This window comes from Lepisosteus oculatus, chromosome 6, assembly GCF_040954835.1.
Source record: "Lepisosteus oculatus isolate fLepOcu1 chromosome 6, fLepOcu1.hap2, whole genome shotgun sequence".
In the NCBI taxonomy this organism is placed as follows: domain Eukaryota; kingdom Metazoa; phylum Chordata; class Actinopteri; order Semionotiformes; family Lepisosteidae; genus Lepisosteus; species Lepisosteus oculatus.
In genome coordinates, this window is record NC_090701.1 from 9,431,647 (window position 1) to 9,644,195 (window position 212,549).

Here is a 212,549-nt window from a genome sequence, read left to right on the forward strand (position 1 = left end):
AGAGCCAAAAGAGAGCATTGCTCATGATTTAGACATAAACAAGAAACTGGTCATTTGAAACTGCCAAAATCCAAACACTGAGGAAATGCCAATGCCTTCAAAAAAAATAAGTTTAAAAATGAAATAATAAGGTTCATTTAGTATTATTTAGGGCACCTGATGTAAATGAGAAAAGCTTGCCCTCTGCTGTGTAATTATAGAAAAGGCCAGAGGGCCTGTAGCACAGCTGCTGGCTTAAATTTGGGAGATTCTCCAGCCCCTCAGGGAAATGCATGCCACTCGTTGCCGTAGGATCAGTTTGCCTGTGTCGCTAGGTGACAGGACTCTACAGATCCTGACCTTTTCATATTCTAAAAAAAAACTACCAGGGCCTATGGAAGACTGGGCTGCATGCACCCCCCAACGTTATTTTCACTGATCGTTGAAATGAGAACTGCATGTTTTACCTTTCACACTGTTTCCACCACACCACTAGTTTTGGAGCACCTCGTTATAGCTCACAAAAGAATAACGAGAGCAATAAATAATTGTACTGCACAAGAATAAGAAAGGGTGGGACTCGACTTCACTGCTGTTTCAAATTTCTCATGACAAAGGTCCTCACAGCTGCTGAAATTGAAAATATAACAGAACAAAGTCATTCTCCAAGCCTCCAAACCAGTAATGTTGCACATAAAAATATTTTTTTAAATAATTAATGTATTGCATATAATTTAAATGTTTATTTAAAAAAATGTTTCAGAACATTTTAGACAATTCTTTTTCGGATGATTAGAAATAAATGCAATGATAAGAAAATAAATGCAGTGTCTTGCAAAAATATTGATTTTCTTCCAAAAAATGTCCCAATATGCTGAAATACAAAATGATGAATGCACATTTTTAATGTGAACATTAAAACGTGAGTACTCAAACATATCACTGGGATGGGTGAAAACCTACATGTCAGCACAAACTGCAAAGAAAAATCAGAGCTAAAAAATGTTGATGCCCCCTATGCTATGCTTGACCTAAATTAGTTCTGATGCATAAAATATTACTTTGAAAAGTCACAATTGATGAAACACAATGTTCAGAGACTAATGTATTTTCAGGAAATGTGTCTTCCAACTCTTTTACGTGCCAGCGCTTTGAAGGAGACCTAGAAAACCAGCAGACACACAGGGCCTCCCAAGACACAGACTCCTGCTTCAGAGCAGTGTTGCGCAGTGCTGGCCCTGGAGTGCCTGTGTGACTTCTGTTTTCTGTTACAAACAACTTCTGAAGCCTACTGACCCTTTAACTCAATCACTTGCTTTTAGGAATCAATCCTTAAACAGAAAGTGGAGGTTGGGAAATAGCTTTATGCCTGTGTCTAATGCTACAGCAGGTTTCAGGACGTGCTCCAGTTAGAATTAGTCTACTGTGTCAGTGTAGAATTTAACAACTTGTCTATACATATATAACATATTTCTAATCTGAGTGACACAGTCTGTGTAAATACATCACTGATACCCAGTCGCTTGTTTAGAAAGCTATGAGAAAGCAAAAATTTTAACTCAATGATACCCCAGTGAGAGTCTTAGAGGGTCAGGGTGAGCCCCAATTTAGCAAGCAAGGGTCTAAGGCAGAATTACACTCTAGGCGGTACAGGGCCCAAACATACGATAAGATAAGATCACTTTATTTGCTATATACAATTTCTTGTATTAGAAATTTGTCTTTTCACATCCTCTAGCTTGCTCTCCGTGAGACACACAGACAGAGAGAGAAGCTTGGGATCATAGCGCAGGGTCAGCTATTTATACGGTGCCCCTGGAGCAGTTGGGGTTAAGGGCCTTGCTCAGGGGCCCAATGGAGTAGGATTGCTCTGCTGGCCGCAGGCTGCAAACAAGCAACCTCCCAGCCACAGGCACAGGTCCTTAGCCACAGAGCCACCGCATACAGCAGTCAATTTAGAGATACTAATTAACCCGGATACCTGTACATCATTGAAATGTGGAATAAAATCAGATTACCTAAAGAAAACCCACATAGACGAAGATAGAATATGTAAACTCCACACATACAGAACTAGAAATGAACCTGATAGGTTTAATGTAACAGTCAATACTTATATTCATGAGACCTCCTAAAACAGCACTGCCTAACAGGAAAATATCTTTGAAACAATTAAGGTGAGAAATATACTGTATACACAAAAATATGTTAGGCTTCATCTTTCTTTTTAAAACAATTACATTGACAAGAAAAAGGTACTGTATAAAGAATATTATTTTAAAAATATGAAAAATCTTTAAGCTTCAATATTGATGTAAGAACCTGGCCTTCATTCTTTTCCTTAGAGAATTATTTAATTGCTTTCCAATTCATAAAAATTATTAATCTAACAGAAATATTTTTACTACCTAAAAACTTAGATATTCCAGGTTAGGTTTTCTAAAATTGCTGCTGACTTTAATCTTACAGGAACAGGAGTAGATATCAGGGACTCATTGGTGAGGTAAGCAACAAAAGGACAAAGAGCAGAGAGCAGAGAAGCTAGTTTTGAGTAGGGAGATAGGAAAAAGATCTTCCAGGACACAGGTAGTAGGTTTTATTTTAGAAGCCACTGCAATAAAATGAGGTGCTATGAGTGTTATGCAATAAATATTTTTATAGGCGGGGTCTCCATTTAGTAATCCTTGATATATAAAAGCAATACAGGTGTGAGAATGGAGAGATGATAGAGGATCCAAACATACATAGATATATATATATGTGTGTGTGCATGATATATATGCAGTATGTATAACTGCACTGTATTGCATATATACATATATATAAATAGTGAGATACGTGAAATATGAATGAATCAACAGGGTGAAAAGGGTGTGTGTGAAGGGGGATTTCCATTATCCCAGTATTGCATCTTCCAAAAATGTAAAAGTGTCACCTTACAGAAAAAGTATTTATAACTGTGGAGTGCAAAAGGGTGTCTCTCTCTCTCGATCTTTGCACTGTGTGTGTGACTGTCTGATCCTAAATGTCTGAGCAGCCCACCAGAGGGTAGTTGGAGTTTCTACGTTCTTCTGCTCCAGACCTGGGTACGGGTGACAGACTCTCTGCCGTCGCCTCTCCTGCTGCTGCGGCTTCATGTTCCAGGATTCAGCCCCCTGAGATACAATCAAGTTTTGGGATCCTTGAAACACAGGCAGTAGGTCTGTAAGATTTTGGAGTAGAGTACTGCTTTTTTGTTCAGATAATGGATCAGCAGCAATTCCAGGCAGTCGCAGCAGACAAGCTGGAGGTGACAGGCACCGGGGAGGATGAGGCAGGTGCCCCTATCAGCACCCTGACCATCCTCTCCCTCCTGGAGCGTGTGGCGGGCATCATCGACAACGTGCAGGCTTGCCAGCAGCGCATGGAGGAGCGGCAGCTGGAGCTGGAGAACAACATCAAAACCATCCAGATCGATGTACTCAAGCTGGCGAAGGACCACTCCATCACTGGTAACACGGTGGAGAAGCTGCTGGAGAAGACCCGCAAGGTCAGCTCCAACGTGAAGGACGTGCGCCAGCGTGTGGAGAAGCAAAACATTCGCGTTAAGAAGGTAGAAGCCACCCAGGAGGAGCTGCTGATGAGGAACAAGTTCCGAGTTGTCATCTACCAGGTAACAGAGTGCATACTACATAATACAGCATCACCATTACCTTTCAGTCATTCACCAACATGCAAATTCACCACATAGGATGTTAGAGACCTGTACGTTTTAACATTAAAGTACTTTTTCAGAGCCCGTAATCCCCCATTTATAATACATTTTTCTTCTTTCCCATTCAGAGATTCCATAATTACTATTATTAGATATCCAATGGCCACAACTTCCTGTTGCCTGCAACAACAGCTATAGTTTTGCCTTTCTTAACCAAGGAGCATCTGAAGCTATACAAAATATGATGGGTTTGAGACAAAGAGAACAATTCTAGCCCAAGCAATCATTTTCAAATAAATTGATGAAAACTCAGATCCTAGCACTAACACTATGCAACTTTTAAAATGTTGAAGGGAGTAAGCTGTATATTGATTCAGTTCAGTTTTGTGATACAGGACCACTGCTGTGTTCAAGGACAATCATATGCAAGTTCATTCATACAGACCACATGGTGACAAGGCATAGGTCATACCACTTAGGAATGTGAATGTGGCAAGAAAAGTTCCCAAAATCCCTGCCTCCCACGGGGTTAAAGGGTGTGTCCAAGGATTATGGCTGGGCAGGCATTGTAGGAGGTGTAAGGGCTTGTATCACTGAGAGCTTGAGATCGAGCACTTTCCGTTTAAAAAGGGTAAAGAGCTGATCCCTGCCGTTTCGTGTCTTCAAAGAGAGCAGCTGCGAACCCCATGATGGCACAGCTATTATTAGTGTGTGGCATGCCCCACAGAGGAGAGGAACACAAGATGAAGTGCTGTCCAGAGAAAGGTTATGTGCTGCCCTTATGAAAAGTAATATGTAGCAGACAGCCCCCGCCAGTCTTTCAGGATGACCCTGTCAGTCACTGGTGTCCTTTTATAACTGCTCTCAGGAACCCACAGGGGCTTTGATTTCAAGTGAAACCTCCCTTCCCAGCACCCTCCACCTCAACACCCCCTCGGAGACGGCAGCTAATATATTCCTGAAGTTGAGGGCAAACCGAGGAAGGGCAGCATGACCTAATGTTTTAACATTCCTACTTAACATTTTTATAACCTGCGATACCAAAGAGGGAAGCACAAAGCTGAATCTCAAAGTTGAGATTTCTCAATGGAAATAGAGTGCAATGGTAATGGCTGGAGAGAATTTAATCTTATGCCAGCTATTGGGCATTTACTGATTGTAATGGAACATCTAACATTTACTTTTTTTTTTAAATAGTTATGAAGATGAGCAGCTGCTATTGTGCTTGGATGGATTTCCATTAGCTGAATTCAACCAAAAAAGTGGATTAAATTAGGTTGTTCCAGATTAAAAATAAATAAATCTAAAACACACTGGGACTATGGTAATCAAAGAATGCGTCCATGTTTTGTTCCATTCCATTTAAAAAGTAAAGTTGATGAGTGTAGAATGAAAATACAGCTTTATGTCCAAATTCTAAGTGATTCACTCTGAATCACATACATTTTACATGCAGATTTGCTCCATAAAATTAAATACAAAACAAAAGATAAATTTAAGGAGTTAGAAATTGACGGAGAACACGAGCGGTTCACAAATGTAGAGTAAAAGTCAATGCAATTGATAGTTATAACCTGGAAGGTGGCAAAGTTAAAAGAGCTTTGTTGTTACATAATTGGCTTCAACTTTTAAAAGAATACGCAGTAAAGGTGGGAAAGTGTGACAGGAACCAGGCTTGGCAAAATATTGCTAGATGACAGATTGGCTAGCAGTTATTCTGAGGCCCTGTTTGGACAAGACATAGATCTCCAAATATAGTGTTATCGTATTTAACTCTGCAGCTATTGCGCGGGTCATTAAACTTTTTTCGGAAAGTGATCCCTAGTGATTAGACGTGCTATTGCTGGACTATAAAGCAAGGTTCCATGAGTAATACTTGCCGTAACTAAAATATAATTACATTTCTGCTGTTTCAAGTGTCAGGGGGCTTCTGATAGCTACTTGAGTGTGACAAAGAGTGTTTGGAAATTGAGCTCATGGCCATTCTTGAATCATTACTGCCTACTAAAGAGTGGGGCAACACCCGGAGGAGTATTGTAGTTCTAAAACTTCTTTGGTACATTTTCATCTAATTCCTTATTAGATATTTTAAACACTCAGTAAGGAGTTTATTGTTTTGGAATCTAATTCATCATAAGAAGTGGTTCTAAAACCAAACAAAATCCCACAATGTAAATTGTTTTGACAGGCTATATTTTTTGCTTGGCAGATATTAAGAGAAACCAATGTTCTGTACATTGATTGTGGTAAATAATAATTAGATAATCCTATTTAGTACAGAAGTGGAATGTGATATGATATGGTGTGACTGAAAGCAGGAAATAAAGTCAGTCCCATATACTGTGACATCTTAAGAACATTTGCTGGTGTGTATTCCAGTAACCCAACTCAGTATGTTTTGCATTATTTTTCAAACAACGTCTCCTTATGAAATGTTATTATGAACATGTATGCCTGCTGCTACATATTTGTGTAAACTACAGTAATGTTTCTGATTTATATGTATTATCTAATGATATCATGGCATCATAAATGCTAAATGGCATAATAGAACCACATTCTATGAGTTTGCCTCAGACCAAAATTTGTTTAATGAAATACCTAATCTTATGACTAAAAAACTAAAATCTGAATGTGTCTTGTCCATTGGCTTGTCATCTCTAAACTCATGTGCTTTTAAAACTTTTAAAGCTATATTAGGAAATGGATAGCACTTTTTTTTCTGGGACAAAAAGCTTTGAAAGGCACCTTGTCTGTGGTTTTACATTATTTGGAAGGAAGATTTAATGTTGAGATTTTTTTCTTTAAGACTTTACTAAAATGTAATACACTTTTATATAACATTCAACAATACATAATTAAAAAAGTAAATGAAGTTAATGAAGCAGTAAATGAAATCTAAGCCAAAACATCAAGCAATCTATTCCTTTAACCACTGCTTTCATTTTATGCTAGCATGACTGCCCAATTTCTCTTTTTCAAAATATTAATCATACTTGACACAGTGTTGTCCTTGCAAATGTGGAGCAGTACTCTGAAATATTCACATTAGGAAACTTATCTGCAGTCAATATAAGATGAAACCACAGCTACGGTGAATGCCAAGGCATTGTTTTCAGAATACTTTTTCAAATTTTGATCATCTCTTCAGTTTTAGGGAGTGTTAATCAGAAGGTCATTTTGCTTTGATTGATGAGTGTATTATTTACTTGTCTTAGATTGTAGATTGAAATTAATTAGGTTTGGACTCAAAATTACCCATTTAACCCATCACAGAGTACAGCTGAATTTCACAAGTCATTTACTGTAGGAACATTTTTTGCAAGGCAAGTGCCCTCAAAATGCATTCTGTAAAATAATATCTAATTCTATGAAGGATAAATAGCCTGAATAGAAAATTATTTGGTTCACTAATTAGTTACCATATCTTTTTTCAAAGTTTAATGATATTACTTTAAGGATACTGGTAGGACACTGAATATAAAAATATTGCCAGAGATTTTCATTTGCTCTGTCAGTATTTCATTTTAATGATGGTTTATTACTTTTTATTGAAGGAAAGAGTTTTACATCTCTCAAGTGTAATAAATCTTATTTGAATTATTATTTTTCTATGATTCGATATATTACATTATATGGATAGGGGGTAAGAAGTTGCATTTCAACTCACTACTACAGGAGCAAAAATGAGTACACTCACAATTTTATTATTTCTGATGTATGGAAAGTCAGTGCTGCATGTTTTGAATAATTTAATCCCAGATCCCTCTTTCTGACTGCTAGTTTACACCTCTACTCATGAACTGTACTGCACGTCATGACAGTGTGTAGACTAGAGTTTAATCCTTGAGTGACCAAAAGGAACAAAAAAGTACCTGTGTGTATAACTCCTGTCACTGTACTGAAGAGTATGTCAGAGGACGGTCTAAACACAAGTGCTTGCTCTTTCATGTCAGTGGGTAATGCTTACGAAAAAAGAGGCGAATTAAGTATTTCTTCCTCACCTTTAATATAGAAACTGAGTTGTCTGACAAATACTCAGCTTTTTGGGGTTTAAATTAATGGATTCACCATATTTGCAGTGATTATGAGAGTGTGCTGGTAGTTTGCACTGGTTCTTCATGAATGCATCTTCCATTACTATTCTTGTTTTTGTGTATCAGGTTACAAATCAATTAGACATTTCAGAAAAAAAGGAGTAATCCATCCCCCAAAAATGTAAAAAGGTATCAAAATAATTTAGACAGAACCTATTTGTGAACTAAATTGCAGTGTGCTCTGAAATGGAAATACCCGAATTTGGGGATTGTTACCAAACAAAAAAAGGAATGGTTATGCTTCTGTGATTTCTGTATATTTTTGCAGCTCAATCAAAAAAAAAAAGTGTGAAACTGTCACTCAAAACTTTCCCCTGTTTCTCCACAGGGTGAAACCGAGATCCCTTCAGTGGCTGTTACAAAAACTCCTAAAGGAGCTCCAGGGGTGAGCACCGTCGAGCCAGATACCTACGACGCCCCTGCGGATCTGTCCTCTGACGAGGAGTACATGGTGGTGGAGGAGGCCGACTCCTCCACCGCTGCCCGCCTCAAGAAGTCAGGGATGAGGCGCATCGAGAGTATCAAGAAGGCCTTCACAAAGGAGAACATGACCAAGACCAAGCAGAACCTGGGTACGAAGGTCAACCAGATCAGCACCCGGATCGTGACGCCAGAGCGCAGGGAGAAGATCCGCCAGTCCGGGGAGAGGATAAAGCATTCTGGGGAGCGCCTGAAGGAAAGCATCAGCAAAGCTGCTCCAACCAAGGAGTCGTTCAAGTTTTCTATCAAGAAGGACAAAGAGAGGACAGTAGCAGAGGGCCAGGAGGGAACCCAGGGGGCTCACGCAGAACAAGCAGCAGAGGAGTCCGGAGCTTCTGCACCACCACCCAAAGCCAGCAGGAAACCCAACCCTGACGTCACCTACACCGAGGTGGTGACGGAGGTGAAGCAGGAGACCAGTGTCACAGAGCTGGCAGCACCCCAGAGGGAAGACGGCAAACTTCCTTACACTGAAACGATCGTGATAGCAGCAGAAGAAGGCAAGGGAGAGCAAGCAGAGGGAGTGGTGAATGATATAAAGCAATCCTCCCAGGCAGTCTAGTGCATCCCGTGAGAGGGAAAAAAAAAAACGAGTGTTGTACCATTTGAGAGAAATTCAGTTTTGCAAATCTACTATTACATCCTTTTCCTCTTTTTTATGCGTATGGAACTTTCATGGGAGCTGTGTCAATAGAAGTTTTTATTCGTTTTTTGGTTGCAAATTGGAGACCAGAGTAGAGTCAGCAGTAAAAGGTTTCTAGTTACAGGCCTGTTAGCAACATGTCCAAATTATAGTATCAATACAAAAACACTCCTCATTTCCCCAATATATATTGTAGTGTACGTTATTGGGAACAACAGTGTTTTTGAATGACGAGGAAGATTTTTGTTGTTGCTGTTATAACAGTATAGTTGTTTTTTACATTGCAGATTGTCTGGTACCTCAAAACCATAAAATACAGAATAGTGAAAGAAAACTTTGTTAAAGAAATAAAATGGGATGTTGTTGGAAGTTTCTGAGATTGAGATGGAAGTTTCTGGGGGTTTTTGGTAAAGTACCAAAGAAATCAAACATGACCATTGGTAGCTGAAGTCTGTGTAAAACTTTTGGTATTCTAGGATGTTTTAGCAATGGTAAATTCAAAGAAGTATTATCATCCATCGTTGACAGATTGGTTAAACAGGTTTTGCATGGCACAGCAGAGTTCTACAATATGTCTTGTTTGGGAAAAATGGAAGTAAAGTTTGGTGACATGAATACATTTTAAAAGGAGTTTGTCAAATGGCAGGTTTTTATGTAAGTTTTATTTTATGTTTAAAAAGTCTAGCCTCAGAATTAATTGGTATACGAATTGACCACTCTTACAAAATTGGGCACGGTAGACATAACCTTTAAAAGAACTCAATCAGCTGGTCTCTGAGGAGTATCTTAAAAATGATGTTGATGAATACAAGATGTATAATACAAAATTTAGATTAGGTTTTGTTAACTTACATTTTTCAAAAGGAAAGCAATATATAAGGCCCTTGTCTGCATGTGTAAGAAGCTAAATAGTAAATCTACTCTTAATAACACAGATTATGGAAATTTTTGTAAGGTAAATATACTGTAATCCACTCATTATCTCAACTTACTGTGTGTTCAATTTATTGTTTTGTATTTTCATGTACTTTTTGTCTGTCCTAAAATTGTTGTGGAAATTCTGGGCAATTATGAAGCATTAGAAGTCAAAGTTTCAGAAAATATACCAGTAGTGCTTTTTATTGTTAGAAATCATTTTGCTATAAACTAGTACCTGCTTACTACAATACAGAGTGATGTTATGCATGACTTAGTTATATTTAGCTCAAATACTGTATATTGTCCCCTAATTGTAAATTATAACAAATGTCCTTGGAAAATGAATTGTAAATCACTTTGCAATTAAAGTTTATTTCCCAGTGATTTTCTCGATGATATACGTATATTTTTGTTTTGATAAGAGCAGTATACTTAGATTTTTTTCTTTTGAAATAAGTTGCATTGAATTAGCTGAGCAATCATTTCATCCAGTCTTTTGAACACTACTATTATTATTATTATTACTTAAGCACTACAAGTAGTATTACCTTACTTCATATCACCAACACTAATGATACTTCTAATACATTATAATGACAAAAAAAGTTTTAGTAGCAAATTTAGTTAATCTTCCATTCCAATAATAACCATTCATTGTTTTGTAAAATTATAAAACAGGGGAATAAAAAATGCAAACAATGTACTTGTTTCTGTATTTGTATAAATTTAACAATTATGTGGTGACAGGATACTGTGACAGTTCACTTATCTATTTATATTTGAACTATTTTAACATTAACAAAGGCAGCCCAAAAATTAAAATATATTAACGCAATAATGTTAAAATATTAACATACACTATTTTAAAATACTACTGTGTTGAAAAGGTACCAAGCTCATTAATGAGTTTATGTCTATGTCCTTTTGCTTTTCACATTTTAGTTCTCTGGTTCTGAAAAGTTAGAAAATGCAATTGTCTTTATCTGCAAGCAGTGTTTGTTATTCACTTTATGCCCACTATATCTTGACCAGACACATCAGAAATAGATTGGCTGTGAGCTTTTCATTCTGTACAAAATGTATACTGTAGATAGATGTTGTGGAAAATGTCCTAGCCTCTTGTTTTTGTGTTTCATACTTCATACATATGTTTAACATATGTGAGTTGTACTCGTTTACAGTGCTTAAGAGACATTATTCAAACAGTATACAGAGCAAAGAAACCTCGTTTGTGTTATGGATTGACAAATAGGCAATTTTTTATTTTTCCATCTTATTCTTAATTCTTTTCTGTCACTACAAATCTTGTCCTTTACTAACTACTATGGAAACAAGTGTCTGGATTAGAATGTAAAAAAGTTTTCAGAAAAAGTATTTGGGAGTGTAAGAAAACGATCACTTTTTTCTTTTGAAATAGTTGTAGTTTGTCTCAGTGTACCAAATCATTTTAGGGAAGACTGGTTTGTGAATACCTAAACAGTTAAATGAACAATTGTCTAAAATCCAAATAAAAAGTTTTGTTGCATTGAAAATTAATAGTACAGATTGGTAGCTATTCCCTGATTGATCGGAGGCACTTATCAAGCCGTTTCCTGAAAAACGCCTGGGTATCGGTTCCAACCACATGGGTGTAACATGTTCCATATTCCTACACCTGCTTTATGTCAGGTGAACAGCACAGAAGAATGAGGAGGCAGGTTCTGTGCATTTTATGGTGTCTGCTATACCATGCTATCTACTGTACCTCAGTTTTTTTATCTTTCCTCGACAACTATAAATTTGTGGAACAGAAATTCAGCTGTGCATACAGTATGTATCTTTGTTATTCATCTGTTATACTGTAGTTTATATGTTTTGTTTATTTTTTCATTTATTTTTTACTGTTTAGTATTGCAAAATTAAAAGCATCAGGTTTCACAAGATGACACAACAGCATTGTAGCATATTTGAAACAATGCACATACACCATGTTTTTTTTTTTACTTTTGTCCTTGCAAAGGCTCAACATAAGCTAAAATACATTAGGTTGTGCCTTTGGGCTGTTTTTCTGCTTAGGGTGTATTTTTTTATTAAGTTATAATTGACTTACATTTTCAAAAGAAATTCTGTATTTTTGAAATTAGAGTCACATTTGTAAAAAAATTATTAAAGACAACATTTTCAATAATTTTACAAGCATGTGGACTGGGGAGGAAAAGTAAGCTGACATTATATTTCAAAATGATAGATTATAGTGTGACTCGCAGACTGAGGCAATTTCTACATCCTTCCCAACCAGATATCAGACATGATACATGATACCACTATTTAAAACTTAAGTTTTAGCACACTTTATAACTTTACTTCAGTACTTTACTTATCTTTAGAGTACTTTATAACATAGTAACCTGAATAAGTGATTGGTTGCTGCTGACAAATAACAAGCATGTTTCATACTGTACCTGTGAACTTTTTAACGAAACACAATAAAATGAAAATTTCCAATAACAAATAATAAGTATTAAATGTCATGCCAAACCTCTCAGTTTACTTAAAAATGTGAATACCATTTGGACACTCTGTTATAGGTATTACAGTTGATAAGTGCAACTAAATGTCCATTAATTGGGGTAATGCTAACTTTTTACAGCTTCACATTTAATATTATCTTACGTATATAAGCAAACATTAAATAACAATATCAAGGGAAAGTAATACAGTATTTTTCCACAAAGCAATACTATAAGATGTATTTACACTACCAAATACAATGTTTTTGGTATCTGTACATGAATAAAATATATTCATGTCAATGGTCATTAGGACCAGAGAGTAAGTAGTTATAAATGTGCTTCTGCAGAAGGGAGGGTAAGAGAGTAAGAAGTTATAAATATGCTTCTGTCAGCAGTGTAGGTCTGGGCAATAGTGGAGGTTTGGGGTGATATCTTATTTTGAGTCACAAAGCAAGGCTACCCCCCGCAGTGTCCAGTGGTCTGGAACCTGTGTTGTTTTCAGGTACAGAGAGAAGATGTAGGTTAGATCAGTCCTGCGTGGCTTCTTGTACACTGGACATGAGTACATGCTCCCCGTCTGTCTCTTTGGGTCTGGGGGGGATGAGGTGCTGATGGCGTAAACATGGACCACTGGCAGAGGAGTAAAAAGGACCTACAAAACCAAAATTGAGGATTAACAGTGTACTTCAGCACAGCAGCCATATGCCACACAGAGTTTTAAAGGACCCCCTGTGCTTCAGGGTGCTGAATTAGATCTTACTGTACATCCTGCAGGATGTCAAGTAGTGGTCCAAGCCATGTACACAGTATGCAGCCATATACCATTATTGACTCCAATGCTAATATTTTCTCTCTTATTATTTTATTTATCTTTTATTTATTATACCAAATTGTTCCTGCTTTAAACGTTTAGCGTGGTGTTGTTTGAGTTTCTGACAATAAAATGTTCTGCAATGTAACTCTCTAGAAAATGCCATGAAATATCTTTATCTCAGCCTGCTTTGCTTGGATCAAAGTCAGGACTATGTCTCAGTTTAAACATGCCATGTGCATGGACAATACCTGGATGGTAGGAAACAAGATAAGCACACCACAAGAAATTGTCAGGTGGTTGTCTCACAAATCAAACTGAGTACACTGCTTGTTGTTAGACACTCATAATCGAGCAGTGAACATCCTATCCATTGGTTTTAATTGGATTCTGAAGTCAAAGGTAAAATGTAAATAAAAGATTTCTGTTAAAGAAAAGTTCAGTAAAGAAATCTTAAACAGCACAGAAATTAAGCATACCAAAATCAGCAATTTGGAATATTACTAATCAGCTAAGACTGGGTTGGTCAAGACTGTTTTCATCATCAGGTGCAGGTGTTAACCAGAGCTGTCAAAGAAAGCCCTAAAACAAGCGTCAGTGAAATTATTTAGTACTGGGATAATGGTATTAAAATTCTTAGTTTGCAGTAGAACAGAATTACAAAACCAATTTAGAATTAGAGGAGCAGAAAAATTCTGGAACAGGCTGAAAGCTTTTAGCTCAGTAATGAAAAGGCTAAGGGGTGGAAAGACAAAGGAAGTAAAATACTTCACAGAACAGCACCTCATCTTCAAAGTATAGTTGAGGAAATATCATGGACGAAGCATGCATGTCTGCCTCTGGAACTGGCTTACTCATCTTTATTAATGATATAAATAATGATGGCAGCCACAGAACAAAAATCTGTTTACAGAAAACATTTTGTCTGCTTACTGTATGCATTAATAATGCTTCCATAAATATTGCCACTATACCATGCAGTATGATAATGACCCAGAATGAATGGGCAAGGACCAAGGAATCAGAATAGAAAAGTAGTAAAACTAGTAAGAGTACTAGAACTAAGAGTAGTAAAACTCTTAGACTGGCCAGTTAAAACTCCAGTTTGAAATCCAATTGAGCATGTATTTTACATGAAGTATTTCAAGTAGGTACCTGTGTCAGCATGCATAGGCTGTAAAGGAACAAGTAAAGGTCTATTCCATGCTGAAAAGAGAAGAAAGGAAACCCAACGTTTCGGCTGTGGAGCCTTCTTCAGGTGATATTTTATTTATAGTTTTTTGGCTGGCAATGATCCTCCCTTGAATAAAGATACTGTTATTAATTTCCAGGGTAACTTTGGTTTCAGATGTCTTTCTGCAATAGATGTTGAGAAACCCTTCTTTGAGAACATTCTCACACCTGAGGAAGGCTCCACAGCCAAAACATTGTGTTTCTTTTCTACTCTTTTCAGCATGGAATAAACCTTTGCATATATGTTACATGCTGAAAAAGGTTCTATAACCAAAGAAATCCCCAACGTCATGTCTCTCTTTCTACCTCAAGCTCTGCATCTCAGGATTCATAGTCAAATGCATTTCCCAAGCCATTCTAAATATATCCTTATAAGGATGAAAGGATCTTACAATCCTTAAGAGTAACAAATAAGAATTTTTTCATTTGTATAACATGATCAAGATGAGAATCTAGCACATTCTGTAGGGAAATTGTATTTCAAAAATGGTTTTTGATTCTGTGAAAAGAAAAAGCCCTCACAGGGTTGTCTGTAGCCATGAGATTCCCACTGTTTTCCTGTCCTAAAATGTAATTTAGCTATGAACAGCTCCCTTTTTTGAAAGACAAGCTTTCTCTACTTTTTTAGAAACATTCTGAGATCCGTTTATCGTAGCAGAGACTCACCTTCGGGGAAGACTCAATTAGTTTCGTGTTGCGACGGTCCCATCCTGCTCCATCCAGGAAGAGCCCGTAGATATAGACTCCTCCGATGTCGGCAGGCGGAGGCGCAGTGACATCCTCCTTCATCATCCTGGTGACATCATTGTGCAAGATCACACTGTCCAGGGCCCAGCCTTTGGATAAATTCATTCGAGTTGTTTCTTGTCTCATTGCTGTCAAGAACCCCTTTAAAAGAGTGTGTACAAAGAGTTAAACATTAGAACTGAAAACAGGAAAATGACCAGCACACTTAGTGGACATGGAGTTGTATTTTACGTTTTTCACTTAAGCAGCTTACTTTCTGATAAATGTGGCTTTGAATATTAATAGTGGGCAACCAATATGTTGCATTCATTATTTTATACTATAATATTACTTCACATGAAACTTCAGCCATAACCGTTATTGTTATATTAATCCTGTAAATTATCTAATAATACAGAAGATTTTTGTAATTCCATTGTACCATGGAGTGGACAGGAAGGACAATGGAAATAACCCTGAGCTAGAAGCGCAATGAACAAAACTTTTCAGAATTGCCACAAACAGCTTTTTACTATCAGTACAGCTGCATTAAATCTATGAATGGCTACACATCTGGCCAATTAATGTAGGACTGCATACTGTACATTTGCAAAGCCATAAAGATAGGAAATTAGACAGGCATAAATACAGAGAGATTAATGTTGACATGTCATGTCTTTTACCAAACCGCTTTATACCATATGGTGTCGCGGGAAGCTGGAGCCTATCCGGCTAGCAACGAGCGCAAGGCAGAGTACACCCTGGACGGGGCGCCAGTCCATCGCAGGGCCAGTGCAGGCCAATCATACATGGGGACAATTTGGAGTCCAAGGTAAAGGCCGAGGGGGGTAATTTGGCCCGGACACCGGGATAACTCCCTACTCTTATCGAGAAATGCCCGGGGATCTTTTAATGACCACTGAGAGTCAGGGCCTTCGGTTTAACGTCTCATCCGAAAGACAGCGCTCACTACAGTATAGTGTCCCTGTCACTATACCAGGGCATGAGGACCCACACAGACCACAGGGTGGGCACCTCCGCTGGTTCCATTAACACCACTTCCAGCAGCAACCATAGCTTCCCAGGAGGTCTCCCATCAAGAGGCTCAAACCTGCTTAGCTTCAGTGGGTAGCCAGTTTAGTGCTGCAGGGTGATATGGCTGCTGGCTACTAATGTTGACATATATATTTACATATCTGTACCTGGTCCTCAATGCCGCAAACGCATGGCGTCAAGATCTGGGCCCATCTTTATTCTTTTAAACTGTTAAGAGCACAAACTCATGTACCATTCATTTTGTTCTTCCTCATACCTGAGGGTTGAAGAAGCCTGTCATCCAGAACTGATTAGGCCGGCCGTTAAAAAGCCATGTATGGAACTGCTGGTTTCTCTCCAGGAGCTCGGTGAACCAGAAGCCCAGGGTAGCTGACTCCCAGGAAATCTTTTGCCATAGTTTGGGGATTCGGGCATCATACATGTTGTCCAGGGCATCTCTCAAATCCTCAGACATTATAATAGTACCTAGAACATCAAACGATTAATTACTAATGACATGCATATAGTCTCTTTTAACTCTATTGTTAAAGTTAAATTGTCATAATTGTGGGATGGCCACTTACAAATTGGCAATATACATTGACAAATACAGATTATGGTGAAATACAGAAATATACCTTCCAATTGTACCAAAAAGAAAGAGACTTTCAACAAGTAAAGAAAGGTAAAAAAAAATACATTCAAAATGCACACCAGTTCCTTTAGCTTTCAACATAATGAACAACCAACCAATAAGAAGTAATACCTTCCTAAAATATTGGATAGGGATGAGCTGTTTCCTTTATTTTTTGCTTGAGTTTATACTGTGACTTGAATTGAGTGGACAGCGTTACTGTTCAGGGCACAATTTTTCTCTTGATGGGTTCTGCCAAGTTGGCAAAGGCATTGAAACAAGACCTTAAGTGAGCAATGCCAATGGTATTTCAGATGGCAAATAATAGTACAGATTGCTATGACACCACATAGCTACAACATAGTGGTAAGATAATAAACAAACTACCTAGGAGTTTAGAAGCCTTATATTTGAGCTTTTCAGTACAGTGTTGATCATCCTAGTTATTTCACTTTTATGATTGACTGGAGACAAACCTTTTACATGCTTTAACTGATCAAAGCTCTAAGTCTATGGGACATTAGAAGTTCTAAAATATTATGGGTTATGAGCATAAGCTGTTAATTTTAAAGAAGTGCTTTTTGGAGAGAACATACTCTACATGCTGTATAATAGCCTGTTAGATTTTGACTCTTTTTGTTCTTCCTAGTGAGATTTCAGCCTTCAGGAATCCAAGCCTATTTCTCATGACTATCTTTCATACATAATAGTAGTAAAATCCACCGTTTAGTTCAATCTATAGTAATGAATCCACATAAAATGATCAATTTAAAGAAATTTAACTCTCATTTTATCACGTACACCCATGAATTGAAAAATTGCTAATGCAGTGCCCATCTATAAAGTGTACCAAAAGTGAACCAAGTAATTATAGACTAATAAGTCTGACTTTTATTATACAGTATATAAGATTATGGAAATAATTAGAATTAAATGGGCAGAACATTTGTATCTGAATAGGATTTTAAATGTAAATTTAAAAATGTAGGTCTTGCATGTCTAACTTATTATAAATTAGGGCATTTTAAATAATTAATATTAGTAAACAAACAATTCTAGTAATCTGTAGGACTTTTTCCGTGCAACAGCACAACTCAAGTCTATCCCAAAACAGAAAACAACAAAAAGGGTGAAGTCAACAGATATTAAAAAATATGAAGCATTATTGATTTGGTACACCAGCAATACAATAGTTATTAAAAGTAATCCATCTTTGATATTTAAGCAGATTTAAGAAGATAGCTATGGTGTTAAAACCACTGGTACAAAAGTTAAAAATTGACATGTTTCTTAGAACTAGTGATTTCTACCCTTTCAGTGAGCAGCATTAGGAAGAATGATCAAACACAGCAGATCCTGCCAGTGGAAACAACAACAACAAAAGCAACAATAATGATGATGATGATGATGACGACTTAATTTAATGATCAAACAGTACTTCCTAACACAGAATACAGAGTACAGTACATTTCATTGCCATTGTTATCTTGGGTGAAGAAAATATCGTAGCCTAAAAGCGGCAAGCATTTACCTGTATATAAAATATAAAGGGAAGAGGATGTGAAATCTGCATGACTAGATAATGTCATTTTAGAAAAAAAAATGATTGTGTGGTAAATTGCATGATTAGAAAACGTGGTTTGCAAAATTAAGTTAAAACAGGGTACACTGATGAACTCAGAAAGATATCAGTGAAATCCACAGCTTAAGGCTCTTTCTTTGCCTGGATCGCATCTGCAAGCCCTTTAGTGATTCCGAACCTCACCATCTATTGCCAGCTTGAGGTCCGTGAGAGTGGTGCGAACTCTACCGATGATGCGCTGCATGCGATCAATCTCTTGCCTCAAGAAGATGTTCATCGGCTGAAAGAGGCCCATCTTCTGGAGGCGTGCTTTCACCTACAGTACAAAACACGGGGAGCAGAACAAAAGGTCTTTTCTTCTAAATTCTTCTTGACACAAGAAGAAATAAAGAGCATGCAATGCTGATGTGGATACTATGATTTCCATAACATCTACCACGGAAGCGCCCTTGAAGTGCCTTTTGCAAACAGATCAGAAATTGTTCAGACAAATAAAACAAGAAACAAAATAAATTGTTAAAATTTGTCTTTAAATTGTTGTGTTATTAAAGTGTGTCTTCAGCCTTCAATAATCGAAGATAGAGTGTCTCTAAAGAAAAAAAAAAACAGTTCCACAGCCTGGTAACACTACAGCAGAAAACCCTCTCTCCTTCCCTATATTTAATGAGTTCTACATGTCTCCAGCCCTTCAGTGCCTCAATCCATAAAACATTATAGGTCTCTTTAAAATGCCATCACCTTTGAAATGTGTTAGACCAGTCCAACTAAACTGATCATTATCAATTAATTTAGTTAAGAATTTAGATGGTTTAAAACCCTGAGGACACAGCAGCTGCTGGGACTGTGTTTTGCACCACTGCTTTCAATCTATCATCCATTATGAAAGCTGGAACTCAATTAAAAAAAATCAAATCAAATTTATATGAGAAAGTGAGCTTCACAAAACAATTACGAAACTTTTAAGAAAAATGTATTTGCTACTAATCTCACTTCCAAAATTAAGCCCTTCTTATAATTGTGTACTTTACTACAGTATACGCCAGTGTGCAATAATCTCTAGAAATGTAAAATAAATGTAATTCTGTTAGCACAGAAGATATAGAAGAAACAGATGTAATGAATTATTCCATATTTTGTGCATATTAATTCAGGCTTGGTAGCCATGGACAGTTGTTTATTCCAAGATACATAAATAAGTTTGTGTTGCTGGTCAAAGTCAGCTATGTCACTCTGATGAGCACTAATACTGTAAGTGTGAAACAGCTGTCTGTGACTGCTAACTTTGACTTTATTTTCATATGTATTATTTACAAACTACAAAGAAAGCAATATCATGTAACAATGGATATCATATTGCAGATACAGTAAGTGACAGACAAAATGTAAGAACCATTGGTGAATGATGCACTTAGTGAACAATGAAGTTAAATTGAAAAATATCACAAGGAAGATTTGTTTTTTTATGACTTGGCAAAATATGATTGCTGTGCTACTGCCATTTTTCTTTCTCAAATTTAGATTTTAGAAAAAGAAAATAAAAAGATAAACGTACAGAAGGCTACAGCTGTTTTATTTGATTTTCTTCAGACCAAGGAGAACAAAGACTCTTCATGTGGTAAGCAGAGAAAACCCTCTGTGTATGGTTTGAGCTTCTTTAGGAAAAAAGAGTCAAATTTGACTAAATAAATGCTGATGCTTTTAAGTAACATTTAATGGAATCTCTACCATTTTACACTCATGTTCTGCATCAATGTTCTTTGAAATTTAAGGAAGTGATTAATCATGTTTTTTCCACCAAACCAAATATATTACATACTATTTCTTTTTCATCCCTTACCACAAAGAGTGTAAAAACTGTGAAACAACTTTCTTTTCTGAAACAGCTATTGGCAGATTATCAGGCAGTGCAATCCACTGTTAGGAGTCCTCTTGAGATTTTATCATTCTGAAGCCTAACCTCGTGCGAGATGTAGTCAGGAGGAAGTTTTTCCAGCATCTCGTCAGCGAGTCGCTGTACTGTGGCCTCCCGAGTCTCCCCGCCTCCACCCCCACTGTCCTTGGGCTGGATGTTCACTATGGTGTTCAGTGTCTCGTTTGCCATGTTGGTCTGATATGTTATGTCCGCATTGGAGTGGAGACCAAACACCTGTCCAACATATTGGGCATTTAGCAGGACTCTCTTATCTATGCAAACAACATCAACACACATAAAACAAAATCCCCAGACCTCAAAACTGATCTGCATTTGCTTACAGTAATTATAAGACTTTAAAAAGTGAACATCTTGTTGAGTCAGAGATTATACTTCACATCTTTCCACAAGCAGCTTACAGTACACACACTAATGGAGTATACAGTATGATTTGGCTAATTAAGCATCATAAACTAGAACAAAAATATTTCTAGCTGAAGTGTAAATCCCTGATCTACAATGCAGAAGTGATAAATATATACTGTAAATACATTATTTGCAATTCAACAAAATGATGCTTTAAAGTATATTTTGCACTTTTATTGTAAATAAATTGAAAAGGAAGGAGTGCTATCAATAAAAGAAAAGAAAGGTAAGGGGTGTTATCAATAAAATATGTGGTTGGTATGCAAAAATGGTAGGTTCAGACAAGATGGAGACTCTTGTCAGAACTATATACCTAGAAGGCAATGAGAAAAGACCCGCTGTCCTCAGTCACCTGACATATTGATGGAATACAATTGGTCGAGTGACTTTTAAAACCAGGAAGCTGAGGCTTTTGACGGTCTGTCGTTCTCTGTCAGCAAAATCTCTGTTATGCAATTGCACCAGAGATTGCAAAAGAGAAAAAGTGATCGATTGAAGAGTGTGGACATTACATTGTGGCTTTTTGGAAAAGCTTTCCTGGCAAAGAACTTGGGTTTAACAGAAGCTGGTAAGGAGCTTAGTTTCCCTGTTATAATCATAGACAGGTAATGTGAAGAGGTTTAGCTTGTATTTTATTTTTGTTTGTTGTAAAAGTATGGATAAAGACTTTGTTGAAGGGCGGGGGGTTCATGTACAAAGTTCTATGTAGTTCTGAACAGGGGAATCCTCAAAGGCACTGAAAGCTAAATGGATTTCTTCATAATGAGCTCTTAAACATGAACCTGAAGACATGAGTAGAAACTTTGTGGAATGTATTAAAAAACTACAAGCAGAAAGTAAAAAATATTTCTAGGGTTTGTGGGAGTCTGGAACAAGATACTAGGTCATGTTATTGAAGCTGGTACCTGATGTCCATTAAGAAATGTCTGGGTGAGATAACAAACATGCTAAAAGTAGCCAAATAATCTCTTGTTCTTTGTAACCTTTCTAATTCTATCAGTCCTGACATCTGCTCGAGTACAAGAAATTTCTTAGAAGTTTAAAAAAAGAACTTTAGACGTTACCAATATGAAAAAAATAGCTCCCTTCCCTAAATTTCATTTAATGCCCATCAGTCTTTAGTAGTAGATTTCAGTTCAGTTAAATCAAATAGAAAACCATTCACTTTAATGGGGCTTTTATTGGGTTGTACAGTAGGCTTTATGTTTCTCTCATGGTCTTTTCTCTATATTATTTTTCAATTTCTTGCTGTATACCCCATTGTCAGGTGAGCTGCTGGCCCTCTGGAACTTACCAGCCTGATCGTTGATTCAGATACCTGGTCTCCTCAGATCAGGCTGGCTCTGAGCTAGATAAAACTGCAGCTGTGCAAACACGTTCATACCCTCTTCTATCTAAGCATCCCATACATAATGGTGCGTGAGGTGAAAGAACAAACTCCATTTTGCCTTCCTAAGACACTAACTATATAATTCAAGTAGGTAGCTGCATCAGCATGTGTAGGCTGCAAAGGAACGAGTAAAGGTTTTTTCCATGCTGAAAAGAGAAGAAAAGAAACACTATGTTTTGGCTGTGGAGCCTTCTTCGGGTGTCATCCCTTCTTGAAACACCGTGTTTCTTTTCTTCTCTTTTCAGCATGGAATAAACCTTGACTTGTTCCTAATGATAAAATTATTGAATTCGATTTTAGACCCCCCTTGCACAAAGCGAGATGTACAGATAAAAAGGACCATCAGCAGCTTACCTCTGGAGTGTCAACGAGAGGGAGCATCTCGATGTGCACAAGGTAATCCTGCACGGTCTTACCCTTGGGGATGACATAACCCTTGTAGAAGCAAAACTTGTCGGTAAACATGTTTTCCCCGAACCAAACCCGTGCAAAGGTGTTGAGCAGATGCTTGTCCATGTCATCAGTGACTCGCCCCCCATACTGCACTTCTCCCAGCATGTAGCGCAGGCAATTCCAGTTAACGCCCCGCTTGATGTCCATATCATCCAGATGGTTCTGGACAAATTGCACACTGGCTGTGAAGTCAGCTTGATTGAACTCATAGGGAATATTCCAGCCCAAGGGACCAAACTTGCGCCTCTCCTGCAAAGTAACAGATATTTTATTTACAGTTTGTTGGCTGGCAGTGATCCTTCCCTGAATAAAGATACTGTTATTAATCCCCACTCATAAAAGGCTGGTGAGTGCAGCTAAAGCATCTATTTGTTACTAAATAGTGAGAGTAAGTGAAAAATAAATCTGTTATTACAAGATAAAGTGATTTGCTGACTTAGGAAAGGAAAAGGGCAAACATGACACAGGTTTGGTATATGATCAGAACGCTGAAACAATCAGAGTCCTACAGTATATCTCACAGTATTCTTAAAACGTCAGTTTTCAGTACCAGCTGTGTTTAGTAACATGTACACCTGGACTTCTGATTCAGAGGTCACTCCAGGAATGGTTTGATTTTGGAACTGAGGTTGCCTTTCAAATTGATCTTCCCATCATAAGGGCTGGTATCAGAGTCTAGACTATTGGATACTTTCATTTCTGCTGTATTAAATTAATTTATTTAATTCTGACCATGCTTTTTATTTTAATATGATTCATAAATATTTAACAGTTATAAAAGGTTGCTTTTCACATCCTATTTATACTGAAGCCTGGTGATTGAAAGTGGACAGACAATGGATAGCTTTGAAGCTATTTTCATAGTGAAGTACTGGAATCTCTCACTTCAAATTCATTGAAATGCATATCAAAGACAGCCTAGGCCAAACGGTGGAGGAAAATAGGAGCCGTAGGTAGGGTAGGTCTCCTCATACAGTATCTATCCCTGAAGTCTGAACTCAGCAATAGCAAACTTGCAAACTACAGTATGTCTACATAAGGGTCAGAGGTAATTTAATTAAAAGGATTAAGCTACTGTATCTGTCCAAATAATTGTTTACTTGAGCAAACAGTATCTCAGATGAAATAATAAGTAGGGGAAACTGCAGTGTCAAGAACCAGGGTTGGAATGCCCCAAGTATAAGGTTTGGTTTGATCTACAATCTGATTCTCACCTGCACTGTGGTATGAAGGAAGCCAACAGCATACAGCAGAGGTTTCCACTGAGGCAAATTGCTGATCTCCAGCTGCTCCTGGGTCACACTGCTGTAGGTTCTTTTCAGACCAGCTTTCACTCCTGTATACACACAGTATCCATTTAAAGCTATAAAGTGCTATATTACATTTTATTCCAGTAGTACGACAATGTGTATCCTTGGTCCTGGAGAGTCCAATTACTTCCATTTTCATAGTGTCTATAAAAATTATGTTAGTCATGGCAAATTCAGTTAATTGGATCAATTAAATAATTCAGAGCTAGGCAAGAATTGAACTCTCCAGTACCATATTTGCATCCCACTGCATCTGACTGACAAAACATATTGAAATGTGATCACATGCTGTTCATGTTTATAATATTTAGAGTCATAAGCATAAGTGGGAAACATTTTATTGAATACTTCTTTTCAGAGTTAAGATAAATCATAATTAGTTATGAACAGAATCCAATTCAAGGACATCTGCAAAGCAAATAATAATTTTAATATTTTGAAAAGCAGGTTTGTGAACATTTATTTTAATTATGTCTGTTCTTCTCTCTATGACTGCTATTGCTCTATACAGTCTTTATGCTAGATAATAGTTCGACACTAATGCACACCCCTATAGTATATTAAATAATCACACTCAAAACTAAATGAAACTGTCCATATTTTCCACAGTAAATTATATGTCAGTTTGAATGTGAACCTGCAGAAGAATGTACAGCAGAAGGCTCTCTTCTGTTACTGTTAAAACTGTTGACAATTACTTCTGCTAACATCTCTGCAAACTGCTAACAGCTTCTATTTAGCCTTACCTTGTGGGGGTTCATTGGTGAATTTGATGGATGACTGCAGGAGGTTGATTGGGAATTTTGGGTGCACCTCAGTAGTGATCCACACTCTGAAGCCTTCGTGCATGCCCTCAGCGATGGTAATAGTATCCAGCAGCTCTTCCAGGAAGTCCAGGCCCAGATGGCAGTTCTGCAGGAGTAGCCAGCCCCCATCAGCCATGCTCTGGTTGAGCAGCCTTCGAGCATGCACCTCCTGGCCTTGACCCATGGAGATGGCACGACATGGTGCATTCTAAAGGGAGGAACTCATGTGAGTGTGCATAACAATTCATGCCAGGATAAGTCGCTATGGAATAAGGGATAGATGGTTAACTGTATATGGCCAAAAGTACTACAACTCAATATGGACAACATTATAGTTTCACTATCATTTTAACAGGTCAGGAGTAAAGACTACATGTATACCCTTCTGTAGCATTATGCATTATTATACATTATTAATGAAAGTTTACCAGATCCACACAGCCTAATAAGTAAGTAACTCCAAGCTACTGGACCCAGATCGTTCCATGTTAAAGAAAAATAATGATTCACTAAAATACAACATTAATGTTTGTTTTGTTTTTAGAATTCCCTTTGCATCATACTGTACGTGCTCATTGAGAGTTCTCCTCTTGCATGGAATACACAAGACCGAATCACTATAGTTAATGGGTTGGAAAAAAATCAAAAGCACTTTCCCAGTGATAAAGATGACTTTCTTTTCTGACAAAAACATTTTAAGCTTTTTTTTATTGGTAGGCAGAAATTTAACTCTCCCCATATTTCAATTGAGCAGTCCTGTGTGACTGCCTTAGGCTCTGTCAGATCAACAGCTAATCTAGTCACTGGTCGGCCCCTCATGCAGGTCAAATGGATTGTCTGAACTGCTACTGACCCTGGCCTGCCAGGCAGTTCATCGTGGGAAAGCAGTTTTACACTCTGATTGTTGGGGGAATGTTTCTACACTGTGTGAATGTCAGACAGTTTTTTTAATTAGGTGAATGATATGTTTAAAAAAATGTGTATGCATCATTTTGTAATCTCACAACATGGGACAACATAGGATAGGTCTGAATACTTTTGCAAGGCACTGCACATAATGCCACCATACGGTTTATACTGTATGGGTGACCCTTTTTTATGGATACATTTAAAGGTTCCTTCATTGAGATCCTTAAAACTGTCATGTAACTCAATTAGTGAAGTATTTTCTTATGTCTCAAAATGACCTGCTCTGTAATCTGCCTGCTGGAGCATAACTGTGAAGAACAAAGAGATACTTTTGGAAAATAAAGTGGTATTAAAAAAATAATTACACAAATAATAGTGGTATGTTCATTGGAAAGATTGAGATCACTGTCAGTTAGACAGTTGGAAAAGATTTACTCATTTTCGACCCTGTAGTTTTGCAGACACACCATCTTGTGCGATATTGCCTTTATCTTTAAAAGTCATTACTTGTGCCAAGTTACTTTCTTATTACTTTTGTATCAAAGCACAGATTTGACTCTCAAAGGCACCGATTGAGTATCAGCCCCTGCTGCCAGTACTAGGGTCTTGATATATTTAGACACTATGTCCACAACCAGACGAGTTTCTTTCATACACCCTCAGGGAAATCTAATAGACGAGTTGTAACAGAGGGGCAGTTAAAGACAAAACTTTTCTCCTGGTCACCTCTATGTGACAGATACAATAAGTCATCTAATAGACATTTTTATCCAAAGCAAGTTAGACTAGAAGGTGAAACATGCATCGACTGTGGCTGAAGGTCAGTGCACGAGGAGGTGAAGTAACTTGCTCAGGGTAACAAACAATACGTCAGTGGTAGAAGCAGAGCATAAAAAAAACTAATATGTTTTCCTTACTCACTGGATAATCTGTATTCTGAGATGAACAAGTACAACACAAAGTTTTGGTTATTGAAGAAGACTCAACAGCTATTTTTTAATTTCTACTCCCTAGCTGAATCTCATCTATATGAATGTACTGTATTGTACCACTCCATTCCTCTGAGATGGACTACCAGGACTGTGATTCTCCTTTACCCCTTTATTTAATGGGGGGAAAAAGCTGTACTGTACCTTTTTTCTCTCTACCACTCTCAGTGACAAGCATATTAATTAAGGTCAATAACACCCCTGTGAGCTTGCAACTCTTCTGTGTGTCTCTCCCTCCTTCTACACTTGTCTAAACATACTGTATATACTGTAGGGGAAGAAGAGTGGACCACAACATTAGGTCTCCCACATCTGCTGTGGAAAACACAGTGCTCGTACAGTGTGTGCAACTGTTTATTACTAAATTCTAAGGCCCACCTTTTCCTTTCTTTCTGCCATGGCTGACATTTTCTAATGAACAATATCTTACACCAGCCTTGCAGCTTGGATCATGTTTCTACCGTCTCATGATGCGTGTTTGATTTTTATTTTATATCTCCTACAGAGCCATGGTCCCTGTTTCTGGTAGATTGATCTCAGTCTACCATCAGTCTTTCCTCTACTAGAGAACACATACTCAGCCTCCTTTGATCACATCTCTAATTTAATGCATTCATCACGGGGCTTTGATTAGTCCCAAGCATTTAGCACAATTAAGAGGCGACAAACTGGTATGTTAGGCTTCTTGCCATACAAGAAATTAGGAAAAGAGAAAATGAACTTATTAATACTGAGTCAGGAGCAGGTGGATGAATTTATGAATGTCACTAACATAGAAACCTTTCTGTCAGGAAGTGGAACCATTAAGTGCAGTTAGAGGTTTACACTGCTTGTCAAATCACAATTTTAAGCAGCATACTGTATGTATTTAAATTTTAAATTAAAACTAGCCTCTTACCTTAGTTTTGGAAAGCCTCTCAATGTTTTCAGTGGGGTCAGAGCCCATTGACAAGAAGCAGACCATTGGAGTTCGATTGTCACTTTCTGCCCACATTCCTTCCATGTCCAGGATCAGTCCTTCTGCATACCTGCTCCCCATGGACTCTGCGATATAGTGACGGGCCTGCAGACCACATAGACATTCTCAACAGCCCAGCTTAATCTACAGTTCAGCATACAGTCATCACAGGCTGAGGTGTGTCCTTTCTTCCTACAATTCTTCCCAATAACAAAATATACAATATTACACTAACTGATGCAGATGCATTGACTTATTTATGAAAGGAATCAATTAGTAGAGGAAGAGAATGTTGAAGTACAAGTCATGGAACGCCAGTGGAATTTGAGAGGGTCTTATTGTTCATTCAGAATAGAATAGAATATTATAAATGTAGAAGTACTGTATCAGACTTCTTGAAATTAAACTGTGACTTTTAATTCTATGTTTTCATCACTGTTTTAGTAAATTGGGAAAACTGTGTGGCTATGATGGACAAAGCAATAATGTCATGATTACCAATACAAACAGTTTGACTGTAAAGCAAACAACAACAACTTAGACTTTGCTGTCCTGATACTTTCAGTGAACACTGTATAGTCTTCTTATTTTGCAACTTTACAGATTTTTATTCAGAAACAGCCATGGTTTAGAGTATGAGGAGAATGCAAGCACATATTGACTGCAAGAAAATACATTAAGTGACTAATTTATTTATTAAATGAATTATTTTAAATTATTTCAATATGTATAGTGTCAATAGATCTGAAGCTCTCCAGTGACCATAATTCAGTTGAGCAATTACTTATTGCTTCAAAGCTTATTGTAGCAAAATAATTTTTGAAATTTATCTGGGATGGAATCATAACTCATCTTTATTTAGCAAGGTGCAGCCTTCACTAAACATCCTCTAGGGCTGCATAAATCATTATTGCATTTGGAAGCAGTTGCCTATACATACTCACAAACATATCCAAACTGTCCATTTGGCAGGGTTCTCTTGGTTTGGGAAGATACAGTTATAAGTAATAGCCCATAGACATTCTGCTTTGCCAATGTTCACATCCTGGCTATGAATAAATCAATCTAATTTGTGTTGTCAGTTTAATTTTGTTAAAGACCTTGGAAAAGCACAACAAATGGATCCAGCATGGACTAGTAGTTAGGGCTCTGAACTCCAGACCTGAAGGTCATTGGTCCAAATCCTTCTACTTTACTGAGATTGATCCAGTAAATGTCCTTCTGTATAAATGGGTACTCTCCAGGTCATCATTGTAAATGGGAATTTGTTCACAATTGACTTATGTGGCTAAATAAAGGATTAAATAAAATCAAACTAGAAGAAATCTGTGAATACAAGCACACAATTGATTTTCTTGCCTGTACAGCTGACCTTTAATTTAAAGAGCTTGCTTAAATTGTATCACATTGACGGAAGTGATTAATTCATTACTTCGAACAGGGTGCGATGGACAATCAATTGGCCAATAAAAAATACATTGAAAATCCTACATCAGGAAATAACAAGGTGAATTCAGTCGCAGAAACCTGAAAGCATCACGTATGTTTTTTTCTTTTAATTTATTATTTTGTTTAACTTCATTTTTATTTATTATGAAAAAAGGTTTTGAATTTTGAGAAGGATATATTGACTATGAAATTGTCCACAAGCAAGATATTATTTTCAAAGCATTTTGAATTCATACAAGAAACCTTGTGAGAAACCTTGTGAGCTAGCATTTCAAAAGTGATATAAATTTAAACTTGATATTCAGAGTAATTGGCCCAAATTAGTGCTGTTTTCTCCACACTACTTCAGTTATAAACTTCTAAATACTTTGATGTAAAATACATTCAGGAAACACTGTGGCTAGCATCACAGCATAAAGCTTTGAGAATTGATACCAATAATAAGTGATTCTAAAAATATAATACTTAAAAATAACATTATATAAAATATGGACATTCAGCCCTCACCAGGAAAGAAGGAAAGTAACTCTCAGTGGCTGAAGGAACCATTTCCAATATCTCTTGACACCTCATTCAATTCCGTTTGACAATCTTCAGGAGCACTGAGATATCTATAGTAAAGCTGTCAGTAAGGTTTTAGAACTATTGGAATCAACATCCTTGTCACGCCTGTTTCTAAAAGCAGTCAGTCCACATATTGTATAGTACATAGAGTAGACCATATACTGGGCTACTGGCATTTTCTGATTAATACAGCTTGAAAATGGTCTCTCTCCATTTATACTTGATTAGAGGATGGCCTGACATTCCAATATTCCTGTACAGTTTCTCACTTGTATCTCTTGGCTGAAATATACTCTTCCCTCATTTAAACTGATATGACAAACATTATGGTATACACACAGTTTTTGGCAAACAGATTCAGCACCTTTAAAACTAATGACAGAACTAAAATGCATTAAGTACATACATATTTTTCAGAAAATATGAGCATTTGACAACACATCCCTTCCTTAGAGCAAAACAGACTTATCTTTCACAAGAGGATAAAAGAAGCATCTCAACACAACATTACGTTTAAGATTAATCCATATACAGTATAAAAGTAACGGGCAATTAAGTTATCACTTTAAATTAAGATTAAGAGGTTCCCAGTCTTTGGTCAAATTGGAATCTCTAATCAAACTGGGAAATCAATTAGTGGGTATCAAAACTTAAATGTTTCATTTTGGTACTGTATTAAACACAAATCCTAAAAACATAAGGTCAACGAATGGCTATAGAAGTGCTCCAATACTTATATCTTCTATCTGTAACTCATCTTACACTTGTCATTCACTAGAACATCTTAGTAGCTATACGAAAGAAAGAATGAAGGTTAATCAAACTTTGACATGAAAATTTCTCAGTATATAGTTGGGATGGAAGATATGCAAGCCTGTCACATCTTTAATACAAACACATGTAAACAGTGGCATTCACAAAAAAAAACAGACCCTACTGGTTCTAGAACAATAAGGCAAGACAGAGCAAGGCTTGTGTGGAGTATTAGTACTGTACATCTTGGCATTATGACATAATGAGGCTCAAGACATTTTTGAAGGCTTGGATGAAATTTATTTTTATTGAATTAAGAATCTTTGAATTTTGCCAGCTTCTACTCTATAAATAGTGGTTAAAGAACACACACAAACCACTTGGCCATATACTGTATGCCTAGCAGTCATTCTACACCTTCCCTGCCTAAGGGGACCCTGACCATAATGTCAGAAACACTTTAGGTAGCTAGACAGGTGTGCAAAAACATACTATATGATGTATTGGCTTGTCTAAATGACAACAGATTGTAGTGTGTGGGATCAGACAATGAATTAATACTGCTATATGACACATATACAGTAGTATCATCTTTAATTTGTTTAATTCCTTTTATAGCAGCCAAACAGATAATCTTCAAGATCATGAATAAGTATGCCCCCCCCCCCTCTTTGTTTTATAATTAAAATAAAATTGACACTAGGACAATCAATTTACAGGTTTAACAAATCATATTAAAATATACAGAGCATCAAAGCCACACACCTCACTTCTGTTTTATTAATCTGTATTAACCTACTGTTTATTTCAATTGTTTTGCTTTTAAAACCCACACTTGGGTTGTACAATCTTGGTAGAGTGCTTTCTCTTAATTAGTTAGCAGCTGCTTCAGTGTAATTTAAAAAGACATTTCACAGTGCCTGGGCTACTTGAAATTCTACCTTGTAGAAATGTTTCAATTAAAGCATATATTTTTCTACACTGGCTTGTCAGCAATTGCTAAGTTTCCTTTGCATCTGTGTCCTGTCTGCTGCTCTCTAAGCTGCAGAGTATTCTTCTACCTCTGTATTTACTGTGCCATGGTCCCATGGCATTATCTCTAATGTGCATTGAAGTACACAGAAACTATTGATTCAGCGCTGTAACGTACCGCATGTATTGTTTTCTACACAGAATCTGTTACGAAACCTTACTATGCTACATACAGTATGGATGTTTATCATTTTCATTAGTTTTTACCATGCTTGTGCAATACATTTATTTATTTTTTCCCATGGTGTCCCACTGTTTGTATATTGTCTTTACCTATTTAGATAAAACAGTACTCTACTGCAGATGCACTGTAGTGTTTTCACCATGGCATACAACAGAGTATTCAGATCTGCAGAAATGAGACTCACAATACAATGTACCATTTACAACATAATTCCTTTGTAAATATTGAAGCACCCCTGCTTTCGTTCTGAGCATTAAATTTTTTCACTGATTAAAGGTTTCTGTATCTACTCTGTGCAGATAGGAATCCACAGCAAAGAGCGCTTAAAATGCATAATCTCTACTTTATAGGCTGCCAGACTTCCATGCTAAATCTATAAATTCTTTTAATAGCTCTCTTTAAATCTGAAACGTTAACTATAGCAGTTCTGTACATTTCTATAGCAGTTAGTTATAGCAGTTAGTTTAGTTACCGTTTATAGCAGTTAGACTGCTGTCTGCACCTAAAGTTGAAGCTACTGTACACCTGTGCCTGACAACTCCTAAATTGTTCAAGTAATCAAAAAGAAACCACATTGTAGGCTGCATACACTAAACTACTTGAGTTGCCTGAAATAATTAGAAGAAATGAGAGTGCTCTGGAATGTAGTACTGTAGATATTAAAATAAATAAATACAATAGGCTGTGTGAGCTGTTTGTTATTCATGACTGTTGTATACTGCATAAAGAAAAAAATCAGAATAGCAGGTTTAGTGCTTTTGGATTGAAAGAACGTGACTTGTTCCTTTCTGCACTCTCATGTCTTTTTTACATGTATGGAAATAGCTAAAAATGAAGTAATTTAAAATAAGATGTAAAAATACCTTTACCTACAGTATAATTCTAACTCAGATATCCATTTTGTTTTGTAGGAAATTGCTATACTGTATATCAGGAATCCTCCTCCACAAAGCTACACCTGACGATATATTCAAGGACAGGATATAGAATTTAAAATTAATTAAAATTTTGCATTCACAAAGCATCTAGAAACACTTTTAAAGATGTCACTGGAAGTCTGGGTACACAGTGTGAATGTTAGGCTTAACGATATTCAAACCAGGCACATTCTTTCAATCCATCTAGAGTTAAAGATTTTAAAATAACTTAAGCAATATTGCAAATCAGCTTCCTGAAATGTTCATATTCTGTATATACATTGTGGCATAATGCGGGGATGTGTTCAGTGTGGAGGGAGAGCCCTGGATTAAGGGAGACACGTTGCCTGGATAATTAAGGATGAGCCGCAGCTGTGGGGACCCATTAAGACACACTGAGCACCCCGCAAGGGGAGAACATTCCAGTGACAGTCCCGGAGGGGACAGTGATGCGAGCGTAAGGCCCTCATTTTTGTTTCATTTTATTTTATTTTTCTTTTCTCCTGTCTCATCGTGTATCTCCACCGGGAGATTGAATTGCATTCAATGTTTGATTGAATATTTCCTCCACTGTCCCGCCATGTATCCCACTGGGATAGCTTGAGTTCTTTTTGTTTTAGCTGCACGCTCCTTTTTTCTCCCTATATAGTGGGGTCCTGGACTCTGCTGTTCAAAGCGGTGCAAACCGGCGGGGTGGAGCGGCATGGGCACAAGCCTTACCTGTGCTATTGTGCGGTCAGGGCACCAGCTCCTTATTAGCAGCAGTTTCCGAAATGTGTCCAGCAAGCTGTCATAGCCATCAGGCACTGGGGCCTCTTCTGGGGCCTCCTCATCAAACCAGGATTTCCAGGCCTTGTCATTCCTGGCCACTTGGCCCAGAAGTTGAGTGAAGGGATACAGGTTGGACAGCTGTACCAGGTTCAGCCAAGTCATGTCAAGGATCCACTTTCGGGGTTTGGGCTCCACAGAATTAAGGTCCAGAGAGGCCCCACCTGCACATAAATCAAACCTGTTGATGGGCTGTCTGATATTAAAACAAGAACAACAGTAAAATAAAATGGATTTCAAACTACAGGCCTTGTTGCTTCTCTATACTTTCCACACCAAATCAGTAAGATATTTTTTGAACACACAAAAAAACAACAACAACAAATCAGGACACTTGAAAATATCCTAAACTACCTGAAGAACAACTCTTTTAGCCTTGTAACTACCATGATGGGTCTAGATAGCTCTTGCTTCTCCATGTTCTTATTTTGATTCCCAGTCAGGTTATGAGTTTTTTTTTAATTCTCTGATAAAAAGAGCACTTTTAGCAAAAAGTAAAGGCTGTTTAGTGACATTACTGGTGTAACAACGTCAGGATCTTCCTTTGCGAGAAATGGCTTCCCTTAATTTGTAACCTTTTTTCTTATCTCTTCAATGGATTGCTGAGTGCTTCCATTTTCTAAAAAACATCTCAAGATACTGTAGTTTCTACTCATTTAGCTGAAAGTCATTACTTGAGTCATTACTTTTCTGATATGAGAAATAAGTAGAAAGCATTTAAAAACTTTAGTCCTGTTTATACAGCTCTGATACAGTATGTACAGTATGTAGAGTAATATCTTATATCCTTGTTCTTAGTTTTAGATAATAAAAAAGTGATCATTGAGTCATATTGATGCCAAAAAAACGTTTAAGACAAAGTTTTTATTTCAGTTGTATTTATAGTCATAAATCTCAACCTCTGGTATTCTTCCAAGAAAATATAAGATTGCTATATTTTGAGATGTCATCCAGCTGAAATCCAATGACCTTTATGTCTCTATGGCCCTGTCTGGACATTTACTTTACTGCTCAGAGTAGTTTCATCTGTATGTGCAGTGCACCACTCGAACAGCAACATTCCTTCAAACAGTCCATTGAACTTTTTAAATATCCTGTGGGTACAAAAAGCAACGAATGCTTTTTATGATTCATGATATTTTTTATCATTATTCTTCATTAACCTATCAAATACATGTAACATAAGATTTGATATATTATGGGTTCAAATGTTCAGGCAGTTAATTAAGTCTGCCTCTGCTGAAGTGTCTGATTTATAAACCATCCTAAGTATTTATCAAACAAAATAATCAGAATCACTAGAATCAGCTTAACTTTAAAATCTCTAAGGTTTACTGCTATGTATATTACTAGATGACTACTTTTGATTTTTACACTACTCTACATACAGTAATTAACCAACAAATAAGAGCTAGTAACCTGAAAACAGTGAGAAAGAACATGGCCACTTAAAATTACTGTAGGATGATTTGTTCATTAATTTATTATGGGTATGGCTTTAGTTGGTTTAAGGTCATTGCTTTGTATATAGGACTTGGGTGGTTTAGATTAATTATAATGTTTCTTATTTCCAATCCAGATAATTTCATGCGCCATTAAAATTGCAATGAACAACTATTTCGTGCACACTTCTATTTTACATAGAAAGAGAATTACTTGCCAATAGGTTTGGAAAAAAATACATCAGCACCGTGCATTACACCTCAATTATTTTTCCCAGATTTAATCTAAATACCCCAATGCTTTCCTTCCTTAAAAGAAATGCTTCATTTGCAAATGAATGAAGAGAAATCATTGGACGATTGTCAAAAGTGGGATGTTATAAAATAACAATGGATCATTGGACTACTCTTTATAAATAATTAGCATTATTAATTAAAAAATAATAACAAAACATTCATTTAAATAAGAAGAAATATCAAAATTGATGATTTTTAATGAAGGGCATAAAATGGACCCTGGCCTTAACTTTAATTCAGTTTAATTTACCCTTTATAATCTAATTTAAAGCACGTCAGCTAAACACATTTCCAAATGCTCATCAAAGATTCTGAAGTTTACCATATGTACATTGCTTTTGACTCCTTTTATCATATTAAGAAAAAAAAACATTTTTTAAATTTGAAGGACATTCGCTGACAAGTGGTGAATGGGTGGAGATCAAGAGAATAAATAGATTAGTGATGTCAAGCAATCCTGAGAGGGGTAAATGATCAGCTAGATATAACAAGAACATTAATAGCAATATGAATCAAGGCTTTCTCATTTCCTGTTATTGTCTGAAGTTATTTTTTAATTAATTTAAATTCAGATGGTTGTAAATACAAAAGTGGTCTCTGTAATGAAAACTCAGTGCCCTTGCTGCCCTGGAATCAGTCAATGCAACAAGATACATTTCCAAGCTCGGATAAATGTCCTTCACTGACAATCTAAAAGAATTGAACCTTTTTACTCTTGAACCGAGAAGGCAACCAGTTTCAAGTACAGTATTCATAATCCTCAAAGGCAGTTGAATGTCACTCAAGCAGACTTCATTAGAATCAACACTGAAACTATATGCATTTAAAACTGAGAAAAAGGAGAACTTCTTTACAAAAATGGTTGTTTAAGTACAGAATGTGCTGCCAAACTATGTTGTTGAAATTCATATCCTGCATTCTTCCTTGAGATGGCTAGATAAGATTCTTGGATAAATTTGTTACTAAATTAGCCAAATGAACTTGATGGGCCAAACAAACTTTACTCATTTGTAACTGTTTTATGTTATTTTCCACAATACTTACTGACTTTTTGATGCTCCTTGTTAACTTTTACTAAGAAAGTCAAGATATTTAACATTACAATTCAAACTGACAATAGCTCTGGTGTTCTGTAGGCTTAATGAACTGTCATCACTTTATATAAAGATTCAGATTCCATCTGTTTGGGTTGAAAGGCAAAGTCATTTATTCTTATCCTTTATTATTAAGAAAAGTATACAAATAAATATTTTTGGATTCTTGTTATTCAGTGCACTCATATCTAAAAATATACTGTAAACATATTTGTGGACAAAGGGGTTAAATGGAGCCTTAGAGGTTTATAATATTAACTGTACATAAATGGTAGAAACCAAGTGAACGGAGACATTTGGAAGATAAACTAATTAGCAGTGTGTCAAGGAAATCCTGTTTTTAATGTAAGTAAATAATGAAATCCTGAAGGTCTTTAAGATAGATATTATAAAAGGACCTTACAAAGGTTTTCAATAAGGAGTAATCTAGACATATTGTTGAACAAGACTGGAAGTCAGAGCGGTCAGGACTACTTAGTACTGATGTCAGGTAATCGGGTAACAAGGCACCAGTCAAAATACACATGGTTGTGATTTTCCTAGTCATTTTCAAACATACAGTAAGAGACAAGTGAAAAAAATGCTGAAAAGTTCCTGGGTGGAGTGTATAAAGGTAGATATAATTGTTCATCTTGAGGGCTGATTTATGGTTGTGGGGACAAACACAGGCAACATCTGTATGATGGAAAAAAAACACCTAAAGTGGAAAATGTGAATCAGAGGGTGAAGAGAAACTAAGGGGTTCTTTCACTTCCTAACAATCCAGTACCAAAGTAGTTGCAGAGACACCATAAGACTAAATTGTGAACTGTAAAGTATGCTCCTTAGCCACTCCATTTATTCACATCATTCAGGAAGGTGCATTGAACATAAGTGAGATGAGAGCTTCTGATTTTAGACCTATGCAGCAAAGGAACATTAAGTCTGTGCTTCAGTATTTCATTACTAGTGGAGCAATAAGCATGTAGCGATGAAAAGGGTGCTGTTGAAAGATTCCTGTGTGGCCCTGATTACTGCAACAGGACCAAATGGTCACGTGAATAAGATAAATTGATGTGGAATAATTAAAAACTTGTTATACTAAGTATAGGCAAAATTGTCAAATTGAGACAAACGTGCAGAATATAGGCGTGTCTCAGTATGAAGTTCAGATGATTTCCATTCAAGTTGATATATGAACTTTATTCAATGTCACCCTTAAGTTACTTTGCAAATTCAAAGGTCTTATAAGAATCCTGGATCTCCATGTAGCTCCTCATTCCGATTTAAAATGCAGTTCTTTTACTCTCATTAACTAGATTTCATTCATTTAAAAAGGTTACTCCTCAAAGGACTTTTTAATCAGTTAATCAGTTATCAGATTTCCCAGCAATCGGCACAATGGCATCATTTCACATCTTGCATTATAGAAAAGAAGAACATTCCCTGCGTGAGTGAATATGAAGTGAATTCCCTGTGATCTAATGCAAGATAGGTCTAGTAGGATAAGGAGGAAGATGGAGTGAATATTTGCATAGTTTGGTATCAAGAGTGGCTAGTGTATGAATGAGTTGTCTTGGAATAGGTATGTGTATTGAGATAGATATGGGTGTGAGAGAAAAAAATTGGAATGTTTGTATACTTATAGGAGAAAGAAGTATACCCACATCTTCCCACCCTCCTGGATGGCTTAAAAAACAAAAGACAAAGCAGTTACTGTATGGACTGGTGCACTAAAAAGGCCAAAACATTTTGTGAGACAGCAAGTGCAGAGCATTGTGAGGTAACAAGTCAAGAACAACATTGTACCCATAACTTTTTAAAATGTATTCTTCTGTAATTTTAATAATGAGTCTGCTTTCCCCCCATGCCTCTACTGAACACAGCGCTCCTTTGTGAACTGAAGTCAGTTAACTTAATTACTGCATTAGGTGTCAAGTCAGAAATTCAATATGACCCCAGGACGTATTTAAATCAGCTTCGGTAAGAAGGGAATATTTTTAAAAGGTGCGATTTGAAAAGCTTTTTTTCCCCCACTGAGCTTTAAGACAAAATGGGCTTCACAAGCATAGGAAAATATCCAGCAGAGAGCAATGATTTTTATTGCTCTAACTATTTTGCAATTTTCTGCATGCCTACTCACTTTCCTGAAAGCCGTCTGGTAACCTAGCAACAGACAGCATCAACAAAGATATCCATCAAGAATGGGGGAAAAATGCTGACTAAGTTATGTTACACCTTCTCTGTAGCAGTCTTCACAGCACTTTAAAAATACACAGCCCCTTAGAAAGAATATAGAAATATTCAATTGTTGGATTCAGGGGCATCACAAAAGAAACTAGAACTACAACAAACAAACCATATTCTCTTATTATATTAGTACTTATTAGTCCAGCCATGGTCACAGTAAACTTTCGGCTTTATTCTGTGGAATCAGTGTGTTGTTTTGTACCTAAATCGAAAAATCGACTGAAATTATTGTTGGAATGTCATTTATATTTAGAAAAACTGTCAACTCTGTGCTGCAGCAGGAAACAAGAACATAAAAGAATCTACAATATGCTTGCCTTTTTGAACTCAGAGGTCTTTTCTAAACATGATTCTGACAGCTTTCTCTACAACATAATTTGGGAGCTTGGCAACAAAGCAGTCAGGAGATAAGCCACTTTAATATTACCAGCTTTTGAAGATCACAAGCAGTAATTGGTAACAACTATAGGTTTGTGTGCAAACATATAACATATAATTGTATATACTAAAGAACGAATGAACCATTAACAATAAAAGCATGCCAGTAAACAGTTGGAAAAGCTAAGTTAAAAGCAAAGCCAAGCTGAGAAGGGCCTTTTCCAAAATATTTGGCAAACTAATATCTTTAATTCCTTCCTTTGGCACTGGTAGATCATCAGAAGATTTATGCTACATTAACATCCAAACAGTGCATTGTAACACAGAGCACACTTCTGTATCATTTACTGTGAATGATAATAGAGCTGAAAATGATCATTCCATTAGCTGAATTATGACTGTATGAATAAATACAAAATTGGATAAATTGCACTTAAAATAAAAGTAGGGAAAACAGCAAGAGATAAGCAGGATTTACCATAATGTTATGAAAGCACAAATTAACAGAAATGTGCCACATTGATCAATTAATCAGTAACTATTCAGAACTTTGTAAAAAGCTTAACAACTAATATTATTGTTCCTAGACACTTTTCTGATTGTAGAAATGTAGCAAGTTGTATTGGATGCTGAATGTTGTGTTCACTATATTGCTATAAATACTAACACAAAAAGTAATGGAATGTAATATTCATCTAATCTTAAATTTTGCTATACTAATATACAGAAGATCTTCACTACCTGGCTGAATATATATTAATATCAACAGTCCATCTATTACAGGAAATCACCAAACAAAGTAAAGATATATTGTGATTTACTAATGACTAAAAGATGCATCAATACACTTTTAAAATGCCATTATGTGGATCCACTGGTGATTAATGTAATTCAATTATACTGTTTACATGGTGTAGGAGATGTAAGCATACTAATGGACTGCATTTAGAAATTTATAAAGTAAGCAGAAATCTGAACAGCATTTGCCAATTGAAGCAAGACATGGATAATTTCCTTTAAGGAAGAAATCAAATCAAGGAAGCATTTAATCAATTCAAACATTTTTCATTCAGTACATTTTGCACATACTGTACAGTACAGTCAGGACGGCCCATAGTCAGTGTGTCCCAACTGAAATGACACTGTAATTTTTAACTTCATGGATTTGTGATCTTGTATTTCATCTACTGAGGTGTGCTAGACCACACCTGAAGAATGCTCTACAGTCAAAACAATGTGTGTCTGCTTTCTATTTTTCATCATGGAATTAACCTTTACTTGTTCCTTTAAACCCAATGTGCTCTGATGCAGCTCGCCTCTTCTACATAATTCCATTAAACCTTAAGTCTGCCGTGTTACATTTTTATTTCTTTATGGACTTCAAAAAAGATGGCCACATAATTGCACAGAACATCTCCTTTAGAGGATTCACTTATAAATAAAGATCAAGTTACACAAGATATTTTGGTGATCATTGTTATAAGCAACTCAAATTAAATCACTATTTTATACCCGCAAGATGTGTCCATCTGACACCTGCGAATCAATTCTTATTTTTTTACAAACATCCCATTCTAGCTAATGCTGAAGGAGACACAATTACAAAGTTATAAACTTAGAAACTTAGCATGAGCGTTGATTAAGTTTTCGTAAAGTTCAACTGTCCACACTCATTAAACATAAAACTGCTTTCAGTTTTTTTCTCCTTCAAAATATTTTTTCAGGAAATCACAGACTACCCAGGAGGCTACCAAGGCCAGGCCATTGAGAAACACTGCTACAACACTAACTGAGCTTACCTTTGATCAGGGTCTGAAACTCATTGTGGGAGATCTTCTTGGCCTGCAGGTCGATTTTCAGGGCCATGAGCAGTGTAAAGAGAAACTTATGATCCTCATAGACGCCACGTGCTGTGTATTTGAAGACTTCATAGGTGAGGTACTCAATGATGTTGCCTATTCGCTTGGAGGTGATCTGTGACTTGACAGACTTCTCCATTGACATGTCGAACAGGCCAAGGAACTGACGAAGAGACGTCTGGTACATGATGTTCACCAGGCTCATCTCCACAATCAGGAAGTACAGGATGCTGCCACGGGTGGCCACAGGGCGATATTCCTCCCTAGCCGAGTTGATTTTCACTTCTGTTTCTGCTGCGATTGTTAACTTTTCACTGACCTGAGAAAAATGCAGACTTATTGCACTTTTTTAAAATGTTTTTCATGCCGCAGGGAAAAGCAAAAGTAGCCTTTTAACTTCCAGGTGTAACTGTTACTGTGCATGAAGTAACAGAAACTGAATATTTATATAAGGATATATAGAATATAAGGATGATACCAAACCACACCTCCCCCCCAACAAAACCACATGACTTATCCCTGCGTTTATAACATAAACATGATCTCTAGCTGTAGTGCTGTGCTCTTACAGTACCTCCTCTGCAGTGGTCTTTGTCACTCTGAGGACTTCAATCAAGGACTCATCCTCCACCAGGGAGCCTTGAGTACTAGTCAGGCGGAACAGCAGGTTATCTTCTAGTTCTTGCATTTTCCTTTTGTTGAATGTCACCTCTTCCAACAACTTTACTCTTTCTGACTCCAATTCCTGTTAAAATAGAAGTGGATACTATAATATCATTCTATATTTTTCCACCCAAAGGTTTACCAAAGTTACCAGTATAAAGCATTTTCAGTATTTTGTATGCAGAAGCTGAAGGAACACACCCTTGAAACTGGAAAATAAAGAGTCTACTTTTTCGACCCTATAGCCACGTTTGTTAAATTTTACACTTCAAAGCAGGTCGCCTGTGTTTGTTTGTTTTAAAGTAATTGTCATCTTTGTTTTGGGCTTTAGTTTATCTCTGCTTTTGGTGTCAGCTGGGCATTCCCACATGATAACCTCTGTGTGATTGGAGTTATTCTTATCTGCATCTAGGACTACAACATTTTCATATAGATATCAGTCTCTTCATTTAACGAGGGTATAATTAATACATAGGCCCTTCCTTAATCAAGTGAACAAAAAACAGCTTTATATGAAACTCTTGGGATCCTTTAATCAAAGCAGTGGATTTAAAGGGTCAACTCGGACAGTAATATAAATATCTCTTGCCCACTTATGTGGTTGTAAATGTAAATGGCTGTCATAACAAGAACGTAACTATTTCTTATGCATTGTTCAATATTGGGAATATTTTCAAAGCAGATGAACTTTATTTGCAAATTAACAGTATTTTGCTACATAGTCAGTAATCATGTGCAATACAAAGATCAAACATTTTGAAAAAGAAAGCAGTAGCAAGTTCTATCAACTTCAAATGCAACTAACAGCAGTAATCAACCAATGCCAAATTACATTGCCTCTGTGTCAACATTTATCCACAGCTTGTACTGTGTATGTTGCGACTGTGATGAAGTATCCCATTTTCAAGTACTCCCAGGTGGCTGACTAGGCACTGCACCAAGCAAAGAGTTCAATTCACACAACAAAAAAAAAACTATGACAAATTAATCTGGAGCATAATTCAACTGCAAGCAGGAGTTGCTCTAATTAAAAATGAGCTGTTCAATTCATTCTGTTTGGAAAAAGTAAACAAGGTTTGGCTGGTGCAATTCTAAAGAGCACTCTTTCAAATTGAGGATTAATAAAAGGTCACTTTGAGCAAGAACCCTTAAGCATGCCCTGAAAACACAGTGGATTTCTTGGCTTAGTTCAGATGACACTCAGTTGAATATAACAGCACTGTATACACATAAAACTATGTCCACTTGTAGCACTTTTACACAGCTGCATTTAAAGTGAAATATTACAATATATATATATTATCTATAATATTATAGATATTTTTGATACCTTGCCAAGCTGACTTGAGAGTTGCACATTCATCCTTGAAAACAAAAGTTGTGTAGCACATTTTCTCAAAAACGTCAGGTTAATCAAAGCCTAGGCAAGTAAGCCTAGGGCCGACAACTTTGTTGTAGTCAGATAAGAACAGATTTAGTGAAGACCTAACATACTGTAGCACATCTCCAAGTGAACACCATCCCTACAGTCAGGTATGGTGGTGGTAGCATCGTGCTGTGGTGACACTTCTCCACAGGAAGGACTGGAAAGCTTTTCAGAATAGAAATAATTCTAGATGGAGCAAAATATAGGTGAACATGGGATGAAAATCTATTTCAGCCAGCTAAAGTCTTAGAAGTGGGAAGAAAACTCATCTTTCAACAGGACACTGATCCAAAGCACAAGGCCAAAGCTACACTGGATGTCATAATAAAAAAGTGTGCATCTCTGAATGGCCCAAAGTCTTTACTTGAAGGCTATTGAGAATCTGTGGAAGGACTTGGACTTACTGTCCATAAGCTACAGTATCCTCATGCATCTTGTGACATTGTGCAAATATGCCATGAAGAACAGGTAAAGTTGGTAGAGACCCAAACCTTCTGCTGTAATTCCTGCCAAAGGTGCTTCCACTAAATACTGGTGTTTTTTATTTTTTAAAATAATTTTTTTTTCTGATATTTTTTGTAACTTACCTTACCCTTACGTTTCAGTTTGAATAAAATAAACTTAAAATGAATGTGTAATGTGTTCTTTCACAAAATAAGACACCATAGGTACTGTAGGGTGTGGAAACTTTTACAAGGCACTGTATATAATCCCCTCTCTGTAAACCATAACTAAGGTGGTGTTATTGTTACAATAAATCTAATAATTACTCTATGAGAAAGCCAGAATTTGTTAGTGGCTAGTGAAGGTCACCTTGTATTTATCACCATAGAAACAGAACAAGATAATGAATGATATATCTGCCTATTTACTAGACATGCTGTCTGCAGTCTGAATATATGTGAACACTTTGTTTTATGCATAAAAAATTCCACCCAAAGTTCTTTGTTCTTCTGTTTCTGAAATTATTGTGAAGACCAAATGGTTAATATTTGCAATATTAGACCCCTGTCATGTTTAAGAAAATCATCTGGCTTTAGGCTGATGCAACCAAGATTTTATCAGTTTTTTTTTGCTTAACATTTTGAAGGTGAAAGAAATCCTCCACAAATGCATTTTGGAATAACTGTTTATTTCCACAACTTTATATTCATGTTATAAAATAGGAATATTTATAGTCCTACCTTCTGTGCTTGTTTGAAATGCAAAATGACAAATAGCTTGCTCTCATATAAAACTAATATTTAATCTAAAACATCCACAAGGCACTGAAGGTGCACTTTGCTTGCTATTCCTAGGAATATGAAAAGTCCTTTTTTTTGGGCAGAATTTTATGTACTGTTCCTTTTTGTTGCTTTAATAAAAGTAAATCCATGACCCCGTATTGGACAAAGAGGGATAAAAACAAGGGCATAACAAACCTTAAAGTTATCAAGACATACTGTATAAATTGCATTTACCCAAAAGGCAAAATGTGAATATCAATCAAAATACCAATGTCCATACCGTTTTTATTTCATACGTGTTCTAAACAGGAATTGTTTCCTCCTGTCACATTGAGCACAGTTTCTGTCAGGCTGTTTAGAATGAAGTCAATGTCCAGATTAAAGGTCTCCAAGCAGTGTGTGATTTGAGGAATCACAGGCTACAATGTGAAGCTTGAACGAGTGAAGCTTGGCTCTGATAAAGGACTTGCCTGCTTCTCTGTGAGGATGACACGTCCCAGCAGCTGGTCCTCAAGCCCCTTCATTGTAACAGTGAAATCGATCACAGCTGTCTTGGCACTGATCTCAGGGGTGTAGGCTGGGTTGGCTAGTTTGGTGGTTATGTAAAGAGTAAAACCTTTCATGACGTCAACCTCTTTGTCACCCACTTTAACCTGGGAATGGCAGCAAAAAACAGGAATAGTGGTCAGGAAAAGGTTTGTGTCCACAGAGAATTCCCCCTCCAATAATAGATCAGTTGTGAACCTCCTACTTTAATAATAATAATAATAATAATAATAATAATAAAAATAATAATAATAATAATAATAATAATAATAATAATAATAATAATAATAATAACTGTTCTTTTTATTTTTTGTGGAGCAAAACCACAATATTGTAAAAAGTGTTTAATCCTAATAATTACACAACATTAGTAGTTAGCTGGGATATAGGTGTTCCTCAGTAACTGCTCCACTCTATTGTTAAGTTACAAATGTAGGCCTACTTACCACAATATCTTATGTGAATTTATTCTGTTTATTCTGTTGCTTTAAAACCCCCGAGTAACACTTGCTAATATCATGTTAATCTAAACCTCATTCTCTCAGCAAGAGAGCTTAAGAAAACATTAAAAGTCTTGACACTTGAAAGGGCTGCATGGAAATGCTTTAGATATATGTTGTTATTCAATGTTTCCCTATGGAAATGAATTAAATTAGTTCTGGTTTGCATGTATAGTCTTATTTTCTTTTGTTGGGTTGTCTGCACTTTATGACAGTCTATTGTCTTTGATCACCTGTTTTCTAGAACCAAGAGTAACTTTCTACAATTCAGGAAGTAGAGAAAATACTCTACAACAAATAGTTTATTGATAAAAGATTACATATGGTGACAAATATTTCAATGTTTACTTATTTAATATTGTGACACATAACTGTCTAATGCCAAAATACTGAAACAAGCTGATTGCTGTCTGAGCTCTCCCAGTACAGCATTTTTACTTAATTTACTTTACAATGTTCTTATTTAGTATCTTGCTGCCATTATTCACCTAGTTACACAGTAAACCTCTTAAGGTTGGAACAAAGAAAACCAAGCATATGACTCTTTGTTTTACATCGTGGCACGTTTATTATTTTGAAGCAGGGAGTCTTTTACTAATACTCATTAAATAACAGGCTACATGTGAAACCATACTGTATGCTTTGAGTAAAGATCTAATGACCAAGAACACATTAATTTTAGATGTATAATTTTCACTAATTAACAGCACTGAATCCTAAATGACGGAGGCACAGTGGTGCAGTGATTAGCACTGCTGCCTCAAAGCACTGGGGCCCTGGGTTTAATTCAGGACCTGCGGTGCTGTCAGCGTGTAGTTTGTCTGTTCTCCACACATTCCACCATGTTTTCTTTGGGTGATCTGGTTTCCTCCTAAAGTCCAAACATACTGGTGGGTTAATTGGCTTCTGGGCAAACTGGTACTTGTGTGAGTCTGTTTGTGTCTGTGTGGCTGTCCTGTAATGAAGTGGTGTCCCGACCAGTCTATACCCTGCCTTGTGCCCCTTGCTCGCCAGCATGGGCTTCTCCCACGACTCTAAATTGGAAGAAGCAGTTAGAAAATGAACAGAGGGATGGAATCCTAAATGACAAGTGAAAACAAAAATTCAAGAAGTTTTCAAATGGGACTTCCAACTGGAAAATAATAGATTATACTTGTTTGATCATGCTGTATGTAATATGATAAGCATTGCTTAATGAGCCCACAGAATAGTGATTCCTGTCTGTCCATCCATTGTCTATCTTGCCAGGAAAGGTTCGGTAGAGGGAAAATTTGGTTAAAGCAGTGGTGGCCCCTAGTGGAAGCTTCTAAGAGTATTTACAGTACTGCAAGTAAGTCATTTAGGCCACTGACTTTCTTCTTTTCCTTTGTAATTAATTTTTCATGCAACCACAAGGCTACAAGAGACTGATAATGGTATAGTTTTAGTTCATTTCAAGTTTAGTGAAAAAATGGATTAAATATATGAGCTTGCAAAAGAGACTGATACGCTTTCATGCCTATTTTCTAAGACTAATAAAAAGGGGTATGACATTTTGTGGGTACCCATATGAAAAGTATCTATTTTCATATCCTTTGTCACTTCTGAAAACAATAGTACATTTTTTTTGATAATTTAGTGCAAATGCTTCTACTGTGAGAAGTGCATTTATCAATGTCACATTTGAGAAATTATAGTAAAACACACAGGGCAGAGCTTCTGAGTCCTGCTCCTTGTTATTCCTGAGCTCCTGAATTACTTAATGGAGCCCCTAATAGCACTGATCATTATCCTAATTAAACCTTTGAAATAGTTCCTTATTGTACTCCTAATAAATTGCCAACCTAACATTATTTATAAAATCTCAAAATCTAACTCTGTGTGATGAAAACAATACAAAAAAGGTTTAATTAAGCAATTGATTTGTTCAGTTAGGAGTTCGCTTCATTAAGTGCGAAGTTAGGTTGAATAACAACCAGAAATCATTGACTTCTTGAAAGACTAAGAAGAGTTACTTCTATGTCTAGTAGAGTGAAAGGATATTCTGGAAGGTTTGACTGTGGCATGCACTCAAGTAAGGCAAACCAAGAGTTGATGTAATGCCATGCATTTCGCTAGTGTCTTGCAAATGTGACATTGATATATTTAAAACAGATTTAAATATCTACAAATTATCTAAGGTTTTACCCTCAAGCCTATAGTATGTACTGTAGTTTGCACATGGGAGTTGACACACAAGAGGAAACTGACACATAAGTAAAACATTTTTTTAGGGGTGCATATACATAGAAATATTCTAGTTTAAAAGATTTATCTTACTTGAGTGTTACTAAAAGGAACTGTACAGTATGTTGTAGCCAATAAATGACATTGCAAAGACCAGTTTGCACAGAAAAGCTTTTGGTAACAGTAGTATCTCCTCCGCCAAATTATATAGTTTATTTCTGTTTCATTTGTTCATTCATAAGACATAAAACAAACCTGCATGCTTTCAGTTAAGTACTTAATTATCCAGTTTTGTTAAATAGGCAACTGCTAATTACAACATACATGTAATAGACTAACAGAGTAAAGACTAAAACCTGGCAATTTTATTTTTGTTGTGGGATGTTTCCACAATTAATACTGTACCAATTTTTGCTAAAGAAAGAGAAAACTGAATCTTCACACGATTTTAACTATTACAAAATATCACTCCTTCCCAGTCTGCTGTGCAGCATACAGATTCAGCTGTTATGGATGCTTTAAGTTAATTTATTAGAAGCATGTTTAAAAGATGTTTTAATAGTGAGGTGTTTGAGCAACCAGACCTCTTTGGAAATGCTATCTATAGATTAGGTTCTTACTTTGTATGTAGACCCAGATTTGATGAAGTTCTTTTCTAGTATGTTGTCCAGTGCAGGATCCAGCTCTTCTCCAACATCTTCAATCAACAAAGGTCTTCCAAGGGACAGGCAGTCCTCCAAATGTGTTCGGAAGTATTTGTGGTTTAAAGATGTCACCTGAAGTTCATAAACAATAGTGGAATTAGGTCTTTACAAAGAAAAGGGGGATGCATTATACTGTACATATTTACTAAAGAAAAGGTCAAATGAAACCTATCACTTGCTGTACATTTGCAACAAATTCACAAAAATATTAGAAGAAAAAATGACTAACATTTTATTTAACAGACAATGCCTGGGTTTGTTGCCCTCTCAAAATATTTAATCTATATCAAAACAAGTATACTTTCTCCCTAAAAGCATAAAATGCCTCAATACTTTTAATATTAACTCAACAATTAAAATTTCAGATGACACAACATTGCATATTATTGCATTTTGGCCAATAATATCCTTGCATTATGCTATCAAAGAATGGCTGCATCTGTGTCAGGTATGTGGGAGTGTCAGAACTTCTAAAATCTTGATCTCTGATCCTGCAAAACAGTCTGGTATTGGATATTTCATAGTGCAGAAACAGCCTTTTGAAGGTTAGAGCCTCTAAGTTTAAGCCTCTTTAAGGCTTAAAGGATTTTGTCATTTTATACTGTTAGCGCAGGTCATTCCTTTGAGCCAGGGAATGTACTTGGTTGCTCTTCTCTGGACAAATTCCGTACCAGCAATATCTTATATAATAAAATACATATTTCTATAATGTCATGGATAGCAATATCAACATTCTGGTGATCAAAAGTGTTTGCTCTTCATTAGAGAGCTAGCGCAATTTATTACAAACCACACAAGCTCTCCCTACAGTAGATGCTTTTTTAAAGAACCCTTTAGGAGGAGAGTCGATTAACATCCATGTAAACTTATGAAGAATGACTGTTCTTACAGCAGTTATGGCTCCATAGCCTAACTCACGAGAAAGACATCAGACAGAAGCCTGATTTTAAGTAATCTCATGTGTTAAAACGAAACCTGATTCAGAATGTTCCTTTAAGATTGTTGCACAACACTAGGTGAAATAGCAATCAATAAAGACATGTTCACCAGGAGATGTACAGGTGCAAATGATAAAACTCAGTAAGGTGAACCTGAGAAAATGTCTTTTATCAAAGGATTTGCTGGCTGACTCTAAAATAAAACCAGGTCATCAGTCAAGTAACTGTGTGTTTTAAAAGTGTTCAGACTCTGCCTTGTTTTACCTTGTTAAAAGCAAATTCTCTTTCTGTTATTACAAACTGAAAGATTTTGCTCTAAGTCAGCTTTTTGAAAAAGCTGTCTTAGACTGCAAGCATTACTAATAATGACTAAATTTTTGTTATTACTTAATTCTTAATTTTTCCTTCATTATACCTGTTATGCATTTTGGAAAGACGAGTAAAATCTGAAAAAATAAAACAACAGAATAAACAACTAATGTAGTTATATTGTTCACCTTAACAAGACAAGTATAGGATTTATAATACAGGAAAAGTAAGGTACAGCTAATTTATTTCAAAGAATACTTTAATTCCACAACAAACAATTTAAGTTAATGTCACTGAAATTAAGCACATGTTTCAACCTGACAAGTATGATAAACTAAACTACAAAAAACCTGGGACTAGGATTATCCTTATAACTGTTGTTGCTGTTTACTGTAAAACAGTGCACTATTTTATTTGACTGGTTAGAATTGTCCTTCATCTGCTCTTCATTTAGTGCTCTGTTTCTGTTGAAGTACTGTTTTCTCTCCTGTGTGTGCATTTGTTGTAATGGGGTACTTCAACTGTTCCTCTGTTTGTCACAAGAGGTGTCTGTTCAAAGGTTCTGAATTCTGAAATCTCCAGTCGGTTTATCCATTATCAATAAGTCATCCATCCATTATCAATTTATAATGGGAAGTGGCAGTCTATCCAGGAGACAAAGAATGCAAGACAACACTAAAAGCACCCTCCTGCTCTCCACAGAAATAAGAATAATTTAGAGTAGCCAATCTAATCTAGTTAGGACATCCTCAGTGATGGGTAAAAAACGTATTACCTGAACGACTTTTGTCCACCTTCTTGGGGAGGGGTAATACTTTGGAAATTTTTCCATCTATAAGTGCGATAGATGACTGCTGGAAGAACCCATCAATAGGTTCAGAATAGCATTTCTTTGTTTCCTTGAATTCAATGGGTAAGATGCAATCAGGCTTTGGAGATTTATTTGAGCTTTGCGAAAGAGTTTTGGTTTTATCGAAAAAGAGACTTGTTGTAGAAGCTGGTAAACAGCTCTATTGTCTGGCTACTTGCTGAAAAAGCAATGAAGAAGTTAGTCAGAACTAAAAAATGCTAGGCTCTTCATTTGCTTTGTGGTTTGGCAGGATATAGATTATCTTAAAATTAGACTTCTGTCATTATGCTTAAAATAAAATGATGTCGTTTTCCATAAGCTGTTCGGAAATGGCCATTGAGATCAGGCCTCTTCTTTGGTTCTATGTTTATAATGATTTATATATTTGCCAATTACTTTTTTTCTTGCTATATGATTTTATATGATTTTTAAATTAAGAAAAAACATATCAACATTATTGTTATGGTAGGGAAGAAAAAAGTCACATCTAATTGCCTAAGGCTCATTGGTCACTGGACCACTGATTGGGGGAGAGCCTGAAAAGGCTCATAACATACACACCGAAAACCTGTTATTACCTGCAGTTCATTTGCCTTCTCCTTGTTTTTGATCCAGATCTTGCCCTGACCCTGGGGGTCAATGAGGAGTGGGTAGCGGGAAGCTTTGGTCACAATAATACCATTCTGAATGGACAGATCATCGTTGGGAAGACCCTGCAGGTTCCATTCACCGATGGTGGCATTGTCCACCAGCATACTGATAAGATTAAGGTCCTGAGAATACAAGGGTAAATCAAAATCCACAAAAATGAATAAAACAGGACAAGATGATGCAGTGGAAAATAAAAAGTTGCTTATCCCTAAAAACTAAAATACTAAATACAACAACAAAATTTAGATAATAGCTTTTCACATCACCATGAACATGAATATTGTCCATATACTGTACTGTAAATGCAGGGATTTGATGACGTACATCACTATAGGGGATTTTGTACATGCTCATCTCTTTTTTCCACAGCTGCAGCAAAAGGTTCCTGTACTCCTGGTTGAACGGTCCTGAGTAGGACAGGAAGCCAGTGGCCAGTAGCACATCTCCCACCAACCGCTTGATCTGGTCCTGGAAGAGTCTGCTGCTCTCTGTCCATCGGATCTAGTAGACAGACATGAAAAAGATACAGTAAAATAGAAGTCAAGACAGCACGAACAGTCACACAGTACTGTAGGTTACCCTCAGTGACAGCAAAGAAATGTACGTGGTAGGTGCAGTTTAAGGAGTAGCTTTATTTTTGACAGAAAACACAACTTATTTATTAATCTTTTCAAATAACAGAGAACAGTTCTTCCCATTGATTCTGAACTCTATAAGCTTCCAATTTTCAAGCTGGAATTCTGCTTGAAGTTTAGGATTTTTAATTTCATTTCCCATTAATTACTACCTTGCCCATTTGTATGTTGACATTCTCTGTGAAATGAGGCCTCTTGTTACAATGCATTCCATATTTAGCATATCTAACATCTATTTATGTTAGAATTTAAATCCAAGAATGCTATATTAAAATTGTACATTGCACTGATGAGACATAATTTACAATATCTTGTCAAATTTTCTGTTTCTTTAGAAAACAGCACACTGCTATAAATTGTCTTAGAAAAAAGTTCGACCTTTCCTGTGGAGTTCTATTTTGCGAAATAACAAAATGAGGTATGCACATTTTTTCACTTATTATTTTTTCCTGAACCTAAATGCCTAAACTGAGGATGACTTAGAGTATGTTACAGTCAATATCACCAAAAACTAACGAACAACAAATAAAATGTCAACTGTGTAAGTATTCAGACCTATGAACAGCCTGACCTAGGCACAGACTAAGAGCCTTCCACTCCTTAACAATCGACTTCATCATGCTCAAAGCTCCTTGGCCTTTATGGTTCAATCTTTTCTTGACATTCATTAACTGACTGAGGGATCTAGCGAGAATAGCTGTATTACTAATACTGAAATCGTAGCCCATTAAATAATAGAGAAACTCTCCATGTGTTGTAGACAAAAAAAAAATGAGGGCCAATTCAATTACCCTCAAGCATAACTATTTTAATTGTCCTGGGGGGATTTAGAACTGTTGCCCAGGACACCATTAATAGGTAGAAGTAGTTCAGGTGGGTTGGCTGAGTCAGCATGCGTAGGCTGCAAAGGAACAAGTAATAGGTTTATTCCATGCTGAAAAGAGAAGAGAGAAAACACAACGTTTTGGCTGAAGAAGGCTTCATTGTGTTTTCTCTCTTCTCTTTTCAGCATGGAATAAACCCATTACTTGTTCCTTTGCATCATTAATAGGTGCTGTGTTCTTGCCTTCTCTCCCCCCAGCCCCTCAATGAGAGCTGTGGCATTGCTCATCTTCCTCCGGCAAGCCTCAGCGTCGTCAAGCAAGGTCTGCTTCTCCCTCATGGCTGCATCGTACATGGCCTGCACTTCATCCAGCTCCTTCTGCTTGGCGTCCAGCTGCTGCTGGGCATTTTTTAGTTCCGTCTGAGCCACACCCAGACGTGCTTCTTGAAGAGTCAGGTTTGCCTACAGTAAGAACAACAAATCATTTAAGGAACAGTTTTGAAAAAAAATAAGTGCTGCAGTACACATTCAGTGTTTACCACATACACAACTGAAAACAGGAGCGATTTTTAAACCATCCGTACTGGATATTGCAAAACGACCTGATTTCAGGTGGTTATAGTATCATAAATTCCTTGCCTCTGCCTTAAATCATATTTGAAGCTTTCCAGGCATATTTTGTTTTAAAAAAAGTTTCCATCATGTGTCTTTGCAAATCTTTTAAAACTTCAGATGAGTGAGTTGAGACCTGCCTATTGCCAAAAGGCAGAGGAATGAATCCCAGTATGGTTTCTTGCATTTTCAACAATCCTCCAAGATATCACTACATATTCAAAACAGGAAAATTAAATGTCTGAACACTTTTTTGTATTTGGTGAGTTGGGTGAATTCCTGTTGTGTTGAACCTGACACAATTTTAGAATAATAATCACTAAAAACATTACACTTTATTTCTTTCTATTTGTAATGAATGCAGTACTTTTCAGTTTTTATAATTAATTCCTGTGAAAATTACAGCCAATCCCCAAGAAATAAAAACAGGCCTGTGATTAAATGTACATAATTTGGTCCAGAACTTGGTTTATATTTGCACTGCAATTCAGTTAACCATGGGGGCACTGATTATAATAATTAGGATTCAATTTATTCAAGAACTTTTTCCCCATAGCCTTTTTTAGACTTAAAATTCATGAATTTCTTTCAGCATGTGGCATAAAGTCATTATGTTAAATCCATAAACATTTTAAAATCTGCAAACTGCAAACTGCTTTATGCACTAAATATGATTTATGTGGATGGAGAACATTGTAAGATCGTCATGTTTGGCATAATGAACTGAGGCAGAAATGGTATTGCAAGTCCAGATTGCTACAAATGTCTTTTTATATAGTGTATCGCTTCACAGATCCCACTACTTCAATTTAATTACAGTTTTTGAGCAGTTACTTTAGCATTTGAAAACATTTATTTGGAATGTGACATACTATAAATTTTCACAAAGCACTATTTGCAAAATATACGCAAAAAAGGACAATAGTGAAAAGTAAAATGTGTCAAATCACCTGGCTGTGCTGATTTCCTAAATTATTTACCTGTGAACATGTTTAAGAAAAGATAGATTAAGGGTTTGAAACTTACAGTACAACAAATCAGTGTGATCCTCTTGTATCTTAATAGTTAAAATGTTTTGTTGGATATCTGGCCCTCTATTCAATTCTGTTAAGCAATTAAATCCCTATTGCACCCAATGGTTTTGAATGTACCACCTTCATAATTGTTACTATGCTAATGACAGTTGTCAGTGTGTGATACTGAGAGAGGTAGAGGGAATGGAATTACACTGCAGAGGAAGAAGTAGAAAACATAAGCTTTCTGTGGAATTAGCAAAACCTCTGGGTTGTGTGTTGGCTATAAAAGTGGAGGCTTATAAGCCTTGTAAGGGTTATGAGGCTTTATGAGATCAGTTGGGAAGAAAGGGATTCAGTCTGTGCCTAGGTTCCAACAAGGAAGAGAGAGAATGAGGTCTCCACAGCTGAAGGTTCTTAGTAGAAATAGATTGGGCTGGCTAACAGGCATGTTGGGCTCAGAGACGTGGGATGGCTTGAAGAAGGGCCTGGCTAGTGAATGTTGTACTGAGGTGTGACATACAGGTCCTGAATAGGGGGGTTTTGTGCAGAGCCCATTTGGCAGGCCAAGTGGTGTAGAAGTTCCCCTGACTGACTCATAGGATCAGGGGATATACTGTAGGAGATATTATCACCTGGAGTGAGTTATTACCATTGGAAAGGTACCAGCATATCTTCACACCACAGAAAGGAAAGAAAGATTATAGGTTGCACACTGAATTGCAAGAGCACTCTCTGTCTCACGAGCTGCAGACAGGCAAATACAGTAGGTGCTGTGAGAGAGAGGGACGGAGTAAGGCAGAGAGAACAAAAGTAGCAAAGAGAAAGTCACACAAAGAGCAAACTGGGTGATGCTATGTCAGAGGTGGTTTGGTATAGAGAAGCATCTTGTAGTCCCTGGCCAAACAGGATCTGACAGGAAAAATAGTGATGTATAGAGGTCAGAGAAATAGTACAGGGAAAGAGAAATGGCCATTAAGGAGCAAGTAGGATCAAAAACTGTAAACTAAGTGAATATAGAAACTGCCTAGTGTGAAAGAGTGTGACGTGTTGAAGGTATGTGTATGAAAAAATTGACCAGGAAAGACATGAAGGAGGAGGAATCTGCTCAGTCCTGCCAGAAAAAAAAACCAGTGTGACCCACTCGTGCTGAATAATATTGTATAAGGGCAGGCGTTGTCACATTGTTGGAGGAGAAGTCAGAGGTTTGGCTCAGCCCGTGCCCATTGGGCTGGAACTGAGCAAAGACGGTAATCAGAAACTGCAGCAAAGTGAGACACACTGCTTATAGACCACTTTGGATGAACGGGACTACCCTAACCTCTCTTTTCCCTCCAGTGGAATACTGTTCCCTCCAAGTGTAAGCATTATCGTGATTACAAATATCTTTGTTATTTTTTTAAATCATCCTTAACAATTATTCATTCCGGTAGCTACTGTACATAAGGTCAAACAGTGCCAGTATTCAAACAGTGAAACACATAGTATGCTTTTGAAAATACTGTAGGTGTCCTTTTTACCTGGTGATTAATGCACTAATTCAAATGATTGCATTCAAATGATTCAAATGATTGTATATATATGTCACACCATGTACTCCAAGAGGGCGCACTACTTCTGTCCTGTTCATTGCTCCCTGTGATTATTCATGTCTTTCCGGTGTGTAGCCTATTTACTTCCTGTCTCTGCTCTGCTCCTGGGGTACGGTTGTCCTGAGACCCACCTAGCACCAGGTGGCTCCTGTCCGTGGCCTGAGGGCATAGGTTTCTTTACTGACATCGTCTGACCCCCTGAGCCTGGGCTAGCCTCCATGTTGCCTCTTTTGCCGCTACGCATAGGGCTCTACTGCTCACCTTGTCATTCCACGGCATGCCCTTCCGATATCCGTGACAATATGTGTACTTGTATTTAACACTTACCTTAAACATCTGCGCATGCATTTCATTTTCTTACCTTTGAATGCTGAAGACACCTGCTGTAGGATGCAATGTGAGAGCTAGTCACCAAAATACAATATACCTTTAAAGGAAGGACCTCCTTGTTGATGCCAAAGAAGTATGCCATTGCCTCAGTCCAGGAACATAGCCCTGCCACGTTGCCACAGACTTTCTTGGCTGTTTCCAGGTTATAATCTTCCATTTCCAAGTAAGGGGTGAGCAGTTCAACAACTTCTTCTGTGATGGTGTCCTGACAAGAAACGTTGCGGCAGAATTGCTTAAAGCGATCTCACCTTGAATTCCTACATACTGTGTGTGATTTTTACTGCCTGCTGTTTTTGAGAGGTGTTGAAATAAGATGACAAGTTTCTTCTTAATAATAAAAACATATTATTAGTGACATGCCATTTCAACCTATTAAAGAGGCGGCTTACCTCTAGAGTGCAGTCATACCTGCCATTAATGTTTAAACCCAAAAAGGCAATAAGTAAGTGTGACACACAATGTGAGCAATGTAAATGAACAAATTAAGGAAAAGGGATCCCCCCAATCAGCCCAAACAGAATGAGAATAGGTGCAAGACTAAGGTAATAACCTTGAACAGAAAGACAATGTGTCTGATGAAATAGATTAAAGTGCCAAATTGGATTTTCCTTGTAAAAATAATGATTGACATTCCTTATAGGTGGACAAATGATCCTTTTAACCTGTTCATTTCATATGACCCTAGACCCTTTGGGGATACACTAAATGGAAGATAGCTATTTCTTGTCAGTATTGGGGATTTAGCTCCAAGTTTATAAGTAAGCACTTTAATAAAGAGTAGAATAGTTTCTTCTGTCAGATTTGTTTTAAACGGTGAACCATGTAAAGATTGTTCTTCTGCAGCTGTGTGTGGATCTGAATAAAGTAGCGGAGTATCATTACTACGACTGGGCATTTTCACTGTGAATACCGCTGACTACACTTTACTAAAACTGATGGAATTCAAGAGGTGAAAATAATCCATTATTCCCATTATCATTATCACTGCAGTAGGGAGTATTCTGACATAGGATAAACTGCACAATACCTGAAAGACAATCGACTGCTGTAACAAATGATTGTTGTTAGTCACAGAGCACATAATGAAAGACAAAGTAACTTATCTGTTAGCCATAGTCTGTTCTGGAGGGCATTCAGCAAACAATTGTTTGTGGGGGCAAAGAGTTGTTTTTTTTTCTAAATGTCTTTTAAAGGTTTCATTTGCACTGCCATGTTCAAGACAGATTAAAAGTCAGTAGTAAAGCAAGTCTGACATGATTCAGAAACACCAAGGTCATCTTCTATAAAGCAAGGCCATCTTGACACTTAGAGACTAACAGTGTGATACACATGCAACACTTCAGAATGCTGTTTACCTTGCAACAGTCCTATCTCTGACTGCTATCTGTCCACCAAAAGGACTCTTCAGCAGGTGCTCTATAATTGGGATGAACGAGATTTACAGAGTGGGAGGCCACACAGATATGGGATTAACACAGATAGCAGCACACAGCAATTTCTAAAACAGCATGGGTGTTATTCTTCCAAATAAATTCCTTAGACAGTTCAAATCATTCTGTTGTTGCCTTGAAAACAGCAATGACTACAAAAATCCAAGAGTATCAAGAATTTATTCAAGCCATAGCACAACCTTAATCTATTAGTTGCCCTTACCTAAAAGCAATTCTAATTTACATTATACAACCTCAATTTATTTTTTGATTCATATGATTTAATATATATGGCCAACTGCTCTCACAATTTAGCGACATGCAGAAATACCATGAACCTTATCAATTACAGACAAGGAACATACAGTAATTAATTATTTGTTAATTTACTGTCATGAAATGGCTGTTTAATATTACAATATCTTGCTGTTGTATGGACTATAAGTCACATTTAAATCATAAAAAATTGTAGATTTTTTAAACTCTACAAAATCCCTAGTTTCATGTCCTTACTGTTACATGTACATACAGTATACATACTGTATGTGTATGGTTATACTGTAGGTTAATGTATGATTCAGTGGACCTGCAGAATAATCACAAATCATTGAACTTTTATATTTAAAGAACTTGCATGAACCTTTGCCTTTAAATATGTTCTCAGAAATGAAAGCTATTTTACACTATCGTCTGTTGTATTACTAGTAACCTTGCTGTCACGAGTAAGTGTTACCATAGGAACTTTACATTGTGTAAATATCCTCAACACATACATACACTAACTGAACAAAAGCCAGTTTACATCACGTTTGATCAAGTTATATTTCAAGGCTGCGAATGCTTCTATAATGATGTTTGAACAGCACATTGTCAGTGTGCCTTTATTGGGATGTTTTGATATTTTTTACACAATGAACAAATCAGCTAGAACAGCAAGTTAGATTTGTACCTTATTGTACCCTAATTATTTTTCTTCACATAAAACTTGAACTATGTGAGTATGTCATACAACAACTCACTTCAAAGGTGGTTATTAACCTATGACAACCGTGCTTTCCCATCCAGTTTATCATTTTATTTCTTCTGGCAATGCACTACAGATCTACAATACCAGGAAATTCTAGAAATAAAGCACGTAAACACACAAGGTACCTCATCATGAATGCAATAGAAATTGGTCCAACAGGGACACAAAAAAGACATTTCATTTTGAAACTCGCACATTCTGTAGCCCTAGCTCTCTAACCTATTGCTTTTGTTTTATGCCTCTCTCCACATCAGGTAATCATAATGGGGTAACAGGGGAGATGGTAAGACACACTCATAACTATACAGTAGTTTGCTTTAAATGTTTCATCAGCTGATTTGTTTAATTTCAAAATCTCATCTTTCATGATAAATTTTGATTCTAAAAATAAAACAGCTAACAGCAAATTCTTTTACATTTCAACAAGTGTACCTTTTAATTTTGGACCCCAATACTCAATTGACTGTGGATGTTCACACATCTGTTTTTTATAGATTGATCTGTCCTTATTCATGTAAAACCACGCTTAAAATGTTTGACATTTTAAAAATGCCAATCACCCCCATCCACCCACAAAGTACAGACGTTGAAAGTGAATGCATTGAAAAAATGTCTACTAAAAATTCAATACACATCTCCGAAGCGTTATAAGCACACACGTTCTGAAAGTCCATGGGGAATAATATGGTGCCTTATAAGACCTCTACATCATTTATCATTTTATAACTGCCTTTTCTCAGGCTTAGTTGAACTGGACACTTAGAGGTATACAGTATTTCTCGGTCATTGCCACTGTGGACTGCAGCTCAGTCAAAAGTGAAACAGCATATTATCATACTGCATATCTCTCCAATAAAACACAGATCTACATGGATACATGAACTTCTCTGATGTGTTTCACAGCAGTTACAACCAAGATTAGATGAAGCGTAGCAGGGAGAGATGTAAACTTACCAATCAAAGGAATACAACCTGCTCTTTGTTTTCTACATATAAACAGTATATGTAGAAAACAGTATAACTGTAAATACAGTAATACATTATAACAGTATTGACCTACTTGAACTAAACAGTATAAATACAGGAAAAAAGAGACAAAAACAATGGAGCCTTCTTCAGGAATATGGGGTAAAAAGGGAGAGATGCTATGTCAGAAAGGAAATAAGGTCTTTTCCTTCCTTTGTAGCTTGTATACTAATGCAGTTCCCCATTTTAATACATACACATAGCTGTGCTGTACAGATAAGCTTTAAAAAGGGCAAAACAGCTGTCCATAGCTGCTAACTTTGGCTTATTATATGCAGTACACAACTGGATGTTCATTCTGTATGGTTCATTAAACATTGAGGTAATAATTAACATTCACATTTCCCATAATTCATTGTGACCTCCTGCTTTCTGATGAAAACACTTTCAAGGAACACCTTTCAATACTGCTGTATATTTACAGCATTCAGTATATAGTACTGGATGAAATTATAGAAACAAAGGAAAAAATGGATTTACAATGAAATCTACTCATTATAGATTTAAAGTCTGTGTGTTAAAATGAATTGTTTCCTAGTACAGTATTATAATGATGTGCTAAAATGGCATTATCTGTCAGATAATCCTTAATATAGTTCCACAGTGGTTCAAAGCATACATATAAACGGTGATAGATCTTGAAGATTATGGCTCCTGGGATATCATACTGTATACAATATACATTACAGTATATATATACATGTAAGTAGATGTCAAACCTTGGTATAAAATACGGCTAAGAAAATGAAGTTGGAAATTGAAGAAAATGCCTAATATTAAAAAACAGGATTTCAGAAGAACAAAGACATTCTCTCCTGGTTTCAGAAATCCAGATCAGATTTAATTGGCGTAAGAAGGGGATGCTGTTGAACAATCAAATTTGAGTTCAATCGATAACGTCTACATTTGTTTATTTTTTAAAATTGTAACAAAACAGTTAGAGGAAGCCATATATATATGCAAGAGAGCATTACATTTTGTAGTGCTAAACAGAGATGGAATTAAATCATGTTTGTTTGAAAATTGCTGATTTGGTAAAATAATGAAGGGATCTAATTTTCTAACTGTACGCCTTGAGGTTCCCCAAGGGTAGAACTATGACTTTGATTTTATTCCTTATAAATGATCTTCTGGTTGGTGACTCCCAGGGGGTATTGTTTTACACAGACAAAGGTAATATCATCCCAAGGGAAGTTGGAGTTGGTTGTTAATTCAAAAGCCCAACAAGAGCTTGTGAATGTTTCTGACATCAGCACTCAAGCCCCCTTAGAAAAGAGAAAGTAATTCTCCAATCTGGTTAAATTACAGCCAGATATGTCCCCATGTTATTGTTTCTTTTTTCATCATGAATTGGCATTACTTTTAAACTGTTGGTAGTTCTGTTTTAAAAAAATCCCTGCTTTGTTTTAATGAATATGCATAATTTGTATATGAAACCTTACTATGAAGGAGATTAATTATTTTGTTTAATTTTTACTTTTCTTCATAATCAATACACAAGTTTGTCTGCATTTCCACAACTATGCAAACATTACAGCATTTGTTATGGACATTTAACTAATGTAAGTTTATTCTGATTAATCCAAATTCAAATTACAACAATAGAAATAAAAACAACAATTAAAAGAATAATAAGAAGAGGGAAAAGAAGAAGAATATTGTGTACTATGCAACTGACAAATTAAAGATGAATTTAATTTAACAGTAATAAATTGTACAGTTGAAAAAAAAACAGAAAAACAGAATATAATGGAATTTCTGTTTAGATAAACTATAACTACTTTGGTTTTGAGGCTCAAGCTTCTACTATGATCAGGGATTTTAGGCACTGGATGTATTTACATTTTTTGTTATTCACAAAGGTAGTTTTCAGGAGTACCTGAAGAAGGCTCCACGGCCGAAACGTTGTGTTCTCTTTCTTCTTTTTTTCAGCATGGAATAAACCTATTACTTGTTCCTTTGCAGCCTACGCATGCTGACGCAGCTACCCACCTGAACTACTACCGTTTTCAGGAGTATACTGTTTTATTTGTGTAAATCTGAAGTTTTCTTACACGCAAACAAAAATAGTGACCCTTCCTTCATCCATCAGAAATAAAGCCCCCGCTCATATTGTAAAAAAGAAAAGCTCTAATTATATTAAACCTGTGTGATGCACTTTGGGATTCCAAATTCCACACAAGGAGTTTTTAAGGAGCTCTGTAAGACAATATGAAACACACAATGACATTTGGATTCTCAGAGGACATCATTATTTTTGGGGGTTTTCCTTGCTCATTTCCTAGAGGAACTACTGTAAATAATGGACAGCTTCAGGGACAGTACTGCCAATACATTGTCCCCGCACTGATACCGCCACATAATAACAATGTTGTAAGTATATTTTCAACACTAATGCAGTGCAGATATTCTGGAATAGAAAATGGATGTTGTTCTTTTAAGAGCTTAGTATCGGTTAGGGTCTTGATGTCTTCATGTTTTGTTTCTTGTAGAAAGACCTAGAATAACAATATGGATTGCAGAAAGAAGACAACTATCATGTAACCTTCCCCTCAAAACCATTTAGATTTTCTGATTGCTGAAGGAAAACAAGAATAAAATTTTTCAACCTTGCATTACCTTCATGAAAGGCAATTTTTAACTTACTGTTCGAAAACCAGGAGCTAAAGTGTGTTAGATTTTTTTTATTTTGTATAGCAGCTATGCCAGGATAGTCCATACTACTAATAAATTAAGGTTAAAAATTATGATACACTAGAAGGAAAAATAGCAAGAATCACTTTTTATTTACTACCACTTATGAATGGATAAGACACAAAGTCTTATTTCATTATTAGTCTGGTAATTACTGAGTTTCTGAGTGCAGGTAAATGGATAACAGTGATAGAGAGAGGGAATTAGAGAGATGGAGAGAATCAGACTGAAGGGGTAGATGCAAATGGGAATTTTTGAGTTTGGTATGTGATGAAGATTAAAGTAAGAATTGATATGAAGTTTAAAGCATTTTGTAGAATTATTGCTACTATATGGATATTATTTACTACTGCACATGTACAGAAGTTGAGGAATTGGGAGATTTAAGAAATTGCAAAATTCCCAATATTGGCCTCCATTCTGAAACACATGAAACATAACTGGAGAAATCCTCTCACAGATGGGTGTGATAGCTCCAGTTACAGTAAACAGTCCTTCAAACAAAGTCCCAGATACAGATAAGCCTTTTCATGAGTCATGATCCAAATTCAGACCATCCTGGGATTACGGTCCCACCACCTCAAAGATATCGAATTATCATTCAACGTTTGCTTCAAGTACAAAGCCTGACCGCTGCCCCTCACAGAAAACAGAAGCCACTTCATTACATGAAACAAGAATCAGTTTTGCAGGTGATGAGCAGAAAAAAGCCAACCATATGAAATTACCACTATACCATTGAAATGATATTGCCAGCTGTCTCGTTGATAATTTAACATTTTACTAAATAAAACTTTTTTCGTTCAATACCAGATCCCAAGATTACAAATTAATCCCATATCCACAACAGAGAGAACTGTGAAAGATCTACAGTATTTTTCAGCAGCACTGAAAGAGTGCAATACAGTACATTTACAATACCACATTGAATTATAAGCACGTTCATACTGTACACCTTGTCCAAGACCCACCTTGGTAAAAACACATTGCCATTACATTGTAGCATCACAGAAATCCCTTTATAATTATTTCTGTATCTTTCACATGCCCTATATTTCCTTGTGAGCTGTTTATGTGTTTTAAATTGGTTATTGAATATTTTTTGTTGTTATATGTTCAAATATAATATTAGCTTTGCATTGAATTGAAGTATCAAATTTCTAGTAGTGTGAAGACCTTTAGACATTAACCTGAGTTATATCCCCCACAGCTGTGTACAGATATTCTAAAGTTCATTAAATATGTTTGTTTGCCTTTTAGAGCATCCAGGAGTGAGTCCTATTCTCTTCTTTGATCAGAGTCTGATTAATTGTCAGTCTTCTGAGGTGTAAAGCAGATAAAAGTCCTGAAATTTCTGCGTTAAAAAGCACAAACGTTTTCTAGCTCTCACCACATGATACAAATGTCAGACAAAGAAATAGTCTCAGCTTTAATGATATCAGAATTGCAAATATCCCCTTCAAGTCACATCAAATGTTGTTTCTGCTGCCTACTGTATGTGCAGACTAAACTGCTGTGTGACACCTCAGGTAGTGGCATTTTCTGATGTTCCTACTCCCACTGGGCTTCCAGACTGCTTCACTTCTTTTCACTTTGAAGTGATAACTAATATTTACATGTTTTGTTGGGGTTTTTTTAAGGAAGGGTAAATTACATTGACATGGATTTCAGGAACTCACTGGAAAGTCTGTGAGTGACACTAATACTGAATAGGAGAAGTTATGGAGCAGGGTAAAAAGAGCACAAAATGCTGTACATAAAAGAAAATAAGCTAATGGAATCAGTCCTCGAACAAGTGCATGCTTACTATTTCATTATGTACAGTATGCCTTAATATTGAAAGAATATTATGTAACCTCTTACATTTTTTTATTTGCTATTTTAAGCAAGCATTTTAAAAAATTAATCCACTTAATCAATGGAAGTGAAATGGAAAAGTGTGTACTTTGCTTACCACATATTCTAGAACTTAGTTATGGAAAGATGTTTTATAGTTTCTACTGTAGTTTTTTGGATGATTTAGTAATTCAATACATTGGTACAAGCAAATCACAAGAAAATCTAGTATAAAATGTTATTAAAACAGCACCATATTAAACTATATGAATCTCCTATTTTCAGACATATATAGTACATGGGACTGGTGGTGTGAGATAGTTCTTAGGGTTCGTCCTGGACCCCATGACCAGATTTGTATAATTAAGCAATCTACTGCACTTTAGCAATTGTTCTAGTGAAGCCTGCTGGATAAATAGCTGCCTGCCTCTAGGGGATTCAAAGTACTTAACACTATAGACCTAGGATAAGCTCTGTGAGACAACGTGTTTCCTGTCATCTGTTTTTAAATTTAAACTTAATAAAAATGCTAGATGAAACAACTGAAGAAGCTAACTGTCAAACTTTTGAAAATCATTTTCATTCATAAATGTTGTATTATTTCTGATAAGGCTGAATGCTTGGTGGAAATGTCAGATGTTAAAATGTGTAACTAATAAAGTTTATAGATTTTCTACTGAGCGAGTTCCTGGTGACTTGACTGTGCAATTGTCTTTTATTTTGCCATTAAACGTTTAAAATATGCATGACTGCAGTTGAATTAATATGCTTCTGTAAGTACAGTACATGCAAAGGGAATGCCATTTCATGCAAATAAAAATTCTTAACTCAAAGTACGAAGCTGCATTGAATAAGATCAATTTCCTGGTTTGGTGTTCTCAGTTAGCTATTAAATTAATTAATCTAGGTTAGTGAAAACATCAACATTAATATCCGTTGTCCATTTGTGCTCTGCGTTGCATTTTTTATCCTCATCTCCCTAATAACCCCTTGTTTTCTCTTGATTAAATTACTACACAAACTGGCATCTTTTCAGATGGCTGCACAGTCAGGCCAAATGTTGAGTGTTAAATCTCAAGAGTGTTTTCGTCAGAGCAGTGCGGTCAAGTACAGTACATCCCTAATCAAATAGAAAAACATTTATTTGCCTTTCACTTAAACTACTGGAAATAAACTAAAACAACTTAATACACACCACTGATAGTGTCCCCTAGATCATCATATTATTTTAGGCTGAATGGTTTTATTTTGTCTCTGCTGTATCTCTTATTTTTATCACCTCACATGGTGAAAAACTTTATTCAGTAAAGACGTATGAGCTGCCAGCACTTTTCTTAAACCTTATCAACTATCAGAAATTAATGTTTAATTAAAACAGTTTTAAAATCATATATATTTTCTGCTGTCATTCAATATTTTGAGATGACAGAATAAGTTACCAAGGTGTTCCTCATACTGTATCACTGGGGAGCTTGTAAGTCTTCAGTTTGACAAGTCCATGAGTATAACACATTTTCAATGGGTTGGACTTTTAATCCCTTTCTCCCATTATTAAGAAAAGGTGTCTTTTACTACATCCCCCCCCCCCCCCCCCCCATCATTCCCTCCTCTTTCTTCTGCTCTCTGCTCTTTTCCAATCATCTCCTCTGCCCAGCTGTGGAAGATCCAGCTACCAACAATCATAAAGGCTGCGCTATCTCTCACCACCTTCTGTAACCTCTTCAGAACTCCCCTGTCGAGACTGCACTCACAAACCCAGTTATCTGCTGCTGCCTTGCACACACTGACTGCAGTCCTGCTCTTCACTCCCGCTACCCCTTATCCCTGCACATAAATCATTTTGTATTAGTTTTATGCTCCGTGTCATTACTACATCATTTTCTGCACTAATGAGGCTCAGTACTTTGCTAGGTAATGAACATTAAATGGCTGCTTGCAGATACCTTTTGGAAAGTGAGTAGCATGCTAAGGAACCCAGAGTTGTTCATGAGCTTGAGGGCTTCGCTCCAGGAAGGCCGCAGGCAGGGTCTCTCTGGGTCCATGGTCACAGGGTCCACCCTCCTCTGGAACAGCAGGAGGACGCAGTCCATGATGCGCATGATCAGGTGGGGAGGCTTTCCCAGTTTCCTTACAGTGGCAATGTCCGCTGGCTTGATAGTCTACAAGAGATGAAGGGCCGACTGTGTTAGTTCACTGACAAATATGTGTCCCGTAGTCAAATCAGGAAATATCGGACACTTACAATATATACATACTGTATATGCTTCCAATGTATGTTTTCATATGTCTGAGTAATTCGGGTACAACTGTTTTTATACAGTATATTAGGACAAGGATTGACTCTAAAGTGAATCCAGTGGAAGACACTAAGCCAATGAATATACTGTAAAAGAGGCCTTTTCTTCACTGTAGCATCTACAGGATGGGCGCAAGTCTCATGAAAATGGAATTAAACCCCCAAAGCACTTCTACGTTTTTACAGGCTTAGAAAAAAAAACTAATAATTTATTCATTGCAGAAATTAAAAGAGGGCTCAGATGAAAAGAAAACCAGAAAGCTATGTGGACAAAGAAATCATTCACAGCACTGCCAGGCAGATCAGTTATGCTAGTAATGGCCAACTGAAGACATCAAGATTTATTTGATCATTCTGCAGTTTTTCCTCCCAAGACTTCGTCAAAGAGAATGGTAAAACCTGCTGTTCTCTGGTTTATCATCACTATCATAGAATGTTAAGATGGCAGGAATGACCAGGCCTAGTAATCAGGACAGGCAGTGGGGATGATGACTGGTTCAAATTCTTCTGAAAGAACACATGCACTTCCAATTGAGATATGCATGGATTTGGTTCATGATAATCAGCTGCTGCCTATTTGTGTATTGCTCTTCGTTGCAATGATCTTCTATGGATTGTACGTCAAGAGCAGACTAAAAAGAGCTTAACGGCTCAGAAAATACAATCGCATATTTCATAAAGCACTGCAGCATACTACTGATATTTGAGGTGCCAAGATAGACTTTGAAAACAATGCTGCTCACGCTGGGCCAATAAATCACCTTTTCTTTTTTATAATGCTCACTGACATCAGAATATTTTATTTCAGACATGCGATAGAATAATCTACATTGTCTCATTTTAAAAATGCAGCATATACATATCCTGATCACGTTAGAAGGCATTAACTTACACAGTAAGGCATCAGGAAGGACATGCAGACCTTTTCCAAATGATGACCTTGTTGGTTGGCATGTGTTGTCTACATTAGTCCAGTCCCAATATTTAGCTCAAAATCCACCAGAGAACTCTATTCTCTACCATTTTTAAAATAAAGTCTAACTGTGTGTTTAAAAAACTAAAGGAAATTAAGGGGGTGGGATACTTGTTTCTCACTGTGGCAATGCAGAAAACACAGACAGAGCTAACATCCTTAATGGATGAGTCACCCTAATGCCATATTACTGTAATATAATCAAATATAACTGTATTATGATTCAAATTTTGATGTTAAATTCCATAAATAAATTGCACGTTTGATTAACTATAGGATGTGGTGCTTCATTAAACATTATAAATGGCTAATTTCTATGCCTTCTTCTGGTAGCAGCAATGCTAGATATTCAGTCCAGGCAGATATTCCAGTTCTTTATTCATAAACTGAGCTCAGATTTAGCCAAGACAGAGCGTTACATGGGAGTGCAATATAACCGATTTTGTGGTCAGTTGTTTTTCAAATACGTCAAATAAGAGCTATGCAGAGTAAACAAAATGACTCACTTCCTAAGAAAGCAGGAAAGGTAACAATTAGGAGTATACAGTAATACTAAGAAATTGAATTTCAACTACATACTACTACATTGACTACTGTCTGTCTGGACAGTAGTCAGGAAGCTCTAGAAATTAGTGATGTTGTGTTCAATGCCTTGAAGAATGTGATTCATTGCTTAAACTAGTGTTACAAAATGAAATTAGATTTTCAGCAAGCAAGATAACATGATAGCTTTTCGTATATGGAGTACAGTAAGCAGGGACACTACACAGCATGTCCTATACAATTCATGCCTGCCCCCTAATGGTAGACTGCATTCTTTTACAATTATTCTCTTTAATATGACTGCTTTTCTTACTACTTTATGTGATCATCAAGCCTACTGTATACATGTATAACAGTATCCTATTATTAAATTTACTATAAAAGTGACACATTAATAATATAATATTTATAATACACTAAAGTAGCTTTGTCATAGGTTAATTATTACTTTCATGTTTATTTTTGCTCGGGAATAATATCAGCACATACTCTTTGCTACTTTAATTTAATCTTAAAACTAAAACATAAAATTGTAAAGATATTTCCCTACAGCAGAGGTATACGCAGCTAGAAACTGTATTTTGTGAGCAGTACTTTGTCATGCTGTACAAACAACATCTAAATAAATCATAAAGTATTAATTGCACTGCAGGTTATAGCATATGTGAGATGTCATGTCTTGGGATTCACAAGCTTTGCTGTTTTAATGAATGCTACATTTTAATTTCTTCCACACATTTAAGTTGATAGTTTCTGGAGGCTTTTTTGACAGCATGTAGGAAGAGCACAAAAGAAGCTAAACAATATTAAGCAAATGTAATTATTATTAGGATGTCAGGAATAATTATATTATCTAACAAGCCATCCATTATCCGAAAGTCAAATGTCTTTGAAGCACAGGACTCAGGAAGATCTACACCCTGCACAATATCATTCCATCAGGGGTAAGTAACAATCTAATCTCCCATAAAAATGAATTACAATTTTTGTATTAATTTCAGAAGTCAAGCTTTTGACCATAATTTCTGGAATAAAGTAAACACACTTTATAAGTTATAAGAAGTCTAAAAAATTGATCTACTGTAATAAATGACTGAAATTAGTTTTGCATTACTGGGTAAAAATCTATTCACGGGCCATGTGCATTTTATGTTTGTTTACTTTAACTTGGGATCAAGTATTGAATATTATATTAAACAAATTCCTCCATTGAAACAAGTGAAGGAAAGCTCCATAGCTCTACGGGCAATTAATGTTAGGATAATTCTTGGCATTGTGGCAACATTTTGTGAAATTTCATGGCATCCATGCTTAAATAAAAAGATGGAAACCATTTGGGTTTCTGCGCCGAAATCCCAAATTCATCAAGCAGTTCCATCACATCTTCGCAGGATGTCTTTGCTTTTAGGGGAAGGATATCTGACCAGCATTCACACAGACACACCACATCAAAGTCCACTATGAAGACCTGAAGTAATGAGCAGTGACAAACAAAACAAAAGACACAAGCGGAAACTTCATGGAAGAGCACTTCAAAAAATAGTAAAATCAGAAGGCATTTCTTTATCCAAAGTGTGGTGGGAGTATTGAATAAGCTACCCATGTATGTTCTTGAAGCCTAAGCTGTAGCTTCTTTCTAGATACCATTTGATGAGATCCTTGGATCAATTAGCTACCAAATGAACTAGACTTGGCCTAATACATTACAGGGAAATTTTAGTTAAGTTTTTTATAGGAAAAACTTAACCAGAAAATTATATACTAGGAAAAGAATGAAAGTAGCCTCTCAGTGTAGGGGAAAGGAATCTGGCATTAGGCGGCTTCTCTAGTCATATTAACAAACCAACTGGGAAACTGCTGTGCACTTGCAGAATGAAAAGCTGCCAATTTAATTTGCTCTCCTTCAGGCAGGAAGAACTCGTATTGGCAAGGTGTGATGCAATTGGGAAAGGGGGGAGTGGAAGAAAAACAGCAGCTACTATCAATGACAATGAATAATACAATCTACCTTAGGCTAGCAACAGCTAGAACTAAGGTTAACTTTCTAGCTTTTGGCAAGGAAACATCTTTTCACAACCTTCAACCCCAAATCCTCATAATACTTGCTATGGTATTCCCACACACATGAACAGACATTTGAAGTTAGTCCAGTCTACTTTAAAGTAGTTTTAGTCCCTTGATATTAATTGCAACTATAAGTCAAAATCAAGCTACTGGCATTTTTCAAGAATTTTTTAATGTATTTTTTTCCTTGTACAGGCATTGCATTTGTATTTAAATGCATGTCCATGCACACTCCATGAAAATACTGCATTGATGCATCACCAAATGAGAAAACTTTTGCATCTTTTAATTTTTTTAACTAAATTAATATTTTTAATGGTTTGCATGTGTCATGGAGAGATGTGTTAATTAGTATACTGTGTTTTATTATGTTCTGTACACTATGACTTGCTTAAAATCAACAGTGATGGGTCAAGGTAACATAAAGTCAAGCATGAATTATCTGTAGGGGTACATACTGTATAGAAAACATTCATTTTTACAAAAGGTCCATGCTTTCCATTTTTACAAAGATATTTACTTTGGTTATATGCCAGAAATGAAAAATCTTCCCTCTCAATTTAATTTTTGATTATATGAAAAACTACTTTTTCTTTTTGTTTACCATAACTAGTCTCAAGCTTGATTGACATCTTCATACTTGTTTGAGCAAACTAGGAGCTAAATCTGCTCTAGAACAAGAGTAAATAGCTTTGAAAATCCCAAAAGAGGATAATTTTGTTTGTCACTATCATGTGCAATGTGACACACCTGCAACATTCGGATAGCTTAAAGTTTTAGGAATGCTATTCAAATTCAAAACATTGAAGCAGAATATGATAAAAAACATACAAATCTGAAAACTATGATGTGATAATTATACCAGCACTAACAACAATAATTAACTACAATGCCTTTTTGAAGAGATAATTCTGCTTTATATTTTCCTGAGAATGAACCTGTTGTGGTTTTAGAAACAAACAATATACTGTATTTGTCATCCTAGCATACTAAAAAAAATTTTGCTATAAAAACATTTCAAAATTCTCTTGAAAGAAAAAAAAGTGCAGGTGTATTCACTAAGGGGGACCTACAAAAATCAAATCATATTGTTTTCCCTGAGAACAGTGCTCCACATAATTATATGCTATAACTTTTATTTTTGGAAGTATGAGAATTATATGCTTCAGATGACAGCATCCATGTGTTGAGAGCATGAATAAAACATTAAAGAACACTTTAATCACTAACTGACAGGAATCCCTGGCTTGTTACTAAAGTGAAATGCATTGTAAAATACACAGGTTCAGATTTAGAAATGTCTCTATAATAGAAACAGAATTTATGTGTTTTTTTTTAATTACTGGATGTTCAAAAACAGTGCAAGTTTGACCTCTTGTTCAGTTACAGTAGGTAAAGTAGATTACGGAGAAAACAAGTACTGGAGGAGAACAAATTATTTTACTAAGACTATAAAAGATTAGTTTTAATTTTTAGACCATGGTAAGCAACATTTTCTTCTCCAGTCCTTGCAGTAATGTTTATTTTGTGCATTAGTCTTTTGCGTAGTATGCTCCAGATGGCTGCTTCCACTACAGTGATGGCATACTGTGATTTTAACTGTGGCTGGTAACTTTAACAGTTGTCATCCAAAAGGCCATACTACCGAAGCAGTCAATCTTTGATGTAACAAAAAAAAACTTAACCACCTTTGTCCTGTCAATCAAACAATTTTCTTTACACTTCCAACATTTGTTTTTATTCATTATAGAAATGGATTTATTCAATCTTTACAGTGACTTCCCTGTTTTGCTGTGCTTCATATAGATTTAGGTATGATACCACATAAGAGGTTTGAAGCTGTTTGGTTTATTTTAAGCTATTTGTTTTCTAAAAAAATCATGTTCATTACATTACTTTGGACTTCTACAATGTCACTTAAACATGTATAGTATAAAGTATTCTGCTATTCAAACTTATCCAAATTTAAGTTGTGTGATATAACACAAATATTTTCTGTTCAAGGATGCTTAACCTCACACCTTCAGCATATACTGTAAGACCAAGTTTTCTCTTCATTTTTTTGTTTTATGCAGTATATACCCACTGTACAGTATATACAATATATGCCCAGGAACCATACCCATTTTGCAGTGTTCCTGTCAGGCTGGAACTCTACGGAGTGAGCTAGTGTTTCCATGACCGCTGGCTACACCTCTCACCTGTCTCTCTGGGCCAGTTGCCATGGAAAATGTTGCAATGTTTTGACAGGAAACCTGTATCACCTGTGGGCAATTACACCATGTTCACCACAGGTGATACAGAAATTTAAGTTATGCTCTCAGAATTCTTGGGGCTCTGGAACAGAGTCTGTTCTCTAGCATGTGCTCTGAATTTCATCTTTCTAGCTTTGCATTTCCTTTGTCCCCGACCTCAACTCTTGGATTTCCCCATCGCTGTTGTTATGGACTTGGCTTGTTTCTGGACCTTGTCTAGGATTCTCTTTGTGTTTCCCTACAGTGTCTTCCTGATTTCAACCTTCACTAGTTTGGATACAGATCCTGCCTGTGTGCCTAACCTGCTACCACTCCACACTGCCTGAAGCTTCCATGTTTTTCTCTCTCTTGCCCAGCACACAGATTCACCTTATGTCTCACAGATCCACTGCCTAGTTCCACATCAGAATAAGACAGTTCCACAGATGAATGACCCTTGCTCAGGATGAATAGTCACCTGAGCAGATAAATAGGCAAATGGATGACGTCATGAAGGTTCACAGACACAATAAGCACATCCTATGCTATGCTTGTATTCATTACTAATGCTGTTTATTCAAAGAACCCTATGCTAAGACCTCACCTTTTCCATGCTGACTACATTGTAAAGTCCTATTGCCTTACAAATGATCCTGTAAATTTAATTCTAATTGTTTCATAAGCATACATGTAATGAAACCAGGACTTAACATATTGGTCTTTAATTACTTGGTTTCCTTTGTCAACCTTTTAATGGATGGGTTCTACAGCACATTAGTGATTTCTAGTCAATGGGGACCCTTGTCTTGAGAAGCTGTTAGGACATTTCTACTAATGGCCTGTATGAATTACATTTTCCATTTCTTTAAGCACAATTAGCCCTACAGACCCTACTGATTCTTAAGGCTTATAGAACTTGTAAAACTGACTTTTTTACACTTATACAGTATGATTTAATACAGAATTTTGTGTTTTCACAGCTGAGAGTGTTGCTTTATTTCTTTGTAAGCACCTGAGTAAAATAATACTGTACATCAGCCATTTTCCATTCATTATCTAAAGCTTTTCCATGTTAACCTTTGAAACACTTGAGTTAATTCTTTACTGTTCTTTTGCTGTTTTAATGCTGCAAAAATACACCAATTATTTCAGTTGCTATTACAATAAGTTTGTTTCTTGTTTTCTATTCTCGATTTATGTCACCTTCTACTGCTGTTGCTTTGATGATTTGAGGTGCATACTGTAGCTACAACAAAGTTCATTATTGATGCTATAAATGGTTTCACATACAGTAACTTGCAGATGGTGTCTGGCAGCCATCTGTGTTGTGTAAACAAGCTTTCAGATCTACTATATAGTGCATCAGCAAATACACACTAGTACAATCAGGACCAATAGTGACTGTGTAGCCCAGAGAGCATGTTTTGTACTTCCTTCTCAGATGTGTTTAATAGCAATTCAAAGACCACCTCCCCCCTAGAGTAATTTTCAGGACAAATAGAGTATGGCTCTCCAAAATGAGCAACACTAATTTTTTTAGATGCAGCTCATTAGAAGCAAAAGACTATCAACCCTGCATTTTGTGTGACAGTCAATAAAACAAAAAGTGAGTAATTATGCGATGAACCTAATTATATTATAATTTGAACTTCCTCATAAAGCATTTTATCCTTTTTGTACAGGACCATATGTTTTTTTAATGTTGTAGAATGATTCGCTCAATTACTTCACATGATGTTGTGTGTTATTTTGCACACATTTGTGTATCATCTGCACTGTTTTTGAGCTTTCTTGGAATTTAGTCAGACTGTTGACTGAAGTGTTTAACCTTTTTTATCTCCTTCTGTTAACATGTCATGATAAACCAGGATCTTTGTCTTGATATTGTCGGCAAAAATATCAATGATCATTATGGTTAGCACCCTCATCATCACACCCCTATGAAACGAGAGGCTTCCTCTATTGGAAACTCACCTGAAGTGCTGCTTCAGCCCCAGCCAGCGCAGGCTTGGCTGCCTCCAGTTTGGTCTCTGCCACAGCTTTGTCTGCTTCAATTTCATCCACAATGGCCTGGGCCTTGTCCTTCACCTTCTGCACCTGCATTTTGACCTGCTCTGCTGCCTGGGCTTTGACTGTCACCTCTTGCAGGACCCCATCTGCTTTCTTGGAAGCCACTTCTAGGTCCTTTTCCTTCACAGCCAACTCCTTTGACAATTGACTGACTGACACCTCTGCTTCCATCAGCTTTGCAAGGCCTAGGGCGAGAAAAAGTGCTCACAATCTGAATTTCAATTAAGCAATTAAGCAATTAAGAACCAATTAAGACCAACCACATTTGACTATTTTACCAGCAAAGGTATTAACGCTGTGTTAGTGTAGTTCATTGTTGACCTACTGCTATAGTATCATTGCTGTCAGACAGTAGGTTAGATAGCTATTGCCTTCTGCTCTCCTCATGCAAAAGAAATTGGGGTTATAGAGAAAATTCAAGAAAAGCTTCATCCCACCTGTTTTCATGCGGTCGGCAAGCATTCCAACATGGGCGATCTTCTCAGTGTAGATGATCTTATAGCCTTCTATGAAGGATAAGTAGGACTTGGGAGTGACATAGGTCTGTCGGCGGAAACGCTCAAAGTATTCTACACACTTCTCTGCCACCAGGTCCTGGAAGCTGCCCATGGAGCCCACTACACTCTGTTTCACCTCTGTCGAGCATTCAATCTTATAGGAGGCCAGAAAGTGCTGGGCCACAGCCACAAGAGCATCACGGGGCCAGCGCTGGAACCAGTCCATTGTGCAGCCAGAGATGAGGCCAGGGAACTTGAGCGCCCTCGTGCGGAATTTCTCCCCCACAGGCGAGAAGCAGAGGACCACATGCAAGTTGCTACGCACACGGGACAGAAAGTAGTCATAGAGGTTCTCGGCAGTGGGAGGCCGCCTGGGATATTCTTTCTTCATAACAGGAATGAGGTCCTGAGTGATTTCATCCACCTCATCTCGTGCAAAGAGGTTAGATACCTCGCCGGATGCTAGCACATTGTTCATGTACTCTAGGAAGGATTCGTCTTTGATCTCATTGTCCGTGAAGATGAAGGTGATGCCTTTCCCCTTCTGTCCAGCTGTTCGGTACAGGTGCTTCAGGTCGTCCATTAAGTTACTTGTGTTGTACGTCCTTCAAACATAGGAAAACAAGACAAAGGGGATTCCTTTAAGAATTACCAGAAATAATTTATTGCATTCTGTAGATGTTGTACTGTGGGAATGTTTTAAGCTTTTGGACAAAATCTGGGATATAGCTGTAGGCAATGTCTGTTATTACTCTAGGATATGGTACAATCCATACCCTCTGCTACTTTCCCTGTTTAAAAAAAAAAGAGTGAAAAACTACATTTCACAGTTGGCTTCAGAAGGCATGGGTTAATTGAGCATAAGTGATGACAACAAAAACCCGTGCTCAGGTTAAATAAAGATGGGACAAATTAGAGCTTGGTTTGTTTTTTTCTTTTTTTTTTTACTTAGGTGGGTTGTCACAGTTTGGATCATCAAGTAAGAAAAGATGGTGTGGTAAAGGGTAAAGACAACATACTGTACCCATAAATACCCATAAATCCATAACCAGAACAAGTAAAATTAAAAACCCGCTTCTTCCCATCTATCTCTTTTTCTTCAAATTAAGCACGGCTCAGCCAATAGTTTTGAAAATCACATGATTATTAATAGTAAAAATAATAATAACTCATATAAAATGATTAAATCATACTGTATGTGCTCCATGATTCCTAGATACTGTATGACTTTTATGGTGCATGATAGTCAAATTATATCACAATGTTTTACATTTGCATAATGACAGACATCAAAGACATAAATACATTAATGAGTGAATATAGTGTACAGTCACAAACAAAACATTTCATAGAGTCTTTGTGCAATACCTGCCTTTTGAAATGCACTGACTTAAAGGAATAGTTCAATCATCATTTTAAGATATTTTTGTGTAAAACCAACTAAATAACAAGTAAATTCTTTCAATTCTTTAATCAATTGTAATCAATTCTTTATGGTTTTTTAAAATTATTTTCAGGTAGAACCAAAATACTTGCTTAACAGGTAATACTTAACATAGTGTGCTATCAATATCGATTTTTTTTCACATAAATCTATCAAATGTTTGATGTGCATATTAATTTTAATTTGGGACACACCTCAATGTTCAGCCTCACATGTCGGGAGGTCTTTCTCTCTGACAAAGCAACCACGGTTATCTTTGCTTACCAGATGTTTTCATTTACCTTGTCAGAGTTATTTGGAAGATTTCATATCCAGCAATAAAGGAAGCCAATCGGGTTAAGCTCTGCTTTCCTGACCCTCCCACTCCCACCAGCAAAGCATTCCCCTGTGGGGTGCAGATGATTCGAGAGATCTTCACCAGATGTATCATGGCGTCCTGCCAAAACAAACAGAATGGCTGACTGTAGGCTGAGCCAGTAAATCACTGCAGACTGCCCAGGTATAGCTTCAGATTTCTTTTTTTCAAAGTACTGGGTTGTCTCACTATAGCAAATGGACTGTGCAAGCCATGACCATTGAAAATGTTACTTTGCTCTTAAATGTGAATTAGTTTCACATGTAAACTTTTAAAACGATTTATTGCATTATATACAAAACATCTCACAAACCAGAAATTTCCATTTCTGTTGTCATATGAATGAATGTAGCGAAAATAAATAGATTACAATGAGTATAGACAAAGGTACAGAATATAATTTAATATTTTACATCTTTTCTGGATTTTTATCTCCATTAATTTCTCTCATTACATACTGTACAGTATGTTTGGTCATTCAGCAACTGCACCCATGACATTATTCTCGCATAATAATGCAAACAAGGTTCCAGTAAATCTTTAGAACCTGTATATTCATATGTCAGTAAAAGTATTTTACAAAGGAATAAAATGTGTATTTCAAATTAGCCTGACACAGCTGCATGTCTATAAATGCATCAAATATAACATTGTAGGTGAAAAAAGTCTTCTATTTAGTTCTAAATGTACATAAAAAATTCATTGTGCACAACTCTCAATAAAAAATACAAATAACTCTTGAAACTGTCAATGACTTTTCACTTAAAACATGCACTATAATGATACATTTTATCTGGAAAAATCATATTTGTCATTTTTTCCTATTACCATTTTAAAGGCATGATTGATAGTGGGAAAATGATCTTTATCATTTTTTTCCTATTACCATTTTAAAGGCATGATTGATAATTTGGATTAACTTCCCTATATTAAAAGAACAAAAGTACCAAGCAGCTTGAGGCAGATCAACACTATTATTCATATAACATGAAGTCTTTAATATTATGAATAGCCTCCTTCAGAAGCCAATATTTATTCTGCAAGATTTAGTCTGTTACTACTGACATCCACACAAAATTGGGTAACAAAGCAGAACTGTTGCATTTTGATTTCTTAAAGACACTGCCAATCACACTCTGTCTCTGGAAGGCATCATAAATTACCAAGATATATATATTTTTAAATGCTGCAATCCATGAAGGATTTCTATAGTAATTTATATCCTAGTTTCATTTCAAATGCTTAATGACAACATTACATTATGCACAGAAACTCTAATTTAATAGCTTCCAAATATTACAATAATAGATTTTGTGACTGCAGTGTGAATGATATCTAAAGTAAGATTAACCTAATCTGTTCAGGTTTAGCAGATTTGTTATATGCAGCAGGTAAAAGAATCAAACAATTTTTGTAAGTCATAATTTTTTTTTTACTTAAGGTCAGCCAATTTCTCACAAAAGTTTAAATGTCAAATTGTACATAGTAGACAGTTAAGGAAATGAATTCATTTAGTTAGAACATGCCAATAGATAGAAAATAATTATAAGATAAGGAGAAAATGTTAAAATTGGAGTGTATGTACTGTAATTAGCGGAGTACCACAGGGCTCTGTTTTAGGTCCACTATTATTCTGATTTAAACCAATGATCCTGGGTCTGGTCTAGTGAGAAATCTAGTCAAGTTAGAAGAAGACTATTTTATGACAATTGCAAGGTAAAACACTGTCAATGCTACAAAATAAATTTATTCCTGAAAAGAAAAAGATATTGTCAAAGTGAAATCTACTAACATCTCCATTATTAATGAAACATGACCTAAATTATACTAATGTAAAGTACTGTAGGGGGAAGTGTATTTAAAATGAAAAACGGGAGGTATTTATATTTTTCATATTCACAAGATTCTTAAATATTAAAGGGATGCCTTAAGTGCTGTGTATTTACAAGCAGTTATTCATTCCACAAGAGTCCCCCAGAATTAAAACCTAACTGATGTTTCTTTTTGTACCTACACTTACTGAAAAACTTTATATACTTTGTACAGTATATAAAGTATATACAGTTTTGCAGTAAGTGCAGGTACAAAAAGAAAGTCACCTTGAATAAGAGTTTCTGTTAAAATGGAGATGATAGTAATAATTGTGATAATAATATGTAGACATGTAATTTAATGAATACCAGTGTACTAGCAATACATCTGCTTGCAGGTGATTTTCAATTTGATTCATAGGCAGTTCACAATGTCCTCTAGGCATTAACTCATAACAAGTGAAATGTAACTAGAATGTAGAAGGTTTTCATAAAGTTTTTATACAGTATGTGTGTGACGAATAATTTATAGCAATGGTGAAGTTTATTCTTAGCAAACAAATTAGTAAGTTCTGTGATTATTTGAGTGCCTTCTTTGCAAAAAATATTTATTTCCTGGACACTGCCAGGTAGCCAAGGTAAATATGTATAATATATTTACTTCCCCAGACAGAAATTTGAAAACCAGAAAGGGGTACACTCAGAACTTATAATTTGCCTAGAGAAGTCAGCTTATGGTGATTCATTATATTTTCTAATAGATGTTTTGAAATGTATCATAGAAGATAGGGTAAGGTAAATAACCCCTAGATTCAAGACACTGGACAGTTTGTCGCCAGAAAAAAACATCTGAGAAAGCTTCTCAAACTCCAAACCCATTTTAGCTGGTGTACTTCATTATATTTCTTTGGTGAACATGGGTTATTTATTTCTGTGGCTGACTTGAGGAATGATTACTTTTCCAATTCAAAATTAAAAATGATTTCCTCTACCCAGGTGCTTCCATTGACAAAGTAAACCTCAGCGTATCGGGGAAACATCTTTAAGGTGCTTCCTTTGGCTTATGAGTTTGATACTAAAAGGGTTCCATATAGCTACTTATTTCTTCAGTTGTCTTTATTACCTTTCAAACAATTTTGACCCTCTTTTGTTTGACAGTTGCATGTAAAAAAGAGTGCCAGAAAACCATGTGGTGATTACCTAACTCTTGCTGTGAAGAATTTGGTCTTCAGTAATAATGCCACAAAGACACTTCAGCAAATCTTTATGATAAATAGCCAGCCTATTGAGGGGACTTGATTTCGGCACAGCACACTCTACCACTGAGCATTTTGTTTAAATAAACGTCCAACTGCTGCTGTGAACATTAATGTTTTTCATTTTCTTTATCAGAAATGAGCTACTGTAATGCCTTCAGCCAGTCAAGTACTGCTGTTGTCAGTGGACCTTTCCTGTGTAAACTCTTCCCAGGCATGACTATTGTAAATACTGTATATGGATTGTAATTTATGCTCTGCCTCAAAATATTATGGCATAAAGAGAAAAACAAGTAAACAAAATGAAAGACTGTTACCTTGAAGAACACTAAATCCATTGCATTCCCCCGAACAGCCTCATTATACTGCTGAATGAACATCTCCAGGCGCTCACACAGAGCCTCAAAAGAAGGGATAGGTTCATAGATCTTTGGAGCCTCCAGGTCTGCATCTTCAGGCTCATCCCCTGTAGCCTCAGGGGCATCTCTCAAGAAGTCAACAAAATAGGCTTCTTTGGGTGTCTTCTCTATGAGAGGTGCTCCATGGTCCTCAATGGCTATCTACACAACAAGGCATATACAGAAACATGCCTTACATTTTTACTCAAACAGATTTGATGGTTGGCAATGGAGCAAAATGAATTCCATATACTGTATCTGAAGCTGTAACTACTTTCAGCATTCATATCTACCGAGCTAAGGCTGGGGTTCGAGAATCACTGAAACCAGATATTGATAAATAACATAAATTACTTTCTTGTCCAAGTAGAATTAATGTTTTAATAGAAGTTTTTAGTTACATTTTTATTTTTTAGTTATTACCTGGAAGTGACATTAGTTATTAGACTATGTACTACTGCACAAAACCCTTTATCACAATTTCCTGATTGTTTTCATTAAGACATTGAAACGGACTTAATTTGGCCATTTGTAAGAAATTAATGAGCTTCTTTTCATTAAAACTTTGGTAAACATTTTAACAGTAACCCTAGGTAGACCCTATTATACTACTCTGATGACTGCATTGATCTTCATTCACAATTTCAGGAAATAACAAAACATTGCTCTTTTTATTAAATAGCTCATTTCTTTACTGTTTTGTTTTCAGCCACATTCCTTGAATTAATATATACTGTATCACAATACAAGACAACTTTGTTCTTTGTATGTGTAGTGTGTATTGTGAATATGTGTAGTGTATAGTATAGTCCATGTACTTATATGTACAGTATAGTACATTTATAGTATTTTGCAGAATGCTCTGTTAAAGCTGTCAAGCTCAGTCAATCAAAACAGGCACACTGAGTGAAGGAAACACAGCACAGCACCACAATGCGAAAGTTAGCCAAAATACTGTTCCTTATACAGTCATAAATATAAAAAATTCAGATTCATTTTCTGTTAATGTGATACCTCCCTGACTGTTGGAGAACAGCTTAATAGTGTCATATATCAAACAGCTTTTTTTCTGACACACATTTCAAAGTTATGAGGGACCTGAAGGTCCACTTGACTTTAATTTGTATTCTTTAAGATTTTTAACGCTGGCTTCATCAAAGACCTTGAGCTTGAAGACTTTGTAATATACCTCAGTGTATTTGGGTTTTTTTATTGAGCTCTTGGGCATTTTCTTCAGTCCCAAAGGCAAAAGTTCCATGAAGACACAATTGTAACCATCTGTCACTCAAGTCTGACAGCACATTTGGCAACATTTACTTTTTCAGATATCTGTAACTTGATACAATAGCAGGGGAACCACTAGTTCCTAATGCTAGAAATTACTATGTACAGGCAGGAAGAGATTGATAATCTTATTCACAAGATGGATGTTTGACTTGCTGCTCCACATAAAATAAAGGGGAACAGAAAGATCTCAAAAAACATCAAACTATCCTCCTACATAGGTCAGTATGCAATAGAATCTCAGGATCAAATATTCCCACCTGGGATGAGAACAAAATGTATCTGATATTTCATCATGCTGCCTATGGTTCCTTAAGGAAAAAACAAAACTGAAAACATGAGAGTAGTATAAAAATTAGGGTCTATCTAAAGTTAGGGTTAAAATGGCTACCAAAGACTTTATAAAAAGAATATTTTTTGTACAAGATGATTTTTGTATGTGACATTCATTACTAAAACACATTGTCCTACAAAATTAAAAACAGACACATCACATTTTATCCATGAAAGTATAATAGAATTGTATTTATTTATGTTTTATTTTGTGCACAAAATGAATTTTAATCATGTAGTGTGTCAAATATATAAGTCAACATTGCATCTTTTCTATGCATACTCCTTTTATGAAGGAAATACACATTTTGTGACATGAAAATTAATTAACTGTTTATTTCTTGGCAAAACAAATTATTAATTAATTTTAAACGAATTACTGTATGTATTGTACATTTCTACATGGCTCACTTGTAGCTATGGCACCTTATAGATTTGTTAAACATTAATAAATGCTATTAATAATGCAGTTTCATTTGCTTGTAATTGCAGCTTTTCTTGCTTTTTTTGCCCTTAGATTTGTTTCTGTTGTGTTGCTTATACTGTAGATGTAATACATTTTTGTCTAAGACTCACACACAAACAAAACATTTTAAACCATTTCAGAATAGATCCAAACTTTCAGGCAAGAATAGAATATTGGAATAATTACATTTTTGTCAATAAAGTAAGAAATTTAAAAATAAAAATTGGGCTACCAAGTCTAAAAAAGTAGAGATACGTAATCGAGGCATGCATACAGTAGACACGGCACTTACCTTGTCCATAGTTTGCTCAAACCATTCTTTGTCCTTCGGGTTGGTGAACCTATCCGCAATAACACGAGTGCACTCATGTTGGAATAGAGCAACCAGTATCTCTTCTTTCTGGCAGACCTCAGAGGTGACTGCAAGGATGCCCTGCCAGATCCTGCTCAGATCTCGGAGGTTGAAGATGTAGTGGAATTTAGCAGGTGTTGGCAGCATCTGAAGCACAGAAAAATACAGTCTTCAGAATAATGCCTTAATACCTTTATAAGACTGTTATATGAACACTACATATAGAAATAAGTTCTCAGTTTTAATTGAAAATTGTCGAGATAAATTGAGTACATTTTAATAAAGATAAGCGATTGGTGATCTAAGTAGACAGGAGATATATACTGTAATGGTCTGAATTTTAATACTTACTGAAACATGTTTACATGTTGAAGAAACGTTACATGTTTTGAAACACTCCACATTTACTTATACAGTAAATACACAGTTTGTCGCTGTATGAGCTTACGGTCATGATATTTTTAAATGGGACTTTATATCTAGATTCTACACAATCCAAACCATACTGACATAAGGAAAAAGCTGATAGTTTGTAAATAAAGTAGATTTGAAAAGAAAATGGGAAGATTCTCAGTTGCTGGCATTTTAGCTGCTTTGCTACAGCAACCCCAAATCAGTTCAGGTGCAAAATAATGGTTTGAATGATAACAAAATTACTGTAATCTTCACTGTCTGTAATTAACGTTGCTTAACTGGACTTCAGATTAAATGCATCTGCCTCTGTAAATTTCCTAAGAATTCACGCCACAAGACACACAGTGATATGTCAAACTAACCATGAAGACGGAAGTGTTTTTGAAAGAAATCAGAAATAAATTGGAACAGATGCACAGATGAGGAGAAATGTAACTACTCCTTCAGTTTTAGTGAAGCTCATCATACCAACAAGATACTATTCAGATTAGCCAAGCACTGTAGGAAAAAAAAAATGGGAAGCTTATTTAGGATTGACGGGAAAATGGATGGTCCAAAGTACAGGCAAATCCCAAAGAAACACCTGCTTGAATCAACCAAAAATCTAAAACTTGGTTGAAAATGACCTGATGTACAAAGGCAAAGCAAAACTAAACTGGTCAGACAAGAGGATAGTGAATGTCCTTGAGCTTCGAGTCAAAGTCACAACTTGAATCTGATAGAAAATTTATAGCGAGGCTAGATGATTGCAGTCGATCAACTATCCCCCAGGAACTTGTCAGAACTGAAAAAAATTGCCAGGAAGAATGGATACAATTACACCATCCTACTGTGCAATGTGCTATTCATAAATACTGACAGCAGTAATTGCAGCAAAAAATGCTTCCACCAAATACTGTCTTAGGTGGCTAAATGCTTATACAGTACTATTAGTAAATTTATTTTTGTATAAGATCTTTGCTGGTTTTATTGACATTCAATCACAATCATATATATTAATGTTCAATTTGATCATTACATTCTTTAACAAAGAAGTTCATTGGGAAAAATATAATTGTGCAATAATACAGTGTGAAATGAAATCTTGGCAGTGAAGTGAAGATTTTTAATACCAATGTGAGTGCACAAACTAAACACTTTAATGAGTGAAAATGTAAATGCTAGCAAAAAACACAAAGAAAAACTGAAAACTAAATTATGTTGATCACAAGTATTAACCTCCTATGATATCACAAGTCCAAATTAGTTCAGGTGCACAATATTACTGTAATATATACTGTACAGTATATATTTTTACTTTGGCAAAAGAATATCTACTGTGTATGCATACTGTATTTCTATTAATTTCTATTACTGTTAATACCTGGTATAAAAAGGTACTTCAGTCCAAGGTTAAGTGCTAAAACCACAATTCGAAATAGGAAATAAAACATGAAATGAATTTCACTATATTGAGTTCAATTTATTTTGTCACATTTTTTAACTGCCTGAGGGTGGTGTTGGCAATACCCTTGACACAGAAGTGTAGCTTTGCCTTCTGCAGAAAGTACTCTGTGATTCAAGAGCTTCTTTAGGGTCCCTCTTAGAGTTGTGTGAGGAGGTAATTTTGAAAGAGGCTAAAGAATTTAATATACTGTACATTTATCTTCTCTATGGCCTTGGAACATGATACTGTTTGAAGACTTTCCACAGCCAAAATGTACCTTCTTTTTAATTAATTCAAGGTCAGAACAAATTTAGAAAAAAACACAAATTTACAGTCACACTCTGCAAATGCAGTTAGGAAACGTATTAGCATTTTTTTACTATTACAGACCTTATTATCACAGAAGGCAATTCTGGTATGAAAACCCTGCTGATATAAAATCCAGAAAAAAGGGCACAATATTTTTTTGTAAACTAATTAAATTTTCCTTTGAGAACATTTTAAACCTCAAAATAAGAGTAAATTCAAAGTGGCGCAAGTAACCATTTGAAGGTAAGTATATCATAAAAATGAGATATGTAATTTAACTTTTCACAAACTGGCCACGATGGTGATTTTATGGTGAATCTAATCCTCCATGCTAAAGAACTGCTTAACTGCTTAACAATGAGGGGAGCGGTAGTTTTTATTTTTTTCAATGATGACCCACTTGAGTGGGTATTAGCAATCTACAGTGATGAAAAGAAATTATGTAACATTTTACCGATACACACATCCAATATAGCATACAGTCGCATAAGTGAAATAAAGAATCAATTAAAGTGAATGACAAAATGCTAATAAGGAACTAACTTCAGTAATTATTTTCGGCCAGGTTATCCAAGCATATCAGTAGTTTCAATATCACCCAAATGTTTTGTCGCTGTGTCACTCAAATTACATAAGAAAAGGGATACTTTTATTTTCTGGCACTGTTAAAACAAATGGAAAAAAAAGTATAAATGTGACTGTTAAAACTTAATTAAAACTGTTTAAGAAATCGAAAAAGAACAAAGAACTTTTTATATTGAAACGAATTTGAATTAAACGGTGTGAGTCTCCACCTTGGCTTAGCATCCAGGCTTTTTGGCAACCGATTCCCTGCCTACACCCTCTGAGTTACTTATATGATGTGAGAAGAGTAAGTTGATATAATGGCTAGATTATAATTAATTTACAGCACCTACTTCCATTGAATTTCACTTAATATACATTGTTTGCACATGTATCTAATAATCCATGATTTTACATGTACAGTACCTGCAGTACATCTATTTACATATGTTATTGTATTTCTTTATTTAAGCACCGGTATTCTAGGTAGCTGAGATGCCATTTTACTGAATTTTTAGCTTTGGTGTTGAATTTTCTAATTTGATGTCACTTTTTATGTTGACCTTATTAAAAAAGTAACAATGTTACAAACAACGGTTACAAATCAGTCACTGATTACAGTTGATTCTGGTCTGAGAGCACACAAACTGGTGTAGGACCAAATAACAAGTGGCTTTAGCTCGGACGTGATTTCCCTCCAGTGCTTTCTGTGTTACAGTACCTTAGTTTTAGTAGCCTGCCACACCCTACGAGTAGTGGGCACCAGAGACCCGGCCAGAGTGCAGACATCAGCAGGGAATCCCCTCTGCTCACAGAAGTAGCCCTCAGCCACAGTGCGGAAGATCTTGTCGATGGAGGAGTTGGAGGGCAGCGTGCAGTTGTAGACGGTGAACTGTCGTTTCAGACGCTGGGGGATGTCATTCCGCCCCCCTCCAGGGTGAATCATGGCCGCTGCAAACTGGATGTCGACCACATTGGTGAACTCTCCGGGCTTGTCCAGGTTATAGAAGCCCCTTTGTTCCATCAGCTGACGGACAATTTCATTAGTGATCTGTCAAAAGACCAGACAATATGAGCTCCACCTTGACTGTCAAACATGATAGACAAGGGGAAGTATACATATAGGCACTGCACTACATCAAAATTATTCTTTATGTCTAACCTTCATTGTGAAGGTTCTTCATTATGTAGGGTTATACTGTATATCCATTTACTGTTAAGCCTGGTGAGTTCACTATGGGGAGCAGAGGTCACGGGGTGGGACAAGTGACTGCTCTCTCTGGATGGGATCCCAGTCTATTAGAGGACAGTGGAGAGGGGATCAATTTAAAATGCCTAATAAATCCTAGCTAGTCCTTCTCTGGGAAATGGGAGGACACCAGGGCATCTGTCAAATGAAAAACGGGGAGAACACAGTATGGGAGAATGTACAGTTTATTTGAATGGGTCTTTACAAGCTCCCCTTTTCTCCCACCTCCCCTACACATGCGGTGTGGATTTGATTAGTTATTCTCAATTGCATCAGGAATTTGTTCCCTGTACAACCAGTACTGTTCATGTGACTGCAGAGGTAGAGAAACAGGTGAGCTCAAATAACAATAATAATAATAATTGCTTACACTTATACAGACCGCAGGGTGAGCTTAAATGGTCGAATTATCTATTCTTGTTGTTGGCATTTCTGATTTTAAACATGTAAACACCACAGTGATAAAGACTGAGGTTGAAACTGAACCCTGAACCCATTCGACAGCAGTACTAAGTACCATATCACAGAGAAGTCTGATATCTTGCATTCATTTTGTAAATAATCACACACTGCTTCTTCTACCATTGTTCTTCTTTGAAGAAAATAGCATTTTATATTTCATTTTTCCAACTGCTTCCCTGAAAGTGAAAACCTGCCCAAACAGCTGGATACCACATTAACAACTGTGGTGCAGCTTCATATGGTATCTGTTAAAAGCAGGGCTAGATGGCATATGGAATCTAGATGATTTAAACCAATTTTCCTCATGTATTTTTAGTTTAAATCCACCTGTAGCATGTTCCAAGTCTCTTAGTTTTTGGTCTTAACTTAGAACATCATGGATCTTACTGTAGGTAGCACAACATTCTTCATTATACAAGGGAGAGTGAACTATTCTCACAGTGCTTACAGATGCCCATGCCAGTGAGACTAATAAGTCATTTTTCAAAATAGTATTTGCAAGATATTATCTGATGGCATCAGTGTGAGAGGTGCAAAAGAACAAGCAGATGTTAATTATTAAGAATTAAGGGGAAAAATAAAAAGGAAGGAAGAAAGAAATTTAAAAAAATGCTTTTAGCACGACTTACATATAGCTTCTCCAGAAAGGTGTGGATATAAAAAACTGCATTTGTTTGCTAAATAAAATGTTTAGTTCTGTCACATCAAAATAATAAAGCAGACAAATTGCGCTGAGCACATCTCCAAGAGGTTTGTTTTGTGAGATAAATTAAAAAATCAAAAATAAAACAAAGCACTTTACTTAATGCATCTGTAGGGTAAAAAAATGCTGACAACATTTTAAAAAACAGATGATAAGCAGGATAAACAGGTCTGTGAATTTTAAGGTCCTGAAATGTTAGGGCTCCAGAGGTATATCTGGTGTTTACTAAGTTAACTTTTTGTTTTGCTTCTAAAATAGCCTCCTGAGAAAAGATAACTACCAAAATGGGGGCATAACCTTTCAGTAGCACAGCTGTCTGTATTAGATCTGGAATTGCTTCAAGAAATTTTACATTTATGTCTACATTTCCTAGTCTCTCAACAGACTTTGCACCAGAGCCACAATAAATAAAACTAAATAGCTTCTGGGCATTTGCTTTTCTTTTTTTCTATGCAGAAACAACAATTATGAGTAGGCTATTTCAATCAACTAATTTTAACTATTTTAGAATAAATCTACAAAAAAGAAATGAAATAATACAATTATTTTGGATATGTTCATTATATTTATTTGAATTACACTTCTCAATTATGTATTCTTCACATCTTTAAATCGTACTTGATAAACTCAATTTCCTTGTGCATCCTAATAATGAAGTGAAAAGAGCAATTATGTAAATTGTTAAGATCAAGTATTTTATCAAAACCAGATTAAATGAAAATGACTGATTTTGGTAATTATAGATTTTGGACATTTGTACATGCTAGCACAAAAATAATTTATACTGTTTAGTATATGAGGTGTACTGTTATGAGAAAAATCTTTGTTCTGATCCATATGAATCCATATTTTTGGTTGAAATAATATATTTGTCAGAGAAACTGATTGAAATAATTCATATCAAATTCAAACATGGCATTAGAAATACTGCATGTCCTAAGTACAGAGACACTAAAGAATCAATCATGGCTTAAAGGAATGCCCTACACCGACAAGCTTTACAAACTGAGCCTACTGTATTTAGTCTTGGACAGAGAAGATTACAAGTATTAAACATCCTCACAAGGCATTAACAAACTCAACCCAGCAGATTTCTTCGGAACACTGAAACATGAAACCGAGGCCACAAGTGGAAACGCATTGTGGAACATAATGTGGATGTGCATTTAAAACTGAGAATAGGAAGCACTTTTTCACCCAAAGGACAGTGGAAATATGGAACAAGCTGCCCAGCCATGTTGTTGAAGCAGATTTGCTGGTTTTGTTCAAGAAACAGCTGGAAGAGATAATTGAATCTTTTGGCTACTAACTCACAAAACAGGCCTATGGGCCAAATGGCCTCCTCTTGTTTCAAATCTTTCTTATGTTATCAACAATCAGTCACTCAAGCAGGAAAGAATAACAGAGTTCAGCAATGGCTATTAAGGTGTGGCTTGCTAAGACTTCCATATCTGCCCCATTGACCTTATCTGACACCAGTGTAAACTTGCCCATTTTAATAGGGACCCATGAGCACAAAAGAAGAGGAAACTAGAGTGGATTTAAACCTGCATAGCCTGTAGGCTACTATTTGATATACTTTGCAGGGTATTGAAGTCTGGAACTGCTCATGTATTTTATTTTTAATTAGTTTTGAGATTTTAGATTATTTCTTCAGTAACAATAAAACAGATTGATTCCTTTCCGACAGAATATTGAGGCAAATGTTGTGATGTAAGTCACATCACAAGGTATCTGCTTTAGATATTTGCTGCTCCAGTTATCAGTTCTTTTTTACTTTATCGTTCCCAATGGTGGTGTAACAACAGGAATGTAATGTAATTGTGTGTATGGTACTTTTTTTCTTCTGTTTTATTTTTATAAAAGAAACTGATTAAAACTTTGCTGGTAAAAAACAAGAGTAAATCTAAGGTTTAGCTTTAGCCTCAAGCAGTCATCTTGTTGCATGGTTTTGTGGCACACTCAAGGTTTTTAATAACGGTGTGTATTTCCAGAGGATTAGGAAGTAAGCATAACTAAATACACGAAGAAGCTTCTGCTTAGCCTCGGAATAGTTTTGGATGACAATCAAATTTTGATCCATGCAGACCTTTTCTACAGTAAGGGGTATGCGTTAAATTCAAAGCGAATAAATGAATTTCAATTAAGGCCATAGAGAATAAATACAGTATGAGCAATAGCTTCTTTGAATCATAAACCTGAAATTGAACAATAAATCAGGTTTCATGCAACTTGCATTGTTCAGAAAAGACCAAAAGAGCCCATGTCTAAATGTGGGTGCCAGTTCTTTTATTAGTTCAGGAATCTTGACATTTTTCATCTATAATTGTTAGTCAAAGGTAGTCAACAGTAGACCTCAGCACCTACCTGGTCTCCCCATTCATTTATCACTGGCATGTTGATGTCATCAATGAAGACCGTCATCCTCTTGCCTGCTGGGGGACCATAAGTGGTGCCCATCCTCTTATCAATGTAACTCTCAATGCTCTTTTGGAACATGTTGGGTAAGGTGGCAGAAGAGAAGTTCAGGCTTTTGGTCATATGGATTTCAGGGTCATATTTGCTTGTGTAACCCTAGAATGAAATGCACAAACATGATTGAAGACAATACTAGTAGCATAGACCAAATACGTAATTTTCAAATTTTACAAAATTGAACAGATTTAACATTTTATGGCATTTCAGGTTTGCCACAGTTTTCACACACCTTTAGAATAAGGGTTTATAGTGCTACCTGTTCTCAAGAGCATACTTCGGAAACGCTGCATCTACAGTATACTAACCTTCACCATGACAGTTTTTGCCGTTCCTTGCTCGCCAATGAGCAGCACAGCTTTGCCTTGTTTCATTATGGTCTGCATGAGGAAGTCTGTTCTTACATTGTCCACATTGGGGACCAGGATAGAAGCATACTCAGGAACTGAGTCTTTTGGATATATGTATTCAGGCACCTATAAACACGATTATATACATGGAATCAATAATTAGGTAACAAAGATAGAGATTAGTTCAATTAAATTCTTAAAACAAACATGATTGAAGACAATGCTGGTGTTTTCTGACAGCAGTAACAATATGCAGCATTTATCCAACATCTAAAGCTGTGGGCTATCAATGCATTGTGATTTGAATACTTGTGATTTTTTTTATTGCTACACTGTTCTTTGCTTCCAATGTGATATGAAAAGATATTTAATGCACATTTTGCACATGTACCTTTTTTGACCAATGTTCCCATTCTCCACTCTCATTCACAACAAACTCAAAAATAGTCTCTTCACCCTGTGTCACAGGAAGTTCCAAGGTTGCAGAGTAGGTGCGAAGAAAATTCTCAATTTTTGTCCTGTCTTCCAGCTCCAGAAGGGCTCCAATTGACCACATAACGGCAAAAACAAAGAGCCTTGCCACATGCTCTTGGCTGGTTTGCTTCTCCTCAGTGACTGGCAAAAGGCCCTGGAATTATCAGGCCATCATCATTAGCAGCTAACAATTTTCTGCTATAAAATGTTGATCTGAAAACTAGAAGAAAGCTATGGCCTAATCCTGAAAATGTTAAGTAGGACAATCATAACATATATAAGGAACAAGTAATGGGTTTATTCCATGCTGAAAATGCTTTTTCTTCTTTTTTTCAGCATGGAATAAACCTATTACTTGTTCCTTTGCAGCCTACGCATGCTGACACAGCTACCCACCTGAACTAATAACATATATAATATGACTAGCACAGAAGAATTTTCATATCAAGTGTCTATTTTATTTTTTTTAAATGTTGATTTAATGCCATCTATTAAATGGTTATAGACTTCGGTAGGCAAAAAAAAGCTTCAGAGAAAAGACCCATGTGTTCAAATGTGCAAGGTCTGAAATCAGTGAAGAGGCCCTGCAGTAAGTTCTGGAATTAAAGACAGAACAACATAATTCTATATGAACACCTGCATTTAGAATACATTGTCAAGACACTATTAGCTTTGAATCACCTATAACCAAACATCCTGATCACTTTCTCTGCAATTTACTTACTTGTAACAGGTCGATGGCTTGCTTGATGTACATGCATTCTAGGATTTGCATTTTTGGAGAAACAGCAGTGAAAACAAAATTTATTAGGTCCTGCAACAAGAAAAGCACACTTTTAGATTTCCGTTATTTTGATTCTTCCTAAAACTGTATTATGTCATGAAAACCATGAATGTTTTTTTTTATGGGGTTTTGAGCGCAGCTACAAAGTATTTTTAATAATAGCCATTCCCTTCTGCCACCTAGGGTCAATTAAATAAATTGATGTGGATCTCTTTATCTGGAAGGAATAAAACAATTGGGACAATTGGCTGACAGGTGTCTCTTCTTAGTTAATTAGACACCCATAAAAGAACTGTGAGCATCTTATCAACCCTGTCTTGCTTATACTTTTGTGTCTGGAGTCCCTAGTCGAAAGTCAAAATGAATCCCAAAAGCCTGTAATTCAGGCTACGTTGTAAAACCTCTCATCTGCACCAGGAACAGAAATGCCAAATTTGAATTTGTTTCAAAGTACAAAGATGAGCCAGGAGAGTTTTAGAACAAAAATTCTTGGACAGATGAAAAGAGTTTAACCTTTACCAGGTTTATTACTTATTAAATGAATGAGCTGAATGCTCCCCATCCACATTTGTATTTTTTAATCTGGTAACAAAATACATACAAATACAGAAATGATAAAAGCTGTTAGTATTTTGAAAAGAAAAAAAAACAATCTGAAAAAATTGTCATGTTTTAAGCATTCAGTCTCTTCCTTTGGTAGAAACAGTGACAAAATAAATGTTTAGAAATGTATAAGAATCTAAGACTTTATTAGGGAGTGCATTATTCTTTAAATTACTATTTAACTCTATTACAGTAGAATATTGCGAATAAGTGTTTGGACCATATAATTACGGAGTTCCTTGGATGTTAGTATTCTGAAGAGTCAGTAGGTAATGAATGGCCAGTTAAGATTTAGGCCATTAATTTTTCAACAAGTGACAAAGCTTCAGACATGAATTAAAACAGATATAAGAAAGACTGAAGACGTTTTTCATCAATGAAATTGCAGTGCACTGACGTGCATGTCTCAGGTAGAATGGCGCTTTGTGTTAGAGAGGTTTCTGACCTGGAAGACGCTGCTGAAGCAGTTCCACAAGACTTCAGACTGCAGCGGTGGGAGCTTCTGCAGCCAGGCTTTCAGAATAGGCCTCCAGTCCAGCACGGAGGAGCTCATGAACACCATGCCATTGCGCGAGACCGTGGCAGGGGACGCGTTGTCAATATTGTGAGGCTCAAACACTATTTTGCAGTTTGGCGCCATAGGGATGCGGTCTCCATTGGCCAGGGTAAGAGTCTTGTTGTCATCAAGTACTGAATTCAGATTTTCAATCCAAATGGCATCTACTGGGCCATCCAGTACTATCCATATGTGCTCTCCCTGAGAAAACACGAATGATTTGCTTTAAACTTTTTACTCCCCATTAGAAAAAAATATTCGTCATTTGATAAGAATCATTAAATAAAGGAAGAAACTGTTGATTTGTAAAATGATGTTGTAACAGATCTCTCCCTGAGTTGGTAGCAAGGAAATTTGCACAACATTTGTCCCTATAGAAGTGTCTAGTCAGTAACCCGAACACAACAATGTACTGTACAGTAGTCATCCAAACCAAATGTAGGCCCCTGCTTTTTCCCATTAGACAATTCACACCAGGTTGAACTCATTTGGCCAGTCTGCTAAATAATGTCTTCTTTTTAACCAGTGTCTGAACAAGGATTTTAAGAATGCAGAGGATTGCTATTACAGTATGTTAACCTGAATTTGTTTTTCATTTGCTTTTCTTTGTTTTAAAAAGAACTACTACGCTTTTTATATTTCGTAGTTAGAAAGAATTGGCACTGATAAGTGCATTTCAAACCACAACGAAAGTAAGATGTACAGAGTAACATCCAATTTACATCACAGAATAGATTAAATTTCCAGGTATTGTATATGTAGCACCATATTGCTTACATTGTCTGTGACAAAACAAAAAAAATGAGGCAACAAAACAAAACTCGAAGCAGCCCTATAATATTGTAGACAAGCAAGCTTGTGAATTGAGCTCTTAGTTAATAGAAATATTGTTCTTTACTTCAAGACAGATTTGAAGAGAAATACTAATGACTTGTTAACTCTGCATGCAGATCACATTGGAACATTTCTGAAGTGAAATATTTACTGCAGAACCTGCACTTATTCAGTCATACATCACGTTATGTATCATAAAGTCATCACAGTGACAATTGTGAACTCTCAACAACATGGTGACTAAACAGTACTTTCACAAAGTTCACAATTTTGTGTTAAATTTCAAATTTGTATAAGTTTTCGATGTCCTCAATTCATTTATTTTGTTATCAAGATTTAATGAGAAATTGGGACTCCTGTTCCCACCCAGAGATTTACTTCTCTCTCTCTGAAAGAATTGTGAGGGTCACCCTCTTGTTATTGTGTATGGCTTTTATACGAGAGGCTGTGCACAGCTGCAGCAAATTCCCCAAATCCCTCATGCAAATGAAGTGTGAGGAATGTCTCATCGCTGCCCCCTGGTGGCTCCACCCTTTTTCCACCTCCTAAACCTGGTTGCCCTGTTACTGATGTATTTTAAGCATTTCCATACTCCACATGCTCTAATCAGTTATTTTTCACAATGGGGGGAAAAAACATGGATTATGCAGTCGTTGCATTTCCTGAATTCACAAACAATTAATTAATAATAAGATGCAACATTCCACATTAATGTGTTTAAAGATTAACGATGAAGACCCAACTTCAATCACAAGTGTCAAGCTTGTAACAAAAAAAAAATCCTCTAACCTTTTTAGCCTTTAGAGTTTTCCTCCACAAAGTGGAGAACACACCATCTGTCCAGTCATTGGTCGCAACATCCAGTGTCCCAAACATCTGAGAGGCTGTGATGGCTTTGGGGTTCATCCTCATCTCCTTATGAGGGGCCCCGCAGTCTGTCATTGCTTTCATAAGGGTGAGAATACATTTCGACTTTCCTGCTCCACTGGGGCCCAGAGTCATCATACCTGCAAGGAAGGCAGGTGACTTCCAATTAATCGATCCATGTATCCATCTCTTGCCTTGCTGACAGATATACCGTGCCCTTTATGCAGAAATATCGAAGCACACATACAACTAAAATATTTTACCAAAAGCAATATAAACAAAATGTTGATCAAATATTTTAAAGCCACATGCCAATCACATTGAAATGAAAACATGTGATTGGTTAGCATGCTGTTCAGACCGAGAGTTATAATTGTTTCAGAACTCCTGTATAAAAGCTCACTGTCAATGAATGAAATACTGTTCATCCTCTTTACGGTCATTAGACATGCCTTTTGGCGTACCTGACGCAGTACCTGGAGCACCTGATAATTTTTGATTAAACTGACTCTGGCAGTCAATATATTGTTGTATACGTGCACTATGGCAAAGAAAAAATAAATATTTTAATTTCCAGAAATATATTTAAAATGTTATGAGTTCAGCAGTATGTATAAAATTAAAATAATTTATAAGTAGGGATCACTTTGAAACTAGAGGCCGATGTGGCAGATCTTCATGTGGATATATCCACTCTGTACTGTACATATAATTCAGTACAGTTTGATTGCCTTAAATGCTGTCTTTCTGGAAAATCTGCTGGCATAGCAGAATTCACCACTATCTGTGAGGTTCTGTATGTTTTCTGGGCTAAGAGATTCTTGAGAAACAGGGCTTGAGTACTGCTTGACACCTAAGCAGAATGCAATTCTGTTGTAATGACTCATTCATTTAATTATTTTTTTCTGATCTAACCAGGATACAGACTCTGATCCCCTTGATCCGGCTGTGGGTGTCCCAGTAAAAAACTAAAATTAGAATCTAACCATGACAATTACTGTACTTGCGTTCAGTACTTCAGCAGTATACTTGCACTGGTGTATTCTCTTTGTTTTATACTTGAAGAAATGTTGATGATTGTTTGTTTCTTTTAAATGTTCAATGTTCACTTCTTTTAAATTTGAATTTCAAGACATGCAACATGCACATGCTGTTTTTGAGACAAGCTTTCAGGAAATTAATCAATTTCAAGATATTAAATTTAACATTTGTCCAATATGAACAAGTAGAGGTCAATTCTACTGTATGTTCAAATGTAAAGAATAAACAATGTTTTAGCTTTGAAACCTAGTTTTCTAGTTAGGAGTTAATGTTATTCTCCAGGGATGGAGATAGTGAAGCTACTCCTTCACATACCCTACAAACAAAACATGTTTCTTTCTCCTCATAATAGCAATGGTTAATTTAATGATTAATTTACATATCATATTGTTGAATATGTAGAATTACTGTATACAATACTAAAAGATCAGAACAAACAGCAGTATATATACAGTAGGTGGACCAATAGGACTGAAATTGCCTTTCTCTCTTCTAGGGGAGAGCTTTTCGAAATTTACACAGACATTTCTCATTGGACTACTTCTTGCTTTCTCAACCCTAATGGAGACAAAATTTAAATTTAGTCTGAATATCACAGACTATGACTTGAAATCTATATTATCTATTTTGAGGGCATTCTTTGGTTCTTCCTTGAATCATTGTTGGTCTGTACGGTATTTGTGGTAATTACAGGGGATATTCAGATACTGTAGATGTCCTGGTATTTGCATCCCTTCAAATCAGAGGTCTTATCCTTTTAAACTGCAGGCCCATTGCCCAGTCTATTGGATAAGAGTATGTAATACACTTTCACAGCCACAGAAAATCAAATTTACATTACAGCTCTTCACATACAAATCTTGTGCCTTTCTTACTCTGCTTTGACCAACAGAAGTTCTCATGTCTCCCTGATTTCCCATTGCTCTCATTAAGGAACTCACTAAGGACAGCTGTCCTCCATTTGTCCTTCATTATTCAAAGCTGTTAACATAAGGCTCTTATTGTGATGGCCATAATCACATTATCAAAGGGACGATAAGCAATGTATTCCTAAATTTATTGATGTTCATCTTTTTACCACAAAATAATCTTTCTTACAGTTTTATTCTTCTGAAGTAATGTAAGCTGACAGATTTGCATACACATATCTTTTTTGTTCATATCCTGCATTTCTTGTAAACTAAAATCAGTTTACAGATTATTTCCCCTTCTGCATATGCCATCTAATTAAATTCCATTTTCAAAACCGATTGTGATTTTAATGTTTTTGCATATAATGCGAAAGCACTGCAAACACATTTAAACTAGAATTGAGGTGAAGTTTTAATCAGTCTCAGGGCCAGAGGTTCAGAAGCATCATCCCTTGGTACATGATTTAACTTAGCATGCCAGTCTGAAATGGAGTTGTTCTGGAAAGTCTGCACAGTGGGAATAAGACTCTACTTAAAAGTGAAACACTGTCTGTTTTTATTGACAGTTTAGATTTTCAGTCTTGATGATGAGCATATTTTAACATTTATAAACGTATTTTACAATTAAAATGAAGACCACACATTGTCTTGTGTTATAAGTCTGGAATTTTCTCAGCAGGTTTATGTATTAAGGACTCACAGTTGTCTGCAATTTGGCTGTGATGCTGTGTAGAATCCCTTTCTGCAATTTTTAATTTGATTTAATTAAATTTTGTCAGATACTTAACACATTATGCACCACACTATGTAATTGATTCCTGTTACAAAACTACCTACAATTCCATCGTACTTCATCCACCTAAAATTTATAACTGGTAACCAGTGACTATTATAGTGAAGTCAATTAACATTACATGTAAAATATTAGCAAGTGTTATTATGTATTATAAAATGTATCTATTTTAGGTTTTGCATACTAAATTCAATACTTTAATAGATGAAAAAGCATACATAAATGATTTAACGTGCTGTTAATTTTCAAGCAAACACTTTGTTGTCTCTCCAAGTATTACTGTAAGCTCAGAAGAAGACATCACATACTGTTCTTGAGAAATGTCTGTCTCATGGAGAGCAAGTTGGGGTATGCGAAAATACAAATTCCTAATACAAGAAATTGTATATGGCCAATAAAGTGATCTCTCGAAATTTGCTAGAATTGACTCGCTTTGCTAACAAATCCACATTATACTCTAGCCCTTCAGAATTGTTTGAACTAAGGTGTTCTTGTTATCCTCAAAGATCAGAAAGAAGAGAACAAAATAAAGGTTGCTTTCCACCAGGGGTCCTCAATTCTGCCCTTCTAGATGTCTCTAGAAACAATCTTCAGACCTATAGGGAAGGGTTAAACCCATAAATTCTAGTGTTAATTGGACCAATCTAAAGCCCTGGTTTATCTCACCTTGGCACAAAAACCAGCACGATAGAGAGGACTTCCAAGTTATACAGTATTTAAATTATGAGCAGAAAAGAAAATTACTTGCACACATTCAAAAATAAATAAAAAAGGTCAGTATGATACAGAAACCATTATGGGTTCTGTTCTGAAACCATTTATATGATTCCATAATTAGTTCTTGCTTTCAACCTCGATTCCTGGAGGGCCATCTAATTCTTCTATTTTTTATTCCAGGCAAGTTCTCAATTTCCAAAACAATCTTAATTTCAGCAACTTAAATGCTTTTCTCCAGGCATCAAAGGGTTTTTTAAGGAGATGTATTTGAGTCAAGTAGAAATCAAATGCAAATATGCTGAGATGTATTTCCATTCATTTTCTAACTGCTTTTTCCAATTCAGGGGGAGCTGGCAAGCAATGGGCACAAAGCAGGATACAACCTGGATAGGACTCCAGTCCACCGCAGGGCTCACACACAAACACCCACACAGTCATTCCAAGGCCAAGGCTAATTTTCCTACCAGATGACCTACCAGTACTGTATGTCTTTGGAGTGTAGGAGGAAATTCAGCAGGAGCAGAGGAAACTGACACGAACATGGTGAGAACATACAAATTCCAAATATAATAATAATAATTGTTTACACTTATATAGCGCTTTTCTGGACACTCCACTCAAAGCGCTTTACAGGTAATGGGGACTCCCCTCCACCACCACCAATGTGCAGCATCCACCTGGATGATGCGACGGCAGCCATAGTGTGCCAGAATGCTCACCACACATCAGCTATCAGTGGGGAGGAGAGCAGAGTAATGAAGCCAATTCATAGATGGGGATTATTAGGAGGCCATGATTGGTCTCCAATGGGAAAATTTGGTTACACCCCTACTCTTTTCGAGAAACACCCTGGGATTTTTAATGACCACAGAGAGTCAGGATCTCAGTTTTACGTCTCAGCCCCCGTCACTATACTGGGGCATTAGGACCCACATGGACCGCAGGGTGAGCGCCCCCTGCTGGCCCCACTAGCACTTCTTCCAGCAGCAACCTTAGTTTTTCCCAGGAGGTCTCCCATCCAGGTACTGACCAGGCTCACACCCGCTTAGCTTCAGTGGGTTGCCAGTTGTGAGTTGCAGGGTGATATGGCTGCTGGCTTATGAAGCAGACACATTTACAGTAGGACCCCAGAAACTGACCCCAGGACTCCAGTGCTGTGATGCAGCAATGCTTACCACTGCCCTGCCATACCACATTCCTAAACTAATATGTATAGTAGACCTATAAAATAACTGACAAATGTGAGAAGTTGTGAAAAGGCACTGGCTCTCCTTCATGATTTGATGCCTACCATCTATAGCTACTTTTCACAGATTACTCTCCTTGCACATTGTGGCAGAATGACTTCTCATTGCATGGTCAGTTGTTAAGTAGCCACTGATGTAGGTCAAACGATCACATGCTGTGTGCAGGAGAAAGAAAGGCTGTCAAACAAGAGTTAAAGCATGTGAAAACCTGACTGACAGGGACATTCTGGTTGTCACTGTATGTTTATTCCATTATTCATATTATTATATTTATATTATTTCTTTGCTGCTGAGACTATTTGCATAAGTATCCGCTTGCAGATATTTTCTCCCTTTTTTTAATAAGAGCTTCCCTTTCAAGTCTGTGTTATGAACGTCTGTTTCACGGTTTTTGTTTATTGATGGACTATGTTGAAATAAAGCCATCTTAAATAATTAGTGAGTTAGTATAAGTCATTCTTGTTTCCTTTCAGAAGTTAGTAAAATAAGAACAAAGCCCTACAGAAAAAAGTAAAAGAAGTAAGGCCTGATGAATCTTTAATTTGATCTGTACTGTCACAGCATATTTCCAGTCCCTGGTGGAAATATTATGCATTTCATTCAGAAGTGACAGAGTATTGTGATCATTGGGCTCTAGTTTCATTGTTTTGAATCATATTCCTTACATCTCCTTTATTATTGCTCCTGGACATATATATGGAGGAATTATGGTACTGTACTGTAGATGTCATTGGAAAATAATTTAATTTACTGGTTATGTTATGAATAATGTAAGCTACAAATGTTAACACAAAGACTATTACATAGAAAAATAATTTAACTTTCTCTTCTTAAAAACTTCCATTAATAGATTTTATTAAAAATCAGTCTTTTGTTTCCTCGGTGGTACAACAGCACTATATGTTTTGTACAGCTTTCCAGTTTTTACTGTTTTGTACAGGTTTCTAAAGCAGGGATTTCAATTGCTTGAAGTTCACAAACAAAAAGGCACAAAAATAAGTTTGTTAAGTTTGTTCCACAACTAGAAACGCTGTGGAAGAAATTGCATTCACTTAGTGCTGTCAAGTCAGTGGCTGTGAAATGCTCTCCTGTGCATCTGCCCATGGACTTAAACCTGACAGACATTAAATCATAAACCTTAGGCAATGAGAATACATTTCATCACCATGCCAGGTCATTATTTATACCTAATTTATAAGCTTCAGGCTGCAGGTTATCACAGCTAACATAAGAAGTACAGTATATATTAACGATTCCTAATAACTTAGCTGAATAGATAATCCCAGCAGTGTCCTTTGCATACTGAAGGTCAGCTTTGTCTCAACTTTCTCAAAACAAGCAATGAAAAGTAGCACACTGCTAAACATTAATGTCGAAACCAGGCTTTTGAGAAGTCATGTTCTCACTGGGCCATTTATCTCTTCTCCAGATGGTCCTTGGTCTCACATTAATTTACGTTCAATACAAAATTACCTCCGTCATGTTGTGCATGAAAAATTGTCCACCATATATCATCCAGCCTGCTACATGCTGCTGTGTTTGAACTGCTTTTCCCTGGGCATAATAACCCAGACCACTCACCGTGCCGGACACGCTGCGTCTCGTATAGCTGAATGAGCTTGAGTGTCCATGGAGGGTGTGCAATTAGTCCTGCCTCCTCAGTTTGTTTCTGAATGGCTGCTTCTAGCTCAGGGTATCCAGCCTTATCCAGAGTGATTCCAGGGAAAAGGTCATTGATTAAGCTCATAAACAGAGGCTCATCTTCGTCCACCTGCAGTTACAGCAACAAAAATGGAAAAAAAGACAAAAAGGTTATTCCACTGAAATATGGACATGTCCACATTCATTTATTATGATTGCACACCCCATTGATTATTTTCTCTCTTTTTTGCAACCTTTCCAACCTTTTTTAACAACAGATGAGAGAGGATCTTGTAATTACTCTGTGTTCTAACCAGGATGATTTATTGTGATTGCAAAAGCAGTCGTCAGTTTGCTTTATTTCCCACATATATTTCTTTTCTTCACACTGTGAATGGCATTAGGGACAAAAGAGCTCACGATGGTCATAGAGTGCCGTTCTGTGTAATGACATGCATCTTTAAACAATACTTTTTAGCATTAAAAACCCCTTTTCAAATAACAAGAAAATGGAATTTGTGAGATAATGATGATGATAATAACCTGCAGCACAAAAATCTAATTAAAACCAAAATTAACAAAATCTGGATGACTGGAGGCCATGTTACATTATGTTATTTTGTTTTTTGGTGAGAAGAACTGTTCAATTGCAGTAGATAATTTAGATATAACAGCACATATTTTCTTTTTCAGAATAATTGCATAGACATTTGTATGAATTAAATAGCATGATACTATTTGCTTAGTATACTTCAAACAGAATGCATAAGCTCCTTCTCAAATAATTGTGGAGACAAAAAAAAAGGGAAACAAAGAACCACACAATACGTGAACAAATGGGTTCATCAGATGCAAAGAGCACAAAGAAAATATCACAAGAGCCCAAGGACCACACAATGAAGGTTAATATATCATTATAAGGAAATAGATTCATTCTCCGGTGAATTATAAAAACATTGGTGCAAGGAAAGTACAGTCAAGAACCGAATTTTACTCTTTTCATGCTATCAGCTACAAATTAAGACGAATGTATACAATCCAGTGGCCGTTTACTAAAAAGGGACACTGAAACTCTGCAAGAGAAATAAATCAGTACAAACAGCTGTAATATTCTTTCTCCTTGTTGAATAACCATAGTTTTTATAGAGCATCTATCCATGTATAATATATTTGTATAAAATCAAGTTGTTTTTTATCTTGACCCTGTGCTCATACATCAAATCATGCAAATTTTTATTTGACTATAGAAAAAATGTAAATCCGTTACCTCTGCATTTTATGTAAATAACTGAATAAGTGTTACACTAAGAAAGTATTTTTTTTCCATTTATTTTATTTATCCTAAACTATGCTAGTTTCTTTTAACTTATTTTCTTGCATATTAAATCAAAATGTAGTGCCGATCGGGGAGTGTCACGCCTTCTTATCGAGTGAGATTATGAATCTAATTGTTTCCAAAATCTTAACAAGAGCAATTGTCACGGATGTCGGAAAGGCATGTCGTGGAATGGCCAGGAGAGCAAAAAAGACCCTATGCGTAGCGGCAAAACAGGGGTTAGTCCGGGCTCAGAAGGTCAGACGATGTCAGGTAGAAACCTATGACCTCAGGCCGAAGAGACCTGGTGCTAGGCAGGTCTCAAGACAATCTTGCTGAGCACCTCAATGCTGAGCGAGGAGGAAAGTGTGACCCGGGAATATATAACCCAAACAAAGACAAACCGGAAGGACAAGCGAAGCACAGGGAAACTAGGAACAGGACAGAGTAGGAGCGCCCTCTAGCTGTAGAGGGCGTGAAAGCCATGGCCTCGTGCTTATATGAAACATTGTTTATTTATATACAAAAACCAACTAAGGACTTTTTTACAAATGAATCACACAATTTGTATCACTCTAGAAAACTCTGATAAGGCTGGAGGAAGTCCAGGAATCCATTACCAGTTTTGAGAGGTTCATGTCTCTCAGCACTCTCATCACCACTGTCTTCTCTGGCTCTGTTGGATTAGATCTCTTCACAGCACCAAGTGTCCTCAGCACAGACAGAATATTGCGCAAACCAAAGTCATAGTGAACCTGTATGGCAAGAAAAAAACAAACAATTAATTAATGTATAGAATTATTTTATGAAGGAGCTACAGTATATACTCCTCTTTCTGAACATGAACAGATATCTCTTTAGTGACATTCAAGGGTTACAGTACTGAATTCTGTTTAACTAATGTTCAAACTCAGCAGTTTTTAAAACCTCAATAAACCCTATACTGAAAATGAAAGGAAACACAAAGCATATATTACTGTACTAAGCAGTGCATGATCCGTTGATCAAATTTCAGATAGGGTTTCTTTCTATACTACTCAAAGGACTTTACAAAATTCCCTTGGCTGTCAGTCTGTTAAAGGTTCCGGAATTAATTCAACTACTGTGTGGGTCTGCTGCACCTTTTAATAATTCCTGGGGGAAGAAAACTGATCAAACTGATTTATGCTGGCTTAAAATAATGAGTAGATGACTACAAAATGGTAACTTTTTTAATAAAACCCATAAGATGGTGTATTGTACTGAAAGAAAAAAAACTATGTTATCATATACTTAGAAATCGGATGATTTGTTGTTTTTTACGCTGAAATAATAATATTATTATATAATGAATTTAATTACTTTTAAAGAAAAATAACAGCAAGCCAGTATGAAACGTGCAACAAAATAATACTTGGAAACAATGGATCTTTTTCAGTATAATTTGTATTCCGGCTAACACAGCACAGATCACACTTTTAAGGATTAATATTGTATGTAGATTGTATTGAAGTCTAAAGGAATTATGTTTATAAGTGCTAGGCATTAAAATGCATAAGGGTCAGCCTGAGCAAGAAAATGTTTTTTTTAACCTATTGACTGTGAAGCTTCATCGTGTAATAGCACAATAAATCAAATATTTTCTAGATTCAAACTGATTTAGTTAGAATGTATGTTTTGTACGTTTATCTTAAGCAAACGTATTATAATGCAACTCTTTAACTCCCCCACAACTCAGCCCCTATAAAAGGCTGAATTAGCATCAGATGGTTCAGTTTCATTACTGGTATATAGAAAGACAATCTTGCTGAGCACCAACATTAATATTGATACACAGTTAGGGTATGAATTCATCTCGTCAAGTTGGCTGTAACTAAAAAATCAGAAGTTGAGTTTTAGGTATGCTTCTGCAAAACCATATGAAAGAAATGAATACGAAAGTCAATCCTTTCTCAGATAAACTTTCATAAATTCTACACATTTACATTAAGTGAAATTATATATCCAAACAGATAGATACAGTAGACATCCATTTCTTCTTTTTCTTCTTTCTATTTTTTGATTCACAATTGTGAAGTTTTAAAATTGTTTTCATAAAGTGGAGCGCAAATTGTGTACTTAAGCAAAGAAAACTTTAAAAATTTTCCTATAGGTAAAAGTCAGTGTAAAATAAACTGAATTCAAAAGCTTACAATGTTATTTTTGTAGGTTTTCAAATTGTATTAAAACAGGGCATTGTAGATAAATGCAGGAAAATACAATGAGCAGCTCCAAAAATTGGTTTGCCATATGAAAAATGTTGCAATTCTTCTGCTGCATTATTTTCCTTGAGATTTACTGTATGACACTTACACTGTAATTACACATTGATTTTACCATTCATGATCATTTTGCTGTAAGGAGATGGTCCCTGAACTGCAAACACTTTGTTGTAATTACATTCAGTCTTATGCTTACAACAAACGTCCACAAAAAAGTGGGTCTGGAATATTGTAGGCAGCCAAATTACAAATTTCTTGCAGCAGGGAAGGACGAGGTTCTTATTCAAGGAGAGTTGTTTTTTTTCATTGGTTGTAGAATTTCATTCCTTAGCACCCAGCTCTTCCTCAGAATAACCCCTTAACCAACCATGAAAGGGATGTGCTGTCTCATCATCGCCACCTGGGTTGTAAGTACTTTTTAATAGAATATTTCTCTGTTTGCTTAGAATGTGAAATGCTTACAGTTTTAATTCACTCCCACATTTATGGCTGCTAATGGACAGGACGTTTTGAAATGATATTTAGAGGCTATTTACATTTGCACTTATATGTTGCAAATGCTGTAAAGTACCAAGCAGAACCACATAAATTGCAATTTCTTTACCAGACGTTTAGTTATCATATGCTATACAGTTGGCATGTAATGCATGCACCTGTGTCATGCCTGTACTTGTGTCATACTGCAACAGTCTCCAACTATAATTGTGTCCCACTGTGCCTGTCTTATACTGCACATGTCTCATACTGTCTCACACCATACCTGTCACCTACTTTACCTGTTTAAACCTGTCTACTGTATCTGTGTCTATTGTTTCTACACAATATTGTTTAGTACAATTTCTATTATGGTAGTGTTGTCTAGACATCTTCTCCCTAACCGCTCTCCCTTTTCTTAAACTTATTTGTTACTTAATTGTTCCCTTTTCTATTTCTGATTTTGTTTTTAAACAAATTTATACAAATATATATAAACCAGGAAGACCTAAAACAGTTAGCAAACAGCTAGTCTAAATAAGGTCGTCTTACAGTTACAAGTAAAAGCACCTTCTTTAAAATGATGAAAGTAAAATGAGTGTTTCTTGAAATGAAGAAAATGTCTAGGAATGTAAACTTTGTCATTTCTATTTCTGGTTCTTGACTGTTATATTACTGAAGCTACTGTAGATAGAGATTTTGCTCTTCCCATATTGATTTTCTAGAATACATCTCCCTGATAATCAAAGGCACAGGGTTTTTCAATAAGGACCAAAGCTAGTTCAATCACTCTAATGTTTTTAATAATTCAGCATAAGAGAAGAATAAAGCAACATTCATTCTGAGGTTCACTTTATCTGTAGGAGTACAGAGTAGGAGTAAGGGAACATGTAGCTTGGAAAGCTAAAAATATTTTCAGTGCTTCTTTTTCCTTTAATTAAACATTTTCTTTTTTTCCCCCATTTTAATTATAATCTTTAAAATAAAATAAAAAACATTTCTTTTATCTTTTTAATAACCTTTGGTTTTTAGAGACCAACCTTCAATTTCATTACTTTTAATTTTAAGCTTGTTCTACAAAGGCAGAATAAAATATTTTTTTCTTTTTTTTCAATCTTTCTTTTTACTTTGCTATACTGAACCATGTATATACAGTACTTTATATAACGAACTTCCTTCACTGGAATATGTTTGAAATCCCACAGCCTAGGTCTCTTGATAAGGAATACCTGTTTGGAAAGCTGCTCTTCACAAAGCTTGTACAGAGTGTAAAACTTGCGGCTGAGAATCTGGTTGTCACGAAAACCAGCGCTGGCCAGCTTGACCCTCATAATGATGGCTCTGTCAGGTACCATCATGGCTACAGTGCGGAACTGGATCTTCAGGTTCTCAGGCAGCTCCTGCCGCCCAGCATAGCCCGGATTCTAAATGAGCAGACAAGTCCAGAAAGACACAATTGCATTGAGTCAAAGCACCAGAGTGGCACCCACTGTACCAATGATAGATTTACTGTAACTGCAAATAACATCATTCCTACAAGGTGCTGGTTTGAAAGAAACTTGATGGATAGACAGACAGACAGATAGACAGACAGACAGACAGACAGACAGACAGACAGATAGATAGATAGGTTCATTGTCCATTAGTATATGTACATTGGGATCGCGATTGAAATGACAAGGTGGGGCAATAATATTTTAATCCAAATAATTGTATCGAAATCTGTTCTACTGATCACAGGACATGCTTTTTATGCAGATGGGTATGAAATTACTCAAGGGTGCAAGAGAAATATTATTTGTTCCATTTATGAACCAGATTTTAGGAGAGTTTCAAACAATGATCCAAATAAGGAGTAGGTGCTGTAATTCTTTATAAGGCCTTAAAGAGTAAATTGCATATTTGTGTTTGCTTGGACAATGGATAATCTTTTTATGTGCCTTGACCATGAAATTAAGCAGCATGGCCAATGCTCCTGACACTGCCTAAAAGTTCTTAGTAGAAATAAGCAATTCAGTGTGACACTACAGGTTGAATTAGATTTATTCTTAAACGTAATGAGAATTTGCCCGTTTTTTCATTGTAAACTATGCAGTGCAATTCTTTATTATTTAGGTTATATTAATTTATTTATTTGATTGGAGCTGGAGAAATGTTTTAGATTATTCACCTTTGTTTACTGCAAATCTCACTCACTATTGCAAAGCAGCAATGGAAATAAATATTGTAATATAGGAAACAAATGATAGGAAATTCATGAACACAGCTCAAATGTCAATAAACCCAAGACAGACCAGATTTGTCTTTTCACTTTTACTCATCAACAATATGACTTTTTTTATTCCTTCATAAGTGGAGGTAGTTCATTAACTTGACAGGTCTATTTCTGATTTCCTTTATTTTTATCCTATGCTGTGGAACCAAATAAAACACCAAATGCAGTTATTTGCTTAAAAGTTTCTTCTGGAACCTGCTTTTCAAGGGTTTTCAGACCTGTGCTACATAATGCCAAGCTCAAAAAGATCAGCACAGGGGAATGTTCTTCAACACAATCCTTTCTGGATCAGATGGTGAACAGCAGTCAAAGGAGAAACACAGAAAACCATTAAAATTAAACAATACTGCTCATTGGGAATCTAACCATCCACATCAACAGACAAAATCAGGTGATTTGAAATAAAGAAGCTATTTTATGTTTAATAAGTTAATGGTTATCGTGCACTGATGGTATTCTAAAAATAATACAGTATGATATTTTCCAAATCTGAGGATCTGTTTCATACCTTCCTTACTTTTGTATTACAGTATGAATGCCAAGTATCTGCTAAGTTAAAGGCTTTTGAAATGTGAGGGTAGTTTAAATACACAGAAGTACTGCAGTTACTTGTAGGTGTACATGGCACTCCTATGCAAGGGAGCGTCACATACTGTACCTCTCTGATACCAAAGTGCTTTATCCTCACAGGTACTCATCCTTCCCAAGAGCAATACATTCAACAATGGTGCAGGGTTTTGATAAAAAAAGGAGATTGCAGTACATCCATACAGATTGTTTCTTTCTAAACCTAGATAGAGTCCAAGATCTCAGTACCACCACATCATAAATCTGGTATCACAGGTGTTGTTGGTAATTATAGACCTGTAGCCAGGAATGTGATGCTTGCTGTTCCTTTTTTCCTTTTATTTAACAGACCCAGACCTAGAGTGTTCAGGAAATTGATAAGCTGAATGTAATGGCTACAAAGTTTATAGGATTCAAAATGACCGTTAACTACTTCTTTGCTCAGCAATGACAACTACTGTCATGTCCTCTATGGCTAGAGGGCGCTCTTTCTCTGTCCTGTTCCTAGTTTCCCTGTGCTTTGCTTGTCCTTCTGGTTTGTCTTTGTATAGGGCTATATATTTCTGGGTCACCCTTTCCTTCCCGCTCAGCATTGAGGGTTGGGATGTCTTGAGACCCGCCTAGCACCAGCTCGTCTCCTCAGCGGCCTGAGGTCATAGGTTTCTACCTGACATCGTCTGACCTCCTGAGCCCGGACTAACCCCCGTTTTGCCGCTACGCATAGGGTCTTTATTGCTCTCCTGGCCATTCCATGGCATGCCTTTCTGACATCCGTGACAACTACAGCACAAGGCTAAGCAATATGGAAGAAGCATTGGAAACTCTGTTGTTCGCACTCTGTGTGTTATCAGCTGAATTAGTGGTTTTAGCCTAGTTAACCATATAGACACTTTTACTGCATGAAATTTGGAGTTATAGAAAAATAAATTATTTTTAAAGCCAGAACTGACAACAAAATTACTGTTTTAGAAAAATGACTGTGCTTACCATAGTCAGGAAAATGCCGAACTCTCTGTCCATGTCTACCACATCCCCATCTGTGAAGACAAACTGTTGTTTCTTGTTCTTTTTGCACTGTAGCACAATGTAGATCTGCTGGGCAGCCACTGAAAGCACTGGCAGCTCAATACGGTTGAACTCATCGAAGCAGCCCCATGCACCAGCCTGAGCCAAACCTGCACAATACAGCAGACATGTTACTTACCAGCCCAGAATCCCACTTTCACAGGCTTCATTCTTGCACAGCAGGTTTCGTTTTACACAGTCCAAGTAATTAATTCATACAGACCTTGTAGGTTTGCACTTGAGGAACTTCAGGTCATGTCTGACACTGGAATCTGGTCAATACCCAGAAAGCTTCTTTAACAAAGGCTTTCATCCAAATCTAATTAACTATAGACCATACTTTGGCCAACAACATTAAGATTTGTTGGAATTTTTTCCATTTGTTTCTGCCACAAGTACTGCATACTGCTGTGTGGCACAGTGGTGCAGTTGTGAGCATTGCTACCTCACACTGCTAGGGCTATGAGCTCAATTCGAGACCCAGAGGGCTATCTTTGTGGAGTTTATACATTCTCCCTGTGTTCATGAGAGTTTTTGTCAGATGCTTTGGTTTCCTCCAATGGTCCAAACATACTGATAGGCGAATTGGTTTCCCTGTTGGGTGTATATCTGTGTCTGTGTACGGCCTGTGATGGAACTAGACTAGACTTGAATCCCACCCAGGGTGTATCCTGCCTTTCTTGCTGGGATACGCTCCAGCTCCCCTGCAACCCTGAATTGGTTAGAAAATTGATGGATGAAAGTATACTGTTAGCCTGGGACAGACACTGCATTTTCTGATGTCATATAAAGAAAATAAGTATTTCTTCCAAAAAAGGGTCTTATTAAAAATTACTTTTTGAGAAATTCACACTGGTGCAGACACATCCTAGGCTAAGCAGTAATAATTTATCTAGTTTCTTTTAGCTATATAATTAGTTATACAAATTATGCATATCTTATATAATCATACTGTAAATATCGTCAGATTTTCTGTGTATTCAGAGTGGATTTATACAGCAATATGCAATAAAGGAACTCAGTGGCCAAGATGCTTACAGAATAATCATGAAGGATGCGTCTGGGAGGAGTTTGGCCAGAAACTCCTGCAAGATTTGTTTTGTGTGTGACAGAGAGAGCATGTGAGTCACTGCCATCTGCCTTCACCATGATAAACTCCCAAGGCTTCTTAGATTATAAATATTTTACCCTGAAAAAAGACATTGGTGCCTTGTGGTATTCTTTTTACCACCTTATTTTAGATATTTCTGAGCCTCAAAATAACTTGGCACTTTAACCCAGCTAACTAATTATCTTATATCTGAAAATGAAAGCTTCTGTCTATGTTAAGACTATCCCCCTTCACACCTTATGGCAGAGAAATCTTTTCTTAGCATCTCATCATATCTGACACAGTAACTGTGCCAACCAAATACACACAGTTTAGATTTTGAAATACAATGTGAGAATTAACCAAAGTCATACTAAATGGTGGTGTTTATGTGATTTTCAAAATCTCTCTGTGAAAATCAAGTTTGTAAAAATAATCTGTGTATACAAAAAATAAAAGAGATACAATATTGAGCAATTTTAGGTTCATGGTAATGATGAATCTGTCGGCAATGGTGTTAGCAGCACCAAGTTGAACCCTATGTGGCGCCTAAACTGCAGGTGATTGCAACCAACTGGCATCCAAATCCCAAAAGCAAAAGGCAGAAGTCGTAGTCGAAACAAAGAGCTAGGTTGGGTAGCCGAAAGAGTCAGGTCGAGTGGATCCAAATCCAAAACGAGAAGCAAGGCGAAGTCGAAGCAGGAGGAAACAAGATCAGGTAGCCAAAAGTCAGGTCGAGAGTAGTAGTGCACACCAGAGAAAGCCAAGGGTTATTCTCAATAGTGAGCGGGGAGTGAGTGGAGTGAGAGGGTATAAATAGGGAAGAGCGTGAGGAATGACAATTGATTAATTCGTGCGCTGGTGCTGGCGGTGAGAGGTGCTCCTAGGTACAGTATGCGGTTCGTGACAGAATCCATGGAATAACATTACTGAATGGGCTACAGAGTTAAGAATTGATTGAAGCAGTGGGTACATTAAACAACCGAAACAATCATAGAATTGTCAGCAAGATCAAAGGAATAGTTTGAATTACAGTACATCGCTGCTGTGTACACTAGACCACTAGACTAGACCACTAGACCACTAGACTACATAATGGCTTCATAACTGCCACACCAGATTCTATTACATACGGTAATTTGTTATGTATTGCTGTTTGTTTTACTGTATATTGTATAAGATGTTATATGTTACATAATTTGTACATGTACATTCTTAAATAGCTGGGTATGATGTGATGTTAAAACCACTGTCATGAGATTTTCACTTACAAGTATGAGCATAGTAAGAGATAGGGCTGCAGCCTGATCTCAACACTGTTCAATATCTTTATCAACAAATTATCAGCAGTGAACAGTCAGCAGCTCCTAGCTCTATGGTAAATGACACAGAAATCAATTTCCTGATCTACACTGATGACCTGGAGCAGCACTGACAGACCTGTGCACTGAGAGATATGGTTTTCCAGAAGAAGACTCCTGTTAATAACAATATATAACAAATAGGAGTCTGACCTGCCAGAGAGGTCAGTGAAGGAGACAGCACGCAAGGCTTCCATAAGTCCATAAGTGGGATACTCTTCAATATCAGTCCCCCACATACAGTACCTATACACAAATCTGGCTTCAAATACTTTCAAGTAAAAATCAACCCACTGCCCTATACAACAGAGAGGTGTAGGATACACATACAGATAAAGGATTAAACATATTGTGACAAACACCAATAGTGGCCATTTACACAAAGTTCAGCAAAAATGTTCTTCACTGACAGAAAATAACAATGTGTGCAAGGCAGAATAAAGCCGATGTCCATTAGGCCAGAGAGGAGTTAGTCAGCTAGTCGTAAAACTCACTGCTCAAAGCCACAGATGCCAAGCAACCTCAGAATACATCTGCTAGAATATCACAACTTAGAGTCAACCAAATTACAGTACAGCACAAACTAAACAACACTACCTAAACCACTTGGACTAATACTGTACACACAAAATGATGTAAACTAGAATGCCAACAGGTCCTAAAAAGACAACTTTGGCAAAGTGTCTGACCAGGGTGAGATGCAATGTGAAAATGCTAATACAGTACAGTTTCATAGAAATAGAAATAGACATATAGTTCCTGGCTACCAGTAAAGAGAAGCAAAGATAGTTATACTTTCTGTTAAAACACAATATTCAGGGGTTACACATAAGAAATCAGTTTCCAATTAAACTGTCAGGATAAGGTCTAAGAAAAATATAGTCAAAAACAGTACAGATTTGTGTAGCCTTTTTTTCCTTTTAATGCAGATGAAAGAAAACATTGCAGAAATTCCAGAATTTAAACTGATCTTTTTTGGGTTGTTATTTGCAACCTGCACAAAATATACCTTGCAGTGAGTTGATGTTTTGATAAAATTGCATGGTTCTTAGCCCAACAATTTGATCACATCAATTGTTTTTTAGAATGACTTTCTGAGGAAGCAAGACTAGTTCAGAATAAAATGCGGTCTTTAAGACCTACAACAGAGCATTAATCAAACATTTTCTACTTTCCACTTAGAAGCAACTGGAATACCTCTGAGATACAGATACATGTGGTAAGCAATGAGACATATGTGCCACAGGCATGATTTATTTTAGATTTCCATAAAGACTGCTAATGGATCACTCATTCTGCTCCAAGTGAAATAGTTATACAGTACAGCTGCTCCAGGCTCAAAATATCATATAATGCATATGTAATGCAAGAAAGGTTTTGTCAGACTGAAACGTGTCCCTTGTGGATATCTATGAAATAGACTGAGAAAAACTGTCAGCAAGAAGAAAAGAAAAGTTTTAACTGACAAAAGAAGTACTGAAACTCAGCGAGCATGAGAAGCAATACCAGATGCTGAACTTTCACAGCATAGTGACTTCTTCGGAAATACAGTAACAATTGCAGGATAACTGAATGGGAAATCCTGTGTTGTGTTGCACAGTGGACTCGGCTTTTTATGCTAAATGTTTTTATGCTAATTCATGTAGTCGCATTCACCGACAAAAAAATTAAATGAAAAACTTAATAATATGGCAATTTTCACACTGTGCTACACTTTGGGAACAGGTTACAGGGCCAGTGTTTTCTTTACCGTGCGGCATCAATATGGCTTGTAAACCGAAAACAAGTGCGAAGGGGAAAAAAACAACTAAAAAAGGGGAAGGTCAAGAAAAGTGATTGGTTAAGAGTTAAAAATCAAGATTTTAAACAAGTTAAGGGGTGGGGTGAAAGTGACCAGTTTGGCATGTATGGCAAGAATGAATCTTCGATTTGTGCAGAGACGGAAGGTTATTTGTGAGACATATGCATTTGCTGTTCTCCCTGCATTTTATTATTATTATATTTTATCTGATCTATTTTGTATACTGCACGGTACTGTATTTGTTGTATTACTGTCACAATACTTTGATACACATATTTCCGGAAACGCATCACTGCCACCAAGAAAAAAAAATGCTCACCCTTATCTCGTAATTACAAGAAATGTATCTCATAATTACAAGAAAATTATCTCTTAATTACGAGAAAATGATCTGGTAATTATGACAGGGAACCAGTTGGCTGAGCTCAAGGGAGATCTCCAGGCTGAGGTCCCTGCTATTCACAGGGAAGGGCGGTGACGTCACCACGCTGGCAACTGACTCGCACAACCTGTAATGTCGGCCGTGTCCGTTACAATACCTGCATCGCTACATGCGGACTTACAGTTTTAAGTTTCATGTTACACGTGATTGCACATGATTGTAACTGTTCATAACAGAACCATCATTGCTTTGATCTCTTAATCCCACAAAACAGGTCCTCATGCCTGTAATGATTCTGTTCATGTTTGCTAATAATGGCAAGATTTCATTCAAGATTTCATGACTAAACCCCAGTCGAAATCTGTTCAAATTCTGTAGCGCTGGACACAATCATTAAACCGAAAGTGCCAGCCAAGTTCACTGTAGCTTCTACGTGCGTTCAGTGCACAATGTAACAGGTTTTACATACACTGAAGTAAGCGTTGCTATCTCGTAATTACAAGTTAATTCATTATTACGAGATAAGGAGGCAATTTTTTTCCCTTAGTGGCAGCAATGCAATTCTGTACATATTAATACACTTACGACAGATTTTACTTGGTTAAAGGAGGGGAATAGGAGAGTCTAAACGGGTGTTGTGATTATACGGGATTTGGGGTATACACACAAAGTCAGGAACTTAACTACTGCATAAAATGGGACTCTACTATATAGCATATATATTTTTACCTACTGTATGCCCTCTAGAAAATTGGTTCATTCTTTATTACACAGGCTTTCTCCACAGTAGTTATTTTAGCATGTTAAATATTTCATCCTCTTTCTTTCCTCTTTCTGATTTCAATAAAAAATTGAAACAGTTTCAGTGTTTCCTCAAAAAAAAACACATTGCTTTGATACTACAGTAATTTTTTTTTTCACGATTTCCCGTTATCACAGTTTGTGTGACAGACTGTCCACAGTAGTATGTGCACTCCTTTGAACAAACCCATACTGAGCTGAGGACCTTTAAGGCATTTCACAGCTTTTCAAATTATTTCAAAGCACTGTTTCTAGGGCATAAGAAAAATTAACTCTGATTTGCTGAATGTAAAACTGTCACGAACAGTTCCTTCCGGGCCCTATGCGGACGACACGATCCGGAAGGTGAAGAAACAATAGGGAAAAATATCATGCAGGAGTGGGTCAGGAGACGGGGGGAGTGTCCGAAGAGTGCAGGTGTCCAGGGGGAGTGAATCCAGTGCGAACAATCCAAGGGTATATCCAGAGGGGGAATCCAAAACGGGAGGTTGAGTCCAAGACCAGGGGATCTATCCGAAGTTAAAACAAGAACCGGGTCGGGACCAGAGGGGCAGGGAATCAGGAACAGGAAACTAAACCATGACGGTACCAGACGCAGCAGGATCCCGGGCTCTCACAAAGCAGGATTCAATGAGAAGCGCCGGGCAAACGCCTGCGTCTGGCTTTAAAGGTGGAACTAAAGAGGGGCTGGAATAAGGAACAGATGTGGGGAATGGGACAGAACGAGGAAGGGCTGGAGCGCCCTTAAGAGGAGGAGTAACAATCGTGACAAAAACACAGTGCAGATAAAATGTTTTTGAACACTCAGTTTGTTCTTATTGTTGTATACTGTATTTTAGGACTACAATGCAAACAGACCTTCATGAAAGTCTTAATAAAAGATTAAAAAACCAAGATCAAATATATACTTCAGAAACATAAGATATATTTAAATAATTTAATTAAAAAATTATCCAGCACTATACATAAGTTTGTGAACCTTTAGATTCTGCAACTGCTGGCACCTCCTTCAGCAGCAATGTCTTTAACTAGACATTTCCTGTAACTATTGCCCTTTTGCATTGGCTTTTAGGAATTTTGGCCAATTTTTTGTTACAGAACTGCTTCAAGTCAATGACATTTTAGGGTTGCCTTGATAAACATTTCATTCAGGTCCTGCCATAGCATTTCAGTATAGTTTAGGTCCAAATTTCCAATCTAAAATGCAAAAAGTCCTTTTTCTTCAGGTCAGATTCCGCTGACGAACAGATGGCCTGTCTCCTCCACAATTTGCTGTTATGATGACAAGCCACCTGGATGACAGCAAAGATGCCCCAAACCAGTCCCATTACCATACTTGACAGTTGGGATGAAGTTCTTCTGCTGGAAAGCAGTGTTTGCTTTTCACCACAGAAAACATTTCTCCACTGAACTTCAGATGGGTTACCTTACATGAAACCCACTGACATTCAGACATCTCCCTGATGGCTGTTGCATGAACACTGACATTAACCTCAGTGAGAGAGGCCTACAGATGCTTAAATGTTATTCTGGAGCTCTTTGTCACTTCCTGTATGATTTTCCAGCTTTTTCTTGAGGAGATCTTGGCAGGTTAACCAGGACTCGGTAAACTCACTCTGATCTTGAATGTTTTCCATTTGTAGACTGTCTGACAGTAGATGAATGGAACTCCATAAATTTAGACATACTATAGCTTTGTAACCCAAAGACTAATCAGCTACTAATTCACTTAGATCCTCAGAAATCTCTTTTGATCTTGATGTGAGATTTCTACTGATCAACTGTATATGGTGAAGACCAAACTCACAAAGTTTCTGATCATTAAATACAGTAGTTCAGGGCTGCTGAAACTCAGTTCTTGTTTGTTACCCAATTATTTAACCACCTGATTCTGTTTACTCCCTTAATTGTGATAAGAAAAATAGGTGTTTATTTATTTATAATACACTGATTTGCAATTACTTTTTTTCTACTTCATACACCATCGCATCCAAAAAAGAAATGAACTGGAAAATTAAACCCTGTTGGGTATTTAAGAAAAATCTAACAAACAGGTTGGATGGGGCAAATTGCCATCTCTTGTTTTTTAACGTTTGTTATGTTTGCATGTTTTTAAAATGCTGGTTTGGATTAAACAAGGGTACCATGGTAAGAAACTCTAATTACTATAATTAATAGTTTCACAAGGTTTCACAAATATTTTTTCTATACTGTACTGTTTTTGGTTTTAAATGGCTTCTAGATTTGTTTTGCCCACATGAGATGTTCATTGGAATTTAAGTCTTCTTCTCTTTAAACAGAAGCAAATGGGAAAGTTCCAAAATATTAATGTGCTGTTTTGTTTTATTTCTCTGGTATTAATGAAATCATCAGGTAAACTTGAAAAAAGTAGCTCGAAAAAAGGGTATGTGGCAAACTGGAAATTTCTAAAAATAATAAAAAATAAAATAGTACATAAGTTGAAAGTGTTAAAGTACTGTACACCAATTTAAATATGTTTTTCTCATTTGCATTAGCTGGGTCTCAACTCAAAATCTTGCTTTTCAGTGCCACCTAATGGTTTCATGTGAATGCAGATCAAAATGAAAGTTCTTGTTTTAAAAGAACTGATAGGCACTTTCAGAAAATAATTGACTAATTACTGATGTATAATGAACATAAATCATTAATTAATTCACTAACATCTGAATTAAATATATTTTTGTGATATTTGCTGTCTGTGTACTGCTTTAACAGTTTTAATATTTTGTCATTTATAATAATAATAATAATAATAATAATAATAATAATAATAATAATAATAATAATAATTGCTTACACTTATATAGTGCTATTCTGGACACTCCACTCAAAGCGCTTTACAGGTAATGGGGACTCCCCTCCACCACCACCAATGTGCAGCATCCACCTGGATGATGCGACGGCAGCCATAGTGCGCCAGAACGCTCATCACACATCAGCTATCAGTGCAGAGGAGAGCAGAGTAATGTAGCCAATTCATAGAGGGGGATTATTAGGAGGCCATGATTGGTAAGGGCCAATGGGAAATTTGGCCAGGACGCCGGGGTTACACCCCTACTCTTTTCGAGAAACACCCTGGGATTTTTAATGACCACAGAGAGTCAGGACCTCGGTTTACGTCTCATCTGAAGGACGGCACCTGTTTTTACAGTAGTGTCCCCGTCACTATACTGGGGGCATTAGGACCCACATGGACCGCAGGGTGAGCGCCCCCTGCTGGCCCCACTAACACCACTTCCATTATAAAGCTAGCATTCAAAAGCAAAATTTACATCAGTACATATTTGAATTGTTAGATCAATGTTAAGATCTGCTTTATAGACACTATCAAAATAAGTAACGTAAACTGTATGTTGATGAAAAAATGATTTTTCAGTTAATATTTGCTCAATGTTTTACTTATTGATGGTTTTATACAGTATATGACAGGATAAGAAAGAATAAAATAACATTTTAGGATATTTCAACTCCATTACGCAAACTGTGCAAAAATATTTGCTATTAGGGCAATGCTTCCAAAACTCATAATATTCAGATGTGCCTAGTATAATTTTGAAGTAACACCTTTTAATTTGTGCAGTCTTTAGTTGATTTAGAATCTGATTAATATAGACATAGACATAGAACCTTGCCTTTGTCTATATTCACCAGTCACACTGGTGTTTTGGTTTTCTTGCTTTCTATTTGTCTTTATTTAATTACCTTTTGACATAGATCAGTACTCTTAGAACATAGTATGCTAAATGTCAGGCACATGTAAAAAAAAAGAGGTATTGATGTAATGTCGTGTTCATCTTCTTCCTCCAGAAAAGAACAGAACATTTTGCTTAATTCAAATCAGTGGAAACATTGGAATACAATGGTAGTGTATGAATTGACACAAAACAGGTTTATAGGTTGTGACATGCTTTAGTGAAAAATAAAAACAAGAATAAAAGAAAATACTGAAATTAAATGTGAACGATGTAAAGAAGAGTAATTCTTTTTTGGTGGAAAAGGTGCATATGACTGTTCTAATCTGTCAGATGATATCATGTCACTGAAGGTGTGAGTGGAGCTTGCTGACATAGTTTAATGGTTATATTTCATGCTTTGCCAGGAATAATGCCAGAAATAATGGCTAATAACTAAAATAAACCCTCTTTACCTTTGTATATTCGGCCCAGCCCCCTGTAGTCCATCTGGTCAGAGCAGTTGAATACCACGACATACTTTCCCAAACATCGGCCCATGTCTTTGGTAGTCTCAGTCTTGCCTGTTCCAGCTGGACCTGCTGGGGCACCTCCCATGCTCATTCCCAGGGCTTGGGCAAGAGTGATATAGCACCTGTGGAGAAGGAAACCCAATGGCAGAAGCCAGATTTCACAGCAAAACAGCATAAAAAGAATATTGTTTCTCATAAGAATCACTGTTTCACTAAGGATCTTTGATAAAGCTTTGCAAGTTTTTGCTTATTGTACATATTTAATTATATGAATATAATAAAGGTAAGACATATATAATACTATGTGCTACTTTTGCTTGCATTTCATGTAATCATGACAGGAAGAAATGTTACTTTATACTGTATATAGTTTCAGTTATTATAGGCACATATTAAAAGCGTTACCAAATATTTTTTAGAAATTAAAGATCTAGATAAAAAAAAAACTTTTTTGGCACAGAAAGTTACTAAAATTTAGATCCAAAACAATGCAATGCCCTTATTACAAAAAAAAAAGGAAAGCTGTTTGTCTGTGAGGGCTCATAAAGATTTAATAATACACTTGCCACAGATCCATCTGACATCTCACTGGCATATGTCTAAAATGAAATGAGGCTGAAATATGGGACTGAAACTGAGGTTTTTAACTGAAGACAGCTCCTTATATTTATGGACAGTTTTGCTGTTATATTGGGATTTAAAGAACATTACAGTGGTGCTTCAGCTAAATCAACAGCTGACTAAAACCCACTTCCAAGGTGCAACACAACATCTGTGATGGTCAGTATTCCTGATACCAATCCCTGGCTTGAGAAGAACACAATTCATCTGAGGAAATAAATTGAACCTGCAAAGTACTTTAGGTGGTAGAGAAAAGGTTAAAAGTGGATGCAAACTGGTGAATGCCTGTGAATGACCTATTTTGGTATAATCAACAGAATTTCTCTGTCATTTCGATTGCCAGCTTTTAACAACTGAAAGTGAAAGAAGAACTGTATAAGATTAATTTGCTGCAGGAAAATTGATGCCTAATTTTTCTTCACTTTCTGTGCTCTGAAGGTGAAAATGCCTGTCATCTGCTAATATAGGATCAATTCTGTTCAGGCTGTGCGGTCTGTTAATAGACCGCAGACTGTGTGGCAGAGAGCACTCCATGTGCCCTTCAGTTTTGCAGTTAGTTTTAGATATTCTGGCAGTGTTGAAAGTGATTTCCATCGTATAATCAATAACAACATTCTGTATCTTTTTTAAGGTTATTTATAAATGTACTTATTTAAATAGCATAATTTATTAAGTTAAATAGTAAATAAGGCCATGTCGATCTTGTTTACAGTACCATCACCTCTGCAAAATCTTAATTCCATTTAATTTAATTCCATTTTATATTTTACAGAAATATAACACTTTTGCTTTAGCTTTTTCCATCCAAATGGGTTATCGTAAAAGCTGTTTAGAATGGATCTAATACTAATACTTTTGTTTAACATTTTACGGTATAGGATAAGAAGCTAAAATAGTTGTGACATCAGACAAGAGCACAACCAATAGGCTAACTGGCTTTATCAAGAACAATGCCTGACTTCCTGCTCCTCCACATGATTCATTGGAATGTGACAGTAAAAGCACTTTACAATCTGTATTATTTTTTTGGCTCTTGAGCCTGGTGTCCAATGTAAATTAAGTTCAATAAACAACATATTCAGTTACCTGTCGCTCTATAATTTCTGCTGTTTTCGAGTGTTCACTTGAACCACTCATTTAAAAAATGAGTGAACTTTACATTTTAATGGTATTCCATTCCTCATATTTCATTCCTGCGATTAGTATGGCCATATGTTCCAATCACCCCCATATACTGAAATATTTAACCAAATTCTTAGAGCTAAATGCATAATTCCAAGGTTCTCTCAGTAAAAAGTAAAGCAAAGACTTTAGAATTCTATAAGAAAAACAATATTGTGCACAACAGTAATATTTAGATATAAACTGTTATTGCTTGTAATGCAGTTCAATAGTTTATTGAATAATGATAGAAGAGATAACAGTTATTCTGAGGATTAACACAACACAGAAAACAATTGCCATACTAGACATTAAAATCAGCTGCTTTTACTATATGTCATTTTAACTGTTTTACTGCTTTGCAGTAATTGTATTTGTGTGGTTTTATGTGATAATAATGTAATGGTAATGTTTCTTTATTAGCCCTATACAATTTCTTGCATTAGGAATTTGTCTTTTCGCATACCCCAGCTTTTCTCCATGGAGACACAGACACAGAGAGGGAGAGAGCCTGGGGTCAGAGAGCAGGGTCTGCCATTGTACGGCACCCCTGGAGCAGTTGGGGTTAAGGGGTGCTCAGGGGCCCAGCAGAGTAGGATTCCTCTGCCAGTCACAGGATTTGAACCGGCAACCTTCCAGTTACAGGTGCAGATCCTTAGCCACAGAGCCACCGCGCCGCCGTTTATTTTTATTTCCCAATGTGTCCCCCACACTGCCCAATATTATGGAGCCACTGACTAACATGAACAGACTTAAGCACACCAAAACAGAGGACTCATTTACAGTACAGTGGGCCTGATTCAAACAGAGACAGGTAGGCTTGGAATGGTTGATAAACTGACTTGTCCCTAAGCCCTTTTAGCATATATCATTTAAATATAATAAACAAAGAAATGGACTAATAACATGAGATACCCCAAGGTATGAAAAAAATATTAACTTGGCAGTGGAGCCAAAAGCCTTCCTGACAATGCCAAATGCACTACAAGGGACTGTATACTAACTAAAAAACAACTTCAATTTGTTAATTAAAATCCCATGCTCTGTCATTCAGTTGTCCCTTGGAATCCACACAGAGAGTGCTTTATAAAAGTACTTTGAGAATATACAGTACAGTATATTTTTGGCCCTGATTCAAATTCTCATAAGTGGTACAGGTCTTGTGCTTTCAAAAGCACTAATACTTTTTTTTTTAATGCAGGGCTATGTATTTTTGATGACAAATGTTAGCTAATCATTGGTTTTTACCTCCTACTCTCACCCTCACATATAGCCCTACTGCCCCACCACACTCACATGTACTGACACACATACCTCAATAGTTCCTGCTTTATCCTAAGAATGTTAGCATTGTGTGGCTGTCAATAATGACGGCAAACCTGACTCCTGGCAGAGGAGAACAGTATCACTAATGGCTGCTGCAGATCTTCACTTTCTATCACGACCTGGATGAACACGAACTAGACAATTATGATTGTAATATAGAAAATGTGCCTCTTGATGTTCATCCTCAGCATTCAGTGGAAAGTCAATGTGAATGGAACATGTGAATTGTTTTAATAATCACTAAAAAGCTTAGCATTAAAATTCTGGTTCTAGGCTTAGTGTTAATATCTGTAATAAATAGTATATATATATCAGTGCCCCTGTTGGCTATTGCTAATTAGAAAATGTATCATTAAAAGACATTCCAGTGAGACTGGAACTACAAAGGTGTCCTTGAACAACAGATTATTTTTCATCCTGTCTTTCCTTACTTTACAGGGCAACAGAGTACAAGGTGCACCCTTTGAAATCTGGTGAATAAAGGACACTAGACTTTTGTTGGATACATTGGATTAATGCAATTAAAAATTAAATAAAATTTTGAAAATCTCACACATGCCTCAGGAATTTGTGAGAAGAAATAACAGGTCTTTTTAAATGACATTTTTTTAAATACACTTTTTTATGAATATAATTAATTTTATGAAATGAAGAGAATACAGAAAAGCAGACAAATTGCTGTTTGTATTCTGGAATCGCACAGTTGTTGTGAAAAGCAAATTGTTTTATGCAAGAATATATTAAAATTTCTGGAGCAGTAAAGGAGTCAGAAAAAGCCATTATATTCACAATAGGAGAGGATAGGAAAGGTGCCAAACAGTCAGTAACTGAAGATAAAAACAAAGGATAACTATTTCAAGTTTACAGTGAAACCTTTTACAACGCTTTTTTTCCTTTTAATTTTTCACACCTTTGTAGAGCCACATCAGTTAACCAAAATTTAAAATATTTAAATGTTAATACCACAGGGATAAAAGTGTGAGTTTTCTATAATACTGTCAGAGATGCTAATATCATTCTGCTTCAAAAGTCCTTTGTGTTTAACAGTGATAAACAGCATATTAAATTGCAAACTTATTTTTACTCACGGAATAAAAAAGAAAAGGAAATTATGTTTAAAAGTATATGCAGGGGTAATTTAATCTTTGCTATTTAACATTACTTCACAGAAAGGATCTTGGCCAAAATATATAGATAATTATCGTGTATATTTTCAAAGAATGGTTCAAACAAATTAATGCTTCTCCTTTGTAATTGTATTATGTTTCAACCAGGTTCCTGGTACAAGCCTTGACTTACTGTTGGTTACTCTGAGCAAGATACAGTGTGTTGGAAAAGTATTCAGACCCTTAGTGTTTTCACAGTGTTGCTTTAAAGCTTGCAGGCATGACACTTCAAAGTACCCATTAATTTTTGTTGTATACACAACTTATTCTATTCTCTTTTCAAAGAAAGGACTAAATACATAATTAATGTGACAGAAAAAAGGAAAAGTCATGATCAACCTCCTTATTCATGAACCTTAGAATCACTTCTTATCACTATTGTAGTCCCTCCTCTTAAGGGTGCTCTGGCTCTTTCGTATTTTACCCGATTACATGCACCTGCCCCAATATCCTGCCCCTCCTTATCTAAGCCTGGCGCTCTCACTATTGCAGGCTAAGCACTGGGAAATGGACGCCCAGAAGACCGCCTACCAGCAGGTCCAGGAGAATCCCGATGGCATAGGCTTAATCACGGCGTCCTGACCATCTGAGTCCAGTGCTAGGAGTGTCTGGCCTCGTCATCCTGTATTTATTCCCTGTCCCTGTACCAAATCCCGTTCCGGTTTTTAATCTCTGTCTCGTTTGGATCATCCGGATTTGGACTTTTGGACTTCGCCCCGGATTTCCCCCTGGACTCCCTTGGACATGTTTGCCATGGCCACGCCCCCCGAGCACCAGTTCACCATCGTCACACCCCCCTGTCTGTCAACCCCTCCTGATCCTCATCACCTCCTCCCTGTCGTTCTCCTCCACTTACTTTCAGATTATACCATCTGCATAGGGTCCAGTCTTACGCTTCACGGGATAGAAGTTACACTTCTATCATTAAAAATGCAGCACAGTCCAGAGGAAACAAGCGAAAATTTACAGGAAGCTTATGTAAGATGTTGAATAAGAAGCACTTCTTGAAGTACTTTTTTATACAAAGGGTTGTCAGCCCATGATCTTGAAGCTGAAATCCAGAAATCCTTCTAGAGAATCTGGAAGAATGTAGCTCAGGGTAAGCATCGCCTTAAGTCACTAGAGGGCAGCTCAAGGACATTCCAGAGAGGGGAAAAACTTGCCTTATCAAGGTGGTTGTGAAATAAAAAATGTAGCTAATCTTTATGAGATTACTCTACAAATAGGTCTGGCACATGTACACATCCTATCTTGTAGTGAGATCAGAAGGTGAGACTATATTGGTGCAGTTTGTTGGGATCAGTCTCATGGTGACTCTGGTAAGGTTCATTTTAGGGTCAAAACAGGAGAGGGTTGCTGCCTGCTGGCTCAGTTTTAGAAAAGGTTGCAAAAAAGATTTACAGTGGCTATTACCAGTTAGCTCACTTTCCAAGGAACCAGAGCTCTGTTGATAAAGGATGTGGGACAAATCCCTGTCAGCCAGTGGGTGGGACTGAAGGAGCCCCGTAAGGTTAAGACAGGAAGGTTAAGGACAATTACAGAGGGTTAGGAAAGTCTGGCCTCGGCTCTACTTCTGTATTTTCCCATAGAAAAGGGGTTTCATGTGCATAGGTGATCTGTCTCCATAGAACCTCTTGAAGAAAATGATGTATTCCCATTGATTACCAACCAGAAAACTTACACAAACTTAATGGCATCCTTTTGTGTGTAACCTTTCTGTGTATAAGCTAAATTACAATAATAGTTGTAATAACATTACTATTACATGGATTGGGTGGATTTTCACTGGATTCTATATTTAGCGGTCGGTTTTATAAGTGGGAAACCTCCTCACTATTTAAGAAAGAACTGACTTTGTTTAAGGCCCTTAGGTTTAAAAAACAGTGATACTAATCTGCCTAAAAATACAGGTAGAAGAAGGAAAACTCTGGTAACTAAAAACTTTGGTAAAATACACATTAGACATCCCATATAAGGGATACACCCTATACAGTACATACATCAGATATACTGTAATCTTTACCTGTCTGTTAACGGTGTTATAACCAGTCTGTCAGTGCAGCCAAGGTACTCATTGCAGTAGTTGAACTCCACATCAGTTATCTGGATGACACACTTGTCTGTGTCCTCTATGAAGTAGAACCGGGACTGCTTCTGCCACTCAAAGTCAGAGGCTGATCGGATGTTCATGCGCACCTGTGGAATAGTTATGTTAAAAGTGCAGTGAGTGGAATGAAGACACCCAAGGCTTCATCCACACCGCTGGACTGTGTATGAACAATTTTAATTTTAATTTTATTTGTTTACTTTAGAGAGCTTTTTTTTGGTCCCTATGTTTTAAAAATTATTTTAATTAACAATCAAGATGCACAACCTAGAAGTGTTGAAGTTCAGCACACAACATTAAACTGCACGCTGATAATTATACAATTAATTCAGAGTTTTGGATAGGTAAAGCAATATGACAATGGAGCAGAGAGTCGAAGGTGATAGATATTGGAAAGCAAAACAAAGCTCACCAGGTCGTCAAATATATCCTTCTGGTGCACATGAATGGTGATTAGAGTCTCATACTTTGTTCGTTCAATCTTTGTTAGGTCCTTGGTTGTCATGTCAATCAGGTCATTCAAGATATCCAAGAACTTCTGATTGGTGGTCTGCATAATCTGTGTTCCATCCATGCAAATGAGAAAACAAATACTGAATTTTTGACCTGCTTTATTGCTTTCTTGTTTCATTCATTTCATGGGGTTGCTGAAATACAGCTACAGTATATACTATAGTTGTATTGAGTAGCTTATTAGTTGTATTATATACTGTATGATAGGTTTTCATAACTTCATCTTATTTCAGCAAAATCAATGTAACAAAAACCCTCACAAATTTAGTATGCTGTGGCTTATTCAATATCACATCCAACAACATCTTAAAAACAAAATCTGCTATTTCCCTTGAGACTAGGGCATCTGTAACAACTGGGAACACTATTTGTGTTGGCACTAATATTCTAAATGAGCTTAATGTATCTTAGCTACAGCCACGATACATTAAAAAACTCTAAAGCTTTGTTAATATGTATAGTTGTTCAGAAAACAGTTGGCTCTTATTATTAGCTATAGTTACAGTTAGAAGATGAAACAAAATGGGCAAATAATGACAGTGATAAACAGAGGTCTGGGTGTATAATTAATTACTCTGGAAGGTTTTAAGGTAAGCAACACATTTCAATTCATGTGAGAGATAAACCTTATTTGAACTCAGAACCACAGAGGAGAAAGAAAGCTGTGTAGTTAGACCTTTGTACTATTTTTATTAATTTAAAAATATATAAATTATTGATAATATGGTCATTTAATACATTAGTCTGTAAAACCAGTTCAAATCTATTACTTTTAACCTCCCATCTACTGGATGAATATTTGTGTTCATACCTTCTTGTCAGTTTTGGCAAGACTAAGGGCTTCTTCTGAATCTCTGGTCCAGATCATCTGGATTCCTAGCAGTCCAATTTGTGCAGGGAACATGGACTGGAACTCATACAGCTTGACTCCTGGATCACTTATAGCCATGTATGCTTGCCTTATTATATTGTGAATAGTCTTCTTCACCCCATCCAGCAGAAGTCCCAACCAGGCTTCAACATTCCCCTAGGCAAAAAGGTGTGGCAATTTTTAATAGCAGGGCAATGGAACTTTCATTATGAAATCCATATCAGTATTCTTCTTATACTTTATATATGTATATGTGTACAGTAGTATGCATACAATATGTATATTTGTATAATTGAATAATTTGTTCTTTAACAGGCATTAATTTGACAGATTATGATAAAGCACACATTCTATTGACCATAGCTAGGTAATAGATCATAGGAAACATGTAAAATAGGAGATACAGTATCATAAATGTTTTCAAAATCATCACATAAAATATATTCATTTTTTTACTGCAGGAATCAGGGTGCATTTTGTTGTGGTCTGTTTTCAAGTGCAATTACAAGAGCTACTGTATAATATCACACAGGTCTTTATATCTATTGTCACTGACTCCATGACATACAGTACCTGTGCCATCACAGACTCCATTAGGTCAACTGTTTCACCTTCTTGAGATTGGAAGTTGAGAATCTGGTCATAGTTCTTTTCATTAAATCCTACCCGGTTGACATTATCAAACAGACTTAGCAAGTGAGCCTGAGGAAGAATGGAAAAGAACAGAAGTCAGTTATCAAAAGACCTCTGGAAAAGCATCAGAGTCTTAATGCATTTTGTATATATTTTAGAGGCAAGCAGGTTTAACAAGAAGAGCAGAAAACAAAATCTACTATAGAAAGACTCCATAGTATAGAATAGGCCGTTTTCCCATATAATGCACCTGCAAATGCCCGTTTCTAATTGCATTGATTTTCTTTAAATTATTAAAGTTATTTTAAACTGTCCTTGAGAGATGACAAAACCTACACTAAAACCTGTTGTACTGAAACTAAATCTACTTATCTCAAAGTTATCACGATATTTCCCGTGGTAATCTTAACACTGAAAAAACACAGGACTGTTCCACATCCTAGTTGTAAGGACAATTGTATTTACTGTAGGTAATTAAAAGTCATTTAACATACTAAATAATTTTTGTTATAGTACAGTATGATGTAGTGAGCTTTTGGTTTTTATAAGAGAAAATGAGCAAATAGGGAAGACTGGAAAATAATGACATCCTGATATTAACACAGCCTTATTTCTCTATCATTGTAAAATTGAGAAGCTACTGTATTTATGAGACTGTGTATGTGACTGGGAGGACAAGTGAGCATCACTTCCAGCCTAGTTTCTCACCTGAATGGTATGCGAGTCAGAGGCCTGGCCCAGGATTTCCAGTAGAGCAGGGTCAGACACGAAGAAAAACCGGGGGAACACCAGCCTCTTCTTCTCCAAATACCCAGTTAGGGACTTCTGGCACATCTCCAGCTGTTCCAGCAGGTGAGGCAGCAGCTGGGCTAGAGTCTCATCCCCTACACAGCACTGCACTATGTTGGGCATCTCATGAGCCCGCTGGATAATCTTCTGCCATGACTTGTCAATGTTCTGAAACCTTTTAGCCTCCTAAAACCATAAGAACAAACAAAGTTATGCTGTTTTACACTTGATTTCTGACTAACTTAACTTTTTTTTCAACCAGATTCACTTAGCCGGCAGCTTTGACATAAAGCATGTCACAGGACTGTATTTATCACTGCTTATAAATGTCCAGTGATGCAATAGGAAACTCTAGGCTTTAATTTATTCCTTTCCTTATTATTATATTGATACAAACAAAAATGCAACAATCAAACATAACGTCAGAAAGAAGACAACATTTTTCTTTTTATCTAAATTCAGCACTGCACGCTTATGCAGTTCACTGGGACACAGAAGTTTCTATTTGCTATAATCCCTTACATAAGATACTGAAAGGGGCGGAATAATGGGCCTCTTTGCTCTATACTGTATCTTCCTGTTGAAATCCTCTTGTAAATTAAAATATTTCTTGTGATTTTGTTTTGCAATAAGTTGAAAATGGCTTCTAAGAACCCTATCAATTGATTGATGCTTATCTTTATCCCCAGATAATAAAACCAACTCCAAAAACTGAGCAGTTTATGAAATCACTTGACTTGAGTTCAAGATTTTATTATTCTCTTAAACAATGCTGGTGAAACAATAACAAACCTTTGTAAAGAGCAAATAAGATGTATTTAAGAATTATTCATGTGTAACGGACTATTGTGCATTCTTTGTGAATCAGTATACAGTATATATATATACAGTATATTTCTTTACATGTTGTAATAGAAAAGGTCCATAACTTGACAAGAAATAACAAGAAATGCCTAAAATATCATGTTCCAATAAAGGACAACCATTGTTTAATTGGGAATTCAGTGATGCAAATTGTAACTAATTGTCAAGGTTTGTCACAAAGGATTTCACATGGTGAAACTGGTGACAATAGCAACTTGTTTTCTGCACAATCACAGAGAACACGATTGTGATTAAATATTACCTATGACAGTCACTTAAGATGGACTATACTTAAGTTATACAAAATAAATGTAACTTTTGAGTGGTTTATAATTAAAATCTTTTCGGTCTGCTTTAAATCATGGTACTGATGTTTGACTTGTGTAATATGATCTTCATGTACCAACCTGAGGCAGCTGCTTTGCAATGTCTCCCCCAACAAAAACAGCCTCCAGGTAAATCCAAAGGTTCTGCACAGTAAGCCAGTTCTCAATAATCTCTGTGGTGTTTGAGAGCTTTTGAACCCATTGTTGTATAGTTGGCTTAAATGGTGCATTGTACCTGAAACAGAATGCAGATTAATATAAGAAGATATACTGTATGTGTAAGTTTTCTGTCTATCTCTCCTGTTTGCAAATAAAGGATTATAAATACTGCATAACTGGTGTGGTACTGCAAAAGATCAAACATCACACATTTCCAGTGTGAAAACAGACAATCCAACATGATATACAGTATAATAGAAGGTATAGATATACAGTAGTATAAGTTCAGCAAAAATTTGAATCTTCTATAGCTTTAATTTTAGTATAGGCTGAAGTGATAATGGATTTGGATTATATGATTTTTAACAAAATTCGTTTTCCAGAACAAAACATATTTTTGCAAAGTGAATAATATGAAAAACAAGAAAAGAAATATCCATAGAAATGTTGCTGGTCATCGTCATGAAACATGATTAGTTAATGTAAGTTTTTCTAAATGCTATGTTTTCTTTTTTAAAGATTTTGTTAACAAATCAGAACAATTCTCAGCCTACCTTAAGGACTAAATTGTCCTTCTGAAAGATTTATGTGAGAGCCTAAAACTTTATATATGAATAGAGCTGTCAGGTTTGAAAGGCACTGAATGTTTTTGGAATGCAGTACCTTTGCCTGGTGTATAATTGATCCTAGGTATGATGGTCAAAACTCCAAAAAATGTTTTTAAAAGTTTAGCTGTTTTAATAGATATCATTTTAAGTACATGGATGTTCTAGAAGCTTTTTTAAAGTTTGGATAATGATGTATCAGTACCCCCTTGTATGTGTGGCATGATTTCAGGTCTCTCCATAACTACTGTATGTCACAGAAGACTTATTATGATCAATAAATATCCAGTTAGATACCTGTCTGCATGATCAAAATCAATACTACTTGTATGCTAGAGAGATTGACACTGCCATCACAATGACTACTGAATAATTTTTCAATTTAAATTCTGTGTTTTTTTGAAAGTCCATTTGAAACCAGAGAATACCTTATTGATTGCCTGAAAACATGACTAAGAGCAGTCACAGACCATGCTAAAGCTATTTGTACAATACTGGATCTTAGTACCTTCGTCATGTGCCTCTTCATAAACAAAAGCGCTTTATTCTACAATTCTATATTAGTTGGTAGGATAAAGGTTTGTACTATATTATCAGTAAACTTGCGTGCACAGATCATTTTCTTTGTACCTGAAATCCACTTCAATAAGTACATTAATGAACTAATGATCCACTGTCTAAAAATGCAGATACTTTTTCAACAAATTACATAGGGCAGTCTACAAAATGCTATTTTTTAATTAAATTTCTAAAGTCTGTTGGAAAAATTGAAATGTATACAGTTTAATAACAAAGCAACATGGATTACACATATGAGCTTTGCCTTGCTTCCATATTCCAACATTACCAAGAGAAAGGATGAAGAAGTTTGAATACAAAGACTACAGTATTAATGTATGTTCTGTGGATTAATAATAATTAAATAAGCTTCTAGTTGTCACTTGTAAAATAATTTTCTTGTTGGATCTAAAGCCCTTTACGTGAATTGCAGTACCAAGTGGGTGACACATGATAGCCAGCAACCCCAGTGCACCACAGATTACAAAGAGAGGGGAGAATCTGCTTCACCAACCGAATTACTTGGGAATTTTAGGAAGGCTATGTACACATACAAGCTCAAAGTGGAAATTGGCCAGGACACTGAGGTTAACACTTCAACTCTTTCAAAAAGTGTCATAGAATGTTTAATGAAGAAGCACTGAGGACCTTCTGTTAACATCTCATCTAAAGGATGAAACCTCTAGAGCACAGTGTCAGGCATTGGTTTGGAAATTCTAGAACAACACTGAAGAGTTTTCCTCCTGGAAAATTCACCTACTGAGCCATTATCTCCACTTACAGCAGCCACCTGTTTTCCTTGGAGATCTCATATTCCAAGGTACACAGTACACAGTACTGATCAGGATAAGCTTAACTTAGCTTCTGAGATCTGACAAAATCTGGCTACAAGGTGGTGATGCTGCTGCAGGTTAATATCTGTTCCGTTTTTTAGAACTTTAACTGTACTAATTTATCTTGCTTTACAAGTACTAGATAAAAGTTACATTATCTGTACAGTTATAACATTAAAAGAAGGCTTCTAAAGACATTAAGGATTTTAGATAACATTAAATACTGTTATTTGAAAAAGAGTTAATTAAGACTGACAGACAATATTCCCTGCTTTTTGCTGTTGCTCTAACATTTATTACTGTAGAACTGCAAATCTTAATAGTATACTGGTTTCTGTTGCCCCCTAGTGCATTAAATCAGCACAGCATAAGGCAATTGCAAGTTCCAACAACATTTATGCAAAAACAGAAGTGTACTGTATAGAGTACATTGCAAATAGACTCTTTTTTTCTCACTTTAATACTTTAGCATATCTTGTTGTTAAATCTGGTAAAATAAATCTTTGTGTCCTTTAGAGGCGAAACCAAATGAACCATGTTATCCACCTGTTAGGTGCTAGTTTTATACAATCAGAATGAAAGAAGAACCACCAGTTTTTGTTTATTCAAGGAAAGTGATTGTAGAATCTTCCAATTATCCACATGTGAGTACTAGAGGACTGAAACATCTGTCCTTTTTCAGTTTTAGATCAAATTTCTAGGTACAGTACATTTAAAATACCTCAAAACTGCTACATTAAATGTTTTTGACTGATTTGGGGTCATTTGGGTAACTTTATGAGCACAGTGTTTGAAGGTGATATTTTAGAAGTGTCCAGTCTACGGTTAGGGTTATTTACACAACACCTAGACATTTGTGATGTATTTGCTGTACTTTATGGTGTATTTGATATGCAGGATAAGTATTGTTTTGTTGTTTCCTTGACAGAGAAATCTGGCTCAATTTTGCAGTTTTTGTTCAGCCGTGCGCACCTGTCAATCAAAAATCTCAAGTTTGAAAACACACTTTCTATGCGTTTAAATCTCTTATCTTTGCATTTCTAACTAGACCAAATAATGCATTTAGCTTAGTTGTAATGGCAAATGGAATCCTAACCAGTACACAGCCCAAAACAGGCTTACAGTTGAAATAGGCATAGAAATCGTTGACAGTTAAAACAGATTCACATCAGATACTTTATAGGCTCCTGCACCAGAAGTCTGTATACTGTCTGCTTACAGTGGAACAGCGTAGGCCCTAAATGACCAGTCACTCTGCCAGACAGTACCTGTTGCTCATCAGTGATGCCAGGACCATCAGGCTGTCCTCCATAAGGGCCACTTTTTCAGTGGTGTCGGAGCCCTTCAGCAGCAGTTCCCCCCTGGTTTTGAACTGCGCAAAGGTGAAGACATGGCTGCTCCATTCACTGATCACACTCTTCAGCTTGGCCTCAATATCCTTCTCCTTGATGGCACTGATGCAGATATCCTGCACAGGATCAGACCATTAGCCTGTTACCATAATCACTCTAGTATTCACATACAGTAATTACTGCATATGCACAATGAGTACAGTTTCTTTTACAGGATTATAAAAAACTTGAAATAAGGTTAGGTCTTATTAGTTATTGTGCATGCATGCATGCACAATTGGCCACTCGAGTTTTTTCCATTCTGTTTTAAGATTTTTCTCTTTTTTTAGGTGCATTTTTCCAGGAAACTCGGAAAATAGAAATATGTCACCGTTGATGCTTTAGAAAAATAGTTTGAATTACTTAAAGAACAGAGTTTAATGATGAATTTAGAAAATACAAGGAGGCAGATAAATAATGTAACTTCTCATTACATTGGGACTGAAGCAACCCTCAAGAGACAGTTGTTGGGTGTGCTTAAACCATTCAAAAAGGAAAGTGGATTAAACTTATGCAAAGTGGGAGGGCTGTGTGTTTAATATGTTTTGTGTATCATTTTTTGTTAGTAGGAAAGACGCACACATAGATCAAATTCCGAATCCAACAAACCAAAAACCTCCTGAAGAAGCCCCTCCGTAAAAAGCCAGATTTAGTTAGTAAGTTTACAGAAACAAGTCATATGATGTTCTGAATTTAGAAGCCATTAAAATGATAATAACATTTTCATGTACAATACTGTATATAAAGTATGCTTCTATATCTTATTTCACTCACTTGAACCTAGTTCTAGTTATAATGAGTATGTACTGTACATTATAAAATATACTGTAAATATGAATAATATGACTTCATTCACAGGTCTTTTTTTAAATTCTGTTTATGGTTTTTAGCAAAACTATTCCACACTTAGTCACTAGATGAAGAAGTACCTCAATGTCTTCCTTATTTTTTAAGAGAGGAGCCTCCATTATGTTCCTGAGTGAGAAATTTTCAGACTCCACGTCAAATTTGTGCCCAGTTAATTCAGCAATCCGCTGCCAGTGCCGAGACATCATTGCCTGCAGAAGAAGAGAAAGGACAGAAAGTGATGGTGATAATTATTATTACTTATTTCATACTTTTCAATAAAAGGTGTGCACGCACTACTTGCATGTATTTTTTCTGATGCTGACCTTAAGGTCCAAATAATATACTGTATAACAGTATGTGTTGCCAAAATATACAACATAGAGTATATTGTTCTGTAAGAAAAGTAAGTTCAAACATTTCAAAATCTGAGATTATCAGAGTCCATATGCTGTACTGTACTGTATATAACACATTTGAAGGATGACTCTGCTAACCTTATTTGCCATCATTTCAAGCAGGGGACAGGTTTCACTGAAGTCATCAATTGTCTTCTTCAGGTCATTGAATGCCTGCCACTCCTTCAGTGCTTTGGGGAGTTTGCGGATTCTGAGGGAACAAAAACAAAAAATCACATAATTTCTCATCATTGTATCAGCCATATGCACAATGGATTCCATTTTCCTGCTTTCAAGCTTTTGGTTTGTGAAAATATTAAAATATTAAATTAAAAATATTAAAGTGTCAAATATAAGTGTGAAAGTTTAATGTCAATTTCGGATCATTTTTGGGGGATTAAAAATTTACAACTAGCTGTGCCTTAATATTACTTCGAAAAGGTTGAGAATTTATGTTGACACTTAAAGGGATGGAGCATTACTGTGACAGTCAGCACAGATACAGTACATTCATTTGGAACTTGTTTTAGAATGGTTGGGTTACATAAAGAGGATACATTTATGAGTGATGATAGTAACATATCAAATTGTTTTATAGTTATTTTTTCTAAATTCCTTAAATATTATTAAAAAAAAACAAATTGAGCTTCAGTTACTGAATGTAACCTTATAACACTGTTAACTAATGAGGCATAGCCATTGATAAAACATAACCAAAATCCCAGTACTTCACATTCAGTCAAGTTCACTTGTGACTAAATTATAGACTAAACTCTAAGCTATAATTACGTTAGTTAACTGTGCTGTGTTAATTACATTCTGAAATTTGTTTACGATTCCATTTTGTTGGAGGCACTGTGCGCTGCTCAAATTTCTTTTGCTTTGGTACATACCGATTCTGGAAATCCATAAGTTCATTGTTAATCTTCTCAATATCAAGCTCACTCCAAAGAATATCATAGTAGCCACTGACACTATCTATGACTGAATTGTACAGAGTATAAAGCTTCTGGAGCAGATTAAGCTCCCTTTTGATTCTCTGAAGGTCAGGATATTCTGGGAATACAAAATAAAACAGAAACATGAGATATATATCTTCAACTTGATATGGAGCTGCTATCTGAGCAGACTCCATTTCCTTAATGTTTTTATAAAGTGACTGCTAGGTACTATAAAGGCAGTGGATTTTAACAAACCCGGTGTAGATCTATAGAATCAGAATCGATACACAATAATATAATCGCCCATTAAGGTAACAAGAATGTAAAGAAAGTTGAAAATGTGAGGAGGCCAATTAGGACCTGTTGCCTCTTTGTTAGTTTAGAAGCTATGCATGTTCCAGATATCCACACTTCTTTGTATAAAGAACCATTTCCAATACTCCATTATAAATAAATTCCCTTTAGGTTTCTAAATATGACCCTACTGTATGTCTTTGTTTCACTATTGATTGTGAAAGGATAGCCCTGTCTATACCCAATATACTTTTTATCATATCTCATCTTAATCACCTTTATTCCAAACTGAAAAGATTTAGCTCCCTTAATCTGTCCAAATATAACAAATCTTTGAGACCCAGAACTCTTCTTTTGTAACTCTTCGTTGTAATATCAGTTTTGTTATATGGTCTCTGAAACTGAATTTAGGCTGAAGTATAACTTCCCTTTATTCATTCCACACATATTGCTATTAAGAATTGTTACAGAACCATGTATTCTGTTTGAATTTTTACTGCTTATCTGCATTTTCATCAGGACATAGACAAAACTGCTGTGCATAAACAACCAGCCCAAAGTTAGTTAAACAAGGCCTTCCTTGTTTCTAAATATATTTTGTATCTCTGAAAATACCATTGTTTTGTAAGAAAATGTTAGATTTCATTTAACTCTGATGAAGTTAATCAGCATTAAATGAACCTTTTAGAAGTACTGACAGTAACCAAAGAGTTTACTGAAGAAAATCTGCAGTCTTATAATAGTACATGGTGTCACTATTCATAGAATCACCTACAGGTCTTAAAAAGTCGTCGATGGTAAGTGCAATATCACAGTGTGCTCAAGGGTTCAGTTAATGGTTTCTTTTCGAGAAGACACATTCACAACAGGTGATGGCTCCCAGTGTGCTGCTTGCGACCTCAGAGGGTAATTACCTTTCACCGTGAGGCCGAACAGCTCCTCTCCTCCGGAGTAAGTGATAAATTTCTGCCACAGCTCATCAAACTGCGCCTGAAAGATCTGTAACCTGTCACTGGCTTCACGGGGGGCGATGCCTTCCACACCAGGCCCTCTGCCAAGACCAAGATGTTTTAATTTCGTTGTGCTTGGGAGAAATTCTGTTACACCTACAGTATCTGAGCTGTTAGTTTTAGTGTTAGTTTGCATACCTACAGTATATTTCACAGCTATCCTGCAAATAAGAAGAAGCACGCAATTTCTTTGAGGGATGAACTAAGCAAACAGTGGGCAGTAACATCGTTCTCCTGTAATTAACCCAGATCAAAAATCATTATTGTTCCTTTTGCAAATTGCCATGTTTAATGCTATCACATGTGATTTTTTAAGCACTGAATATTTATATTCATTGCCTATTGTTCAGGAAGCGCAGCCTACCGTATTTCTTTGCAATCTGTAATTGAAAACCTTCCCTAATAATACATTTTTTAAGAAAAATGTCACTGGAATTCCTTGCTGACTGCTTCAGAGTCTGCTGTAATTGTATCCATCCATGTTCTATTTGTATAAGAGCTGAAGCTGTCATAAACCCACCTTCAATACTGCCATATCAATATTTAACTGGTGTCCTGACAACCTCTCTAATTTCCTCTCATAGGTACAGACACTACTGCTTTGCCATTACAGTCATAAAAGTACACCTGAACCCTACTGTGCTAAAAAAATGCATCTGGGCTTTGGAGAATATTTTGTCTCAAAACGTAATCTTTATTTTCACTGTTTTCTATCATGATGAAGGACTTTGTGTCAGCAGATGGGATGCCAGATCTTTTTCTTTTTCTTATTCATTTAATTCCTGTACAATATTTGAAATATTTTTTCTGCAAATCTGGAATTTAATACTTTTTCATGGTTATTTAATAAGATTTTTTGAATATAAGTTATCAAAACATACAGTAGATAAGATGCAATGCAGAAAAGTAGGGTTAGGGGGTGGCAGATTGAAATCAGTTCATATTTTCTGAAACTAAATATATCATATGTTGTATGAATCCTCAGAGGAAGCCCTTTTCTTATATTTTGTGTCAAGGCAGAATAAGTCACAGATTCAACTGTTTTTTTTCCTCTCTGACAGGTGAACAAATCACAACAACACAGTCTTGCCCTATGTCATAGGTACTCATTGCCTGCTTATTTACCTTGCATCATAGTCCGCATAAAAAACCTGCACAGCTGATTGAAAGTATTCCACACCAGTCAGCAAATCGGATTTCATTGCAGGCTGAATCTTCACAAGTGTGTTCTGGGTTTGTAGAACCTGAGTATGGTTGAGGGAAAATATTTAACTATGAAACTAACAATGAACAAGAATGCAAGGAGTGTTGAAGATATGCTGTAAATAATATGAATATGATGACTTACAGTATATACTGTGACTTCAATGCATGAAATGATTTTGCAGACTTTTATAGGAAGAAAGATTTAGCATTAAGCATATCAATATTCATAACCCAAAACTAGGATGATGCAAACGTTTGAAGCTAAAATCAATCTGGCTCTCACAAATTATCTTAATTTAAGCATTTAAAACAATAGTTAGAAACACTAACCAAATTGAAAATGTAATATTTTTCTAACCGTAACCAAGTTCTACCCAAGTCTCAGTTCTTATTGTGATCTGAAAAACGTCTTTAAAATCAGTCCAGATTTGGGCCATTAGTGATAAATTACTTCACAAAAACAACCCAAATATAGTCATAATGTAATAAAATTACAACATACTGTATACACTTCATTTTTAACTTGAACAAACTCACAGCCATATTTATAATTTAAAACTTTGCCAAACTTTTTCATCCAATACATAGCCTTGCACATCTAACTGTTGTCCAGTGACTAAACACTCTAATTTGTGAATCATTTTATTCCTGCTTCATGGTGACATTTACCAATAAAACACATAACAAAAATACAAAAACAAAACATTTTGTAGATTACAACAGCTACCCATCTTATGATAAAAATTAAAAGTATGATTGACTTTTTAGTTGCATTGTCAAACTGTGAATTGCATACTGTAGATTGTCTTTCGATTATAACAAATGAACAGCAGAAGGAAGAAACTCCATCTTTGTTGATTGAGATATTTTTACACCTTTTCAAGCAGAAAATTTAAAATGATCTAATTGTAATCTCCCTGTAAATAATAAGCAAAAATGTTATTTTTCACATAATAGGTACTACAGGAAGCATGTTGAACCAACCTGTGTGTTAAGGTTCTTCCAGGCATAAGCGAGACCATCTACCCTTTCTGCATTCCCATCCTTGAAGAGGAGCTCGTGCCTGTTCAGGAGGGCATAGGACTCTTCAATGGGTCCTATGGTAATGTCTATTCGGATCTCAGCCTCTCGGATTTCCTTCAGTGCAGCCATGGTCCCTCGGACATCATCCAGGTCCTCGACGGGGCGGTTCAGCCTCTTGCTCAGGCTGTCAATGAAGGAGTAGATCTCCTCCATGTCTGTGGAGGCCTTCCGGTTCAGAGCTGCCCCAAAGGCCAGCTTCCAGTTGCGGCACTCTTGTGTCAGAGAGAGCTTCAGTGGCTCGGTGTCAAACTGCACAGAGCCTACTGTGCGCACAGGGGGCAACTCTGCGACCTGGGCTTCCAGTTTCTTTTACGGTAAAGACATAAAAAAAAGCCTAGGTTAATTATAATCTCTCTGGCTATTGTCATACTGTATACAGAAATGTTGTTGGAAATTATGCAGGTGGCAAACATGTAGCACAAATTGTTTTATGTTGACAACATAACATTTTTGACAAAAAGAAATGTAAATATTTAATTTTACTCGGTCACTTGGACAAATAAAATTGTGTATGATTAAGTGTATGCTTTTGATAGTCTGTGACTTTAAGTCCTTTTTTATTGACTGATTGACTGATTGATATCATCTGATTGATATCATCTTCAACAAAAAGGTAACCTGCATAGATATGTCTAAATCCTGTAGATTTATTTCAGTGAATACTAGATTTGGTGCATGCAGAGATCTGAAATTCCATACTTTCTACCATCATCTTACAGTACTAAGTGAGATTGGTGAATGTAAATGTTTTTTAAGTAACAATCCCTCCCCCCCCCATCACATTCTTAAAAACCATTTGGTATACATTGTCTACATCCAAGAATCTCACCAAACTCAGCTTTTACTATCTACAGTATGCTCATTAAAATACATTTAAAAATATTTTCATGACAAATACCAGAGACAACACTTACTGAGTAAGAGGTAATCTGAGCACTGAACTCTGACAGTGATGGGTTGGTCTCCAGAAATTGTTTTACCTGGTCCTCTGGATCCTGCAAAACCAAAAAAAATATGGGATTGTCTGGATTGTGCAGTAATATCCAATGTGGAAGATCCAAGGATGTATTGCTAATATGGCTACCATACTTATTGTTTCCTGGAAATATCCTCCTTTTCAGTCCTTAAAGCTCAGTACAGGAGAGATTTCCAAATATCTTAAAATATCCAGGATTTTCCCATTATTCCTTTTCCCCAAAGGATTTCCATGCAAAATGATTCTCGGGATTGAAAGAGTGTTGATCATTCAAAAGAGAGAAAGTCTGATCTTAGACTTGTCTAGTTCACTGCCTGATTCAGTTTTCATTCTGAACAGATACGATTTTTCCAAAGACTCTACCTCTGTCTCAGCCATTGGACTAATGTCTAAATCCATACTGTGTATATTAGTGTCTCTTCAAGACATCTTTGTGATAATTATCTTATTCTGCTCCCCCCAAAACAAACGTGCAAATTCATTGCAGAAGTAATTTCAAAGAAGTGGAGAGGAACAAATTTCAAATTTAAATAGTAAATTGTGTATATTTAATGTTTTATGTAGAAACTTGGATGTGCCAGTGCTGGAGAGTGATTCAATTTGCTATTTCAGCATACAACTGTAGAATCTGTCAATTTAAGTCTAAATTAGTTCTAAAACTAGTAGCCAGAAACATTAAAAACTTCATTAAAATGGTAGTGTTGGAATGCTAGGCGACAGCTTCTGATTGTGTTATAATGTAATGTTGGATGAAGAAAAGTTGCATTCATGAGGAACAGAAGAACACTGAGAAAGCTCATGTAAACTGTATGGTGGCAAAACTAACATTCTCTCATGGATGTTGGAAGGGCATGCCGTGGAATGGCCAGGAGAGCAATCACGTCCTAAAAACCTTTGAGTAGAGGAAGGGGGGAGCGGACAGGGTTCTGGGGGAGTGAGACAAAACACATGTACAAAAGCACACACTCCAAAAATAAACTTGGGCAACAGGACAACATACCACACAAGAAAGACTCCCAACAGATAGGAACCAAGAGTCCAGGGAAACAGGAGTTAGGGAGGCCAGGGAACACGGAAACCAGGAAGTGAGGAAACCAAAGAGTAAAAAAAAAAAAGTAACAACAAAAAACCCAGGAACAAAAAAAAAAACAAACACCAAGAGTAAAAAAAAAAGTAACAACAAAAAACCCAGGAACAAAAAAAAATAGAAAAACGCCACACACAGGGCAAAAAATAATTTCAACATTCTGATGCCAGGAGTGACTTCCTGTGGAAAGTCAGGTATCTGAACACAGATGTCGGAAGGCATACCCCTGAATGACCCGCACACAGGCACAGAAGTCGGGAGTGGCATCGCGCAACAAGAATAGAAGAGCCAGCTCAACATTCAATCATGGATGCCGGAAGTGACAACCCAAGGAAAGCCAGGAATTCATATGCGGATGACGGGAAAGACATACCGCTGAATGACCCGCTCACAGGCATGGATGTCGGGAGTGGCATCCCGTGATTAGAATAGGAGAACCGGGAAAAAAAAGCCCAAAGCAATGCGGGAAAACAAGAATAGAAAAAACGCCGTGGGGTCAAAGTATGGCTCAGCATTCTCTCACAGTGTCGGAAGGGCATGCCGTGGAATAGGAGGGAGAGCAATAAAGACCCTATGCGTAGTGGAAAAAGGGGCAACACAGAGGTTAGCCCAGGCTCAGGAGGTCAGGCGATGTCAGGTAGAAACCTATGCCCTCAGGCTGCGGACGAGATGACCTGGTGCTAGGTGGGTCTTAAGACATCTGAACCCTCAATACTGAGCGAGGAGCAAAGGGTGACCCAGAAATACTGTATATAGCCCCATACAAAGACACACCAGAAGGACAAGAAAAGCACAGGGAAACTAGGAACAGGACAGAGTAGGAGCGCCCTCTAGACATGGAGGCCGTGACACATACAGTATGAAAAGGTTTAATTTACCTCCCTGAAAAGTAATTTTGCCATGATGGATGCATTGACTTACTGACCTGATTCCAGAGGATGGAGAAGCAGGAGAAGTCTTCCAGGACGTCCACAGCATCCGCCTTCAGTGAGGATACAATGGAGCTGAGCTGAATGACGACCTTGCTGATGTCTTTGTGTTCACTGAGCTGCCGGTCCAGGGCCTTGAGCACTATCTGCTTGGTCAGTTTACCATCATCCCCTGCGTCCCTCACAGCGTTCTGCTCCATCTGAAACAGGAACTTAGCTTTACCCTCCAGACAGAAGGGCTCAGAGAGAGCTTTGCGACATTCTCACTCTTGCAGAGGGCATTTTTAAACAATTTGCGAATGTAAATATGTCTGGCAATTCTAAGGTGAAATACACTTGCGGTTCTTAAAAGGCACAGATGTAACCAATCTAATTATACAGCCAGTTATAAAAATGTAAACACTCAATAAGAAAACAGAGTACACTTATCTGGATGGACAGTAATGATACATCAGGTGCTTTATAGAAGAGCTGCACAAGTACTGTATTGATTTACATTAATTCCCATTACAATGAAACCCATTACGATGTTACAATAAATGCAACTTTAACGTGTTGAAACGTGAATGTAATGTGATGGAGGGAAGACCATACCACGAGCTGTTTGTGATGCAAGTGCGCAAATGTCCATAGTGGGATATCCTTTGCCATGGAGAGTATAGTGTTCACAGCTTTATTAAGAGTACTCTAGAATATAGGGAAAGAAAAACAGAATGGCATCACCCCAGAGAAGATCCAGTATCCAAGCTTATATTCATTTTACATTTCTGATATAAGACATTTTTCCTACAGAGTCAGGAATGTATTTTCACCAACAACAACAACAAACCAGCAGAATGGGATGTATGTAGAAAAAGCATTATGTGAGTTCTTTCTTTTTTGCAATTTTTTTAACATTCACAAACATCCCATGCCTTGTTTTCAGTAAAAGCAATTTGTACGCATAACTGTAGTTCATGCAGGAAATAAATACAAACGTTTTTTGGTAAGCCAAATGGTATAATTCTTCAATATCTGACAGTAGGTTTGAGAACTATAATACATGGGATTTGCTTATTAATTAAACAGGATGTGCACTGCCACAAGCCTCATGCAGGTAACATTGCTGCCTGTCCCAGTTCTGAGGAAAGGGGAATTTTTCAACACAAGATCACCTTTGCACCTTTACTCACTTTCAGATACTGAAAACGCTTGACCAGCCGAAGAACTTAAAGAATACCTGGATGTCGTCGAGGCTCGGTCTCATGACAATGTTGGGTATGGCAAGCTGAAAGGCAGCTTTGAAGAGAGGAGCCTGGGCAGCAGGTCTTACTGGCTGCAAAGCTGACTGGTATTTAGAGCTGACTACATGGAGCCGTCGCTTGAGGGCGTCCAAGGACAGTTTTGTAGCTGAAAGAAAACAAGCGGTGCCTAAGTATCACGTTTTCTGTGAAAAAACAGAATATGTTTTAAAGGCTTTTTGCTCCTGAGGAAATGTAAAAGTTTTAAGATGCCTAACAGGACAAGACAAAGGTATGCAAAGGACTATGATTTGTCCTTAAACATACGTTTTTAAAATACAATTAGGATCAGATCAAGTAAAAATAATTTTTGCCCAGTACCAAAAAGCATTAAAAGTCATTTTGCAACTGCTGAGTGACATCTCCTAATGACTAATTAATTATATTTGCTAAATGACTATTTGGTGGCTCTGACTGAATATATTTTATGCCAAGATTACCCTGTTTTTTGATCGCACATCCAGAAGGAAAATATTCCTTATAGCCTTACATTTGACTAGAGCGTCTGTGTTTTTCTGGCACAGCTGGCCCATCATGTTGTAGAAGCTACAGGGCAGACACTCCTGGCAGCGAGTCTTCTGCTTGACATCAGGGTGGAGACAAGGATAGGAGCCCTGAGCAAGAAACGCAACAACATTGGTAAGATGTTTGCATCTTGATAAAACCATACCAGGGGCAACCAAATAAAAGCCCTGTAACAGAACCATTGAGTGAAAACTCCTTTTTTATAAAAGTGAACAACAAAAAATATTGCTAACCCACAAAAGAGTCTACAGATGAGATCAACAGACAATATAGTCATCGTAAAGGCATTTCTTTAAAATTTAAAATGCATGCTTATTTCCAATCAACTTTGGAGAAGGACAGTTTTATCTTTTTAGCATAATAATAAAACTCATATACGATTATCTTTTTCCACATAAAATAATATTTGCAAACCTCTACCTTTGTGCTTTTAACACAGATGTACAACGTCCCTGTTGTCTTCACTGAAAAGATCTTTATTATCTGCTAAGATTGCCAGTGGTTGATCCTCTACTAACCTCTAAGTTAGTCTTTTCAGCAGGTTTCATCTTTCTCTTGAGATCTTCTATCAGCTCATACATGGACCTTTCCACCTGTTGGCTTTGCCTGACAGAAAGCCCCCCCAAAAAAAACTATTAGATGTACATTATGTCATCAGGAAAGTCTTTGCCAAGATTAGAAGTATTGTCTGTTGAAAACTGTCAACCAACTTAAAAGTTTCGGCTGCGCTTTACTTATGTAATGTTTGCTTCTTATACATAAAGAAATGTTCTTTGTTCTGAATTTTCTAAAGCTAATAATAACAAATACAGCTATCAAGCTAAGAAGAATACAGGTGTGAAAAGGAGGAATACATTGATATTATATTTTCTGTTTAAATATAGTTTAGGGGTTTTAGATGGACTTAAGATGGATTTCGAAAGTTATAAATATTGTAAAGTACAATGAACAAATACAGTTTGTCTCCAAGATCTTTTTGTTCATGTTCATCATGTCCAATTAAGGAAAGAAAACATAATTTTATTTTAAAGAACAGCTAACATTTCAGTCTTTGTGTTTACCTTCCTCTTCCCACAGACTTGATCACATTTGACCACATTTATTAATATTGCAGACAGTATAGTATAGTACAGTAACATAGTATATTAATATGATGTACATAAGAAAACCATTGGCTAGCGAGAGAGATGGGTTGTAGCCAATGCGTGCAGACGCAGCTAATCACTCAATTGGACTCACGTGCTGAGAGCCTGCCCTGCTGCAGTGACCACACTCTCTGCCATGAGCTGAAAGGTACTGACGTCTACAGGCTCCTCCTCGGGCAGGTCAAGCAGAGGAGTGGAGGACATGGTCTGCAGGCTCCTCTCAATACGACACTCCAAGGTGTCCCCTGCTGACTTTCCTATCTGCTCCAGCTCTGTCAGGGTGCTGTACACATTCTCAATGACTAGATGAGGATTAGGACATAAGGAAAGTGTTATACATTGTTGAACTGATAGGTTAAAGTTTTCTTTGTTCTAATTAATAGTTACCTCTAGGTAAACATAATCACAAAGAAAATTGTTTTCAAACCAAAACATGTATTTTAGGTTTACAGTTTTACACTTTTTGAATTATCTTTCTCACTTTTAAACTTTTATGGTTACTTAAAATTATGCTATGAAGCACACGGCCTTTGTTATACATTTTAATAAGAGGTAAAATACGTTGCCATTTTTTCTTTTGAATTAATAGAAATACAGATGCTGACGCATCCTGAAAACTGAACAAATTCAATTTTATAAACAAGCAACATATAAAATTGAAAACTTCCCCTAAAATTTGTTTTAAAAAATAATACACATAAGATCATGAATTTGGGCATGATTAATATTACACTTTATGCTTACATAATGTAATCTTTACATTGATTTTTTTAAGCATACATTTCAGCTGTTAAATATAAGTTGGATCTCATACAGTTCTGAAATAACATCTGTATCTCTCTGCTCTAGAACAGAAATTCAACCTCACATCTCTGTATGTTGAGGGAAGTCCATGAGAGCATGGTGAGCCCTGGTGAGAGAGCATCCTCAACATGGCTCACAAAAGGCTGCAACAGAGGCTGTAATATGGAGGGGGTCTTGTTGAGAATATCCTGGAAATCCTGCAGCATGTCTCGTAGCCTGAAAAGCAACAAAAGAAGAAATACTCCTCAAATTAAAGTTTAACTAATGGTAAGAAAAAATTATTAGAGAATTAGTCCGGTGTTTTAATTCCAAAAACAGGTGCAAAGACATTATGCAAGACTTTGTTAAGGACCTGTTAGAAGAAGGGCCTGAGAAATTGATTTGGGGGTGAGGTGGAGTCCACAACTTGTTGGCCAAGTGAATCTTTACTATAATGTATGATTTTCCCCTTATGACAAAGGTTCAGAGAGCAAAAGAGAAAACACACAGGGAAACTCAGCAACTCTGTACAATGATCAGCTTGCTAAGGACAGGCCATTTCTACTAACCTTTATTATAGAGATCACAAGGCTGATTCCAGAGACTTTATAAACAACTGAGGGTAAAACTCGACAGTGAGGGTTGTGAGTAAATTTAAGATGGGGACACTTACTGCTTACTGTACTTTCAGGTTAAGAACATAAGAAAGGACACAAATGAGAAGGTTTGTAATCGATCTAATGATCTCACCCAGCTACTTCTCAAATGATCCTGAGAAACTCCCACAATTCTTTGTATAAAGAAGCATTTCCTGTTCTTCAGTTCTACTGCAAATACATTCCCTCTTATATTTCCTTGGCTCTTATTTCATCATAATTTTGCTTGGTTTAAATCTGGAGAAAACTCTTCCTACAGTAAATCTACTCACTTGATCTGATGAGCCTTGATTTGTGCTTCATTTGCACACATCATGAGAACAACATCAGGAACCTCAAAACCCATTTTGTGCAAATACTTGGCTTCATGCAGGACTTCAAGTATGAGTGGATCTAGATTAACATAAAGTTCCTACATGGAGAGAGGAGAATAATTGGTTGAGAACGATGCTATAGTATATTAAGAGAAAAGGTGATAGGCATGTGCTCTTAGTTTTCATATAAATCCCCCAAACTCTTTCACTTCTAACACAGAGACAAACCAACATGAATGTCCAGAAAGGCAGGGAAATGAAGCCTTAACATCCATTTCCTTTGTAAAGCATTAACAAATTTGAAAATAGTTTGGAATTTCAATAAAGTGGATACATTTTTCCCAGACACTCTGCAGGATGGCTCTATACCTTTGTGTCAGGATGCCTGACAAGTAAAGAGGCGTTCAGCCCACGACGACCAATCTCAGCTGCCCTGCACCATCCCCGGTGATACAGCAACTCAAACTCCAGGAGCACAGCTGCCATCTTATTGTAGTTTCGAATAATCTTCTTCATTTCAGGAACCTGCCAGGATCAGTAAAAAGGTGTTGGGGTTTTATACCTGCTCTAAGACAGAACAAGCCTTAAAATCTGAACTGTGACATTGTTCAATGTACTCATAACCCCGGTTTATAATATAATGAATTGAGGGTGTATTAATATCCATGGACAAGATCATAATGATTGATCTGAACACATTTACTTGCCACACTGATGTACTCAGTTTTGAAAAGCTGTCATATACGGTATACAGACAGACCCAAAGCTAGCTTTACTATATACAGTTAACAAATTATGGATATTTTCTAGAATCCTCAATTACTCTGAACAACACAACATCTTATAAGCCACTGTTCTATTTACAATTTTTGGGACATTTGCACACTATGCTAAAAGAAGAATGGTATTGAAAGGTTATAATTTGGGTGTACTTAAATACATCCAGTACTGTACTGTATGTGTATATAAAAAATACAATTCTGCAAGATATTACCTTCTTAAAAGGGCCTCTCATTCAATTTCCTGTTGTAAAATTACCCAAAAAATGCACAAAGTACAGATCTAAAAATCATGCTGTTTATATTTTAATAGATCATACTAATAGGAATACATTTCTAATTCTGTGACCTTGGCGATCAAATGCCAGTGCTACTATATGTTATGGTTTATGCAAATAAAAAGATATTGGAGAGACTGTATTCTCATTTCAAGCACCTGAAGAAATCTGCTTCCAATAAAAAAAATTGAAATACAAACATCAGTACAGTATGTATACTTAAATAATATACATATAGATATATGCATACTTAATACTTCATGCCAACATCTGCTTCTATTTTCACAAAACATTTGTAACATTGGAGACCAACAATCTAGCTAGAAATGTCATTCTCCACTCTTAAAAATAACTGAAGTAGGAACCATATGGCAAAATCAATTATTATATTAACATTCATTAAACTTTAACAGTACCTTTAGGATTTCAAGTTTATTTTTCAGGACCTTCATGGGCAATTCAATCTTTCTGAAGAGCTGCCTGGACCACAGTATCTTCCCAGCCACCTAAAGGTTAAATAATGCAGGATTACGTAGGAGAAGCATTAGTAAGACAACTGAAATCTGAATAAGAAGGAGAGCATCTGCTATAAAATTAAATCTTTGGCCTCCTGCCATTTACCATTTTCTCCATGAAAGGGAAACATTTGTGTAATATCACACAGTCATGCCCCTGCATTTTAATTACTCCTTTTACTTTCATTATTAATTTTAAAACAATATCTAATGGTTCTTTAGGCTTTGCTTCTATTCTCCTTCAAAGTGAGGCCCCCAACCATGTAGGAAAACATTCTCAGAGCTGCATCTTGCTCAAAGCGTGGTAATGAGTGCTGGAATCAATTGCATTGCTTTTCCATTCCAATAGATTTGCTCATTTCTACTGTTTCTAATGCCAACATACAGTACATACAAACATTGTGGCGCCCTCGCCTGGTGTTGCGGCTGAAGACCGCCCTGCTAAAGTGCGCAGTGAAAGGCAGAACGGGAATAACAGCCAGGGCAGGGGCTAGGGAGCCTCTGGCCAGCGCTGCTGACCAATCGGAACAGCTGTACACTGTGTGAGGTTGCACAGCTAACTGTAAAATAGTTATCCCCCATTTATACCTGTGCACACTTTACCACCCTATACCCCTGTACCCGAAATGACCCTAGTGTGTTGTAACCTGCTTTGTCTTGTCTTAGTTCTTGTGTGGTTGCTGCTGAGCCAGACTAATAAAGCACCAACTGTTTGTACTAAAACAGCGTGAGTTCTTGCCTACATCCTTGCCAAACCCATCGGGTTACAATATATTAAGCTACAAGCATCCATCCATCCATTTTCTAACTGCTTCTTCCAATTCAGGGTCATGGGAGGACCGGAGGCACAAGAACACAAGGCAGGATATCCTTCCTTGGGATGCTAGTCCATCGCGAGGCAGACAAACACAGACACGCACACACTCAAATCTAGGGCCAAGTTTCCTAGAAGGCAATTAACCTCCCAGTATGTTTTTGGACTGTAAGAAGAAACTGGAACAAGCTTCAATACAATACATTCAAACTCCCTTGTTTTAAGAACATATACTGTATACAGTACTTACGGGAGGAATGTTACGGGGTGTGGGGGGGTTGTCCTTCTGTTTCTGGTAAAGCTTGCGAACAAGATCCAAGTCTCTGCTGTATCGCTGAAGGACAGCCAAGTACTTGTCACTCAGGTCAAGGTGATCCCCAGCAATTTTTTCAAATTTGGTTAGGAGATCCAACATTCTCTCTGTCTGAGAGGACAAAAAAAACAGCAAAAACAAGCAATATCATTTGTCAACTGAAAGAAAAAGAACCCTATTCTTAAGTAATCAAATTATTCATATACTAAATTGTTGTTGTTGTTGTTGTTGTTGTTGTTGTTGTTGTTGTTGTTGTTGTTGTTGTTGTTGTTGTTGTTGTTGTTGTTGTTGTTGACATCACTTGGCAATAAGAGAGCTTTTGATTCACAGGAATGTCACAATTTTCCAATTTTCAATTTTGATGTCAAATCAAGTGGTGAAAATTTGGACTAACTTATTTCTCCATCCAATGTACTGCCGTCCTGTCCAGGGTCTTATCCTACCTAGTAACCTAAATTTCTGGCAAAGGCTCTAGGTTGTTGTGATCCTTAAAAGGAAAAAAGTGACTTGGATATTATTATAGCTTTGAGATGCATGTGTCCTTCCCAATCACATGTTGTGTCATGTTGTGACTAAAACATGCTACATAATTTGAACAAAGATTAGGTTACACAATGGTGAAAAAGACTCACCGTTAAAGATTGCTCAAACCAGGAATCCAGGAGTGTTTGGAGTGATTGATACAGCCCTTGGATCTGGTACCTAAACTCTGTGTAGTCATTGTCAAACTAAACAGAAGGACAAAACCATTAGAAAGGTGCATTGTATACTATGTTGGCTCTTATTTATTGTAAATACAGTACTGTACAGGAGAAAAATATATAAATGATACTCAAAAGCAAATGTGAAGCTGCTCATATACAAAATGCGATGAACTTTACCTCCTGTTTTCTGTGGTCAAGAATATTGTAGGATTTGGACTTTGTAGTGGTAACAATGGTCTGGTAGCGAATATAGATCTTCTCAATCCCTTCAATCTTCACTTGCTGAAGAGATGACAGGCTCTCAATAGTGTCAATCATGTCTGCAATCTTTTCTAGCCGTTTGCAGAAAGTGTCAAATTTCCCGAAGATGTAGTTTTCACTTAGACACCACAAAAAAAACTGTGTTTAGAGTCAAGATGTCAAGTCAACTGGGACAAAGTCATATTTCTGAATGAGAGAGATATACAATGAGTAAGTCTATTAAAAAAAACACCATATTGGAGGCTTGGAACACTGCTTTTGATCAAATAGCTCAGATAATGTGATATTTTGTTCCATGTCAAAATACTCTATGTCTTTCTATCTAATATTTCTTTCTCCTTTTTTCTACTAAAACCCTATAAAGTACATTGTTGATTGTAAAGTGTATGTCATCTAATTTGTCATTTGTTTTCTTCTCAATAGGATGGTGCTTTAGATCAATTAAAATAAATGTTAAAAAATGAAATTACAAAAGGAATCTGTAATCTAGTACATTTGATCTTTTTAACATAAACTCTAGAGTTCATTAGTCCATTGAATGCAAAGACCAAACATGTTCATAAAGCAGTTGCTTTTCCAGCTGTGAATTTACCAACTGAAGGCATGGTACTGTATTTTAGTTGAATTTCTGGGTCTAGCAAGCAACTGCTTTAATGTACCTGAATTCAAACTGCTTGTCATTTGGGTTTTCTCTGAGCTTTTCACGAACTCGCTGGAAGCACTGCTGATACTCATGATTGAGCTCCATGCACTCCTTGATCCTTTTGAGCAGCTCGTCCCTGAAATAGAAGGTGCTCATCATTCGGATTCTGAAGCAAAAACAGTGTTTAGAAATGATGTCATCATTTTAAGGAATACCTAAAGATTTTCTCTCAAATTCCGAGGGTCCTTCCCTACTGCCTATTGTGAATAAGAGCTGTTCAAGTCATTCTTTTGATACTTGTTTTATGAAAAAAATATACCCTACTAAGACTAATGAGCACTGTGGTCATTTCAAAATACAGTGTTAACATTTTAATTATATAGTCATATAAGTCTTTAAAATGAAATTATATAATTACAGTATGTTATATACATATTAAGTTAGTCAATTGCACTATAACAAGTGTATAAACTTCATATTTTCTGCTCTCCATAGTTTTCAAATCAATACATAAGTGCTGTATATGTTTTGTTTGTTTGCTTTGTTTTTTACCTGTCGTGCTCCCAGATTTTGGAAACACCCTGAGTGAGGTATGTTTTGCAAGTGCTTATCATTTGGTTGGTGATTTTCACAAAGAGAGATGTCATACGCTCAGAGGTGTTGTAGTACTGGGATATGCTGTGGATCATTCGAATGCTGTTCATTAGGCTTGGGATGTGTTCCATCATGCTGGGCTAAGACACACACACACACACAAAAAATAACTTCAGTTAATCTGAATTCTGTTGCCTTTTAAGAGACTAATAGGTGCCCATGGTCTACCAAAAGTTTAGATCAGCTCAGTAGAAAGTCATAATACAGGCAGGGGGGTTTAAAACAATTTCAGTTGATGTGGTACATCAACAATGTCAGTGAGAAAAGTATAAGAACATAAGAACAGTTATAGTCCAATATTAGCCCATTTTGCATCTAGTAGTTAATTGATCCAAGGATCTCATCCAGCCTTTTCTTTAAAAATGCCAGAGTACTTGCCTTCAATAACATGGCTCCATACATCGACAACCCATTTTAAATGCACGTACTGTATACAGTTTCCACTTTTATCCTCTGGTTCATTTTGTACTGTTCATTCTGTTGTCAATGCCCTTAAGGATTTTAACTGTTGTAGCTTGGCTCGTGCTGCTCCTGCATTTTAATAGCACTTACTGGTGAACACTTGCCAAGGGGGCCGAAGAACTTCTCCAGAGTGTAGAGATATTTCACATTGTCTTTAGCTTCATTAGCAGCATTAGTGATGTTGCCATCCTACGAGAAAGAGGAACAGCTCATTTTAACATAAACACGTGCCTCACTCACTGGCAAAAACTGTAAATTGACAGATTACGTGAAAAAATGGATTGAGAAAGAGAAGCGGAGGATAACATGGAAAATGTGTTTCCCAAAAGAAAAATAAATAATACTGTATATTTCAATTAATGTGCTGATTTTAGATATAGTTATTATAAATGTAAGCAAACATACTGTATATCTGATTTTCCTCATTGTTTTCAGATATTGTGTCATTTACTTGGAAATCTGATGCCCTTTTTACTATTTATTACTTATTACTATTTGAATACCCTTTTTACTCATTTACACATCTAAGAAAAAAATCAAACTTTCTTTTCCTGTGTATAGTAATATGAGTGTAATGTAGTGTGAATTTTTTCTTTTCCCTTCTCTTCTTTTTTTCACTTTATTGTCTGATACGTTTCCAAGTCACTAATAAACTAAGCTCTGTGAAGTAAATGAACCGCATGCATCCTGAATATAATCAAAGAGCGTGATACATTAGTAATTGTATACAAATGCAAATACTGGGCTAGAAAAATAACATTAGGTCTACATCATAAGAAAATGCAATTTTATCTAGTATCATTGGGGCAATACAAATTTGTAAAGATAAAGAGATGTTGATGAAACATTCTCTGTAATAGTTCTAGAAATCTTAAACTCTAGATTTATAAATATACATTTTTACATGATAAAATATGCAGCATTTCTTCTTTCATGTTGCAACAGTGTTATATATGAATATTAAGGCAGATTGGCTCCCAACCAGTGACTCATGGGTACTCTTGAGCAAGGTTTATATACAGTAGTAGATAAGGAAGAGTTCCTGTGTTCTTGTGGAAGGCCTGTCTTTAAGGGGATTGTACTAACAACAAAACCCCCACTAGAGGCCGCAAATGGGCTTATATCCCTTGTTAATACAGAGCATCCAAAAGAAGTCAAATGTGTTAATTATTCATATTATTAGTTCATATTATCACATATGGGTGTAATTACTGTGGTTGAGATTAGGAAGGAAGAGTGGTGATGGCTTCTCTGTAGTCTTTTAATTTTGCTGTAAATCTATTTGATTAGAAAATGCAGTTACTGGTTTATATAAAGTGTAGACCATTCAGATCACTGTAGTCTTATGTCTTAGATTTTATTTACAGAAAAGAGTTCTGTGCGATATATACTTTTTACCCTTCTGTTTTGTTTAAATAGTCAGAATCATGGAAGGGAAAAGATATTTGTTATTTCAGTTAAATCTTGTTCTAAGATTGCGCTTGACAGTTTTCAGAAAAGTGCATGTGCTGAGATCACAGGAGGCATCTTATTTGAAGTAAGGGATCTGTCAGAAGTTTTCAATTGACTTACTTGATCAAATAAAGGATTTATAAAATAGATTCCCTAACTTACCACAACCCTACAGTAACAACTGTTGTGTATTAGGGGCATAATAATTAATATAAGGATATAAAGAAGATCTATATATGTGTGTATGTCTAAATGTGTACCACATTTCTTCAGTCTTCCAATGCATGCCACTGTAACACCTTTCCCTACAGAATGCTAATTTCTAACATTGTTTAATGTAAAGATCTTCAATTCATAAAGACAGTCAGTCACAATTCTTCACATTGAGAAACTCAATTAAGACAGACAAGAAACATTTCATTCCTGCGGTGCTTTTAACAATAGTTTCATACAATAGGATTTTAGAACTATTTATGGTTAAAGATTAAAGAAATAACAGTCTCGCCAAAACCTTAATAAAGAAAGGTAAACCCAGTGGAATTTTACAATTTGCAACATACCAGCTGTTTCCAGATCTTCAGAGTTCTGGATTTAGCAACCTGTAGCACACCAATGACCCTTTTGACACAGGAACTTTTGATTTCATCTAAAAGACTGACAAAAACAAACACATCATCAGAAGGACATTTCACCAATGACCACTGGCCACAGAATCAGATCTGGGGTCAAAGGTAGTGACTCTATAACTGTACCCTCTACAATATCATCGGGAAATTCTTTCTTGATCAATGGTTACAATATTTAATGAAATAAGTTTCTTTTATCCATTTTTGCCTGGGTCAGTGCAAGTGCTAGTGCAAAGACAATAAACAGTTAATAAACAGTGGTTGGCTTACAGGTAGACATTGTTGTTAACATTCAGCAAAATCTTTCTACTGATAAAGCCACATTTCGACCTTCTCTTGATTTGTGGTGGATGCTAGTTTGTTCCTATGGCACCTCTTCCGAGGCATATACAGTATTTTGTAGATATTGAATCAGAATGCATACAGCTCCTCTATGACTATTAAAGCAATGTGAGAGCGTACAGCCAAAATATATTATAAAACATAGGTATGGACTGACTTTTTTGGATCAAATGTTTACCCTTTTTTCTATCAAAGCCACTGACCTATTGAACGTTGCCATTCTCTTCTTCCAGTGCTCGAGCTCCGCAGAGGGCCCGATGTCGTCGGCCTCCTTCCGCATCTGCTCACCCTCCGTCAGGACTTGCTCGATCTGCTTGGCCCATCGCAGCAGCGCTCCTTCCAAGGCCTCCACCAGCTCTGAGTTTGCAGCTGCAAGAGAAGGTCCACACGCTGAGCCTGGTCTGACAATCATAGAATCAACTGGATGACCCCTGGTGTAATGGGAGCCAGTTCAGACTCCCTTGTAGTGTGTATTTAGGACCCTATGCAGACGGTAAATCCGGAAGAGACTGGAGGAGGGTCAACAGGGAAACACGGCAGGATCAGGACGGGATGACTGACGGGGGGAGGGGTGACGGCAGTGGTCTGGTGCTTGGGGGGCGTGGCTCAGGCGAACGTGATCAAAACAATCCGAAAGGGGAAACCAGAAAGCAACCCAAATGCCCATAGCTGGGAGATCCATCCAAACAGAGACAGGAAGGGGGATGAGGAATCAGGAACAAGGAAGTTAAAATCATAACGGAGCCAAGTGCTCTGAGCCCAGGACCCAGATGGTCAGGATGCCCGGGAATAAGACCTGCCTCGCAATCCTTTAGAGTGGTCTTAAACTGGGTCTTCATTACTTAAGACACATCATTATGATACAGTCATGATTTAGTTTTACGAAAAGCAAACACTGCATTTGAATGTAAGAGATATTAATACTTTACCAGCATTAGAGAAATCCAAAGGACCCTGAAGACCATCCAGGTTATATTCAACATCCTCTGTCTGTAGCTGGAATTTTCCCTCCACGCTTTGCCTGGCTGAAGACAGGCTGCTAACGAACTTCTCCACCGAACTCAGGAACTCCTGTACCTGGGCACTGTTCAGACCATCTTTTACTGCACCCCAGTTCTGTGGAGCAATATCAGCAGTTTAACAAACTAGAAATAGAAGGGATGAAACTTACTCTACCAGGTGGTAATCATACCGTCCCTTTAAGGAAGCTGGGATGTCTCAGGTGTTACCTTAAATTTACCATCTTTTTCAGATGTTTTGTGCATATTGTGCCACAACCCAAGATTTCATAAAGCGATTACCATCTTCTTATCATAAAATCTTAATAGTCATGTATTTTCTTTTCCATTGTCTCTTTCATTTCTTTTTACTGGCGGAATATGTTTTAATGAGAACTTTCTGGTTGTTGTACAGTTCGGTCTGGAAGTTTGTTAACCTGAGCTATGAACAAACATGTTTGCTCTGGAGTTTGGTTTGCTCTACCACTAAAAAAGCTCAAACAAATGCTCCAAAACATCAATAAACATTGGCAAAAAGAGGAAACCAGTGTTTACAGATAACCACTTAAAGCCACTGTCTGTTTCTTATACACCTCCTTAGAAGTGAGTGAGTACCTCTTGGGATTTAAGTGCAGGTAGCATGATCTGAGCAAAAAGCTTTTCCAGGCTGTAAAGTATGTTCCCATCGGAGCACTCCAGCATTCCAAAATTCACTTCCTGCAAAGAAACCAACATTAGACAAATTCCAAAAACTGAAAAGGTTAAAACTTCTTACTTCTTCTGACCTGTTGTACTTGCAATAGTAACTCCAACTATGTTGATGACTATTCTATACTATATTTTAGAAATATACATGTTCAAAACAGTGAAGTATCTGCAAAATGAAGATGTTAACAGCTTGTTAGCTGTAGACCTTAATGAAATGTTTGGATTTTTACCACCTCTTTTAATATCAACAATAATTTAACAGAGGTCTTTGTTACTACAATACCTGTACTTTGTACATATGCACATATAAGATAAGAGATAAGATAAGATCACTATATTAGCCATATACAATTTCTTGCATTAGGAGTTCATCTTTTTGCATACCCCAGCTTGCTCTCCATGAGACACAAACAGACAGACAGGGAGAGAAGCTTGGGGTCAGAGTGCAGGGTCTGCCATTGTACAGCGCCCCTGGAGCAGTTGGGGTTAAGGGCCTTGCTCAGGGGCCCAACGGAGTAGAATTCCTCTGCCGGCCACAGGATTTGAACCGGCAACCTTCAAGCCACAGGTGCAGATCCTGTGTATGTATGACCCCTTTTAAAGACAAGCACTAACCTGGGAGACATTTGCTGTTGTTATAGCTTTGTCTGTGGTCCTAAGAAAAAACAAACATGTTCCAACTAAACCCTGCAAGATAAAAAAAAGGGACAAAGTGAAGATAAATTGAAAAAAACAATGCTGTGTTTTAGAAGATGAGGAATGACCAAGGATTACTGTATATCTGATAAAAACAAGTTGTGGAAACACTGCTCTAGGGATTACAAAAGATTAAAATTTAAATATTACATTTGAGAATAAATTACTGTTACCAACAACAGTTTTAAGTACTATTTCATGTGAGATTTTTGTTTTAATGTCTTCGGTATCCACATTGGTACACAGTTTTGCATAGAAACTAGTATAAGGTAAAGGGTGCGACAGAGTAAATGAATCAGGCCTCTCTTACCTCAGCAGAGCCACTGGTCACAAAGAGCTTCTTCTGTGCCTGTGTCACTACTGTGTGCACACTGGAGCTGTCAATCCAGGAGGACATGCTTTGCTTGTGCTAAACAGGACAGAAATTGACTTTAAATAAAAATATTTCTACACCAGAGAAAAAAGCAGCCCAGATAACTGGTGGGTAGGTAAGCTCATTTTCTAGAGAGATATTGTATGCAAAGATACCTATTCAAAATAGATATATCTTAATATAAATACCCAAAAAGACACATAAGAATTCAAAAGGCATGAAGAGCTAGCAGTAATTAAATGCACAATAAGATAAACTAATACTTCTTGGCATTTATCATGTAGTATATCTGTTCTTTAAGGTGCCTTGCTTTCCATTTCAAGGTACTGCATACTGTACCTGACACAACACCAAAACAAGAATACCAATGTGTCTATCCCTGTGTGGTAATTCATAAAAAATAAATGTATAAATGGAAAGGATCATTACCATTCTTACTTCTTGGTAGAAGAAGAGGAGCTTCTTTGTTCCATTTGGTGCAAAGAATTCATCGATCATGTTAAACTGGTGGAGCAGAAAAGATTAACTTCAAGCAATACAAAACTGACTGAAATCCACATGTATTGTACAAATCTGGTGATAGTAATCAGTATTTATCTAGTGTACTGTATATACTGTATTATAGAGGTCACAAAAATAGACAATATTCACTATGACAATATAATGACATTATAATGAAAACAACAGGACCTTACAGTTCACTAAACATCATACAGATTCCAAATTATTCATTAGACTTAATACCTTTTCATCAGAAATTACCGCCTCCTCCACCTCTGTCTCTCCCAGGCCCACGCCGTCAGCCAGCTTGACAATAAGGTACTTGTGTCGGGCATCTAGCAGGGCCCGGCGCTCGTCCTTGGTGGCCTTGGCCTGTTTGGCCATCTCCTTCCTCGCTTCATTTGACAGCACTGTGGTCTTTTTACCAGGTGTCTGAAGCACAAACACGTCACCAGTTTATGTGAGCTGACGGGGGGGTGTAGGTGCAGATGCATCGTCTCATACAGACTACCACACTGGCTAGTCTATGTATGATTTCACTAATAACAAATAACAGTATTCATCCTCCTTCTTCAGAAAAGTGGAGTACTCATCTCTGGTGCAGGAAACCGTTAGGTAGATTTCCAGGAAAGGGCAATAAGCAATCAAACCTAAATGATATACTGTATATGTGAAACCAGACATTAATCTCCACTGAATGATTCTGACTTCCTTTAGTGTCATAAAGTTCTATTTCCTTAAGCACACAGACCATCAGCCTGTAATGGAGTCCCGTCATACAGTCTCAAAAAATCTCAGTATAACTTTTGGAGACTGAATAGTTGGGGTACAAAACTCTTGTACAAAACATTTGTACATAAACATACAGTATGTTGAATATGTTTGAAAAGAGTAGAATATTCAGTATACAGATATAAAATACTGAGGTCAACTAGCATAAGTACAATAGATCCTTAGATCAATCATCTTCAAAAAACTAAAGAACCTAGATGTGCTGATTAACTTCCTCACATTAATTGACTTTCTTAGGTTCTTACTCAGGAAAAAATCTGTAAGCTGAGGCTGTTTCAAAAACATAAAGGCTGCACTCACTGGTGTGGTCATTGTAGGAGATGATACAACAGAGGCTGCTGTGTGACTTGTGCCTTTGGGTTTCTTGGAACCTAAACGCCTGTGCCCTTTAGCTCCCTGATCTGTAAATACAGTACGTAGGGGGAAAAGTTATTCATTTTTATGACAAAATATTTTCTCAAAGTCGAATTACTGTTTCGTACATTTTGATTATTCTTGTCTACTTTATTCATCACATTTTGTCATTGTTGCTTTCACTCTTAGTGATTGAGGCATTACTAATGTTTTTATAATGCTACCCCAGACAGTTTACCACAGAAAAAACACAGTAAAATCGAATGCACTGCATAGTAATCTCAGGGAAGATAATATTTGGTTACAAAAAAGGCTTCCTTTTCCCCTTTAATCTAATTATTGTGTGCTACAGATGTAGGGAATAATAATTTCTTCATGTTTAAATGAATGAGGATACACCGCATAAACTGTAATGCTTAAGAACAGAACATTTCTGAGTTCTAATCACCAGGCAAGAGTGACAGCTTTGACACAGAAAAAAAAAAAAGGAATTGTGCAGCAACAATTTTCAGTCCTGTAGTGTGAAATCATAACAAAATCAATCATTTCACATAGGAAGAAAGAGGACCAAAACATGTCTGAACTTATCATTTTTTTCACTCATATACTGTGTGCCTAAACTAGAATATAACTGAAAGTCTAGTCCATCATTATCTCAGACGTCATTGTGGAAATACTAGACTATGATACATGGCAGGGACTTACCTTTCTGTATGTTGATAAGAGGAGGGGCGATGCCCTCATTTGTAAGTCTGGGTGAAGCTGCTTCAGCATCCTCTTTCTCCCCGGCCTCTGTGCTCACTTGCTGTTTCTCTACATCCTCTGTGCCCTCCTGTGGTTTCTCTTCAGCATCAGTGCCCTCCTCTTGGGGACCTGATAGCTCCTCCCCAGGACCTGTCTTCTCACTGTCAGACATCTGTAATCACATATTATTGAACATTAGTTCACTTGCACCCCTAATTTCGTAAAGGCTAATCACTGTACTTGGGTTCTAATTCCTAATATAATCTGCAAACTGATTAGTTTAACATACAGAAAGATATTGGATCCCCATAAAGATCAGTATGCCACATATAATAATGTTGGAAAAGATCTAAAAAAACACAGATCTCCAGTAACCAAGATATTTTACACTACACAGCTGTATTTCAGTGACAATTTCATTTGCCACTGCAATAAAAGGCCGGTTGCAAAGCCAAGTCTTCAAGGTGAAAAAAGAAACCAGATTGTTTTCAGACGTTAGGCAAACATGAAGCTGGTGAGCGCAGAACAGGGACACGAGACCTCCAAGAAAATCCAGGGTGTTGATGGACCAGTAGGTGGTACTATTCCCCCTGGACAACAGTTTTCAAAGCAATACCCAGATATGGTGCCTGGATACTCTGAGATATAGGAGGTGCGCTGCCCTCAGCTGTGTAGTGGAGCTGAATTCAGTGGCTGATGAAGTGGGTACTTCCGATACTATATGTACAGTATAGTGATTTAGGATCCTTGCTATATATAAGGATTAATTATTATAATAATAGCATGCAGGTTAGGCTCTGAATTCGTGGTACAAATAGCCCATTAAAAACATGATAATACTTTTAGTACAACTTGAATTGAAAGACATCATGTCATGTTTATGAACTAAATAATATTTTTAAAAATGGGGAATGATTATTAGAGTATAGGTATAAGAATATAAGAAGAGTTACAAATGAGAAAAGGCCATTAGGCCCATCTAACTCATTTGTTTATTTTTTCAGTAATCAACCGATGATCCTAAGGTTACTTCCTGCCAAAACCTAAAGGTACTCCTACAGCCCCTTGTGTAAAAAACTGTCTCCTGTTCTCAGGTGTAAATGCACTTCCTTATAGCTTCAACTTGTGTCCTCTACTTCGCGTTTTATTGTTGTTTCTAAAGAGGTCCACTGAGGATTCTGAATATTGTACTTTAACGAGGTCCACATGTCTTCTCTGTTCAGTTCTTTTAGTCTGTCAGTGTAGCGCTTTCCTTTGAGCTCAGAAATGTATCTGATATTGTATAAAACTGTTGTGAGCTGTGTGATTAAAAATGCAGAATGATTATCTAAGATGATATGTACATAAAAGCCAAATTTTAAAAAGCACACTCTGGTGAGTTCACAATTGTGTGTATGCATAATATGAAACCTCAGTAGTATGTTTTCTTGCCTTGTCTTGTACATAAAATACACGAGGTAAACAGTCTGTATTAGGATTAAGAAACCATTGTGGACTGAAACCATTCTAGTTTTGCCTTTTGAACAATATAATGATAGTCTCAAAGCAGCTAACCAATCAGAGAATGGCTTAGATATGTCATTGTGACCTTGACTCTCAATAGCAAGAGAACCTAGTCACCCTTCTGAAATGAAGGTATTGTGAAGAAAAGTAACTGAATAAATGCAATTTAAACCTTAAGCAAAACACAATTATGCACTTAAATGGCCAACATAGGGAAAAATGATAAAAAATAGACATTCTCATGCTTAATCTGTTTACTATTTTAAAAAAGTAAACATCCTAAATAAAAATGAATATGTGTAACTTTGGTTTATTTGAATACTTTATGTATCTGTTTTACTTGAGCTGATCAAAAGCCTCATTTTCTAAGAATGACTTGACAACTTGATGAAATAACCTGATTAAATGACCATTTCACAAACACAACAAACGAGAAACTAATACAGAGTATCCTTCCATAGCGACAAGCTGCTTATTCTTGGTAAGCGTTGTGGCTAAAATGGATTCTAAGAGCTATTATTTATTATTAGACCAAAACCAAAAGTATGTCCAGTTTCAGAAAGCAGGAAAAGTTCTATGAGAAGGGAAAAGCGTTTACAAATTAACGTGTCATAGAACAAAAGTTGTTAAGTGCCGTCCAAGTCGCACACAAACAATAACAGAATGCAGTATTACTGAGGGCCTTCATTCAATTTAAAGAAAACTTAAGACATTCTCATTTATCTCAGCCTTCTTGGTTGTTACCTTTGCAGAAAGCAGAGCTCAGGTAGTCCTCCTGTCTGTAATCCACCTGTCAGTATTTTGTCAGTGTTTGTTTCTCACAGCTCTGTAAACCCTCTTTCCTCTGAAGTGCGAACTCTGTTTGAAAAAAAAATCCTCACTCCCCCCTCCCTCTGTCTGTCAGAGTTTGGGTGCTACCATGGAAACTACTGTAATGCAACTTGAACTAAATCCAGCTCACCCATTCTTGCCAAGCCAAGAACATTTACTATTTTACTGATACTCTCTGACTAGAGTGTTGCAGATAAAAGACTACAGGCTCCATTAATCTATTAAGATGGTACAGTACATTTGCCAAAATTACGTGCATACACCTACTTCTACACATCTGTTCCTTGCTTTCATTGTTATTCTTCCAATTTTATTCAAACCAGTACACTTTGCAAGAAACAGTGCTATAGCAACCCCATACAACAGAGTTGCTCAAGGCATACTCAGTTGTAAAACCAGTAGCACAGCATTTTGTTTTAAATTCTGAAGTCTTATAGGTCTTTACAAGTAAACACAGAAATGATCATTTAAAATGACTAAAATATATTTCTTGTAACCCACTGAGACAACAATGTACTGAACATATTTGAATCCAATTTAATGCATCAGGACTATTCCACACATACACACTTTGTTGAAATGTCCTGCTTTATGAAGAATTTGGAAAGGCGTTTATACTTAGTTATGATGCTTGAGGCTAATGTTATACTTCTCGTTCTTGTCTGGTACGTTTTGCTGTGCTTTGATGGTATTGCTCACTTGGCAAATACTTTCATTTTATTTTCTTACGGTGAAGAGAAGGGAAGTAACAAAATATGATGTGTATGACTTAATCAAAACAAAGTTATCTTTATGGAAAAGGCACTGATGAAGCAAGTGATATATGAAATGTCACCCCAGGAGTCGTAAGTTAAAAAACAAGTGAGCGTAAGGTAAAAAAAAAACTTTTTTTGAATTTATAGGTACAGTTTTGTCAGTAGTTTTTTTTTTTTTTAGGTTTCATTGCTACGGTAACTGGTAGATGAATAGCTGTATATTTGACTCCCTGTAGGTAATGTGCTGCTCGGAGCCGCCAATAAAGGCTTTCTGATCATTAGTGAAGTCTTTGTCAGGCTGCAGAGAAGCCTCTAGGGGGGTAGTGCTGTTTCCTAGCACCTCAAACAAACCTTGAGAGGTGCAATGACACGCGATATGCCAGATTTTTCCCTTGTCATTATCGAATAGGATATGCTGATATGAGACCGAGTCCCCGCACCCACCCATCATTAAACACTCATCAGTTTAAATCTTTAAACTGAAGAGTTTTAGGAATAGCTTGCAAAAGCAATGCGGACATGCTTTGACGATTAATACGTTAGCTGAAAACAAATCACATGAGCGATGTTATATATAAACATTAAACATGGATTCAGCATCAAATATACTGCATAACATATACGAAGCTTCACCGAGTTGTCTTTTTTTTTTGCTGTCTAAATGTGTTTTCGCATAATGCTTTTAAAATACATTCAGTCTTTGTTGATAATTCCTTGGACAATAGGAAAGCAGGGTGTGGGGGCTACTGCTAAATTTCATATGACATTAAAACTCTGAAAATTTACTTAAATTGTTCGCAGTTAGCTCAACATTAGTATGTCACCGTAGACTGAAACGATCAACCTCAAGCCGATTACTTTTTATATAATCTCGGTATTTTATTAATAAATTGGTCTCATTTGAAACTGCCATGAGACCACCACAGAGCACAGACGCATTTCGAACGAGCTGTTTGTGATTTAACTCCCGGAAAATCAATCAACCATGTTTCCATGGCAAACGCAATTTCCTGGGAACCTGCCGTAACCAAGGAGCTGGATTGGAAACTTTGGATTTACTTCCGGGTGTATGTCACAGTTTCATGTTTCCCTGACTTCTCTATACCCACGATTGTTTTTATTTTTATTTCTGCTCCCGATTTAACGTCGGTGCAATATTCGACCTGTGAAAAGCGTCCCCACATTAAATGATTTTCACTTCAGTTACTTTTGCTTTGTGGGAGCAGATCCGGCCAAGACTCTCCTTGGTAACGACGCTTTAAGCAAACAATTTGGTTTACAACAGGTAGTGGCTGGCACACAGCACTGGTTGACAGTTTGTGATTTAAACAAAAAAACTTTGGCAAAAAAGATTCACAGCACGGAAAAAACAACAGTTCTCGGCCGATGGCAGATGACAACAGGCGAGGAGACGAGGATGAACGGGGTCCGGGAGCCGCTTACCAGATGTTTGTGGTGATGGAGGATCTGCTGGATAAACTGAAGCTGTTGGATTACGAGGAGGAGGTGCTGAGGAAGCACAACATGAAAGCTTTATCACGGTAACTGATGGTCATGCTTCACTAAACTGTCAACTGAAGGTGCAAGTAGACTTCAGCAGTTTATAAACCCAGATTGTATATCTTCCGTCTGTAGTGGAAATCGTAGAAAAATAAAGTTACGGTTTTTTGTGTTTTGTGTTTCGTCAAATTACGGTCACGTACCGTGCATATGAAGTCTCTAATACTCCATGAAAAAATACATCATTTTAAAAAATGCTTAAATTTGCCCGTAAAATCAAAAAAAAAAATCACAACCATATTGTTTTGCTTCTTTTATGATATTTATAGAACAACATTTGAGAATGTGTGTTAGATTAAAGGGTATGGTGGAAATATGAACGAGGGAGTAGTTCGTTCATTTGTTCATCGGTCTCACAGTGTTACTCTCTAAAGTGTTTGTGATAATAGCTGTAGCTGTCTCTGCCTCTACCTGGGAAACATTCAACAGCTCCACAGCGCCCTTACCGTACATACTGTACCTTGGCTTGACTACCAAACTGCACCTGGGATGTCGTTTGCTAGGCCCGTGTACCTATACTGTACACCTATTTCATGCGCAATATACTGTAGGGATCGCATTTCTGCCCATCAAGGTAATTGTCCCACATATTGTTTTTTTAAGGTTGTTCATTTACCTTCGTGAGATGGGGTCTGCTTTTTTAACTAAAACATTCTATCATGCTTCATGCTGTCAGTGCTTTATAAAGATTGCTGGTACTGTAGTATTTTATGAGAATGTTGTAGTCAGACCTATACACAATTCAGGGTACTGTTAAAGCTAAATGGTGCATTTTCTAAGAACTGCTAAAGAGAACTGTAGTAAGCAAGCTTCACCCTTTTCCACGTTTAATGAACTAATGTTTGAAGAATATACAGTTATTATAACTGATATAAAGTATGTGATCATCAGTAGTCAAATAAATCATGTAAATGTCTCTGAAAGGACGCTGACCCAGTTTAGGGTGATTTAATAGAGGATTTCATTGCGATGTGTTTTTCTTTCCTTTTCATTTTGCACCAGTGCATGTGTCTTTCTATGATATCTTATCATCTCGGAGTCTGTCAGTGCTCTAAAGCTCATTGAATACCCTTCAAGATTTAAGTAATGATTTGTTTATATTGTATTTCCTTTAGAGAGAATTCTAGGGTAGAATAATTGTTAATAATCACAATTAATCCTATTTTGAAATAACTAATATCAAACCTCTAAAACAAACAAAGCATAGAGTCAAATAAGATAAGGACAGACACTTCACTAGCCTTTAAAGGTAAACGGTCATAAACCACATTAATTATGCTGCCAAGGTCTGACTGCATGCTGAATTTTCAGAGCCATCAGGGTGATTTAAAAAAAACTTCTCTTTTCAGTCACTACTTCGCCCTTCCGACAAATCCAGGAGAACAGTTCTTCATGTTTACCACCCTTGCCTCGTGGCTCATCAACCAAGCTGGGCGACCCTTTGAGCAGCCTCAAGAATATGATGACCCCAATGCTACGGTCTCGAATATATTGGCAGAGCTCAGGGCTTTTGTAAGTATACCTGCAATGCAGGTGGCTAACCAAATATGCTTGTCTCTCTTTTAAGCAGTGTTTCCCAGTGTCTGCTTTACCACACATGAATAAATGTACCATTGAATATGAAGGCTGATAAAGATTGTTCCCTGATTTTGTGATCAGGGTCAGAACCAAATGGCATTCTTGATGTTACTTTCCATTTTTTAACATACAAGTTTTAAAAGCCTGCCTTACAACAAGAATAAACTATTTGAGATTTCTAGTACACTTCAGTGGGGTGCTGTCAGCATTTCCTGTCCAAAAAAAAAAAGTATCATCCCATAGTCTCCATATTAAAACTAACTTTTTTTTATTTATTAATAATTATTTTTTTACTTATTAATTGAATTACTCATATTTGTGTGCCTCAAAGTGGAAAAGGTTCAGAGACGCTTCTTTAGAGTAGAGGTTCACATCTATCGTCCTGAAGGGCCAACTATTCACAGGTTATACATGTCCTTTTCAAATAGGTATATCTTAAAGGCAGGGAAAATTCAATTTTAATAGGTATTTTAGCTGAAATGTATCCAGCTGACATCTGCAGAAGATTGAGTAAAGTAAAAAAAACTATAACTTTAGCCAGAACATTAACACTTTGAAAACTGTTTCATTTAAACAAAAGTAGGAAACCTGCTGGATTTTTGCCCTCAGGGACTGAAACTGTGCGTTTATGCTGTAGTGGAAAGGTGTCGAGTTGAGGGTTTTTCTTTGTTTTAATGTTAGGGTGGATTAGTGGATTTCCCTCCTTCCAAGTTGAAAACAGGCTATGGGGAATATGTTTGCTACGTGCTGGATCGCTTGGCAGAAGAGGCACTGAAACGGACGAGATTCACCTGGAAGAAGTAAACCTAAAACAGTTATCTTTTGCACTGCAAAGCAATGATAGCAAATTGTTAATTAGACACTTTCATGGAATGGAACAGGTCAAGGTTCTTCCCATGCTGAAAGGTATAGTAAAGAAACACTTTGTTTTGGCTGTGGAGCCTTCTTCTGGTGTTAGGGAGAGAAGGAAAGTAGCATTGTTTTTTTTATTCTGCATTTTGTATTTTTTTTATTTGCTACATGGAAACATGGGATGAACCTGTTCCTTCGCAGCCTACACATACTAATGCAGCTCTCTGCTTGAATACTTTTATGCATGGAATACAAGGCATTGCATGCTACTTACTGTACAGTACCTGGAAAGATTTGTTTTTTCTTTGCTGGAACATTTAAGATCCCTCATTGAACGAAATTCTGTCTGAATGATGTTCCAGGCCGAGTTACCCCAAAGAAGAACTTGAGGAGGAATCTGTGATGGATGATGATGCTGAACTTACGCTGAGTAAAGTGGAGGAAGAAATGATAGTGAGTATCTTGCACTACTTTAAGTAACTGATGTCTTGACCTGCTTTTGAGAAGTAGGATGTATTAGGAAGTATTTCCTCACAGACCTCCCTTTAGCTTTGGTTTTAGAGATGATGCAGCTGTTACAGTGGTGGACGTTCACAAAGCCTCCATGACTGAAAGTAGTGCTAGGCAGTTAAATTCTGTATATCACAGGACAAAATCAGCTCAGCTGTTTTTTAGCTGCTTTTATTTTTGAATAAAGTATACTGATGATAATTAAAAAAATGGTTTTCTGTACTTCTGCAAAAATAACATTTGAGGAAAATAAATCCTTATCACAAGTAAAAAGAATATAGTATGAAATTACAATAGTTGTGTTAATAACCTGTGCTTGCTCTTTTGCTTTGACCTTAACTATGGGGTGCTGATTTCTCAAAAACGCATCCTCATATGTAATTTTATTTTGTAGGTTGAACCGGATGACTATGAAGAAGAACATCTCATAGACTTGGAAGCACTGAAGACAAGGACAAATCAGAGTGTAAAACGTTTTTTTTTGCTTTTCTTTAAGACAGAATGGTGTTCCTTTAAAGTAGTCTTCTTATTACAAGATATTTACACAAAAAAACAGGTCAGAACATCCAAAATGGTTTCAACATGTAATATTTTGCCATGTTATAACTAGCTGTCCTTGTTTGAGGTATATTTCTGTTAATACTTACTTATGTTTTACTTTTTCTAATGTGAAATACAACTGACATAAACACTGCAAATAATAATTTAAGTCTGAACGTTTTCTTACAAGTGTTTCATTGGAATCTTACATTAATTCATAGTTTCCATGCAATCACAAAATGTTTTAAGACAAAGTATGTTAATTTAATTGATTTTATGAATTTATAGGAAACAGGTGAATCCTTAAAACCAGATGATATTTTGGAATCCAATACAGATGCTGCAGAATGGAATTTGGAAGTAGAGCGTGTTCTTCCACAGCTGAAGGTCACAATCAGAACTGATAACAAGGTGAAGATATTTCTTTCCTATACACACATACTGTATGCAATTGCAAGGCATTCTGCTGCCATAAGAACCAAACAGGGCCAAAACACTTTCCTGTACTGTAATTCCACACCTTGCAGCTAGAGTGCGTTGTTTTGTTCTAAGACGTAAAATATTCCTGAATGCAGTAACTTTTTATCAGTACATGTAAATTTGTTTTTTTCCCCAAAAGCAAAAACATAACAGCCAGAAGTAGGAGGTCATTTGGCCTATCTAGAAAAATACTATAGTGTATATGATATGGTGTAGAAATACTATACATGTGTTTTATGTGTCTGTTCTTAATGGACAATTAAAGATTTACCAAACAAAATGAGCTTTGTTTGTTCAAATCAACCTTATAGGTAGTTAAGCCTTTTCCTCTAAAATTTGCAGGATTGGAGAGTTCATGTGGACCAGATGCACCAGCACAGAGATGGAATCGAATCATCTCTGAAAGAGACAAAGGTATTTTTTATTCATGAATGTTTTTAAAAAGTACCACATTTTACACACAAATATTAGTATTGTTGAAAAAAATAATTATTCTAAAATTGGGTGTTACTGAAGTATATTTATGGATTTAAGGATTGTATGGCATGAATCAAGTCTCTGGTTTGTTTTGCTTTTCAATCCATTTATTTTTCAGGGTTACCTCAACAAGCTCCAAGAAGAAATTAGTAAAACTCTTGAAAAAATTGGCAGTCGAGAGAAGTACATAAACAACCAACTGGAACATTTAATTCAAGAATATCGAGCTGCACAGTCACAGCTCAGTGAGGTGACAATATTGTTCTGTTTTGCTGTGTCTTTTAGGATATCTCCTTTTATTGGTGTTAACTTTCTGAGCACCTTCACGGAACAACAGCTGGTTAGCGAAATGCTACAGTATGTTCACTGGATCATGAGGAAATTAATTCCTTGTCTAAGAAACAGTAGAACATTATCATGCCATGGCATTTTGCAAAACTGAAATGTAATACTCTGCATTGTTATTTAAAAACATTATAAAAGTAATCCACTAAACCCTGGACTCTTAAATATATATGACACTCAGCATACTGCTTATTGATAAAAATATTTCTATAATTTCATGCATCAAGCAATAACAAATTAACTTCTCTAAGCCTTGTAATAATATGACTACAGTATTTTTCATCTAGTTGATCTGCTGATGGCCTCATAAGGTTACTGTGAAATTCATTTAAAACTTATTTTTATTATACAGTATATTCACTCATATTTGGAGAATATGAGCTCTTATTCACACACACACACAAAAAAAAAGCTTAAATGTTTATTGTTTGCAAAGTTTTGGAAAATGTTTTTTCCAAATAATTTTCTTATGAAGTACTCTCACATATTTTACATTTTCTGTGCTTCTTTGTGTAGGCAAAGGAACGTTATCAACAAGGAAGTGGAGGAGTAACAGGAAGGAGCAGGGTTCTGGCTGAGGTGAGGGAGTTATATAAAAGAGAAAAATCTACCAACAAAATCTGAGATTATTAAATTTATGTTCATAGATCTATCTAGATTCCAAAGTACTGTGATTAATTAATGAAACGGGTTTCCTGGTAACCTGTTCCAATAAACATTTTTTTTACAAACGTATATGGAAATGTCTGAAGAGTAACCACCATTACCATACCCTAGAGAAGATGCAATGCCAGCAGGATGTTTTCAGCATTCCCTGGAACAGATAATTGAAAGGAATCCCCTGCAAACTGTGAAACAACAATTCCTGTCATTAGCCTGGGGCATGGGGAATGGCATCTCTGTGATGGTATCATCTAGTGCACAAGTATCATTTGCTCTTCACTTTCAGAATAAGTTTGGTATCATGAAAAAAAAAATAATGTTGTGATTTTTCATTTTATTTTATTATTTGTGTAATAATATTTATATTAAAAGAGACGAATCTCCATTTTGTCTTTGAGTAGGACAATTAAGAATGTAATATATTAAATTAATTTGATTAAGAAAGCACCTTTTATGTCTTGATTACAGAAATCACCATACTGTACATGCTTTATATTACTTCTTGGAAATGCCCTACAAGTGAGTTGTTTTTTTTTTCAGATTACAGAAGAATTGGAAAAAGTTAAGCAGGAGATGGAAGAAAAAGGCAGCAGTATGTCTGATGGAGGTAAGATACAGTATGAGGTGTAGTTCTGTCTAAACTTAACTGCTGGCCATACACCCATAGTTTTCAATTTTGAAGCAACTATTAATTAAACATTCTCTAAAATATACAGTATGCCATTTCTTAAGAAAGTTCTGCTTCTAAGCATTGTTAAATGGCTAAAGTTAAATATTCATTCCCATATTTTCTAGCAAGTGCATTCTCAAACACACCATAAGCCTGATAGTATCTCCTTGTAAGATGTGCAGTTTATATATTTGTATTAATTATCTTTTTAATACAGCATGACATTTCATATCACTTATGCGTGTAAGTCTTGAAGGGAATTGCTACATTGCTTTTTCTTTAGGAGAAGACTAAAGAGCTCATTTTGTATCTGCTGTATGTTTCAGCTCCTGTAGTGAAAATTAAGCAAAGTCTGACGAAGCTGAAACAAGAAGTTGTTCAAATGGACATCCGGATCGGCGTAGTGGAACACACATTACTTCAGGCAAAACTTAAAGAAAAGTCCAACATGACCAGAGACATGCATGCCACCAATATTCCAGAGCCTACCATTAGTAGATACTAACGTGTTCATATTCTCTTAAATCATCGTACATTTTCTCTTTGTTCCAAACAAATTCTAATTCCCTTTTTGCATATTCCTACCTACTGTACTGTATGTCTCTTTGTAAGTTTATCTCTATGTACTGTAATTGTAATCAGTTTTTTTAATTAGATTCTATGTACTATATATTTATTCCAATTAAAAAAAAAAAGTATGCTTACTGTGTTTAAAAAGTTTCCTGGCTTCAATTCTGATATCCACAATGCAGAGGTTCAAAGCTAACAGGGTGCTGATTACCCCACAAAGAAAGGGATGCAAAACCACTGTATTTCCCATTTGTACCATCAGAAAAGCGGTTTATGAGGGTAACACAGGCCCAGAGTCAAAGATTGGCATGGTCAGTATACATCATCTTCAAGAATATACAGCAGTTAAATTAAAACCAGATGAATCTCACATCCACAGTAGATTTCTTCCACAACATAAGAAGATGTGAATTTGCCAAACAGCAACTACAGTAAATGTAAATGTGTGTGTGTGTTGTACAAAATATACAGTATATTGATATATATTTTCTAGGCACTTCAACAAGCACTGAATTTTGATTAGAAAGGTGAAACCCATTTGGTAAAGAAAGCTATCCCTTCTTTGAAGCATTGGGATGGATTTGTTCTGCTTGAGGGATGTTCTGCATCCTCTGTTTCCACAGCCTTGAAAAAGCTCTGACAGACAAAGGGATTCCAAAATTTACTTGGTGCTTCCTATCAAGAAACTCATGTTTGCTTGCAAAAACATATCTGGCCAGATATCAATTGAAAACATGAACCAAAATCTGTGAACAAATGGTTAAGGGAGCATAAAAATGAAAGCTCTTAATTGGCCATGCCAGAATCTGGTAGAACCTTATACTTGTGGTATGAGCTGAAAAAAGCAAGTGCACAGGTGCATGATACCCACTCTGGAGGTGCAGTCAAATGTCTCACCTTAGTTTAATTTGAACCTGTACAAGAGGCTGCAGTTTATTAGGGCCAAATAAAAATACATTGAATACTGCTTAATGGGTATGATAAAAATGATAAATGTACTATTGTTGCACTAAATACTGATACTTTTTGTACACTTTGTCAAAATTAGAAGACAATGCCATGTATTTTATTTGCTAAATTTAGTTAGTTATATTTAAAGAATGAATGTGCAATTGCATCAGAAATGCATTAAAAGTGCAATGTTGCTAAATACTGTAAAACCACTTTAAATCCATCACTTGGTTACAAACAAATTCATATTATATCAATTTATTCAAACTTGTAAAGTTTACTGCAGGCCTGTTACAAGCACTAGAACTTTTATACTTTTATGTGCAGCTTTTTATAAAGGCTTGACACTTTTTGGACTGGGCTTTTCATTGGTGATCAGGAAACTAAAGATTCTGCCAGCAGAATAAAAAAAATGTCTATTTTTGTATAGAAGGCCTCATGAAGGTTCTCATGAAAAATGTAGAGGTTAATTTTAGGGAGGCAGTATTGAAGATACTGAAATATTTAGTAGGGCTATTTTAAACATTCGACGCATTTAACATAGATGGATTAGAGCTTCATAGTGAAGATGCATGCTTTAGTGATGACACTGATGGATTGTAGAAATGTTGAGTGGCCACAGGAGGGCACTGTTAGTAAAGAAGGAATTCTGAAAAAGTGATGGTTTCAGAAGCTCTTGTAGACTGCATGATTCAGGGTCACAGCGGAGCTGAAGCCGATCTGGGAAAGAAATGGGTGCAAGACAGGGTACAGCCTGAACAGGGCACAGGGCAGACAGTTTTATTCTTAATCTCCTGCACCTGCCTCTGGTTCCTGCCCCCGTGCTATAAAAGCCAGACGTTCCTGCCAATCTGGGCTCAGCTTTGGAAGATGGACGCCTGGAAGCCCGCCTACCAGTGAGTCCATGAGCAACCCCATCTGGGTCTGGGACTGGCAGCGTCTGGTCCCGTTACCCCCCTTTTATTCCCCCGACCCTTTGCCGGATCCCGCTATGGCTTTTAACTCCGTTTGCCTGTGTCAGGATGGATCACCCGGATTTGAACATTGGCTTTCCCTGGTTTATCTTACGGACTCCCCTGGACTTGTTTGCCCTGGATACACCCCCCCCGAACACCAGCGCGCCTTTGACACGCCCCATGTTCTTCTTCCAGCCCCTAACCTAGTCTTTTTCCCCGTGTTTTCTCACTCCCTTCCGGAGTGTGCTGTCTGCATAGGGTCCTGAAGGACGCTTCATGGCAGTTTTGAACCCAGCAATATGAAGCCGGAATACTAATCACTGCACCACTGTGCCAAGTGTTAAATTATATAGCGCTTATAAATAGTTAAAGAACAGAAGCATTTATATGTACATAGTCTTGCACTCCCTTTTATCAGTACAGCTGTACCATAAGTCATGTGTAGAATAAGCTGAAGCATGCTTTATCGCTGTTAAAAATCACTGTTATTCATATAGTCATTTTCAATGTTTTTTCTATTCACACATTATGTGAACCACAAAAAAGACTTTTTATCGATGTACATAATATGCAGCTCCTTGCAAAACCATTCACGTGGAAACATTCTTCCCCTCTTTTGACATTTTGTTGCTGTCTGACCTGGCAATCATGCCCCTTCCATATAGGATTTTCTATAAAAGAATCGACACTTTTTACTCCAAAAAATATCTGAACCTCCCGCCGAAGGTTGGTCTGTGTTCTTATTTATTTCAGACCTAAAATGTAATTACATCTTCATAACAAAAATTAAGATAATCGTATTGTGTAACACACAGACATTAGATACATTTATATTATTTAATTAAAATAATTAAAAATTATACAATATAATACAATAGTAAATACCCTGTTTGTGAATTGTTAAATTCAGTAACAGGTGGCATCTACTTGAGTAGCAATTATTTCAATTAAAAGTTTCCTGTAATTGTTTATTAGTTTCTTACTTTGAGTTTTATTAATTTTGGCCTAATCTTCATCAGACTGCTTTAAACAGTAACATGAAGATTTTCCCCACTTGAACTTCAAGTCCTGTTATAGCTTTACAATTGGATTTGGGGTCAGACATTGTCATTTTGTGGTAGATCTGTGGTATGTTCATGTTCATTGTCATGACCCAGTTTTTTCTGGACATTAGCTAACAGAAAGGATATCCTTTCTTTCTCCCCCAGAATTTGCTGATAAAATGCCAAATTTGTGGTTCTGCTAATACTTACAATATGCAATCGATAATATTAAATTTGTATATTATTGTTGCAAATTTTGAAGACATTCAAGCTTCTTCGTGTTAAACAGTGTTCAGTTTGATCATTGCAGTATTGAATAAAAAAGTTAATTTGAAAAAATGTAGGTATTATTTGCAATTGCTCATAATGTGGCATTGGTGTTCTATTGGTAGGGAGTGGAAACTTTTGCATTTCACTGTATGTACATCTGTACATGTCTGTGTATTTAATTTTTGTCTATTTCATTAGTAGAGCTTCTTTATCTGTAATAATAATACGATGAGGTTTATGTCAAAAGCAACTTCACAGAGTGTTGCAGTTAAATTACAAAACAATGTGTTTCTTTTTACTCCGGGATGGAAGCTTAAGATACTACGAATCAGGACAAACTTTGAAGCCTTTTTACCATTTCAATTTTATAAAAGTTACTAATTAAATAAATAATTACTGTACCTAATACTGTAGATTTGAATGCCATTTAAAACTTTGTATAACTATTGTATACTGTTTCTTTTCAAAGTTATGAGTTTTTATACAAACATTCTAAGGAAGAGAAATATTTCAAATATTACTTAATGAGAGAAAGGTTTGCATTACTCTTTTATCATTCTACCACATCCATGCTGAATCAAACTAAAATAATTGTGATCTTACTGTATATTTATATGATAATTTATTCATCATGTTGTTGGTCTCTTGGCAGAATTGTTTTTTTTTTATCTTGAAGCCACATGCATAACAGTATATGTATAAAATGCATAACAGCCACTTGTTTAACATAAGATAAGTCTGATAAGAAAATAATGGACTATATAACAGGGCAGACTTTTTCATAGGTGCTGTATTCAGGCTTAGTTGAAAAGGAGTGGAGGTAGGGTTGTGGTTAAATCTTCAGGGAAGTGTAACGCCACACTATTATGCATCCCAAGAACTGTGAAAGATAGGGGGAAAAGCCTAGGATGAGCTGTCCAATCTTCCACTGCAGACTGTGGTGCTGAAATACTGTAGCTGGTAGAAGAGTACCTACCTTCATTCCAACCCACTGTCCTGTAGGAAATGATGCCAAAATGGTTTATATCCTTTCACCAGCGATTTCTAATTTAGGATGTCTTTTACAGTCTGGTAATTTACTGCTGTGTGGTCATGTATCATACAATTTTTTATAGCTTGGTAGTCAAACCTTATTCTCAAAGTGTTCGGTCTTGTACTGTTTGATTGGAACATTTAGACAAATCGTGACTACGGTCCCAAGCAATGACTGATTTTGACCAATAAGACAAGTAACTATGTTAGCAGAATAAGAAATTAACTGGAATTCAAACCATAATACCTTTCAGCCAGGCTTAATGTCTTCAGGTAAAGATTGTTGTTCGTATATTTTAATGAATATCCATCACAGTTAAATACTTGAGGTAAGTCCAAACCCAGGCATATCTATTTTTGACTGGATGCAAAAAGCTTCTAGAAAATAGAAAGCTGACATCAAGTGATATATATGAAATCCACAATTTTGATTTAATCCTAGTCAATGAAGAAAGAACTTTATCAAGATGGCAACTTCTGAGTTTTGAAGCTGTAATTCCTAGGAATGTTTTGTGATTGTCAATCACAATTACTAGTCACAGGGGTATAGAATCAACAGAATATTTTTTTTTCTTATGAAGGTTATACTCATATATCTTTGGAAAAAAAGCTGATCCTCTATAACAACACTTTGTTGACGTAACTGACAATAAGAGTATGAAATATTTGAAAAAGCCAGCAATGAATTTTGGGAACAGTCATTTGCAAAAGGTTTTTTAAAATGTTTAATGTTTCTTTTTAGTCATTGACAGCCTGCTGAGTTTAATCCTTTGGATAATACAGATAACGAGGTCTGGTTGGTAACAACAGGATCAATGCAAAGCTCTGAATCAAATATACTGTACTGTAGATCACACATACAGTTCTGGAGAAAATATGTTGAGGGAGCAAAAATTGGTTTATTTTCAAGGTCCATCAACCTCATTGATTTGTCATTAAGCTGAGGTGTTGTATTTTAAAAATATATATTTATATTTCATTTACAGTTTCTATTAACCTACTGTACCAATAAAATACCAATTAAGATACCCATAGTATGCACTACCTGTAAACCTGCCATACACTGTAAGCTTTGATGAACCGCACTATTAAACAGATAACAAAAAAAAAACACTACACTTTGATGATTTTTTAAATTGTTTGGATTTTTGTTTGTTTGTTTTTTTTTACATTTTCAAATGGCATTAGGACCCAGCGGAATACCATGAGCAGAGGCTCACAGTGGTGTAAACTGGTCAGGTTTGCAGGAAGACAAAATAACAGCAGTCTTATACGGTAGCAAATAGAACATTGAGCTCGATGATTTTGGAGAAGTCAATATACGAAATAAAGAAGACATTTGTACGTGAACGCAGAATCAGCGTAGCAAAGTGTAAGTGAATTATTTATGTGCAGTAAGTTTATAGCCATTTTTCTGTGCTTGCAAAACTTTGAAGAAACTTTTTGTAGCTGTCAATGAAGTATCGTTGTCTGTGTATGGGGAGTACTGTACTACAGTATATAGAGAATCACACGTTTTCATCTTTGCGATACTTTGTGAATCGGTGTAATTTCTGGACATTAAACACTACTTTTATTTTTATAGTTGCGAGTTTAGAAGAAAACAATGCAACAGTATTCTTTTGTTTTCATTAATATAAGTTTTGGTGAGAGAGTGAAAAATAGGTTTATCTCTTAATGTGAAAAACGACCATCTTCGTAAGTTTTACATTTCTGAGTGACATTCCCGGTGTTTTTTAGTATCTAGTCTTTGCGTGAATTTGATTACATCGATCTGCGTGAAAGCATGAAAAGCACTGTTGAAAACGCCGGTTACATTTCATAAGAGCATCTTGCATCATCTGCTGCTTAGGAATGTACTGCATACGGTACAAAGCCGGTGCTGTACAAACGTACCACAGAACAATCTTTGTGATTTGTGGTCAAAGCTGTTACTAAAGTTTGTATTATTTATCAGTTGTGATACAGTTTTCTCTCAAATGCATTTCAACAACCACAATGAATTATTTGTTCACAAATCGTTTGCTATTTTAAAAATGTATTGCAGTATCTTAAGTGGTCTTGGATAAACCGTGAGTCGAAGATTACATGTTACTGCATATCAGCTCAGAATGTCTTAGCCCCCACAGTCCCATGTCTTCAATGGTGACAGCATTAAGTCTTAACTATCTGCAATCTGGAAAAGGTATGGCAAACATACTGTACATCCAGGAGGATAAGATACAGTATATAGTTGAGCTCTCTGCAATTATAATGCTGACATTATTTGCCACAACTACTGTGAGATGTACTGTATAAGACCTGAAATAAAAGTCATGTAGTGAGAAAGCAGACTAGAATCAGAGTACTCTGAATCCTGCACTGTAGGTGACAAGCCTGTACAGAACTTTACAGTACAGTACAAGCCTGTACTTTAACATCTCCTGTTTCATTTTTCTTCTGGAGGAAAGGTACAGGACAATTACAGCACAATGTGTCAAGTAAAAATGTAAATACCCGTCACTTTTTGATGATAACAATTGGAAAATTTGGCTGCGCTAGATTAAACCTGAACAATTGATGGAGACAGGCAAAATAGATATAATAATCAATTTGCAATGTGCAAAGATCTCGCAGTTGAACTTGTAATTTAGTGCTACAGAATTTAAAGTTAATTAAAGGATGTGTTGCCGGTCTGATTGGCATTATTGCCTGGTAACAGAGCTGACAGGAAGATAACATCTTGTTTCCTGAGGAAACCACATTGATCTCTGCCTCTTTGACAGCTAATTCTGATACAGCCTTCTCCTCTCACTGTTTGAAAACAAACAGGCATCTGACCACGTGATCTGAGAACATCCAAGCCACAGCCTCAGTCGTTAGAAGGCAGCACAAAGAACGCTTCTTTATCAGCTGTTGGATTCCAAATTGCTGAGGTCTTTGTCTTTTACTGGTCTTTGAAATAGTTTAAAAGGAATTTGCCGCTTATTCAGATGATAACGCTGTTTAAAAATACACCCAACTTTGAATAATAATGTTGTCCCAACCAAAGGCAAAACATTTTGCAATTCCCTTTACAGATGCACAAAGCCTGTGACAAATAGTATGCTTAACACATTAATTAATGAAAATTTAAGTACATGACAAAATGCAAGTAAGTAATGAATCTAAAAGAAAAAAAAAGTGAAACATGTTATCAAGCATAACCCATAGTTAAATAAAATTATGTTATTTCAAATATTATCCTCACTATAAATATAATTTTTAACCAGACATAATAAATAAACATATATTATGTTTTGCTTGGTTAGTAAATGTACAATACTTTTCTTTCATTTGGGAGATTTAAGTCAGAGCAAACTGATTTGGCTGATCAGGGGCAGTCAAGCTAAGACACTTTGATACAAAAATACATAATAGGAAATCAAAAATAATGTCAGTTTTCAACAGACAGAGAAAGTACAGTTACAGCAATGTTTTTTTTTACACAGAATTGACATTTTGAAGGTTGTGAGTTCAGTTAATGAAGTGATATTTTTAGGTCTATCAGTGTTGCACATTTCTCTTGCTGCTATTCTTCCAAAAATCAAAAAGATCTAACCTACTGGAAAAAGGTACCAATTGAAAAAATATTTTACATAAATTGGAGTATTGGTGAAGTGGTGCCCTAAGAAATGGTCTTTTTACGAAAACGTTTAATCGAGGAATGAGATGTGGTACCAATACTTTATGTATTGTATGTGTTGTACTATATAAACTCGTTGCTTCTGTACTCTACTTCAGTTTGCCTCTCAGCAGTTCTGCCGTTTGAGAATTTGAATTTTGAAGCAGTGCTTGAAGTGACTGAAAACGCAAACATCTACGGGCAAGAATGTGTTAACAGGAAAAGTGAGCTCATTCTACTTTTTGTGTCGTGGTGTCAGACTGTTTTTGAAGGGAAGATGTCTTTGGGAACCTTTCAAAGGATGTCTATAGAAGTGCTGGCCTCTTTCAGGAATGTACAGCTGCTCCAGATATTAATTGAGGCATGAAAACAAGCCTGAGAGACTGTGCACTTACTGTATCATGGCTAAGCAGAGGAATAAAGGACTAGAAACACATATGACCTATTTGTTGGTCCTAGAGACTATTAGTATTCTTTTAAAAGAGCAGATTGCCTGTTCTGTTACATTAAAAACGTATTTTAAACATTGGAATAACGTTCAGTAGAGGTAAAAAGTCCGTCATTCGATTGCCTAGTGGAAAAGCGAGTGAATATAATTTTTTTCAGATGTTATTGTTGAAATAAGTGCATTATGTTAGTTCTCATAAGTCATGCATTGAAGTCATATCAAATCAAAGTAACCAGCAATGTGTAAACCAGCATTCCTTAGAGCTTTCTTTCTACAGCATCACTTAATGTGTATACTGCATCTCATGGGGCTTCAACTATTTCAGAGTAGACAGGAACCTTGCAGAAATATACATTTGCCTATTTTTTCATGATCTAACTTGAAACCTTATTCCCTTTATTCAAAACAAAAATAAAGCAATAATCTGATGTTTGAATATAGCAGAGTTTGTCTGCATCCTTAATGCAAGCACTTTTGATAAGGTTTTGATATGGAGCCACAAGCTCACCATTTTGATTATTCCCCACCCCCTAGGGGTGTTTCTGTTACTAAATGCAAAGCTATCGTTCCCAAGCATGCACTTGTTTAAATTACAAAGTGTGTGTTGTCTTTCAAATAACGTGTTTGAGTATGTCTAGCCTTTATGGCTTTGAATTCTCTAGACATTTCTTCTCTAGGACTTAAAGGCATGTGTCTGTTTCCAAGTAACTTCACCACCTTGTAACAGATGAGATCAATATATAGAGAAGGAAATACATAAAATGAAAGACAGAGGAAAAGTCTACTTTTCCCATTTATCATTATCAAAAATGTTTCCCTCAGAAAGGCTTATGTAAAGTCTAGTGTTTAAATATTCACTGTTGAATTTTGAATGTGTCAGCTTTTTTGTGCACGACACATTACCAAGAATCTGGTTCTAACACAACAATCCTCTGTACAGAGGAACAAGTAATACTGTAGGTTTATTTCATGCTGAATACGTTTATTCCACATTTCTTTCTTCTCTTTTCAGCATGGAATAAACCCATTACTTGTTCCTTTTCAGCCTACGCATGCTGACGCAGCTACCCACCTGAACTACTTCAATCCTCTGTATACTTCCATCCGGATGATTACAGAACACAAATGTACATACTGTACCCGAGTATTTGTAGTCACCTATTCACCTTAACAGCTGAAACATCGCGTTTCTTTTTTCTACATTTCAGCATGGACTTAACCCTTCCATGTTCCTTTGCAGCCAATATATGCTGAAGCAGCTCTCTATTCAAACCTCTTCTCTCTCAAAGTGCCCCTTCTCAGCTGAGTTGAAGGCTCCATATTTGGGTATCCGTTCCTATCTCGAGAGAACCGTATGGCTGTTGCTCACCTTTTCCCATGCTGAATTTTCATATCTATCCTAAAATGTAATATCTTCAGAATTTGACGTTTTCTTTAAAGTCATCTTGCTTTTGCCTACATGTTTTTCTTACTGTTTTTTTTTTAGGCTTTGGGAAAATAAGAGCAAAAGGAAAAAAGACGTGTTGTTGCTAATCTTCCGATTTCCCTGGAACATTTGGGATCCTCCAGGGATGTCTCTTCTGTTTTCCAAAGTAGTTGCAAGTATGTTTTCAGATTACACACTGTTTATCTTCCACACAGTACATGATAACATCAATTAAAAAAAAACATTATGTTCAGGAAAAAAGAATGTACTTATATTCAGTCTATAAATCAATCAAAATTTAAGCACGCATGCTACTGTTAAGGTGGCATGCATTTGATGATCCATTGCTTTACAAAAAATCCTTTGCTTTTAATTTTTTTCCTTAGATTAACATAGCATTGAATAATGTTTATTAGAAATTATTTTAAAACACTTCCCAAGAACTGGGATACAGTATCTATAGATCTAAATAAATTAATAGATAGGATGGTTACAGAAAATGCTAGATTGATCATTTATAATTATAAGCAGTATGTAACATTATTTATGTAACAGAATATGTTTTATAGTATATCCAAAATACAGGATTCTTTGCTGTGAACTGTGCAATCACTGTTGCAGAATCACCTGCTAAAAATTCAGACGATATTTCATACCAATAATGGGTTTACTGTATGTGGACAAAAATGTAACCACAGAAATCCTACACTGTAATAAAGGGTTTTCAGTCCAAGTGCTTCCTTGTTGAACAATATTCCAGGACATATTCCAGACTTGCAGGACATTCTGCCTTACCCTTGAGTAACAACACAAGGAAATGATGAAGTCATTGAGGTGAAATATTAGTTTTCTGATCTATTATTACAAAATCCAACAAAACAATAATGTCTCCTTAATAATACTAGAACCCCTGTCCCACATTTTTTTAATTTATGCCTAAATCACATACTATATATATTAAGATTCTAGGGAAAAGGCATCTCTCTTCTTCCACCAATCAATGTGTACACACCAAAGACATATAACTATGGTGTGTGCCATGTGAAATGTCACCATATGCAGAAGACATATGAAATGTCAGGCTTTCACTGAAAAGAAACATTTTTACATTATTTCTTTGTAGTCTAAGGGCAGTGCATGTGATTCAAGTCATTACCAAAATTATTACCATTTCACTTAGTTAATGGATTAAATGATATTTACTAAATTATGGCTGTTAGAAATAGCTAAAATGTTTTTATTTTGACAGGTTCACCGATAAGGAAGAGACCATTTACTGACCAGACATGCCATAGGTAATATACTGCGCTGGTCTTGTTTGTTTTTAACAAGTGCAAAGTAATTGACCTTTTTGTGTTACAAATATAATAGAGGCTGACTGGCTACTTATGAAAAATTTAAATCAATATTTTCAATCCAATCCATGTTTAATTTGCACAGTCACTTTTCAACATGAGGAATATCTCAGAAAAGAAAAAGTATAGTAAAACATGGCCCTTATATACAGTAGTACAGTCCTTTAATTTGCAAGTCCCATTTTCAGAAAGCAAAAAACTGGATTTGTAGTAACCAAATGTAGAAATTCTCATTTTTCTTGGATGCTGTAGATTTATTATAGGTTGTTATTGTGAAAACAATGTTCAGATTCAAAATATCCATAGTAAATCGCTCAGTATTAATGGCACAACACTTGGAAGACAGGTATAGTATTAAACTGCATGTTCAATAGAAGTAAGGCCCCTTTGGAGTTACAGTCTTGTTTCCAACATGTGTAAGTCAGAATGTTTCTCCGAAAATGTGCTGTTGGCAGTAGCCCTGTGTCCTGCTCCTCTTGTCTTTCAGCCTGAGCCTGTCCCTGCTGTCCTCTGACTGCTCCTATGAGTGCTACTCAGTCAACCCCCTGACTGGGTCCCCCTGCAAGTGCCGAAGGAGTCCTCGGCTTCTGTCCAACGGCTACTATGTCCTGACAGAGGACAGCTTTGTGTGCGACGATGAGGGAAACCTCTCTCTCACCCCTTCCAAAACCAACGTCTCCTATAAAGAGAACCTGGTCAGGTATGGCACAAATGATGGGGATTCATCTGATCACTATCAACCATGTCTAAACACTTGCATGCTATCCTTGCGATTTATACAGTAGGTCATAGATAAAAATGTATTGAGTTTGTGTAGCAAAACATTTGTGTATTGAGTTTGTGTAGCAAAACATTGAAGCACTTTACAAGATACGTAAAACTACAGAATTCTATATTAGTAAAAGAAATTAACAAATGAGACTGGATATTACTGCTAATAAGGGAATTAAATAGATGGTGTTAATATGTAAGGTTTTACGATATACTGCTCAGTTGTCCTTGAAAGGAGAATCATTTACACTTACACAGTATTTTATGTATTTTTCTGCTCAAAGACCGATGAAGAATGAGAGCAGATTATGGTTTATGCTGGTAAAGTCTTTAAAGATTAATACCCCTCTGATTTACTGAAATTTATGTGTAACCGGAGGGCCTTCAGACTTGGAAATTTTCAATAATGAATGTCTATTACTAAACATTAATCTTTCACAGTCCAGCATGATTAGAGCTTCCTTTTGTGTGGATATTCATTAAGAAATGTTAAGAAAAAGTTTGTTGTTTCCATATTTCCAGTTAACAAAAATAATGTAGAAATGTAGAAATGATTTATTTACTCTTCTCTATTGGAGTAAAAGAGCTGGAAAGAGGTTGTGAGGTTTTTTTTTCCGTTCACATTTTTCAAATGTCTGCACTGAAATGGACAGGTGCCCTGTAGAAGGTGAAGTATCACCATGTTCCCTGTGCTTTTGGGACTCCAGGTTGTCACAAACCTTAACAGGAATAAGTCCTAAAGGGATGGATGGAGCAAATACTCAGGCCTAATTCAAATCACAGCTTTGCCATACCCCATCTGTAAATCTAGTAGTATATGATGACTCTTTTGTTTAACAAGGTCAAACAAACCCTACCATGAAGAAATGGTCTGAAACCTTCATGCAAGAGGCATATTGGACTTTCAGTTTGGCTCTAACTATAGCCTTTATAATAGCAAAGAAGATTTTTTTAAAGGATGGTTGATTTTTGTTTTACTTTATGTAAGCCCTTAACTATTAATGATACTGTGTAATGGGCATAGATTTATTTTGCCTTTTCTTCTTGCATAATAAAATGTTTGTTTTATGAATAGAAAACATTTTAATTTGTGCTCATAGTATAGGGAAATGTGTCCTATGATATGAAGAAGTACCTAAAGTTTAGAAACTTTATTCACACTTTTATATATAGCTAGAATATTACTGGAATTATTTCCGTTTTCATTTGGTAATTTCCCATGGGTAAAAACCTGAAGGGAAACGACAGATATTGCAAGACCAGGGTTTTACCCATGGAAAATTACCAAATGAAACTGGAAAAAAAAACAAACCTGTTTAGAGTAAGTTTAAAATACTTTTGTATGCATGTTATACAGTAATGAGAAAAGCTTCTGGGAGAATTTACATTACCATCATCAATCATTGACCTCCCCTTACTGTCAGCAATATTGTTATACCTGATGAAGATCACAAATATTAGACTGTTACAAATTGGGGGTGTGGTAATTATAAAGTACAGAATTTATTAAATAGATATAAAAACCCATGACTGATATGCAGGCACATTATAAAGATGAACAATTACTGGGTTCAGGGATCATCTGGTACATTTTTATTATTTTATTCTTATTCACAACTTTGATTATAGAGCAATAACTAGACCCACTGAAATACACATTTGATTGATTTGAATTGAGCTCAATTGTAGCTCTCAATTTTGGTTTTTCTCGTGCCTCCTCAGAATTTTTCGGCGCAGGAGGAAGTCCCACAGGTCCCTGGCGAGTCTTTTTAACCTGAGCGAGTCCTGTGGTTCCTGGCTAGACAGCAGCATTTTTGGGGATGTGCATTCCCCACTGGCAGAATCCTCCTGGATTGAGAGGAACTCCGACTTGGACAGCAGCTCCGCCTATGGTGAGCAAGACAGAATCAATATTCATTGTACATTTTCAGGGAGAACTGCCAATGGAGTAGTATAAAACGAAACTCTTTATCCTTGAAAACTACAGGTGTACAGTCTATCCTTTTTTATTCAATGGGCACAAATGGTTAGTGGAAGCAGTTGTCTTTTTCTTGGACTGAGGGCTAAATGTTATTTAGCCCCATTTTGTTTAAATATTACTTGTGTGTTTAATAGTGTATTTACCTTAATATCCTATTTTTAAATCCAATTTACCATTTATAGTACAGTATACATAAAAAACAAAGTGATAACTAGGCAGTACAGAAAGAAAGGCAGGGAGAAAACCTTTTGTAACAGGAAGGATATGTCAGTCAGATTGTCTAATTCTATAAGACCATCATCAAATGAGCTGCCCTTTCAGCTATGATAATCATAATCTCAATTGTTCTAAATTGGTTCTGAGCAGCACATTAGCAGTCACACGGCTTCCAAAAATAATATTAACATTCTTATTAGATATTGATGTAATCTCTGTGCAGTATGTTTGTGTGGGTATTAAAACAACAACACATGGAGTAAAACATATTGGCATTTATGGAATATAATATATAAATGAGTAGCATTATGTAAATAACAAACTTTCCTTTTTAAGGGAGAATTCTTACCTTCTTAGAATGAAAAGTGACCATGTTGGGATGGATTGTGAGCTTTGGGTTATAGCTTTGGTGTTGTCATGTTATTAAAGTGACCGAGGTAGACAGTTTTTTAGCAGATCTTATTGTACTGTAAATGCGTAGAAACTAAAACTTCCATAGGGAGGCTCTAATGATGTCACAAAGATCCAATAGCTTACTTTATGAAGCACTAGGATTCCCTGCATTGACCTAGACCATCAGCCTGCCATGACACAGCATGACCAGACATGTGTCCTTCACTGCAGATGACAGCGTGCTTCCAGGTAACAAAGCCTGGCCAGTTGAAGACCAGCCTTCAGAGCTTCACACCGAGGCCTGTTTCTCTCATGAACAGTTCAGACAGTCCCTGGGAGGTTTCCTGGACCTTTCTGCTTCACCCCCATTTGCTCCCAGAGGGTGCTACTATAAGGAGACCAAGCAATCAGGTGAATAGAGTCTCATGTACTTGAGTATAAACTGATCTTTCAGACTGCTAACTCTAGACACTCTTAGCCTTTTCTTAGTTTGACTGTCCAAAGATTTTCCATCTAGATTAATAACTAAGCAATAATGATGTGGGTTTTTTTTACTAACATAAATGTCATCTGAGTTTAATTTACCCAGTTCAATTTCCAAACAGTAAAAAGTCATTGAAATTGACAAACCGATAGCTTGTTTTATTTGTACAGTAATTCAGTGAACCCATAGCATTCAGTTGATTCACAGAGGTACAATATGAAAGGGTGTTACATCAAAGGACTGTAGTTACAATTTTACAATGCATTCATGGTAATATGTCTACAGAAATCATTGAACTAAGAAAGCGATCAAATAGACTTACAGAATCTAATCCCTTACTTACAGTACTTACACTAATTATCTAAAAATGTTCCTAAAAACACATTAATCTCATAGCTCACTTCTCTCAATGTAGTATGCTGAGCAATTGCCTTCTCTAGTGGAAGGTGAGGTTATATTTTGATGCATCACATCTACATGTGATCAGTAGAGATTACTGCCTTCCATCGATTACTGAGACTGCATTTGTCCTGTCTCTCTCAGTTCAAAGCTGGTGTTTCTATACAGCTTAGTTGTTTAGTTGTCCACAGATGATGCACCACAGTGCCTCAGTACTAGTGTATCTTCTAGTATTAAGACAGTCTTTCTGACTCAAGACTATATGGAGAGGACTGAGTTTTGAATTTGATGGTAAGTATTGCATGATGTTGACGTTTATGATTTCCATATAATGACATAGTACATTCTAAACTGGAATTTGGTATATTACATGTTTTATTTTTTGTTTCTCAACTGATTTTATGGTTCTGGAATAGTGTCAACATGAAAATTGGCTCTGGGCCAAAATGATGGCCTTTTACAGAGCTCTCCAGGGACACTAAAATCACTCTTTACAGATTGAAGTGGAATTTCCATTCTAAATAGTCTATAGTCTAAATAGTATTTGGTGGAGAAATGGAGAATGTGCGTACTATACTAAAAGCTTTTGCACTTCTTGTTTCAGATTCTACTATTTCAAGAGTCATCTTTCTCCTTATCCTCGCTGTGTGCTTCTGTGTAACAGTATTTTCCAGGTACACTTTTTCTGTGTTTCATGATAACTGAATTGGTTTGAAGCCAAGAAAATCTGGTTATGTTAAATCTGTGCAGTCAATGTGAGGAAGTGATATGGATATATATTCTTTTTTAGGTGGTTGTTGGCCATACTAGTAATTGCATCGGTTACCTCCATGCTGATTTTCACTTCATTCTGTAAGTGTCAGCTTCTTTTTACTCTATATACTGTACACATACAGTATAGTATAGACAGCATTCGTTTAGAATTGCATTAAATGTTCTGCACTTTTTTTCCAGTTCTTACAAAATCTTCCTTTGGAAAACCTGTACGACCATGGAATACAAAAACAGAAGTAAGTCCATGTTTCCAGTGGACTTTTTTAGACTTTCTAGACAGAAAAGTTACATCTAGTTTAAAAGGTGTTTTGTGTGTCTTATGAATATAATGCCTTCAACTTCCTATTTATAGTGTAACAAAGAAAACTGAAAATAATTTGCTCCTGAATTGGTTGCAACATTATGTAACGCTGCTACAATATTATTTTACAGGATATCACATCAAGAAATGAATAGACAAAATTAAAAATGGTAAGATTTTAAATTAAGTCTTTATTTTAGTCTATATTAAAATTGATCTGTCAGAATTGCTTCACCTGATTGTAATGCTCCTGTTTTTTTTATCTGCATCCAATTGAAAAAACACTTTTGTAAAGTGAACATCTCCAGAGCTAGTAAGTAGCTTACTTCTAAAAAAAATGTTTATATCATTTAAAAAAAATCAATGAGACAGATGTAGACATAAAGTGAAAATTCACAAAAATAATTTTAAATAGCTCATTAAGAAAATATTTAAATTGTCTGGTTATTTAGATTACAATTAAAATGTTGAAAGCGTTATAACTTTACTGATGTCATCCCTCATATAAAGTGATGCTGATGCTTCTGTTCTCTTCCTTGTATCTTGCACTATAGAAACCTTAATGAGCCTATATAGGAATATCAATTTAATATTATATACTGTGACACCTTCAGGGGAATAGTCCAATAGCAGTGATATATTAATATTTGGGTCTCGGAGAACAAAAAAACACGAGCGGTGCCAAAAGAAAGAAAATAACAAAACCAAACAGATCTAGCCAACACGGAGAGGTCAAACCAAAACACAAATAAAAGGTCTTCTGCGTCCTCACGCACCTAACTTCCCTACCCTGACTACCAGATTCAAAACGCACAAGTGGCACACGCCCCTAACCTAGTGCCTAGACAGAAAACAACCCTACGAGTGAAATGTATACCCGACGATTTTACCTATTACCTTTTCCCCGAGTGTACAACACTTAAACACTTACAGTAAGCTCACAGTTAAACACAACACGAGTGAGCAAATTGCACAATGGTGGAAAAGGGGTAATACGCGAATATAGGATACAAAAGCAAGGAATGGGGTACAATGAGAACAAGTAAGAAGCAACGAGCAAGGTAATACAAGCACAAATAACACAAAAACTAAACTAGCAAAACAAGCGGAAGGGCGAGCAATGAGCGTTCAAAGTTGAGCCGAAGACCTCGAGGTCGGAACCTCTTCGGTATTTGAACCTGAGGTCTTGTTGCTGATTGGCCCGGAGCAATGCGGGGATGACATCACGAATGTGGAAACAGATGAATGATGAGCCAATGAAAAACAGAATACCTGTAAACGGAAAGTGCGGAAGAAAACAAAAGCACACGGACCTGCACGGGGACGTAACAATGTACTCGAACTAGGCTTTAGTAAAATTAAAGCAGTACTTAAAACAGGAAAACAATTCTAAGGTACTTAAAAATTAAGTTCTAAAACAAGCTTTTTGCAGCTTCTTCTTTCATTAATGAACAACCAGTTCAGTTGGTCATAAGTCTTATGAATCCTATCAAAAACCTTCAGAACTCTTTCACCGGATCAATATAAATGCAAATCTGTTTACTCGTGTAGAAACATTAAAATGTCAGAGTCCGGGTGTTGGTAAAAAAAGAGCTGTTTATTCGTATGCATACGGGAGATCAGCTTGTAAAAGCTAGTCTCTCCGTAAGATGTTGCTCAGCGCTTTTTATACACAGTAACAGACAAACTTCCTATTGTACCTTTAACATAGATTACCTAATCCCTAAAACCATTAGTTCTTAGTCAAGCTTGGATAACGGAAAACACCTCCTTATTGAGATTTTCGTTATTGCTTACATTTGAAAAACGACATTCTACTTCCCTTTTTACAATATTTAAGACATGAGCTGTACTTTTCCACTGACCTATAGATGTCCACTCGTATGTTCCCACTTGCAAATGTTATAAGCAGTTAGAAAACTAAAAGATAAGCAGTTATCTTTTTTGTTAGTTTTTATAAAATTGATAACATTTCCTCACTTGAATTTGTTTCTTTCTCTTTCTGCAGGCCTTAAAGGTGTTTTTCTAAATATGTGCTATCTGATGAGTGAAGGCCTTCCTTTCTACAGAGTTACAAAACTTATCTTAATATGGTTAATTTGGTTTATACTGTGCAAAAGCTAAAAAAGTTATTTTCTACTTTCTCTTGTACTATTTACAGAACAAATGTGTAAAATTAGCCCAGCACAGAAGGTGTCAGATGTTAGCTAATGTTTTCCTTGTGGTTGAAAGCAGTAATCTAATTATTGAAAATTAAGGAAATTAGATCATTTTGAGCATGATTGTAAAGAATTTTATTTTTGTAAAGGAGAGACCGAAAAGTTGATCATATAAAATGCTATTAAGTAACTGAATCTTTATATTTATGTAACTAGTGAACAGTTGAGGTTCCTCCTTAATTTATTTTTCTATAGAAAAACAATACAATAATTGAAAGCACAACATTATTCTATTCATTCTAAGTACAGAATCTATGTCCTAAAAAAAATAATTTTGGCAGTATTGCTCTGAATTCAGAACTAAGTGATGGCTACTGTTTGACCCAGAAATCAAAGTAATGGGCAGCAGTTGAGTAGTAGTTAGATTCTTAGACTCATAACTGTAAGGTTGTGGGTTCGAATACCAGGTAAGGAACTGCTGAATTTTGCTTGAGCACATTAATTGGCCCAGATTGGTATATCGCTTAAAAGCCTTGCTCTGTGAATGGGTACCTACTGTATGAGTCGATTTGGAAAAAAAGGTCATCCCAGTAAATCGATGATGTTAATTATCCTGTTCAGGCTTTATTTGAATCGAAAATGTTTATTTTCACTTGGATAAATACAGTATCTACTGTAGATATTGAAATGGTGTATCTGTCATTTTGAAAAATGTTGACAAATATTGAAAAGATATTGAAAAATGTGTCATTTAGAACAACTCAAAATTATTTTTAAATAGAACTTTCTATATACATATTAAATAATTTACAGTATTAGAAAATAATAGGAATTTAAAAAAACAGTTGCAAAGAATTTAAAATATTTTTGTGATTTGTGACGAATGTGTTTTATCTTGTGGCTCTCGACTGTATAGAGATGTTAGTATGCAGCTCTTAGTGTTAGAGAGTTTGCTCTCTCCTTGTTCAGTTAATGGGTTTAAGAAGACCCATGATGAGGGTTCATTGTAAAAATGAAGTGCAGTGTTATACAGTAAATCATCCTAATAAAAATCCTGTTATTGTTCTCATCATAGCCTTAAATGGGACTTATTTTTATTGAAGTTCTCTTTTTTACAGTAATACATACTTCTAAGAACAAAAAAACTTTTTCTGTTTTTGCTGACATTTAACTTCATTTACCCTTAAAGTGTTTATCTGAGCACACAGGCTCTGCATTTTACAAACTGTGCACATGTTATTTTTGATAACCTACTGTAAAATAGGATATCATTGGAAGAGGAATACTGCTTTTATTGAATGTATAAACCCTGGGGGTAGTGAACATGCAGTAGTAGATACATTATTCAAGATTCCTTCATAATAATGCCTTTCTGGAACGTCTTGTAGATTTATTCAGGGTTGCAGCTAATGTTTCATGTAGAATTATCTACTTTGTACTGTATTTATGTGGGGTTTACATTTGGTATTTTTCCTGAAATTTCTGATTTTCACTTATTCTGGGCAGTTGCTGGTTCACCCTAGGTAATTTTCTTTTTTTATTTTATACATGACCGGTCCATTATAATGGTTCCTGAAAAGACCCTTCTTAGAGCATGCTGCCTACTGTAAATGTATACAAGGAGACATTATATTAGCAGGGAAGTGCAAAGTATCTGCATTGCTTTCCTGAATGTGCTGGTATAAAGTATGTCTTTTTTAAATGCTAATCTGTAGTGATGTTTTTTTAAGGAATGTTAACAGCCTTTTTTTTTCTTGTTTCTACTGTTAGAAATTCTAAAATTCCCATAAAAAATGTAAGCTGTATACAATGCCCATGTATGAGTGGAAATAACTGAGAGGTATTTTTAATAAAGACTAAAATGTGCGTTGTTTAATAAAATGTGCATTGTTATTGTTTTATATTTCAAAGACAGCACATGATTTGAGTACACATCCTACTGTATCGTTCACCTCTTGAGGCCCAGTTTCAGAATCAATACCAATTTCTAAACCTAGAAAGACACCTGATTCAAGTAAATCCCAAAAATCCTTAAAGGTGCTGTTTACAGAAAGCCAACCCAATAAACATGTTCAGATTCTAAACTAAAACACAAACCATGGAACAAACATGGACACTAGAGAGATGTTCACTTTACATTTTAGACAGAAAAGGAGACACTTATTTACACAAAGGGCAGTGAAAGGCTAGAACAACCATGTTGTTGAAGATAACCCGACTTCTTTCTCAGAACAATTAGATAAGATTTTTGGATCACTTAGTTCCCAGCAAATTGCACACGTTTAACATGACTCATTTAGTACTGAGGCTGCCACAACACGTATTGTAAATTCTCCCTTTTTTGTACCTGGATATTACTGAATTCACCTGTAGCAGGAGATCCAGACATTCGCTTCAGCAGAATTTACTGTTAATGTTGTTTGGTGAGTAGTGTTTTGTGGGTCAGAAACTGGAGGTGCCCATGAACAGCAGTTTAGTAGCTCAAAACAGACAACACCTCTAACTCCGATATAATTATCAGTTCAGTAAAAGCCCAATTAAGTAATTAATTAAGCAGTGTGCTAAAAAAGAATAAACACTGGGGTCAGCCGGATGTGGATTGGGAAATGGATGTATTAAACTGAAAGACAAAAAAAGTTTAATTCATTTTTAAAAAATGTATTTAAATACAAAAAGGGAAAATACAACAAACAGGGGTATATACAGTATATGCAAATATACAGATGTCTCAACATGACACAAGGTAGCATAAGTGAATGAAACGAAGAAAAAAAACAACAAAACACTTTGTCTATACTACAGAGGTTATGTGGTGTTAGGGGTTACATTAAATAAGTTTAAATGCTACAAGACTTTTGTAGACCAACTCACCAGGCTTATTTTTAAATATTTTCAATGAATTAGAGTATGGCTTGAATGAGTTAGAAAATTATTTAAAGCTTATAGGATTCTTTTTTACTCTACACGTGTGTATGTAAAATTTTGCAAACAAGAGAATAACATTTACCATTATACGGACTTCTTTGTGTCGATTCGAGACACCGAGAACACTAGCTTTAAAAGTTAGATGTACATAAATATTACTATTGTATAGCCAAGAACAAACAGATCGCCAGAAAGTTGTTGAATGGTGACATGAGAAAAAATGTAAAAAAATGCTTGAATTCATTAGTCATACAGTATATAGTATCACTATATATTCTTTTCCACAAAGATTTTTTTCTCTTTTCACATGCTTGGAAATGATAAGAGAAAATAAGCGTTGTCTCATTAAATTAGTGTTTCTTTATGGGAGAACTCCGCAAAACGAACTGACAGAAACGCACGTCCGCAAAACGGAAGTTGTCTACTGACACTTGAAATGGATTGGGGTTTGTCCTGCAGTAGGACGGTGCGCCCTCTAGTGGTGAGTAAGCGACTGAATTGTATCACACATGACCAAGTTAAATTACGTTGTTAAGTTTCCACACTAAGTTGCAAACGGTAGGCTTTTCACCATTTGTGTCTTTGCATTTAAATTACTTTTCATCTCTATTTACATTGTGCCAGCAGCCCCACTGTGCAACTCACAAATGGCAACCCACTGAAGCTCAGCAGGTGTGAGCCAGGTCAGTACCTGGATGGAGACCTCCTGGGTAAAAGTGCCTAGTGCCTCACACGACAGACTGTGTGGGTCCTAAGGCCCCGGTATAGTATAGGAGACACTTACTGTAAAAAAAGGCGCCGTCCTCCAGATTAGACGTAAATTCGAGGTCCTGACTCTGTGTGGTCATTAAAAGTCCCAGGGCGGTTCTCGAAAAGAGCAGGGGTGTTACCCCAGCATCCTGGCTAAATTTCCCATTAGCCTTCACCAATCATGGCCTAATAATCATCCCCATGTATGAACTGGCTTCATCACTCTTCTCTCCTGTCGGCCGATAGCTGGTGTGTGGTGAGAGTACTGGCGCACTTTGACTGGCGCCGCATCATCCAGCTGGGGCTGCGCATTGGTGGTGGTGGAGGGGAGTCCCCATTACCTGTAAAGCGCTTTGTGGAGTGTCCAGAAAAGTGACATTTAAGTGTAAGGAATTATTATTCAGCATTATATATAAGATAATATATACTGTATATGTTACTATTGAGCCCAGAAAACCCACCAAACGCAAAATATGTCTTATTCAATAATATATATGTAAATAAATTGCAATTGTTTTTAAGTGTTAATATAAAATGTATTGGTTGGGGCATAGTTACTGATTTTTGCATCTCATCTCACTGTACTGAAAAACGCGATTAATGCTATTTTAAAAAACTAAATGAATGATGGCATGTTCTTGACGTTTGCAATCACTTCTAAGTGTAAACTTGCATTATTTAGGCATAAGAAACAGAAGATAAACATAATCTTTTCTAGTTAGAGATGAACGCTTCTCCAGGGTGAAGCAGATTGGATCTTGACGGCTGCCGTCCTGCGTGGTTTCCATGGCTACGGCGTCTTGAAAGTAGTTTGAAGAGGAAAGCAAAGAAAAACATGGTGCTGAGTAAGTATTTTAGCGGGGAACTTTGCGACGAAGGAAAATAAACCGTCCTGCTATATGGGATATACAGTATAGTGTGTACTATCTATCAATACTTTTTTAAATTAAATGTATTGAGCGCTCTGAAATAGTTAAGATGAACTATCAGGCAGTAAGGTGCAGACTCCCATTTCCACCAGTTACGTTTACCAATGTACAGTATGGGCTGTATGAAAACTTATTGGTTTTAAATACATTTAATTCACTCGATAGTGATATACTTTCTAGTTTTATTGAATTCCCGTCCTGGCAAGTGGGAGTTTGCTAGTCTATGAAATAATTTGAATTAAACAAAGTACTTATGTTTCTCTGAGAAAATCAGTAGGCTTTCTCCAAACGTATTTTGGAACATTTAAGCAGTGTTTTATACTGTATGTTTGGTATGTAGCCGATTACTTATAAAATCTTCTTTTCAAATTTCGCCCTATGTCTCGATACGTTTCTTGAACACCAGGTGCTAGTACTGTAAATGTGACGAGTGGGTAAACATATTAAAGAAATCAAATTAAATTAATTGCCTCTCTCGAAACATACATTTGAATCAACTCCTTGGTGCACACCAGTCACTGAAGATTTGATCAGGCGACGTGCAGAACACAACAACCTGGAGATTTTCTCTTTGGAAGAAGTCTCTCTCCACCAGCAGGACATTGAGAAGATTGAACACATTGATAGATGGTGCAGAGAGCTCAAAATACTTTACCTACAGAGCAACCTCATTCCTAAAATTGGTGAGTCCTCATAGCAGTTGCATACTGTTTATCTGTAACTTTGCATTTGCGACATTTGATCAAATTAGTACAGCTTTACTAACTACACACCCAAAGCCAATATCACTGTTATTGTTAGCATCTTCAGCAGCTCTCATCCTGTACCCAACTGTTTGATGGGGTTCACAATTCTGGAGTCATTTTGTAGCCTAACCTAGTTACATGGTCCCATATTCACTAATAATAATTTAAACATATAAGCTCTTAAGGCAAATATGTAGACTTCTTCAGTGGTTTAGCATATCCCTAAGACTTGGTTCTTTAAAATGTAAAACAATCTTGCTACAAAGTTTTAAGACATTATTTTTGGGGGGCTGCTATGCCACAAATTAAATTCTGTTATGTACAATATCATAAAATGCCCTTCCTAACATTGAAATGGATTTTGCTGAGGAATAATAAATTCAAAAGAACTGAATTGTACTGTATGTACAGTATCAGTATTTTCCACATTCTAACTATGATGCTGTTTGTTTGTTTTCTAGAACATGTTGGTAAATTAAAGAAACTGGAGTATTTAAATCTAGCATTAAACAATATTGAACGGATTGAAAATCTGGAAGGTAATTGCTTTTTATATTTTACATTTATGTGTCAGTTTTTGCATTGTGTTGTATATCAAATATTTATGAAAATGAATGTTCTGCAAGCTTTATTTACCTACTTTATGTACAGGTACTGTACTGTAGTATTTATTTTAGAACCAACAGAAAATGTTAACATTTTCTTCATCAGGTTCTTAAACTGAAAATGTTTTAAGTTGCTCTTAAAGGTAACTGTGTTTTGTGATAGAAATCAAAATAAAGTTGTTTTCCAGTGTTTAAATTCATACAATTTAGTAATTAAATTTAATCTTATTTTGGAACTAAAATTTTAAATAACATTGAATCCTAATGTAAAACCAAGCATAATGTTAATTACTCTGTGGCATCAGTCATTTGAATTCTTCTGTACTAAGTTGTTCTGGGCTGATGTTCTTTTGAAACTTATTAATTGTAAATATTCAAACAGATTATACTTATACACCTTGGATAATTTCATATGTTATAATTGTTTTCTATTTCTGCTTCTTAATTTACTGTATATTTCCAGGTTGTGAGAGCCTGCAAAAGCTGGACTTAACAGTTAACTTTGTTGGCGAACTAAGCAGCGTGGAGACTTTGAGACACAACATTCATTTACAAGAGCTTTTTCTTGTGGGAAACCCCTGTGCAGAATTTGATGGCTACAGGCAATTTGTGGTAGCTACACTGCCACAACTAAAGGTTTACTATCTTGCATCCATCACATATCTATCTTTCAACTTCAAATTCTTTTATGCTTAAAGCTTAAATTAATGTTTAACTAAAATAATTTTAAGACAGTATTTCAGCATTATAATGGTAGTTTAAAGTTGGGCTTTTTAAATCTTCTGTTTTATTTCCTTGTCTGGCATGTTGTTAATCACAAGGCATTGTAACAACATTAAATATGTAAAAATAAATTTACTTCACCTGAAATAATCCTTATGTTATTTATCTACCATATGACATTCTGCTTTAAATGTCCTCTCTAATTCACTGTATGAATGCTAAGTTATTGATATGATCTGTTTACCAAGACTAATTAATGGATGTGATGTTTTTCATTTGTCGGTAGTGGCTGGATGGCAAAGAGATTGGGCGATCAGAGCGGATTCAGTCAATGCAGGGTCTGGATGCAGTGAGGCAAAAAATCAGGGAACAGGAGCAGGCCTACCTGCAGAAGAGAGCTCAGGAGAAGGAGGAAGCCCAAAGAAAGCTGCAGAAAAGTCAGAAGAAAGAAAAAACAGACACACAGGAAAGGAGGCCAGGCTGTGATGGACAATGGTACATCACTATTAACACTATTTTGTAAATGTAAAGGAGCATAATAAAAGCTAACTGTAATCTTTCCATTAATACTAGTACTAACACTACAATGCTAAGACTTTTGCTCGTAAATGGTAACAGTATGTGTCTAGTGTATTTACAGGATGAATAGGTACCTTAAAGTTAAAAAAGGTACCAAAACGTTTTAATATCAATACAGTAAATTTCAGCTTCGGTATGTGTAATTCTGTTCCCTACCTCACATTAGCAGAATTTGTTGTAAGGTGTAATAAAGAAGTATTTTATAAATATGCAACTGTATCTTTATCTAGGATTATTGAAATGCTTTGTTGCTCAGATATATGGCAGAAGTTTTAATTTAAGCAAATTAGATATAAATAGTGTAAATTGAAGGTATCGATTGAAGTACAAAAGGTTTGCATGAAAACCTCTTGTCTTTTTTGGATGGGTGATGCAGACGTCAGTATATGGCTGGTACTGTTGAGACAAAGTGTTTTATTGTGAATGTATTGTGAATTCAACCACGTCTTGGACAACTCAACATTTATAAAATATATTTTTGTTAAGGAAAGCAGACTGAGATTTACTTTGTATTACATTGATTTTTATTCATACATGGAAATCCACTAATTTATTTTTCAGAAAACTGTCTTTCTGCAGGCACATTTTTACTGTGCTTTATTATGATGAACTGATAATACTTGAGCAGAACACCAGTTATAAGTTCTGTACGTTAGTTACTTATGAAAACGTATTCAAATACAGAAATAATTGACCAACGGGAGTTTAGAAAGAGGTGACTTACAGCAAAGCTGGTATTTTCACATGCTTTTCTATTTCTTTTGTTCTATCAGTGAGGAAAGTAATGCAAAGCAAGTTGCGGCCGGGAGAGAGGAAAGCTTCTGTGAAGATGACAAAGACAAGGAGTTTTGGGAAGAGCCTTGTGCTTATACTCCAGAGTCCCGGATTGAAGCTCACAGACACATTGAAGAGAAGCGGAAAGCTAAAGAGGGTGAAAGGTATGGTTTTTGCTTGGATATACTGTACAGTTAGAAGATTTGAATCCATAGCACATCTACTGTAACTCAAATATAATTCAAGTTAATTTTGCAACATCACCTGAAAAACAGTGGGCATGTGCTACTCAATATTACTGTAAATGTTATACAATCTCAAAAAAGAAACTGCATACAATGGCAAGATGGTGCATTGTTGAGGCAATCTACTTTTTCCATTGTTTCCAGTGAAAAAGAAATAACTTAAGTGCAGTGTTTTATTTTCTTTCCACAAGTAGGCAGTGTTACACAGACTTCAGCACAAGTTGGAAAAACATTTTTTTCTCTGTAACCGGATGTAAACAGTACCCAATTTTCTAGAATGAAGAGGCTTCCCAATTAAGAAAAATGTTTTTAAAATCACTAATTAATTCAGCTTAATTAATATTTATTGAATAATGATTTTCATTTAAATTGTGGATGCTTTTATCATTTGGCTGCCTTATTAATCTATGAGTAAATTAAGAGAGGTTTCATGCTTTTAAAGCCTGCAGTATATACTGTAGGTTTTAAACATGAACTCAGGCCAGCATGATCTTGTTTTGCTTAAGGTTGCTATGGAATCATCAGATAAATGAACCCCTGATATTATTCTAACATTTGGTGTCCCTGGTGACTAGGTCACTTTACACATCACACCATACTGTATGTCTGTTAAGCAAGATGCATTACAGGTAGCCCTAGTAATCATATTAATTAGGTCCCTGTACTACCTTGACTCCTCCAAGCACCTGTACTCACTGCATTAATTACACATATTTTATACTCAACTTTTCTAGACATCACCTTCTACAGTCACAGTGTTACTTGTTTTGAAGTTATTGGCTCATTGGGGAATGGCAAAGATTGTCCTTAGTGGCTCTAAATGTTTTCCCTAATAAACATATGAACATTTCTTTAATTTTTTTAACTTTCATTGTGAAGAGATAAGATATCAGTTTTGGATCCTCCCTATTAAAACTAAAAACGAAATCCTGAGCAGTCACAGGACACCATTGTGTCTGCTGGATGCAGTGCAGTTACATTGGGTTTCCTCAGCTGACTTCATCCCTCTGAAATTAGTCATGTGTGGCCAAACATGAGTAGATGATCATCATCAACAGTCACCAACAATATACTGTAAACCAAATTTTTAACCTAGCCTCTTCGTGGCTGTGGGGCTTATCCAGTAACAATCATTTACAGTGTTGTCAGGAATGTATTTGCGTCAACACTGTACTATATTGTAAATGTCCTAAGCCATAAATCTGGTAGATTACTATAGGGTAGAATCAAATTTAATGTCTAAATGAGTTGTGCTGCTTGTCAGAAAATAATCCTCATAGTCAAGAAGTTCTTTTAGTAGACTGTACTTTCTGTAACCTTGAAAGGGTATAGGAATAAAAAAGGTTAGGAATAAAAAATAATGTCAATCTCCTTTGAATATTTGATATTCAGTGGTACCAGCAACAGCATGCAGAGGATGTTATGGGTAAAAATCTGTTTGTCCACAGTCTCTTAGTCGGGCTTTCAGATAACGTTATTCCAATACTCAATAATGCTATTTTGTTTTAATGTTTATATGCCAGCTATTCAGCAATGATGCTAAAAGACAGCAAATGTTCTTCATGATTTTCTGTTTCTATAGGCCCTTGTCAGGGATGCCTTCTTTCACTCAGTTAATGTTGCATTGTCTTCAGAACCACAATAAAATGAATTTGTTCCCTCACTTTTTTTTTTAGTTCAATGAATTATCTTTCTCTTCCTTTGGCTTACTCGTAATTCTGAATTCATAGTGGGAAGGGAAGTGATCACATGCTGTATGAAATTTTCCGTTCTGCAGCATTAACCCTTAGTGGGGTCCTCGCTCAGTCAAACTATACAGTAAATGTTATTTCTGATGCTTTATTCTCTTTTCTTTATCATTGCCCCTTGTTTTAGTCTTGATTCTGTATTGTGTTGAAAAAAATCTGGTTTATCCATACAGACGTCAAATTTTAGTTTGTACTGGTGGTTACAGTACCTTAGAATATATATATATAGCAATTTGGCTCCATAAGTATGCCCTTAATTTCAAGACATGCTTATTGTGTTAGGGACAGGCCTATCAACATACTGTACTGCCAAAGCATAATCTAGCAGAGTTCAGGGACAAAACAAAGGAGATTTTCTTCTATTTTTTTTTCTATTAGAGAACCTTTAGCACCTTTAGCACTTGTTAGAATTTATAATTGCAATTGAAGTGCTAATGATTGTTAGTATTTGTAACTGGAATTAAAATTCTAATGATTAAAAAAAAATTCATGGGATAATATAAATTTGACTTCCAAAACTCCTACTCGTGAATTGATTCATTTTACCCTTATGTACATTTTTTCCAGGGGACATATGAGCCGCCATATGAGCCACCTTTATGCACTTTATGCGTTTTAGGAATGTCCAGATATGCGTAAATTTTGTAAATAGGTTTTTTTCTTCTTGATTCTAAACAATGGTAATCCTCACTGTCACTTCTTGGCCAAAATGAGAACTGAAATTTTGGCCTCTCTGGAGTTTCTTTTGTTGTTGGTTTCTTATATTTTGGAAAATGTCAAATTAATAGAAATAGTTCACAACAAAACAATACTATTTTATCTTATTTTATTCTTTTTATCTGAGTAAATGTCTCAGTTTTGCTTATACCATAAAAAATGAGAGTACAATTGACAGTTAACTCTTCAGTGAAACAATTCATCTTACAGAGGCAGCCCTTTATTTTTTTAACTTTAATCATAGTCAGGCAAACCTTGAAAATTTGGTTCATTGTTTTCTTTTCAGGAATAAAGACAAAAAACAGAAGGCAAGGACATTGATCACAGCAGATGGACGAGTGCTGAATGTCAATGAGCCCAAGTATGTAGACATTAAAAGCAGTGCATTAACTGTGTAAAGAGCACTAGGCAAAAATGAAATCATTTGATGTATTTGTGGAATAAGTGGCAATTACTCACAACCCCTTTAATGAGTGGGTCAGAGTAATCTAAGATCATTAACACCTAAGACATTTAATTCAGTGACTAATTTGCTCTTACCAGTTTTGTAGTAATTTTTGATTTATTTCAGTCTTAAGGTCTTCCTTTTTCATAATTATTTATGTTATGATATCTTCCATTAGTTGTAAAGCACGATAAAATAAGAGATTTATTTTTAGTAACCTATTAAGAATATGTCATTTCTCTAAATTATTATTGATGCATCATAAGAACTACAAGCTGGAAAATCCCTTTTATAATTAAAAGCCTAACATATTAGATTACAAGTGTGATCTAGATATATTTTATAAATAGAATGTATTTCTATTTGTTATGATAACCAACCTATGTATGTTATAATAATCAACCTGTACTACAGATTAATTGCATAGTAACAAAGCCCCATCCTTCTCGTAGACTGATTTATAACACTGATGAATATCTGTTTATTACATAATTAATAACATATTAATAGGTTGGTTATACAAACTAAACAGTTGTCCTCTTAATAATGTTAAGATTGTCTGTACATTTTCTTATGACCTTTGTTTTATAACTTTCTGAGTCTTCTTTTTCTAATCACACCTTTAACAAGAAAATAGAATCTCAGAGCTACAGTATACTGCACGGTGTTTCAATTCAGGATGCTTCAGCACGACAAGGAATGTTAATAATTATAAGAACTTTCACTTCAAAGGTGCCAGTTATTTCTGCTGCACACTGTGTTACTGACAAGCCAGTGTCTTGAAGAGGTAGCACATTAATATCTCTGTTGCTTGTCACTCATCACATATGCCCTCCCATGAATAACTTGTTTTTTGTCCCTTTTATCACATAATCCTTAAAGCATTGCAGTAGCAAAGAACTAATAATCTTCATATCAAATGCAGTCAGACTTCATATAGTCACCATCACTGAGAATTGAACAGGGTGCCACATCAGACAATAAACGTCAATCTAAGCATATGCCACTTCATAACTGTATCTGTGCCTGATTCAAGTGAATGGTGAGATGCACTTAAAAACTGAAGGATAGCTGCAGTTACATTGTAGTCTGTATATTGTCTCCAATGGACTGTGGGCTGGAAGCTATGACAGTAGAAAGCAGTACATAATTGCTTACATGTAGGTGGAAGCTGTCTCCAGTTGTGCTGCAAGAGAAGCAAAATCAATCCACAGTAATCACATATCCTGTATAATATTATCAGAGGTCACTCTTTCACACTCTTTCCCTTGAATGTTCGTTATTTTGCCATACCTAAAAAATGAGGTTGTAATACCAAGGTTAAAATGATTGAAAGTCACAAGTCTGATTGGAAATTGTTAACCTTTCAATCTTTGATGAAAACTGAACTTTTTTTTTCCTTTTTTTTATTTTGAGTGAAGAATGTTTTGTTTGATATTCTTATTTAGTATTTAAAAATCAGAATCCATGTATAAAGTAACATGTATAGGGTATTCAAGCTGGTATTCAAAATGTAGTGGTTCACAGAAATATTGGTTTTCTTGATAAATATTTAGCCCTTTTATGTCCTGGAGAAAAAAAAAACTGGACAAATAACGGTACTGCTATCAATTCTACAAATAGTGTTTGCTGCATATGTATATGTGTGTTTGAAGCAATGTTGTATTAGCTTAAACTGTATTAAGCATAAATGTGTAATGTTTTTATCTATAAAAGGCTTGATTTCTCTTTGTCGGACGATGAGGATGGCAACAATATTTTGCTGGATCTATCAGTCTACAGGTCAGTAAATCAGTCTACAGTCTACGGGTTGGTAAATTTTCTAAACAGTACTGTTATTAACCTTTTAACTTACAAGCAACATTATTTAGACTGCCTTCTATTGAATTATTTGTTCTGTATTGTGTTCTACATATAGCTTAAAATTATGTATTAGTATATTTTAATATGAGGTACATATCTCTGGCATTTTATGATGTATTCACATACTGTATGCTGCAGTGTGTTTAAGGCCTAAGTTTCTATCTTTCAAATAATTGTATATGCTGTATGGTATATTATTTAAATTGAATCTTCCTGGTTTAAAAAATGTTATTTTGCATTTTAGTTACTTTAGTTGCAATCCACAGTTATTTAAATTACTTAGTTATTAGATATTGGGGCTTCTTAGCATAGAAAAATGTCAAGTTAGGAGGTATTAAACACAATAAGGAAAAAAGTATCTAATTTTCTATGTTTGCCTACAGGTATTTGGATACATCCCTTCTAGAAGTGGATGTTCAACCAACGTACATTAGAGTCATAGTTAAAGGAAAGGTACTACATGCTTTTTTTTCTTTCAGGGCAGACAATGCTCTGCTAAGACAATGAGTAACAAAGACTTTTTGTACCTTTTCAGTTTTCTGTCTAATTCAATCGTAAGCTAACAATCAATGAATTTTCTCCATTCAACTTAATGAAATCATTAACAATGATTTACAGTGACTTGCAAAAGTATTCATACCCTTCCTATGGTATCTCTTTTTTAAAGACGCATACACATTTTTTAAAACTTAACCTGAATACTTCAATTTGACTAAGGAATTCTGTGCATACCATCTATTAATGTGTGTTATGCACAGCTCATATTTACTGTATGTTTATGAAGAAAATGGGACAGTGTTTTAATTGGTGTACGTGACAAAAAGGCACTGTACAGTATACAAGTAAAAATAGGTATTTTGCCAAAAACGTTTTTCAGGTACAGTGCCCAGACCTGTAATTACATTTTGAATTATTACAGCCTTGAACTGAAATTGCAAGTTTGCTGGTTATTTGACTACTTTTTTTTAAGGTTATAAATTGTCAGAAAAGTGTGATGTTTCTGCACTGGCACTGAGACAGTTCTTATGTGTGGATTTTACTCCCAAATAAATACAACATTCTGTACTATTACGTGCAGTGCTTATTTATTGGAAATGTTATGACGTGATTCATTTGAGATGTACCATAGATACCTCTATGACTATATTAACTTTTAAGAATTAAAATCCTAACATACTGAAGTTTCTATTTATCTTGACATTCATGCGGTAGTAGTGAATGAATAAATGTTTTTTTTAGTATTTAGGTCACTGATTTTTAGTTAACGGATGTACAGTAGCTTCCAAGTTTGTTGTTACAGTATGTACCCATGACACACAGGATCTAAATTATTAAATTAGATGCATTTACTGGAGATCTGTCATCAACTAAATTTGTATTGCTCAAACAACAATTTTCAGTATAGCCTTCTACCACTAGCTAGGTTTTATAGTTCTAAATGATAATGCTGTTTAAAACAAAACATGATGAATACATTATGCTATAAATCTTAATCTGTTTTAATGGAATTAAAATAGTTAATGTGGTAAAACTTGTATTTTTTTTTACTTCTGCCTGTTTGGATCATTGTATAACTTAAGATACTGTACAATGTTTTAAAGCAAGGAATGTGATTATTCATCCCATTAACCTGCTATTAATGAGAATGTTTTGTGTTTAGGGTTTTTATATTGTCTGAGCGACTACAGTACAATTGTGTTAGAAATATTCTATAGTGCATGAACTCTTAAGATAATAGTCTAATTTCTGTTAATTGAGTATCACATGGCGTCAGAATTTGTTTTTCTCATTTTGTTTTGCATAAAATAACTGGATTATGGATTAGCTGGATATATTTTGAAATTGTTTTCTTTGTTTTTGGACAATTAGTTTATGTTAATCTGAATTATTTTGGCTTTTCAAATTTTCCCTTTTCATATAATCATGTGAAATTTATCTTTTAAAATTCGGGTACTCTTTAATGCTTTTATGCTTGCCATGTTAAATTTTAAAACCATGGTATAATTTTTCTACAGTAATATGCAATTACAGCTTCGTAACCATTTTTTTTCATAGAAATGGTGAGAAAAACAAATTTACTGACCTGCTTTCCACATTACTGAATTTCTTCTGTTCACAAAAAAATCCATCTAATTTTATGCCATAAAAATGTGAAGTGAAAATGAAGCTTGTCAAGATAAATATGAGAGTTGCTATCTTGGGATTCCATTTCTGTGAATTACCAATAAAAAATAGAGCAAAAATTGGCTTCCGAGGAGAAGTGACAATTGAGGAACAGGAAAAAATACACTAGTCATTTTTTGGCAAGTACTCTTCTTTGGAAAATTATAATTTGAGCATGTAGACATTATATAGGCCGAAAACAAAATACATTCGTTAAAGTGTTAAACTTGAAGATACTTTCTGCTTTGTCATACCATATGAATTTTCAAATACAGTACTGGTCTTTGAAAAAACTGAAATACAAGCTAAACAGAACCTTTGACTATACAACTTTATAAAATTAAATTACTTGTTTGTACAGTAGATACCTTGTTTCAGTTTCTAAATATGTCCATTTTAAAAAAAAAGTTGAATTGTAGACTGTAGTTATGTATCAATAGCACATTTGGCAAAATAAATGCTGTGCTTTTGTGTTCCAGATCTTCCAGCTTGTACTTCCTACAGAAGTGAAGCCTGATAGCTCCATAGCTAAAAGGTCTCAAACCACAGGGCACTTGGTTGTCATAATGCCAAAGGTACAGGTAGTCGATGCACTGATATCCATGGAAAAAATACTTACTTTTTGTGCACTTAAAAACATATCTGTAAATATTGTTTGAAAAAAGAGGGCATTATTGTCCTTCATCCCACAGTGCCAAGACATCATATTTACTTTATGCGTATGCTGATTACATAATGCTACAGATAGATATGGTAGATATGACAAATGCTGATAGAATCTATATCTAATATACAATGCTCATTTTAGTCAGCCCTATTGATAAGAATGTGATGTTCCCGACAGGCAATCCTCTAGTTCTTCGTCAACATTTTATTTAATGTGTCAATTACAACACAGTAATCTCAGAGGCAGTGATAAGTAAATACCATTGCAATTGTTTTGTATGGTTGAAGTAAAAAAAATGTCAATATTAATCGATATTGTTGATTTTATGGAAATTCAGAAGCTTATGATTTTGAACATTTAAATTTCAGTGCATTTTCTGTACTGCTTCATGTGTCTGTGGCTGAACTAAAATGCTTTGAAATTACTTTTTGACTCTAAACTTGAAACATTACATATAGTATCTACTAAAGTATGTACTAAAAGTAGTAAAAATGTTTAAATATGTGAGTTTGCAACTTTTGTGATTTTGCCTCAGCGTGTAACTAATGTCCTCTTTAAATTGCATTGGCACCCTGTGATCTTTAAAATGTTTTTTAATGGTCTCTTCTTTTCATGTAACAAACTGAATCTTCTGTCTTTGGGTTACCTTAGGACTTATTTCAACAGAATAGCGCAATACCTTATTAGTGATTTGCTAGTTCAGATCTGTGGAACTTATTACCAAAACCATTTGAGATGCAGAGACTGTGGACATTTTTTAAAACTTAAAAACCCTTCTTTTACTATTGCTTAATAGTTATACAGTAGCTTAATTTTGGTTTTAATATTTGAGTTTTTTTAATAGTGCTTAACAATAAAATGTGTTATTATTAATCATCAATTGTCACTGAAACTAATAATATATTACACAGACAGAAATACCCATATTAGCAGTAAATGTTTTTAATCAAAATTTTATTTATTTTGATAATTTGATCAATTGTGCTGGATTGCAATTACAGACTTTAAACTTTGTTTTTGGTCATGACTGTATAGTGATAGAAATTTGAAAAAAAAAACAAAATAAAGTAATACTTTAGATGGAAATAATAAAATAAAGTATTTCACAGAGTTTAGTCAGAGAAAAGTTATAAATGTGTATATACAGTATATTGACTTTCACCTAAGTTGTATACTGTATTTCCCCATGTTTAATGTTTGCCTAAGATTAAGTTGAGAGATGTCTATGTCAAATGTTTTTATCTAACAAGTCAGACAGTTAAAGAAAGAAGTTGTGCAAAATTTGTAGCATCCAATAAGTATTTGAAAATGCATTTGTAAAGTCTACTTATTGGTATAACTTCAAAAGTATCTTCTGTATCTTTGTAAGCAAACATTCACTTAGTATATAGGATGCAAAACATTTAGTATAAATTAGTGGTAACTAAATCTCCATATGACTGAACACTCAGTTCCTATTTAACTACCTGACATGAACAGCATGGAATAAACCTTTACTTGTTCCTTTGCAGCCTACGCACACTGACACAGCTACAGTATCTACTTGAGTGTAAATAAATATATGTTACAATTACTGGTAACTTTTTGTATTAAAAAGAAAGGTCCAATTTAAAATGTTTCTGTACAAAAATCCAGTTTTCATTGATAAAACAGCACTAACACATACAGTATGTAAGGACACATACTGTAAGTACAGACTGCACAAATACTGTAGCTCTGCTTTGAAGTATACGTGAAGTATACTGGATTAAATCCCACCAAAGTAGAAAACCTGTCAAAGACAACTAAACAATGTTTTACAAGGTTGGAAAAGTAAAGGTTTCAAAGTCTGTATTTAATTCAGAAATGTAAAAAAATATTTTTCAGGCTCAGGAGCTTGTTAAACCAAAAGTATCCCCAGTTTCAAAATCCTCACGTGCCATTGAAGCATCTACTGGTAACACAAGGTAATGGTCTCTTCTTTTTAGCAGATGTAGTAATAGTGAAATAGTGAATAGTGAAATGTTTGCCAGCCAGTGCTTTAGAAAATATTTTGCTTTATTTCATATTGGAATTAAAACTTTGTTAAATCTTATGCTTATTCTGAACAAAACAAAATTCTAGAAAAAAATTGTCCACTGATGTAATTAGTAAAAGTACTGCAAACTAAACAGAGAAAGCTTTTTTTTTAAATATAGGTGTTACAGAAGATGTTTACAAATGTCTCAACTGCGATTGTTTAAAATTTCATTTAGTGATTCATTGGAATTATAAATACCAAGTTTATAAGGTGTGAAAATTAAGATGGTGGAATTATTTATTTATGAAAAACAACATTAAAATTGGATGAAATTGTCTCCTTCAAAATATGCCTCTTGTCAACAAATGCAATGGGTGGATGATAGTACAAATATTCTGCTCTGGTCACATGTTAAAACAATATCACCATCTGTATGTACATAATTCACACCATGTGCTGTAGTTCTCCAGGTGTCTTTTACATTGGACTTGTATTCAGTCAAGCACAATGTTTAAACTTGGCCAATAATTTCTTGCATTTACATAGCACTTAGTGTTATTAACATACAGTATAGGGAAGTGATCCACTCCATTTACCATTGAAGTGCAGTACTCACCTCATTGATGCACTTCAGTCATTCTGTACCAACAGAGCTAGCACACAGAAATGAGGGGATAATTAAAATATAAATTCACCATTCGAATTAGTGGGGACATTCAGGTAATCCTGATTGAACACGTCTAAAACTGAATTTAGCCAAGACACCAGAGTTAATACAAAGCAGCACACACATATCTTTCAATGCACAAATGAGGTTTGGATCTCCTGTGCACAAAGCAATTCAGTAACACTTTTGTACAATTGTAGCACATTTATAAATTTTCCCAATAAGCTTTTATTTTAAGTGGAAGCAATTCAGATGTTTCCATTACTAGTTTTAAAATCTGCTTTTTTTCTTTATTAGTTGTCCCCGTAGAGAAACATTAATATTATCTATAGCTCAAAATGCTTTCAATAAAAACACAGTGGAGACATTGAAAACCCGCAGCTATTGCGGTTGTTTTCAAAATTTTAGTGAGAAAATACAATATTGGATCCACTTCAGTTTTCTCTTTTTTATATCAGTTGCCTACATCTCTTTAAACACTTGTTTTACTATTGTTCATGCCTAGTAAAACACAAATTGATTTGGCTCTCATGTATAACCACTCATTTTGACAAAGTGCTCTCTAAACTACGTTCAGAACCTTTGCGGAATAATCTTAATACCTTAAACAATCTATTTAAAGGAGCATGCAATACATAAGCAAAATATTTTTTGTGCGTAATACACAATTATTAAGTTCCCTGCTTACTAATAACTTTTTCTGTTTAACTCTGTAATAAATCATATTTAATTTAAGACAATAATTGATCTTTGTCTTTCTTACAATTCTATGTTTAAGGTGTGATCGTTTCAATTAAAGATAGATTGTTTATGTTCAATTTGTTTATTGGTTTTTCAGGGAAAACAAAAAAATGATCACATGGTACCATATACAATAATGAACAAATGTGAACAATCATCATGACATGAAAGACTTGGTACCTAAGCAAACTGTGTAAATCCAACAATAATATAAAAACAGGAATAAATTAGTAGGAAAAGGGAAAATGGAGATTTGGAGCAGATAAGCAAAGGAAAAAGCGAAAAGAAAGGAAAAAGGTAGTGCAAGGACAGAAGAGGGAAGCCACAGTCTTCTAGGTCTTTCATATGTCTGAGTCGAGCTGGAAGCTCTTAAAGGCGTTTAAAAAGGGCTGCCAGACAGAACAACATTTTGAAGAGGAACACCTGTTGTGATAAAACCTGTTTTTTTCATGAGAATGTAGTACGAGCAATAAAAGATAACCTTGACTTACATGTGATTAGTACCTTTACAGGTTTAGAATTTGAATAATGTAGCCTTATTTGGTTAAAGTGATTTTTTCATTTATAACCTTTCATTTATATTTCTAAAGTTTTCAAACTCAATATTTAGCCTGTAGAAGCATGCTCATTCACAACATACTGTACACTTACACAACAGGTTTGCACGTATTTTGGGGAGCTAAGCTTAAGCTTTGCTTAAAATGTTCTTAATTTTGTGTGGGCTCTGGTAATGAACTGCTATTAATCATATTTTGTTCTTTGTAAGAGTGGATATTGAAAATAGGAAAATAACATGAATATCATACAGTACGTGCATTATTGTTGGTGTACTGTAGCACTCACCTAACAAGATATACTGTATACCATTTTTCTGAAACCTTGTTTTCATGTTTTCTCCTTACTTGCCCTTACCAATGATCATTAATAGGGATATGACATATTTGTTATTGGAATGTCTCAGTGAGATTGAATCTAATTACTGTAATGAAGCACAAGTACATCAAACGTTGCATTTAGTATGTCATGCTGGCGTTATCCTGTTGGCATACGATGACCTTAGAATCAAAAGACTAACAAGCCTGAACTGGGCTTTAATAGTTACCTTAAAAAGGGTGAAGGTCACTGGATGTTTTGATATTCTGATTTCTAATGTTAAAAGAGATCAAATACATTTTTTAAATATTAATACGTGTTTTTTGACAATTCTTTCTTCAACATTACCTGAATTCTGAACACATGAGTCAGTGTAGTGTTATATATCTTTACATGAACAAATCCTCCATGTCTTTTTCAGTGCAGCTATCTCAGGATGGGTTCAATAGAAATGATGTTCCTTTAAATTTGTGAAAAGAAACTTAAAGTTTTCAATAAGAAATAAATCAGCAAATGAAAACAAAATGTAGATCAACTGAAATAAAATATATAAATTGAGCATTTATAATTTCACATCACATACACATTGTAATTTAGCATGCAAGATAAAGATGATATAATGCAACTTACTTTATTTTGTTTTCTAGGCAGTCTCAAGAAAACTGCTATTGCAGAAAATATAATAATATGCTTTATTGTAACAATTACTTTCACATTTGGTAGACTTTTGAAAGTGAAAATGTTTACAGAAATCATCTAGTTGAATTAGTGTATAGCAGAAGTGTCTGACACTAATTTGCAATTACTTACACTTCTTCGCTCTTGATTTATAATGATCATGTCCTGTTGTATTCTGATAATTAGGATTGTAAAAAAAAGACAATAGGATGTAGCTACCAAACCAAAAACCTAGATTTGAATCTAATGTCTACCTTGACTAAATGTTACTGAGCGTCACAGAGCCCTCTGAATACAAATGGGAAACAGGTGGTGACAACCTCAAGGCAAGACAAGGTTTCCTGGGTGATCAGACTGAGCTACATTTTACAGAATCCCTCTGGTGTTTATTCCCTCCAGATTAAGGGAAGTACTAAAGATTTAAGATTTTAGAAAATAATTTACCCGAGAGTACAGAAATATTTTAATGAAAAATAACATTGTACCTGTGTTGCAAAAATATATAATTCATTGTGACGAAAACATCTACTCATCCTTTATCAGAAAGCTTCAGTAACCTATCCTGGAGATACAGGACGCACTGTGGGTCTACTCTCCACATGGGATGCAATTCCATCACAGGGCAGACAAATAAAAAAAAGAACACAGGGCAATAGAAAGGAGAGAACACCTGAGAGATTGGTTTAATCTGGCTACACCTTTGGTTGAAAATTTAGCTGGTCCTCATGCAAGAAACAGGAATCCAATTACAGTTACCATGCAATTACTTCTGTAATAGTATCAAACAGGAATGTATCAAGGCACCCATAGTTTTCAGTCTATATTAGCACTGATAAAAAAAGGATCACTTACTGTAATTAAGTTATTTTATGAAGCTTCTTTGTTTCTTTTTATCTATATTTGTATTTAATTTTTTTGCATTATAAATATTATGTGCTATCATGTTTCTTAGCACTTCCTTTCACCGATTTTGCGTTATGAATATATATTTTCCAATTTACTCTGTGATTTGCTAAATATAGAGGTTTAAAACGACCAATTAAGTTTTTCCAAAGCATTGCTGAAGCCTGTCTCTGTTGTATTCTAGTTTTATTTTGCTTGCTTTAAAATCTAAAAAGAAGGCAAATCCTGTAGGTAAAGTTGCTTGTGTTTTTTTGTGGTGATTTTTCAGATAATCAGTTAAAAACAAAGAAGACTTCATTGTTTTAACCAGACTGCAATGCAATTATTGTAGATAAGACTTTAGTGAATGGTGTTTCCTTTTTGAGTATGCTGATTCTTGTGTCATTCATTGGAGGGAAATAGTTTGTATGACAGTACCCTGCTTTATGTGTGTAGGGACATGGTCATAGATTGGGTTTCCAATTAGCTACTGTACATGTTTACTGTTCACTTTCTTTCATTTCAGTTGTGTGTATTTAGTGAAACCAAAATGATGTTGCATGATCCACTGATACCGTGATACGATCACTCTGATAAAGAATATGTGAAAAATGCATGCATATGTGAAGCATATTTTTATTTTCATTCTTGTCACATTGTGAGGCTTTCAGAAGCAGAAAGTTTTCGTTTTGCTTAACCTTACTAAACTGCTTTGCCTAGCAATTTGGAGTATTGGAGAAGAGATATAAAGAGAAATTGTATGCCCTTGTCTTGGGATGCCTCCTGGGTTTAGGAGATGGTATCTGTTGAATTATATGTACAGTATTCTATAAGTAAACTTGCTTAACTAATGAAACTGATGAAAACTGATGAGAAAGCAGAAAGTACAAACAATTCATATTTGTTTCTTAGAATTTCAGTGATATTAAACAGTAATTTTATTTAAATGGATGAAAGAATGTACAAATAGTTTACAGTAATGAGTTAGTAATATAATTTGTGTATTGTCTATTAAATGCAGTTCTTCAAATTCAGATTTGAATATTAACATTTTTTGTCTGATGCTCTTTACACACCTCTGTTTAGGATCAGTATTATAGCCTCACACCATTGATGCACTCATATAAGAAACTTGTTTTTAGAATGGAAGATGATAGCTATTGTAATAATGAATAAAATGAATTATAAGGACAATATCTCCATTATTTGATCCTTAATACAGTATGTTAAAAAAATGTCCATTTAATGTATTTCTGTTTTAATGTAAGTACCTGTACTAATACGTTGCTCAACTAGTATAAATTAAAGTGCTAGATAAAGTGGGTGCTGATGCATTTGCATTATTGAGTGTGTATCTCATGAAGTTAAGTGCACTCCAGCTCAGTCTGAGTGGAGACTGAATTATTTGAAATATTCACGATATTCAAAATATTTGTGGTGTTTATCACTTTGTGTCTAACAGTGGAGTCTAGTACACCTTTCTTTATCTTTATAACTGGGTTATTTAACCTTTACTGATTTAAAAAATGAATTTCCATCACCTCTAAAGAATCAACATTTGTTGTTCTGTTTGAATCACTTTGGATCACACTGATTTTTGTGCTAATTTATTCTCATTGCAGTAAAGCAAAAGGACTGGAAAAGCTGGAAGTGGATCCCAGAAAGCAATCAATCATTGATCTGGCTAATATTGTGCAAGAAAAGAAGACAATTTCTCAAGGGCCTTTAAAGTTGCAATGCTCACGACTGAGTGAGTCTATACAAGATATTGAAGACTTTGAAGACAGCCCTGATATTCCACCTTTAATATAAAAGAAATGAATATAATGAATTGAATATAAAAGAATCTCCCCCTGAATCTGAGTTATTGTGTAGTGTATTTAAATATGAAAATTTGGAACATGTATACTGATAAAAATTAAAAAACAAATACTACAAATTGAATAGTCATGTGTTGTGTTTGTAATGCTAGTCAGTATATGTGGTTAGTCTGGTGTATGCATCTATTTACACTGTGCACTTTTTTTCTTTGTTGTCTGTCAAATAGATTGCAATTGCAGATATTAAATAAAAAATCTATTTTCTTGAAGTTATACTTCAATGGAAAGAATTACAGTATGTGTTAATGTAATTATATGACTGGGATTGAACTCAGTTCTAAGAACATTTCAGAAGTAATTCTGACATTTACCGTGCTAATGTTATTGGAAATTACAAGTGGAATAACAGGAAGTGTCCTCTTATTTGGTATGCATAATAACTGTGTAAACAATTTCCCATTTTGACCACCAGTGTGTGAATTACTGATAGAGGTGAAGGTAAATTGTGGTACTAGCACCTCTTTTTTGTTTGGCAAAATATAATTTCTGTTTAAAATAATTGGCAGGTACACTGACCTTCTTTAATGTGATAACATTACCAGCAGTTTTTAGGTATGATATGCAACATCTTCAGATTACTATACAGACTGTTTTTTCCTCTCATTATCTTAGAAATGT

The 212,549-nt window shown here is 36.0% G+C and overlaps 5 protein-coding genes across 6 annotated transcripts; 4 read left to right on the top strand and 1 right to left on the bottom strand.

The window, feature by feature from the left end:
• Nucleotides 1-2,959: 2,959 nt before the first annotated feature.
• On the top strand, nucleotides 2,960-10,195 carry cavin4a (caveolae associated protein 4a). Its single transcript, XM_006634534.3, has 2 exons — nucleotides 2,960-3,631; nucleotides 8,099-10,195. The coding sequence occupies exons 1-2, from the start codon at nucleotides 3,224-3,226 to the stop codon at nucleotides 8,810-8,812; spliced, it is 1,122 nt and encodes a 373-aa protein (XP_006634597.1). The 5' UTR covers nucleotides 2,960-3,223; the 3' UTR covers nucleotides 8,813-10,195.
• Nucleotides 10,196-11,901: 1,706 nt separating this feature from the next.
• On the bottom strand, nucleotides 11,902-160,808 carry dnah5l (dynein, axonemal, heavy chain 5 like). Its single transcript, XM_015354877.2, has 77 exons — nucleotides 160,644-160,808; nucleotides 158,358-158,568; nucleotides 157,599-157,699; nucleotides 156,750-156,938; nucleotides 156,435-156,509; nucleotides 155,943-156,041; nucleotides 155,552-155,623; nucleotides 154,844-154,945; nucleotides 154,160-154,346; nucleotides 153,434-153,599; nucleotides 152,823-152,916; nucleotides 150,901-150,999; nucleotides 150,247-150,428; nucleotides 149,711-149,830; nucleotides 148,968-149,169; nucleotides 148,719-148,814; nucleotides 148,024-148,197; nucleotides 146,861-146,950; nucleotides 145,757-145,912; nucleotides 145,346-145,485; nucleotides 144,503-144,654; nucleotides 143,729-143,936; nucleotides 143,008-143,095; nucleotides 142,455-142,578; nucleotides 141,904-142,073; nucleotides 141,279-141,371; nucleotides 140,681-140,884; nucleotides 138,607-138,687; nucleotides 137,594-137,998; nucleotides 136,529-136,647; nucleotides 135,308-135,444; nucleotides 134,052-134,214; nucleotides 133,258-133,369; nucleotides 132,844-132,972; nucleotides 131,792-131,991; nucleotides 128,450-128,603; nucleotides 127,098-127,364; nucleotides 126,330-126,458; nucleotides 125,697-125,912; nucleotides 124,785-124,931; nucleotides 124,289-124,461; nucleotides 117,935-118,113; nucleotides 108,254-108,441; nucleotides 105,654-105,848; nucleotides 102,331-102,465; nucleotides 100,336-100,525; nucleotides 93,968-94,185; nucleotides 92,234-92,545; nucleotides 91,126-91,215; nucleotides 90,319-90,555; nucleotides 89,886-90,053; nucleotides 89,470-89,676; nucleotides 85,410-85,739; nucleotides 81,916-82,122; nucleotides 79,460-79,702; nucleotides 76,002-76,156; nucleotides 74,217-74,881; nucleotides 73,684-73,964; nucleotides 65,543-65,758; nucleotides 55,624-55,791; nucleotides 52,223-52,441; nucleotides 50,846-51,022; nucleotides 50,449-50,643; nucleotides 47,690-47,845; nucleotides 44,289-44,471; nucleotides 41,078-41,248; nucleotides 40,444-40,822; nucleotides 33,097-33,368; nucleotides 27,418-27,582; nucleotides 24,562-24,829; nucleotides 23,720-23,841; nucleotides 22,407-22,754; nucleotides 20,282-20,470; nucleotides 18,508-18,640; nucleotides 16,386-16,594; nucleotides 15,014-15,235; nucleotides 11,902-12,955 (listed from the first exon to the last, which is right to left on the bottom strand). The coding sequence occupies exons 2-77, from the start codon at nucleotides 158,566-158,568 to the stop codon at nucleotides 12,737-12,739; spliced, it is 14,037 nt and encodes a 4,678-aa protein (XP_015210363.2). The 5' UTR covers nucleotides 160,644-160,808; the 3' UTR covers nucleotides 11,902-12,736.
• A 1,685-nt stretch (nucleotides 160,809-162,493) lies between these two features.
• Nucleotides 162,494-169,869, top strand: ift57 (intraflagellar transport 57 homolog (Chlamydomonas)). The gene is made up of 11 exons (XM_006634532.3): nucleotides 162,494-163,026; nucleotides 164,395-164,557; nucleotides 165,305-165,423; nucleotides 165,838-165,928; nucleotides 166,380-166,451; nucleotides 166,814-166,936; nucleotides 167,348-167,419; nucleotides 167,601-167,732; nucleotides 168,344-168,406; nucleotides 169,031-169,097; nucleotides 169,487-169,869. Exons 1-11 carry the CDS (start codon nucleotides 162,872-162,874, stop codon nucleotides 169,663-169,665), a joined length of 1,236 nt encoding a protein of 411 aa, XP_006634595.1. The 5' UTR covers nucleotides 162,494-162,871; the 3' UTR covers nucleotides 169,666-169,869.
• A 5,353-nt stretch (nucleotides 169,870-175,222) lies between these two features.
• On the top strand, nucleotides 175,223-190,213 carry tmem71 (transmembrane protein 71). The gene is made up of 11 exons (XM_015354942.2): nucleotides 175,223-175,354; nucleotides 179,560-179,675; nucleotides 180,749-180,794; nucleotides 181,342-181,554; nucleotides 183,348-183,517; nucleotides 184,447-184,626; nucleotides 185,703-185,772; nucleotides 185,889-185,950; nucleotides 186,053-186,108; nucleotides 186,305-186,343; nucleotides 188,182-190,213. The coding sequence occupies exons 2-10, from the start codon at nucleotides 179,645-179,647 to the stop codon at nucleotides 186,326-186,328; spliced, it is 852 nt and encodes a 283-aa protein (XP_015210428.2). The 5' UTR covers nucleotides 175,223-175,354; nucleotides 179,560-179,644; the 3' UTR covers nucleotides 186,329-186,343; nucleotides 188,182-190,213.
• A 1,959-nt stretch (nucleotides 190,214-192,172) lies between these two features.
• dnaaf11 (dynein axonemal assembly factor 11) lies at nucleotides 192,173-211,990 on the top strand. 2 transcript variants are annotated; one of them, XM_069190947.1, is made up of 13 exons: nucleotides 192,173-192,392; nucleotides 192,726-192,852; nucleotides 193,452-193,619; nucleotides 194,144-194,221; nucleotides 194,751-194,899; nucleotides 195,297-195,505; nucleotides 196,363-196,527; nucleotides 199,360-199,434; nucleotides 201,235-201,300; nucleotides 201,765-201,834; nucleotides 204,024-204,119; nucleotides 206,078-206,157; nucleotides 211,674-211,990. In XM_069190947.1, exons 2-13 carry the CDS (start codon nucleotides 192,843-192,845, stop codon nucleotides 211,861-211,863), a joined length of 1,356 nt encoding a protein of 451 aa, XP_069047048.1. In that variant the 5' UTR covers nucleotides 192,173-192,392; nucleotides 192,726-192,842; the 3' UTR covers nucleotides 211,864-211,990. The 2 variants fall into 2 exon arrangements, with proteins under 2 accessions (XP_069047048.1, XP_069047047.1); XM_069190946.1 differs by having other exon boundaries at nucleotides 192,190-192,392; nucleotides 194,751-194,923.
• The last annotated feature ends 559 nt before the right edge of the window (nucleotides 211,991-212,549 follow it).

What these genes read in the sequence shown, in the direction of transcription:
- cavin4a (XM_006634534.3), top strand. Translation starts at nt 3,224, where the DNA reads ATGGATCAGCAGCAATTCCAGGCAGTCGCAGCAGACAAGCTGGAGGTG. An exon ending in TCCGAGTTGTCATCTACCAG is followed by an intron (nt 3,632 to 8,098) that starts GTAACAGAGTGC and finishes GTTTCTCCACAG; the next exon opens with GGTGAAACCGAGATCCCTTC.
- dnah5l (XM_015354877.2), bottom strand. Translation starts at nt 158,568, where the DNA reads ATGTCTGACAGTGAGAAGACAGGTCCTGGGGAGGAGCTATCAGGTCCC. An exon ending in TGGAGTCTGTGATGGCACAG is followed by an intron (nt 125,913 to 126,329) that starts GTACTGTATGTC and finishes CTTTTTGCCTAG; the next exon opens with GGGAATGTTGAAGCCTGGTT. An exon ending in TAAATGAATGGGGAGACCAG is followed by an intron (nt 85,740 to 89,469) that starts GTAGGTGCTGAG and finishes GTCTTTTGACAG; the next exon opens with ATCACTAATGAAATTGTCCG.
- ift57 (XM_006634532.3), top strand. Translation starts at nt 162,872, where the DNA reads ATGGCAGATGACAACAGGCGAGGAGACGAGGATGAACGGGGTCCGGGA. An exon ending in AGACAAGGACAAATCAGAGT is followed by an intron (nt 166,452 to 166,813) that starts GTAAAACGTTTT and finishes ATGAATTTATAG; the next exon opens with GAAACAGGTGAATCCTTAAA. An exon ending in CATCTCTGAAAGAGACAAAG is followed by an intron (nt 167,420 to 167,600) that starts GTATTTTTTATT and finishes TTTATTTTTCAG; the next exon opens with GGTTACCTCAACAAGCTCCA.
- tmem71 (XM_015354942.2), top strand. Translation starts at nt 179,645, where the DNA reads ATGTCTCTTCTGTTTTCCAAAGTAGTTGCAA. An exon ending in ACTGACCAGACATGCCATAG is followed by an intron (nt 180,795 to 181,341) that starts GTAATATACTGC and finishes CTTGTCTTTCAG; the next exon opens with CCTGAGCCTGTCCCTGCTGT. An exon ending in GGACAGCAGCTCCGCCTATG is followed by an intron (nt 183,518 to 184,446) that starts GTGAGCAAGACA and finishes CCTTCACTGCAG; the next exon opens with ATGACAGCGTGCTTCCAGGT.
- dnaaf11 (XM_069190946.1), top strand. An exon ending in ACGGATTGAAAATCTGGAAG is followed by an intron (nt 194,222 to 194,750) that starts GTAATTGCTTTT and finishes GTATATTTCCAG; the next exon opens with GTTGTGAGAGCCTGCAAAAG. An exon ending in AAAGCTAAAGAGGGTGAAAG is followed by an intron (nt 196,528 to 199,359) that starts GTATGGTTTTTG and finishes TTTTCTTTTCAG; the next exon opens with GAATAAAGACAAAAAACAGA.